At 36.6% G+C, this 254,039-nt stretch overlaps 5 protein-coding genes, 1 long non-coding RNA gene and 1 pseudogene across 7 annotated transcripts; 2 read left to right on the top strand and 5 right to left on the bottom strand.

Moving 5' to 3' along the window:
- Positions 1-18,705: 18,705 nt before the first annotated feature.
- On the bottom strand, positions 18,706-92,494 carry LOC137400696 (nesprin-1-like). The gene is made up of 62 exons (XM_068087028.1): positions 92,346-92,494; positions 91,688-91,811; positions 91,365-91,577; positions 89,398-89,712; positions 88,777-88,916; positions 87,371-87,673; positions 86,618-86,873; positions 83,344-83,505; positions 81,921-82,103; positions 81,100-81,281; positions 80,532-80,823; positions 77,914-78,131; positions 77,072-77,285; positions 75,313-75,485; positions 74,229-74,503; positions 73,483-73,688; positions 72,465-72,662; positions 71,787-71,915; positions 71,469-71,576; positions 70,201-70,389; positions 68,502-68,819; positions 68,265-68,403; positions 67,683-67,855; positions 67,371-67,516; positions 64,695-64,878; positions 64,122-64,466; positions 63,059-63,192; positions 62,004-62,196; positions 61,591-61,742; positions 61,387-61,507; positions 60,202-60,358; positions 58,994-59,163; positions 57,379-57,684; positions 56,730-56,849; positions 55,976-56,146; positions 51,796-51,935; positions 51,498-51,536; positions 51,289-51,323; positions 49,932-50,116; positions 49,232-49,406; positions 47,388-47,875; positions 45,081-45,299; positions 43,331-43,580; positions 41,052-41,220; positions 39,824-39,968; positions 37,670-37,881; positions 35,960-36,086; positions 35,375-35,635; positions 34,448-34,609; positions 33,679-33,955; positions 32,039-32,208; positions 29,970-31,931; positions 29,127-29,359; positions 27,737-27,998; positions 27,224-27,428; positions 25,888-26,154; positions 24,886-24,982; positions 24,597-24,661; positions 23,540-23,745; positions 22,342-22,602; positions 20,901-21,061; positions 18,706-19,090 (listed from the first exon to the last, which is right to left on the bottom strand). Exons 1-61 carry the CDS (start codon positions 92,492-92,494, stop codon positions 20,903-20,905), a joined length of 13,629 nt encoding a protein of 4,542 aa, XP_067943129.1. The 3' UTR covers positions 18,706-19,090; positions 20,901-20,902.
- Positions 92,495-92,924: 430 nt separating this feature from the next.
- On the bottom strand, positions 92,925-150,244 carry LOC137400698 (muscle-specific protein 300 kDa-like). Its single transcript, XM_068087029.1, is given in 38 exon segments — positions 92,925-92,984; positions 94,845-95,101; positions 96,604-96,623; positions 96,709-96,718; positions 97,171-97,408; positions 97,638-97,802; positions 98,377-98,532; positions 99,274-99,369; positions 99,889-100,128; positions 101,563-101,847; positions 104,020-104,328; positions 104,817-105,009; positions 109,008-109,141; positions 109,863-110,186; positions 110,975-111,271; positions 111,797-112,016; positions 112,716-112,822; positions 113,874-114,194; positions 124,676-124,987; positions 125,567-125,711; positions 128,250-128,419; positions 130,066-130,215; positions 130,652-130,828; positions 132,809-132,995; positions 134,153-134,271; positions 135,442-135,765; positions 137,498-137,806; positions 138,293-138,582; positions 139,082-139,253; positions 139,909-140,121; positions 141,753-142,016; positions 142,838-143,093; positions 143,697-143,938; positions 145,119-145,406; positions 145,993-146,139; positions 149,012-149,131; positions 149,467-149,667; positions 150,224-150,244. Coding segments are annotated over 38 exon segments (7,539 nt in total).
- On the bottom strand, positions 105,311-106,024 carry LOC137399610 (uncharacterized; annotated as a pseudogene).
- Positions 150,245-150,890: 646 nt separating the features above from the next.
- On the top strand, positions 150,891-152,199 carry LOC137401028 (uncharacterized). Its single transcript, XR_010979276.1, has 2 exons — positions 150,891-150,973; positions 151,905-152,199. It is a non-coding gene; the product is annotated as an uncharacterized lncRNA (long non-coding RNA).
- A 1,319-nt stretch (positions 152,200-153,518) lies between these two features.
- Positions 153,519-183,536, bottom strand: LOC137400699 (myosin heavy chain, skeletal muscle-like). Its single transcript, XM_068087030.1, has 19 exons — positions 183,462-183,536; positions 177,800-177,986; positions 176,596-176,717; positions 174,646-174,807; positions 174,311-174,472; positions 172,621-173,058; positions 171,395-171,766; positions 170,007-170,162; positions 168,691-168,855; positions 166,748-167,105; positions 164,656-164,864; positions 163,124-163,275; positions 162,230-162,484; positions 161,274-161,430; positions 160,768-160,920; positions 158,323-158,487; positions 155,692-156,483; positions 155,413-155,609; positions 153,519-153,693 (listed from the first exon to the last, which is right to left on the bottom strand). Exons 1-19 carry the CDS (start codon positions 183,465-183,467, stop codon positions 153,519-153,521), a joined length of 4,383 nt encoding a protein of 1,460 aa, XP_067943131.1. The 5' UTR covers positions 183,468-183,536.
- Positions 183,537-185,122: 1,586 nt separating this feature from the next.
- LOC137400700 (nesprin-1-like) lies at positions 185,123-209,739 on the bottom strand. The gene is made up of 14 exons (XM_068087031.1): positions 209,730-209,739; positions 197,583-197,743; positions 195,607-195,726; positions 193,940-194,101; positions 192,348-192,444; positions 191,892-192,097; positions 190,026-190,239; positions 189,639-189,742; positions 188,603-188,769; positions 188,189-188,342; positions 187,362-187,505; positions 186,103-186,375; positions 185,427-185,606; positions 185,123-185,134 (listed from the first exon to the last, which is right to left on the bottom strand). Exons 1-14 carry the CDS (start codon positions 209,737-209,739, stop codon positions 185,123-185,125), a joined length of 2,004 nt encoding a protein of 667 aa, XP_067943132.1.
- LOC137401086 (beta-1,3-galactosyltransferase 1-like) lies at positions 201,413-217,025 on the top strand. 2 transcript variants are annotated; one of them, XM_068087439.1, is made up of 3 exons: positions 201,413-201,486; positions 206,750-206,860; positions 215,492-217,025. In XM_068087439.1, exon 3 carries the CDS (start codon positions 215,495-215,497, stop codon positions 216,488-216,490), a length of 996 nt encoding a protein of 331 aa, XP_067943540.1. In that variant the 5' UTR covers positions 201,413-201,486; positions 206,750-206,860; positions 215,492-215,494; the 3' UTR covers positions 216,491-217,025. The 2 variants fall into 2 exon arrangements, with proteins under 2 accessions (XP_067943540.1, XP_067943538.1); XM_068087437.1 differs by lacking the exons at positions 201,413-201,486; positions 206,750-206,860 and adding an exon at positions 214,674-214,733.
- The last annotated feature ends 37,014 nt before the right edge of the window (positions 217,026-254,039 follow it).

Here is a 254,039-nt window from a genome sequence, read left to right on the forward strand (position 1 = left end):
CAACAGCTGAGTGTAATAGCACCAGTATCAACAGCTGAGTGTAATAGCACCTGTATCAACAGCTGAGTGTAATAGCACCTGTATCAACAGCTGAGTGTAATAGCACCTGTATCAACAGCTGAGTGTAATAGCACCAGTATCCACAGCTGAGTGTAATAGCACCAGTATCAACAGCTGAGTGTAATAGCACCTGTATCAACAGCTGAGTGTAATAGCACCAGTATCCACAGCTGAGTGTAATAGCACCAGTTTCAACAGCTGGGTGTAGTAGCACCTGTATCAACAGTTTAGTGCCATAGCACCAGTTAGTAGAGCAGGAGGGCATCAAAAAGCTGTCAAAAAAAGTGATTTATTCCTTTTGGAGGTGGGCTATGTGATAAGAGTGGCATCTAGATCAGAATTTTGAGCTGATTTCAATTATCTGGTTTCTACACCTCTCAGATTGTTCATTTTTGAGCAATTTAATTAATATATTATTTTAATTAAATAAATGTCTGTAATGTTTCATGTACTTCTACCAACAATGTAATAATGAAAATGGCATATAAATACTAAATAATTAGCAATAACCTAAGTTGGAATCAATTCTGATAAAATTAAAAAATTTATTCTTTAATTATTACAATATTAGAATTGTATTACATAATATTATGTGTTCCCATTTCGGTTGATATTGTGGCAGCTTTACAGCTTGTCCTTGTTATTCCGCAACTCATATATCATTACAGATCTGCAAAACAAAATGAAAAGTATTTTTAAAGACTCAACCATGTATAGGCATATATAACATTTTAGTATACATATATTTATCATTAATGCTTATTATGTCGAACCGTTTACTTTGTTATGCAAGTGAAATCACAGTTAGTCAGTCTTTTATACGGTGTGACACATATGTATTCTAATCAAACATGAAGCGCCCCTTTGGTTACGATACCACTCAAATGCTAACCTTCTAATTCACAGTCATCTGAGTCTTCTGTATCACTACTTTCATCACCATCCTCTTTATTTCTATTGCGACAGCAGATGCTTCTGCACATGTCTGTACACTTGAGATCTGTATTGTTGCACTGACAGCGACGAAACTGGCACCCAGTTTTGCATCGACAAAACGTGTCCACGAGCACATCAGGAGGTGCTGATTGTTGTGTTATCCATCTAGCTTTAAGCTCTCCATCTTCCACAAACCATCCATGTTACTTGGGGGATGGGGCATTGATGATGATTTGCTTGGCTCTTCACCATATTGGGGCCTGACAGGCAGCCTTAGATATATGGAGATTTAACTCATCTAGTGTGGGTGATAGGTTTGGTTGTGATGTCCGAGACGGTGAGCAGATCTTATACCTCGCTTCATTGATGGAATTTGTCTCTTCACCATATAATCTGCATATGAATGTCTCAACAGATCATCTTATTGCACCATCAACTTCAAAATCTGTTCCCAATGATTTCAGGGTGTTGCAGAATTGAAGATTGTTCTTTAGCAGCTTGAAGAAAGTTATCTTCCCGTTGGAATAGAATGCGCTTACACTGTCATATCCACTTAGAGCATGGAGCCCGAGCAGTGCTTTGCATCGTTCGGATGTGAGGACAGTAGACAGACAGCCTGTTTACATATCTCAACTGCTTCTTACCACAGCAGTAAATGAGTTTTTATAATGACAGCTCATTCACTAGAGATAGGCAGCTTAGGAAAACATCTGTGTCTTGGCACTTGACTACAACTTTTAAGCTGGGTTTGTCTTCCATTAGCTTTGCGATATGTGATAACATACGCGTATCTGCTTCCTCGTGGTCTGGTGTTAAACTATCTATTTGGTTTACAGCGATTGATCCATCAAGGTCATAGCTGATCATGTGGCATTTTTGAGAAAAAGCTGTTACAAGATCTAGTTTCTGCTTCACAGTTGACTTCCTCCATGTATCCTTTAAAAATTTCACTAAAGCAGTCTTGTTTGAGCCATCTGCTAAAAATTCAGAAGTTCGGACTAAACACTGCAACCTTCTGCCTTCCTTTCACACTTCTATGACTTCTCTCACCTCCTTTAATGCTGATATCAGGGTATGTGTCACAAACAAAATCCACACGACATGGGTGATACACGCTTGCAATACTAACTATCCATTGCAAAAGTTGACTGGCAACCATGCCAAAAGTTGGAGGAGCTTTCAGGGTCTGAATTTCGGCCATAGCATCAACCACAACAGCGTCAAAGACTGGTAGCTGATCCTGATTAACATAGATTGATGGTTGATCATCAACATCTTCGTCAACAGCAGCCATCACAGCCGACTTGGCAGTCTTCGATATAGAGCCATCAGAGTTAGCTAGGGACCAGCTGATGTTGCCAAAAGAGAATGATAACACTTTTCTCAAATCCAAGTTACGCTGTTGGCTGATCACTAATAAATTCTCAAACAGTCTGTGCGAACACTCTAAGACTTTTTCTTTCGATTTTTTCTTAACTGATGATAATGTGGGGAAGGTTTTGAGCTTGTTTGACTTGATGGATGCATTGAAATCAATATCTTGGGTGCTTAACCTCCTCTGGACAAATTCTGAAAGCTGTTTCTTTCCTATCACATTTGCTATTTCAAGATCTTGCTTCACTTCAATGGAGGCTTTTGCACCACTGGTAATACGTACTAGCTTGGTGGTTTGAAACGCAAACGGATTTATTCTTGCTGTTATGAGTCTTTCATGACTTCCCTCATTTTCTCATCAGCCTTCCATGCCTTTACATGCATCTCATAACTTGCTGCATCCGAATCACCAAGCACTAGCATCTTCCTCATGTCTGTATGTACAGCTGTTCGTTCTGGGTGAGATAGAGTCCAGCATTGAGAGGCCGATGACTTCTTGGTAAACCCTATGATTCCACCATGAGACTTTGAGTCACTTTTAACTGTTTGCTCAATAGATTGATCACAAGCGATAGAGCTGAACGGACAGTGATGCCGTTAGCGATAAGTAAAATACCCCTTCTTCATAAGAGCATCATACACCTTGCTATGCGATACTTTCAGATTAGTCATCTCAGTACAGCATGCCATATCTAGCGTAGTTTGCGTGGTCATATGCAAAAAACCAAGGAAGGATCATACATGTAATTTATCTATAAATTTATGTCCAAATTGTAGGCTATAACACGTCATGTAAACTGCAGAGTTAATTTTGCTGCTCACAAAATGTGCAGACAAAAATGAAAATGTTTTCTTTTTCTCTCACCAATGTACCATCAACATTGAGTAATCATCATGAATTTGTAAAGCTATAAATTTCTGATCTCACCTCTTCTGCTGTATCACATTCTTTCTGTCTCTTCTCATGTCTTTTCTCAGCTCTTTTCATAACGAGTTTGTTATAATACTTTTTATAACAGGCATAATGACAACAAGTCTGAACTCTCACCAACGTTCTCAATGCTTAGCACTTTTTGAGCAATGCTCTCTTTTTCTAATATCAACCATCTGTTTGAATACTGTTTGGCTGTCTCATATTGAAATTTGAGTAAGCACAAGGGTTTCATTCACAGAAGACTAGTCAAGACAGTGAAACAAGTGGTCTTGCTGCATCCTTGGCATAGGTTAAGGAATGATGAAAATTGACTCACTTATCTCAAATAAAAGCATTTATTAATTTTTGAGATTATAAAATAGTTTTCTTTGTCTGATATGTAAGGTTTTCCAACCAAACTTGGAGTTGCCCCCTCCCATTTCGAAAGTGCTCTCTAGCTCAAAAATGTGCAAACACATAGGTGTAGAAACATTATAATTGAATTCAGCATAAATTTCTGACTATATAACATCTTAGTTTGAGTAGCCCACCCTCTGAAGGAAAAGGCTGAAAGATAAGTTTATGTTCCTGCTCTACTAAGTATCAATATTTGAGGGTAATAGCACCTGTATCAACAGCTGAGTGTAATAACACCGGTATCAACAGCTGAGGGTAATAGCACCAGTATCAACAGTTGAGTGTAATAGCACCAGTATCAACAGTTGAGTGTAATAGCACCAGTATCAACAGTTGAGTGTAATAGCACCAGTTTCAACAGCTGAGTGTAGTAGCACCTGTATCAACAGCTGAGTGTAATAGCACCTGAATCAACAGTGGAGTGTAATAGCACCTGAATCAACAGCTGAGTGTAATAGCACCAGTATCAACAGTTGAGTGTAATAGCACAAGTATCAACTGCTGAGTGTAATAGCACCAGTATCAACAGCTGAGGGTAATAGCACCTGTATCAACTGCTGAGTGTAATATCACCAGTATCAACAGTTGAGTGTAATAGCACCAGTATCAACAGTTGAGTGTAATAGCACCTGTATCAACAGCTGGGTGTAATAGCACCTGTATCAACAGCTGAGTGTAATAACACCTGTATCAACAGCTGAGTGTAATAGCACCTGTATCAACAGCTGAGTGTAATAACACCAGTATCAACAGTTGAGTGTAATAGCACCTGTATCAACAGCTGAGTGTAATAGCACCTGTATCAACAGCTGAGTGTAATAGCACCAGTTTCAACAGCTGAGTGTCATAGCACCAGTATCAACAGTTGAGTGTAATAGCACCAGTATCAACAGTTGAGTGTAATAGCACCAGTATCAACAGCTGGGTGTAATAGCACCTGAATCAACAGTTGAGTGTAATAGCACCTGTATCAACTGCTGAGTGTAATATCACCAGTATCAACAGTTGAGTGTAATAGCACCAGTATCAACAGTTGAGTGTAATAGCACCAGTATCAACAGCTGGGTGTAATAGCACCTGAATCAACAGTTGAGTGTAATAGCACAAGTATCAACAGCTGAGTGTAATAGCACCTGTATCAACAGCTGAGGGTAATAGCACCAGTATCAACAGCTGAGTGTAATAGCACCTGTATCAACAGCTGAGGGTAATATCACCGGTATCAACAGTTGAGTGTAATAGCACAAGTATCAACAGCTGAGTGTAATAGCACCTGTATCAACTGCTGAGTGTAATATCACCAGTATCAACAGTTGAGTGTAATAGCACCAGTATCAACAGTTGAGTGTAATAGCACCAGTATCAACAGTTGAGTGTAATAGCACCAGTATCAACAGTTGAGTGTAATAGCACCAGTTTCAACAGCTGAGTGTCATAGCACCAGTATCAACAGTTGAGTGTAATAGCACCAGTATCAACAGCTGGGTGTAATAGCACCTGTATCAACAGCTGAGGGTAATAGCACCTGTATCAACAGTTGAGTGTAATAGCACCAGTTTCAACAGCTGAGTGTCATAGCACCAGTATCAACAGTTGAGTGTAATAGCACCAGTATCAACAGCTGGGTGTAATAGCACCTGTATCAACAGCTGAGTGTAATAACACCTGTATCAACAGCTGAGTGTAATAGCACCTGTATCAACAGCTGAGTGTAATAGCAACTGTATCAACAGCTGAGTGTAATAGCACCAGTATCAACAGCTGGGTGTAATAGCACCTGTATCAACAGTTGAGTGTAATATCACCAGTATCAACAGCTGAGTGTAATAACACCTTTATCAACAGCTGAGTGTAATAGCACCTGTATCAACAGCCGAGTGTAATAGCACCAGTATCAACAGCTGAGTGTAATAGCACCAGTATCAACTGCTGAGTGTAATAGCACCAGTATCAACAGTTGAGTGTAATAGCACCAGTATCAACAGTTGAGTGTAATAGCACCAGTATCAACAGCTGAGTGTAATAGCCATTGTATCAGGGGCTCTACTGGACCAAGATCTCCTTTACTCCAGTGAAGGGACAATCAACAGAAGACTAGTTACAATAGAGTTTACTCCAGGCATACTGTCAGATGGTTTCAGCACAATGAAGATAAAGGTTAGTTTATTGTTTGTTTTATGTTGGACATTCTGGAATGCTTCTCAGAGATTATTTGACACAATCTCGATTGTTATCATACTGTTTAGCAGGAGCTCAGAATGACCTTATTTTGATGAGTGAGTAGCTAGATGATACATTACCAAGCAAATGTCTTACAGGTAGATACGATGGATGATGGCAACAACACTTGTTGTCTCAAGCTAGGTGAGATGGGCATTAAAACTGTTCTAAAATATGAGAGGGCATCAGGGTCAATTATTGGTTATGTCAGTTTGCCTGACCATCCTCATATTCCCGCTACTAATGCATTAGTTTTTATGCTCTTTGGTTTACATGAACGATGGGAGCAAACGGTTGCCTACTATTATACAGGTTATAATTTGCTGAAGCTGCTTTTCGTAATAAAATCAGTTATATTTTTTGTTGTTCCAGCTTTATAATGTTTGCTTTTACCGTTATTTGCTCAAACTGTTTACTGCTTGCTTCCCTCCTTGCTTTAAGCTTCATCTTTAAGAGTTTGCCATAGTAGCAGTTTGTTTGTTCAGGGCACGAATCCTACCCTACAGGATGAAATTATTCGTGGAGTTAAATTTCGCAAAAATTGGCTTTTCATGCATATTGGCGGACTAAATTATTCACGGATGAATGCGTTCACGAATAAGTTAATCCGTGAAAGCGGAGCCGTATAGTTTCACAAAGCCCCACATCAACAACCGGAAACAACATCGCTTGTTTTCAAACAAACCCGATCAGCATACTGATTTCTCATGGAATATTCTTACCTCACTCTCAATACTGCTTTTTTGCATTTACTTTACGTTTTTACAAAAAAGTTAATAGTAGACTTTCGTAGGTAATTTTGTTTTCTTTCAAATGGTATACGATACAACAATCAATTTTAAAGCGACCGCCAATGGGAGTGATTTTTGTTGGTTAATGTTGTGGCCTCTCCATTATAATTTATATAAAAATAGTAGGCGCGGCATGTTTGTTTGGAACCGAGCTCCCATATACGCTTCCGCTAGTCGCAGGTCTCTGTAAAACTATACGGCTCTGCGTGAAAGCTGCTAGCAATAGAGAAAAAGCTTCACGTGCGTATACCATGTGTTTAGGTTTCTATTTAGCTGAGAAATTTATTTCGATCTTGCTAAGCTATTAATTTTTGGCTGCATCCAGAAGTTTTTTTATGAATGTTAATCGATTCGGAAACCTTTGATGAACCAACAACTTGTGGTAAGTTATGAGTTTTTTCAACGTAAAGTATTTCAAGAAAGATCTTTTCGATGCCGTGCCGAAAAACTTCTGACAACCTTGAAAACTTTGTAAAGGAGTGCCATGCATTGACAATGGGCTTAACTCAAGGCTCCAGCGATGATTTTAAAAGAGTTTGGAAATCAGCTACGTTTACTAACTCCGAGGCAGTTCAATTAAAGGTTTTACAGTACATTGTATATCGCTCACCACGGGAATAATTGTTGTCTTAAAACGTGTTGAAACAACTTGAATGTTTAAAACGTCTTAAAGATTGTTGTAATTAAACGTATACGTTGTCTTAGCTAGAGCACTATTGTGTCACGCAGAGAAACTATTAATCGTTTGACCTGAACCCATAATATATTCAATAAGTATTCATTCAAAAAGCGTGAGTGATATACCCTAGTGATATACATTGTACCGTAAACCCCTCATTGAACTGCCTCGGAGTGCTGCTCCTAACGAATCCCACTCTGCATAGCGGGTAGGTTTTAATTTGAGGCAGTAGGTATTCTCTCTAAAAAAACTATTTGCGGATTTTAATATTTTGTGGAATTGACTGTACGCGAACTCACGAATTATTTAAATTCATCGAATAATTTCATCTTGTAGGCTACTTTATTTTAACAAAATTTTTGGTAGAGCTAACAGAGGAATCTTCACTAGTGTAAAAGTGAGGCTCGAACCCGAGTCCTTTCAGATAACAGTTGATTGTTCCATCACACCATACACACGACATGGTTGTCAAGAGATTTCTGATTACAACTTTAAAGGTTTTCTGCAGGAAGAAAACAAAAATTTTGCAAAACAACCTTCATACTGTACTATGACAAAATAAATTCATCATATTAAAATCTAAATATATTGTTTCGTTCATTAATGAGTGTAATGCATTTTTTATCTTTTGCCAGATAAGCTGATCAAATCAATTTGCTATGTAACAAGTGATAGTGGGAAGGGTCAGGTCTTCCATGATACTATAATATTACTTATAAAAAAGCACATGAAATTGGCCTACATGTAATCTCAGTCACATCGGACATGGGTAGTGCTAATAGGGTGATATGGAGAGTTTTCGGAGTAGTTACTACAAAAACTGAAACAGTCGCTTTATGCACCCATCCTGTAGTGAGTCATAAGAAACTTTACTTCCTAGGTGATGTTCCACGCATTATCAAGAACCTGGAGTCAGCTCTGGTTAGAAATGACATTATTTTTGATGTGCAAGTTGTTAGTTCTAAACCCATCATTAGACTAAATGAACTAAATGAGAAAAGTGTTCTAAAGCTCCAAATCTTTGTGAGGAATTGTTGTCTCTTTGACAAGATGAAGGTCTCTACCGCTTACCATGTCATTTCCAACAGCCTGGCTTATGGGTTAATCACAATGGTTGAGCAAGATATTATGCCTTCGCAGCTCATTCCTACAGCTAAGGCTACCCGTGCGTTTGTGGCCATGTTTAACAAATACATGTAGTTTGATTTGATGGCAAGTAGACGTGCTGGAATGGCCTTATCGAAGTTCACCATCACTAAGTATCTGGAGACCATTTCCCTTCTTAAAGGTTGGCTTGCAACAAAATTCACATTACAGTTATTTGGTATCAAAAGATTCACCATGTCTTACTCTGTCGTGTTGTAGGTGAAAAATATGTGGAAATGTGATTACGAGATCTTAAAAGCTCAAAAACGAACAGTTAATCGCCACCATCACGCATCTGCCGTAGATTGGAATCAGTTTATTTCTCTGGCATAATCAATCCATTTGGTTATTGTTTTGACACGTGATGTTCTCCTGTGAGTTGAAAAGCCATTAAAAGGCTCAATATAAAATTTCTCGTAGCACTAGTTTATGACAAACATTTCGGGGTTTTACCGAAGAGCCCGTATCAAATATAGATGCTCGCTACTTTACAGTTTAGTTTCGGCTTGGTCTAATTGTCTAGTCGTAATCTGATCATGTGACCCATACTTCCTGCCAAACAGCGCAAATAATTTCTGCAACATTTTTCGATTATCACAGGTGACCAACAGGCTCGTCATGTTTAATAGATAATGATATGTACTCCTTCGAGTTAAGGTTAAAAAACTAAACGAAATTTCATGATAGGTTATAAGATATCAGTGCTGAAAGTGACAGCATTACAATGATGATGAAATAGACGCATAAGGACAATAGACATGGTTTTATTGAATGCTTGAAATATATTTGTGAAAATATTTCGACGAATGAGGCTGCATGAAAGTGTAAACAGAAGCCATCTTGTTCAATTACATCTCATTTGAGCCGTTTTGGAAAAAGATCCTAATCTATGGCAGTTTCGTGATGGCTGCAATTAACTGTTCGTTTTGAGCTTTTAAGAGCTTGCATGTAATCACATTTCTACATATTTTGCACTTACAACACAGCAGAGTAAAACATGGTGAATCTTTTGATACCAAATAACTGTATTGTGAATTTCGTTGCAAGTCAACCTTTAAGGATGTCCAGAACAAAGTAAAGTTGATTACTATAGGAGATTGAAAATGTACGTCTGCCCAAGCAGGTATACTGCTTTGCACCCAGGCAGTTTTGGGGTTAAAAGATGAAGTCTTATCTGCTGACAAGCAATATCTTATGGCAAGCAGACTTACTCAGGACTGCATTGAAAATCTCTTTAGCACACTGAGATTAAAGACTCCAACACCATCACCGTTAGAATTTCGTCAGCTGCAAAAGATTGTGGCCACTAGTCAATACTTGAAAACTTCTACTCATTTTTCCTATGACGAAGACGACTCTAGTTAGCTGGCTGACTATTTAACCTTAGTGCGTAGCCAGCAAGACGATAAAGATGAACATCTTGACGAGTCTGAGTGTACTGAAATGGTTATAAGTGATGAGCCAGTCAATGAGCTCACCATGGTGGCGAAATCTTCCCTTGACTATCTGTCTGGCTGGGCGTTGAAAGCCATTGAATCGTGTACAGAGATTGTTGCATAATAACAACACTAAAAGAACCTGTTGCTGCTCTTTGCGGAGGTGGCCTTACACACCGTTAGAAAAGTGTATAGCGAAAGAGCACTTAAGCATCTAACACGTCAAGTATTCATGGCATCGAGTCTGTAGAAAAAGTTTTCAGACAGTGGGCTCCAGCACTAGATGAAACCCAAAGTTCACTGATTGACTTTTGTGGAACAAGTTGACACACAAAAGCTTTGAGACAGGAGCAGCCTGTAAGCACAACACGCTAGAACTTATCATTACGAGATTCCTATGATATGGCTTCGCATTTATTGCAACGAAAAGACTAAATTAGCTGTGGGGAAATCTCACACACAGATGAGTTCAAATCCATGGCTATGCGTGATCTGGTGAAAAGAATTATGTAATTTCGTCATTTCAGTATTGTACATTTGCTTTGTTTATGTCTATTTTTAAATATTGTAGATTCGTTATATTTGCTTTAGCAATTAGAATGTTACATTTTTTTTATGTTATGTAACTCTTTGCATATTTTCTTTGTATTTTTAGTTACGGTTTTGCAGCTGAAAACTGAGTTTTTGGTTTTACTAGTGAATATGTAAGATATTTGTAAATTGGATATTGTACATTGCATATTGTACATTGCATATTGTACATTGCATATTGTACATTGCATATTTTTGTAACATGTAATACTTGTTTGATATAAGTTTGATAGATGTACCACCAGCCCTATAAGTCCCATAGTTAAATAAGTAGAAGATACCTCGGTTTTTTCTATCATACCGTTAAAATTGTGAAATTGACCTTATAAGTTGTAGAAGTCTCCAGCTTTTTGCTTTGGCTACACTGACAGATTTGCAGCAGAAAAAGCAACCAAAACATTATCTTATTAATTGATAAATTAAAATGTTAAAGTAGTTCTCAAGATGTTTGCAATTTATTGGAAAAACGGATTTTACTAATTATTCGATATACAATTTTGGAGTTATCTTTTTAAATATCTAGGAAAGGAAAACTCCCAACATATGAAAATCGCTAACAAAGTATAGAATGGAGAAGTGGAATTGTTGTGGTTACGGTAAGTAACCCTAGCTACTTTTTGAAGTGGGTTTTTGGAAAGCAAAAGTTAGTACCTCAGTAATATGTTATCAATTGGAGGCGTGACACTTTCACCGCCACGGCTAACTAGCAACGACGTCATTGTCTAAACTCTCATACTCGTAAACTCGATATAGCTGGTCATTAGTAAAGATTAGTGGTTGCTTCTTTGGATGTCACAACAATTTTGAGACGCTATAGTAAAAGCAATAAAAACGACTTCAAACACAGGCTATTAATAGATTAGTTCAACAAACAAAGCAGTTGTGCATGCCGCTAGCGCATTGTCTATAAATTGGACTGTATTGTTCTATAAGGCAGCCTCTGGTGTGCAGAGGCAAAATTTCAGCACCCAGAACGGCCAAACGGTGATTTTCTTGTTGTTTAGTGTCGGCAATGTTCGGACGAAAGGTGCGAACTAGCGAGTCCATTTTGACGCCATTTTTTACTGTTGAGAAGGAAATGGCAATCAGACGTTTCGGTTTTGTCTGTTCTGGATTCACATATTTAATGATAACGATTAAGTTTAAATGTGCTAGACGCTGTTGAACTGACGAAGAGTTTTGATTTTGACGACTACCATAAATTCTGGTCTTCAAAACATTTACTTCCATTTAAGATGAATATTGTGATAGTTATGGGAAGCCAATTACTTACGGGATCCTGTAGAGTAATTCTTGGTTGGCTTTACTAGCTTTATTGCAGTTTTACGAAATATTCTGACGATAGTCACTGGACTGATTACAATTTGCAAATGATATTTGAAATGTTTTCTTTATTATTATTGTTATATCGACGCGCTGCGTGTTTAGAACTATCTTGAAACTTTCAAGAAAAAAAGAAATTTGTCACGAGCTTTTTTCTTATTGCTCATATATCGAGTATGCTGCTAATTTTGTTCACATTATCTTTACGTGAAAACATCTACTTCATTGCAAAGAAATCAATTCAAGATTTTCTGAGGCTGCATACTTGTAACAGCTGATTTAAACTTTTCGTAATTTTGTGTTTTTCTTTTTTAATATCTGCTTGACAAACTCTAGTCACGTATTATATGTCTATAATTTGTTTGTTTAGTGAGCTATTCTATTATCTATATTTGCATGGAAATATTTATTGTATAGTTTTTATTTTATGCTCACTCATTGAACCTGTTTATTTATAGGCTAGGGTAGTACCATCAGCACCAAACCTGATCAACCAAGGCGTGAGAAGAATCTCTAACTTTGTTAAATTCAAAGTCCACCATCTTCAAATTTAAATAATATTTAGGAAAGAATTCTGATGTCACATTGAACTTTGAGTCACTCAGTGACTGATGCTCTTATTATAGATCTAGATAGCTTAAGTTAGTTTCATTGTTCTACCATTATTTCTTCTCAGCAGAATCACAAACCTTCTAATATTCAATTTTAAATAATCTTTAGTCTTTTATTTATAGAATTGATGTTTAGAGTTTACTGTCAAATCTTAATCAATAATCATAATATTTTTCTTTTTTACCCTTGGCATAAGTTTACATACCATATGACATGTATTCAATAATTTGTACGGAAGACGATACACAGCAATCTTCATGATTTTTGGGTAATTTTTTTAGTATTATGCTTGCTTGTATAAGTTGTAATAATACAGTTAAAACTGCTCTCAAAGGGTTTCTTGTGTTCTGTAAAACTATTTCGATATTCGGGAGGGCATTTCACTCTTCCCGAACCCACCCCGCCGGCCACCCGGGCCTACAGCCTTCACAAGTCGCCTAAGGGGGCTACTCAAGATATTGGCAGAGGCATCCTAAAAATGAACAATACACCCCTGTCTATAATAATCAATTTTTAATTTATTTCAAATTTATAGACAATTATGTTTTGTATCTCGCATTACTTATGTTGCGTATATGCTCATAATAATCATTGATGTGTTTGTTAGTGTGCAGCCAAACAGTTTTTTATTGTGCAATAGAGGAGGAGATAAGAGCGTCGATCCATCGCAAGTCGATTTTATATAATTGCGATGATGCCATCAAATAATACAGTGTGCTCTAAATTTATAAATATGCGCATTTATAAAGTTTATAATGGTAATTCTGATATAATTGGCTCATTATAACTCGACCCTTGACCGGAAGCAGAGGGAAAATGTGACCGTGAAAGGAGAAGCCCTCTCTTACGGCTTGAAGCTCGGTGAGTAAAGACGTTCATATTTTGTCTCCTGCTAAGTAACGACTTATAAAAAACCTACAGAACTAAAGCCTCTTTAGTTCACATGGTACCCCAAATGTTTACTTTCGGGAGAAGCGTAATACGGTAATGTAGTGCCAAGTTGATACGATAGATAGGTCGATGGGAGTATAGCGAATTGTGGTGTAGTTACTACTCATAGTACACTGACGGGTTTCAATTTTTTGAATTATTTTAGAATAATGGCTGAAGGAAAGATGAATACTGACATATTTGCTAACTTCCTTGTGCTAAATATTTTAGCTGCTGACGTATTTGTTAGTTGGGAAAGATTTAGTGATGAGTTCCTACTCTGTATAGAAATGAAGCCTCTCGAGATGGGTAAAATGAAAGAGACTGCGTGTGATGATTCCGTTGTGGTCTTGAAGAAAACTCGCAAGAGTTTTGTGGGGACAACCCCTATCTCTAGTCTCTGCGCTGTAATTAATGCTACAACCTGCTGAACCCAACAGGAGGGAGCTGAACCCAACTCACTTGTGGTCTGCTGAAACTAACAGAGTGCGCTGAGACTAACACTGCCAACTGTACAACCTGCTGAACCCAACAGGAGGGAGCTGAACCCAACTCACTTGTGCTCTGCTGAAACCAACGCGAGAACCTGCTGAAACCAGAAGGAGAGAACACAACTCTTGTAAGGATAATAATTGTTTAATTATCCAATTTATTTGTAGTAATTCTATCTGAGCTTGCTGTTAGTCTGTTAGTGACAATTGTAAATGATATTTCTCCAACAATAGCGACTTTATTATAGTAATACTAATCATGCGTCCAATTCGAGAATCAAACACAAACTGAACTGCCTAAACATTAATGGCAGTATTTATATTACATAAGCGATTGGCCTAGAGATTGACGGTTATCGTTCAAACCGACCAATCATATCATCTTGCTGACTGCCGACTTTCTAGAAATTTTCACAATCATAAAAATAAAAGAATGATCGCTAGACAATGAGCCATTGTAGTGTAACAATCTAAACACTAACAAAAAGCCCAGAAAATTCTACGTATACTGAATAGGAAACAGTAATCGTAACAAAACGGTAAGACATATTTTGATAATGAAAAGGGCTAATTACAAAATCTTATCTCGAGAAAATGTATGAACAAAAACGGAAACAATATCATTTAAGTAACTTGAACAACTAATAATTAATTGGAACAGAAACTTAAATTATCCTGACACAAAACCATGCTCATGAGAAAATTGTTCAAATGAGCGAACAGTAAGAAATAAATTATAAAAGAGTGTTCATTGCGTAAAAATCTCATACATGGCGTCTGATATCTTTTCTAGGTAAACCACTGTCCCAGAAGTCCCTTCTCTATATATATTGCCTAAATCACCTTTTCCCTTGATCAGTCTATTATGCTTTTCTGCATTGGGTGTCCGAAGCGCCTCGATGAGCCTGATGTCCTTGGAACCAATCCGAATGGGACAATTCTTCAGAGTTATTCCTCCCACGGCCTTTTTCAGGGCCACCACTCATCTCATAGAGTTTGTTCTTTGGAATATCCCGCTTGATTTTTAAGTTTACTACAGTCTCCAACTTCACGCCGAGGACTTGATTACTAGCCCTCTTAAAAGCCGTAGGCCAGGAGGGTAGTGAAACCCCAAGGTCGCTGGGATTTGAGTCTAATAACCCTGACTCATCTTTCAGCAAGGCTTGGGATCTGCTGAGATGGCACAACAAAAGAGAGCAAAATGTTTAGGTCAAGACCCAAAAGTTTGTTTCTGCGAAACAGCTTGGGGGAGAAGACGATAGAGATTTTTTTTAATGGAGCGGGCTATTAGAAAGCTGGATTTTGGCACGAATGATGATTCATGGAAGATTTTTGTTCTGGTCATTGCCATGAATGGACTGCGTGACACAAAATTGAGTTGAGATTTGATTGCCCAAAATAATCTGGGTTGGGAAAGGTTGACAAACCTTCTCCAGACCAGAAATGTAGTGCACAAGGCCTCAAATGTGCTCGCGGCAGAGCCTAATTCTACTCGACTTGCTGCCGCCCAGCCTAATGCAAAAGCTGCAATGCCAACCCCAAGGACCAGCACCTCTTCGGAGGCTACAGGCATGGATACTGGACAGCTGCGTGTCAAACAAGAAATTAGTGAAGTACAAAAGCATAAAGGCAGAGACTGCCGTCAAAAGAGAAACGACAGTAATGACAGCTACAAGGCTGGAGGATGCCATGGGTGTTACGGCGACTACAGACGCGGTTCTAGCAGCGGTGAAAATAGTCAGAAATGCCATGGGCATCATAGTAGTTATAGATGCGGCTCTAGTAGTCTTGATGGTAGTCAAGAAAGATGTTATCGCTGTCACTGTTACAGTCTCAGCAGCGATTCAGATGGTCCATGAAGCCGGTGTTTGTCAGGCTGGGTGTGCCAAAACTAGTCAGGATTGATAATGGACCGTGTTTTGCTAGCCAGGAATATCGCAAATTTGCGCAAATATAGGGCTTCTAAATAGCCACCAGCAGCCTGAGGTATGCGCCATTCAACAGACTAGATGAGCGGGCGGTAAAAACCATCAAACGAATGTAGGATATGTCGACAGAAAAGGACAAATCAATCTTTGATTACCAATTGGCGCCACACAAATCTGGATACTCCCTGAGAAAGTTAATGTTTGGTAGATCAGTCAAGACAACTTTGGGAAATTTTGTTTCTCAAATTGTAGACTACGCTCTATTTGAACATAAAGAACTTGTGGCCAAAGAGGCTAGGCGTGAGAAATGAAACCCTAAATACAGAGCTAAGCCACTGCCAGACATCCAACCAGGACAGCGGGTGTGGATTAATGCTCCATCTGATGTTAGTAAGGAAGGTATTATAGCAAGAGTGGACAACTCTCCTGAGAGCTATTAGGTCTGCATAGAACAGCGAGCTTCGTCGCAACCATGAGCATTTATTTGTGCTTTATAACTCTGATTGCAGAGGAGATGACCATTTTCTCATGAAGCCTACTGGTGTGGAAAATGTCAACGAGGTTGTCGTAAGAATCATAGGTGAACAAGCTCATCTCGCATTGCTAACCTCTAGTTTGCCTAGATCAGCTATCCTCGCTTTGATTAGCGTAACTTTGGTAATGTAGGTGACACAATGGATCACAATGATGCTAATACCAGTAGTGATAGCATTTTCACACCGGTACTGAAGCTAATGCTTGTGGTAAGGGTATTTGTAGCAATACTGGTTACAATGAAAAACTGCCTGCTATGTAGAGTAATTTAGACTTGTCAGGCGTACTTTTCCCTGACCGCCTAACTGAGGGTGGTGCTTTGCAAGACAGACCTGCAGGAACGGAATAAACTGGTAGTAGCAGCTGGGTTGGTAGTGATGAGAATCACGCTCTTTTGCCTGTAAACCCCCGTTGCTGAAACTGGTGACAGAATGACCATAATTGGCCGAACTGTCAAGACAACAAGGCACAATGATTTCCTATATTATAAATAATGTCCTCCTTTTGTAGATTCCTACTTCCAAATCTACATAACCCAAGGGACAATTATGAAGTGTCCTAACCTTGTCTGCAAGGACTCGGGTGACCAGCTCATCGATCTACAGTATATAAAAGGCTCACACAAGACCAGAAAAGCAGAGCCCATTTGCGCTAGGTGATCTGTTGAACATCTTATTCTATGATCATAAGCGCAGGAAGTACATGTATTAAACTTATGGACTCGTGTATGGATTCTTCAAGTGCCATGCAAGGAAAGCTGAAAGTTTGTCTGTCCTTTCATAGAAATACATAGAACTCTACCATCTCTTAATCAGGTACTGTAGTGTTAAATGAAGTTAAATTTCAGTCCCAGAATTTAATACAAGTTTAATACAAACTGCATCGGGCTGATACAAAAAAATTGGTTTACACTATTTAATAATAAGATATTACAAAATTTTTACTCTCATGTCAGACAGTTTTGCATCTGCAAAAATTGTTGAGCTATTATTGTTGTTGTTTATTATAATGTTGAAATACTATTGTATCTGCTTCAAAACTTATGTTGACACTTGACCATGTTGTAATAAAGTTTTACCAGAAACAAAGTATACCAGAACTGGTTTCAGACTGCTAGAGAAATTTGTGACTTATTTATTTACCTATCGAACAGTTTTGGTGCAGATATGAGTTTGACTATACATCAATAAAGCGCATATCGCTTTCTCATTGCTCAGTTTGTAAAATATTTTTTATGATAATTATATATCTCAACGGCTAAATAATATCATGGCATAATATAACATTTATGCTTCATCTACTAAACTGCTTCAAGTTTTAAGATTGTTCTATCACTAACAATGTCCTGTTATTTTAGTAGGGTTTCAATTACAGGTATTCTTTTGGTGATAGTCATATCAATCTGAACAAGGCAGATCCACTCATCAAAAAATCTAGTGAAATTTCACACTCCTAAATGCCAAACTGTAGCTCTCAGTTTTGATTGCTTGTACCTCGTAGAGTTTGTGGATAATATTCAAGAACAAAGTTCAAATGTAGCTAGGATATATTTCCCTTTCTGAGCCACACTCCTCTTGTTTTGCTTTACAATCAAGAGTGTAATTACACTTGCTGCTGGGTCTTGCTGTCTGGCAAGATGATTTTTCATCAATTTGGAACATATTCGGGTTACTCTTAGTAAATATATTTGAACTAATTCTGGCTACGGAAACTAGCCCAAACATGTTCTTAAACAAGCCGCAAATTTTCTTAATGTATTACTCAGCCTTATGAGATGAATCATCAGTTCCATTGCTTGATTACAAATGGTACTTTGAATGAAGTTGAAGCTTAGCGAAGGTTGTACAGTATCAACGAATGCTTTCAGACATACCCAACCATTTCTAAATCGCTGTTATGCTATTATTGGGTTGTACCTACGTACAGCCCACACAAGTCGAATTTTTGATATCTAGTGAGCTTTTTGCAAGTAGTTTCGTTCTTGAAAACAAGGCAACCATCACAGCTTTGAAATGATGCCACACGCAGCTACATGTTCTAACTGCAAGTGACTAGCTGCTTGTATTGGAGTAATACATGCTTTACTCACTTGTCTCGTTAGATGACAAAAAATGCTTGTACCCAATAATGACTTTGTTGAACTGATATTCCGCTCAACTGAATGATAAAACTTGCTGACAAGTGTCAGCTATAAGCTGTTCAACATGGCAACTGCCTACAGAAGTATATATTGTGGCTTTTTATTTTTGTGCATACTTGAAAAATAACTGCAAAAAGACAATATTAATTTAGTAATATAAAACTATTATTAAAAATATGCGTACAATAAATAGAGGTTAAAATATCTCAGTCATCTAATTTCCTGACATAAAATGTTAACAAATACATAAAGAGTCATATAACATTATTTTACAAATATATGATATTAGCGAGTAGATTAGAAGTTAGACTTGAGAAATACAAAACTAAACAATGGCGTGTGCATAGAAAAGACACTTAGCATGTAAGCACATGGATGTGCATAGAAGAGACACCTAGCATGTAAGCACATGGGTGTGTGGCACGACGGATGGAGAACTGATAAGAATGTCTAGCAGTGACTCAACGTCCAAAGCATGTATGAGTCAAACTAAATGCGTGATAAAAATATTACGCTTGTTAAAGTAGAAAAATATTAAGTTCCAGAAAGGTTGGGTCTCAGTTCCAGCCCTAAAAAGAAGAAAAACCCATGAAATAAATGGCACATAAGAGCACTTCAGTTCAATTGAAAAACAGAACTTTCATTTTGGATATATATCATCTTTGTAGGTAGAATTTTAATTTGACTACAAATTAAAATAACTGCTAGCTATTAATGCATCCATGCTGAGGCACCCAGATTGTTATTATGACCTATAATTATTATTATTGATATTATTATTACTTTGATGCTAATTTTCTATATCTCAGTATTGTTCAAACTTATGACTTCATACTACAAACTCAAAAAATTGGTCAAAGAAGCATTTATCGACTTCTGTACATTCTTAAATAAACTAGCGGAATGATCAGCGTTGCACGGGTATTAAAATTCAGCTTATAAACAGTGATAGCAATGCCACGCTTAAAAACTCAGATTAGAAACAATGCCACTTGACATTAGCCTGACACGTTGCCAATGGCTAATTTAAGTAAGCTCTTGCTAATACATAGATTGATGTGCGCCGTATAGATTGAGAAGGGTAGCGTATTTTCACTCACATAGCGACATATATCGCCCAATGAATCTATCATTGGTAAATTGGTAAAACATTTGTCTGACGAGTGGGAGATTCCGACATCAAATCTGCTGCAGTACAGATTCCTCATGGCAATATTTTAATAGCCAGTTAGTTGCACATACTGAAATACACACACGGACCTTCAGATTGCTAAATTTCATATTAAATATATCAAATCTGTTCTTAAAATAACATCCTGTGCGTTGTTAGACTTAGAGCTGTCCCTTCGTGACTTTGCTTCTGCCAGCCTTGTGATATATAAATCAACTCGGTGAATGCCAGGTGTTGCCCAGATAATAAGTCTTTGCACAGAAAATTAATTTTTATTTAGCTTATAACAACAGTTACCATTTTAACTTTGAACCTTCATATCATGAGAGAAGTGTTTTATGCAGTTTAAATAACTTGAAAGAAAAAATAAACCAACTGTAAAGGTTTTCAAACTTTGTCAAACAACTGTAATCTTCAAACTTCATATCATGAGGAAAATGTTTTGTGCAGGTCAATTAAATTAAGAAACAAAATAAAACAGGTATAAAAGTGTTTAAATGTAAATGTAAAATAATTAGCAAGTAATAGCTAAATGAAGTCTGTTTTGCTACGATTACGATAAAAGATTATTTGGTAATGATACAATTAATGCGAACTGAGAAAACAAAATAAAAATCCTGAATATGTTGAATTAATAATAACAATTCGTCCATAGAAATGTGTGTATAAAAAAGGTTAATGTTCTACCAGAGACTATCCATCAAAACTTTGAATACGATGATACTGGTACCTTTTGATACTGGTACAAATGTAAAATTGAGATATTGGACCGTCTTTGTCTGGTACTTTGTCTGACCGAACGAAAAGAGAATGTAGAGGCTATTCCTTCTCAAGATAATACAATTTTCCGCGTGAAAAGTATTGGCCTTTATCAGATCTAGCAATTGAACTCTACGAAAAACCGGAAATAAAGTTCACAAAAACATGGAAAAGCATCGTGTTTCATAGAGTTAAAAGAGTTTCAATTAATACGTCATTTAGCGTGTGCATACTGTACACTCTATACAATAAAAACGATAGATTGCTAAGGACTATATAGCTCAGTAGTTAATTGCGTGGTTGGAAACTTACCGTTGCAATATCCATGAGTTGAAATCCAGCACGAAGCTCACATTTCAAGATTTTAATAGCAATAACTGAACAAACATACCTACGGACAGACGACGACAAACTTTGAAATTTATATAGATATACATATATATATTCACCTTTAATCGTCTAACTTGAGCAATGTCTTACACTTGTCAGCGGTCATGACCAGACACTCCATGAGCTGCTCTGCTGGTGCGTACTCAGCAAGAATAGGGGAGAGATTGCTGAGGTGTGATTTAACAGCCTTGTAGTGCCTCTGCAGGTTAGCTTCCACCGCCTACATACCAGCATGGTTAAATGTTTATAAGGCCATACTGCACTTGGATATAAACATACCAGCATGGTTACATGTTTATAAGGCTGCATTGCACTTGGGTATAAACATACCAGCATGGTTACAAGTATATAGGGCTATACGGCATTTGGATATAAACATACCATCAGGGTTACATGTTTATAAGGCTATACTGCACTTGGATATAAACATACCAGCTTGGTTACAAGTATATAGGGCTGTAATGCACTTGGATATAAACATACCAGCATGGTTACATGTTTATAAGGCTATACTGCACTTGGATGTAAACATACCAGCATGGTTACATGTTTATAAGGCTGCATTGCACTTGGGTATAAACATACCAGCATGGTTACAAGTATATAGGGCTATACTGCATTTGGATATAAACATACCATCAGGGTTACATGTTTATAAGGCTATACTGCACTTGGATGTAAACATACCAGCATTGTTGCAGGTTTATAACGCTATACTGCACTTGGATGTAAACATACCAGCATGGTTACCTGTTTATAAGGCTATACTGCATTTGGATATAAACATACCAGCATGGTTACATGTTTATAAGGCTATACTGCACTTGGATATAAACATACCAGCATGGTTACATGTTTATAAGGCTGCATTGCACTTGGATATAAACATACCAGCATGGTTACATGTTTATAGGGCTATACTGCACTTGGATATAAACATACCAGCATGGTTACATGTTTATCGGGCTATACTGCACTTGGATATAAACATACCAGCATGGTTACATGTTTATAGGGCTATACTGCACTTACTGCACTTGTATAGGCTGAATAGTTTTAAACCAGCTAGTCAATAGACAGCCTATCTAATTTTCTCATTTCATCTACTGCCCACCAAATCATAAAAACCACAGACAGGAATTAATTTACATCTATTCATGTCCATAGAAAATAATTTACATCTATTCATGTGCGATATTTGTTTATGGAGAATTTTAGTGTTTGGGTTGTTTAAATAAAATTAACCGGTCTTGTTTTAGTTCAAATAAGCAACCCAAGCATCAAAATTTTCTATAAACAAGAAACAAATATCATACATAAATATATCTTGCCACCAAATATAACAGATATAATTTAACAAGCTTTCAAACGTGCGCTACTCACACTGTTGCTTCAAGATCACATTCAGCCATGCCACTAGCGCAAGACAGCTGGAGAGTAATCAATTATTACTCTCTCTAACAAAGCCCTGATTGTTAACATCTTCCTGGAGCTACATACCGGCAGGTCAGATACCTCGCTGATAAGCTCGAGTTGAATAGCCGTGACAGTGTCAGACAACTTCCTTATTTGTCGTTCAAGCTCTCGGCAGGCTAAGATTTTAGGCTGCAGGTTACTCCGATGCCTCACCATCGCCTCCTGAATCTTCTCCCAGCGCGAGTTAAGCGTGTCCAGCTCACTTCCTGTTGAGTCATCCATGCTCGCTATAATGTTGATTGAGAGTACACGACTCCTCTGTTGCTGCAGCCGCGTAGCGAACTCCTAAAATTGACCGAAAGTTTTCGACATATTTTTCACAAAACTGATAGTGAACTGGTGTTGTATGAAGTACATGCATACCAACAAGCAGTTGTATCTTACAACAAGCGAAAGACAATCACAATGCTAAGCGTCAATTTAAATGTGCATGAGTGTCTGTTTTCAACTAGATGTCTATATAAAGTATCTATTTTCAATGGGATAAGCATACAAGGCATCTATATTCAGCTATTTCAGTCTGTATTTAGTCAATTCATACAAACTGTCTATTTCCTATCAATTATTTATACAAAGTTTTAGCTAAATATCTATACAAAATGTTTATTATCAGTTAGATATCTGTAAAAACTGTCTATTTTTATTATATATATAATTTGCTACTGAAAAATGACCTTGGCAGAATCTGTTGAGCTGAATTGTTTAAATATTATTAGCCTACGCTTACTGTGACTACAACCTTGACCCCTACTGTAACCACTTCTCTGACCCCTACCCTACCCTGACCCCTACTTGCAATCCCTGCTCTGACCCCTACTCTAATCCCTGCTCTGACCCCTACTCTAATCCCTGTTCACAAATAGAGTGTAAGGATGGTTGCACATACAACCTCGCTGTTGTCACCCCTGAATCCGACCTCCAGGCTACTTTACACCAACTAGTTAGGTTTTAAGTTATATCTGTTTTGTCAGAAAATATAGAAACCTTTGGATTTTAGGAGCTGCTTGAATGAATCTTGTGTTTCCTTATTTACTTTAGAGAGAGATAATGCAGAGTTATCTCTTGTGAATAGAAATATTTAACAGCTTAACACAAGTTTGTCAAAAAACAACATGAACGCTCATAAAGTTACAGCGGCAAAGTGTTCAAAGTCACAAATAGTTGAGCATTGTTTGAAGCTAGACAGCAAATAAAGCCGGGGCTTCACTTGCAGACAACTTGCCTTATACTGCGCGCACTGTTTGCCCACAGACGTTATGTCAGTAGCAACCGCGTCATGCCACTTCAAGCTTCTCTCCTCAGCATCGCTGAGCCAACCCAGAAGGTTCCTCACATCCACCTCGAGTTGGCGCTTTTGCAGAACTGTCTTTTGTTCGCTGCTCAGTTCATCTCTGGTCACCGGTGGTAAGGTAGAAGACAACCCAAAACCTATTGAAGAGACAAATTGTTGGGAGTGTTTACCTTCTGCTTGTGACATTCAGCTCGGTTCAAAGGGACTCAACTATGGTGATATGAAGCGATATATTAATACAATGTTAACTCGCAGTTTTTTGCATGTAATCACCAAATTTTAGGCACTTTGAAACAATAGCTGTCTTGCAGCTTGATAAAATGGACAGGCATGTTTGACATGCAACTTGGAGATATCCAGAGTTTCAACAAGTCAGGTGGTAACGCATGCTTTCGTTATGGAAGCTGATTAACGTATCATTGTGCCGAATCGTTGATGACGGCTCATGACTGATACAAATTCTCATTGGCTAAATTATTGGTCAATGCGACCCGCTATTTTTAGGGTGGGTGTGTAGTCACAGCAAGTACATTGGCAATGCATTTTATCAATGTGTATGAAGGAAGACCTTAACACTCACATTTTCTGCTAAATCTTCTTATCAACTGAACACACAATCAACCACAAATAAACATATTATGAGCAAATTAGTTATCACGCAAGTCTTGCAAACAATTGTCATTGATCCTGATGAACACCTCATCTACTTGACAAACTACCACCTGCCTGACATTGTCAACCGAACAACACTTTACAACGCATGCCTTATGCTAGCTGTGAACCCAGATGTCAAACACTTTCAACCTACTGAATGTCATGCCACTGGCTCACTTTGCTAGCCTATTCACATCCACACCATCAGCCTATCGCTGTTATGGCGATATCAACAGCTGCATGAGATCATCACTCCATTTTCAATGCTGTAGCTGTCAAAAGAGTCACAGCTGTTGTGAAACTCATTAAAAAAATTATCTAAGCTTCAACAAACCTGTGTGACTATCTCGTCCACTAGTTGATGGCATGTATTTTCGTTCTGTTGAATGACTTCTTGTCCTGTGAACATCACACTTTATGCATAAGAATTTCACTAGAGTAAAAATTGAATCAAAACATTACAAACATATTCTGCATATATTTTGTAAGAAAATTCTGAACAACATCAACTAAGATGCTGAACAACATCAGTTAAAAAATTATCTGCGAGTTAGCAAAATTCTACAAGGCACACAGTAACAGATGGAGGAAACAATCAACACACAACTACAGTTGCGAAATACCTGGTCACTTGAGGAGGTGCCCGACGTCTTGCCGGCTGTATAGATCTCCGGGAGGCCATAAATCGCTCGAAAGGAGTGCCTTGAGAACGTCCACGATCTGTACGAGAAATGATCAAAATATCAGCATAATGGGGAATGAATCATAAAAATATTTAAAAGTCAACTAAAAACACATGTCAACAGGTATACAGTACTCATAAAAAGTGAATAAAATTTTTTCACACAAGATTAATGAGTGAAATATGAAAACCTTTCAAGCATAAAAATAGCCAATCATGATGCAAGTGTGACATAAAAACAACCAATCACGCTACAAGTATGACATAAAAAACCAATCATGCTACAGGTATGACATAAAAATAACCAATCATGCTACAGGTATGACATAAAAACAACCAATCACGCTACAAGTATGACATAAAAAACCAATCATGCTACAGGTATGACATAAAAATAACCAATCATGCTACAGGTATGACATAAAATTATGAACAAGCATTTGAAAGATAAAAATTTTATCATTACTAGCTAAAGAATAGCTAAAGAAATAATACACTCATCACAAAACTGTTTAGAGCATAAAATTGTAGGAAAAAGAATCTACTATAGCACACAATTACGTGCAGTAAATTTCTCATCCGTCATTTTTAGTATTGAGCAGCGATCCAGTAAGAAAGCAGAGCAACACAACTTGCAATACCAGAAGTTCCCGACAAAACACAAACTGAGCAATTGTAAAGTTCCATCTAGAATGACAGATTTGTACATAAACAGCCATAGAACCATGTCTATGCTCACAGAACAGTATTCATAAAGCCATGAAAACTTAAACCAGTTCTCTGTCTATCCATAAAGCAATACCAAGCTAGTAAAGCACTTTCACTTTAATTATATTAACAGACAAATACCGCGCAAGCGAAGCGAAAGTGGTTTATAATGAGTTGAACAACCCACACAAGGATGAGAAAATTTGTGAGATTAATAGTGCAATGTGCTGCTCACCCCGAGCTGTGGTTAGGTGCAAAGAGCCAAGGCTACGTGGTTTATATTGCAGTGAGCTGAGTTGAAAGAGAGGCTTGCCTGCCAAGGGCATGTTTATCGTAGATGCTGCCTTTGTTCTCCTATTTACTTCGGCTCTCTTCTCAGCGTCAGCAATTCTTTGATCCAAATAGTTGAGACGTCGCTGGGTTTCCTCAGCAAGACTGGCTTGCTGTCGCAGGCTGCTCGAAGCTGGCAAAGGAGAAGAGTCACGAGGGGGTGACTCTAAACCTAATAACACGAAGGATGGTATTTAAAGGACAGAAATGACATGTTCATGATGAACCTCATTTAATATATGTGAGGAGACAGATAAATACCCCTCGGACCAATTGTATGGAATTGTAACGCCAGGCCATAGTTTTGATCAATATAAAAATGTATAATAAATTGGAATCGAAATTTGGTTATAATGACAATCTTGGTGTCTCAAGATACAGTATACCCATTAACAACTGGCAATTAATTTAATTTGTAGTCGAGACAAGTGTACAGCATCCCGCCCCGCATAAGTTTTTGAGCAAGGGCAAGATTCGAGTTGTTTTATTTTATTATATTCATGATAGCTGTCAATCACTGTTGTGAGTTGGAGGACATTGGCAGGTGTCACAGGTGATGCAACACCTGCCTTGTGTTGCATTTTTTGCCACTGGCAGTTGTAGCTGACAGGTATTGAAGCATTAGACACTTGTCAACTACTCTCATCAAAACCAGTCAAACTTACTTTGACTGCGTTAAGATTAGTTTAGAATTTTCTCCCTACAAAAATGCCATACACAAAATGAAAGCCCCGCGTTTGATTGAACTTCACTGTGCTTATTTCATAAACTTCGGCACAAGTTCATTTCAAGTCGAACTAATGATAGGTCATGCTGTATAGAGAAAAGTGAAAAATTGATTTAAACTGACATTGAAGGTGTGCATTCCCCTCAATTTCATGTAGATTTATGGTAAACCTGGCCCTAAAACCAAATGAAAATTCTGAGAAAATTTGTCGATACAAACCAATAATACCGCAGTTACTGTACAATTATTATGTACAGTTTTGTTTAATTATTTTTACGTTTTGAAGGGCCGATGGGCTGAGCTTGGGAAGATCGTGGAATGGATTAGGTTATTCGCATGTATTTAACTGTTTGTGTAACATAAAATCCCTATATCGTAAACTTTTTCGGGACGGACTATTTATGCTGTGGGAGCGTCTACTGTGTTGCAGTACTAATGCCTGCCTCACTCGTCATCTCATAGAATAATGATTAAATATTTTTGATAGCTGATAACCAATTCAATTGCTACCAACCTCTGTCGATCACATCCTGTTCAGAGATTATAGATTCTAGTTCTGCCTCAACCTGGCTCACGTCATCTCCTGACGGATCGAGCTCAAGTTTAAGGGTGTCTACACTAGTGCGTAGCTCTTTCACCATTGTCTCCACCTTGCCAGCGTCCGTCACTGAACTTCTCTGCATAAGGTAAGTAGCGCCATCTCCCAATAGATGGGCAATCTGCAAGGTCAAAGGTTAAATATAGGACAAAGGTTAAGAGAGAATACCGAGTAGGTAGGTAAAACTAGGCAGGCTTATATCGGTACAAAGGAAAGCCTTGCCCATGTCAGGCAGCTGATTTATATATTCTGGCTTATGCTGACAAAAAATAAACATTTTTGTCAGAAATAGCAGAAAAAAAGTAGTCTGTTTATCTGATTGCATAAAATTTAGCTTACTTTTCATTACTGAAGGCTTTGCTTGGCCTGCAACTACTACTTGTGATTACAACTGAGTCACTCTTATAATCTATCAATATTGGAGCCAACCTTAGCGGAGTTGGCTTCCAATCTTTCTTTCACGTGGCTTCTAAGAGATGGTTGCCTCTTCAAGGTTAGACTCAAACCTCCGAGTTCTGTGATCATCTCATCACGAGACTTCTCATAGTCCCTCCAAACTTGGCATGTATGTTTGAGTCTATGAACGACAGTCTGTAGCTGCTGATATGTGCTGTCCCACAAGTCATTGCACTGATTTACCAATTCTTTCAGTTTGCCTCCTGTGTCCACCATAGACAGGCGATTGACATAACTGTAAAGTACCAAGTATTCATTAGCCATGTAGAGACAAAGCTACGCAGCATTTTAGCAAAAGGAAAAAATTCCTATACTAATTGAAACAAAATTATTCTTGCTCACACTGAAGTGAGGAGTCTATATGTATACATGTATATAGACTGCTCACTTCAGTGTGAGGAGTCTATATACATGTAGATAGATACATAGAACTAAATATAGCTGTTGTTAAGTGGTTTTAGTATTTGTAAGTATAGTACACACCTTTACAATGTAAATACTCTGTTCCAAAACGCTTTTACGTTATAGGGATTTTATGTTATATGAACAATAAAATACATGTACATTGTCTAATCCATTCCAAGATATTCTCAAACTCACCCCTTTGGCCTTTCAAAAGGAAACAACAAGACTTAACTTCTTAATTTAATGACTGTAGAGTAACTGTAGAGTAACTGTAGAGTAACTGTAGAGTAACTGTAGAGTAACTGTAGAGTAACTGTAGAGTAACTGTAGAGTAACTGTAGAGTAACTGTAGAGTAACTGTAGAGTAACTGTAGAGTAACTGTAGAGTAACTGTAGAGTAACTGTAGAGTAGCTGTAGAGTAGCTGTAGAGTAACTGTAATATTATTAGTTTGTATTGACAACTCTTCTCTTCTTCTCTTTTTCACTTTCACTTGGTTTATGGTCTACGACTTTGGCAATTGTACGGCAAGTTACTTTACATTAAAGTTCCGGTTACTTTATGTTTAGTGAAATTTATATTATAAGGGGTTTATGCTATAGGAGTGTCTACTATTGTTTAATATAACGAATCCTCAACCCAAATCAATTTAAAAACAGGGAAGTTGCTGGACTCTTGTTCAGAGTTCAAGCGGCAAGGAATTTCCTAATCCTATAGATGAAGAGAAATATCCATAGAGTTGTTCCAAATCGCATGAACAATCCATAAAGTGTTACTTTTACTACTTTCACAAAAGTGAAGGCGTGATGTAAGTCATATAACAACTAAATTGGTGTCAATAATCATTAAGAAGTCACTCCCACAACTTGAACATACAAATCAAACAGTAAGAGAACAACGTATAAAAATAACAACATGTAAGACACAATAAGGCATTTAAGGAGTTGTCTCCTACTAACATGTATCGTTTGTTGACAAGCTTGAGCTCCTCTCTCTTCGCCGTGAACTCATGGAGCATGTCCATGTATTTCATGTGCTCATTCTCAGCAATAGCTACAGTGATGTAAGAAGTCCTTGCCCTCTGTACCTCCCTTGAGTAGCCTGACACCATCTCCATGGTTTTGCTAAGGTGACTCATCATTTGCTGCCAGACTGCCGAAAGGTCAGTCAGCCACTGTCTCTTTTCCAGTAACTTGAAATACATGGTTAAAATTAGGTTGTGTTAAGTAGATATTGTTGCACATTGTGAGGCTCACCTTTTATAGCTGTTCCCTTAACAGTCTGAAGGTTCTGCGCAAACTTGAACAAACTGATGAGGTAAGGTGAGACAATCACCAACAACCAGTTACTCCTAATGAACAAGATGTTCTCTGGCATCATAGATTAGTGACACATATTAGTTACAGTGTTGTCCATGTCAGCCAGATAAATACTAGCTACTCTAACATTATAATTTCTATCCTCATAAGATAAGGATATATATCAGTAATATTGCCTTCTAGGGTAAAAGTAAACAACTTGCTATAGGGAAGTACACACCTTGCTATAGAGAAGTACACATCATGCTACAGAGAAGTACACGCCTTGTTACAGAGAAGTACACACCTTGTTATTGAGAAGTACACAACTTGCTATTGAGAGTACACATCTTGCTAAAGAGGCTATCAAACCTTGCTATAGAGAAGTATGCACCTTGCTATAGAGAACTACATACCTTGCTATAGAGAAGTAAACAACTTGCTATAGAGAAGTACACAACTTGCTATAGAGAACTACACAACTTGCTATAGAGAAGTACACACCTTGCTACAGAGAAGCTTCCATCTGTCTTTAAGAATCTGCCGAACAGATGCCACAGCCTGTCTATCTCGCTGACTCTGCGAGGCATCCTGATCGTGCTGTAGGACGCTACAGAGGTTGATGACAGCGGTGACAACTCTCCCATGGTGCTCAATGTTGCTCTCCAGCGACAGCAGAGCACCTTGTTTGTCAGCAATGACCTCCATACGGAAATTGGGAAGGTTATTGTCAGCTAATAATCGTTCGGTATTGACAAGCCATGAGTTGAGGGCTTGCATGCCACTCTCAAACTCGAGGATGGCTGTTAAGGTTTCTTTGAGTTTAGCAGTTCGTGTTTCAGCTAATTTGTTCAGTCTTTGAATAGTAGTTTTCATGGAGGTGCAGTTGTACTTAATAGCATTTGAGTAGATCTCTCCACTGAAGGGTAAGAGTCGTTCCCCTTCAGCAGTCAGAAGCTCAACCCTAGACTCCATGCGAATAAGCTCAGACTCATACTGCGTAGAAATACGGTCTAGCAGCTCCTCGATAGTCAGATGTGAGTCATTCATGTAAAATCGCTCTATTTGCATCATGTCAGCGAGTAACTTACCCACTCTATCCATGAAATTCGTCCATGTAGCAAGTCTGTTGCCCAGCAACAACCTTCTCCGACAAACCTGGCCTCTCGTTTCCTCCAGCAAGACTTCAAAGATCTTAACTCTTCCGTCTAACGAATTCAAGTTTTCTAAATGACCTTCGAGTTTTGCAAGATCGAACTTGGCGAGTGCTAATCTACTAAGTATATCCTCCAGCCTCTGGTCTAACAAATCGCAATGCGCTTTCTGATCCTGAAGGCTGTCGTGGTGCTCAGATATAGTGCTAGTCAAATCTTGGCGGATAGCCTGCAGTTCACGACTAAAGCTGACAAAGGAGGTCTCAAGCTGTCGCACTGTTGATATGATCGAAGTGGACTCCTCACTCTGACTTATGAGCTTAGATAGCACAGACTGCCAGTGAGTGTGTAGATTCTTCATCACAGAAGTTACCTTCTTCCGCGCCTTTTCATCACAATCAGGCAGCAGCCTCTGGCCAACTTGCCTCATGAGCAGTGCGACCTGCTGGTGCCTCTCAAAGGCGCTCTTTAGGGCTGGTATCTTATCAGTCATACGGAGGTGAGCCTCCTTAGTAAGGCTAATTAGCTGAAGCTCACTGTCAAGCGTGGTGAGGGCGTGACCAAGGCGTTCCCGTAATGTATTAAACAGGTCCCAACGTTCTAGACTCTCAGCCACTACACTTCGGTTGTGCTGCAGTTTAGCTTGCAAAATAGACCATTGCGATTGAAGGTCAGACGCCTTCACACACACCTTGCCAGGTGCCGATTCTAGACTAGCAAGTTTTTCTCCCTCTTCCGCAAGAGATTCCACAATCTTGCTTTTGCTACTGAGTTCTGAAGCCACAGCTTGATGGGCCGAAAGGAGGGTATGGAGGGAATCCTCAGAAGAGGGATGAATGCTGCCGACAAGAGACTCTATCCGGTCTAACCAGTCCAACCAGAGGTTAAACTTGGCAGCTAGGTCAAGAGAACGAAGAGAGTAGTCTTGCACTCGCTCCTGTCGACTCTTTAAAATAGACTGACACTCAGTCCACTGTTCCTCAACTCTAGTAACCCCAGCGGCCAGAGAGGAGCTTAAAGGCAGGAGCAAAGAGATCTCCTTAAGCTGTTGGTACTTATGACATTGGTTAGCCATGTCTGCTGTTAAAGAACTGATGGTATTAAGGCTCTCGGCAGCTTGCTGTCGATTGCTGACTAATTGACTAAAGGAAGACGTGATGATACTCTCCTTCTCCAAGTCATTGAGCATATCAGTCAGTGATTGCAGGAGTAGGGAGAAAAGAGTGAACTTGCCACACTTGCTGGAACACTGGCTGTCAAATTTGGCTAATGCATCTTGCATCACACTTGCCTGATGCTGCAAACGGTTTACCTGAAATTAATTGAAAATTATGTTTTACCAACTGAGCAATGAGAGAAAACAGAGAAATAGACAAAAGTAACAGCGCACTCTTGCCGAATGAAATCAGTTACTCTCACCCTCTGCAGTGCGTAGTTAATAAGACGCTCTGTATTACTCTTCTCTTTTCTAATCTTGGCCCAGTCTATTTCTGACAGCGTTGTTTGTGCCTCCCTAGCTGAGCTGACTTCTGATTCAAGGTCATCTAGCTCACAGTTGGGGTCAAGAGAAGCGACCAACTCTTCACAAGCTGTGCAAAAGCAAGTCCAATCATGTTCATGACATACTCGGGCCAAATGCTTTCAGTTATAATTTGATATTTGTTTTACTATTCTATGCTAGGTGAGCCAGGTTGATCACCCTATCATATCGAACAATTATGATTTGTCTAACATACATGTATGCAACCATGTCACTGCCTCTTCAACTTTGTGAGCCAAAAACTATGCACGATAAAAGCTTCATGCACAAAATTAATTTGTTTGGAGACGTTATTCCGATGTTAAAGTCATCGTAAAAATTGATACTCCTGTAAGAATTTACTCTAATTTGTTCTAGAGACCAAAAACGTTTAATAATTCTTTATTAAATACTTGAGGCTAAAATTAGATGCATTATATGAATGTATGTCTTAAATAAACACAAAAATCAATTTATAGGTAACAACCTAAATAAGCAAGAAATGTAGGTTTTTATTGTCACTTGGACTTTCAGATTCAAAAACAGACGTCAAATCTTGATGATGCGTAAGCTCGGAGAGATAGATGTAAGTGACATAACTTACTCTAATTTATGCTAGATGAAGTTTAAATTACCTTAATTTATGAAATTTTTATTATTTTTCTATTTTTACTCATTTTGTGTTGATTTGTTACCAGCTCCTTGACTTACAGTAACGAGAGACAGCAGTAGAAAACGGTAGCTCATTTTGAAATTAAAATACTAGTATAATTGAAGGAGCTGTTTTTCTTTGGTTATGCAAGCGGACTGTCTAACTTAATAAAAAAATTGAACGCACATTTTCTGTCTAAAAAATTATATTTAATTGATCATCGATAGTTTTTATCATCTGACAGTAAAACCCTGAATGACTATAAATGTGTCCATCAGGTTGGCTCTAGAGTGATTCCAATTTTTACCTTTTAAAATGGTAGTGATTGTGACTTTTTAATGAAATTAAAATTTATCTTTTTCCTATTTTCTGTTATGCTTATCGCAAAATGCATAATTCCATTTATAGAAGAAACCTTAAGTGTTTCCGGACATTTGGTAATAGCTAGAATTTTATACACCAATAGGCTTTGTATTACATGTATCTTCATGCGTGGCAACAGAATTTTTTTTCTTTTTTAATGGCGTATACATCTATATAAATTGAAAAAATTGCATATACAGTATATATACCGCATATAAAAATATTTAAAACATTTGGTTCTTTTAAATAAGCGTGAATATCCCAGAATAGCAGTACATAAAGTGAAACTTCCTTGTAAGCCAATCTGTAGCGCAACCAGAGCTGTATATGAAAGGGTCTAATTGATGGGACATATTTAGAACATCGAGGAGACGAGTTGGCTACAGCCTTACCCTTGGCCAATCGAACAAAGGTACTCAACAAGGCACATGGAAGCTTTGAAATAGTAATAAATTTGATATTTTCGGTAAACCAAGCATTCAGTATTAACTTTTCTGCAATGTGAATAAGTAATTTATACCTCACCTAGTATATTGCGCTCTGCAGTGGTGCAGCCCTTCTCATACATGCTCATGCTTTGGGCAGCCTTCCTCCATATTTCACTAGCTTGCCTTATTGAGTTGACTAGCTCACGGCGGTGCCCTCTTAGTTCTTCTTGATTGTCACTCAACCATTTCTGAGTAGCGCTATCAGTGACAGCTAGGAGCAGTTGCTCTGTCAACTGGTTCACACTTCCTAGCAAGCTGTTTTGTTCAAGCTGCTCAGCAAGTTTATCCAAGTGTGATACGTGGTCTAACAACTCCTAAAATGTCGAGATACATAATTCACTAGATATCTTATCAACACAACACAAAAGGAAAGTAAAACATGGTTCGTAAAAAGTGATTTTAAAGTTATCTCCCCACCTACATTATTGATGGTGAGTCATTTAGTGGCAAAATAATGTGATTACGGTATCCACAATATAAGTTGTGAACAAGTACAAGTTGAATAAATGCGAAAGTATGAAAGTTACAAAATGTGAAAGTATGAAAATTGTAAAAATATCAAAACCATGTACGTAAAATAGGCAAAATGAACTGTTGCCAAAATACGCTTGAATATATGTATATATATATAAATATATATATAAATATATATATTGTTATATATATAATTATATACGTGTATGAATATATATGTATATTTAGCTTTCAATAAACTGAATAAAATAGAAGTTGTCTTCTATGTCATAATTGAAGGATTAGCAGCTGTGGATTAGCAGAATTACAGATGCTTGTCTACAAATATAGACCTGTTCACTTTCGGAGATGAGAGCTGGAGTTGTCTCCACATCAAACCGCAGTTGTTTCATGAGACTGAGCAAATCTTCAGTCACCCGTGTATAGTCTGTCCACTTCTTGTGAGTAACTTCTAGTTTGAACACCATGTTGGTGGCTGCTTTGCAGAGAGCATCCTACAATGCGATACTATCATTGCATACATATGTATACTAATAGTATAGCATGTAGTACTGATAACGTTTTTACAGTTCTTGTGCCTTTCACTTATACAGATTAAAGTAACTAACCTAATGGTAAACATCCTAAAATGGCATTAATTTAGCTTATGCACCTGCCTAGTATAACAGTGTCTTAGCTTACACGCCTGCCTAGTATAACAGTGTCTTAGCTTATACACCTGCCTAGTATAACAGTGTCTTAGCTTACACGCTTGCTTAGCATGGCAGTGACTTAGCTTACACACCTGCCTAGTATAACAGTGTCTTAGCTTATACACCTGCCTAGTATAACAGTGTCTTAGCTTACACGCCTGCTTAGCATGGCAGTGATTTAGCTTACACACCTGCTTAGCGTGGCAGTGTCTCAGCTTATACACCTGCCTAGTATAACAGTGTCTTAGCTTACACGCCTGCTTAGCATGGCAGTGTCTTAGCTTACACACCTGCTTAGCATGGCAGTGTCTTAGCTTACACGCCTGCTTAGCATGGCAGTGTCTCAGCTTACACGCCGGCTTAGCATGGCAGTGTCTTAGCTTACACACCTGCTTAGTATGACAGTGTCTCAGCTTACACACCGACTTAGCATGGCAGTGTCTTAGCTAACACACCTGCCTAGCATAACTTTCCCCTAGCTTGCACGCTTGCCTAGCATGTGAGTGCTTTGGTCTGCTAAGAGTGGCAGAGCAAAGAATTAAATGACAAGCTCGATATAAGAAATACCTGTCTAGTGGCGAGTTGATCAAGGCCAGCTTTAATTTGACTAGAAGCAGACTTGGAGCACATCTCATGATGAGAGATTTCGTTGAGGAGGCGCGACAGACTACCCCTCAATTTCACCATCTCACCGCTCTTATCTAAGAGAGCTTTGTATTTGCTCAGCAGCTGCATGATTACAACATCATCTCCAATAGGACAGTGTTTTATCATATACGAGTTCTGCTCTAGCCACGTCTCCAACTCCTGTCGCTCCTTTGAGAATTTCTAATAACAAACAATAACTAAACGATTTATCTACATATCATGCTTGCATTAAAATACAGTGCACGCCTGTTGCCTGTCTAGTATTATACTGTATCATCAGCTACAGGCTATCCGGCATAGCAAAAGCATGTGCCATCACATTAGACTTTGTCAAGGATCACCACAGAACATCACATGATTTTAGCCAAAACATAAATTCAAGATAGCTTCTCCTGTGCAGTGCGAGTTGTGCTCAAGCTAACACAATGAATGCCATTTAGTGATTGTTCTACTAGTATAAACTATGGTAGACGGAAGAGAGAATATATCAAAGATGTAGCTGACCTGGTAGAGACTGCGGAGCTGTTGGGCAGCCCCCGTGTCATCTATAGCCTCGAGTTTAGCCTTGTGTAGAGCCTGCGTAACCTGATAGGCGGCAGTGACCACTTCGGTTCCGAGTGTCGAAAAGTGACTCCGAATCATCTCGGTCAACTTTAACCGCTCCGTCAACTCGGCCTTGTAGGCCTGAGTAGAAACAGAAATCAATCTGAACAAGTACACAGGTAATACTATAGCTGCTGTTTGGTAGTCGATGTTGTGAAACTGAGCATTTCAGTGCATAGACCTTTAAATGTTGCTCGTTAAAGCCTTTACACTTCACTTGTGTGAATGTGCGCACTACTAAATATTTTGGGCACACTAAATCTATATATATACATATATAAATCTCAGTGTTTGTCTTTTTGTTAAACCTTGTGTGTCCATCTATATTAATTGAAAAATTCACACGACACTAGATTTAATCTTAGGACATCCAGGTCCAGAGGCAGCAAACTTAACCATTAAGCTACACGGAATACAATGGATTCATTGGTCAAATAGTCATTACATTGGTTAAGATACTCACGCCTAAAGCGCTTGCTTGGGGTTAATAAGTAACACTGTTGTCCGTTAGGTGTAATGATTGTTAAGTCGGCCCAAAACTCAAGGAATTGTTTTAGTAAAGATTTTAGTGAAGATGTAGCTTTCCAGGTAAATTACTCAAATTCATTAGGTAATTATTCTATTAATCATGCAATGCCAGGCATTCGACAAGTTTTATTACGTTTGAAAACGTTTTGTGAAAAAGATTTGACATGAAGCAATTCATTTTCCTAATCAAGCCTGATCAAACGCTAGTTGAAAACTAAAAGGTCAAACGGACATTCACCAAGACTGTAGTGGTTTCCGATTCCGTACACACACTCTTAAGGAGTAAGTAGCTAGGTAAGTAGGTAGGTATAAGAAAGTATCAAAATCTATATATTGGATAATGAAGTACGGAATTAGTATTTGTAGTCCTGCCTTGATCTATAAACTTAGAGTCATAGATTAGTTATAGATCAGTTATAGATGAGTTATAGATGAGTTATAGATGTCTTGCGAATTAATATAATGAAATATCCTAGCACACAGTGAATCTGCTTATTATAAGGCAAGCTTTTGGTCATCACGGACTAAAACAACTGAATATTTATAAAGAACACGGGCCATGGTTTTTAACGATGCGTCGACACTCAAGTACTTATCCATTGTCAACAAAAAATGTTTGACTCAGCTATCGGGTAACCACATGTAACCCAACAAAGATAAAAAAAACTACCAGAATTATCTTTAAACTGTGAGAGGAATGCAATGCAATTCGAACGCCTGACTTATACCCCAATCACCTACCCCCTAAACCAGTGGTTCTTAACCTTGTTGGACGTGCTGAATCCCACCAATTTCATATTTGTTGAACTTATGCACAAAATGAATGACGCAAAATTAATATAATACATGAACTCACAACAAATTATATATCTTTCCATAAAGACATGACCTTGCAAATCAGTGTGACTTTGGCTGTTACCTGTGAGAGACCTCCACCGAACCCTTGGGACTGACTCACCAAAACCCTAATGTTTGATCCAACCCAGGTTAAGAACCACTGGCAGAGACATAGAAAATTCGAGTGCACCCCTATACACACATTATAGCAGATTTACCAGGCATGACTGGGTCATATCCTCCAACTCATCAAGATTGTCTATAAGTGTTTCAGGTTTGTTGACATTGCAGAGAGTTGAGAGAGCTCGGGCTACCTCCTCTGAGCCAGCAGATGATGATTTGAGAACAGACATCAACTGTAGCCTAATATCCCCAGTCCTTCGCTCGAGCATAGCTAGCTGAGCTCTGGTTTCACTAGTTGAGTGTTGAGCAGTGTACAAGTCACCTTGTATAAGAACCTGACAGCAAATAATTCATTAGGTTGCAATGGAAACCAGTGTTTGAGTACAGATGAATGATAAGCTCATTCTAATGTCTTACTAAATCGGTTTTTGATCTATTCTAAAATTGGAGCAGGTTTGTAGTAAAGATTGGCCAATATAATATACCGTAACACCTATCTTTGAACGCTAGGGCCCTCTATTTTTCGACTCCTGCCCTATAGTGATGGTCAAATGGAGGTGGCATTTAAATAGAGGCTAGCGTTATATTTTTCAAACAGCTCATGAAAATTTTAAGACGCTACATATAACCTATTTATGAGCGAAGCGAATGTTGCTTATATTTTGCACTCTCATTCGGGCGGAGCGAAATCAGACTTTTTAGGTGCAAGACATCTGCTAACTTATCTCCAACTCGTTAAAGATCTCCAAATAAATATGCATTGGGAAGCCGAAAAATATCCATCCCAGTTGATATCTATTGCTTGCAATTAACCCACAATGATTGATAACAAGCCTGCGTTGTCATTTGTTGGAGCTTTCAAGTTTTTTATGTTATTTTAAATTTGAAGGTATATTTTCATTTTATAACAATGCTTAACAAGGTTGCAGAAAAGCTCGTTGCACTCATCGCTATGTTTGCTACAATTTGCAGCAAAAATTGGCTTTTTTGTGCAATAGAACAGGAGTTACAAGGGTCAATCCATCGTAAGTCATGTTTATATAACTGCAATGATGCTATCAAATAATATGCTATAAATCTGCAAATTTATAAATTATATGATAATCTATTAAATGCTACAAATATATATGCATAAACCGCGTTAAACAAGAAACTACTATTAGCCTGATACAGTTACTAATTATTTCTATGGCGCTGCTTGCAAAGTTGTAGCGGAAAACTGAAAAGCTTCAGAGCTGAAAAACGGGTTTCGATACAAACAGAAACAGCGAAAGAATTAATTGTTTTTGAAGTAGTCAAGTCATTATTAGTGCGATTTTGTGGACACCTTTTCACTGATCACTCGCTATTATGGGTTAGTAAAGATCAAATAATGTCAAAGCGGCTGCCAAATGGAGAAGGCGCTCAATTAAAGGGTGGCCCTGTATTTTTCAACCTTTCTCCTATAGTGGCAGTCAAATAGAAGTGGTGCTCAATTAAAGGGTGGCCCTGTATTTTTCAACCCTTCTCCTATAGTGGCAGTCAAATAGAAGTGGTGTTCAATTAAAGGGTGGCCCTGTATTTTTCAACCCTTCTCCTATAGTGGCAGTCAAATAGAAGTGGTGCTCAATTAAAGGGTGGCCCTGTATTTTTCAACCCTTCTCCTATAGTGGCGGTCAAATAGAAGTGGTGTTCAAGTTAAAGTGGCATTCAATTAGAGGTTTTACGGTAATTTAAAATATCAAACTTTGAAATTTTAATAAGATTCTGCAAGCATATATGGTAATTTAATACAAGTCAGCAAAGGGATGACCTTTATGACCTTAGAGATGAAAAGTAGCGATCATAAAGACATCTTACCATTCCAACCAGAAACGCAGTTGATATGTCAATTTTAACTGTCAATAAATTACAATTAAATGTAATAAAAACTTTTTAGGTCCTCAAATATTTCACAGGAGACATAACTTGGGAAACTCTATACACACACTAGTAAGATGTCAGCAATGGTAGGTCATGATCCTAACCTGACATCAGCTAATGTGAGCAATATTATTATTATTATTTTCCTTGGCACGATTGCATAAGAATGATATGTATATCACAAAAATAGCCATAGATGTGAATAATAATAGCATGGTAGCAGAAAATATTCATCAGTCATTTGTTAACACAAGTTGCAAAGCTGTTTAGCTCTATAAAACACCTAGCACTGCAAATATATAAACAAATTGACTTTCTTGACTTGTTAGAATCTTAGTCAAGGTATGAGAAGAGAAACAAGGAGCGAGCACTTACCAAACTTTCATCATTACCAAGGAAGCCTGCAGCTTGTTCAACGATCTCGGACAACGGTTTACTGGTGTCCAGATGACTGTCAGATCTAAGCTGTCCAGCGATTACTTCAGAAAAAACTTCCTTCATCTGCCGTTCTTCCTTCTCCCTGTGAACCAATCTAGTTTCTTAACATCCTATGCGAGCAATGCTGATCGCCTCTATATCCAAGGACAAATTTTGATTACCTAAAGAACTAAACTGAAGCAGTCAACCTAGCCAACTAAGGCTAAATGCTGTTACAAGGCAGACAAAAAGAACTGAGGCTAGATGTCATAACTAGAACTTATCATTAAAGATGGAACATTAATAAAAGAGAGGATAACTCTTAGCTTAGGCTAAAAATAGGTCATGCTTTAATCTACAGTACATGATGGAATGAGTTAATTCAACAAACATTGTTCAAGCTATCCAAATGGTTTTTTCTTTTAGAATGCAACATTAATACGAAATATGCTAAAATTGACCCAAAATAATATATTTAACAATATAGCTCAATTCATTCTATAAACATATGCAAAAGAGTTGTACAAATCTGAGCTACAGGAGATAACTCTTTTTCTAATAGAGCTCGAGTACCAAAGGTTACCGTAGCTCTACCAGACTTACATATTCTCTTATTCTCAAAAGTGCAAAAATGCACTTAATTGATTATGGCAGTTAGAATTTTTCACTTATAAAGCTGCGCAGACCACTCCCCCTTTATCTGATCAGCCAAAAACGCGGAATTGAACAGGTAAAATGTCTGACTATTTTTATGCAGCATATGGAAAACTTTGAATGAGTCATGTTTAAATTTTATAGATGTTTAATATTACTCTAGGTAAGCAGCTGTTTTCAAGTTTGGAGATTACTTCTCCTGTTTATCAAAACTGTTTAATAAATACAAAAAAATATTAATAACTTGTTTTTATGGTGCCACCTTTATACTGGTACCTTGGAGAAAAAGGTTACTTCACTGAGTTAAGACACACCATATATGGATCATAGAAGCCCAGTTACCTGGTAATACTGCAGTGATTTACCATTGCATTGAGCCATCAAATGCTCAAATTAAAAACTAGAAAAGGACAATCAATAAAGAGTCGAAGTTATCAGCTCCTTCACCTGCTTGCACTTCTAGTTATTGTAGTTTCCTTTCCAAACTTGATTACGACACTCTACACTACCGCTTTCATATCTAAACACTCACCTAGCCTGAGTGACCGAGAGGGACAGTGCTTGCCATTTATCCTCACATAGTTCAGTCTTACGATCGAGGAAGGGACATGGAGTCACCTGTGTGAAATCTTTGACCCTTAGTTGGAGAGCTTGCTGGCTGCATTCGTATTTGAGGAGTTCCAATTCTACATCGTCTACCCCTGTAACAGTAGATGACATGACATATCCTGGACCAATCAATTAATAGATAACGGCGGGGCTAGACGGTACCATCCCTAGAGGTAGTTCATAGATAACGGCGGGGCTAAACAGTACCAACTCTAGAGGTAGTTTAGAGATAACGGCGGGGCTAGACGGTACCAACTCTAGAGGTAGTTTAGAGATAACGGTGGGGCTAGAGTCTAGCCCCACCATTTTTTAACACCAGTGACAGTCGTTCACCTTCTATGACATGAGAGTTATTGTGCATATAGTTATTCTCTGGGCTTTATTTGCACAACTGGCGATCTTTCAAGGTGCACCAGACTGCCAGGATACTAGTATACAGTATACTAGTACGTTGGTAAACTTTCTGTAATGCATCATCCGTTTACTATACAGTGGAGCCTCGGTTCTCGAACGCTTTGATTCTTGACCAACTTGGTTTTCGACCAAAAAAATTGAGATTTGTTCGTCTCGAATCTCGAACATAAATTCAGTTCTCGACCAAACCGGAGCATGCGTATTGGAATTAAACGTTTGGAACAGCTCCGGAAACAGCATGGAAACATTCGTTACCGTGGATCCAACAACAAAGGAAGACATTCCGGAAAAACGAAAAATTGTTCGCCTAATATTGAATTTTAAAAGGGATTGATAGCTTCATAAACTCTTCACAAAAAGGAAGGAACCATCTGGGACAACGTCTCTTCTACTGAAGAAATTTGCTAGGGAGACAACTCATCCAGCCGAGTTGGGGCTAGAGTCTAGCATCAACTTTATATACGTCTAGGTTATTAAATTTCTTTATGTATAGGTTATGTTGCTTTATTTATGTATAGATTACAATATTTTATCTATATGTAGATTATGTTATTCTATTAATGAAAAGATTATTTTATTTGTAAATATTATGTTTTTGTGTAAAGACTATGTTGTTTTATTTATGTATAGATTATGTTATTTCATATACATATTATAGCTTATGATATTTAGCAATCAGTATTATATAAACCATAACTTAATAGTCTTCATGTCTGCCAGATATTGTATCTCAATAGAAATGGAGAGCTAGACTAGTTTCTACCTCCTACTTGACTATATTTAAGTTCCTTGGCTCTGAAAAGAATCTTAAACATTAACTGGTGAACTCGCACGAGGAGAGACTGTTACAAAATTGTCTACATTATCTTATGGGAATAGAATAGGAACAGAATAGAATTGGCTCCCTGCCTATTTCAAGGAGCCAATTCTATTCTGTTCCTATTCTATTCCCATAAGATAATGTAGACAATTTTGTAACAGTCTCTCCTTGTGCGAGTTCACCAGTTAATGTTTAAGATTCTTTTCAGAGCCAAGGAACTTAAATATAGTCAAGTAGGAGGTAGAAACTAGTCTAGCTCTCCATTTCTATTGAGATACAATATCTGGCAGACATGAAGACTATTAAGTTATGGTTTATATAATACTGATTGCTAAATATCATAAGCTATAATATGTATATGAAATAACATAATCTATACATAAATAAAACAACATAGTCTTTACACAAAAACATAATATTTACAAATAAAATAATCTTTTCATTAATAGAATAACATAATCTACATATAGATAAAATATTGTAATCTATACATAAATAAAGCAACATAACCTATACATAAAGAAATTTAATAACCTATATGTATATAAAGTTGATAATCTATACATAAATAAAAGCAGACAATCTAAGCGTTTTATTCATTCACTTTACTCACTGAACTTGCATCATATATTTATAAATATACCATGCCATGCTTTTCATAATGTGGATATTGAACTCTAGAGTTGAACTACATGATTGGACATAACTAGCGATATAATAGAGAATACCAAGTTACCATAAATGGTACAGCTGGCTATACTATTTGGTATAGCTAGATAGGTAATTGAGTATCGTTCACAACATAGCTATATATAGCAAACTGCGCAATAAAGTATGGCTAGCAATATCAAATAATCGGCTAATTACATGTAACTAACCAATAGAATCACTCTGTTATTCTAACTAGGCAATCATATCATTCTGACAAGGCAAGCTAGCCGATAGTATTATTCTGACGGGTCACTAACCAATGGTATCATTCTTGCTGTCCTCATGCAGCTTGTTCAGTATACCCATCTGCACGTCGCAGGCAGAGTTAAGGTCCATACAGAGCTTGGATAGTCCAGTGAGACGGCTAACTCTTTCACTACAGTTTCTCTGATAAGCGGCTGTATCAGCGGAAAGACGGGAGGAGGTTATAGCCACCATATCATCAATAGTAGATGCAGCTATCGAGCTGAGCATCAGTCGGTATTGATCAAACATGGCTGACAGATTCTGCGACAAAGAGGAAGACAACTTAGAGATGGGATGTAAATAATAGCTAAAGATCTGTTGCTGCTAAGTCATGCATGCTTGTTTAGTTTTTTACAAGTATTATCTAATTAAACCAGGACTTCGCTAAAAAACCTTTTTTTACTCTCTAGTCATAATTGATGAGATGTAATAATGAAGTTAGTAAACTATATCTAATGTGTAGGTTTAAAATAGGGATGAGTAAACCTGGCTGTTAGAGGCTGCAATATAGTAGCGATATGAGAAGCCTTGCTGCACAACGCTTACAAAATGGGTTACGAGTTAAAAGGTTTATAACGTTATTATACATTAGAATATATGATTATATCATTGCTTTATTATTATTATCAGATTACTCTAATTAAAATAGAACATGCTTTATGAAAAGAGCGTAACATTTTTGAGGATTGGTACGTGCTAAGAACAAACTAATGTATGACTGGTAATCCTTTTTGTTTTACCAATTATACTGTAACCTGGCTACTTTCAAACAATGTAATTTGCCGATAGAAATGAATAGCATAATTATTAAATGTCTGATTTGATATCAAACACTTAACAGACCTTAGTTTAAACTGGGCTGACATAGATAGGAGAGTTGAAGAACAAATGATAATAAGAATAATGAAGGGAGGTGTTTGTGTAATCTGTAAAATCAAACAGATTTATTGATGGTGTAAAAAGGTTACATTAAATATCACTTTAGTCATCCAGTTCTATTGGCTAACATGAACAATATCACTTTAGTCATACAGTTCTATTGGCTAACATGAGCAGTATCACTTTAGTCATCCAAATCTATTGGCTAACATGAGCAATATCGCTTTAGTCATACAGTTCTATTGGCTAACATGAACAATATCACTTTAGTCATCCAAATCTATTGGCTAACATAAGCAATATCACTTTAGTCATACAGTTCTATTGGCTAACATGAACAATATCACTTTAGTCATACAAATCTATTGGCTAACATGAACAATATCAAGCCTCGAAAGATGAACCAAATAAACATTATTTTTTGAGGATTCTAGAGATATAGTCAGACCTCTACTCAAGACCATTCATTAAACTGTCAGACATGCAACATAAATATTTAAAATTCTCTACCTAAAGTAATTCCATCACACGAAATTCAAAGCTTCTCAAAGCCACACAGTTTTGTAAGTGAACATAAAAAGGCAGGCAAAAATTAAAATAATATCATAAATAAGATATAAAAAGAGTAAAAGGTACATAAGTTAAGATAGTCTAAGCCTAACTTAGTCTAAGTTACAGTAAATTACCACTTGTACCTCTGTATGTACACATCATCAAACCTACACTTACACTAGTTTGTATCTAGCGTACAGTAACAATACAAACTTACTTTTATTGTTTACTAATTTATTTCTTTAATTTCTTTCTCACGCATGATTATGATTCACTTGTTCTACTGCCTAGAATCAAGGTATTCGAAATGTAAATGTTTGACTAACTGACCTTGGTGATTGTGATCTCGGCCACAACCTCCTCTTGACCCTCAGTAAGTAGCGTGGGTTCGTCGAGAGAGCAGTTGCGTGCAGCCGTTTGCAGCATGTCCTCATAGCGCAGCAGCAGATCATCTAAGACCTCGTCAGCATTTGTCGGTGCAGCGGTCAGCGAATGCAAGGCGGTAGAAAGCTGACTCAGCAAGTCATCTGGTGTGCTCTGAGCAGCCGACTGCAATTGGTATGTGCTCTTAGTTCCTTAGCTCTATGATGCATGTATACCCATTTGCAAATGCAATTCTACCAAACTTAAAAACAGACAGCCACTGTTATTCATCAGGCAACAATGTTTCTATTTGTAATGACTAATGCGACGCCAGCACAAGTTCAAAGTCATATAAAAAATAACAGCTATTTTTCACTATTTCAGGCTAAATACGGTATATCACAGTTTCTTGCCCACCCTTAAAAGGTTTGAACAAGAAAGTAAACTATTAGCCTAAGAGACGCGTGCTTAACAACTAAATTTAGAACAGAAACATTCCTAAACCATCTTGTTTTACAAGGCTACACGGGCGAAAGTCATTTACCAGAATTCTTTCACATGATCTCAACAGAGCATTTTCCTTGCCATTAAAAAGGATGAACGGAACAGCTAGTTTAGACCTTCATATTGCAGGTACAGTCATGTGCAAAAGAAAGGACCCACCTCTGATTCTCATTGCCAATATATGTACACGTAGACCAAATTTCAAATGCTCATAAAATTGTGCCAACTTGTTGAAATCTACCTAAACTATATATCAATAGACTCAGCATTTACTCAGCTTTCTTTTGATGTGAGTAATTCTAGTGTAAATAGATTACCAATGAATGAGCAAGTACTAATTAGCCTCCTTTGATCCTACTCTATTTTCGCTAATCCCGTCAAACAATGGCCACTTTTTAATTGGCTCTAGCTTCTGATTGAAGTGAGATATTCACTCACTTTAAAGTTTGTCTGACACTTCAACTTATTCTTGAGATGATATTAAAATTTTAGCATTCTGCAAAATTGAGAAGTTGTGTATATAAGGCAGCGAAAACGGGACTTCAGGAATTCGAGCATTGGAAATTCCATCCAAGACATTACATTTTGCAGGATAGAACAAAAATGACATCAGGTTCTGATTCTACATAAGCTGCTGATTCCAAAAATATATACATTATTATACTTGGAGCGAACACCTTTGCTTCAGCACAGGTTTACTGTCCGAAATACACAACAATTTAGGGTGGGCCCTTTCTTTTGCACATCACTGTAACTAAACACAGAAACACATACATACACACAGTGAACCTTTCAATTGTAAGTGATACTTTTTACACAAGCTGACAACTTGAAACTACTTGGGACTACTTGAAACTACTTAGAACTACTTGAAACTACTTGGAACTGCTTGGAACTACTTGGAATTACTTAGAACTACTTGAAACCACTTGGAACTACTTGTAACTACTTGAAACTACTTAGAACTACTTGAAACTACTTGTAACTACTTGAAACTACTTGGAACTGCTTGGAACTACTTGAAACTACTTGGAACTACTTGAAACTACTGCTCATATAATCTTTACTATAATAAGAGCCTACGGAATGGTCCATCTGACTGTCCGATGCCATACTTACAGGTTAGGAAAAAAGATTGCTTTCAACAGGATTTGAACAACGCCACCTTTGGCTTAGCAGACCACATACATGTACTACTAACTGCACTAATCAACAGCCTTGCTAGATTTCAGAATAATTGTGGACATAGTTATTACACACGATAATCTCTCAGAGTGCATCGGATCGATAGAGTACTAGTGTAGTAAATGACATGTGACACTGCTTTGCAGTTTTTCACGGCCAGCAGTAGATCCCATTAACATCGTTGAATGAGCCATCCCTGCCATGGCACCAGGAAGAAAAGGATATATGCATGGAATAATTTTGCACGCTAAAATGAAGCAAATGCTACCTATTCAAAGTGTAAAAATGGATTTTTATTGATTTAAATCTAGCACGCTGGACACATCTTTTGTCGCTGAGTCTTCAAATGCAAATTTCCTTGCTCAGATGTCTTTGCATGCTTACATCAGACACCTTGTATGAAATGTACATGATTGAGATGCCTAACCTTTCTTAAACGATCCATCAACAGATGTCAAAGTCACATGCCAATTAATTATAGCTCAAAACCTGCAGAAAGCATAGCATGAATGTTTGTAAACATTTTAGCATTTATGGCTGGTCTCACCTAAGCCTGCTGGTTACACACAAATCTTATCCACTTACAGTTACTCGTCCCGCATCCGTTGTCTCATTATCGATGTTTTCCTTCCACTGTAATAGGTCAAGGCTGTCTCTCGATTCTGAGACATCCTCTTCAGGTATGACCTCAAGACGACCTTGTAGTCGACGTAGATGATTAGTGAGTCTCTGAAGGCTGACAGGCACAGTTGAGCCCTCACAAATGGCTGGGTTGATCGCCTCTATTGTATTATAAGTTCTTTGCAGCCGACCAACCTGGTGCTGTAAGTTAGGAAGATACGCCTGAAGCTTGTCCGGTGTCACCTCCAGCTGATCGACATAATTCTGACAATCTCTAAGTTGATTCTCGACATCCGCAAGTGCATCTTTTTGACTCTGTTCAAGGCCGAGGCTGGATTCTATGTTCTGCTTCTCAGCCATGGCCTGCAGTCGCACACTCTCAATGTTCTTGGAAAGAACACTGAGACATATGCTCTCCTCTTCGCTCATCACTGCTGACTGGGAGAGCTCAGCTACACACAAACAGAAAATTCTCATTGCATAGCTTATCAAAAGTCAACCTTTTAGAAATGTGGCCACAACATAAGGTTATCGCGCCTCCTGACAAGCTGTTGTAATCCAAACACAACTAGGCAAATCTTTACTATAATGAGGGCAGTGTGCATGCGTCTGTCCGAAATCACAACTTGAAGTTGGGGAAAATAGATTGTACTATCTAGGTTTCGAACCCACGACATGCAACTTTGCTGCCCGGTGTTTTAACACCAGTGACAGTCGTTCACCTTCTATGACATGAGAGTTATTGTGCATATAGTTATTCTCTGGGCTTTATTTGCACAACTGACGATCTTTCAAGGTGCACCAGACTGCCAGGATACTAGTATACAGTATACTAGTACGTTGGTAAACTTTCTGTAATGCATCATCCGTTTACTATACAGTGGAGCCTCGGTTCTCGAACGCTTTGATTCTTGACCAACTTGGTTTTCGACCAAAAAAATTGAGATTTGTTCGTCTCGAATCTCGAACATAAATTCAGTTCTCGACCAAACCGGAGCATGCGTATTGGAACTAAACGTTTGGAACAGCTCCGGAAACAGCATGGAAACATTTGTTACCATGGATCCAACAACAAAGGAAGACATTCCGGAAAAACGAAAAATTGTTCGCCTAATATTGAATTTTAAAAGGGATTGATAGCTTCATAAACTCTTCACAAAAAGGAAGGAACCATCTGGGACAACGTTTCTTCTACTGAAGAAATTTGCTAGGGAGACAACTTATCCAGCCGAGTTACCCTAAACTGTTTTAGAGGAGGATTCTCCTTCAAAGATGTGAAGTAAACGTGCCATTGCTGTTTATATTTTCTTTTTCACACAATTTTTGATTCAACTGATCTGTTGCATTTTTTGCTGTTTCATTATCAATTTCTGCAATTTTTAGTATTGTATCTTATCCTTCAATGCTTTGGATGTTTTAAGAGCAAAACAAACAAAATGTTTACTTTTTGTTTTCTTTTCCCATCATCATAAATAGAAAATCCTTTATTAAAATTAAACACGGTCTATCTACCCGTTTTTATTTATAGTATACAGTATACAGTACAGTTTATGGTGTAAAATTAAAAAAAAAACTCATCCGAAGTTGTTTTCTCGACCCAGAACATTAAAATATACATACATTAATTCTAATAGAAAAATGGTTTCGGATCTTTTACAACTCGGTTTTCGAACAACCTTCTGGAACGGATTATGTTCGAGAACCGAGGTTCCGTTGTAGTTGATAACTAATCAAGGGTATTCTAGAAGACATGAGAAATAACACTGCAGCTTCAGACCAATATAAAAACCCCGACTCAGATTACATACCCAATTTTGCTTTAGATTCTTCTATCTCCTCCAGTACAGCCTCAATTCTTGTGACCTTGCCGGGTCGTTGACTTTCCAAGGCGCTTTGCCAAATAGCTAGCTGAGCATTGATGTCATAAAGAGAAGCCTGATTCGCATCCTGCTCTCCGAGCACCAGCTTTATCTTCTCTTGTATCTACAAGCATGTAAGGGAGTGAGTAAACAGAGTGCCAAATGAGTGATTTAATATAGTCAATAAAGGAAATTAATAGAGTGATACAATATGGTAAATGAAGAAAGTTAATAGAGTGATACAATATGGTAAATAAAAGAAACCAATAGAGTGATACAATATGGTAAATGAAGGAAGTTAATAGAGCTAGAACTAATACAATGATTAGGACCTGAAAGAAGAATAGAGTTGGCTAATAAAAGGAATCAGTCAGTAAAGTGAATCAATATAGCAAATCACCAGAAAGAATAAACGAGACGATACAGTAACAACCAACACCGGGGGCTACATATACGAGACGATACAGTAACAACCAACACCGGGGGCTACATATACGACACAATACATTAACAACCAACACCGTCGGCTACATATACGAAACGATACAGTAACAACCAACACCAGGGGCTACATATACGACACAATACAGTACAACCAACACCGGAGTCTTCAAGTGAGTGATCAAACATACGAATAGACGAGTCTCACCTGATTGTTATCTCCTTCATCTTTATCGATAACAAACAGGTCTTCAACGGCCAATCGGGAGGTAAGCAAAGGTGCGGTTGAGTCAGCCGTCACCTGACCATCAGTAACATCAGGATGAGTAAGTGATTTCCATTTCTTGCTAAGATTCTCCATTACAGAGCCATCACCAGTTGCTGGAACCTCGCCTGTTCAAGGAAAACAGGTGATCAGTGCAAAAATTGGCAAAGAAATGAGAAATGTATAAACTTGGCTTAAATAGACGTTGAATTTACCCAACCTTGTTTTAAGTGCATTCCATTTGCTTTAAAACTATGTTTTTCTGCCCATATTATGAGGTCACCAAATGCAATACCTTAACCTATTGTGGACATAGTATGACTGCTTACAGACGTGTCAGCAGCCATGTGGACATAGCTAGACTGCTTACAGATGTGTTAGCAGCCACGTGGACATAGTATGACTGCTTACAGGCGTGTCAGCAGCCACGTGGACATAGTATGACTGCTTACAGACGTGTCAGCAGCCATGTGGACATAGTATGACTGCTTACAGACATGTCAGCAGCCATGTTATGTCATATTAAAGTTCAAGACATACAAAACAAGTAAAAAAGTTTGAGTGTGTTTATTTGAAGGAGTCATGACAGTAGATTACTCCAAATCGTAAACTAACAACTTCCCATTTTCCTGCAACTAACTTTGGATTTGTCATTCCTTTTCAATGAGTTGCATTGCAGATACTTAAAACAAAAATAGAAATTGTAGTGTTTTTACATTTCTAGGTCATCTGCAACAGGAAATGAATTTTAATGGTTTTTGTTTTTATAGCATTCAAATATGGTTTTTTGGAAAATATTTGAAAATCAAACAGCTAATCAACAAATTGTTGCAATAGTGATATATGATGGCTTGTAGTGACAGTGGTATGCACGATAGACCTGAGTTTTGAGCAGTACTCAGCCAAGTGACGGACTCAGCAACACAGCTCCCGCAATTTTATCATTATTAGATCCTAGTCTCGAAACTTACATTTAAATATGACCAAATAAATGCATCTGGTATATGAACATGGAAGTGGCAAAATCATGAGTCGGCACGTAGCAGACTAAGGAAAACCGAAATTGTCTTGGTAGTTTTTGTCAAATTAAGTCAAGGTCAGCTGCCTGTTATCCTTTCCACAAATGACAGCATTCACCTCTGATACACTTATTTTAACAGTAAGAACTGTCCATAGTTGTTTAACTGCAATAGTATTCTCAGGAAAATCCCCAAAAAACAGATATCAAGAGCATTTTCTCTATCGACACTCTATTGAAATAAGAGGTTAGCTCAATATTTCTGATATATTTAGTACTCACTCTCATCTGCAGTTCGAAGGGTGCCACCAAGGGAGCTGCAACATAGAAATCTTATGATAAGAATGGATGCAGATAATCTTTAGGTTGCCGAGCAATCACAAAATAGACATGCTTCAAGTAGGTAATTAAAGTACAAAGCATATAAGCCAAATAAATTAACCAAACGGAACCAGAAAGCAGATGTGATGAGTTCAAAGGTTAATACTAACCTTTTACTAGAAGCCAGTGCGTGAAGCATTAGAGCAAATCTGTCAATATACAATATGTGACTGACACTCTGCTGTAAGCGAAACATAACTGACAAGCTCGAGAGTTGTCATCTCTTTATTGACAATACATTTCTTATGTGAGAAAACCACACAGTGAATATATGAATCAATACACACTCAATGTCCAAAGTGAGTTCAACTCAGTGCAGCATAAGCAATTTTGCCAGTGACATAGCTAGATTTAGGCTGTGCGCAAGAGCTTTACCTGCCAGACTTTAATTATTTACAAAACCTTTACCTGCTGGAGTCAGTGACAAAGTCTTTATACTTGGCGACACCATTGTCCGCTATTCGTGCTGCAGTGATGAGGAGTTTCAAACGTCGAGAAACACATTCGTCTGCTTGTTTCTCTAAGAACTTAAGGTCACTCTCGGCTTTCTACAAGCCACAGATACCGAGCGGATAGTTATCATAGTTAACCGCCACAGTTCACTACTATGTAGCTTCTATAAGTGAGTTCGTATTTGAACTTCAGGTGATGGCTATGGTTGACTAGCTGACTGTCAATGAACAAACAAAATTTAACTAAAAAGTGAAACTTCTAGTTAGCATCAGGTCATCTCATGATTAATTATAAGGTGGTCTAATAGTCAACATCAAGGTGGTCCCAAAGCTAATTTCAAGGTGGTCCTACAGTTGACTAACAAATGATAAGCACAGCTAATATTCAGTTGCCAACTATCTAGTCACACTAGTTGGCTACCGGAAACTCCCAAGAGTTGTAACTAAAAGGTAATTTACAGAGAAATGCTAGCAAGGAGAGCGATCAGCAAACTTCTGCTGATAAAAATCCAGATAGAAATCCGATAAAAAGCATAAATCAAAATTCTCAGCAATTAAGATAATGAAGAGCAAAGGTGAAACATTGGTAGTCTATGACAAGAGGAAGCAACTCTCAGAAAGGAAAACTAGTGGCAAATAAATCAGATATAATTTTGGGCTCCTTCTGAGTGCACCATGCTGTGTGGGTTGCATTTTTATCCAAAATCAGACAAAAATGAGCATTTATTAATCAGTATAAAAATTTTCATCCAAAAGATAGCGCTAAATTCGAAAAGCAATGTTAGACGGCAGCTAGAGCATGTTGTTAGAAATAGTCCAAATTACAATCATTCTTCAGACTATAACAGAAACTACAAACTGTTGAGGATGTTTTCAAGTTTGTGTACTGATAGAAAGAACTAGCGTATGAACTGATGGTTAGGTCAAGGTGCGGTATCTAATAAATACTTGTAGAGGTCAATGGAACTAGCCTAGTACTAGCGAATTCGCGCTGCATAGATGGAGAGAGGGAAAGCAACACTGCAGGCTGAGGGTACTACGGTACACTGGTTTACCTGTCCGTCTAGAGTCTGGGCAGGAAATGGTGCCATGATTAGATAGCATAGCAACGGGAGCTCTTGCAATATACACAGAGTAGCAACTAGTAACTAGTAATAATAATGGAGAAAGGGTAAAAGAAGTAGAAGCAACGTTAGCAGACAAACGCATGGCTACAAAGGGACTTACAGTCCCCTCGACATACACAGTAACATTCCCAGCATCCAAATTCTATCAGCATGCAAAGGATTTTAGCTCGCAAACTAGTTTGGGTCTCAGGCCAACCAATCAAGTTGAAATTACACGAGCAGACAAGGATGGTAACCTATCAGGGGGCAGCAACAGCTACTGACTGGATTGGATGGCCTGCTATTTAAAGATAAACTTACTCCAAATTCTTGTAGATTGTATCCGGAAGTATCGATACATTTCAATTATTTGCAATTGTTTTTAATGTTTGAGATGATCTGACTGTCAGGATGCTTCAAAATTAAAATCAACAAAACTAATATCGCGGTTAAAATGCTCAGAAGAAAAACACATGTGAAACGACTTTCCTAGTCGCTATTGTTGCTATAGCTGATATCAGCTATAGCAACAATAGCTGATATCAGTGACATGAAGTTGCAGTGTTATACATCTCTATTCTGTCAGTTTTTTTGCAATTATAAACATCAAAATCGCATTTTCATTTGATCTAAGCATTTTAACTGCGATCAAGTTTTGTTTATTTAAATCTAGAAACATTCTGGAAGCCCGATCACCACAAACATCCAAAAACAATCACAAATGATGAACAAATAGCGATACTTTCTGATAAAATCTACTAAAATTTTGAGCAAGTTCATCTTTAACCTGTAGTTGATCACAGCATTTGTAGACTCTAGATTAAATGGCTTCTATAGAATGGATATATTTCTAGACTAGGTAGCATCTACAGAATGAGTTCAATTCTAGAGTAGATAGCATTGATAGAGTTGCAATTCAGTAGAATGGGTTGCATCTAGAAAGTTGGTACACATCTAGGGAACATAAAACAAATTCTATCTCTATAGGATTACTGCTTCATCGCTAGAGAAGGTAGCATCTATTAAGTTGGTACAGCTCTACAAAGTACCTCATCAGTAGAGTTATCATATTATAACATTACAACCGATACACAATTCGAAAAGCCTATGAAATTGACTTAAAATTAAACTGAAGTTAAAAAGAATGAGATAAATAAATCTATGGAATTTTGCATGGAAACTTCTAGGAACTTATTCAAATAAAACAACAGAAATGTGCTCTACATAAGCAAATGAATGTAAAGGTGTAGAGAAATATCAGCAGAAGTCTGCCAAGCTATCAAGCAGAACGCTCCTGGTAATTCAACTTTGACAAAACAGAGCAACTCATAGTTGCACAGACAACAGCAAACAAGTGCTTTTTTCATATTTCAGAAGTCAAAAGATGAAAGTAGATTTGACCAATCATTGTCTGTAATCGTGTGATTACATAACTTTATTAGCTAATTTGAAGTTACGAGTAGTTATGTTACATCATAAACTGAAAACACGTTTTTGACAGCTTATATTTTGTGGTAGGACAGTTTGCAACAGAAGTATTGTTTATTTGAATAAAACGAAAATAATTCTGCAATTTCAGAGCTTATTTGATAATTGTGATAGAATAAAAAAAGCATTCACATTTTTAACTCAAAATGACAGTTCTTCTTTCTTAGCTTAGAACTGAACTCCTACTTAGCTCAAAGGTTTTGGAGAACTTGTTATGATAATCAATTATTAGATAAACTAAATAACGTGGCCAATGTAAGCGTTTCCACTTTCTGCTCTCTTTACTTTTAATGTTGTTGTTTTTTTCAGCGACAATTTTTCTTAGGTAACAGGAATTTTCTTAGGTAACAGGAATTTTCTTAGGTAACAGGAATTTTCTTAGGTAACAGGAATTTTCTTAGGTAACAGGAATTTTCTAGAGCATGTTTCTTGAGTAAGGAGTATTTCTGTAGCTTTTTATTTACACATGTGCTTTTCAGTTTTATTAAAAAGTAGAAAGCATTTCTTATAAAATCATAGTAACCATGGCAGACAATAGTGGCTGCTTTAGTATCTAACATCCATACATATATACTACTTGTTTTAGTAAAGCAAATTAGCAACCAGCTGTTTTATCAGTTGATGTTTTATATTTAATGTACAAATATTATTCAACTTATTGATTAGAAAACTATAAAATAACAGATATTCAAACTATATAAAATAAAAAGCGGTGCAGTTGAGAGACCACTGATGCTGTCTGTTTACTCTCAAGTAAAGACACTGGGTGCAAGGTGGGTCTTACCGTAAGAACCTCTTGTATTTTCTATGATACATAATAGTGACCTGTATTCCTTTTTATATCACTCCATGTTAACAAATTGTGCCAACTAACTATATAAGTGTCTAACTCATAGAGAAAGAGAACAAAATATAAATATTCTTAAAAACGATTTTACATCCTTTATTCAGGTGCCATGCTGGTTCGTTTACATCATGTGATGTAAAAACCTAGTTTCGCGCCAAATGATATGTCAACAAATGAAGATGTCAGCCTTCTTGAGAAGACCACATGTTTATCTGCTCGAGTTGACACAGATTATCCTGGTTCCTAATCCTTCCCTGGCGGGCCAACCCCTATCCCTAGGTTACAAATTTAATTGAGTTTTACAACTTAATTGAATTGTTACAAATTTTCATTAAACTTAGGTCCTCAAATTTAACAACACAATCAGTCAAGTGAGAATGCTTGGCCAATAATAATACATATTTTCTAACAACCAGTGTGATGACACCAGAAGACAGCATATTTTGAAGCGAGCTAGAACTAGACAAAAGGTAAATAACAAATAACTATATTATTAGCCACACTATCCAACTCATGACTTAGACACATGACTTAGAGCAAACAGTAGCATAAACAGGTAACACATGACTTAGAGCAAACAGTAGCATAAACAGGTAACACATGACTTAGAGCAAACAGTAGCATAAACAGGTAACACATGACTTAGAGCAAACAGTAGCATAAACAGGTAAAGAATAGAAGAAATGACAACCCACCGACTTTGAAGCTGACCATTCTCTGAGCTGTAAAGGAGAAAGAGTCTGAGAGTTGAGCTGAGACAGAGTTTCAAGCACTCCTTTCATTTCCTGCATGACAGTCTCTAACTTTTCTCCGTTGCTTTCATATCCTCTCAAGCAGTCACGGATGCTGTGAGCTTGTCGAAGCATCTGAAACAGTATTAAAGATGCCGACTCAAGTCTTACAAAGTTACCGAAGTGGTCGCACAATAAACTTATTCGGCTAAACACTCATGTTTAACAATTTTCAAAGGGCCGAGTAAGCGGATGACTCATAGTGAAACTATTTTATGCTTCACTTTTCATGGTAGCCAGTTGCTAGTAGCTACTACTAGCCACAAGCAAAAGTGGGAGGTAAAAAACCAGTGTGGTCAAGTGTAGTTCAGATTGCAGACTTTTATCTCCGGATCTTATAATATAAGATCCGGAGATAAAAGTCTACAATCTGAACTACACTTGACCACACTGGTTTTTTATAATATAAAATAATGGTTTTTTATCTTATAATATAAGATCCGGAGATAAAAGTTTTATAATCTCTTATAAACTTTTATAATCTGTTATAATATAACAGATTATAAAAGTGAACTTCGACGCAGAAGTAAAAAAAAGCATGTAGGGTTCATAATACAAAATGTCCAAGTTTACAACCCTCTAATATCAGATAACAGAAACATACAAAAAATTTTAATATGCAAAGTGTGTTAATAACGAAAAAAGAAAAGAAATTTACCTCAGAATGAACGAAATCCACCTCCTGAAGTACTCCATTCAGATGATCAGCGTTTGCTGACTGAGCTGTTATAGAGTCACGCAAAAGACCGTGGTGTTTGTCTATTTCCACAATCAGAGCCTAAACACAAAGACAGCAGGAGAATTTTACTCTCATTCTATAACTAATTCTATTACACTTAGGAGCGCATTACTGAATGCACAGCTTGCAAACACTATAAGATGCAAATCTAAGGAAGATACTGCTACATTGAACCGAGAAAAGTAATACTTCACTAGAATGAAAAGCATGAACTGTATGCATTTTGAGAAAACAACTGTAATAGGTGTTGTAGGTATATTCATATAGAGATACACGGGTATACTTATGAATTGTCAAACCTAGTAAAGTCTTTATTGAAAATCTTATCCATATGAAATTAGATATATTACAAAACACAACTTATGTAATAATGACCACTAACTGGAATGACATGACTGAATTCAATCAAACGCATCAAAGACTACTGCCGATCAAGCAACCCTTCCAAGAACCAGCTATTTTATCTAACAAGAATACAATGATCGAAAATGGCTTAAACATAAAGTCAACAAAAGAACTAGCCAATCGGGTCAAGTAGCACACAAGTCGCATCAGAGAAGTACGATACCTCATGTGTCTGTAGCTTTGCGTCTGTTTCTGTCATGACATCTTCAAGCTCTTCCTTCCTCTTCTCATGCTCCGCTTGCCACTCAGAATGGTCGAGGTGTGAGGCAACTCTCTCCTGCAGTCTCATCACTTCTTGCAAAGTCGATGCCTGCTGTGACAATTGGCACTTGAGATTCGTCCACTCATCCTTGAGGTCAATGACCTTAGATACAGTGTCAGCATTCGTGCAGGCGTCACCGAGTTTGAGCGATGTGGTTATAAGATCTCCCAAAAGTCTGTCTATAGCTGGAACCTGACGGATCACTTCCTGTGAAAATGCAACCAACATCTCAAAAGCAGCTCATTAGAAACACCGTTATATGTCTTTGAGTGTTCGCTTCCTAGCTCATCATTTTCTTTCACCTACATACCTAGCTCCAGTAGCAACCACCTGTGACACCCGTCATACCTGTCATACCTGCCATACCTTTAACAGTTAGTTACTAGCACTAAGCCCGGCGTTGCTCCGAATTTCTTTCATTTTCAACTCGCATTGCTACAAGGCTTTCACGATAACAATCAATGAGGACAATTGTCTTTAATGAATGTGAAGGCGCATTCATAAAGAATATGAAAGTTGTAATATCGCTGCTTGAGCCTGATATTGCTTGAAATGAGCCTGTTTTTTTCACATTAAATAAGCCATATTTATTGCATATTTATAGCATATTTATTGCATATTCATAGCATATTTATTGCATATTTATTGCACATTTATTGCATATTTATTGCATATTTATAGCATATTTATAGCACATTTATTGCATATTTATAGCATATTTATTGCATATTTATAGCATATTTATAGCATATTTATAGCACATTTATTGCATATTTATTGCGCAGAGCTCTGGCAGTCTGCTCTTATAACTCTTTCTTCATGCGAGACCTATTCTACATCATGGCACACCGTTTCTATTAGGGTTAAGATTATTCGAGAAATCTGGAATGCAATTGGATTAATTCAGTTGGTGGAGTGTGGGTATGGCAAACTGAATGTAGTAGTAATCTTTTACGAAGCACTTTCATCACAGCTCGCATTATTTCTTCAGAGCAATGATATCAAGCAAGATTACAGGACGACAAGAGTTTTATAAGTACATTATATAGATATATCAGGTATAAGTTATGACTTGTGTGTGACACATCTGTCACATAATGGTTAATCACTTTGTACAATACTGCATTCACAAACTCATCCCTACCAACCATGCATCTGACAATCGTCAACCAAATATTTGTTTCCCACAAGCTATGGATCTGTAGCTCACTAGCATTACGTAGAACACTCACTACCACGTATCCACAAACACTTTTATATCATAACAAACATTCGTAACGGCTGAAGAGCAGTCACTCTGACCACATGTCAGTCACTCACCCACCAATCATTCCTGTTTCCAATGCTACATATTCTGCAAGCATCTAAAATAAATGTCTCACAATCTGAATACCTGTCAATCAGTCTCAACTCATGTCACTCACCTGTGACTCATTCTAAATTCTTGTCACTCACCTGCGACTCACTGTGAACTCCTGTCCCTCACCATAACATATTCCATAGAACTGCCACTCACCTGGCATTGTTCAGACAGCTCAGCACATTTGATAGGAGTGATATGATCTAGATCCTTCCATAGCATCTCTCTCGCCTGCTTTATGAAAACTTCAGCCTGCTGTGTACTTTTATGGAACTTCTCCATTTCTCTGTCAAAGAGTTCTATCTTTTCTCGTCGTTGCTGTATAGCTGTCAACAATGCAAAACAATTAAATTCTAAATGTATATGTCTAGACTTTTTAGCTACCGTATATCTTGTAATATAAATACAGTGAAACTCGAATAACTCGCCCTCGGATAGCTTGAACACATGGTTAACTCAAACGGATTTGTTTGGTCCGCTCCCACACAATCATAAATTGCTTTAGATAACCCGACCTTAACTTCGTTAACTCAAACAGTTTTTTGCCCATCGGCTACCGAGACGGTTGTTATCACTTTAGAATATCACTTTATTCCAAGCCATAGATAAACATAAACTTTTAGTAGTTCTTAGGCGTCATTATTATCACTATCGGCAAAATATTTTCATAACAACTTTTCTAAAGGTTTGCAAAAATCAAATTTTACCAAACATCCACTCTGGGATAGCCCTTCGAAAGCAAGGAGAAGCGAGGTAGCCTTTGGATAAACTTAAAGAAAAATCGGCAAAATTGGTTGTTGTTAAAACGCTCAAAAGAAAAATATGTCTTTTTTCTGAGTGTTACAACCGCGATCAAGTTTTGCCTATTTTAATCTGAAAACGTCCTGGCAGTCACATCAACTAAAACAAACAAACAAACAAACCTCAAGTAATAGGGAAATATTTATACTTTCTGATGAAAATTGCTAAAACATTACATGAGAGGCTCCTTAACTTGCAACAAGCAATCTATGCTTTTGATTTATATAGAGTTTGTATATGTACTGATGAATACATGCACTTGTGACAGTGTTCTCATAACTTGAACGCTCTGATAACTCTAACACTTTCTCTCGATCCTGTGAAGTTCGAGTTAGCCGAGTTTCCCTGTACTTAGTTATTGCATTTAGGAACAGACTGCCTTACTTGAAAATGACTCGGCAAAACCAAATATCCCTATCAATAATTTTTTTTATAAAAGAGTATATAGGTATAAATTGTTAATGAATTTTTGTCATTTATGTCACAATACATACAACCCTCAGATTATACTGGCAGTAAGTCTCATCATGCTACATGTTACAAAGGGCATGATGCAAATTTACCATTAGTTAGAGAATCGAGGCGCGATTTGATATTCTCACGATCACTAGTTATCTTCTCCTTTTCTGCAGATGTAATTTGACTGGAGAGGTCATGGGTGAGGCTGCTCATGGCAGTGAGCAACTGACAGTGTTTGTCAAGCTCACTCTCCAACTGGTCCTAAAAACAAGTCATTCCGCGTTACTCCTAACTATGAAACAGACAACACTGAGAGAGACTAACTAGCGAACAACACTCACGATCTGTAACTTACCTGCAGCTGCGCAGTTTTATAGATCTTCTATAAGCTGGTTCACACTAAATCGCTGCAACTCGGCGTTGATATTACCATACTATGGTGATAGTCGGTGATAGCATAGTTCACACTATCACAGACCCATCTGCATTTGCATCAGCAAATACTCCACTACGTAGTGTTCTCATTTTTCTTTTTAATTTTTTTCTAAGGAGCTTCTTTATTGCCACGCGCTCGAATCAAATACTAGTCCCACAGCTACTATCATGAACAGAAATAATTAGATCATGCTATCAGCGACAGCCAATTACCATCGCCGAAATGGTGCACACAATGCTTAGGCTGACGTTGACACTTGGCCAACTATCGGGAAAGTTTGGCAGCTGCAAACTTTCCCGACATATCCGCATTGCTTCGTTGATGCCATCGATTCATGGTGCACATAGTCGATGATGAATACCGAAAAGACGACTCCGATATATGGTGATATAGTGTGAACCAACCTTTACCAGCGGGCATACTATTTTACTATCAGTGCGTGCACTACTACCAATAGTTATAAACTGTTAGTGAAGAACATTCTAGACTAAAATATTGGGAGAATCATAATAGCAGGTTGAGAAACTAGAACTTTTCTAATCAAAATTGAGAGTGGAACTCGCAATTGGGTTTGAGCAAATGTGAGGAAATAATATAAAATGAAAATAAATCCGAACTGAACTTACCAAATATTCATCTTTCTGTAGAAATTCACCACACTGACATATCTAACACTTCAAACAACCATATTCATAATACTAGCATCAATAAAATGTAAACCAAACAACCTTTCTGAGAAAATATACAAGATGCCTAGCCAACTGAACAAATCTCAACTTCAAGCGCTACATAATACATAACGTCGCACTCTCATTTTTCAGCACCTCGTACTTGACTATATTCAAGAACTTACCTGTTGTTCCTTAGCTATGGCTATATCCATGATATCATCGCAGACAGCACCTCTAGCTCTGCCCATCCATCTTTGTAAAGTTAGCTGAATATCCGTTAGCTCCTCCCACTTATCGATTGTCCTGCAAATAATCATCAATTACTATACTTGATGAAAGTCCAACAAACATGCGATTGATAAAAAATATAGATCGAAGTCACTTACCCTTGTAGTTCAGACTTGCTCGTATCGATCTCTTCATCTAGTCTCTGTGCTGTCTCTATGATAGAGTCTTGAAGAGAAGCGATGTCACTAGGGATTTGCCCCCTCTGACTAACAAGTTTACCAACTCTATCTAGTGTCTCCTCCTTTTTCATCTATAGAAATAATTTTAGATTGAAAAAAATTGTTACATACCAGAGATACCGCAAGCCTCCGGTGTCAAAAATCTGTTGAATACATCATCTTCATAAGTCAACCATCCAATAAGGAAAAACATACTAATCAGAACATATGTATTGCGTTGCAACAGTCACATGGTCATGTTACAACCAGCCACAGGTTAATATCACCAAGACACCAGCATTGCTTGCCAAATTCATATAAAAACTGTGACAGTCGAGCAGTGACGCGCTGACCTTCGCTTCATCAAGAGCATTGCTTGCTGACTTGACCTTGAAGTAACCGACTGCCTGCTGTACTGTCTCTCCCACTTCTTTATGAAGCTGAATCAATGAATCAAGTTGAGTGGCCAGTTCTGAGTAGACAACTCCGTGTTCACCAATAGCAAGCAAGAGTGCTGTTTCCTGCTCTGAGCATTTGCTTTTCAGCCTGTACGTAAGCAACAGTTCTGGCTACTACATACTGAACATACTCAGAAAGTTCGAAGGTTGAGATAAAAGAGGAAATTATATGGACCAGCTAACTTGGCACGTTAGCTCAATCCGTTAGCTCAGTTAGATCAATTGGTCAAATGACACTGACAGCAGGTTACCTCTTAGCCTGTCTTGACAAACTGTTGTTTTTGCAGAGTTGTACCCCCCCCCCCCCCCGTCGAGCAGGCGAGCAACACAACAGCTTGTCACAAGACGTACTGCACCTGATGCATCAGCTGCACTGAAAGGGAGTTGTCCTCTTTCGTCTATGCGGCTTGGCTGCGATGTTATGGCGGTCGCACCATCGGTAATCATAACGGATTTCGCGCAAAAATTTATGTAGAAAAAAATATGATTGAAACGTTTAACCAAAGACCAGTCTCTGTTGTAAACTTTAATAGAACTTGTGAATAAAATAAATTGAAAATAAAATCCATAAGAACAAATAAAACTAACTGATACGAAAATAGAAATAAAACTGACTGAGCGCACAAATAACGACATGTTCAGTCGCTGTTGTTGCCTAAGTTCTCAAGTTCTACTAACGTTTACCGCAGAGACTGGTGGCTGGTTAAACGTTGTAATATTATTTTTTTCTACATAAATTTTTGTGCGAAATTCGTTATGATTACCAATGGAGCGACCGACATAACATTGCAGCCATACTGCATAGACGGAAGAGAACAACTCCCTTTCAGTGCAGCTGATGCATCAGGTGCAGTGCGTCTTGTGACAAGCTGTTGTGTTGCTCGCCTGCTCGACGGGGGGGGGGGGTTCAACTCCGCAAAAACAACAGTTTGTCAAGACAGGCTAGTTACCTCTGCAGAAGCTGGCGATTGGACGAGTCAGCATAAGATGCTGACTGACTAGTATCGGGTGTATCAGCCAGAGTTTCATATATGTTATCAACTTCCAGGAGGTGCCCTTCCGCTTCTCTGAGTTTCTCACCAGCCTGCAACAAACCAAAATGTATAGATGTCAAACAATAAAACATGTCATAATAGAGATAACAATAAAGATAGTAATAATTAAATGAGTAATAATAAGATTAATAACAAACAATACTAACGATATTCAAAAAATTGTCAATAGTGACAGATAGTAAAAATTTAATCAGATAATGCCAATGGTAGTGTGACTCCCTTTTTCAACCTATTTTAATTAGAGAAAAGGCAGCAGTCTAATTAGAATCGTTGATTTTAATAGTAACTTGAAGTCACATGTGAAAACAGAAGTTTGACAATATTATTAAATGAGTGATTATCTATCCACACACACACACACCTTCAGTCTTCACTATCAAATCCAAATAACTAACAGAAAAACTGAGACTAAGCCTGCACTTTCTGGCACTGATAGCACATGCCTGACACTAACTGAACTGCAGCAAAATATGCACGTTGTCTACAATCTGTATTCATAATACAAAAACACAAAAACCTGAAATGGCTTAATTTAATTCCACTTATAACAACCCCATTAAAAATGGAGAGTCATTTATGTTAACAACCAATCAAACTAACATATACCGCATAAGATTATGTCTGACAATGATAAAAACTTATTTTGATTTTCACACAGTTATAATCATCTGCAGTTTATATTTTTAATAATAAATATTGTAAATGTTTATATTTAAATGAGTCTGTTCTTATTAGAATGAGATAATTAATTTTTAATCTTTTAGAAATAACCACAGATGTATGAAATTCATGTCATACATAAGGGAAAGTAGCGTTACCTACATGCATGTACTAGATGCAAGAGAAAATAAATCTGATATCGTACCAGCAATTACAGAGCAACTCCTGAACTAGCGAAAAACTATTTGGCAACAAACCAATAATTAAAATAAAAAAGGAACTACAACTCTTTACTAACCAGCTTGCACTGCTCGAGGTCATGCTGGAGGCGCTCAAGCGGCAGCGAAGGCAGATTTGAGGAAGTCAGGTGACCAAGGTCCTGCGATATACGGTCAAGTTCATTGCCCAGTAGTTCCGTGGTGTCAGTTAATTGCGTCCAAGACTCCACCGAACTCGTCATCTCAGAAATCAACCGATCAGATTCATCTACAAGTGCTGGCCATGTTAGGTTAGCCACTGCCCTGCACCTGTCTCGATACGCTTGCTTCCTCTCAGGGTCGGAAAGTAAGTCCGTAACACGAGGCAGAGTCTTTTCCAGAGCCTCAACTTCCCCTGCATCAACTCCCAGTACGTCTCGTATGGCCTAACAAGTAAAAAAGTGTGCCCAAAACTCAAATGTGTATATTTGTACTGAAACATGTAAAGGTGCCTGGCAAATGCCTCTGAAAAGATGCATTGTTAGTTTAGCAAAGATTAGTAATAACTAGTTTAACACAGCCTGCAACAACTTTTCAGCACCAAATTCCAACTTTTCTTATTTTTCCTACAACTATGGTGAATGTTTAACAATCTCCAAGACTGCATAACCTACCAGAGCTTTGTTCAATCGTTGCTGACAAGACTGCAAGTCAGAAGCTGCCATATTTCGTATAGACTCCATCTCTGACTTACGCTCTTTGACAAGAGCTTCTATCGCTTCATCGGCAGAGTCAAACAGGTGGACAGCAGCTGAAAGGTCGATTAGGTGCTCCAGGGAAAGGCTCAGCTGCTTTTTTCTACATATGAGAACCCACCAAATTCAAATGACACTACACTAGAGAGAACCCACCAAATTCAAATGACACTACACTAGGGAGAACCCATCAAATTCAAATGACACTACACTAGAGAGAACCCATCAAATTCAAATGACACTACACTAGAGAGAACCCACCAAATTCAAATGACACTACACTAGGGAGAACGCACACTTGAATCAGTTTTTTGTCTGCTCAGAGTGAACATACAAGCTATTAATCAAGTGAATAGCAATTCGGCAACCAGATGATTGGACAAACGTGAAATTAGGAAACAATTTTACTAGATCACTAGGGGGTCAGATGCGTGGAGGGGTTTCTAAATAACTAGAAGATAGATAATTCATAGATAACTAGAAGGTACTAAGTAGCTAGGAAACAGGATACCTAGTGGTTACTTAGGAACTAGTTACTAGGCAGTTCCCAGGTAACCAGGACTACATATCTCAGAGTTGAAGCAATCAGGCGCTCAGATAACAACAGGTGACCAAGTGATGAATGGAGCATGTAAATCAGACATTGTCTTCACATTGTATAACAGAAGAGTAAGACAAGCTCCTATAGACGCAGGGATAACATGTTCATCCTACGAGAAATCAAACATCAAATGACAGCTACACTCTAATGAAGATCTTTTACATCTCATCAAGGAGTTTAGGGCTGGATGCTCACCAAACGAGACAAATATAATATCTTACGTGACCAACTGTTGTCTTCTAAAAAAGTTATAACGAGGTAAAACCGCTGTCACTAACTATACTGTCACTAACTATACTGTCACTAACTATACTGTCACTAACTACACTGTCACTAATTATACTGTCACTAACTATACTGTCACTAGCTATACTTTCACTAATTATACTTTCACTAACTATACTTTCACTAACCATACTTTCACTAACCATACTTTCACTAACCATACTTTCACTAACAATACTGTCACTAACTATACTGTCACTAACTATACTGTCACTAACTATGCTGTCACTAACTATAATGTCACTAACTATACTGTCACTAATTATACTGTCGCTAATTATACTGTCGCTAATTATACTGTCGCTAATTATACTGTCACTAACTACACTGTCGCTAACTACACTATCGCTAACTATACTTTCACTAACTATACTGTCACTAACTATACTGTCACTAACTATACTGTCACTAACTATACTGTCACTAATTATACTGTCACTAACTATACTGTCACTAACTATACTTTCACTAACTATACTTTCACTAACTATACTTTCACTAACCATACTTTCACTAACCATACTTTCACTAACGATACTGTCACTAACTACACTGTCACTATTTATACTGTCACTAACTATACTGTCACTAACTATACTGTCACTAGCTATACTGTCACTAACTACACTGTCACTAATTATACTGTCACTAACTATACTGTCACTAACTATACTTTCACTAACTATACTTTCACTAACCATACTTTCACTCACTATACTGTCACTATTTATACTGTCCCTAACTATACTGTCACTAACTATACTTTCACTAACTAAACTGTCACTAACTATACTGTCACTAACTAAAGTGTCACTAACTATGCTGTCACGAACTATACTGACATGAGGTTTTTCCTATAAGCTCTATGCTTTGGGCTTAATCAGCAATATCAGGTATAAATTCTGAGCAGTGACGAACAATTGAAACATTCAAAAAGCAACACTAATAAAGGGAGGAAGAGACATTTATACTATAAGACAAGCAGTATAGTTTATGCTAAGAAGAAGTTATGTACTAGATATGGGTTCAACTTATCCAGCGCACAATCCTCTTGACACCAACAAACTCATCCAAACAGCCAAACTTAAACTAAATGGAAAACAAATTGTTGTTTTATAAAGAGAGCCTCAGTTGATAGTTGATATAACTGAACTAGGGCGCTAAACTACAACTATTGATTGTACAGTTTTGAGTGAACTTGATGCGATTAGATTTGAGGTGACATCACTGTTGGGGACCCCTCAAATCCCTGAGCGTGTCATGGACCTATGTAATAGTAAATCAATAGTTATCTTAAAACTGATCTCACTAGATCTAAGGCGGTTTGGTGCTTATGGTTATCAACCTTGCAACTGTAGACCAAGAAATACAAGCTCATACATATACGATAATATTAACAATCCGGGAGAGGATCATAGGCAGTAGTTGGTTACAGCAGGCTGGTTCATAAAAATATGTATGAACTACTATATACACCATGTCTAAGAAAGTACAGGATTTCTTTGAAAAAAATTGAGGCGAAATAAAGTAGCTACGAAGTGAGTTCACTGACTAATGTTAGGGTCATTTCCTCTACACATTTTCACTAAGTATAAAGTAAAAAATAGACAGCTTCATAGTTACTGCTGTCTAGGTTTAGTAAGATCAGAAGAACAGATAAGAAGAAAACAAGCAAATCATTTGGATCTTTTAAAGGCAGAACAACTTACGTTTCATCGAGGGTTGTCTGTAGTTCTAACTGAATGACAGCCAGCCTCTGATTAGCAGAGTCAGTAAGTGTGGGAGACAATATTCCAGCTAAAATGACTAATTTCTTCATGAGCAGCTCAACACCAGGTGCAGTTTCTTGACAAGTCTATAAACAAGGCATGTACTGATATCATATTGTTAAACCCTGTCGGCTGTTTGGCAGCTTTGAGGTCGTGTTTTACTGTAAAATCTAATGACATGCAGGAGCCATTAGCAGCGTACACGTTGGCAAAACTATAGAGCTGATTAAGACAGCGAGACATATGACTTGCCTGTATAGCCTGAGATACCGCTGGAGAGGTGTTGTCTTTATGATGGCTGGTCGCCTGAACAGCGTTACTAAGCCAAGCTTCAATATCTACCAGAGTAGTATGGAACTCTTGGCGCGTGTGTCTTGTCTCATTCATCTTCTGTCTTTCTTCCCCTATGAGGGTTTGCAGCTCATCTGTGTAGCAGTAACATTACAACAATGGGAAGTTGTCTACTCCTTTTTATTGTTAGTGAATCTTGAATCTGGTTAACTTTTGTTGTAAATTACTGCGCAGTAATTTGCAAAATGAAATAAAAAACTCAATGTCAAGTAAACAAAATTATTATTTGAAAAAGTTGAGCTTAAAAATCTATTGCTAGGCTAGCGGATACGCTGTTTAGTTAATTGTTTAAAATACCAATGCAGCTAGTAGCACGCTTTCCTCATTCTTATATTTGTTTAGCAAGTGGCTTCGAAATCTATATGGCATGTTTGAAAGCTTCCAACTCGTGTAATCGTGTACAAATTGTGCACAAATCTTGACTGTGTTTCAAGAGGTGAAGAACAGTCAAGATGCAATGGTAAAAGAATTGTGGAGACTCACCAAGGAGACTCTCATATCGTTTAATCAACTGAGATAAGTCTGGTGATATGGCTTCTTCAAGGGTGCCATGCGCGCGTCTCTCATTCGCGACTTGCTCATTCACATCAGCCTCAGTTTCTTTTAGCCTTTGCTCTATGCTCTAAAATATGCAGCACTTGGAATGATTGTGATGATCAGATGATTCGAGAAGCTCTCAGACTTTCCTGCGTATGATGTTAGACAGCACGAGTGACTTACCTGAAGAGCGTGTAAGACAGCATCTGAAGACTCAACACTCCAGCCCTCAGTTAGACAGCTCTCTTCTAGTTTTTCCACCTGCTCCATGAGACTTGACACAAGTGCCTTTAAGTCACTTTCAAATTCCCGGCGATTCCGCAGCATCGTGTCATACCGGATTTTCCCTTGTTCTTGCCTTCCGAGTAGATCAACATGAGCAGCAGTCAAAGATGCGACTCGTTCCGTCATGTCAGCTGGCTCAGATATTTGGGTTAGCCTTTTCTCGAGGTAGGCTGGAGTGTTGTCAGCAGGGTACTGCTGCAGAGCTGCCTCCATCATCTATTCAAAAAGTGAAAGAAAAAAGGTGATATATATTTTGACACTGATCAATGTAAATAGTTACTAGATTAGTCGTAGCATGAAATTACGGACAGGTGTCAAATCTTGACATACAGTAATCCCATTGCCGTAGTTGATCGGCACCCGGTTAAGCAAGAAAATTAGTAAAATTCAAATTGATTGCCCTTGCTACTGGCCTGGCCTTTTTTATACTAAATTAAACTCACTTTTTCATTAATCATAAGCACTTATGTTTATTAGATGATTTTGAGTATCGAGTGCAGGTAAGAGGCATGACAAAGGGTTTCACAAGCACTTTACACTTTTACACTTCACAAAACGTAACAGAAAAACGGTGAACCATGAGGACTGACATAACAGATATGCTGACGGAGGGATCTCACTAGACCAGAGTATGACTGCGGTTTGTGTATTTTAGCTTACTATTATTTCTTTCTTTAATTTTGAACAAAAACGTTTTAACCAGAGAAGTACTGAAGCCGCTAAAGCTGTACCGCAAAACAGTGAAAGATTACTGTACTCTATTCAACACTAGTAGTATGGGATTACTGTACTCTAATCAACACTAGTAGTGAGGGATTACTGTACATTATTCAACACTAGTAGTAAAGGATTACTGTACTCTAATCAACCATAGTAGTGAGGGATTACTGTACTCTAATCAACACTAGTAGTGAGGGATTACTGTACACTATTCAACACTAGTAGTGAGGGATTACTGTACTCTATTCAACACTAGTAGTGAGGGATTACTGTACTCTATTCAACACTAGTAATAAGGGATTACTGTACACTATTCAACACTAGTAGTGAGGGATTACTGTACACTATTCAACACTAGTAGTGAGGGATTACTGTACTCTATTCAACACTAGTAGTGAAGGATTACTGTACTCTATTCAACAATAGTAGTAAGGGATTACTGTACACTATTCAACACTAGTAGTGAGGGATTACTGTACTCTAATCAACACTAGTAGTACGGGATTACTGTACTCTATTCAACACTAGTAGTAAGGGATTACTGTACTCTATTCAACACTAGTAGTGAGGGATTACTGTACACTATTCAACACTAGTACTGAGGGATTACTGTACTCTATTCAACACTAGTAGTGAGGGATTACTGTACTCTATTCAACACTAGTAGTAAGGGATTACTGTACTCTATTCAACACTAGTAGTGAGGGATTACTGTACTCTATTCAACACTAGTAGTGAGGGATTACTGTACTCTAATCAACACTAGTAGTAAGGGATTACTGTACTCTATTCAACACTAGTAGTGAGGGATTATTATACTCTATTCAACACCAGTAAAGAAATAAGACTAGACGAAGTAACTTTGAAAGCTACATACCTGGTACCTCTCAGCGCGCACCTCTAGGGGCACTCCTAGCTGATCTACAGAGTCGAGCTCACCCTGGCAGTATGTCTGATGAGCGCCACATTGTCCTATAGCATCCTGGAACTCTGACCAGTTCTCAGCAACTCTCACACAAGTTTTTTCTTTCTTGTTCAACTGCTGAGAGCTTCCATCAATGGAGTCCTGCATATATGACAGGTTCTCCCAGTACATACATAGCGACAGACTGTATATTTGTGATAATATTTTACTAATCTCTAATATAGTTTTCCATTACACTATGAGTTTAGATGACAACTTAAATTCCAAAGGATGGTATGACACCTACTTGTAACATGACAAAGGATGGTATGACGCCTACTTGTAACATGGCAAATGATGGTATGATGCCTATTTGTAACATGACAAAGGATGGCATGACGCCTACTTGTAACATGACAAATGATGGTATGATGCCTACTTGTAACATGACAAAGGATGGTATGACGTCTACTTGTAACATGACAAAGAATAGTATGACACCTACTTGTAACATGACAAAGGCATATTTAAAAGATCTACCCTATAATTTGGTAGATAGGACGACACTTGAGGTGAAAAATTACTCTTAAAAATTGAAGGTTGTATTGTAAAACCATTATAAAAGTCGGACCTTTAATTCTACGCGTAGATTTTTACTTTAACATGACATAATCAGTATTGCTGTAATTTGTCAGCAATTAAATTTTTGGTTGTAATTAAAATGGTTGACTACATACACCTTTTTCCTCATTAAAAATAAGGTTTACAGTACACTTGAACTTGGGATATAGTGGTCATAGTTAACGGGTTTTTGCAGAAAGCGATCTTAGATGCCATCTGTTCTTAGGGGTGAGCTAAGTGAAAAAAGGTTGCACCATTTTCTTTTCTTTTTTTAATGTTGATTAAAATTAATTTAGCAGCCCTCTTATACAACTGATGTTGGATAAATTCACAAAGACTTCCTCCAATTTTGTACCTCGTCTTATCTGACTGTCACCTTATACGCTGAATATATCTGAGTACATGTAATTTGCATGAAAAACACACACGATAGAAATTCATAAAAAACTATAACCGCCTATAAGACAGCATCAAACAAATCTTTACTGCCTAATTTCACAAGACTGCCCACATTAGCTGGACATGTTTTACATCAATACGAGTGAGTTATCAACACTCCCTTATTGATAAATAAGATAACTCCACGGGAAATAGGAGCTACTCATTGCTATTTATAGTACCTGGGCAGCTGAGAGCTGGGTAGGAATGAGTTGAGGGGTAGCAACTGGCACATCTGCAAGCATCTCTTTACAGCTCTCTTGCAGTTCATTCAGTGTCGTGTTCAGTTCCTGCAAGAAAAATAATAGGTAATAACTACATACCTCCACGGCTTTCTGGTATTTTAATAGTTGTGACAAATACATACCTCTATGGCCTTCTGATATCTTAATAGTTGTGACAAATACATACCTCTATGGATTTTTGGTATCTTAATAGCTGTAACAACTACATACCTCTATGGCCTTTTGTTAGCTTAATAGTTGTAATAATATGTGTACTTTTATAGACTTTTGGTGTTCTGGCAAATTTTGCTCCGTCGTTTCAGAATTCTGGAGTTGTCTAATTTTGTCCTTAGCTTGCGCAATTTGTTCTTGGAGATCCTGTGCGCCAGCCATCCATTGTTCCACCTAAAGAAGTTATAAACTTGCATACGCCAATAGTGAAAAAGAGAGAGAACACACATGCTACACAATACACATGTACACATGCTACATAGTGTACACTATATACTTGAGGTACAGCTGCTGTATACAGAGCCAAATATGCAAATGTTTCAGAGCTTGAAATATTAGATTAAATGTACATATATATTATTATATCAGATTCACTTTACAGAAAACCTTGAATGAAATCATGATTTTGCAGCAAATAACAAAATTTAAAAATTTTTCACCTACAGTTTTTACAAATTATAGAAATATGAGAGTACTAAAAACAATAAAAAATTGAACCCATAACAACTATATCTGCTCACAGCAAGTATTGAACGAAGAATATGGTTCTAATGCAATATTAAGCAGTCACGCACATGTATGTATATAGCAAAACCATTTCCAGAGGAGACACAGAACATTCAAGAGGTGAGCAGTAGGCGAAGTTACCATGGCAACTGCGTCGATGACCCTCATGACATCTAAGCTTAGATAACAAACAAAGTTCAATACTTCACTTTTTACCTCTTCAATGTCAGTAGTCAGCAGTTCAGCCTTGGCTCCTAACTTAGCCTTAGTATCATTAAGGCTGTCAGCACAACCAGAAATGCTTGCCTCCACACTAGCCTTGTCTGTCACGGAGAGATGCGGGCTGAACGAAAGGGATAACTGCTGCAGCTTAGACAGCAGCTCAACGAGTTGAGGCTCAGAAGAGATCGCTTCCTGTAAGCACGATTCACAAAACTAGAAATAACAATGAGACATGACTCATGCGAGACATGACTCATGCGAGACATGACTCATGCGAGACATGACTCATGCGAGACATGACTCATGCGAGACATGACTCATGCGAGACATGACTCATGCGAGACATGACTCATGCGAGACATGACTCATGCGAGACATGACTCATGCGAGACATGACTCATGCGAGACATGACTCATGCGAGACATGACTCATGCGAGACATGACTCGTGCGAGACATGACTCGTGCGAGACATGACTCGTGCGAGACATGACTCATGCGAGACATGACTCATGCGAGACATGACTCACGCGAGACATGACTCACGCGAGACATGACTCACGCGAGACATGACTCACGCGAGACATGACTCATGCGAGACATGACTCATGTGAGACATGACTCATGTGAGACATGACTCATGTGAGACATGACTCATGTGAGACATGACTCATGTGAGACATGACTCATGTAAGACATGACTAAGGTGGTTTTGTTTATCCAGACATGCTTGCATAGCCAGTAGCTCCCATTGCTTCCAGCAATGATATTTTTTATCCAGAAATATTAGGTCAGTTGTGCTGTAGCCCCAATGCACAGAGGATCTAGTAAAAAAGAACTCATAAGGGAACGCATGAGTTAACGCTTATGATTTGCTTTCATACACAACCACGTTTATCAAGATACTAAGGCTAGCCTTAAAAGACTAAGATTCATCTCAGAGGTTGCGCTTTTTAACCATATGGTTAGTACATCTGGTTCTCTGGTCGATGATATAGTTGAATAACACCGACCTCTACAGCGGTCACGTGTCTTCGCATAGCTTCAAGTCCTTGCTCCGGAGATATCTCCTCTTTAATGACAGCTTGTGATGATTTCATTTTCTGATGGAACTTGGCGGTAGTGTAGCCAAACTGTTGCTGAGCATCAAGTGTAGCGCAGAAAACGCGATCCCTCTCACGCACTTTTTCTGCCAGGGATTCCACATCTCTTTTCATTTCTACAGATACAAGAGGTAGCGCTAGTATTTCAATCTCATCGTATCAAGGAGATGACCGTAGGAGCACTAAAAACTTATACAGAAACTCGTTGAGTACAGTGCATTAAAAAACTGCATAGAACGATGTGTAATAGGTCTCTTAAGGTAGATAAAAGAACTGGATTAGTTGACGTATCATCGCTATATTCTGTGTGCAGAATCATGTCACTCTATTTCTTCAGTAAACTCGCCCTGATTGAGCAAACAAAAATGGCATTAATGTGAAATTGAGGAAAAATCAAAGTGGTACTTTAAACAAGTCCTGGTCTTATCCACTGAGAATGCTTCCTCAGCCTTAAAGAGTGAAATGAGAAAAGACTTATTGTTTCTGTCGGTAATCTCAATGACCCAAGGCTAAGATAAACCTAAAAACTGATCATAAATATATGTTGTTGGTATAAAAAGTATTGAACAATCTGGCAAAAATATATCTTTAACAAACTTGTTAGGTAATTAATTATTGCATGCCGAAGCAGTAGACGACTCTCTTTAACAACTTACCAACACATTTTTCACTTTGCACATTTGCTGCCGTGCTGCCACAAACAGACTCGAGAGATGAAGCGCTTGCTTCGGCAGCTTTTAGTGCCATTTCTAGTTGGTGCTGTTTGGCTTTAAGTCCTTGTAACTTGCCCCTCATCGCTTCAACAGCTTCATAGCCTAGTGGCAGGCATTGTAGAGCTTCTATGGCATCATTCATATATGAACTGATATCGACTGCTTCCTGAGAAGCTGAGTTAAAACTCTCGGCAGCTGATAAGGCCTCAGTCAACATCCTACCAGAAAATATAAATTTTTAAATACAAACTCAACTAGTTTCAAAGTTCTTATTACATATAAAAAAAATGATAATTTTGATAATTAATTTAATAATTTTAATCCTTTAAACAAAATGTTATATGCTGCCGCCAGGTTGTTCAAAACCTGCACACAAACTTCCATTAAGAGCCGACAAGCTGGCTTATCACATTAAGGCTTAAACTTAGTGGAACATTTAAAGTATGCAAGTATAGAAATCAGTTTTAGAGTTAGTCAGTGACATGACGGTAACAGCCAGTGATCATCAGTGACAGTCAAAGCTAGTCAGTGTTGACCACTGCCATTCAGTGTCAGTGAGTATCAGTCAAAGTCGTTCAGCGTCAATCAGCGTTATTTGTGCCTGTCACAATGAATGTCCTTTTGTCCATAAGATAGTGCATCATTGCTTTTTAGGAAGCAAGTGGCATACAAAAAATGTTTACCAAAATTCTGGGTTCTATTTTAATCCAACCACTTTATTTTTAGAATAGAAATTATACAAAAATTAAAAAAAAGCATAATTAGATTGATGAAGAGCTATAAAATGACACAGAAATGCAAAAAAATTGAGCATTCAAAGATCATTAGTCAGTATGATACATGTAACATACTCAAACACTCTGCGTCGGCTGAGTTGACATGACAACTTGGAGCGTATCGGTCTTACCATTGAGTTTCGCAGAGGAAAGCAGCCTGCCGTGTTCTCAAGATGAACTAATAATTACCTTTTTTACAAGAGATTACAGAGTCACTCAATTGACTACATAGACAACCAGTTTTTGCATACCTGTGAGCCTGAGATAGAGTGTCTCTAGTTGAGTCCATGGCTATCTGTGCTCTGTTTGAATGTTCTTTTAAGGCTTCACTATCAGCTTCGGGCAGCTCTATCTGAAGCTCAGATTTATCCTTAAGCATCTGTTTGACATCTGCCACCTCGGAGTCAACAGTTGCCATGTCATTCTGTTGATAAATAACACCAAATGTAAAACCATTCTGGCCAAATATGCCAAAGAACCTACTTAACAGCCAGATAGGCACTCGAAAAGTTAGAAAAATTATGAGGTTGGACTCGTTAAATATAGTTAGTCGAAGCGAGTTCGTTAGTTCCTCTTGTTAGTTCCAAGGCGAATGTATATTACTGAGTTTCCATACAGCCGTAGCATAACGACATACCTCCGTATGGCGCTGCAATGCCATCATGGAAACAGCCGTGTCACTTTTATTCTGTCATGATTTCAGTGTGGCTGTTTGGAAGCGAAACAGTCATGCGATGCGTAATCATTGTGTCAAGGCAATGACCTTAACAACCATTACTATAGCACCCTATAGAAACATGATCCGCTTGTTGGACCAGCATAGCTCTTCAGCATTGGGGCACCCAGGTGACGCTACACTATCACTGTAAGGTAACTTAGTCTATGTTCAATATGACTACTAAAGTACATATATAACTACTAAGGTACATATATAATTACTAAGGTACATATATAACTACTAAAGTACTTATATAACTAGTAAGTTACATATATAACTACTAAGGTACATGTATAACTACTAAGGTACATATATAACTACTAAGGTACATATATAACTACTAAGGTACATAAATAACTACTAAGGTACATTTATAACTATTAAGGTACATATATAATTACTAAGGTACATATATAACTACTAAAGTACTTATATAACTAGTAAGGTACATATATAACTACTAAGGTACATGTATAACTACTAAGGTACATATATAACTACTAAGGTACATATATAACTACTAAGGTACATGTATAACTACTAAGGTACATGTATAACTACTAAGGTACATGTATAACTACTAAGGTACATATATAACTACTAAGGTACATATATAACTACTAAGGTAAATTTATAACTATTAAGGTACATATATAATTACTAAGGTACATATATAACTACTAAAGTACTTATATAACTAGTAAGGTACATATATAACTACTAAGGTACATGTATAACTACTAAGGTACATATATAAATACTAAGGTACATTTATAACTATTAAGGTACATATATAATTACTAAGGTACATATATAACTACAAAAGTACTTATATAACTAGTAAGGTACATATATAACTACTAAGGTACATGTATAACTACTAAGGTACATATGTAACTACTAAGGTACATTTATAACTATTAAGGTACATATATAACTACTAAGGTACATATATAACTACTAAGGTACATTTATAACTATTAAGGTACATATATAACTACTAAAGTACTTATTGAGTTTGTGCCAACCAGTAGAGAATAGAGTACTACTACTAGCAGCACTAGATAAAATTAACTACATATCATTCATATCATGAGTAAACTACTAAACTGATAGGATATATCATGATAAAACTAAAATGACAACTGATGCTTTAGATAGCCAAATAGATAAACATATATACTTGATTTAAAATGAAAAGGACAGCGCATAGATCTTGGTATTTCAACATGAGGGCAGCCAAGTTCCTTTTGAATATTCAGCAAATGAACAAAGGTGTCCTAGGTCAGTACCTCACACCGCCGTATCAGAGCAGCCAACGTCTCTGAATCTACTGGTTGGATTATATTTGATACATTTGTAGCCTGTGATCCTAGCCTTTCAGCCGCCTCAACTTTGCTATTCAGATCAACAGAGAGCTGCTCTAGGTCTATGAGAGAAGACTCCAGAGTTTGACATCTTTCGGAAAGCTTCTCCTGCAGCTTGTCGACATCTTTCTTGAGCTCCCTGTATATGTTAGAATAGTCTGGTTGACTGCACCAGCAGATTAGTAATGGTACGAGTGACAAACATGATAGTGAGGCGATGCTGAGTGGGGAGAACGTATCGCAAAGATATTTGACAGTAGAACAGTGATTTGACAACAGTACGCCAAAGGTAGAAACAATATGACAGTGATATGACAATGACATGATTGCAATATGATGGTGATATGACAATGGTATGATTTCAATATGGCACCAGTCCATCTTGTGCGACAAGAAATAACAATCATATGACAAAGATATAACAGCATTATGTTTGTGATACAACAACACCATGTCAAATAGGACAATTGTATTCAAATGAATAATAAGATGACAACAGCGCAAACTCTATGACTCGAGTACAAAAATGGTAAAATCCTGTCAATCTTTCAAGGTACCTTGAAAGAATGACAAGAGTACAACTGTACAGACGAGAAAGAGTACAACTGTACAGACGAGAAAGAGTACAACTGTACAGACGAGAAAGAGTACAACTGTACAGACGTAAACTAGATTAATTTAGATGCAGCCAAGTCAGTGTTAAAAATGAAGTAAAGATGGGTAAAAACCATTTGCAAATGAATGTATGTGACTACAGGAAAACCTACCTTGACTTAGCCTTGAGTAAGTCGGCATCACCTTCCGATAAAACAGAGCAGAGCATAGTAAGCTGGCTTGACGCAAATCTGGCTGCTTTCTCATCACAGTTGGAAGCAGCCACTCTGAGGTTTCTGCACAACTCCAGTTGGCTCTGCAAAGGCTCTTCAGACTCGAGCACCTTTTGAGTGTCATTGAAAAGCCTCTCATACTCTCGTTGGATCTCATTCTACATAATAAAATAAGTTAAAACTACAATAGCAAAATTTTTTACAATGCCAACTAAAATGATTAAAATACACCAAATTTGCTGCCTAAACAGTAACACCAAAGCTATAGTCATCCAACTGTTTCCATATTTACAAAATATTATAAGCTCAATGTAGAGGAGCACATGAAAACTTGAAATAAATTGGCAGATGGAGAGGTGGCACAAAGATAGAATGACGGCATTAATACTTAAGGTGTGACAGAAACAGATGTTCAGAGTGATCGAGAAAAAATAGAGACAGCAGAGCGATGAGAGTGATAGTTAGGACCGATGGAAAAGGTTGAGAAATGAGAAGGGCAGTTAAGAGATGCTAGTAATAACAAGAGGATGGATGAGAAGGTTAAGGTAGAAAAAAATAGTTTAAATAGCGTGGATGATATGTAGATGACATCCGTATAGTGTGTAGATGACATCCGTATAGTGTGTAGATGACATCCGTATAGTGTGTAGATGACATCCGTGTAGTGTGTAGATGACATCCGTATAGCGTGTAGATGACATCCGTATAGCGTGTAGATGACATCCGTATAGCGTGTAGATGACATCCGTATAGCGTGTAGATGACATCCGTATAGCGTGTAGATGACATCCGTATAGCGTGTAGATGACATCCGTATAGCGTGTAGATGACATCCGTATAGCGTGTAGATGACATCCGTATAGCGTGTAGATGACATCCGTATAGCGTGTAGATGACATCCATATAGCGTGTAGATGACATCCTTATAGCGTGTAGATGACATCCGTATAGCGTGTAGATGACATCCGTATAGCGTGTAGATGACATCCGTATAGCGTGTAGATGACATCCGTATAGCGTGTAGATGACATCCGTATAGCGTGTAGATGACATCCGTATAGCGTGTAGATGACATCCGTATAGCGTGTAGATGACATCCGTATAGCGTGTAGATGACATCCGTATAGCGTGTAGATGACATCCATATGGCGTGTAGATGACATCCGTATAGCGTGTAGATGACATCCGTATAGCGTGTAGATGACATCCGTATAGCGTGTAGATGACATCCGTATAGCGTGTAGATGACATCCGTATAGCGTGTAGATGACATCCGTATAGCGTGTAGATGACATCCGTATAGCGTGTAGATGACATCCGTATAGCGTGTAGATGACATCCGTATAGCGTGTAGATGACATCCGTATAGCGTGTAGATGACATCCTTATAGCGTGTAGATGACATCCGCATAGCGTGTAGATGACATCCGTATAGCGTGTAGATGACATCCGTATAGCGTGTAGATGACATCCGTATAGCGTGTAGATGACATCCGTATAGCGTGTAGATGACATCCGTATAGCGTGTAGATGACATCCGTATAGCGTGTAGATGACATCCGTATAGCGTGTAGATGACATCCGTATAGCGTGTAGATGACATCCGTATAGCGTGTAGATGACATCCGTATAGCGTGTAGATGACATCCGTATAGCGTGTAGATGACATCCTTATAGCGTGTAGATGACATCCGTATAGCGTGTAGATGACATCCGTATAGCGTGTAGATGACATCCGTATAGCGTGTAGATGACATCCGTATAGCGTGTAGATGACATCCGTATAGCGTGTAGATGACATCCGTATAGCGTGTAGATGACATCCGTATAGCGTGTAGATGACATCCGTATAGCGTGTAGATGACATCCGTATAGCGTGTAGATGACATCCATATGGCGTGTAGATGACATCTGTATAGCGTGTAGATGACATCCGTATAGCGTGTAGATGACATCCGTATAGCGTGTAGATGACATCCGTATAGTGTGTAGATGACATCCGTATAGCGTGTAGATGACATCCGTATAGTGTGTAGATGACATCCGTATAGCGTGTAGATGACATCCGTATAGTGTGTAGATGACATCCGTATAGTGTGTAGATGACATCCGTATAGTGTGTAGATGACATCCGTATAGCGTGTAGATGACATCCGTATAGTGTGTAGATGACATCCGTATAGCGTGTAGATGACATCCGTATAGTGTGTAGATGACATCCGTATAGTGTGTAGATGACATCCGTATAGTGTGTAGATGACGTCCGTATAGTGTGTAGATGACGTGTAGATGACGAATAGATAATAACAATGGTTTAAATGCACCAAAAATGGTTAAGAAATTATAAAAGCAGTTGAGTGGCTCCGTGAGTCAAATATAGAAAAATAACAAGAGTGATACGTATGGTTAAAGAATAGGAGGAAACATCATCTCTATAAATAGCAAGAACTGTAAACAGACAACTGGAATAGATGAGGAAAGGCAAGAATGAGTTGAATAAGAGAGATATCTCCAACGACAGAGAACTGATGAGAACACACACTCGGTAAACAACCTACCTGTTGCGCCAGCACCTCACTGCATGTCTGTCCGTGAGCTTGTAGCTTTGTGCTCATCTGCTCTGAAGCCTCGAGTAGCGACTGCAGCACTAACTTTGTATTCTCGATAGCCTGATCCTTAAGCGTGTAGCCGGCGAGTCTCGACTGCTGCTCAGTCTGCGTATTCAGCTCCTCCAACCTCTTGCTGATGTCTTCTCTCGAAAGTTGTATTTGATGTTCGAAATGGTTTTTATCAACGGAGCTCAATGGCATAGCTTGAGCTTGCAGACTCGCGACCTCTTCGGAATGTGCTCTATAAAGAGAAGGTATAAAACTGAGGTCTTTGAATGGCTACTCAATGAATTATCTCTAGTTGCCAAGTTTCCAAAGTTATCCACAATCAAAAAGAATGTAGTTTACTTGATGCAGAACAGGAAACAGGTGATGCACTCATTCAGCCCTAAGCTTGCTGCACTGGTTCAATCGGACATACAATATACAGAAACTGAAAAACTGTGTCTCTGATGAAACAAGCGTAATTCCTTTTTCTTATAGGTTACTAGAATACACAAGGAGAGTCGCGACTTACTTGGCCCACTTTTGGGCAGACTCTTTGTCAGAATCAAACTGATTCCACTGTTCTAGCATCGCTCCCAGGGTGCCTATGTCCTCCTCACACACACTCTGCATCTTATCCAAAAGGCTGTTTACCTGCTGCGATTTAAACTCAATTCTACTTGATTCATCTGGAGTTCTTGGTGACTCTAGGCTCTGCAGAGAATAGAGTGATACAGTTTAACCTTCAACAACATTCTGCTACACACGACCAAGACAGATTTGAGGGAGTCACATTGTAGCATACACCTCAACATGTGGGGAAAATCCTGTTTCATGTAGAAGAGCTTTTATGGGTGCTTTCAGATTTCCTCCATATAGCCTAAAAGGGTACTTGTGACAAAATGTCAAAAAATATCTATAATGGAATAGGGCAGATAATAAGCTTTCATTTAACCCTGCGCAAATCCATAAACTTGGAGTTGTCCTCTAAATTCTGCGTAATCTTTATTGCCTCGTTACACTACTTTTTGAGATATGAAACTAAATCAAATTATATTTAAGGGTCTTGACAAATTATAAGAAAAAACATGCAAGTTGATAACTACCTATATTTTCAGATTGGATGCCTGACATTTCTTTGCCTAAGGGGGCAACTCCCATCGCCATCCAAAATGACATCAAGAAACAATTTATTGATATTGAAAGGAAAGTGATTGATCAGACAGACATTGCTCAGTTCTGTAGACAAGAGAATATATAGCAAATTAGTCAAATGCCAGTAAGCCGTATACTCAAGCCATATACTCAATGACCAAACTGCAGATAACTAGAGTAATCTGATTTAGTCAGTACCTGAGTGCTCTTGTGCCTAGCCAAGCACTGCTGTCGGTTGAGTGAAAGAGACTTTTTCTGCTGCCGCAGACTAGCCAACTTTGCTTTCTGCTGCTCCAATTTGTTTCCTGCATCTTCTGCACTTGCTGCTTGCACTGTGGCTCTGTTCTCCAGCGCACCGGCTCTACTGTACTGTACTTCAACCTGAAAATATAAGAAGACATGGAAACCATAAACTGGAATAAACTTGACAAGCCTTAACAAACTAACACTTGGCAAGACTTAACAAACTAACACTTGACAAGACTTAACAAACTAACACTTGGCAAAACTTAACCAACTAACACTTGACAAGACTTAACAAACTAACACTTGGCAAGACTTAACCAACTAACACTTGACAAGACTTAACAAACTAACACTTGGCAAGACTTAACCAACTAACACTTGGCAAGACTTAACCAACTAACACTTGACAAGACTTAACCAACTAACACTTGACAAGCCTTAACAAACTAACACTTGGCAAGACTTAACCAACTAACACTTGACAAGACTTAACAAACTAACACTTGGCAAGACTTAACAAACTAACACTTGACAAGACTTAACAAACTAACATTTGGCAAGACTTAACCAACTAACACTTGGCAAGACTTAACAAACTAACACTTGACAAGCCTTAACCAACTAACACTTGACCAGACTTAACAAACTAACACTTGGCAAGACTTAACCAACTAACACTTGGCAAGACTTAACCAACTAACACTTGACAAGACTTAACAAACTAACAATTGGCAAAACTTTACAAACTAACACTTGGAAAGTCAAACAGATTAAATTGGCGACTTTAAATCCAGCCAGAAACATTTAAAGACTGTGTTCTCTGTTATTTCCTGAAATGTGCTGATCATTTAGTGTGTTTCCATGATAGTCTGCTAACGGAACTGAAAGCAGGAAATACAAAAGATCAAAATTAGTTTTAGTCTACTCGGCTCCATAAAGTCCTTGAATCTTGGCAATCAAGTTTTACGATCTAAAAATGTGAGTGGAGAAACTTGCATTAGATATTCAATGGCTTCAAGAACTCAATAGATTTGCCTTGACCTTACAAATCACTACTAGTATACTAGTAGTCAATGGCGTACTAAATGGTCAGCAGCAAATCTAATCATGCAACATCTTAGGAACTCCAGTTGTAATTAAAGCTTGGAGATTATTTATAGTACAATGACAGCTCTACTGATGGTAAACAAGCTTTTAGCAGCTGTAAAACTTCCTGTTCTTTTCCTTCCGTATATTACAGAGCAGCAATGAAATTATGTTATAAAACTTGTCATGCTTACTGTACAATAAGTATTACGCATAATATTAAAGGGCTGAAATGTAAGGTAAAAGCATATAAAGGCCATAAAATACTTTCACTCTACCGCCTACACACCTCTTTCAGTGACATCTCATAGCTGCGCCACTGGCCAAGAGATTCACGGAGGTTAGCTTGTGACTGACCGACAGAAGAGAGGAGATAAGCATGAGATTGCTTCACCAGTTCTAGGTCTCGAGCGAAGTCACTTGACCCTCCACATCTTTCGATAGCTTGTACCTGTGCAACACAGCGATATTCTCCATAACCACCTTGTTAGATCAATGATTTTTCAAGTTTAACCTTTATAATGTTGATATCTTTTAAACACTCATCTTTTCAATGCCTCATTTAAGAATTTTTAGCACTACTCTTGCGAGCCAAAGACAGTGATGAAGACCCTATCGTAGTACAGCAACTTACCAGCTTCACTTATCGCAGTAATAGCAACTTATCAACTTCACTTATCGTAGTAATAGCAACTTATCAACTTCACTTGTCGTAGTTATAGCAACTTATCAACTTCACTTATCGTAGTAATAGCAACTTATCAACTTCACTTATCGTAGTAATAGCAACTTATCAACTTCACTTGTCGTAGTTATAGCAACTTATCAACTTCCCTTATCAGAGTAATAGCAACTTATCAACTTCCCTTATCGTAGTAATAGCAACTTATCAACTTCACTTATCGTAGTAATAGCAACTTATCAACTTCACTTATCGTAGTTATAGCAACGTATCAACTTCACTTATCATAGTAACAGCAATTTATCAACTTCACTTATCGTAGTAATAGCAACTTATCAACTTCACTTATCGTAGTTATAGCAACTTATCAACTTCCCTTATCAGAGTAATAGCAACTTATCAACTTCCCTTATCGTAGTAATAGCAACTTATCAACTTCACTTATCGTAGTAATAGCAACTTATCAACTTCACTTATCGTAGTTATAGCAACTTATCAACTTCACTTATCATAGTAACAGCAATTTATCAACTTCACTTATCGTAGTAATAGCAACTTATCAACTTCCCTTATCGTAGTAATAGCAACTTATCAACTTCACTTATCGTAGTAATAGCAACTTATCAACTTCACTTATCGTAGTAATAGCAACTTATCAACTTCACTTATCAGAGTAATAGCAGCTTATCAACTTCCCTTATCAGAGTAATAGCAACTTATCAACTTCTCTTATCGTAGTAATAGCAACTTATCAACTTCACTTATCGTAGTAATAGCAACTTATCAACTTCACTTATCGTAGTAATAGCAACTTATCAACTTCACTTATCGTAGTAATAGCAACTTATCAACTTCTCTTATCGTAGTAATAGCAACTTATCAACTTCACTTATCGTAGTAATAGCAACTTATCAACTTCATTTATCGTAGTTATAGCAACTTATCAACTTCACTTATCGTAGTAATAGCAACTTATCAACTTCTCTTATCGTAGTAATAGCAACTTATCAACTTCACTTATCGTAGTAATAGCAACTTATCAACTTCACTTATCGTAGTAATAGCAACTTATCAACTTCACTTATCGTAGTTATAGCAACTTATCAACTTCTCTTATCGTAGTTATAGCAACTTATCAACTTCCCTTATCGTAGTAATAGCAACTTATCAACTTCTCTTATCGTAGTAATAGCAACTTATCAACTTCACTTATCGTAGTAATAGCAACTTATCAACTTCACTTATCGTAGTAATAGCAACTTATCAACTTCTCTTATCGTAGTAATAGCAACTTATCAACTTCCCTTATCGTAGTAATAGCAACTTATCAACTTCACTTATCGTAGTAATAGCAACTTATCAACTTCACTTATCGTAGTAATAGCAACTTATCAACTTCACTTATCGTAGTTATAGCAACTTATCAACTTCACTTATCGTAGTAATAGCAACTTATCAACTTCTCTTATCGTAGTAATAGCAACTTATCAACTTCACTTATCGTAGTAATAGCAACTTATCAACTTCCCTTATCGTAGTAATAGCAACTTATCAACTTCACTTATCGTAGTAATAGCAACTTATCAACTTCTCTTATCGTAGTAATAGCAACTTATCAACTTCCCTTATCGTAGAAATAGCAACTTATCAACTTCACTTATCGTAGTAATAGCAACTTATCAACTTCCCTTATCGTAGTAATAGCAACTTATCAACTTCACTTATCGTAGTAATAGCAACTTATCAACTTCACTTATCGTAGTAATAGCAACTTATCAACTTCACTTATCGTAGAAATAGCAACTTATCAACTTCACTTATCGTAGTTATAGCAACTTATCAACTTCACTTATCGTAGTAATAGCAACTTATCAACTTCTCTTATCAGAGTAATAGCAGCTTATCAACTTCCCTTATCAGAGTAATAGCAACTTATCAACTTCACTTATCGTAGTAATAGCAACTTATCAACTTCACTTATCGTAGTTATAGCAACTTATCAACTTCACTTATCGTAGAAATAGCAACTTACCAACTTCACTTATCGTAGTAATAGCAACTTATCAACTTCACTTATCGTAGTTATAGCAACTTATCAACTTCACTTATCGTAGAAATAGCAACTTATCAACTTCACTTATCGTAGTTATAGCAACTTATCAACTTCACTTATCGTAGTAATAGCAACTTATCAACTTCTCTTATCAGAGTAATAGCAGCTTATCAACTTCCCTTATCAGAGTAATAGCAACTTATCAACTTCTCTTATCGTAGTAATAGCAACTTATCAACTTCACTTATCGTAGTAATAGCAACTTATCAACTTCACTTATCGTAGTAATAGCAACTTATCAACTTCACTTATCAGAGTAATAGCAACTTATCAACTTCTCTTATCAGAGTAATAGCAACTTACCAACTTCACTTATCGTAGTAATAGCAACTTATCAACTTCTCTTATCGTAGTAATAGCAACTTATCAACTTCACTTATCGTAGTAATAGCAACTTATCAACTTCCCTTATCGACGGAATGAGATAGGAAGGATATCGTGATAGGAAGGTTTGTCTATACAATTCAATCTTGTGAGCAATTTTACAGCTTTAAATCACTTATGAGAAAAATTGTAACTGTAAACATTAGAACTCAGAGCGCGCTGACTGAGCTGATCACCAGTAATTTATGTGTTTACAGACAGACAGACAATCAATAGTCAACTTCAATTAGTTATCATTATCATAATGGCTATCATTAAGGTTATTGTCATAGGTAGTATTCATTCATAAAGTTTGCTGCAATCAACAGAACACTTCCAATAGCAATAATCTTCGTGTAATAGCTTTGCTAAGTTCAGGGTTAACAGTAAATATAATGCAAATACCTGTGTATCCATAGAAACTATGCTGTTGTACAACTCTTCTGTCGTAGCCTTGACCTGGCCAAGTTCTGCAACAGCGGCCTCTACCGACTCCATGCCTCCATCAGAAGCAGTGGCTGTAGCCTGAAGGTTCTCAGTAGAAAGTCTTAGAATTGATTGGTCGCAGTGAGCCTTGAGAGGTAGGAACTCCTCGATATGCATGATCAATCTCTGGAGGTTGGCGATTGCTGACTGCAGCTCCACCTGGTACTTCTTGTACCTTTAAGCATAAACACTCCGAAAGCTCAAGATAATTTCACCAGAGCAACTGGTTGGTTTAGTAAGCTCAAGTAGAAAATGCTACAGTGAACTGCTTAAGTATCATCGTATTTGGAACAGCTGGTGCAGCCATGAGACTAAACAGAGATCGAAGAACGGCTGTAGCAAAATTACAATGAACTATCCTGATGTGTGTGCCTCTCACTCTAGCTTATCCATACAATTACCTTCATCAATGACAAACACATTGAAATTCAACTTCCTACATTTAACTGCATTGAAAATAGTTTACCTGGTGTGAATTTCACTATCTCTTAAATTTGTCCCAAGTTGTATTTCTCTTTCGTTTGAGGCAGAGTTGTCTCTACCTTGTTTCGTACAACGCATGCCATCAGTAAGAACGAACGCAGGTTCATCAATGCCATCAGAGGCTATTTGTATAGCCTGAAACCATTTACTGTATAACAGCACAAAGATTTTAAATAAGATTTATATTACCTGCGGTCGATCGATTCGACATCGAACTCTCCAATGGTAAAGGTCAGGGCCTCCATCTCAGCCACCTGGTCATGCATGGTGTTAAGACAACTGCGGCGTCTTTTCAAGTTTTCCTCACAGTCAGTGAGGGAAGAAAGACACTGTTTTAACTCATCCAGAGAGCCAGCAAGTTCGAGTGAATCAAGGACACTAGAAACCTGGGTGAAGGTCGCATCCAGTACTCCAACAGATATGCTGTACTTTTTATAGCATGTGAGTACTTGCTCCGCACGCCCCAGTAGTTTTGCCAGCCCCTCGACGACACTGTATATTCAAGCATGGCAGTTAACATTAGATTAATAGATTAGTGATTACTAGATTAATAGATTAGTGATTATTATATTAATAGATTAGTGATTATTAGATTAGTGATTGATAGATTAGTGATTATTAGATTAGTGATTATTAGATTAATAGATTCGGTGACAATTAAATCAATTTCAATATGAGATCCATTATGAGAAAATATGTTGACCAGAAATCAAAGAACATCTGTAGCAAAATTACAATGAATGATGATCCTATTGGTTAATTATTAGCAGCAACCAGTCATCATCTGAACCCATTGCTACTAATGAGAAGCACTACTTCAAATGAGTGCTAACTATAATATAGAGCATGATGTGTCTATTGTGGAAGACACTAGAAACATATCGACTTCTTAGAACTAAAGCTCCACTACACAATATTATAACTATTATTAATAATTACACATAAACTTATCATAACTGATAACTCAAGTTCAAGTGTGCATAGGAAAATAGCTTTTTCTTAAATCACGTAGCTGCGCTAAAAACTATACTGACTGGAAAATTATTACAGTGAAAACTTAACCACTGTTCAGCCAAAATATTCATAATTCAGTTTTTAGGTTGAGAAGCAAGAACAAAAAATGCATATACAGTATTTGAGTCTCATTAACTTTTCAAATTAAAAAACAAAACAAGCAAAATACAACAATTTAAATTTTAGCCAGTTTTCAAGTTGGCAAACAAAAAAAAGAAGAAACTTTGTTAATAAAATTCCACTAAGTGCATCACCGGTTGTTTAACAGCCCAATCCAGAATTGTCTGATACTACTAGGTACATAGCTCACATAATACTAACACAATTTTTTTCCTTCAACTCTTTCCAATGGAACTTTTTTCCCTAGCAACATTTTCTGCTTAAATGTAACGCTTGCAGAAAAAAACTATTAACGCTGTTAGATTTATTATTATCACCGCAAACACTTTTACCAAAAATTAAATAGATGAAAACAATTAACACAGACTGATTTACATGTAGATTCTTATGAACCTATTGAAGTAACATAAAATCATACTGTCGGATTTGACACTAAGGTGATGATTTACAGTTTTACTTACTCATTGTAACTCTCACTCGATGCCACTTTCGTCGCCTCAATAACTCTCTGCTGTTGAGGTGAACATTCACCGCTTATGCGGGCCGCCAGCTTCTCCGCTTCAGCTAAGCTCGTCAACTCAGTCAGCAGTTGCTGTTTCTCCTGAACACACATCATCTTATGATAACACAACTAATCACAAACCCTAACACTAATCTAAAACTGGTCAATAAAATTTAGCATCACAGAGTAACTAAACTACAAACTAAACAAGAAAGATTATAGACAAAAGATTATGAACTAAAGATTGTAGAATTCTAGATTTTGCAAACTGGTGACTGCTGGAGACAGATAGTGAATCATTAGATTCAAGACTATGACTACCTTGACTGTATAGACAACAGACTACTGACTGTGGAATAAGAAGAGTAGATTATAGATTATTGAGTGGCAACTACAGACACTAAATTATTGACTTTAGACAATGGACTATAGATTGTAGTTTTAGGCAACAAACTAAAACACAGATCTTAGATGTTAGACAGTAGATTATTGACTTGAATCACATTAAACTTGACATAGAGGGTTGTTCATGTACTAAAAACTGGTAAACCACAAGCACAAAGAAAAGACTATCACATGCCTGAATTTCTTCAACCGTCTGCGCAATGGTGTCCGGATGTCCGAATCGCTGATGGCTTGAGAGCCAAGCAGCGACTTCCTGGGTGATACGATCTGTATTACCGACAGCTTCGAGTAGCAAACCATGGATTGACAAAAAGTTTTCAACCACCTGTAAAGTTTTATCACAAGCCATGAGTAATTCCTCGTTCTTTGAGACAAGAGTTGGCAAATGGACTTCTTCATAGCGTTTCTGTTCTTCAGAAAGTTTTTCTGAGAGAGTCTGAAGTTCTGCCAGGCTACCCGATTCCATATCTTTCAGTTGACTTTTGAGAAGCTGTCAAATATAAGCACATATGATATTTCTTCCGCATTTTATTTTCCTTTTAGGTTACCAGTATAATGCAACAACTGAAGACTGTTAAACAGTGTATAAACTTTTCGATTAGCTGAGAAAGGAACAAGCTTTGTAGCCTTTAAAACTATGTCACATCCTAATCTTAAAGTAACATTATCTACATATAAACATATAATATATATTATATTATATATTAATATAATATATATATTATATTATATATATAATATATATATTATATATATTATATATATTATATATTATATATTCTATATATATATAATATCTGTCCAAAAACTTTTTTATTACCCGTGCAACGTCAGGTAACCATCTAGTATATATTTATACTACTATATTTATACCGGCATTGCATGGGTAATAAAAAGTTTTAGTATACAAAATTCATTTTTAATGTGCTAAGTTTCCTTACCCAATGAATTTGAGTAACTTAAGCTAGTCTAAATCTTTACTATGATAAGATTTGTCTCACTGAAGTCATCATGAGGAAAAAAGATTGCATCATGATCTCTCAGGCAATCATGATCTTCAAGCATGCGAGCTGAAGCTATTTTAACCAATCAGCATTGAAGATTGGCAGGTAAATAAGTATGCGCATAATTATTCAATAGTTATGCCAGTTGGACACACAGTATAGTGGATAGTACATCTGTTTGTAAAACTGGTGGTTGCGAGTTCAATTCTAGTGCCAAGCGGATTTATGGTTCCTAAAACTTTATCACTGTAGCTGGACACACGAATGACAGACAAACACTGAGATTAATATACACGTGTATATTTATTTACATCGTTATAATATATAACAAGTGAAGTTGACAACAATCATTCCACAATACCGCTGAACGCTTGAATGCTGAATCGCTGAACAAACCCTTATATCATATTTTCTCTTCTCATCAGGAAATCTTATCTCATTTTGCGTACTCCAAACATTACTGGGAATCTATAGGTCAATGTCTAATGATATATTACCAGTGAGTAAGTGGAACAAAGTGACTGATGAGCAGAACTTGCCATTAGGATATAATCCTATTGGTGATCAACCAGTGATATGAAAATCTTTTTTGCGCTAAACAATATAAGTATCTGCTTCTTCGGTTACATGCTCAAATTCTTTACGGGAATGCTTGATACGCGTAATAAACTGATGACATGCTGACACTTGTCAGCTAGCTTGTTACTTGAACATGGTGATGCGTACAGCATGATATAATTATTCACGTGGATTCACTTAGGTACGGTTACAACAGCCAACTAAACGTGTCCAGTCAAATTTTAATAAAATCGTTTAGGACTGAAAGCCTTAAGCTATTGGTGAAAATTTGAAGATTAAAAAAGCAGAAGCCACATATAGCAATTTGCAAATATAATCAGGCCTTGCTTTAGATGATGAAATCTTTTAGTAACAACAAAATAAATAGACAAAGACTTGAAAATCAGTGAGCTCGAAGTGAGCTTGATTAAGTAAAGCAGAAGAGTATCACTTGATGTTGAACCCAATGGGTGAGCTTTAAAAATAAAAAAATGTTTAGCGCAAATTAACCATACGTTTTAACCGTAAGAAACCCCCCTCCCCATCTCAAACTACATAAAATATCATTGCATACACTCACCTGAAGCTCGTCATGATCTCGTTTGGTCCGTCTGATCTCAAGGCCAGTAGTCTTGACGAGAGCCAGTCTGGCAGCACACTGCTTCTGCTGCTCAGTAATGTGATTGACTAGAGCTGAGAGCTGACTCAGAGATCCTTGAATTTCTACTAAGTCTACTTTGATCTTGGCTGCGCGTGACTTGCAGTCTGACAGCACCTTGACCAGCTCCTCGACCTAGAACACAGATACTGTTCATTATGAAACTTTCAAGGTGATAAATTCAAAACTGAAGACAGCCAAGGACAAACAAGGATCAAACATGAGAAGAACGACAATTAATGAACCTGTTCACAGATGATATGCTTTCCCTTTTCACTTGTGCTCTCACAGACGAGGCTTACTAAATTCTGTATCGAGTTAAAAACTTCAGACTTGTCAGCCAGAAGTTTTTCCATCATCATCACAGACCTAGGAGAATGAACATAAGCAGTAGCTTAGTGCTGAATTACTAAAGCATTTTTAACGATAAGATAACTCCAACACCATTTACCATAATTTAAGTTTAACCATTTTAAGACATTCAACTGTTTAAAATTTACCATAAATTTGGTAATTTTGCTCAATTAGTAGAGAGACTATCAGGTCTGTATTTAATAATGACTAAAGTGAAACAGCAATTCACGGCTAAAACTGGTACCCGTCTTTGGACTCTGAACAGTGCAAAGTTAATTCAGAGAGGTGATAAAACCAGCACCATATTCGCAGTTAAAACAGCTAGTAACAGCTTCTACTACAAATTTCCAATAAGTACAGAGCATTTCCTATGCCCAATATAATCGTACATACAATGTAAATAGTAATTGCCAAGGCAAACACTCTGGACACAAACATGACGGCAAAATATAGGCAGGTTTTTAGCTTGGGTTGATAAAAACAAGGTACACAACATGAACTTTATAATGTGTCAGACGGATATGAATCCTGGTGTAGCCTGTGGCCCACCTGGTGTTCTTATGCACAGTCGACTCATCGACCTTGTCTGACTGGATACGATCAAATGACTGGCTGAGCTCCTCAAGAATAACGGAAAAGGAAGAAAGCTCCGAGTCGAGCCTCTCATGTCTTTCTAGGAACAGACTTCGCATCTTCATTGCACCCTAATAAATATAGTTAACTTTAGTGTCTACACAGTCACAATAACCAATAACCAAACATTTATATTGGGTTCAATAGCCAATAACTACTTGTATCTAGTCACTTTATATTAAAAGTCAAAAGCCATACTGTCACATGGTACCCAGTAACAAATAGCTATTCAGTCACATGGAGTGGAGCAACCAATAGCTATAGTCACATAGAACCCAGTAACCAATAGCTATACAGTCACATGGTACACAGTAATCAATAGCTATTCAGTCACATGGAGCGGAGTAACCAATAGCTATACAGTCACATGGTACACTGTAACCAATAGCTATACAGTCACATGGTACACGGTAATCAATAGCCATACAGTAACATAGTACACGGTAACCAATAGCCATACAGTCACATGGTAAACAGTGACCAATAGCCATACAGTCACATGGTAAACAGTGACCAGTATCCACTTAGCCACATGGTACACTCCCAGCTAATAAGCTACAGGTTAACCAAAATCATCAGAGGTGCTTTATAAAAATTAGTTAACATTATAGCAACTGCTGGGAGCTGTATGCTGTACCTGGTATATAAGTAGTGACATGGATTCTGATACAAAAAGCCAAAAACATAAAAAATGTAATAGATTTTGTTAACCATTACAAAGGAACTGCTATATATGCTTTATACGAGAATAAATTGAAAACACTTTAATGTCAATCAGTTTTACCCAAAAGCAGTTTTTACTATAATAAGAGCCGTGTTCATTCGAAATTGTGGATAGAGATTGGATAAAAGATTGCATCATATGGGATTCAAACTTATGACATTCAGACGAACAGGACAACATTCTGACACCTGAGCTAATCAACTGCCTTCAAATTTTCAGGATAATTGTGGAGATGGTTATTCTCTGAACTTTATCGGCCAACCTGCTAATCTCTCATGGCACGCTTGACTGCCAGGATACTAGTTATGAATAAAACTAGATATCATTTATCTATATAAATCTTAGTGTTTGTCTTTTTGTTTATTAACCCTGTGTCCAGTTTTGCTATTAAAATTTAGCAAAGAAAAATTTGCACGGCACTGGATTTGATCTCAGAACTTCCAGATCTAGATCCAAATTGCCGGGCATTCGACTAGTCAATATATGTGTCATGATCACAGAAACCATGGTTAAGTCGAGATTATAAGATTTAGAGTTATCTGCATTTACAGAAGGAGAAAATTCTCACAATTATTTTGCAAAAAGAATTTTGATTCTAGCTTAATTACAACAGATTTTATGGTCAATAAACTGAATGCATGTTTACCATCAGTGCGAAAACCTAGTTCCGAGAAAACTGGTGTTAAAGTCTGAGAAACGAAAACCGATGCACAGTTTTGTTTGCATTTCAAAATGTCATAGCAACCAATATTAAGAGGTTGTGATATTTATCTAGATATATGTCTTTATATCAAAAAAATTATGCTGAATTTAAAAATCTAAACAGATTTTGGCTGGTTGTCATAGAAATGGCTGTATATCTATAAGAAAATGTATTACCTAATTTTGTAGATATTAAAAACGGCTTGGCAGTGCCGCGATATAGAGCACAACCGTAGTACGATCAACAAAATGTTAAAAAAAAATAATAACAGTAACATATTGCACATCATTGGTCACTCTATACTTTGATCTTGCAAATTCGAATAATTTTTCTTATAATCAAATCTTATAAAATCGAATAATTACTCTTATAATTAAATATTGTAAAATTCTTATATGATTGGTTAGGAATATATCATAGTCATTCCCTTTACTTACACTGCTTTTGGCATCAGTTGGAATACCAAAGTACTCATTATAAGTGTCCAAAATGTCAGAATTATCCTTCAAATCGGCAAAAAAGAAACGATTACGTTTTTCGGACGCCATTTTTCAGTACTTCCTGTTTAGCATAGCGAAGGTTTTAAGGGGTTTTTCCGAGGTTTTAAGACATTTATTATCTAAACTGACTTCAGATTCAGAAAGATCACTCTTTGATTGGTCCAGAAGCACGTGATACCAAAATCCTTGCCAAAAATATAAATTCAGTTAGTGCAACTTTAAAGTCGAATAACTCAACTTCGTGATTTGCGACTTAACCATGGTTTCTGTGACCGCGACCCATATAAGAACTGTTTGTTAATTGCAATTAGAGATGGAGGTAGGAATAAGCGTGAAAGTTTCTGTGACACAGTGATACTTCTTACATTTCAAATAAGAAGCGTTTGAATTTGTGAAGATGTTTGATTATTACTAGATCAAATGTTTATATTAACCATCGACTTTGTTTCGCTCCTAACTGGAATGTTCTAGGCTGTATTAATACTTACCTGAACATCTGCCGAGAGACTAGCATGGCGTCCAGCAAGATTATGAACTGCGACAGCTACACCAGGAGATAGGGAAGAGATGCGTCGCTGCAGCGAGTGTATAAGATCCAAGGCTAGCTCACAGCATGAATCTAAATCTTGAAGACAGGCGGTTGTTTTTCTCTTACTGCTCACATCATCAGCAAACTGCAAGTCGCTGAGTCGAGTCTCAACCATGTCGAGATAAGCAGCAGCTTCAGCAAGCACGACTGACGACTCTAAAATGAACAAAAAGATTAATATATAGCTTGTAAGAGTGTGATATAGTTTAAAGAGTACCCATTCATATTTTATCTATTTCAACGCGCGCACTCTCTCTTCTGTGTTCTTCAAGCCAGTTATTCAAGATGAAAATGGAAGTTACCATGCTGTAACCAGCCTAAGAGAAACGAGTCGACTGTTCATAAGAACACCAGGGAGAGCCTCAGGCTACGATGGGAGTCATCTTAGTTCCGATTCATTGTAAAGTTCACATTGTGTTCAGTTTTTGTCATGTTGAAGTTTAGGAACATATTAACTTTTATCGGCCAAAGCTAAAAACTCGCCTATCTTTTGTGATTACGTTTGGTTCCAGCACGTCTACCTCGGCAAATACGAGTTACGTTTTGTACAGCTATGTTAGGCAATGATACTGCTCTGTACTTGTTGAAAATTTATTGTAGCAAAAGCTACACCAGCTATTTACGCCAGCTGACTCATCTGTGGATATGTTACTATGTTTGTTACTTCTCTGAACTAACTCTGCCCTGTTTGGAGAGGGATGATGAACAGTTTTTAAGACTGCTCTACAATTTCTGATTTACACTGTTCCGTTAAACAGCAGAACAGTTCTATGTTAGAATTACGTGACTAACGTTATTATAAAATAAAACAGTAGGTTAACAGGTTTGTGTTAACGCTTTTCGCCTATAACACAAACATACCGCCTATGTAAATATACGACACAACAATCAGCAGAGTGAGAATGCTTGCACATCAATATGCACCTTTATTGAGTTATTGTCAGTAGAAAGACACATCTACCTGAACGCCGAGACTAACAGATATACCGAATGTTTTGAAGCTATATAGATAGTACTTATTATGCATCGCATTTGACTTGACAATACGATACAGCGAGTAAGGTAGAACTGCTACAGTGTTTAGATTTCATTTCCTTCTGTCATTATACGTTTAAATACACGTCACATACTTTCCAGCTGAGTGCTTTGAGATATATGGTATGGCTTGAAATATACACTAACTGAACAAAGGTAAGTAAGGATTGCTGTATTATCCATTGTGCTCAACTACATCTACGATAAATTAGCACCCGTAGAGTACCATACTTTATACTTGATACCCTGCTGGTATGTACAATTCATATCCATTTAACCTTCACTATAATCTTTACTATAATAATAGCCGTGTCTATTGGCTTGTTCAAAGCCACGGCTGGAGGTTGGCAAAAAAGATCGCATCATATAGGATTCAAACTCCCAACTTCAAGTGTGGTAGACCAACACTCAAGAACTTTGCCAGCCAACCTCCCACTGACATGTCAGAATAACTGTACGTATCGCTATTACACCTGATCAACTTTTATGTCACATGAGACTGTCTTCAGGGTACTAGTATATATAATACTATTAGACTTAATAAATTAGGAAATAATGTCTGGAAGAAGCTACAATATTGTCTCATACAACGCAACCGTTTTCCTCATGTTCTTGTGTGTTACACGAGATATCACAACACAACCTACCGTATTTTGTGTCCCTAGTATGCTTGCATATATTGCTTTGTGTCCTTGATATGCCTACATACTATGTCATGTCCACAACACAGTAAACACACTCGCTTGTGTTCTCAACATGCCTACACACACTGGTTCATGTCCACAACGTGATAGACACACTAACTAGCGTTCTTGAAAGGCCTGTAGAGACTAGTTCTTCAAGCTACATGTAAATATGAATGACAAGAAATCTTTGAAATTCAATTTCAGTGCTAGCATTACTGAGGCCAGATTGTATTATTTTACACATCTAAACTTTCCAAAACATTTCTTACGTTTAATATATGAAATGTTTACACGAAAATAATTCTCTGGTTTATCACACTAGTTTCTATTGTGTTCTAGTGTTCTGTTACTCGCTTAGATTCCTGGCCTCGGTTAGCCATTAGGTAAGGCCAGATTTTGCAGGCAGAAAAGTGGATTGAGCAAAGATTTTCCATTGAAAAACCTCTGAGCAAATAATTTAAAGAGAATGAAAGTTTTATTAGTATTTAGAGCTCTCAGGTCCACCATTCAGCTGAATGTGTCAGTTAACTATCTTTGATCTGTCAGCTGAGTATGTACCTTTGAGAGTAGAGAGTTTTACTTCCTGCTCTCCTAAAAGCCTCTTCGCTCTTGTATTCAACTGCTCAAAGTCCATAATCAATTCGGCTGGTGACTTTTCTCCCGATCGCACAGCGGTGTCCATTTCTGACTGCAGGTCAGCGACCCTTTGTTGGCCTTCAGTCATCATCTCTTGCCTTAGTTTCTAAAGCATATGATACGAATTAACAATGATATGAATCAACAGTACATTGAAACATATTGCGACATATTACTAAAATAACTTTTTCAATATGATCTCATACAAAATAGTCCATACAAAGGAGTGTATAATGTATACATCTCACTACACTACCAGATCAGTGAATTGATGGAGTGCACGAATAGGAGGCAACAGGAAAAATGAGCTATTTGTTCCACATATTGACATGTACCTTAAGGGTAACAATGTGCTCAGCTATGGCTTCTGAGTCTTCAGTCTGTGTGTCCAGTTCTGCAAGGGCTGCAACTCCTGACTCTACCAAGTCTTGTAAAGATTTTTGACAGCCCTCCAGTCGTTGCTGGTGATCAATGGAATGTTCGAGTTTGCCAAGAGAGACCTGCCAAGACAGGTTAAAACTGATCTAATGCGAGTATATATTATTGTATTATATATTATATTATAATACAAGTGTATATTATAGTATTATATATTATATTGTAAAACAAATATATATTATTAAGGTAAAGCTACTGCTAATGTATGAATCATCAGATTTGATCTTCAATATGACTCAACTAAGACTGGTTTACAAATAGTGAAAATAAAATAATGGTGTAAATATTGCCAAAATTAGACTGTGAACAACATATAGCATACTTGTGCGAACGTGTGACATATGATGAACTAGAAGCATACGACTATACGCATTATGTCAATCTGATACTGTTTATGATACGACTTAGTATGCATATATATATACATATATGGGTATAAGATATGTAGGATATTGTATAGTACACAAAATATATAGGCCTAGCTCATGTGAGACAATGTCTGCTTATTGACTCATCTGAAGCATAACATATTGCTCATCTAAATCTAGATTTTAGATATGAAATATGAGTCGTCTGAGTATAGATTGTATATATAATATATGAGTCATCCGAGTCTAGATATGACATATGACTTACCTGAGACCCAGAGGCAAGTTTGTCATATTTGTCAGCCAGTTTGACTATGTCACTTGTGATTCTGTGAGCTGATGGGCTTTTCTCAAGGAGAAGTCGCGCCTGTTCCTTGACTCCCCTAATGTCAGCCTCACGCTCTTTAATCTCATCTAGCAGGTACTGCATAACAATAACTCAGACTAACAGAGATCCCTCACGCTCTAAACTTTGAAAGTGCTAAGCATCTTTATTATGAATACTGGTCAATGGCAGTCTATCTGCTTATGAACAACACTTTCAATACGCCTCCATATTAGCTCAAGCAAGGTAGCCATAAAAACTGCAATATACAATTGAGAAACTTATAGTCCATCTAACTTGATTAGGTGTCAAATTTTCAGTATACTAAAATGACAATCACAGAGTGTGTATTGTGTGTGACATAAAAACCTCAATATACCGATAAGAGATTCAAAACAACAAATAAGTTTAGTACAATGAATAACAACAAATAAGTTTAGTACAATGAATAACAACAAATAAGTTTAGTACAATGAATAACAACAAATAAGTTTAGTACAATGAATAACAACAAATAAGTTTAGTACAATGAATAACAACAAATAAGTTTAGTACAATGAATAACAACAAATAAGTTTAGTACAATGAATAACAACAAATAAGTTTAGTACAATGAATAACAACAAATAAGTTTAGTACAATGAATAACAACAAATAAGTTTAGTACAATGAATAACAACAAATAAGTTTAGTACAATGAATAACAACAAATAAGTTTAGTACAATGAATAACAACAAATAAGTTTAGTACAATGAATAACAACAAATAAGTTTAGTACAATGAATAACAACAAATAAGTTTAGTACAATGAATAACACAATGACTTCTAATCAACTCACTTCAGCCTGTTTGTGTTGATCAATTTGTTCATCAATAGATTTGACTGGGCTGTAAGTCAAGAGTTCTGTGGATGATTCACTGACAGTCTCAACCCACTTGAGCTGTAGGTAAATGTATGTCAATACATTCAGATCATTGGTAATATAGTAAGTATATGTCAGCAGTTTATAAAGATGATGTATAAGGTTTCAATTTACATACTACGGTATAGTGTAAGGAATTAATGTATATACCTTAATAAAATTACCAACTAATAAAATAACAAACTAATATAATATTATAAAAGTAACATACAGTAAGTATTTAGTTTAATCTCAGTTTCACACCACTTTTACTACAGTTGAAGTTTTGTTAGAGGCCAATGACATAACTGAGACTAACAGTTCACATAAATGATGATTGCCAAGGTATAAAGTAGGTGATGCAAGAAAAAAGTCATGATACAACTTATTAAAAAAAGCACATTTCTGACTCTTGACTGAGTGAAATGGAAGCATATCGACGCTTTTATAAGAAAACTCCAACAAAGAAGTAACAAGGTTAGACTAAATTAGACTAAACACTAGACTAGACGATTAGACTAAACACTATTTAAATGACAAATGTAAGAGCACTTGTACCTGTCTGTCATACTCTTCACTGTAGTCAGCAAACTCATCAGCGAGAGAGCTCAATGATGTCAGCGATGCATTAGCTAAATTCTCACGATGAATCAGACTTGTTCTGCATTTATGAACCAAATCATCAAGAGAGGAACAACCTTCAGGACTTGTCTGCTCTTTGACTTCTGAGCACTTTCTGTTCACGTCATCCATTTTATCAGCGGCGTGCTTTTTGAATGTTTCAACTTGCAACTGCAACAGATGTATTTGTTGACTATGATGCAAAAATAGAACTTCGAAATAGAAATAGAAGTTACTGACTTGATATCAAATGTTCATAGCCCAAAATCTTAAGGTTATTACTCATCTACTAGAAAAAGGAACACTGCAAAGCCATACCTGAATAAACCAATTAGTTTTGCGCATTAGTTTTGAAAATACGCTGTACATAGTATATATGTGCGCTGTACATATTATATCTATATGCTGTACATAGTACATCTGTATGCTGTACATAGTACATCTGTACGCCGTACATATTACATTTGTATGCTGTACATAGTACATATGTGCGCTGTACATAGTACATTTGTACGCTGTACATAGTACATTTGTACGCTGTTCATATAAATTACATCAGCTAGTATTTTGGAACAAAAACTCAAATTATTTTTCTCACCTAGCAAAAGAAATGATTGCCTGATGGTAAACGTATCTAACATCCTTGAAGACAAAGTGAGTAACTGATAACTGATTGATAGAATGACCATTAAGAGCGACCATGTTGATAATGTTATAGACTGATGTGTGGCTCAGCTGAAGAACGCTATAAAAATATCTATCAATAGCCATTTTAAACATGAAGCTGTTTTTGCACACTTAAAACCATGTTCTGTTTAACCTTGTCATAGCTGAAGTTTCCTGGTATAATAACCATACAAAACAATAGACATTTATAACAACATTATACTAAAATAATGTCACATATTCTGTTCTTAGTTGTATATGTTTACTACATATAGACGTATATGTCGTTTTATTGTTATTCACCTTTGCTATTGTTTCTGGTAACTTTATTGTATGGTCGGCACTTTGTGTTGTTTGTGGACATATAGCTTGGTTTGCTGTGACTACTACATAGTTTATTAGAATATGCTCCTTGCATGACTCATCATGTATTTCTCATGATTGAGTAATTAATGTGGAAGTTGCAAGTTCATTCAGGAATTTTCTAAAAGTTTTGTTTCTATTTATAAGCAGGCGCTCTACAGTAAGAATCAATTCTATTTCAGAAAAGTTTTTCAATCAGGTTACTTTGGTATTTTGCTGAGTTACTATACGTAAATAAATTTAGTTATATTCAACAACCAATCAATATTGTTCATCTTATTGACCTGGTGCGAAATAATAACTTAATATAATAATAATAGTACTTTAATTACACTTAAATTGTAGCGCCAACACAATTTAATTTTTTTAACAGCAAGCTTTTATTAAATTTTAGTCAATTCTAACTGTTGATGGCCAAAATAAAATATACAACGAACATTTTCAGTTACAAGATTCAGTGCTTCCTTCCAAATTTACAAACTTTACAAACTTCCTTCCAATTCTACAAATAATGCACGCTGTAGGATGCATGCTATGGAAAGAGAAATTGTAAGGATATAGTCTATTGTGAAATACCTCGAGGTCAGCAAGAGTCTTTTGACAGCTCTCCAGGCTGGTCGGAGGGGCCGGCTTGAAGGACTGCCTCTCCAGCCACGAGTTGAACTCGACTATGGATTCCTCGAGCTCTGAGTGGCTTGTTACAAAACCATCCCAGAGTCTGATGCCCTCACTGACACGCATGCTGAAGGCCTGATAGTCTGTGCTAAGCTGGATTATTTTGCCCTCTCCATCCACATGAGAGAGTCGGCTCAGCTGTGCCTCGACTGAAGCCATCTCTTTGCACAGACTCTGTTGGAGTTTCTGTCAATACGAGCAAGTGGTTCTCAGATTATATAAAACACGAAATTAGCCGCAGCAGAATTTATGTTTTCTGATAATATGAGCATGTTTCTGGTCTAGGAATCTTTGGCGCAGAACTTTTTGGCGGCAGAATTTTTGGTAGCAGGCTGTTTAGCATGGCTATTTTACACCAAAGAAATTATTTGTGTTTATATATAATAAATAAATAACATGATGATAATAATTTTTACATTCACATCACCAAAATTTGATTGAAGAGTCTGTGAACTGCACCTGTTAAATTTCTGTAAATGTAGCAGGTATGTACGAATTTTTCTCTACCTCCTTTACTTAAGTTTTGTTGAGCCAAATTCACCACCAAAGAAAAATAAATTCTGACCTTGTAACCCGCACCAAAGTCTTGCGCCAGAACATCTGCGCCATAAAGTCCATTTCTATGTTATTCCCAGATTATATAAAACACTAAGTTAGTGACATTCTACCGCAGTACTTGTGTTTTCTGTCAATACAGTCATGTGTTCTTCAGATTACAAAAAATTACTGGGCTACACAACAATAAAATGATCCCTGATGTGTTGTTTAGATATTTGCTGTGTCTATACAACACTAACAATACCAGACAATGCATCATGGTGACATTCAGGTTGACCAATGAGAGCTTGCCTTAGTTGTCCAAAGACCACGATGTCCTATTTAAACTTTTCAGTATTAAAGTGTCATCAGAATATTTGTTATTTAATGCGAATCATCAATAATTTGGGATAAGCAATAATCTTTGTACAGCTACTAGCACTGCTACATTTTGCTCCAGGAGAAAACACTACATGTTAGCAATGAAAACTGTCAAGTACAAAAATCTTTTCGGTACATGCCATAAATCAAACTATAAAAAGAGGGTGTTAAAATATTTAGCTACCCAAAGAATTTCCTAAAATAATTCGTAAGCAGTTCAAACTTAAACTAGTGACTCTCAATATATCTCTGACAAGTGAGTATATCTTTGTTCATGTATGGCTGTTCGTGTAAAGCCATGTTGTCATTGCCATTCAAAAGCCAATTTTTAAAAAACTAGTTTAAAAATGGAATTTAGATCATTATAATAAACTATTTTAGCCAATCACAGATGCAATGGTCTATCTTCAGTGACACATACTACCATGTTTGTTTTGAAATGACGCATCGACAAAGCATTGCTGACGCATTGGCTGCGTGAAAGTCACATTTCGTCAGCATCCTAAGTTAGTCATATACTACTATGGTGTCTATGTTTGAAGGTTGGGTGGGATGAGCTGTTACAGACAAGTGAATGACTATTTCATACACCACTTTATTATTTTTATAGCATGTTAGATACAGTATATTTGTCTAACATTTCAACCGCATTTCATCAAATGCTGTCTCATATCATTTCGTGTCAGTTATAAAAGAGGCAATAGAAAACAAAAAATAAAATATATATACAAGGCAGATTATATAACTTCACGAAGTTTTACTCTCATATAGCCAAAGGATTTTTCGATATTTTACATTTATTTTTTTCAAATAACAATAGCTACAGGCTGCAACCTTTCATCACAAACACTGGTCTGCAACTATTGACTTTGGTTTACAAGTTTTACTGCAAAAAAAGTTTTGTTTTCACAAAATACTTCTAATGCAATATATTCTTTCAAAAAGAGCAAACAAAAATTCACCTGAACTTGTAACCAGTACAGCTATGAAATATTTTCTATACCATAAAACTCTCATCTTGTAATCATGAAAGCGTTACACTGTAGAAATCTTATAGGCGACAATTAAAGTGCTTCATAAAACACTGATTTGCACTAGTATTGTTATACTGTATTGTTATATTGTAATTTCATATTTTTGTTATATTGTAGTGTTATATTGTAGTGTTATATTGTAGTGTTATATTGTAGTGTTATACTGTAGTGTTATATTGTAGTGTTATATTGTAGTGTTATATTTTAGTGTTGTATTGTAGTGTTATATTGTAGTGTTATATTGTAGTGTTATACTGTATTGTGATATGGTAATTTTATATTTTTTGTTATGTGGTATTGTTATATTGTATTATTATAAAATAAATATAGGCGCTCAACTTTCTTATCACCCAAATTTTGATTGTTTTATTATTTTTTTTAGTAATGAGCTGAAAAGTTGTTCTACCTTGAGTGTGTCCAATTGAGCAGTCTTTGAATCCAAGTCCAAGGTCAACACAGCTCCGTCCAAGGTTTCAGCCATCTTGGTTAGCCTCTGACGACTCTCCATTAGCTTGCTCTGTACAATTTCAAGATCCTGAGCTTTGTGACTAACTTGACCTCTGCAGCTTTCATATACGCCTGTCATTTCCTGCAATTGCTTAGACTTGACAGCTATAGAAGAGGACATTGTATCGCTGTGAGCAGTGTGACCAGCTTTGAGTTCAGACAAGGAGCTCAGAAGTTCTCTCAGGTTCTGCAGAAGTTCTTCACAAACCTGCGTGCAAATAAACAAAAATTAACAGCAAAATTTATTACCTCATCAGCGTATGCCGAGTTTATCAACAAATTGAAAAAGGTGTGTAAAAGATTGCACCGGGAACAAGTAGGCTACAGAGTTGGATAGGCAGTAAATGAGTAAGATGCATTTGGTGAAAAACAAAGCATACAGCAAATGTTTCATTGTTCGAATCCTTGAGAAGGAACATGATAGATTTGTAGATTGTTAGTAAAAGCTATAATTTAATTCGGTAAAAGAGGTGGTTTTAAGAGCGCATTGGCTAATAAAGTTGTGTAAAGACTTGAAAAGACATGCAGAGAATGTCACTCCACTTAGTTGACTCTCAAAGATACAAATTTTTGCCATAGTTGAGTCCTCATTTAACAAAAAGCTACCGTATAACAGGTATCCTTTGAATAGCTAGACATATCAAATGAACATAACTTTATAGATGCTCAAATACCAGAACAAACCTAAAAACTTACATCCAATTGTTGGCCTACTTGCTCCGTCTGCTGTGATTTGACCAAACTTTCAATATCTTTCTGTACACTGGTAAGGGTGGTTGTGAGGTCATCTTGTACTCCTTCAAACTCACTAGCCAGTGTAAAAAACTCGGTGAATCTAGCAAGAGAAGCTTCACTGTCCGCCAATGCTCTGTCGGTGTTAGTCTCCAGTCTGAACAATAAATGAATGAAAATCTTTATTGATCCCAGGACTGAATCGTCACATTATTAATCACTACAGTGGTAGTAGCGGTATCTAGGAGTGTGAGGAATCATATGATTCAACTGATTACTAGTTTAGTATCCAAGAACAGTGTTCTAGTTGCATGTTTGTAAATATGTCTATTGAGGTATGACAAGTATTAATAGACTACATCTTATAAACTTTAGACAAACAACTTCCACTAGTAAGTTATATGAGGGTCTATATGTTCATCTGTGTCTATACCTATATCTACAATGGTACCTATATGTCATTGTGGGTATATGTTTGTCTGCGTAAACTCATTGAGCCGTACCAACTCATAGAGTTGTATCAATTCATAGAGCTGCACCAACTCATAGAGCCATACCAACTCATAGAGCAGTACCAACTCATAGAGCAGCACCAACTCCCAGAGCTGTACCCACTCATAGAGCTGTACCAACTCATAGAGCTGTACCAACTCATAGAGTTGTACCAATCCATAGAGCTGTACCAACTTATAGAGTTGTACCAACTCATAGAGTTGTACCAACTCACAGAGTTGTACCAACTCATAGAGTTGTACGAATTCATAGAGCTGCACCAACTCATAGAGCTGTACCAACTCATAGAGCTGTACCAACTCATAGAGTTGTACCAACTCATAGAGTTGTACCAACTCATAGAGTTGTACCAACTCACAGAGTTGTACCAACTCATAGAGTTGTACCAATTCATAGAGCTGCACCAACTCATAGAGCTGTACCAACTCATAGAGCAGCACCAACTCTCCGAGCTGTACAAACTCATAGAGCTGTACCTACTCATAGAGCTGTACCAACTCATAGAGTTGTACGATTTCATAGAGCTGTACCAACTCATAGAGTTGTACCAATTCATAGAGCTGTACCAACTCATAGAGCTGTACCACTTCATAAAACTGTACCAGCTCAGAGAGTTCTCTGAAAGCTCTCACCCATGTTAACAAATTCCACATAGTCATTATGTGTTTGTTAGTCTTGCAAGACACGTGTTTTCTTCACTGTGTTTCTTATGTAGTCAACATATCTATATAAATGAATCTCACTTTGTCATTGTGTTTGTGTGTGTCTGCTAGTGTGTGTTTGTGTGTCTGCTAGTGTGTGTTTGTGTGTCTGCTAGTGTGTGTTTGTGTGTGTCTGCTAGTGTGTGTTTGTGTGTCTGCTAGTGTGTGTTTGTGTGTCTGCTAGTGTGTGTTTGTGTGTCTGCTAGTGTGTGTCTGCTAGTGTGTGTCTGCTAGTGTGTGTTTGTGTGTCTGCTAGTGTGTGTTTGTGTGTCTGCTAGTGTGTGTTTGTGTGTCTGCTAGTGTGTGTTTGTGTGTCTGCTAGTGTGTGTTTGTGTGTGTCTGCTAGTGTGTGTTTGTGTGTCTGCTAGTGTGTGTTTGTGTGTCTGCTAGTGTGTGTTTGTGTGTCTGCTAGTGTGTGTTTGTGTGTGTCTGCTAGTGTGTGTCTGCTAGTGTGTGTCTGCTAGTGTGTGTTTGTGTGTCTGCTAGTGTGTGTTTGTGTGTCTGCTAGTGTGTGTTTGTGTGTGTCTGCTAGTGTGTGTTTGTGTGTGTGTCTGCTAGTGTGTGTTTGTGTGTCTGCTAGTGTGTGTTTGTGTGTCTGCTAGTGTGTGTTTGTGTGTCTGCTAGTGTGTGTTTGTGTGTCTGCTAGTGTGTGTTTGTTTGTATGTTAGTTGCGCAAATGCTAAATGCTGTTTCCACATATGTTGGCCGAATTCATGCAAACTTCACACGCATCGCATGCGCTCCATTCCTCCAGCGAGGTCGCTGAAAATTTTGGATTTAAAACTCTATCTGGTTCCTGAGAACCAGCCACTTAAACACCCACCTGCAGGTTCTCTGATTGACAATAGTAGAAACCCCTTGCATCACCTGGCTACTGCTAGTGCTATACACTTACACAAAATAAGAACATTTGCAAAGTAAGATGGATTTCTAAAAGTAAATACTGGATTACATAAAAGAATGACAGACACTAACTAAAAGGTGATAGTTGCAGAGTTTAATAAGCATTGCTTGTCTAGCCAATCATAAGCACGAACAGTGCAGGATGTGCTTCCGTTGACCAATCAGCGATAATCATAAAAATAAATACAACTCTTGACAAAACGAAATTCGTATTGTGTAAAAACTCTTTTGTTCCATAGTTGCATTTGTCATTTATCTAAAGCATTTTTGTGCTTGACTGTTTTCATCATTAACATGTAGCATTTTCCTTTTGAAAGCCTTTTATTAGTTGCATTGCAACTATAGCAATGCAATTAGTGGTATTGCAACTATAGCAATGCAATTAGTTGCATCGCAACTATAGCAATGCAATTAGTTGCAATGCAACTATAGCAATGTAAAATTAGCTCTACAATTAGCTCTACAAATACTATCACATACTATCACAAATTATTGATGATCTGTATTAGATAGGGATTCTGTTGACACTTGAATATCATTGGGGAGTGTATTTTGACAATTGAGTACCACACATCCATGCATATTACTAAGAATAAAACTTTAAGGTCAATAATAAATAATGAATAATCATCATAATTATCTTACTCACAGGATTTAGTATTTGAATAATTGATAGCTATAGCCTATATATACCCTCTTTGCATAGTTACTTATAATACAGGCACTATGAACAAATTTGCCAGTAACTCAGTTTGCATAGTTTGTACTCCTGCTACGATTTTTGAATTTAAGTCCGAACCGGTCAAATACAAATGAAATAAACTGATATAGAGGCAAAGGTTTGGTTTGTAGAGTCTAATGGAATACATAATTAGTATTATATTTTACAATCATCCCTTATCAACTGCCATGTTACTACAAGGATCACGTGTTTAAGAATCACATAATTAGTTTAATTTCCTAGGTTTCTGTCAGAATCTTTTCATAATGCAAGAAATGACTGTATTTAGGCATCGTAATCTGCCTACAATCAATACTATATTCCTTCTGCAGCACATGTGATTCATTTATCTATCAGATGCAGCAAACACTTACAGTCACCTGTCAGTCAAGAAGCTCAAACCAGGCCATGTAGTATTTGTAAACTAATATTATGCTTCATAAGCGAGGTAATATAGGCAATGGACTACTTTACAAGCTGTACATATATATACTTTACATGCAGTACATATGTATACTTTACAAGTAGTACATATGTATACTTTACATGCAGTACATATATATACTTTACATGCAGTACATATATATACTTTACAAGCAGTACATATGTATACTTTACAAGCAGTACATATATATACTTTACAAGCAATGCATATGTATACACTGTTACACTGTTACGCCTGTAACACTTCTATGATATCCTTACGAGCAAACAAATGTAAACCTCCTTGCTAGTGTATTCGTTTGTTTTGAAAATAAGAACACATTATTTATTTTTATGGTAGTATTAATCTGTTTCTTTTATTTTAGATTTTTAATTATAATGATGTTTCACATTCAAATACAATGTACTGTATTATACATATAATAGTCACAGGAATGGGTTAGGGTGGGTCACAGTCATAGGGTGGGTTAGGAGCTTCATACAGGTTTGGAACAGCTTAAATCTATTTTTCATATTTGAAATGGCATATAATTGTTTAGATGACGAGTTTTTTGGAAATCCGAGCTCAGGTCTGTAACTTATTAAACTCGTATCTCAAGGTACTGCCGTATGTTTCTCAAGGCTAGTGCTGAACTTTTGGACTGTCAAATGGTGACACATACTAATATTTAATTTTTTATGTTAGAAAGTAATTTTAAAACAAACCTTGCAAAAAGTTGTTTATTGGCCTATATAATTGTTTTGCCAAGGACATTTAAAACAGCCAGTCTTCATTCTTATAAGATGGCTCCTCATAGACTAGTCGTAGCGAATAACCTTGGAGTCAAATGAACAAGTTAACTTAATAAAGAGACCTGTTAATACATCTCTCACCTAAAGAGACTATCCTGGAGGGAAGAAACACGGCTAGCCAATGCAGATGACTCAACCAGATCCATAAGCTGAGAGAAACTTGAAGAAACTGATTCTACCAAGTCATTGGCAGTTGTGACTTCTGCACCAACACTCTAAATAACAACAAGTTGTGGCATGGTAAGGCAGCGGATAATGAATGTGCAAGTCATACCGTTGCTATACATGTTGTAGTCCTGCATATTGTAGCCATAAATACTCAGACTATACATATAGTTGCCATGTCATAAACTAAACTCTATGCTATATAGCATCACCAAGGAAACAAAACTCTAGGCTATATAGCATCACTAAGAAAACAAAACTCTAGGCTATATAGCATCACTAAGGAAGCAAAACTCTAGGTTATTTAGCATCACTAAGTAGGCAAAACTCTAGGCTATATAGCATCACTAAGGAGGCAAAACTCTAGGCTATATAGCATCACTAAGGAGGCAAAACTTTAAGCTATATAGCGTTACTAAGGAAACAAAACTCTAGGCTATATAGCATCACTAAGGAAACAAAACTCTAGGCTATATAGCATCACTAAGGAAACAAAACTCTAGGCTATATAGCATCACTAAGGAAACAAAACTCTAGGCTATATAGCATCACTAAGGAGGCTAAACTCTAGGCTTCATAGCATCACTAAGTAGGCAAAACTCTAGGTTATATAGCATCACTAAGGAGGCAAAACTCTAGGCTATATAGCATCACTAAGGAGGCAAAACTCTAAGCTATATAGCGTTACTAAGGAGACTGAACTCAATAGTAAAACATGCCGATGTTTTTGTTTTCGCTCTTTGCTGTTGCATGCCAATTTATCAAACGAACCTTAATCTGATCACAATGCGATTGCCATTGCTCTGTGCTGTCAGGCCGAATCTTTCCAAGCGCTGTCATTCGCTTTTCCAAAGCGTTGATGGCATCTCTCGCAGTGGTGTAGTCAGTCGCAAACATTTCAGATTTGTCTACTATATTCACGAGAACTTCCTGCAGCTCATAGAATTCTCGCAAGCACTTATCAAGGTCATCCTTGAATGACTTGAGGTCAGCTGTTAGCTTCCTGCAGCCGTTCGCAGAAGTGCCTTGTTCTACTTGCCTGAAGGAGTCTTCAATTGCTGTCCACAACTCATCGCATGTTGTTATATCCACACTCTACAATAGGAATAGCATTCCTTGTTTAAATAGTCAGAGGGTCACATATAAGGTCATTTTCTTTCTAAAATCAATCATTAAGACACGCAAGAGAAAATCTGCTTACTAGTAGGAGTTATCTGTTTAATGAAGAATAGCTCCAACTCAAACACGAAGAACATGAGTCAACTTTTAGAGCTGAGACGGAAGTTCATAAAATTAATTAAAATCGACATCAGAGTCAATATCAAGTGATGAGTGTGAACACCAATGCCAGCCTCAAGGTAAATTAATGCATGTGTCAAGGTGACTTTATGTAGCAAAGACAATTTATGAATCAAGGTTAATGTGCAAATCAATGCCTAAGCCAAGATCAATGTGTCAATAACTGTCTGTGCCAAGGTCAATGATATGTCAAGGTGAATTGTGTTAGATTCATGTTATCAATTAAGATCATCAGATGAACCAAGTCAATGTGTGTGTCAAGGTCAATGTATGTATTAGAGTCAATCTATGAATGAAAAATCAAAGCAAGTGTCAAAGTGAAATACGTGAATAAGAAGATGTCTGTGAGTTACTGCAAAAAGGTCAAAATGAAAATAAATTGGCCAATCAAAGTGTCCTGTGTCTCAGATGCTTATTAGATCACAACACAAGAATGTAAGCAAACAAGGTAAGGTTTCAACAGCAAGTAAGCTGGTTGATCCACAAGCAAATCAGTTGTCTATTATACATGTGACAAAGCACATACCAGATTATCAGGTGAATTTGAAGGTGTGTAAGTTAGATGTGCATATGAAGCTACAGACCTGTATGTCAGTAAGGTGTTGAGTGGCATTCTCCACGGTGAGAACGTTCTTCAGCCGGCTGACCTTGTCTGACAAGGGCACAATTATGTCATCCTCAAGACGCCTCATTTGAGCAGACAACTTGAGGTGAGAGTTTAGCCTGCCTGACTGAAGATCATAGCATGTGCTCCTAGCCTCACACAGTTTCTCTATGCGATTGGACAGGTCTCTGTAGCTCTCCTGTTCAGCTACCGGCACATGCTCAGAGTCTATCGCACCAAAGTGTGAGACAAGGTTGAGGAGAGGCTTCTCCAGTTGCTAAAACCAGATAAAAAAATTTGCTGCCAATTTATGAGCATATTCTTTAATGTCTGTGACTCTAAAAGTGGTACATTACCACTTACTCTTTCAACATCTACCTCAATAAATCTATCCAATGGCTAACAGATTGGCTCTAAAAATTTGCCATAAATAAGCCATGCAATTTTTGCAATCACTAAAAGTCCTATTAAAATTTTTAAAATCCCTAAAATCTAACTCTTATATGAGTTCACAGCAAAACAGTCAAAAGAAGCTCTCAAACTAAATAAAAAAATAGTATAAAATATTGCAAATGGTCTTCCAACACTACAAAGCTTTTAAACAAAATTCAATGACTCCAGTAGAAACACAATGGCCAACCTGTTCAGTTCAACACATTACACCACTATCATCAGCCAATGAGGTTCAGTTCAACAAATTACACCAATATCATCAGCCAATGAGAGCTCTTTCAAAAGAATAATGAAAAAATCTGCAGCTGTCAGACAAGACAACATGTAGAGATAAGATAGATGAGGCTACCTGGAGTCTGCTGCAGACTGTCTGCTTATCCTCGAGAGTGTCAAGGAGAGAAGCGACTTCTGCGACGATTTTTTCATACTCAGGCAGCTGCTGCCGAATGCCCTCCAGTGACTGTAGCTGTTCTTTAGCCTGAGTATTGTATGTCTGGTACTGCCGCTCAAGTTTGGTCAGTGATGTGTGCAGTTTGTTTATTGATGTTCTCATTGAGTCAATTGTTGACCTACAGCATACAGGGTGTACTATTATAGAGTACAGCTAACCTAAGTACAGCTAACCTACAGCAAACAGCAGGCACTATTAACCTACATCATACAGTTCGGTACTACTGTTGAGCTCTAGCACACGATATGTATTACTAGGGGACGCATCATTAAAGAACATAACTAAAAACTATAAATTGAAACCATTCAATTAAACCACATTTCAAATGACTTAGCCTGCATCAACACATAAAACCATTCCAAAAAAAACATAACTTGAAACAGTATCGAACGGTAAAATATTGGCTAATAACTTTCTGTAGCCTATTAATAATACAATATTTTATTTAGTTTTAATATTTATTAAAAAGCTTACAGGCACATAATTAAGGTCACATAACCATATCCAGGGGCAAATAGTGACTTCTTAAACAATATATGTTGCTAGTTGGTCATTAGGATTGGGGCTAAACAAAGTGTAACCAATGCCAATATAAAAGAGGCAAATTTTAGGCGGGTGACCGATAAATAGCATGTACAGGTAACAAGGCAACAGTGATGGTATGAATAGAGCCAGTGTTTGTTATCCTAATCAGTTGTAATATTATCCCTTAGACCGCTGAATTTCAAAATAGGTTAGATGCGAACATATGCATTACAACGTAAATAAGTCGACCGCTACAACAAATATAGTTGTAAAAGGTGAAAAGCTTGTATACCTGGTAGAACTTCTACCATTAGGAGAGAGGGTCTTAGATACATCTGTGCCCATGTTGGCCAGGATGTGTACTTCGCTTTCTATCTCCCCAAGCTTCACCTTCAGAGCCTGCAAGATGACAGTATGTCAATGAAAGTCAGCAGACATGTACCTACGCATACATGACCTTCATAGTGACAGCAACAGTTTGTCTATTCACTGATGTAACAACTATTAACCTACCCTCTAACTACTATTAACCTACCCTCTCACTACTATTAACCTACCCTCTCACTACTATTAACCTACCCTCTCACAACTATTAACCTACCCTCTAACTACTATTAACCTACTCTCTCACAACTATTAACCTACCCTCTCACTACTATTAACCTACCCTCTCACTACTACTAACCTACCCTCTCACAACTATTAGCCTACCCTCTCACTACTATTAACCTACCCTCTCACTACTATTAACCTACCCTCTCACTACTATTAACCTACCCTCTCACTACTACTAACCTACCCTCTCACAACTATTAGCCTACCCTCTCACTACTATTAACCTACCCTCTCACTACTATTAACCTACCCTCTCACTACTATTAACCTACCCTTTCACAACTATTAACCTACCCTCTCGCTACTATTAACCTACCCTCTCACTACTATTAACCTACCCTCTCACTACTACTTACCTACCCTTTCACTACTATTTTTTGCTTATATTCCTGTGCTATAACGTACTAACCTTAAGACTATCATTGTCCTCCCCTCTTCCTCTCATATATACCTACCTTCTTGTTCCCAGAGTTATATCCACTAGCAAGAGATACCATAGTTGTTTGTGGTATATTTACCTATCACTACCGGAATTGCAACAGAACTATTAATCGATTTCACTAAATTGTTTCAAATATAAAGCCTGAATCAGGGGGAGCAATTAAGGTTGGATGCTTTTTTTGCCAACCACCAGTGTTTTTGTAAGTCTTTTTTGTTTTCACTTTTACAGAGAACAGGTGCTCTAGACCACTAGCCATGCTTCCTTATAAATTTGTTTTTGTAAACTTTCTTAATACATCTCATTTCATATAGAAGAATTTGATCTCAATTTGTACAGATCATCAGATCTTACTAAGACATCATCGTCATCATCAGATCATGTTAAAACAATTACCTTGACTTTAGCCTCAAGCTGTAACTGACTCTGCAGTTCATGGGCATCCCTGCATATCTCAACATCCATTCTCTCAGCGTCTCCGAGCTGCTGCAGGCAAGCTGCCACTTGCCCGTCAAACTCACAGTGCTGTTGAGCACTCTCAGTCCACATCTGAACAGAGTCTTCAAGGTTTGAGGAGAGGTTTGTATGCTTCTTTTCCAGCGAACGATAGAGCTTACCCAGTTCGGCTAGCTGGTAGCGAGCGCTGAGCTGTTTTGTGTCCTCCTCCAGTTGAGGGAGGCTGTTCTTCACCGTAAGCTCATTCACAGTCAGCAGAGACTGTAAAAGAATTTCAACCTTGCAGCTATTTGCAACTCGCTGAATGCTTGACTGAGTAAAGGTCATTTTTATTATTTCATGTAAGTTCTACAGTAAAATAACAAATATTTTTAAATTGTTGAACCAAGCTGTGTATCCATACTGCTCATCCATTAATGGAAAGTTTTTTGCCAACGTTTGATCTATTTAGCAACAACCTCATGCACATTACAACATCACGTACATTACACTTCTCGTAAGTAGTATGTAGAGAGCAGATCTACACAAAAAAGTGACGGATCCAGCGGGGGGATAGAAAAAGGGGGTTGCGAATTAAATTGGCTAGGGGTGTAGATTGAATTGCGTGGAGTTGAATGAGATGTTGGGGTTTAGGGGGAAATTGTGGTGTAGAGTAGGGGGTTGAATTCGAGGGGGTATGGATCCGCTCCTGGCGTAATCGGCGGATTATCTGTGGATGAGTCATCCGATTAGTGGGGTATGAGTCATCCGATTAAACGTGGATTATCGCGGGATTAGTCGGGGGAATCGTTGCGGATTAGTCGGCCGAATCGTCGCGGATTATCGGTGGATTAGTGAGGGGTGAATATCTGGGACATCGAGGGCTGGTTGGTTTTCCGGAGTGGATCTCGCGGATTATCGAGGAGAGCGAGAGATTACCGGATGAGTGAGGGGGTTAATATCTGGGACACCGAGGGGTTGATTTTCTGGAGATTGTTATATATTTGAAACATTGAATATATATGAGAAAGTGTTTATGTACAAAGTTATTTTTTTGAAGATTTGATGTTTTTGTAATGTTGAAGCTCTTGAATGGTTAAGAATTTTAAGGATTTTATTTTTGGTTTTTTTTGTATATATGTAAGATTGAAATTTGTTGGAGAAATTAATATGTTGAATGAAAGATCAGTTTTATTACAAAATTATTCACTTTAAAAGATATATTTATATGTATTATTCATTATTTCCATCATCATTTTGTTTCGATAAAAATAAAATAGTTTATGTTTAACTTGAAATATATGAAAATGTTCAAGTAGATAGGTCACAATAAAGATAATATAGTATAAATGAAACATTGAATATATATATAAGAAAATGATCATGTACAATCTTTAAAACGAAGTTTGTATCGAGTTGTTCATCAATCACTCATCGTCATCGGAAATATCTATGATAGCAGGATCCTTTTTGCATTGTGCCGAACTCTCGGAAAATCTGCTTGCTTCTTCATGTCCCATGACTACTACATCGTAGTATTCGCGAGTATTGTGAGATGTTACTAGTCCCTTGTATATAATGATACGCGGATAATTTTCTTTCAACGAAAGGGCATATCTCGAAGGCATCGTTAAAGTTCCTTGAACTTCCTCTCCATCAACTTTGGTTGAAAATGCTACAGTTGGTACCACATTCACCTTGCCTTCAGCATCTTTGTATTCACTTGTTCCAACATTGTGATAGTAGAAAATAGATGGTGCTTTGAACTCCTTGAGATGACGAGTCTCAAAAAGTTGTATAAGTTTTTCAATTCTCTTCGTTCTCAGAATGGCTAGAGTGCGTTTCATGTCCAAGGGAGTTGAGGTTCCTTCTGTTACTCGTCTTAAGTCATGGTAACTTCCCTGTCCATTACTCTTAGGTTTTAATCCAAGATATACCATAATACTTGGATAAGACAGCGATGCATCTAGAAATCGTTTTGGAGCAAATACAGCAGTAGATTTACTAATCCCATTTTCCACATAGTTGAAGTGAATGATACAGCACGCTCCATGGATCGAATGAGCTTCTTCCGTTTTTGTCACCTCCATAATCAATCCTACTGAAAGGTCTGTCATTTTCTGCAGTGATTTTGCTTCCATTAAAGTATCCTTACTTAATGTTCTTAACTTGTCTGCCACATCTTTTGCCCTTTGCTCCAAATTCGTTTCGATTTGGTTGGATTTCTTCTTCTTCGTTGGAGGAGTCGTGTTAGAAAGAGTTACAGGTGAAATTTTCTTTTTCGACATCTTCACTGAACTATTCGATCCAGGTTTTATCACTCCAGATTGAGTATTATCCTCCATAGTTGTGTAGTGTGTTAATTCTCTGAGTTTGAATGAAGAATTGATATCGTTTTAGTAAAATTCTGCTGGTTATATACAATTCTCCTCATCAAATGATTAATGAGTTTTGATAAATTTAGCTGCATCATCCATAATATCAGAAGACTTTTCGCGAAATTGAAAAACGCGAAATTCAATTTCGCGAAAGTTGACTTTATAATATATAATGTGTAATTTCGCGAAATTCACTTTCGCGAAATTCACTTTCGCGAAAGTTGACTATATAATATATATAATGTGTAATTTCGCGAAATCCAATTTCGCGAAATTCACTTTCGCGAAACTCAATTTCGCGAAAGTTGACTATATAATATATATAATGTATAATTTCGCGAAATCCAATTTCGCGAAATTCACTTTCACGAAATTCAATTTCGCGAAAGTTGACTATATAATATATAATGTGTAATTTCGTGAAATCCAATTTCGTGAAATTCAATTTCGCGAAAGTTGACTATATAATATATATAATGTGTAATTTCGCGAAATCCAATTTCGCGAAATTCACTTTCGCGAAACTCAATTTCGCGAAAGTTGACTATATAATATATAATTTCGTGAAATCCAATTTCGCGAAATTCACTTTTCGCGAAATTCAATTTCGCAAAAGTTGACTATATAATATATATATAATGTGTAATTTCGCGAAATCCAATTTCGCGAAATTCACTTTCGCGAAACTCAATTTCGCGAAAGTTGACTATATAATATATAATTTTGTGAAATCCAATTTCGCGAAATTCACTTTTCGCGAAATTCAATTTCGCGAAAGTTGACTATATAATATATATATAATGTGTAATTTCGCGAAATCCAATTTCGCAAAATTCACTTTCGCGAAATTCAATTTTCGCGAAAGTTGAGTGAGACAAGATGGATTAGAAGTGATTTATAGCTTTTGTCCGGGTTCCACCTCCTTGAACTTGACTAGTATAAATACAGCCAAGTTTGATGGGCTCACCATTATCGAGACTTTTTTTTTTCCTGGAGTTATTATACATGAAATTCTCAGAACTTCGAACTATTTCTATACCTAACTGGATTATATATCTCACAAAAGTTTGGATTAATTCTACAATTTGGATATCTACGTATAATCTTCTCTCAGAACTTTGGATTATATTTCTCCGAACTAACTGGATTATATATCTCACAAAAGTTTGGATTAATTCTACAATTTGGATATCTATGTATAATCTTCTCTCAGAACTTTAGATTATCTCTGTTTCACCGTATTATATATCTCCGAAATTTGAATACAACAAGGAAATGTATCCGGCATCTTCCCATTCAGAAGGAGACTGGAGCAAATCTGATGCGGTAAGTTGATTTACAATAATTGGTGGAAAAAATTTTTAATGAATGAATAAATGTAGAGAGAATAGTAAAATGAGATTTTTAATTCTTGGCAGCTGGAAATCTTCCTCAAAGATGTTCAAGCTTTCACGAGAGCATAATTTAATTTCATCGGAAAATTCTACTCCTTCCACTTCAATTGATAATAGAGAAAGAAGCAGAAGTAGGGAAAGAAGTGCATCATCCGTTTCAGCTAATAAATATATCTGCTTAGAATGTTCGACTTCATTTAACAAAAAATCAATCCTCAAAAGACATGTTAAACACATTCATCTCCAATCGAATGAAAGTTCAGACCTTCATTTTATGAATGGTGAATCATAATCTGTAACTTCGACTTATAACCGAATAGAGCATTTGCAAAATCTCGAACACCACTTCAAGATATACTTATTTCAGAATTTTATCAATTGGATTTGTTATCAGCTCTGACTCATTTAGTCTCCCAAGTAGTTCAGTGTCAGTGCATGGAACTAGCAAGTCTACTAGTTTAATCTAATTAATAGATCTATGGGTGCTTTACTACTTCATGGAATAATTCTCAATGTACTGATTACTCATGATGATCTCTCACAGTGCATGGAACTAGCAAGTCTACTAGTTTAATCTAATTAAAGGATCCATGGGTGCTTTACCACTTCATGGAATAATTCTCAATATACTGATTACTCATGGTGATCCCTCACAGTGCATGGAACTAGCAAGTCTACTAGTTTAATCTAATTAAAGGATCCATGGGTGCTGTACCACTTCATGGAATATTTCTCAATATACTGATTACTCATGATGATCTTTCGCAGTGCATGGAACTAGCAAGTCTACTAGTTTAATCTAATAAAAGGATCTATGGGTGCTTTACTACTTCATGGAATAATTCTCAATATACTGATTACTCATGATGATCTTTCGCAGTGCATGGAACTAGCAAGTCTACTAGTTTAATCTAATTAAAGGATCTATTGGTGCTTTACCACTTCATGGAATAATTCTCAATATACTGATTACTCATGATGATCCCTCACAGTGCATGGAGCTAGCAAGTCTACTAGTTTAATCTATTTAAAGGATCCATGGGTGCTTTACCACTTCATGGAATAATTCTCAATATACTGATTACTCATGATGATCCCTCACAGTGCATGGAACTAGCAAGTCTACTAGTTTAATCTATTTAAAGGATCCATGGGTGCTTTACCACTTCATGGAATAATTCTCAATATACTGATTACTCATGATGATCTCTCACAGTGCATGGAACTAGCAAGTCTACTAGTTTAATCTAATTAAAGGATCTATGGGTGCTTTACCACTTCATGGAATAATTCTCAATATACTGATTACTCATGATGATCTTTCGCAGTGCATGGAACTAGCAAGTCTACTAGTTTAATCTAATAAAAGGATCTATGGGTGCTTTACTACTTCATGGAATAATTCTCAATATACTGATTACTCATGATGATCTTTCGCAGTGCATGGAACTAGCAAGTCTACTAGTTTAATCTAATTAAAAGATCTATGGGTGCTTTACCACTTCATGGAATAATTCTCAATATACTGATTACTCATGATGATCTCTCACAGTGCATGGAACTAGCAAGTCTACTAGTTTAATCTAATAAAAGGATCTATGGGTGCTTTACCACTTCATGGAATAATTCTCAATATACTGATTACTCATGATGATCTTTCGCAGTGCATGGAACTAGCAAGTCTACTAGTTTAATCTAATAAAAGGATCTATGGGTGCTTTACTACTTCATGGAATAATTCTCAATATACTGATTACTCATGATGATCTTTCGCAGTGCATGGAACTAGCAAGTCTACTAGTTTAATCTAATTAAAGGATCTATTGGTGCTTTACCACTTCATGGAATAATTCTCAATATACTGATTACTCATGATGATCCCTCACAGTGCATGGAGCTAGCAAGTCTACTAGTTTAATCTATTTAAAGGATACATGGGTGCTTTACCACTTCATGGAATAATTCTCAATATACTGATTACTCATGATGATCCCTCACAGTGCATGGAACTAGCAAGTCTACTAGTTTAATCTATTTAAAGGATCCATGGGTGCTTTACCACTTCATGGAATAATTCTCAATATACTGATTACTCATGATGATCTCTCACAGTGCATGGAACTAGCAAGTCTACTAGTTTAATCCAATTAAAGGATCTATGGGTGCTTTACTACTTCATGGAATAATTCTCAATATACTGATTACTCATGATGATCTCTCACAGTGCATGGAACTAGCAAGTCTACTAGTTTAATCCAATTAAAGGATCTATGGGTGCTTTACTACTTCATGGAATAATTCTCAATATACTGATTACTCATGATGATCTTTCGCAGTGCATGGAACTAGCGAGTCTACTAGTTTAATCTAATTAAAGGATCCATGGGTGCTTTACCACTTCATGGAATAATTCTCAATATACTGATTACTCTTGATGATCTCTCACAGTGCATGGAACTAGCAAGTCTACTAGTTTAATCTAATTAAAGGATCTATGGGTGCTTTACCACTTCATGGAATAATTCTCAATATACTGATTACTCATGATGATCTCTCACAGTGCATGGAACTAGCAAGTCTACTAGTTTAATCTAATTAAAGGATCTATGGGTGCTTTACCACTTCATGGAATAATTCTCAATATACTGATTACTCATGATGATCTCTCACGGTGCATGGAACTAGCAAGTCTACTAGTTTAATCTAATTAAAGGATCTATGGTGTTTTACCACTTCATGGAATAATTCTCAATATACTGATCACTCACGATGATCTCTCACAGTGCATGGAACTAGCAAGTCTACTAGTTTAATCTAATTAAAGGATCTATGGGTGCTTTACCACTTCATGGAATAGTTCTCAATATACTGATTACTCATGATGATCTTTCACAGTGCTTGAAACTAGCAAGTCTACTAGTTTAATCTAATTAAAGGATCTATGGGTGCTTTACCGCTTCATGGAATAATTCTCAATATACTGATTACTCATGATGATCTTTCACAGTGCATGGAACTAGCAAGTCTACTAGTTTAATTCAATTAAAGGATCCATGGGTGCTGTACCACTTCATGGAATAGTTCTCAATATACTGATTACTCATGATGATCTCTCACGGTGCATGGAACTAGCAAGTCTACTAGTTTAATCTAATTAATGAATCCATGGGTTCTTTACCATTTCATGGAATAGTTCTCAATATACTGATTACTCATGATGATCTCTCACAGTGCATGGAACTAGCAAGTCTACTAGTTTAATCCAATTAAAGGATCTATGGGTGCTTTACCACTTCATGGAATAATTCTCAATATACTGATTACTCATGATGATCTCTCACAGTGCATGGAACTAGCAAGTCTACTAGTTTAATCTAATTAAAGGATCCATGGGTGCTTTACTACTTCATGGAATAATTCTCAATATACTGATTACTCATGATGATCTCTCACAGTGCATGGAACTAGTAAGTCTACTAGTTTAATCTAATAAAAGGATCTATGGGTGCTGTACCACTTCATGGAATAATTCTCAATATACTGATTACTCTTGATGATCTCTCACAGTGCATGGAACTAGCAAGTCTATTAGTTTAATCTATTTAAAGGATCTATGGTGTTTTACCACTTCATGGAATAATTCTCAATATACTGATTACTCATGATGATCTCTCACAGTGCATGGAACTAGCAAGTCTACTAGTTTAATCTAATTAAAGGATCTATGGGTGCTTTACCACTTCATGGAATAGTTCTCAATATACTGATTACTCATGATGATCTCTCACGGTGCATGGAACTAGCAAGTCTACTAGTTTAATCTAATTAAAGGATCTATGGGTGCTTTACCACTTCATGGAATAATTCTCAATATACTGATTACTCATGATGATCTCTCACAGTGCATGGAACTAGTAAGTCTACTAGTTTAATCTAATTAAAGGATCTATGGGTGCTTTACCGCTTCATGGAATAGTTCTCAATATACTGATTACTCATGATGATCTCTCACGGTGCATGGAACTAGCAAGTCTACTAGTTTAATCTAATTAAAGGATCTATGGGTGCTTTACCACTTCATGGAATAATTCTCAATAAACTGATTACTCATGATGATCTCTCACAGTGCATGGAACTAGCAAGTCTACTAGTTTAATCTAATTAAAGGATCTATGGGTGCTTTACTACTTCATGGAATAATTCTCAATTTTAAAGTGAATAATTTTGTAATAAAACTGATCTTTCATTCAACATATTAATTTCTCCAACAAATTTCAATCTTACATATATACAAAAAAAAACCGAAAATAAAATCCTTAAAATTCTTAACCATTCAAGAGCTTCAACATTACAAAAACATCAAATCTTCAAAAAAATAACTTTGTACATAAACACTTTCTCATATATATTCAATGTTTCAAATATATAACAATCTCCAGAAAATCAACCCCTCGGTGTCCCAGATATTAACCCCCTCACTCATCCGGTAATCTCTCGCTCTCCTCGATAATCCGCGAGATCCACTCCGGAAAACCAACCAGCCCTCGATGTCCCAGATATTCACCCCCCCACTAATCCACCGATAATCCGCGACGATTCGGCCGACTAATCCGCAACGATTCCCCCGACTAATCCCGCGATAATCCACGTTTAATCGGATGACTCATCCCCCACTAATCGGATGACTCATCCACAGATAATCCGCCGATTACGCCAGGAGCGGATCCATACCCCCTCGAATTCAACCCCCTACTCTACACCACAATTTCCCCCTAAACCCCAACATCTCATTCAACTCCACGCAATTCAATCTACACCCTAGCCAATTTAATTCGCAACCCCCTTTTTCTATCCCCCCGCTGGATCCGTCACTTTTTTGTGTAGATCTGCTCTCTACATACTACTCTCGTACATAACAACCTAACGTACATTACAACCATATTGTAATACAGTAATACTTCAACTTACGAGTGCTCCAACGTACGAGAAACTTGAGATACGAGCCAGCTTTTATGCAAGTTTTAGCACTAACATACGAGCCATATTTGAGATACGAGCACGTGAGTCAGTTGCCAAGTATGCTGGAGGCGTTTTATGACAACAGCATCAATCCGTATTTTTCAACTGCACAGGTTATGCTTCTGTACCGTGTTTTGTGCACGCTTTTCAGTGCAGAATTATGTGAATTAAAAGTACTGTGGGTAGACCGAAAGTTTGCCAGTAAAATGAAAAATAATGCAAAGAAAAAACAAATGATAACAATTCATATTAAACGGAAAATTATTGAAAAATATGCAAAATGTGTATGCATGATTGAGCTAGCTCAGCAATATGACAGAAATACATCCACAATTATCAAACAGAAGAATTATATTCAGGGCATTTAGCTCGCAAAAGTACTAACCGTAGTTTCTAAACGGCGCGGCGATCTTCACCACCGCTGATGGAGAGACCACTCAGGCATTGGATATAAGATAAACAATTGGCCGGTGACAGCGTAACTGAAACTACGCTACTTGAAAAGGCCGGTGCTATCTATCAAAACTATAAAAACAGACATTCGGACAAGTTGGCTAGTGGTCGTGCATTAAACCTTTGTGACGACACCTGTGTTCGTCCTAATCGCGACATGTTGAAAGGGCGACAAAGGCAAACGTCCTTAGATAGGTTCATCTTAAAACGGCCGGCTAGTCATGAAAGCGAAACAAAGGAAAAATTAGCTAACTAGCGAGAAACTTCAGACTATGAACGCCGAAGAAATTTTAATTACGTTAAGTTAAAAATGAAAGTTTGCTTTTAGATTTGCTTCTAAGTTTGTTTTTTAACACTTTGATAAAATCCAAATTTATCAAAGTCAACTGTTGTAATGAAGGATAACTTATATATCTCTCTCTGGCAAATGCTAGCGTTAGCTGCTATTGTATGTATTTAATTTTACATTTTAATTTGACACATTTCCTTGCATTATTTTTTAGTTGTTGTTTTTTGAAAGCATGTGGTAAGTTAGGACAATAACCAACATGTTCTTTCTGTTACAATATCTTGTTTTGAGTGTTTTATTTGCATTTTACAGAGTATGGAAACCAATAAATATATATTTAATTGTTCTATATATAAATAAATTGCACCAACATGCGAGTAAATTGACATACGAGCTCAGTCTCGGAACGCATTAAGCTCGTAAGTTCAAGTATGACTGTACTAGAGAAAGGATGAAGGAGATGATAACTTGTAAAGTTTAAATCTTTCGCAACGGAAAGCCTTTATAACGGTTCGTTTTGGTACCTATCGCGGATCACCGAGTTAACAGATCTACTCAAAATTTTGCTAAAATACATTTAGGAAATGGGGCTATCATTTTGCACAAAAAATAAAACAGTTACTTTTTTATTCAAAATTCACAGCATAATATCGAGGTCTCCAATTTTTTTTGTTTACGATAGATGAACAAAAACTGTAAACAGTGACTTAAATGTAATTCTGCTGGTCAAATTTTTCAACATTGGGCCTCAAATATTTCTGATAGCAGTAATTTTATATTACAGAATACGGTTCTGTGTTTTGGTCAAATTGCGAAAGTGATAGCGTTTTGCTTTCGCAACCAGTTTCACTAAACTAAAAAGAATTAAGTATGGTTTTTGTTTGTCAAATGTACTGATTATCATGCAGAATTTTCTGCTCATTTCAAAAAAACTTTAGATTAAAGCTCTATGACAGAAACTCTAGCTTTTACAGCAAACATACCGAGTGGAAAAGGATTGATTCCATCTCAATGGGCAAAATATTCTGTAGTGAGAGCTAAATACATGACTAGAAATGGACAGCTATTTGAGAATTGATCACCCTGTATCTCGGGGTAAAATATTTTCCATTTTATAAAAATCTTTGTCAAGCTGTTTTTAGCCTTGACATAACGCGATTTCCTGAAGAATAATACACTGGTCATCAATTACAGGTGAAATACTAAGAATATGCAAAGACATCATCTTACTTGCAAATGTTCGACAATGCTCTGCTTCCCGGCAGCATCATCTGGGAGAACTACTGAGGCAACTTCATGTTCGATGGCCAGCGCAGCATCCATCATTTCAGCCGATTTCTCATCAAAATGGTTCCACTTATTGATATCTGACTCCAGTGCTGCCATCTTAGACTGAATATCTGTCAGCATGGTTGAATGCTGTTCTTGAAGATCCGTATGGTGTAAACATGACTTGTCAAGTGTGTGAGAGTCAACCTTGCGCTCAAGTTGCTTGAGAGTGTCTAGACCCTGGCCCACAGTGGACAGTTCTGTCCTGCACACCTACGCAGAAGACACACAGAAAGTGTTCACTTGTAAATTTTAACAATGAGATCCACTGCTAAATCAATATTGTAACAATATAAAAACAAGTGAATTGTGAAAATTAATGTTTTATTCAAAAGAACCGTTTGCCACCGTAGCCTCTGTTCCCAATTATTCTCACAATGTAGGTAAACCATTTTGCTAGCCGACCATTTTTATAGTGCTAACAGGCAGCATTAAGTTAGCAAACATGACTGTAATGTAAAAGCATCAAATAAAAGTGTACGATCTTTTCATATCACTTTGTATTCCTGCGAATTACCAAATGGCAGCACGTACTTCATTCTGAACAACATACATAGTCACCTTCAGACTTCTTGATACTTGCAAAATGCTATAGGCCTACTACTATAACAATTTCACAGATAGCTTTTTGACCAACATTCGAAAAGAATTATTGGCAACCGGTTACTGATATACATGTACCTTAATTTAAAAGCTGGCAGCTGGCTATGTGAAACCTCATGTGGCTAATTATATCGCAGCCCTCAGCAGCATACACAGAGTTTAGCTAATAAGACTTTAAGGTATTTTTACCTGCGCCTTCGTCAGGGCTCTCTGTAGCGCATGCTTGCTGACAACATTATCTGCAACTGAAGTTATCTTCTCGCTGACTCCTTCAAGCGATGTCCTGATGTCATCACTGCATCTGTCGTACTTCTCATGCTCTCTAACAAAGTCACTAAAATAAGGAAACAAACAGTTCATCAGTGCTGTTCACAGCTAAAAGTTTGCAGCAGATTGCTAAAAAGTCTTGGCAAACCTCAAATAAGGTCAGCCGAATTCTATTTAATACCTTATCTGTAAAAATTAGTAAATTACAGTCGACCATCATTAAAACAAACTTATAGAGATGGCGGGTGGTCCAGTTAAGGCGATTATCCGGTTTAACCGATGTGCATACATATAGATCTACATCTCTCCCTCTCCCTCTCCCTCTCTCTCTCGCAGTTGGTTGTTTTGACAATGATTGTCTTATTGTTCAAATGTTAAGACTGATTTCCATGCAGCTCTGTTTTCTGTCTTCTCTGACCATCTGTTTGTGTCTCGTTCCTCAACTTCATGTTACGCTCAGGTCCTTTTTTGTATCTCAGCTTGAGTCTGCACTGATTCTTCCCATCATACAGTTGTATATACACTGCACTATACACTGCACTATACACTGCACTATACACTGCACTATATACTGCACACTATACTGCGCACTATACTATGCTGTACATACTTCAAAACATTTAGACTGTAAGCAAAATATTTTAAGCTGCAAAAATTTTTTAAAATAGCAACAATGGTTAGACAACTCCTGTAACAGCCAACTATTTCTATTCACGCAAAGTAGTAGCCTACAACTATATTATTTTACTGAATATTAAATACATGTATGTTACTCTTTCAAACTTATGTTGTGGTTTTTTAATATAATTATTTATAAATCGCATCAAGCTATACTTCCCCATTTTAGCAAAGGTCGACTGTATCTTTTCCTAAAGCACATCAATTACATAAGTACTGTTTCAGCTTATTCAGGTTCTTCAATATCTTGGCTTTCAAATGAGCCATTTTTTGACATGGTGAGACAGACATTGGTTGGTGTTTATAGGATTTCCCCAAAGCTCTACCGTAGAAACTTTCAATGGTATAGGCTCGGAAATTGTGACGTCACAATTTTCATATTCGGTGTTGTGTGCTCTTACCGCTTATTTTATCACTTACCGCTTATATTTATCAACTACGATAATGACGCTAGTAGCATGCCAAGGTAGGACAACCTAAGGGAACCAATGAAGATGACAAAGGAATCAGTGTCATTAGCTTTCCATGTACAGATTATTTTTATGATAAATAACTCAGATTCCAAGCACCATACTATATTTTCCCGATGATATTATGCACTAGCCCTCTCTTTTTATTGTGATGTTGGAGGCACGACTGGGGCCAATTAATTTCAAGCATTGCGTGATCTTGCAAGAGTGCAATCTACATATAGCCCTAGGGCCACGCCACTGCAGGTCACAATTTAATCGGTGTAACTTCATTACCTTTACCACCATGGGTGATTAACAACCAGGTATGTTGTTAAGAGTTATTTCTGTTTTTTGTTTAATTTTGTTGTAAAAGCCAATCGAATTAAATCAATCATTGGGGTTGACTCCCTGCACTCCTGGATTGTTCAAAATAGAGAAGCCTACTGTAAATAACTTAATCTGCCTATAAGCTAGTATCATACACAAAGTGATTAATTTAACTGTCCAATACATCTATTTTCTATTTTCCATATACTATAACTAATTCAAATATAATATCAATATTGTAATTTTTATATTTTTTTCTTTTTGATATTTAATTACTAATTAAATGTAGTTATTAATCAAGTTATTATTCATTTCTGTATGGGACAAACAGGGCCATCATATAGAATGATGTGATAAAAATTACTATAAATTTTTAAAATGAACGAAAGGATGAAACAGTCAACTCTAACAATCACCCAAAATCTATTAACCAAGAACACATGTTTGTATTGGTCGGGCGTTAGCACGATCCCCGGGCATTGTTGATTATCTAGAATGCTAGTTTATTATTAGCACTCTCTGGGTTTAACAGCACCGATTGTCACAGAAAAGTGCAGCCTCAATGGCAGCGAAAGGGATCGACGATTTAAGGCTAAATGATAATTATGACATCACATTGTGGGCACCACAACCAAGTGTTTTTTTATTGCAGGACATACTTTTGACACCCTGTTTTTCATAGTTCTATTATTCTTTGTGTATTGAATATAGGCTCATTCGAAAGCCAAGACTGTGATGTACTGAAATATATGATAAAAGTACTTATGTAATTGATGTGCTTTAAAATTATGCTTGTTTTGTTGTGGTTAAACGAGCCACTTTAAAAAACTGATTCATGCTTAATTTAGCCAACTTTCTTCTGTAGTAGGCATCGTTACATACTCAATAGAATTTGTCTCCCTTGTACTTTTACTATAAAAATCTTGTCATGAACTAGTTGTTTAAATTAGATAGTTATACATATGTAAACCTTCTAAAGTGACTACAATGTGTTGGAGCAGAAAATACGTTTGTAAACGAAATATGTACGCAAAAAACACAACATAAACAAAAAATACTCCAATATGTAATGTTAATTAGCTCTTCTATCTCTCTAGTTTGTGATGGTAAAAGGTTACAGCAGATGTCATGAGGAAAGCATAACATACCTGTAGAGTTTGCACCACTTGTCAAGTTTGGTAAGGTTGGAGGAGAGAGAGCCGTTGAGTTGAGCTATGCTGCCGGCAATATCAAGGCCTTCCTGAGAGCCTTCACTACAGAGCGCTGACTGCTGCTGCTGCAATGACCTCTGCAGCTCATCCATCTGCGAGTGTAGTTTCTGCAATATTTATAAAGTACATGTACCTACCTTCAACACACTGTCATACCTCTTATCTCTACATGCATTCTTCAGTTATAAAATATTATGATTTGTCTGTAATATTGCTGCAAGAGTGGTGTTTATGAATCTATATAATTTAGCTAGACAGGAATGATAAAATGACTCATCTCCTCCATCACCTGATGATTAAGGTGACAAAATGCCCAAGGCTGCCTACTAGTGACTGAAGTCACAAGATGGCCACGACAAGCCTGGCCAACGGAATCCCATGCTCTATCCAGATACATAGTTGGATAGCTATTCGCGTGTACATAAAAATGAGATTTTTTTATAAAGAACAAACCTAAAAACTTATAATTTATGATCCCATTCGGTCAGTAGACTAGTATTTCAGGTACATAGTATTTCATCAGGTCACAATGTTCCAAGTATCATCCAGCTGTCCAGCCAACGTTTATCTTCTATCAACTTGTGCAGATTTACATAAAAAGGAATGCTACTACACTGTAGCTACTAGCGAGGGTTTACAGCATGCGTTAGTTGTCTCCTGAGGTATTCTATGTTTATAGCAGCTAAAGCAGGCGCTGCAATTAGATCCACCATCATATTCCTCTACTGCTTGTCTCTTCTAGTCAAACTAAATGCTTTTAAACATTTTATGTCAAGGCATCTCAAACAACAGCATTTTTCAACGCTGTTGCCACGCATGGCATGGCAAAGATGCACCTGCATCGTTGCCAAGCTATTTTCCATTGTACTTTGTCTTCTTTATTTTTTTCTATTTTTATTGTTTTACTGTTACTCCAAATAAATGTAGATGAGAGATAATGTATATATGATTTATGTATACATTTATATATGTAAAGGATGCAGAATAGTTGTAAAGAATACTCATCTTATTTCCTATTTAGCTAATTAAACGCTTCCTGCCATCTTCTGCACTCCTTCGGAGAGAGCAGGAAACTAACTAGTTGAAGGAAGAAAAGCTTTCTCGAACACTGTTTTACATCTTTTATATATACTAGTCAACTCATATCTAGAGAATTCTTACTTTAGCAATACATTAGGGCCCTTTAGTTTACACTGTATCTTTCAGTTTTAGGGCTGGTTCACCCTGCATCGCTATATGTCGGAGTTGTCCTCTCGGCGATTGTTTGTCGACTATAAACACCGTAAACTGATGGCATCATCAAGGAAACGCAAATACGTTGAGAAAGAATGCAGACATCAAACATTCCCAATAGTTCACTGAGCAGCCATGAGAGCCTGTGCAATGTGTACCACTTCAGTGATGGTGATTGGCTGTCACAGATTGCTTAATCTATATTTCCTCTCATGCTAGTAGCTGCAGGACTAGTAGTTCATGGTTTCGGCGACCGCATTGCCTAATGAGAATGCTATGCCGTGACATATTTCTGATGTAAACGCAGATGGATTTGTGATAGTGTGAACATTATTATTACAGATGATCACCGAAGTATTATGTGATTAACATCAACATGCCGCGATATAGTGTGAACCAGCCCTGATTAACCACTCGATCTAATCAATGTTGAATAAAACCCTTGCTATAGCATAAAGAACTATGATGGTAAAAGAGAGCATCTATGAATCAACACAGATCCCTATACGTAATAGCATACTTGATAGCTTGAAAGCTGCTGCTGCTTCTCCGCACAAGTTGATCGCAGCACCATCTCTTCCCCAAACTCTCGAGCTTTATCCTCTAACGTCTCACGGATCTGGGCAATCCGCGCCGAGATAACATCATTGTCAGAGAGCTTGCTCCGCAACTGAATGAAAGCAATAATCAGTTGAAGCAGTGAGGAGACTTACACAAGCAGACTTACCTTGATCAAGCTTTACCAACAACATTTATTTATCTCAAGCTTGACACACGTTGACGCTTCGTACATGCTTACCATGACTTTTGCATCAAGCATTTGCATTGCCTAATTCTGTTAGAGCCGAGCAAATGTTTCCATTTTAAAAAGTTACTGGGCACAAGCTAATTATTGCAATAATTCTGAGTCCACAAAAATACAAGCAGGTTGTTTAAAAAGGCCTTGAGGAGTCATTTGATTGGTCGATGGAATCCCCGCACGTCTTAATAAAAATAGATTGTATGTATCAGAAGCATGACAACAATTACCGTGACTGGCCAGTACAATGGCCTAAACGTTGTTTTACACTGCAATGATGGGAGTTGAGCTACAGCAAATATATCACCTGTTTGAGGGAATTCGAGAGTCGCGTGTTCAGCTCGTCTAGCTGAAGTTGTCTTCGCCTTACTTCCTGCTGTACAGTTTTGCGCTCAGCTAGAGAAGTGGTAGCATATATCTGTTCGCTGGCTTTGGCAGCAGCTGCAACTAACTTGTCCCCGTGTGCTTGTTGATTCAGACAATCCTAAATAGGAACAAACAACCTCTTAAAATTGATTCACAGATTGGAAGAGAAATATTTCGCAGCAACCGGTAGTTTGACATCAGAAGACCAGGCAAGTATAATCTTCAGTGTGTATGAGAACAGAAGCATGATAGTAGCATGGGTTGACATTATTAAAGGTCAAGTCCTACAGATGAGAGCCTATGAGGTGAATAAACCAACATTTTTATAGCCCTTTTGGTTGTTTATTTTATTATCCATAAATTACAGCACTAGAACTCTCATAGTTAATTCTTAAATTGTGTCAGTTGTCCTGGTTAATTTCAGACATTCAAAAACAAAAAACCTTTTTCATACATTCAGTGGCAGGCACAGTGGCAGGTACAATGACATGTACAGTGGCATGTTCAATGGCATGTATGCATGAATACATCAAAAAAGATAGACACTGGTTTGATCTGAAATATATGTAAACTTGAACTTAAAATTCCTTCACACAGTAATATTAGACATGTGCCAGACGAATGTTAGTACTACTAATAGACTAATATTAGACATGTGCCAGACGAATGTTAGTACTACTAATAGACTAATATTAGACATGTGCCAGACGAATGTTAGTACTACTAATAGACTAATATTAGACATGTGCCAGACGAATGTTACCCGCATGAAGCAGTAAACAAAATGAATTTACAAATATTTCCATTCAAAACAGCGTCTACGATGTTAAATATTTTATAGCTGACTGTACATAGCATGTGAAATGCTTTCTTAGCTTATCCTTTTCCGAAACATAGAGCACATACATTGAGCACATACATAGAGTGAATACTTAGAGCAAATACATTGAGTATATATATATAGAGAATATTTATACATGTGTATAGAGTATATACATAAAATATACGCTGAGTATATACATAACTAGCTGTGTCACCCGGCGTTGCCCGTGTAATAGAAGAGTCTTTGGACAGAAAATTGATTTGCATTTAACATATAACAACATTTGCCATTATAACTTTCAAAGTGCATATCATGAGAGAAGAGTGTCCATGTAGTTGAACTAAATTAAGAGAAAAATAAAAACAACTGTAAAGGTTTTAAAACTTTGTCAAACAACTGTACCTTTCAAGCTAGTAGCCTGGCATAATGCCAATGGAAAACTCCATTAAGCTAGTTAATAAGGTTAGGCTTCCAATGACGGTAAGCCATGACTTTGAGTCTGTATTGTTGTCCAGCTTAGCTGTTCTAATAATAGCTATAGCCGGATTTCCAACAGACGAACGGACTTTGAGAAATATATATAGAAGTATACAGAGTATATACGGTACATAGAGTATACACTGAGTATATACATAAAGTATACAGAGTATATACATAGAGTATACACAGAGTATCTAAATAAAGTATAAACGGAGTATATACATGTAGTATAATATATATTATAAAATAACTCTTTTGTGGGTGATTCAATGCCAACAAAGTTTCCAAATATGATGAATATAATTTTTTATCGCTTGTAATGTCAGTATATACAGTATATGCTTTTTCAAGCAAAAAGTTTTTTAACATAGTTTGAACTCTGTTCAAATTAGCATTAAAAGTCAAAAGAATGCCTGCATTTTCATAAAGTAGAAAGTGTGCTTATAGAAAACTGACAATCTAATGATAAATATTATGATCAACTGCTCATATATCCTCTAGTGGTCTATAGTGAGTGACAAACAAATTTTTGTAACTGAAAGTGTGAAATCTAGAATCTTAACTTATTACTTATTTTATTGTCTTTTTATCACCTCTATAACTGATGCCAGCAATAACTTACACAAAAGCCAATTCGACTGACTTGATAAGACTAAAGATTTGAGGTTGATTCTTCGATTATTACCAGACTGCCAGGCTTTGGACTACACCCCTATATGATTACCCTGACCCTTGGAAAGATGGGTAGTTTTTGACTTAAGCCAAGCCAGTAGGAAAGGCAACTCGAAGACTCACCATTATGGCTGTCTGCCTGTCTTTGAGTGTCTCCATGGCAGTGATACGCTGCTGTCTTTCTCCAACTTCTTCCATCCACAAATCAAACTCGTGCAGTGCTGCCGTAAACTCTGTGTGCGAGTCAAGTGCCACCCGGGTCTTGTCAACCACAGAGTTAGCAGACTCCCTGAGTGAGTGATATCGGCTCCTTTAAGAGTAAAATGATGTTTTAACAAAGTCATTCGATAAGACAAGATAGATTTGCTGGTGCCCATGCAACCGCTTTATCAATTTAAGCTGCAAATTGAATGTTTATAAAATTTGACCAATATAAGTTGAACAAACTAACCTTGATTTAATCTTAACTCTATTTCACTGGTTAATGCCAACAAAAGCAAATCAGGCTATAATGGAAAATAAATATAAAAAATAAAGTAATACGATAGAAAATAAATAGTATTTAAAAAGGAAATTATATACTTAGACTTCGAAAAGACACTGCAAACACCTGACTACCCTTATAAACACTAGTACTGTGTAACCTGATCTACCGGGGTGTGCTAGTTATAGTAAATGTTTAACAGTTCATAATGTTATTAACATTCATGCACTGACTACCCTTATACTTCATAGCTAGTAGTGTTAGCATAAAGTAGCATGAAGAGTACTATCACTAGCAAGCATGAAGAGTGGTTATCACTATTGCTGAGTGACTGATAACATAAGATGGATGACTCATTATACACTTAGTAATATTTAATATTCAAAATATCTAGTCCTCACAGCAATGTATTACTAGTGTGTGTGTTGGCATGCGTCTGTCACAAGTTACAGACTCATGCCATTAATATTAGTTCAAATTTCTGGCGCCTCAGTCCCTTCTATAAATAAGATGCCACCAGTACTAACGAAGCTTCCTGGGTGGTCCTAACACCAATCACGAGCTTCTCTTGTTGATACACAATTGTGATTCAGAGAAAAGGCTGAGTAAGTATGTCTGCAGGTGGTGGCCAAGTGCACAGACTGCCAGCAGTGTAAGAATTGTTTACTAAAGCTGTCTTAAATGGGATCCCAGGCTCCATTCTGATACACTGTAATTGACTGTTGCCAGTTCATGTACCTTAAAGGTGTGTACTCATCCACATTGCTGATTTAATATTAATATATGAAGAGTACTGTTAATGTTTAACTATTATAACTCACAATGAGTTGACAATACTCCTTACAGTGAAATATTCTTAGTACCTACAATGAGTTACTAGTCTTACTCCATGTTAAAGACTAGTATTGCTTATAGTGAGCCGCTAGAAGCATCCATAATACTACTAGTACTATGCAGAACACTAAACTATTAACTACACTTACATAAGTTTGTTGGCAGTCAAACCAACTCTCGGCTCTCCACACAGACTGCTCAGTTCACTACAGAGTGAGTTGAATTCTGCAACAGGCTGGCTCAGTTCCATCACCTGAGCTTGAAACTCCTGAGAAAACATAAATGTAAAGTAAGGTAACTTCAACTGTGAGCTGTAGTCTTTCAATTGCACCCATCCCATCACCACAATCTTGTTAGCTAGTGTATATTTAACTGTGAGCTGTAGTCTTTCAATTGCACCCATCCCATCACCACGATCTTGTTAGCTAGTGTATCTTTGAGCTAATGAACAATTTATTTTCGCCTCATCTAGCGATAAGTTTACTGTTGTAAGAGCGAAGTCTGGCCTGTCCAAAGCCATGGCTGGAGGTTGGCAAAAATATTGCAGCATGCGAAATTTGAACCCATGACATTTAGATTTACTGACTGGCATACTATCATCCGCATCGCTCAACACCCTTCTCCAGCAATGGAATTATTGTGTATATAGTTATTCTCTAGACTTTACTGACACCCTTGATGGTCTCTCACAGCCCATCGGACTACCAGGGTACTAGTGCGTACATGTATATGTGAAGGGTACTAGTGCGTACATGTATATGTGAAGGGTACTAGTGCGTACATGTATATGTGAAGGGTACTAGTGCGTACATGTATATGTGAAGGGTACTAGTGCGTACATGTATATGTGAAGGGTACTAGTGCGTACATGTATATGTGAAGGGTACTAGTGCGTACATGTATATGTGAAGTGTACTAGCGCGTACATGTATATGTGAAGTGTACTAGTGCGTACATGTATATGTGAAGGGTACTAGTGCGTACATTTATATGTGAAGAAAAACATGAAACTGATAAATCGTGTAGAAATGTTTAGAGTTAGTAACTGGAAGCTATATGCTATAAGGTTATATGCTGAGTATTGTCCACATATTTTCTCTTTTCCTTTCACTGAACGCAGGTAAACATCGCTCTGCCATACACTTTGCGTACCTTAAAGTTTGTCAGTATAAAACACATGGTTGAAATCATATATGTCGACCAAATGTTAAAATTAACAACAAAGACAGTATTAAACTTATCATCTCAAGATGCCAAAAAATACAGAAGTGGACCTTACTACTGTTTTTTTCAACATGATAAATGAAAGAAAAAGCACCTGCTAATGCTTGACCAAAAAAAGTGATGAATAAAAGACACCTGCTAGCACATGGCAAAAATAATTAATAATAGGCACATGATCGTACCTGACAAAATTATTTATTGAAAGGACCATTACCTGAGCATGTTTTACTTGTTTTTCCTTTTCCTCAAACGTCGCCTGTAACTTAAAGTGAGTGCGAGCGTGTTCCTCAAGGACACTGAGCTCTCCAGAAAGGCTGTTAGACATCGAAGAATAGGTTTCCCATAGATAGAGACAATGTTCTAATTGCTGACAGAGCTGGTCAGCTGATAATTTCATAGCTTCCAGCTCACTTTCTGCATCAGCATACCGTGACTTTAGTCGCTCTTCCAGTGTGTCTCCACACAATCGGCAAACGACCTCTTGGTGAGTCTTAAGTTTAGCTAGCAGTTCCGCTAAAGAGCTCATATCCCGCAAAACCTGCCATGAAAAAGTTGACATAAGACTCAAATTTGGTTAAAATACAATACATTTAATGTAATATTAGGTACATATGACTGAATGATACCCTATCTTTAAAGTTACAATACTAATAAATTCTCATAATCAGTATTGACTTTTGTCATAATTTGAAGTTAGTTTGCCCAAAGTTCATTTCTATCATAATATTTGTAGCCTTGAGAGTTTAATTAAAATTTGCATGTAGGTCTAAATAAGGCTGTTAAAAATCTCATCATCAAAAGAATAAAAAAGATACGCGTCAAACCAATTCTAGGTGTAAGGAATTCTGGCCATCCAATTGGCTACATTTCTTATAGGTAGCAATGTAGCCAATTGGATGGCAAGAATTCTACCCAATACTATAGTAAACATTTATCAGGGTTATAATTAACCCTGATAAATCTTTACTATTATAAGAGCCACGACCGTCTGAAGCTACTGTTGGAGCATTAGGAAAAAAGATTGCATCGCACGGGATTCGAGCACAGACATTAAGCATACCAGCCAGGCATGTTACTATCTGCACCACTAACCCACCTATTAAGCATACCAGCCAGGCATGTTACTATCTGCACCACTAACCCACCTATTAAGCATGCCAGCCAGGCATGTTACTATCTGCACCACTAACCCACCTATTAAGCATACCAGCCAGGCATGTTACTATCTGCACCACTAACCCACCTATTAAGCATGCCAGCCAGGCATGTTACTATCTGCGCCACTAACCCACCTATTAAGCATGCCAGCCAGGCATGTTACTATCTGCACCACTAACCCACCTATTAAGCATACCAGCCAGGCATGTTACTATCTGCACCACTAACCCACCTTGCAGCATTTTTTGGAATAATTACGCAGATACTTATTACAGGTGACAATCTCTCATGACACCGGACTGCCTGGGTCTCTCATGACACCGGACTGCCTGGGTCTCTCATGACACCGGACTGCCTGGGTCTCTCATGACACCGGACTGCCTGGGTCTCTCATGACACCGGACTACCTGGGTCTCTCATGACATCGGACTGCCTGGGTCTCTCATGACACCGGACTGCCTGGGTCTCTCATGACACCGGACTGCCTGGGTCTCTCATGACACCGGACTGCCTGGGTCTCTCATGACACCGGACTGCCTGGGTCTCTCATGACACCGGACTGCCTGGGTCTCTCATGACACCGGACTGCCTGGGTCTCTCATGACACCGGACTACCTGGGTCTCTCATGACACCGGACTGCCTGGGTCTCTCATGACACCGGACTGCCTGGGTCTCTCATGACACCGGACTGCCTGGGTCTCTCATGACACCGGACTGCCTGGGTCTCTCATGACACCGGACTGCCTGGGTCTCTCATGACACCGGACTGCCTGGGTCTCTCATGACACCGGACTGCCTGGGTCTCTCATGACACCGGACTGCCTGGGTCTCTCATGACACCGGACTACCTGGGTCTCTCATGACACGGACTGCCTGGGTCTCTCATGACACCGGACTGCCTGGGTCTCTCATGACACCGGACTGCCTGGGTCTCTCATGACACCGGACTGCCTGGGTCTCTCATGACACCGGACTGCCTGGGTACTCGTAAGTTGTAAAATTTAATGAGAAGTATGTGAACTTTCTATCACTCCATTTTCAGTCTTAGAACTTTTGGCAAGAGAAATGAAACATGCACAGGAGTTTGTAAGCTTGCCAGAGTGTCTATTACCTTGCTCTTAGATATCCTGTTCTCAATCATAAAGGCATCTGAAGAGGTGAGACTGTTGATCGCGGTAAGAGAGCTCATTCGACTAGCCATAGCCTGAGCTAAACTGACGCTAGTGGCAGTCCATGCCTTCAACTCGTCACAAGCTGTTGTCAGCTCAGTAGCCTTAGCACCACAAGTTGTGCAAACCTCGGCAAGTTGGTTGATATGGCTAGCAAGTTGCTTAGCAACAGAATCGCTAGGCAGACCTTTGGCAGGACCCAATGAAGTCTCACATTCGTTTGTATGTGTCAAAGCATCCTCCCGTAGTGTCTGCGAGTAGATATATTTTTGGGATATATTACACTCTACCGCATTATGATGGTTACATGGTACTATGCCATGTCACATTATTTTATATTGCAATAAAATAGCATACGAACAGCGAACATTACTATGTGTTAAAAACTGTTCTGCATTTCAACACGAATGCTCATCTAATGGAAAGGTGACAAAATTAATAAAAAGGCCTTCATAGAGGCATAGTAGGTTATGTTTGTAATGCCTCCGCAAGGGAGGAAAACTCTGTATGGTTAAAGGGGGTCAGGGCTTTTTTCCATTGCAGACAACCACTACTATTGCTATAAGCCAAGAGAAAAACTACACCAGTCAGTTGTTCAAGGTTTATTCATTTTTTAAAGATTTAATTTCATGAAGTTGTCTGCTCGGTCACTAATATTGAATGCACCGCAATAAAAGTGATGAGGATGTGGAAAAAATACTCAACAAACCAGGCAAGCAAATGCATCTCTCACTCACCTCCAACTCAGAAATCTTAGCCTCCAGCTCCGCCTCTGTATTGCAGGGTACGCTACATTCTGTAATTCTCAGCTTGCTCTGTTTCAGCCAATCACTAACCTCTTGAGATAACTGGGCCAAATCATCAGCCAATGAAGTTTTTTGTTGCACAAGTTGCAAGGCATCAAGGAGCTCCTTTAGCGAGTGGTCACAAGTGGTCACTCGCTGCATCAAATCCTCACGCCCACCAATAGAGGAAGAATTGGAAGTAATCTCTACTTGCCCATAGCAATCTTTGCGCATCTTTTCTCCTGCGATGCACAAGGAAATAACCAATCCATCTCTATATTTCAAGAATATAACTGCTTAAACATCACGATTAATCTAAATGGGCAGCAAAGAGATATGATTGGCTAAAGATTAAAGGTGATTAGTCAAGCTAATAGCCTGTGCTGCTAGCAAAATTGTTTTAAAAGTGTAAGGATTTAATAAGTACCCATATATGTGCATCTTGGCTTATGAGAAAGCGGCAAATCCAAAGTTGATAAAAGCGCGTGAGAAAATAAAAGCGAAAGCTGCCAAAGATGGTTATAACCCGATACAAGTGTAGTCAAGTTATAAATGGTGTCATTGATTGGGTAACCGTTTACGCATTCCAACTTATTTAGCTATAATGTATTGGAGCAGACAAGCAAAGGTTGAAATGTGTGTGAGAAACGCAGTTTTCACAAAAAAAGTTTTGACAGTTTATGATCAATTAAGATCATAGCACATTGTCACTCTCATAAAAACTGAGACATTATTAGTCACCTTGCTTTGATAATTTCCTAGCCTCAGAGCAGAGATCTCTCATGACAGCCTCATCCGTAGCAGCTGTTTTCACCTTTTCCTTCAGCTCTGTGATCCAATTTCCAAGTGCTTCCAGCTGTTGCTCAGACTTCTCAGCAGACTGAATGGCCTCTCTTTGTGATTCCATTACATTCTGCAGAGACCAAACAAGTTTTATAATATCATAAATATTGTCCCATTTGTCTTCATCACTTACAGCGACAATTTATTATATTATAATATAGTACATTATACCATATTATATTATAATATAATATACTAAAGAATATTAAACTCTTATATTATACTCTACTGCAGGTTATATTATACTCTACTGCAGGTTATATTATATTATTTTACATTACAATAAATCACATCACAATATAGCATAGTATGTTATATTATATGGTATATACATTACTGCAAGATTTCATTTGAGAGATGTTTATACATAAATGTTTTATAACGCTACGAATGTAAGATGAATTACTACAATAAATTTACTCTAAATGTGAATGGAAAGGGTAAATAATATTATTGACCGACTAATCACATAAAAAAGCAAGCTCCAATGAAAGTACAGGGAAATGAAGGAAAAAATCTTATCTAGTGTCAGTCTGTTCTAAGGTGTATCAAAATAAAAGGAGTGAAATTTGGAAAAGGAAAACACATCAATCGTTATACTGAGGCAAGTAAACAGCTATATAAGTACATAGACATCAAATACTTAATTGTATGCAGCAAAAAATAACCATTTCAAAATAACAAGGCTTTTGTCTTACGTAATGCTGTTTTAGAAACTAACATACCGTAAGTTCAGAGTCAAGACCGATATACTTGGCCTCGATGTCGCTAGCTTGATGATTACAGAAATTGCTTCTCGTCTCCCCTTGAATTGACTGCGCGAGGGACTTGAGAGACTGAACCTTTGGGGCTAAAGGATTTAATGTGTCTCTCAACCTCTCAGTGGCGGAGAGGGCTGCAGTCTTCTCTAGCAAGTTTCGTAAAGGCCTTGAGTCAACCTGCAAGGTATAACTTGTAATCAGAAAGATTGCCATTTGGTGGCAACGCTATTGAGGGAAGCAACCAAGCAACATCATACAGGGTATTTTTTCGTGTCTACTGGCACTAGCAGTAGACAGGGAATTTTATGTTTTATGTCATGAGTTTAGCCCACAAAAATTAACAGTGTTTTAGGTGACTACAAATGTTTTTTTGAGATGCTTCACTCTAAAAAATTACTTTCATTTCACATTTTCACCAGTTGAATAGTTAACAATGAAAGTAATAGGTCAAGGTCATTCGAAACGGCTAATCTTCAATTTCTGTAAATGAGGATAGATTTATAGTAACGGTCACATTTATAATACCTAGTGTGACTTTCTAAGACATAGTTCAACACGTGCAGAGCAACAGCAAAGAAGGATTACATAATGAAACAGAAGTGGTATAAATAAACAACTCCAAACAGAGACGCATATTTCTACTCGATGCTATATGAGTATATGTTGTTTCAACACATCAACTCATGTACTGTAGACATATTCTACCGAACACACACTCCATCTTTACTCATGTACTGTAGACATATTCTACCGAACACACACTCCATCTTTACTCATGTACTGTAGACATATTCTACCGAACACACACTCCATCTTTACTCATGTACTGTAGACATATTCTACCGAACACACACTCCATCTTTACTCATGTACTGTAGACATATTCTACCGAACACAAACTCCATCTTTACTCATGTACTGTAGACATATTCTACCGAACACACACTCCATCTTTACTCATGTACTGTAGACATATTCTACCGAACACACACTCCATCTTTACTCATGTACTGTAGACATATTCTACCGAACACACACTCCATCTTTACTCATGTACTGTAGACATATTCTACCGAACACACACTCCATCTTTACTCATGTACTGTAGACAGATTCTACCGAACACACACTCCATCTTTACTCATGTACTGTAGACATATTCTACCGAACACACACTCCATCTTTACTCATGTACTGTAGACATATTCTACCGAACACAAACTCCATCTTTACTCATGTACTGTAGACATATTCTACCGAACACACACTCCATCTTTACTCATGTACTGTAAACATATTCTACCGAACACACACTCCATCTTTACTCATGTACTGTAGACATATTCTACCGAACACACACTCCATCTTTACTCATGTACTGTAGACATATTCTACCGAACACACACTCCATCTTTACTCATGTACTGTAGACATATTCTACCGAACATACACTCCATCTTTACATATGCAAAGGCAATGAAAAGCATATTTAGACAATAGCAACAATAGCTTTACATATGCAAGTACATTCACTTTATATGGGAGTAGGAAACCCGGTTGTATGAATGCTATTCTATGTGTCAAATACATAGAGAGTAGCCATATGAAGTATGCCAAAGTGCTATTTGACATAGTAAATGGCCACCAAGTTTTTCATTGTCAAGCAACCATCTCAAACATTCTCCACAAGGATAAATTTTAGCGATTGAAGGTCATGCACACCTGCAAAACATGTCATTTTGAATAGTGGCATGTCTGAACTCAACTGAGTAAGATTTCAAGGAAAGATTTCAAGGAAAGTTTATCACCTGCTCTTCAATGTCATCTATCTGCTTCTGAAGCTCCTTGGCGAGTGCTTGAAATGACTTCTGTTCTTCTCCAATTTGCTCTATCCTCTTCCTGGTCACGTCCATCAAACTGCCAATAGAGTTACCCATGTCAGCACACATTTCCAGGCGTGTCATCATCGCCTGCTGACCTTGCTCAGCTGTGCTGGGTGCAACTTTTTCTTCAAAGTCAGCTGTGAGAGTATCAAGTGTAGCTAGCATGGAATCTCGTGTTCTGCCAATTGCCTGCAATATTTATTATACACCAGGTGAGTTCAGTGCAAGGATTTTAATCATACAGACTGTGTAAACCAACATTCTGTAACTAGATGCTTTAACTGTGACACGTAACAATGGTGCGTCCAAATAGCATATTAAATACGAAGCTATGGTACCACACCTGGTCCCTTGCAACACATCCCCTGATAACCAAAAGCTATTAGCAAATAAAATTAAACATTCAATTTTATTGGTTTTGCAGCTTCCTGCTAATGGATCATAGACAACAAGGACTTGAGGGTTGGAGCGTGTCAAATAAGGTCTGCATTTTGCTCATTCCAGCATTTGTGTTACAGATTTCTAAATCTTGCATAAACTATGCCCCGAATATCTATATTTATCCTTCCACAAATATAACAAGCATTTTATAGATTGTGACACTAACATACTACCTAACAGATCATCAACATGCTAACCGTACTAACCATCGTATGTATGTTTGAGTTTATGAACTTTCTGTTGCTACAATTCACTATCCCAACTCCTTCGCTATTAGATTACAAACTTCTAAAACACATCTGTTCAAGTCACTCAATAATTCCTGATTTCTGTCTTTTCATTTTCTTTCTTTTGTCACGTAACAAAAAACATTTTTTATGATCACCAATGCCAATAACAAGTTATGCGTACAAGTGAAGATGTGGACGAAAATATAGTAAACAGCTTTTAGGAGACACTGTGACCTCTAAGCTCGCCTCAGGCAGCGGATGACATCACGAACACGTTATGATAAAGGGAGATATTACCAGCTGGCCTATGAGGTAAATATAGTTTATAAAAGGTCGTACCTGCAGCTCAGTTTTCAGACTGTCGAGATCGTCTTTCTGCGTAGACAAAGCCTGTGCTCTCTCCTCCGCGTCAATAAAACTTTGTTCTACACTGCTAAGAGTGTGGTCTACGTTTTTGTGCGCCTCATAGTTAGAGGTCATTGTTACTATATTTTCTGCGGCTGTGGATCCGAGAACTTGAAACTCCCCATGAATCTCTTTTACTTCTTCAGCAGTGGAAGGCAAGAATTCACTAAGAGATTGTAACTTGCCGATGCTACAATATCAACAATCATGATCTTTGACAAGTTAGAGGTAAGTTAGCAGATTTATTGCATCCAAAAGGTTTAATGTCGCTCCACCGAAAAAAAAAGAGCAGAATATAGGCAACATTCGCTTCGCCCTTAATAGGGCTAAATTTATCTTCCGAAAATTCTGACACGCCATTTGAAAAATAGACCGTCAGCCTCTATTTGAACGCCACCTCCAATTTCTCCACTATAAAGAAAAGGTTGAAAAATAGAGCGCCTTGGCGCTCAGTTAGAGGTTTTACGGTAATCTTGAAACATCCCAGCAATCAGATCAGCTCAAACATAAAAAATAACCGCAAATGATAGAAAAATACCGATACTTTCTGATAAAATTTTGTAAAAATTTTCTGCAAGTTCATCTATAAAGTAGACAAGGGTTCACACAACTAATACGGGTGAAAAACTTAAGGTTTGATATGTTGCAGAATTCAAGATGTTTAACTCCTTTTGCTCCATTTGCATATTATCATTTCCAGAACTTTCTGAGAGTAATGACATTTGTCAGTTTATCGTCTCATATGGAACCACTGACATCCAAATAAATTCTAGAATATTCTACTATCACTGACCTCGGCTCAAGCTCTCCTATACTGTGTACAAGTGCCTTCTGTTCATGAATTCTAGCTCGCTTGCTCTCCAAGTCACTTGTCTCTTCGCCAATCATCTTAGCCTGGTGGTCGAGGAGAGCGAGCGAGGTCTCCACCTTCTGCAGCATGTCCTCATAACTCGTCCAGTTGCTAAGCAGTTTGTGTAATGTGTCACTGATAGCTGAGTGCTCATCGTTTATTGATGTCCACATCTCCGACAGCAACTGAAACAGGGATGGAAGCAATTACTCGATCATTGACTATTTTACGAGCTAACACGGCATGAATACCAAAGGATGTTTTTAAATATTATTTCAGGGGATTATAGTGCGCCGATCATCTGATTAAACAACAAAATCCGGTGATCAATATTCTACAGAGTCTAGCTTGAGATCCACACCTATTACTGAAATACTGTGAATGGTCAGAAAATCACATCTATTTAACAAACTAGCCAATAGCATTGCCTCCTAGTATGTTCCTTTTCAACACATGAAGTTCATTTAAAACGTCTCCCAGTCAAGTGAAGAAAGGCTTTAATAGGAACAATTCAATAAAATGCCAATATAGAGTAATCAGTACATGTATCAGACGCAGCAGCTACGCAGTGCATTGTTAAAATGGTTATTCTATATTATTAATGCTTTTAAAGAAACTTCAAGTAACATCAGAAAAAAGCGAGTTAAATTGTTCAACTTTCAGCAGAGTAATTCAACAAACTGGTAGGCCAGTTGCCCACCGACAGAAGGTAGGCCAGTTGCCCACCGACAGAAGTTGACATTTAAGAATTGTGCTATGACGCAGCAACTATACAATTGACACAGGCTCATGTTAAGTGGTAAAACGTTAATTTCTGATGAAATCATCCTGTTTTTCAAAACCACTGTACAAGGGCTTTTGTTGATAGAATAGTGATTTGCTTAGAACCAATGTAAAAAACTCCACACGTTTCATCCAGCCACCCTAACTTTATATTATTGTAATAAAGCTTTTATGCTTCATTGATAGCTTAAAGCTACACATTCCTATTCCTCATCTCTACCGTTCATGTTAAAAAAGTTGAAATGAACAATTTTTGATCAAGCAATTCAACTGGCCATATTAGGGCCAGTTGCCCACTGACAGCAGTTGGCATCTAGGAATCGATGTTATTACTCAGCACCCATAGAGTTGATTATGGCTCAGCTCTACTGATGTAGCGATGCACTAATCTATGATCAAAACCATGCTCAGTGTTTTTAAAAATTACGGCACAGAAGTTCCTGTTGATAGGATGGTGATCAGCCAATATACACTACCCAACAGTATCTCATCCTAGAACTATACGGTATGATGTGTTTGTTTGGTATCTCTATTCCTATCACATCAGCGTCACATCACAACATTCTTTAAAACAGATATTACCTGTGATTGTCGTTGGATTATATCAACATCTTGTTTGGCGAGAGACGGCAGCAGACCTTCTGCTCTCTGTAAGCAAGAGTCTACTGAAGGCTGTAGCAAGTCTAGCCTGCTGCCAAGCTCATCAGCGACTGCTAGAGCATCTCTCGAGTCATCACTACCATTTATTGCCTCAATGTTAATTTGTCGAAGGTCGGCTGTGACCTGCTGAAGTGAGTCGGTGATTTCATTATGGTGGAGACAGTGGGCGCTAACATCATCCAGTAGTTGCTCAAACTTGGCTAATTTCACCTGGAGAAGAATATATATGATGTGAAATTTGAGACTTTTTCAAATGCGTAAATTTTGTCTTTGAGATATGGTGGAGACAAATCAAACTGCTGATCACTCTGGTATAAAGATACCTGATAAAATCATGAGAGCTGACATGGTGACACAACTCTCAAAGAATAGAGAGTCTGTAATAACATTGACTGATCTGCTCTATTTCAAGGAATCGATACGAGTGTAAGCCGACTTTACAACTGCAATTTATACTTCGCATAAGACAACACACTAGTAAGGTTAGTTATAGTACTTGGTATTTCCTCATGACACACACGCGAAATAACTCTTATGTCGCATAGGCATCTTTTCATGTCTGCAGTTGGTCGGTAAATTTTTATGTTTCCTTCAGATTTGGCTAATATGTTGAATTATTTTACTGTCTTATCTTATTTCACTGAATTAAGGATCATTAAAACGTTTTATCGAAATTGGTCGGTAACTTTTTGTTTTCCAATCTACTCACTAGCATGACAGCGAAAGATCCAACAGTTAGGTTACTGGTAAACCTGCACACCTACAAAAGCTCTGTACAGACTGTATGTATGAGTACCTTAACATGGTTTATGCAGGTATTGTACTGCGTCTCGAGGGAGCTGATAGGCTTGTCGTATGTTATTCCTCGCGGCCGGAGGCCCTGTGTCAGAGACTTGAGCTCTAGAAGTCTGTCAGCGCTGTCAACCAGATCCTCTAAACGACTCTATAACAACAAGATTGGAGTTATCTTACTTCTTGTTTATAATCGACTGCTGCTTGTAAGATGTGATCTTTTCTGACGAGTGACAGAAGATTACAGTCTATCAATATGTGTCAGTTGTAGGAGTGTTTTTCCCCACTAATTCTATGAAGACTTTGTGCTGTGCTGTAACAATGCTTGAATCAAACATGATGCACACAATTAAATATACAGTATATATATATATATGCACAGGTAGTCCTCCCATAACATCAGGCTTAATGGCACTCAGAGTTATGTCAGAGTGTTAAATATTGTAAAAATTGGCAAAAATACATGTATGCCTATAGAGGCTAAATGAAAATGAGAAAATATACTTTTAAAAGCATTAAAGTAACCACGAATGTATAGATATCACACATGTACACGTACACCAATCATGACATTGTTTTATGACCATACGGTACTGAATATTAGGCTAATATTTGCCATAGCTGAAGCATTATAGAAAAGACCTATAATACATACAAGTGCTAAACAAATAGAGAAGGGCCAAAAGAGTAAACATAAGTAATAGGTAAAAATATGTAACATCCGCCGCAATGTACTCTATGATAGCCTAACATGTGTTTACATTCTCGTACTCACGCATAAGCTAAATAAAAAATAACAAGTTGAAATTTGATGTATTTGTTAGAAGTTTACACTCATTATTAAAAACAATCAATAGAAAGTAGAAAAATGGTAGATAAAAGATAAAGATGATAAAAGGTGGCGAAGTGCAGTAGAGTGTGACTAGCCTATGACTATATATATACATGTGTATATATCTTAACGCTTATCTAACTCTGCATAACAGCGTATTTATTATTGGTGTATGAAATTCATTTTAGACATTTTATCTGAAGAGTGTGATACTTATTGTACCACATGAAACTATTAGTAATAAAATGTTTAACTTATAGAGTGAAGTTCCACTTATACATATTTTACATGTGTATAGATAGATATATATATATATATATATATATATATATATATATATATATATACAGTCAAACATGGATAACTCGTCCACGGATAGCTCGAACACATGGTTAATTCGAACATTTCCTTTGGTCCGTTCCCACGTAATGATAAATTGCTATAGATAACTCGAACTCAACACTGTTAATTCGAACTGTTTTTTTGCCCAACGGCTACCGAAACGGTTGTTATCGCTTTAGAAAATCACTTTATTCAAAGCCATAGAGGTAAACTTCATCTTTTCGTAATTCATAAGCGTCGTTATTACCACCATCGGCAAAATATTTTTGTCAACAACTTTTCTAAAGGTTTGGTGAAATTTGATTTATACTGCTATACGATGAGTAGCACGGGCTAGTCGGGTCACGCGCGCAAGGATTTTCGCCACGCACATACAAAACAAAAATCGCATGTTGTTTTTGTTTTGTATGTGCGTGGCGAAAATCCTTGAGTGCGTCACCCGGCTAGCCCGTTATGAATAGTTTTCCGACGTTGATTCCGTGTTGAATCAACGTCGGAATGTTGAATGTTTAAAACGTCTTAAAAATTGTTGTAATTAAACGTATACGTTGTCTGAGCTACAAAAAACTATTCATCGTTTGACCTAAACACAGAATACGTGTGTACATTCAATAAGTATCTATTAAAAAAACGTGAGTGATATAGAATGTACGTAAAACCTCGTAAAACTTCTAATTGAACTGCCTCGGAGTGTTGCTCTTAACGAATCCCAGGTAAAGTAAGATAATCTTTGCATAAACTTCAAGAAAAAACGGCAAAATTGATCGTGGGTAAAACCCCAAAAGAAAAAAATATCTTTTCTTTTGAGCATTTCAACAACGATCAAGTTTTGCCAATGTCAATCTGAAAAACGTCCTGGCAATAACATCACCTCAAACAACAAACCAATCTCAAGTGATAGAAAAATCTCTATACTTTTTCATAAAAACGTTTTAAACTTTACATTAGGAGCATTTAATTTGAAACAAGCCATTTGTGCTTTTGATTTATATTATAGTTTGTATATGTACATGTATCTACTAATAAATAAGTAAATATATGGACTTGTGACAGTGCTCTGATAACTTGAACGCTCTGATAATTCGAACACTTTTGCTCGGTCCCTTGAAGTTCGAGTTATCCATGTTTGACTGTATATATATATATATATATATATATATATATATATATATATATATATATATATAGTCATAGGCTATACGTTATTTTATATATTATATATATAATAACATATGCAATGAAAACTCGAAGGGGGTTTTATTTAACGACAAAACTGCTTAACAATGGGGTTTTCGGATGTAACCCCTGTTGTTAAATGAGGAGTACCTGTATAGGTATATTCAAACAATGAAAACATTTTCACCTGGCTGCGAGTGATCATTTATTTTTCATAAGCATTATAGCATTAAGCAGCATATGCTAAAGTACATCAGCATTGCTATGCCACCAAATCTCGACATATGAATTTGTCAACATTAGCTGCAATATTTGACTTCATACCAAAGTAATGTCTAACATACAGCGCTGGAGGTTTTTCAAACATTTCAGTTTTAAAACAAAAGGGAAGGAAGTTGGTAGAAATTCAATCTAAAATACAGAAAACTAATAGTGAAAATATATAGGTTAAAATTTTACTTAGTTTATGTTAGGTCACTTGCATGACATTAAGTTACATTAAGTTACATTAAGGTTGTTCTGAAGACGCTAAAGATCTTTGGGTTACCTACACATTGCTGACAGCCAAAATATATTGTCAAATTACTGACCATGTTTGCAAAAATTACTAAAAAGGTTAAGAGAGTAACTCTATAACAAAAAACCAAAATAGTGTTTGTTACGTAAAGATTACCTGGATGATGGTAATAGCACCAGTAAGTTCTAGCTGATTAGGCGTAGACTTGTACTGTGTCATCACTTCCTCAGATTTCTTTATGCTTGTCGCAATGTCTGTGTAGAAGATGTCACAGTCCTACAATGTCATGGGTACACAACTCTCAGCGTTGCTTTTATGGTTAAATATGAAAGCTTCAATAATGCAAACCTAAAATACCAAAAAATGTTGCCGCCTTATGCAGTCTTAAATGTTCCATAATCTAAAGATTCAGTTTGAGTATTACTTGGTCTGAATAAACAATTCGTGAAAAACAAATGAGCTGTCTGAAACTCTCCTATGTTTCTAGTTGCCCTCTTTTGACAGTTTTATGTAGATTAACCACAACATTGGCCAAACTTTGAAATAACCAGCTGAAAAATAAAAATGGAATGTCATAAAACACCTTTTACATGTTGAGTGCAATCGCTAACCTTGAGTTTGTGTATGATGTCATCTAGAGTAGACAACTTCTGTTTAGTCTCAGTTTTAGCTTGTTCCAACTCTATGCTAGAATTGTTCATGTCATGGCGGATAGCAGTCTGTCCTTGCAAACTCGTGTGCTGCAGCACTGTTTCAGAGCGAGTTTTTGCCTCGAGCAGTGGTACTTCGGCTTCCAGGTCATTGCTTATGGCCTTGAAAAATGATAAGAGTTTTTAGTTTGTGATGATAAATGAAAATGATTGGTTACAAGCACCCAAATCTTTCGACTGCTCATCAAAATGCTAGCCCCAAAAAATATAGCGCATGGTCAGTAGTGCATCACATTAATTACTCTTGTAGAATTAATGCTAGCTCACTTCATCCTAGAATTGACTTTTATAGAGTATAAAAATGAATGGGTTCCAGAATGGGACTAAAGTAAAAAAAGAGTCGCCTCAGGAAAATATCTACATGGTGATGTTATATTGGGATGGATTTTAAACAAGAAATAGTTTATCATAGCAAATGCGTTAAGATATGCGTTAAGTTATACAGTATTTTCACCTTTAGCAAAAGCTTAGAGATGCTAACTAGTCTGAATAGTTTTTGTTCAGATTTTTTTTTTAATCTTTAGCTTATCATTTACAAGTTTTCCCTAAAGTTTAGATGTTGACTTCAACGTTATACTTTAAAATTAAAACGACCACCTTTAAATATGGTTAGATGGTGTAAGTTGGCTGGGGTATAGGTTTACCCCAGCCGACTTACCCCAGAGTTTACCCTAGCCATTGATAAATTGGCTGGAGTAAACTCAGATGTAAAAAGCTCTGTTGTCTAAATGATGAACTTTTATTTAGTTCAGGGAATCTTCCACTACTGCTTATAACATATCCTAAGTGTAAGGATAATGCTCACAACTCATAACTATTAAGCCAGACTTGAACTAATGGCCACTAATTGCTATTCTTTGATCTCAAGCTGACCCATATAGCAGCAAACTTGCTAAAACGCCTCACTCTTGTGCACAAAGACTGGAATTCTGTCACTTCCCGGTTGCAAAAACAAAAATATGGATCTTATTGAACAGTGTGCATTAGTAACACGCGTGAAATAACTAAGAAAAACAATTTTTTGAGATATTATACGAACTTTTTCGGTTACATGTGAATATGTACATCTATCTCATACTGCAGGCCATTGTAATAGGGTAGTGCGAAAAACACGCTGGGTTAAAATCGTGTGAATGGGAAACACGTTAGCTTTTTTCTTGAGTAACTCCAGAGACGGTACAAGAGGAAACGCAAATGCTTTAGGTTTTACAAATTGAAAAGATTAGCCTCTAATTATAATTCATCAAGTCCCGCTTCACGTAGGTAGACTCATCATAAAACGAGTACTGACCGCACAGGTTCTGTCAGCGAGTGCAATTATTTATAAAAGCCATAAAGCCACTGCAATTAAACTACGAGTATGTAGTAATGCGTTACCCCTTAGGCGCTTGTGGATAAAACACTTTGTGTAAGAGCTGTTTGACGTCTAATAGTACCTGGTTATTTTGATCTTATAGAGCTGTATAAACAGTATTGTTTTTAAAGTAACCATTTTAATTCCTTTTGCATGAGCTTTGAAAGTATAGAATAGGAATGTGTAGCTAACTTAGGAATAGGAATAGGAATGTGTAGCTAAGAAAGCATGGAAACTTTATTGCAATAATATAAAATTAGAGTGGCTGATGAGACGTTGCGGAGTTTCTACATTGGTTATAAGCAAATCACTATCTTATCAACAAAAGCTTTCGTGTTATGGTTTGAAAAACGGCACTTTGGTCAGAGATGAGCGTTTTACTACACCAGGTAGTCTGTGATCAATGATATACAGCCCCCATGTGGGGGGCTGTATATCATTGCTGTGATATAGTTGATTGAATAGTTGGCGAGTCATAGCGCAATTCTTAAGCGTTAGTTTTGATCTGTGGGCAACTGGCCTTAATATGGCTTGTTGAATGACACCGTTAAAAGTTGAATATTTCAAATTGTTTTGTTTTAACATAAAAGTACTTTTGATGTTAACACCTTTTGATGCTATTCTTCTGGGCTTCTTTAAAAGCATTAATAGTATAGAATAATCATTTCAACTTTTCTTTAGGTTACTTATTGAAGCAATTAGGGCAAAGGTTAAGTAAGTTTTAAAAAGCAACAATTGCGATACTGTAATATCATTGGAAATCCTTCTCCAACTAATTTGTGTTGCAGAGAAAATGCGTTGCCCCGCTGTTTGGCTTTAAATATACTGTTAAAAACTGCTCGTTACTCTATATTGGCACTTTGTGAGTTGTTTCTATTAAAGCCTTTTTCACGTTTGTAAAATCGCCTCCGTTAATCAACTTGAACAACTCTTCAAAATTTGTATTTGATTAGTAGTATTAAACAGTAATCTGTTTTAATTACAGGTTGGTCTACTCCTAAGCAAACGCAGTTGTATGAAGGAATCTTTGAACAATCGCTGGCAAGGGCATTCGTTTAGATGTAGAGCTCTAAAATGCTGGATGTTTCATATCAGCTACTATAATAGTCATCAGTCTCTTCTACGGTGTTATCTACTGTGTATGTATAATAATAATGGCACTCAAACGAAATAATGTGTATTTTGTAATTTTTTAGAAAGCAAATTTGGTGATTAGCTATGATATATACTTCGCCAAGGTGACGTCAACATTAATAAAACATTTTCATGCTTTCAGATAATCCGATGCATGCATACATACTTGCAATTTGTCTCTGTGGGCCTGTATGTGAGAAAGATTTCCAGAAGCGTCTACCTTGAGCTGACTTCGGTGCTTTTGAAGCCAGCTGCTCACATCTTCCATAGTGCTATCTAGGGCAGAATGCTCAGCCACAAACAACTCACTGTTTTCAGCTCGACTCTATAATTGCAAAATCCCCCAGTCTGAACGTCTAAACTGAAACTCCTCATCCATAATAGATAAATTTTTAATGGAAAGGTGAAATTGGAAACGGAAAGAAAGATAAGCAAAGTAACATAGATGCAGTTGATATTTTAAGACGTAATCTCGAATTCAAACAGACAACAAAGCAAAGGTTAATACACTTTCAAGTAGTTCATACGCAGTTCTGCAATTTAGTTCTACATGGCAGCAGTTGTTACTTGGACTATCCAGCAACACCTACCTTACATGTATGCAATATAATCTCGTAGTCTGCCACCAAGGCCATGCAGCTTGCTGATGTATGCAACGCATTTTCCTGGTCACACAGTGAGTCAACATGGCGGCGATGTGACTGCACATCAGCCAATAGTTTCTACACGGGCAATGCAACAACACAACATGGTTAGCTGTCAAACAATAAACAAGCAAATCACAGAAAACACGGGAGCATTATCAGTAAACGGACGAGCTCTGGAGGAGTGCTGAGGCTACGTTCAATTAGCCAATGTGGTTTCATATTGCATTTTGGTCCTGTTGGAATTAAATGTTTTTTCTATTTTTCTATATAAATAGTTTGCATGTCATGGTTTCAACAAATTGACCATTGACCTTACTAGCTCTCAGTTTAGACTTATTGTTGACAGATATTGCTAGTTCTGTACGATAATCAATTATCAATAATTAGCTAATCAAATTGATATATACAATGGCTTGCAGATTTAACCTTCAACTTTTTTTAAAGCTCATTAAACATGTTTACCTATGCCTACAAAATTTTGTGTAAGCCAAAAGAGGGAAAAATAAAATCAGCTAATTATGCAGCAAAGTTCACAGACAATGAGTGTCAGCATGAATCATAAAAAGGTTGTTCTTTATAGGGTTGACAACATTCAATAATAAAAGCATCGACCAGTGTGAATTTAAGTTGTCAGTTTATTTAGATAGAAATGGCCGTTAGCTGAACACTGCAAGCTAGGCTTGCGCTAGCTCAGAGCTCTATTTAAAGGGTGCAGCAGTAGCTTTCTCGAACACCAGTTAACACGAATGGATGATTAGAAAAAAAGAAAAAAGAGAAAGAGCAGTTGTTGAGGATAAAATAAGTAAGGCACTTCACAGTCACGACTCAAACCTTTGAGAGATGAGGAAAAGTGTTTGGCTGTTTACCTGAGTGTCATCCAACTGCTCCTGTTTCTCTATTAGAGTGCCTTTGAAGGGTAGCTCTACGTTGATCTGTTGTTTGACTCCATCTAGCCAAAGCTTTAACTGTTCATAGGCTTCATCATATGAGAGCCTGAGCAACACAAAAGCACAGTAGTATGTACATGGTAGTATGTACACTGTAGTGTGTACACAGTAATATGTACATGGTAGTATGTACACTGTAGTATGTACGCAGTAATATGTACATGGTAGTATGTACATGGTAGTCACAATAAAGGTTTGCTTTATCTATCTATGTATTTCTGTTTTGATTAAGGCTCACACGACACCTTTATTAGACGCACTACTAATATATATATATATATATACATATATGTCATGAAACCTTTAATTTCATGCCACCTTTATTTTAATGTCACTCCTGTTTAATCGCCACTATAAGAAAAGGATTGAAAAATAAAGCGCCACCCTTTAATTGAACACCACTTTTATTTGACCATCACTTTGACATTCTTTGATCTTTACAAACCCATAATAGCAAGTGAAGAGAAGTGTTCTCAAAATTGTACTAATATGATTCAGTTACATCAATAACAATTATTTCTACTGTTGTTTCTGTTCGTATTGAAGTCCGTTTTCCAAATTTTAGTTTTTCTCATTAAAACTTTGAAAGCAGCACCATAAAATTATGCAATATATAACTGTATTAGGCTATTAGTAGTTCCTTGCTTGATGCCTTCTTAATACTTTGCCATATGTGAAAAAATGGATTACATTTATGATGGTATATGAATGACTAGTTTAGGCTGAAAGTTGTGTTTAGCGATGCTGCTAAAAGCTCATCATTTGTGAGAAATGCAACACGTAAGTTTTGCTCTGCTCAAAAAATTGTTTTGAAGCTAATATCGACTAATTCAGCAGTGCAGAAGGAGAGTTGAAGTCAAAAAACATTGTGGAAGGTATTGAACAGCCAGAAAATGTTCCTTCCATCGAAAGCAACAATCAGAACGCATCTGGCCAAGCAAATATTTGTGTTTCATAAATGTTAATTTTTGTTTCTGTATGTATTATGAGTATGCTTTGTTTATGTCACTTGTTCTTGAATACATATATTTGTAGCGATTGATAGATTATTATTATACAACTTATAAATTTTCAGATATATAGCATATTAGTTGATGGCATCCTTGCAGTTGTCTTAACACGGCTATCAATGAAAAGGACGCTCATAACTTGGCTTCTGTCACATATAAAAGGCCAGTTTTGGCTGCAAACTGTAGCAAACATTGATAAGTGCAATGAGCTTTTATGCAACATCATTAAATATAGTTGTGTAATGAAAAAGTTCCTTATAATTCAAAATTATATTTAAAAAATTGAAAGTACCAACAAATAGAAAAGCAGGGCACAGGACCACAGGCTATAGTATGATCACAGGTTATTTGTATGCAGTAGATATTAACTGGTAAAGATATTTTTCGGTTTCCCAATGCATATTTGTTTAGGGAGCCTTGACAAGTTAGCAGATTTATTGCATCCAAAAGGGTTATTGTTGCTGCTTGAAGGAAAGTGCAAAATATAGGCGACAATCGCTAGGCCTGTCAAAGGGTTAAATTTACCCTCCCTAAAATCTTCCATAAAAACGCCAGCCTCTATTTGAGCACCATTTTATTCCTGTCACTATTGGTGAGTTTTTTGGACAATCAACACCGACCCGCTGTTGCCAGTTGAGGCATTCTAGACCACTAGGCAACTACTGCTCCCTACATAGCTGCTTTACATGTAAATGCTATTTAAAAGACTTGCAGATATTATGAGTATAACTCATGCTCGTTTTTGCTTTTCTTACCATTTGGCCTTGAGTTTATCGAGCTGTACTGCTTTGTTGTCTTTCTGGTCAGTCAGCGTTTGGAGTTTAGACTTGATAGCCTCAACTGTCTTATCTACAACTTCATGGCTGTCAGGGCTCGCTGACTTTACAGCATCAGACAGTGTTAGTAGCTGACCATATTCAGCAGCACTCAGGTGCAGTTCAGCTTGTAGTTTCTACAAGTTAAGAATATCCATAGCAAGCGTCTAGTATAGAATACTCGGATACTGTATACTCGGATACCGTGTACTCGGATACCGTGTACTCGGATACCGTATACTCGGATACCGTATACTCGGATACCGTGTACTCGGATACCGTATACTCGGATACCGCATACTCGGATACCGTGTACTCGGATACCGCGTACTCGGATACCGTATACTCGGATACCGTGTACTCGGATACCGTATACTCGGATACTGCATACTCGGATACCGCGTACTCGGATACAGTATATTCGGATACCGTGTACTCGGATACCGTATACTCGGATACCTTATACTCGGATACCGTATACTCGGATACCGTATACTCGAATACCGTATACTCGGATATCGTGTACTCGGATACCGTGTACTCGGATACCGTATACTCGGATACCGTATACTCGGATACCGTGTACTCGGATACCGTATACTCGGATACCGTATACTCGGATACCGTATACTCGGATACCGTATACTCGGATACCGTATACTCGGATACCGTATACTCGGACACCGCGTACTCGGATACCGCGTACTCGGATACCGCGTACTCGGATACCGCGTACTCGGATACCGCGTACTCGGATACCGCGTACTCGGATACCGCGTACTCGGATACCGCGTACTCGGATACCGCGTACTCGGATACCGCGTACTCGGATACCGCGTACTCGGATACCGCGTACTCGGATACCGCGTACTCGGATACCGCGTACTCGGATACCGCGTACTCGGATACCGCGTACTCGGATCCCGTATACTCGGATACCGCGTACTCGGATACCGCGTACTCGGATACCGTATACTCGGATACCGCGTACTTGGACACTTTTAAAATGTGCTAATGGCAAAACGCATTACAACCCAACCAACAGAATTTCAAACATCTTGCTGAGTTTGTCTCTGAATAAATAAATGAACAAGTCATTTATCACTGTTCACTTATGCAATCCTAAATTCCAAAAAGTCTGAGATCTATGAAGGTTACAAAGTAATCTGTGATTCTGAAACTCGAATTCACAAACACTTCATAAAAGTTGCTCTTCTACAGTGTAAATCACACACTTCACAGGTACATATTATAACAATTGTAACATGGACTAGATTCGCTATGCACGATATACATTTATATGAATCATAAAAGTGATGATGCTATTTAGCTATGGTAACATAATCTTAGATTTAACTTTTTATATCATAAAAGTTTTTAGTCTCTTGCAACGTTTCTTTGTCTATAGAATTTTAATTCTATCGGCTCTACATTTATGGATATTAATTTTTGCACAAATTTTTTGATTTTAAAATTGATGTTCCCACGACCAAACACGAGAGAAGCGATTGTTTGGGGGCTTTATAATAAATGAATATGTGCACACAACTCACGAAAATTATTCATCAACACCGTCACAAACCCTTGTACCAAAATCTCTTCAACAAAATTAACCATTTTTCAATGGAGTCGTTTAAGTATAATAACGATACAAACCACATATAAACCTATTTAAATATGCTACCAAGCCTTTGAAATTTGTAGACTATATCCTAAAACTTACCCATCTGATCGGATAATACATAACCAGACAGATTAATTTGGCCTAAAATCGCTATTAAAACCTGACAAGCCAACACCGGCCAAGACCGGCCAACAAAACGCCGATAAAACCGTGCGACCGAGAGTAGAACCATTAAGTCGTGCGTATTTCACGAGAAAAACGTGCACATTTCACCAGTCTATGGCATTGTCCAATTGCCGAAGGTTTCTAATATCTTTCCGTTTTTAATATCTTGTAAAAATAATTAACTATAAGAATAATTATTCGATTTTATAAAATTATTATAAGATTTAATTATAAGAATAATCATTCGAATTTATTTATCCAAAGGTTTCTGTAATAAACGTAGACCATTTGAGGCGTAGACCGATTTACAGGTACAAAATTGTGGTACACAGTGTATCAGCCTTTTTTATGCCTAATTACCGAAGGTTTCATTAAATTATTTAGAACGTTAGCCAAAATTCTTTACATCTTATGTACAAGCTAGGGCCGAACTACAATGCCCTTTTATGACAAGAACATTTTTTTATTTTGCTCCAGTTTGCAGAAAACTTCCAGACGCGTGAATGCTGATGCTCGCTTTCTGTTACACATCGCTATCAAAACCATTCTACATTCAACACAACCAACTTTCAAACTGTGTATATTACACAGCAACTTGCCATTTTACTTCTAATATTGCATTTCTCCTATTGCAGGGAAGAGATATAAACATATAATCTTTTCCTTTCCTTATTGCTGTTTGTTGTACATGATAACACACAGTACATTACAGCTACCATTGCAGCTACCATTGCAGCTACCACTGCAGTTATCCTAGTGCAGTGCAGTGCCATTTGACTGCTAATATTGCATTTCTCAACCAGCATTACTCTTTCTTTTTTTCCAATATCACTTTGGTCGTAGGCTGTATGACAGGGAAATGTCTAGTTATTTTCGCTATTGGCTTGTTAAATTTTAAATTAGGAGAATAGATTTAAGTTTTTTTTTTAAATTAAAGTACTATCTTAAAACGTTTAAACTAAAATGATCCATTCAGTTAGATTCTAGTTTACAGTCCATCCTATCCTGGCACTATAGGTAGTATAAGCCGGTTGCTTCTTTGAGTTTTAAATTAAGCTTACATCAATTGATTCAAGTTGTCCTAAGAGCACTTCCTTGCTGTCGACTCTCTGGCCGAGCTGAGCGAGCACCTCTTCCATCTGACTTGACCTTTGTCGAAGGCTCTGAGAGACATCCTCAAAGCTGTCTTGATTGGCCAGCGCCGCACCATGTGTACTCTTAGCCGTCTGACAAGTGCAAGAAAGATATCGATTAAATGACATGAGAGAAGATATAAAATCATAGCTAATCAATGTTTGATATTTGATCCGCTTTAAGAATTACCAACTAATGTTATTTCATTATAAAATTGCTAGTACCCTGGCTGTGCTAGTATTGCTAGTACCCTGGCTGTGCTAGTATTGCTAGTACCCTGGCTGTGCTAGTATTGCTAGTACCCTGGCTGTGCTAGTATTGCTAGTACCCTGGCTGTGCTAGTATTGCTAGTACCCTGGCTGTGCTAGTATTGCTAGTACCCTGGCTGTGCTAGTATTGCTAGTACCCTGGCTGTGCTAGTATTGCTAGTACCCTGGCTGTGCTAGTATTGCTAGTACCCTGGCTGTGCTAGTATTGCTAGTACCCTGGCTGTGCTAGTATTGCTAGTACCCTGGCTGTGCTAGTATTGCTAGTACCCTGGCTGTGCTAGTATTGCTAGTACCCTGGCTGTGCTAGTATTGCTAGTACCCTGGCTGTGCTAGTATTGCTAGTACCCTGGCTGTGCGCTGAGGGAGATCATCAGGTCTAACAAGTAAGTGTGCAGTTATTGCCAAATGCAGCGAAGTGGGTGACTTTTGCAGATATTAGTGTTTCAGTCTACCAAGCCGAAGGTCATGAGCTCAAAACCTGTTGTAGGCAAACTTGTTTTCTAACCTTTAAGCATGGTATCAGACGGATGCACATTGCTCTTACCATAAGATTATGTAAGGAGTTTTCACCATGTGGTACTTTTAGTTAAAGGTTGACTTGCAACCAAATTCACATTACAGTTATTTGGTATCATAAGATTCACCATGTCTTACTCTGTTATGTTAAAGGTGCTAAATATGTGAAAATATGATTACAAGCTCTTAAAGCTCAAAAACGAACAGTTAATCGCAGCCACACGAGACCGCCGTAGTTTGGATTCTCTTTCCAAAATGGCTCAAATGTGACACATTTGTGAGAGATGGTTTCTGTTTACACTTTCATGCAACCTTATTCGTCGGAATATTTTCACAAATATACTTCACGCATTCAATAAAACCATGTCTATTGTTCTTACGTGTCTATTTTATCATCATCGTAATGCTGTCACTTTTAGCACTGATATCTTATAACTTACCGTAAAAATTCATTTAATTTTTTAGCCTTAGCTTGAAGGAGTACATATCATTGTCTGATAATCATGACGAGCCTGTTGGTCACCTGTGATAATCAAAAAGTGCTGCAAAAATTATTTGCAAAGTATTGGGTCACATGATCAGATTACGACTTGCCGATTAGACCAGGCCGAAACAAAACTGTAAAGTAGCGAGCATCTATATTTGATACGGGGTCTTCGGTAAAACCCGAAATGTTTGTCATAAACTAGTACTACGATAAGTTTTATATTGAGCTTTGTATTGTCCTTTCAATTCACGTGAGAACAACGTGACAAGACAATAACCAAATTTCATGGCTACGTCATCGAAATAAAAAGATTCCAATCTACGGCGGCTTTTCGTTTTTGAGCTTTTAAGAGCTTGTAATCACATTTCCACATATTTGGCACTTACAACACAACAGAGTAAGACATGGTGAATCTTTTGATACCAAATAACTGTAATGTGAATTTTGTTGCAAGTCAACCTTTGATTAGTTTACTGGTAAGATCAATTTGATTTGTTTAATTATCTAAATTTTCTCAGGAATTATCCAAAAAGTTTCTACAAATTACTCCGAGTGACAAACAAGGTCACAGATAACTATAGCTTTTATTGGAGCCATGTTCAACCATAGCGCAAACTTCTCATCTTAGGGAAATTCCTTGACCTTTTTACCGCCTTTGAGCAACAGTATGATGAATGAGTCTTGAATATGTACTAATTAACTAATAAACGTAACCTTTATATTTGTGATCTGTAAATGAAAATTTATTAGTGTTCATTAATATTAAGGATTGTTTCCTCTTTCACAGCAACTGATATAATGGTTAGAGTTGATAACTCTTCTTATTATTTAATGTGTTTTATTGCTGCTCACTGAACTTTTTAGAGATCTCCATTTCTCCAAATCAATACGTTAAAAATGGCGAACAAGCCAAATACTTTCCGAACAAAAGGAATTGATGTGCCTGCTCTACTTGCACCCATTTCTTAACCCTGAGTTTTGTCAGAGAGCTTTTTCGAGTGCTCTCTAGTTAAAGCAGTTTCTGTTTTGAGTTTTGCTTCTTATGCTCACCTGACCCCCAATACATTCAGACACACATATTGTCCACTGTTGGTACTGACTTGAATTGCCTGAGATAGCGAGTGTATTTTAGTCCTGTGTTTTGAGATGGCATCCATAGCCTGGGTTTGTTCAACGGGACAATGTACAGCTTGCGCTAGCCCGCATGTGGCTTGGTAATTTTCATCTAGGGCCTTGAGCTTTTTTTCTAGTTCCTGTAAACAAAAAAATTAAAATTTTCTCATTTAGGACCTATAATGAACACGGCCAAATCTAGGCTCACTATGAAAGATGTTGTTAATTTGGGGGGTCTGAAAGACAAAGAACACAAGAAAATTGAAAAACTAGACAACGCCAATTTGATATCAGTTTTTAGGTTGTTACAGATTAACACATATGAAAAGCCAAAATCCGGTGCTCGAATACCTATGAACTTTAGTCCTAGGATGGTTTGTTAAATTACACATAGAAAGTAACTTCATCTGGGCAAATATATCTTCTCAATAATATACATACTCCTGTATCTAACAAACACTTCCGCAATTGTCTACAAACATAGCCTATGTACCTCAAGTTTATCCATTTGGTGTTGCTTAGCCTGTCTGAAGAAAGGCACATTGCTTAGTGACTGCAAGGTTTCTCCTACGTGTTTCAGTTCTCCACCCAGAACACTGCTTGCCTCGGCGAACTCATCTATTTCTTGTTGCCAATTCTCATGGCTTGTCCTGTACATTATATATCATTATATCTATTGCAGTCTAATCTATTGCATTAAAATCCATAGAACTCCTTAAAATGCTTGCTAGAAATGAAGCCAATTCACAAAAACCTGATCTACAATCAATTGTTATTGAATTTGTTAAGAACAGTGGGTGTTCTCCTACTGCTAGATATGTTGATTTAGTTTACTAACATTGTTGAATTCAAAATATTGAATGGTATGTTTCACACATCCATTGTCACATCACTGATATGTGTCAACTTTCAATTACTAGATATCCACACCATGATGATTATATTTTTTATTTACCAAAAGATACACTCAACAATTATATTGCTAATTCTTTAAATCCTTAGTCTAAAGAGATAAGATGTGTACATAAGCATAATAGTCTGAAGTTTTCCTCATAGAAATTTTTGTTTTTGCATTTATGACACCACATGGCAATATCTTTCTTTTTATTTATTGATTTTTTATTTTATTTATTTTTTGGTGAGGCCATATGTAATACATATTTTCTATAATAATGGTCATGAACTGCCCAATAACAAATATATAATCTATCATTGCATAAGTGAAAGAGCAGTTCCAGTAAATATTATTTATCTCAATAGTGGTACAGATTTGGGTGAAACAACATCAACGATTTTTTTCTAATTTTGCATTTCTAGCGATAAGAACCAAGATAGAAGCATCTTCGTGTTTATTGAGAACGTTGTAGTGAAATCGTACTCTATACATTGACATTGCATCTACCCAAAATGATGTCTGCTTCTCAATTGCAAGTAGATCGGCAATCTCACCTCGCTTCTTCTAGCTGCTGTTTAATATCTTCCATCTTGGATTTAGCTTTAGTTACCTCACCCTGAGAGGTGTCGGCGTCAGGCTGCAGGGATTTGAGGACCTCAGATTTTTCATTCATGTTCTGAATGGCAGCAGCGCTGTGCACCAACTGGGCCTCCAGATTGCTTATCAACTGTAGCCTTGCACCTACTGAGTGCGAGTTGTTGGGGACGCTCTCACACTCACTTAGTGATTGTTCATATAGTCTCAGATCCCTAAAAAGGATATATACGTACATTATCTCAAACCAAGCGCAATACTGTCTAGCCATTAGTTTTTAGGCAAGATTTAAGATAATGGGCAGCATCCAATATGCATCATAAAATCACATTAATTAAATTGAGTTTCTATGGCCAGTTTTTTGTTGCATCACCTTCACACAGTTTCTTATTTGTGCTTTCACTAGGTTTTGCACACTGATGATGTACACATTAACTTCCGCCAGTCATGTCTGGTGATATGGAGATAATAGTGGCATGATGGTTAGAGTGCAGGAACGATTGTGGTTGGGTGCCCTTCCTAACACCCCCAACAGTTCTTATGTGATAAGAACCACCGACCTACTGATCATAAGTTGGCACGCTAACCAGTACACCTCAGATGTTCCTACTCAGTTTGTTTTTACACTGCCGGTAAAATGACTTACTCATTCTCTTATAATTTCTCTTTTTATTACAAGTGCAAGAAGAAAAGTAGACATACACTCCAGATCATCTGAAAAATTAAAATTTTTATTTAGTATTGATTTTCTTCCACTGATTACCCATAATCCACTGGTCAAACTTGGGTTAATTTAACCAAATCTTTGATAGATTAGGGGTATAACAGGTTCGCTAAAGTGACTCTCTACCCACTTTTGATATTGATGCTGAGCTTGCTGGAAATTGTTATCGGCCATCTTGTGAATGGCATTCTGCTTGAGACTGATAGCCTTGCTGAGACTCACTTGTCCTTGACTGAGGGAGGCTAGTTCTCTCTTAGCCTCAGAGGATTCGGCCAGTTTGTACTACAAGTATACACTTGTCATCAGTCTATTTAGAACATACGTCCTTTCTTTGTACTTGGACAAGGCATTGAACTGGGTCATGTACACCTTACCGATGTCTTATTCTAACCCAAATGATGAGTCATGTCACAGCATCATAAACTAATATAATCATCCCACGGGTGGTAAATATGCGTATGTCAGTCTATAATATAAATTGGAGCTTAGACTGTTATAACAAATGATTATCACTATGTTTTCATCGTGCGGATGATGCAAAGTTGGAATTGTGTGCACATTGATTCACTGTGCTATAAGTATTTCGATGAACACTTATCGCATGGTAAGAGCCATAAGTGTTCATTAATAATAATTAAATTGCATGTTGCAGATTAACAGCGACACGGAAACATAGCGCATGATTAGAAAGAATTCTCTACTAGTTAGAGTTTACAGTTTCTGATTTTGAAGTGGTGAATATTTTGGGATTATGCAGCGTATTGCCATTTACCAGAAGGAACTTTTCAAAATCAGCGTCGAATCAGAATTCATAAGCTATCTTATATAGGGAGTAGCTATAACACTCAAAGAATAATAGATGCTTAATGGTTATAGTGAAGAGGACTCACTATGATGTTCACCTAATGAAATTGGGTTGGTCACATTTATACTAGAACTAGTACAAATCAGGTAATAAATTACTGAATTTCACACAGCCAGCAATATACCAGTTTAACTACTATCATTAATATCATTAATATCATTAATATCATAAATACATAAAGAGGTTTTTTAACAGTAACTTGAGGTTAGCTGCTCATGTTATACTTATAGTAGATTGTAAACATGTGATAAATAGTTATAAATGGTAAATAATAATTTGACATGAGTGAGCGATCACTCGAATATCAAATATGACTTCTGCTTAGCTTACTGCAAGTAGAAGCTGTGCATATTGTTTAGAGCATTGTTATACAAACATTGGTTTTGTGATCTTGGCTGGACATGTCTGAGTCTAGTGACAAAGGAGCCTAGACAACTGGAGACATATCCAGTTGCACAAAGCAATTCAAGGTTGGATGTCAGCAGTCCAGTCAACACCAGTTGCCTTTTTTGGGACTTGAACCCGAAACTGTGATTTGCGGTTTAGGCTTTCTAGACTACCTATGACTAGTAGATGATTCTCTCACATATAATATTCCAAACCAGAAGCCAACACATATGGAGAGGCTGAGAAGACTGATTTGTAAGATTTATATAGTTTCAAGAATGACCAAATGCTTACAACGCTATACAACATTTTTACTGATGGTATTAATTGCCTAAAATCTGTCGATTATAAGACTGAATAACATGGTGTCAACAGATTGTTCCACTTCACCGGAGTAACTGAATTCTTACTTTAGTTTCAGCGTTAGCCAGCGTCTGTTCTAACTCAGTGGCCTTTTCTTGAACAGCGGCTAGCTTCTCCGCTGCCTCTTTACAGCTGCTGTGTACTCTCATTATCGTTGCGTCATCCTCAGCACTTGGCAGGGCTTGTAGAGAGTTTTGAATATCAGCAATCACCTGCTGGCTAGAAGTGGAGCTCACTGTGACTTCCTGAGCAACAGCTATAAAGAATATCACCAGAAATGTTAGCAAACAATCAGGCTTACATATAAATATAGATATAATATACTAGCTGTCCTAGGCGGCGTTGCACAGGTAATAAAAAAGCCTTTGGTCAGAAAATTGATTTGTATTTAACATAATTATAACAACATTTGTCATTCTAACTTTCAAACTACATATCATGAGAAAGGTTTTTTGTGCAGTTGAAATAAATTAAGAAAAAATTAAAAACAACTGTAAAGGTTTTCAAACTTTGTCAAACAACTTTTAAACCTCATATCATGAGAAAAATGTTTCGTGCAGGTAAAATAAATTTAAAAAAAATAAAACGATTATAAAAAGGTTTAGATGTAAATGTGAAATAATTAGCAAGTAATAGCTAAATAAAGTCTGTTTTGCTACGAGTACAATAAAAGATGATTCGGTAATGATACAATTAATACGAACTGAGAAAACTAAATGAAAATTGTGAATATATATATATATATATATGTATATATATATATATGTATATATATATGTATATATATATATATATATATATGAGCAATCTTTATTGTGGTAATCAATTGTGGTAGTGGATATGTTGAATTAATAACAACTCTTGCATAGAAGTGCGTGCATACCTGCCAACTCTCACGCATTGGGCGTGAGACTCACGCAATCACCCCAAAGAGAAAATGAAAATGCGTGAGATTTTTGCCCCAATTTCCACAATTCTATATATACTATCATTGATACATCAATTGCCCAAAACCAAATCTCAAGCATTGCCCCACTCTTGGGTTGGCAGGCCTGATTGTGTGTGTGTATAAAAAAGTTACTGTTCAACCAGAAACTATCCATTAAAACTTTGAATACGACGATACTGGTACCTCTCGATATCGGTACAAATGTAAAAATTAGATATCGTACTGTCTTTGTCTGACCGAACGAAGAGATAATGTTGAGGTTCTCCTCCCGAAGACGATATAATTATTCACGTGCGAAGAATTGGCCTTGACCTCAGATATAGTAGTTGAACTTCACAAAAATATTTCTTAACAGGGACATCGTAACAGGTAGCCGCATTTGTATAATAATCAGCATACGCTATAGCTGGACGCTGAGTTTAAGATTCAATGTTCTCCTCAGATGGATGCGCCTACACATCAACACTGAGAAATATATACATGTATATAGATACATGTATATAAGTTTTAGGGTTTTACCGTGGTAATGTCAAGTATTGTGATGCCAATTGCAAATTAAATTTTTTCGAGCTTTGTCAGCTCTGTGTCATGGTTCCGCACTATGAGGAGCCAGCTGACAAAATTAATAACAAATAATTTCTTTAGATTGATTGTGGAAAATTTTTTAGATTTGTCTTATCTGATTTTTAGATCTCATTATTAAAATTTGTTCATATCTGTAGTAAATTTAACTTTCTTCCACCTTTTTATCTTGTCATACAAAACTGTTAGTCTTTTTGAATGAAAATGCATGATGTTTTATGGAACTACACAAATTTGTGGCAACAGTGTGGGTCTTTAATTGATCAAATATTTTTAGAATGGATTGCCACCATTGTTATATCCTCATTCTTCAGATGATTGTCACAAGACCATTCTCACCATCCTCTATCAATCAAAATAAACACTGTACAGCTATGGTTAGGAGATTTCATGAACCTTTTTATCTATGGGCTAAAAAGTTATGGAAACACACAACGCTAATGATTTTTCAACTTCATAGTTGTGAATGCCCTCCCTCAACACCAATGACTACTTCAGTTGAATATTGTATGAATTATGAACTGAATTATGAATTGTTAAATTACAAACAGAGTATTATAATTCTCTCTTCCAATATTAGTGATTTAATTAAATTTTTAATGACACACCATTGATTGCTTCCAGCTCATGTGTGAGTTTTTCGTTCTTTTGCTCAGCATCCACAAGTTTTTCTTCTATTTCTGTTATACTCTCTTCGAGCTCGGGCAGTTGAGAGACGTCAGCAAGCTGTTGAATTTGTTCAGCATGAGCTCGGAGTTTATCCAACTTATCTCGGTGCTCGTCCACTCTTCTCGAGTAGTTTTCCGAGACTTTGCTGGCTGTTATTATACTCCCACCTTCTGTATCGCAGGTCTCATGCTCTGTGCCGACTTCATTGATCCATTCGGATATAGATTTGCTCATTGATTCAGCCTGCTTCCACAGGAACTGCTCCGATTCGGCGCGTCGTAGCCCCTCCTGTAAGTCCTGCAATCATTCAAGTCATATGTTTGTTCATAGACAATAAGGTTTTCTCTTATAACCTGGTTTACGTTAGACATTTGGTACCTGTGCCAACACATGATCTAAGTTCATATTAGTAAACCGGTGTAAAATGGTTTAACCACCCCAAATACTTTATAATACTGTATCATATCATATTATATACTGCGCAAATACTGTATCATATCATATTATATATTGCGCAAATACTGTATCATATCATATTATATATTGCGCAAATACTGTATCATATCATATTATATATTGCGCAAATACTGTATCATATCATATTATATACTGCGCAAATACTGTATCATATCATATTATATACTGCGCAAATACTGTATCATATCATATTATATACTGCGCAAATACTGTATCATATCATATTATATACTGCGCAAATACTGTATCATATCATATTATATACTGCGCAAATACTGTATCATATCATATTATATACTGCGCAAATACTGTATCATATCATATTATATACTGCGCAAATACTGTATCATAATTTGCTAAAACGATGTTCATGTATATCTTTCATTATCTTCGTGTCACGAACAGCGAACAATGTGAACCAAGCCTAAGAGCGCTAGTTCCAGTCGCCATGCACAGACTAGTGATGATGTCACTTCAAAAAATACTTTGTTCCAACTTGCATCAGCCAACACGAAAATGATATGGTCTGCTCAAGACAAACCAGGTGTATAGGCAGTCGCAATTGTACTAAGCTAGTAGACCAATTTGTTATTGCATGAATGTTACTTTGTAAGGAATAGAGGATTTCTGGTTATATATATTAGTAGTGTGGCATCATATATATGCATCATGTTTTAATAATAGCATTGAGATTGAAAATTCAGTATTTGGAGATAAGTTTGCTACTGCTCCTTTACCAAACACCCGATGAAACATTTATGAAGCAGCTCAGTGAGCAAGCAATTGCCAATTACAATCTAAAAGACAAAAAATCAAGCAAAACAGGAAATCAATCTTGATAAACACAAGGAAAGACCAGACAACTTTTTGTAGGTCAGTGATTTGTGGCAGGAAAAGATCCACAATAAAAATTGTAATAAAATAGTATTATTATATTTTATTGCTATTTGGAGGGTAAAAAGAAAGTAATTTTCATAACTTTATTACATAGGTTTTTGATCTAGACTGAGCAAAGCCAGGTAAAGTATGATTTAACAGTCTGCGCCTCAAGCTGGTTGCCAATCACAGCAGAAATCGAAAAAACTATGAGAAAATATAGTTATTCATGTTTATAAAAACCACATGGCATTACTTTTATATCGAAGGCAATTTGGGCAGCTGTTCTGATGATGTGAGCCAGGAAGAATTATTCTGCAGTATTTTAAAGGAGGCATCCTCGGTAGCAGATCTGATTATGCAAAACAATGAAAGAATGAATCTCTGGTATTCGAAAAAGTAAATATTTGAAGTTGTCTACCCTGTTGCTCACATACATCTTAGTTAAGTTTTGAGTTATGTAGGGCTTTCTCTAGAAGTACTTAGCTATCTCAACTTGGTTTTAGGATTCAACCAAAGGGTTTATTACCTGCTCAAATGCTGACCATTGTTGATTCAAGTTTGCTGTCTGCAGCCTGAGATGATCTGGAACAAACTCTGGTAGCAGCTGTCTGACTTCCGTCTCAACCTGCTGGCCTTTAGCTGTCACATATTCCACCTGCAGTTTTTGGTTTGCTAGGGCAGCTTCCATAGCCTGAAGCATAAGGGATGTATGACACTAAACACTATGGAATCTTACAGGTGCCTGTGATAGGTTGCATTTTCTCTATTTTATTTGAGGGTAAACTTGTATTTTTTGTTGATTGAAAGTGCAGATTTTTTATTAGACCGGTCTAAATATGGAACACGTCAGCACGGCAGCAATGTAGTGCAATGATTCCAGAAATACTAAAAATTACAAATAATATAGCTACTAGTATACTTGGCAGTCTCGTGCATCGTGAGAGATCGTAATGAGTAATCAGTATGAGCATAATTAATACATAATGTGGCAACGGGTTTAAAGTGGGGTAGTGGTTAGTGTGCAGGTCTGTGGTCTAGAATATTTAGTAAGATCAAATCCTGTTGAAGACAAATCTTTTTCCATTACTTTTAGCATGACTACGCAGGGAACGGACAATGGTCTTATTACAGTAAAGATTAGACAGAAATAAAGCAGTTTTATTTAAACTTGAAACTAGCAAATTTCAGCTGCTATTATTCATAACGCATAGCATCGCTGCTATTGGATGAATGGTCTTCAATCTATGAGTTGGTCCAGGAATTCCTGATTAGGGGTGCTCACAATCCTAAACGGTGCAAGCCGTTGCACTACTTAGGGGGAGGGTGCAACAGCATTCTTGCACCCCCAGGAGGGGCAAGAATCAGTTATGAAAGATTTTCATCTCTTTAACACATCAAAATAAATATCATAATGCCAACAATGAAAATGACCTGCGCATCTCACTTATCCTTAATAAACCATGTTTTGATCAGATAATAGCAGAGAAGAGGCAGGAAAAAAGTCAATCTGAGTTGTTTTTGTATATGTTGCTGCTGCGTAAAAACTTTAGTCTCTTCTTAGAACGACCTTCCAATAACATTTTGTTATCATTTATTTTAAATGTTTGTTTTTCATTGTTTGAGCCTTTTTTGTTTTATTCAAAACAAGGGGATGCGTCAGTCGTAGGGATTCAGTGATGAAAACGAATGTGTAAGTACTGAATTAGTCTATAGACATCTCTATGTCTATAGACATCTCTATGTCTATAGACATAGTGAGATGCTTTCTATTGATTATATTTTGTGGGTCCTAAATTTTTAACATCATACCTTCTCAATGTTATAAGTGCAACATTTACTTACCTGCAGCTTTTGAAGTTTAGCTTGAGATTCTTGCTGATTGTGGGACGGTTGCTGCTCAGCTAAGTGTTTGCTACTTTCTTTAGACAAGGCTTCTAATTCTTCATATGACTGTTCATAAACTGACCATAGATCTACCAGTCTTTTGCACTGTTCCTCCTACAGACACGCAGACAACTCTATGTCTATTAAAGGGTGCCTGCTATAACATGCGTTACTAAGTTGGAGTCGTCTACTTATGCAATGATCAAGGAGTACTAATCATTAAAAACTCCAGTTAGTACCAGCTTATAATAGTTAACATAATGGCAAATAAAACCACAAATCTTCTAAAAAAAATTTGTGAACGTAAACTTAGGAAAATCTCTTATTTCATCTTTATGGTCTTACATTCTCATCCACTAAAATAATGAATGGATTTCAAAGCCAAGGGTATTCGAAGTTATGAATTTCAAGGCAAATGATTACTCATCCTAATAACTGCCTGCCTTAATGCATAATCACCTATAAATATTCATTTGGGGCCTGACAGCGACTTTCAATTGCATTGCTTCTTTTGCGTTAGCCTTAGCTCTTGTCAAGCTTTATACGATAACAAAAGTGTCAAACCTTGTTGTTGCTAATAAAATCTTAAGGTTTATCAATTCCAGGATTTTTACAAATGATCTAATGATATAAATCGTTGATTAAAATCTTTGATTCATCTCGTTGTTTTATATCATGATATTTTTTATAAAAATTACGATTTTTTGTTTGTTAATAATTTTGTAAAAATAATTGTTTCTTGACAAACAATCTTGTTTTGATGTGTGTATGACAATCTGTAAACACTCCTCTGTCATAAATTAGCAAGTTTGAGGGAGATAACAACGTGTAGTACAATGCTACAGAAGGATACCTTTGGATTTAGCATCTATGAGTTCATTTAGCATAGCCATCCATATATAAGCATAATTTTATATGGATGTTAAATGCAAAAATTTTTGTTTTTTGCATTTAACTTTTGCAAAGAATTTATTAAACTAAAGCATGTAGGTCACTAATACTGAAAAGTTGTTCACAAGCATTCTGGTGTGAAATGCAATACACAAACAAATTGTAGAAACAAAAATGAGTGCAAGTCTATCAATTGGGATTTTTTATCAAAAAATCACCAAAATCGAATAAATTAATTTATTCAAGAAAATCTAATTTTATTTGATTTTTCATATAAAATCAAATAAAAAAAAGAACCATTATTTTTTGGCAGCCGTGATTAAATCATTTCAAATTTTTTGACTTGAGTCAAACAGTACAATCAACTGAATATTTACGATATGACTTACATGTATATACTTTTTAGTTTTCAAAAAAATGGGAAAATAACTCCAAATAATTTGCTTGAGCTTTACCTGGCTGCTTAGCGAACTGTCTAGCTTCTCGACCTGTTCAACACTTTCTCCAACTCGGGTTGAAATACTTTTAGCTCTCGCAACATCCATCTTTGTCAGAGTTGTCAAGCCCTTTTTCATGTCCTCCACTTCACGTCCTTTAATTCTCTTGACCTTTTTGCGAGAGACTTGCAACTCCGACTCAAGACCCTTTAGGTCATCGATCATTCGTACTTGTCTCGCCGCTTCTTTTACAGATGAGTCGATAGCACCAATCGTCTGCTCGGTTTCTACTGCTGTACTTGCTGCCATTTGTCTGATTTCTTCTGCTTGGCGAGCTGCAGATTTCATTGAGTTCAGACTTCCATCGACCTCTGACATGTCTGCTGTCAGCTGGAGCCAGAAATATGGACGCTCAGTACAGTTTCAACCAGAACAATATTATGTTCTTGTATACTTATATACTTACTGTATTGTACTTCATGGACAATGAGTATTATCTCATATAAAAGCCTCATCAAGATTCGAAAAATTTCCAAGCATCGATATCGTTTTTATTTAAAATGTAATATAATGCAACAGAGACAAAATCGTTATGTAAATTTCTATTTGCAAGTAATTTGGTAATCATAAAGCAGTGTGTACACTGGCCAATAGTCAAATAGATTTTGCTAAAAGGTTGATAGGCCAAAATTTTTTGAAAAGGCATTTGTTTTCACCCGACTAAAGATTCTTCGAAAGATCGGTTAAACTGCAGTTTACACTTGTTCACTAGGCTAATAATTGCTCAGTATTGACAACCAATCGGAGCGGGTTAAAAGCACTGCTATTTTCTCACGCAGAATAAGGTAGCGAGTGCTAATAACAAATTAGAATGACCAACGTATTTGAACGAGCCATATTAATTAAAGACTTGAGTAGTGCTATCTCAAAGCTCAAAACAAAAGCATGAAAATCATTCTGATGTACAGTGCTCCCTCGGTTACAACGACCCTGCTATGTGAATTTTTTGGCCCAGAGATGTAGAACATGTTGATTTTTCGCTCTTTCTATATGAGATACTTTTTGTCATATGAAATCAACAAAACTTTTTTTTAAAATTAACTGAAGTTCAGTAGAGTTTCAAAAAATGTATATTACAACAATCGGACTAATAGCAATGACTACCGAAAAGTGTAGCCCAGCTCTATAGCTTATTCAGAAGCAGGGAGTACAAAGTATGGAAGCAATATTGAGTGTCTATTCACCTTCTTTGTGTGGTCATAGAGCTCAACCGCAGGACCAGTTTGCGTGTCTGCTCGGACTACCACCTCGAGCCCAGACACTTTGTCATCTAGCGTTTGCGCCTGCTCTAAGCACTTGTTCAATGTGGAGGTAACTCCAGCTCTCTCGGCCTGAATCCGTGTCAAGCTATCATTGTCTAAATCTGTCATTGACAGCTTGGAGTTTAGCCTTGTGATATCAGCTTTTACTTTGTGATAGTCATCGAACATGTTCGCCAAGCCATCTAGAGCCTCAGTTCTTTGCTCAAGAGATCGTTGTGTGCTCGCTAGTTCGCCAAGGGTTGATTTTATCGCCTTGCTGTACTCCCTCGACTCGGCTACTGGTAGGCCAGACCAGGATTTGATGAAAGAAGAGAGCTTTTGAGTCGTTGCTTGAGTGTGGGCACACTCACTGGACACATTCTAAAATATTATTATCTATCAATAACTGACATGTAGAAACCAACCCTAGTTATGTTTAGCCTTTGTACAGAGATTTTCGGAGTTTTAACAGTTTTTTTGTCATGCCAATATTCACATTTTGACATTAGTTGGTGAACCAATTTTTCAACTTTTTGCTGTAGTATTGTATCATTGTTTTTAAAAACAAATCTACAGTTTCTATTAAGATTTTTTACTGCTTCATTTGTCAGTATTTAGTTTTATTAATTTATTTACTTAATATATCTTATTTCAGTTTTAGTTGTTATATTTTTATTAATTTTATCAAACAGATCTTTTTTATTTTAGTAGGTAATTTTAAGGATAATCAATAGTGATGCTTTCTTATGAGGATAACTCCAGTCTCTAGCTTGAGACCTGTCAGTGATTCATTCCTCTAACTGTTGAAAACACCATATTTAGCAACAGGAGTAGATACACATAGTGGAGTAGATACACATAGTGGCACGTGCAAAATTGTTAATATAAAAGAGCCTTTCTAAATGTGGTGTGAGTTGCTACAGGGTCTCTCAATGGAACTTGCAGTCTATTCCCTGACACTCATCAAACGCATTGCTAATTTTATAAAATTATAACGCTATGACGTCATTAATATTGATATACTCACAATTATCTTTTATTATGCACAAAATATTAAATTAAAAATTGTTTTCCATTGTGTTTCAGCAACACCAAAAAATGAACAAACAATGCTTTGTATCTCACCGTTCTATTATAACTGTAATAGCTTAGCCAAATCATTATGCTAAACATTGTCTAGTTAAATGTGTGGAAAGGAAGCTGCAAATTTTTCTATTGTAGTTATCTGAATTACAAAAAGGAAACAGTCGCAGGTATCTTTTCGAGTAAACAAAATGAAGAATTTTATAACAAAACAATTTAGAGCTCATATTCACAGACTGTCTGCAGATCAGTATTGAAATGGTTGCTGCCAGTTTAGCCAAAGGTGGCATGTAGCATATGCTCTCCTCTATGTACATCAATTAAGTATTACTGCAGCCTACCAGCAGTAGTAGCCTTAGCTTTTGCTAATTGTATTATCTCTGCACCCTATTGAGAAGAAAACATTTTAAAACAAGTTAGCATAAAAAATAGCACAATACTATAAGCTTAGAATTGTGAAACCATTTGAAAAATAAAAGGCGGTCAGTGGAATTGCAACAAATGTAATTTTGAGAAAATACACGAATGACAGACTGATTACTTCTCATACCTGCAATTGTGTAACGGCTGGCTTGATACTCGCACCAAATACAACAGTTGTTGGCTCTTTAGCTTTCTCTTGCACAGATTCCAGTTTAGAGCTAACCTCTGTTTCAAGGTCATGAAACTGTTGAAGTTTGACTTTATTTTCCCCAACAAGACTCTTTGATTCCTGCAAATATATAAGGTTTTCTTTTGAAAAACAAAGGAGTAACATAAATCAATAGTGCAGTGTCGAGCTTAGGCATGTCTAGCACCTGCAGAAAAGGTCACAAAGTGCCAAAGTTGGTTGAATTTTCTAATTTGTGTTTTTCAGGGTGCCAATATGGAAGCATTGTTAGATACCTGTAAGGAAGTGCTGAGCCTATCAACTTGTTCCTTTGCCCTTAAAGTAAGAGTGTGCAGGCTTTCCTCTCCTTCACTATCAGCGTATGGAGTTGCCCTCTCTACAGCTTCCACAAGAGAGTTGTACAGAGTTTTAGCACCGATCAGCTTTGAATCCAACTCCTACATCCGTACAAAAGTTATAGTGATCTGATCAATCTATGGTTTTATAGCATCACATCAGTAAAAAATCTTTAAAGATCAGCGATTTGCGACATGAATTGTTCCACAATTGCTTTCAACCCTGTATAACCCCTTGTAGCATATATGCTACATGTACGTTGACTGGTCATAATTCCTATAATTTAGAAAAAATCATAGTTTTGAAAGTCATGCCCAATGCCCGATGTTGCATATATGCTACAAAAAATGGCAGATTTGCTATTATGTGACTAGTTTGGTCATGTGACTTTCATTTCCTGTAATGGCTGCCCCAAAAATGTTCAACTAGTATCTTGGTTATTTCCCTGTTCCTATCTCTACATAAAAGAAGGTAAGTTTGCTTATACATTTACTTTTTTTATGAAAATAATATATTTCTGATTCATTTTGATTTGTTGGAAAGTGGGTAATATCCAAGCATGATGACTTTTAAGGCATCAATTGAGGTGTGTAGCATATATGCTACACTGGTCACTGTTGATACTTGATACCTTTCATGGGTATTGTGTTTTTTGGAATAATTATTTTGGTTCATGTAATTGTTAGTTATTGTCATTACTAATTGACCTAATATAAATGCTGCTAACTATGATCTTGAGCAGTAATACTGGTGGCCTTATTGCTATTTGCAAACTACAATGTAGGCCTACCTTACTATGACCCTACCAACTATACCAGGCCTACCAACCAACAGAATACTATAATTATAATAATATACCTATCATTTTCTACTACTGTGTCTGTGGTGGTGTGGTTTATCGTAGTATTTCTCATAGGCTGCTCATGCTACTTGTAGCTTGAGCTGATATAATAATTGTGGAGCCTATTGTTGCATTCAATTTTTTTATTCATGCTATACACAACAACTATGGCTATGTTCCACAAATTTCACAACAGCAGTTTGTGTGAAATGCGATGTTCGGCTTTGCTTCAAGGAGGGTAATAACTGTTTAACAAAGTATCCCACATAGTGATGACTTTATCTAGATTTTGCACGCAAAATGTAGCTCATTATCTTCCAATGATGGTCTTGGATACTACTTAGCAAAATTTCTGTGTGATAATGGCATAAATCTCATTGTATAAATAATAAACTATCTTTAAAATTGTTGTGAATGTTCGTTGGAAAAAATTGTTTTGTGTGCTACATGTCTGATGTCATCTGCTGCCCAATGTTGCGTATATGCAACATTGGGAAACTACCTTAAACAATCATATTTTTTGAAAAGATCCAATGGAATTGTGTTCTAGTTGTTCTTTTTGCACAGGAAACTGTTGGAAGTATTTTTCCTATCATCTGTTCTATGGTTGGGTTCTACAGAGATAACTGATAATAATAAGAATATTATTGTTTTATTGATATTTGAAGGGTAAAAAGAAAGCATTCTTCATCATGGCAACTTTATTACATAAGTAAGTATGATTTAACAGTCTGCACCTCAACAAACTGGTTGGCAAGCACAGCAGAAAATTGGAAAAACGAAGCGAAAATATAGAGTTATTCATGTTTATAAAAGCCACATGGTATTACTTTTACATTGAATGCTACCTGAGCAGCTGCTCTGATGATGTGAGACAAAAAGAATTATTCTGCAGCATTTTAAAGGAGGCATCCTTGGCAGCAGCTCCGATTATATGAGACCTTGAGAGAATGTTTCTATTGCAACCAAAAAGCAAATAGTTGTGGTTGTCGACCCAGTTGCAAAAACGTCCTAGTTGAGTTTGAAGTTCTTTCAAAGAAAGCCCTACCTGTATTCTTGCTGTGTTTTGAGAGAGCTGACTGTCAGATAGAGTTGGTCTGATTTCCGATTCCTCAAACTGACTCTTAAGGTCAGCGATCGCTGCTGAAGCGTTTCTCTGACTATCAGCAACTACAACACAACCGGTCAGCCTCAAACGAGATACTATGCGCAGCGCATTTATGTTCTTTTAATACTATAATACAAGGTAAGAGTAGCAACAACTGATACAAGTCAAGGGCAGAATATACTGGCCTAACGGGTTGTAGCTGATCGTATCAGGCTGGAGAAATATTATGCTTTAATTTAAACTTGTCTAGTCTCCAGGCAGTTTTCTTCAGTTCTAGCAGAGTTAGCAGAGGATTAGTAGAATTTGTAGTGACAAATGGATTAGTTGTTTTTTATTTGTTTCGTTAATCGTGTCTACACAAGCTGATGTTTAGCACCAAGGTTGGTATTGATGAGCTTATGATGCACCGAACTTGTTGTACTCTGATGCCTGCTCGTAGTATTCACATCTTATTGGCTAATTCTGTTATCGACAAGCAAATTGTTTGAAATAATCACTGCAGCCGGTAATTTAGCTCCTATAAGAAGTAATACACTGGCATTATGTAATAGCTATCTACAAAGTTATTCTACATTGTGCAAAGGTAATCGAGGGGTGCAGAGGGTAGCTCGCAAGGCTGCTAAGTAGCATGTGTGAGATCTATTCCTGTCAAATGTATTTGTTTTCTAACTTTTAGGCGTAGCCTCAGACGGATTGACACGGCTCTTATTACCGTATAGTAATGATTCTTTTACAAATATTAATAAAATAGTTCTAAAAGTAGCTTGAACATGTCAATTATTGCAGCGCAATTATTTGAAATGCATTTCTGTTTTAAAATTATTTACAAACAGGAAGTTTACATATAAAGTATTGCGACAAAAACATAGGCATTTATTGTTGACCTGTGTAACCATCAAAGCATCACAAAGATGTTTCTAAAAGATCAATTATATATGGTCATGGCTGTATAACCAGCTCAAGTCACTTTTGCATAAGGTAGCCAAGTGGATACTAATCTTCTTCATCTGGTAGCAAATCAGATTCATGAACTTCTGGTTTATCCAATACAGCGCCTCGATAATAGTGACACTACCATTCAAATGTATTTGATTGGTTATCACGCAAGCCACCTAGAAAAATAAACTCAGTGGCTTCAACGTACCTAGAGTCCAGGAAGTTTGAGCAGAATTGCGTAGATTTTTAGATTTTTGACCAAGTTTGACGATTGTTTCCCATCGCTTTTCGAGATGCGATGGCTTCAGCTCTAGATCTGATTCATCGATAGAGTTGACAGCTTCGCATGCTTGTACAAAGAGCTCATCATAACTGTCACACTCTGACATGCAATTCTGTAATATAAAAAATATCTTAGTTACAATGATATAAACACTTTCATAGCGTCAGTAAGTCTATGTGTAGAGAAGAAGTAAAAACAAACATTGATTTACGGCTTGAAGCGGGAAAAATCTTTTTGTTGAATATTTTGACCAAAGCTAGTTAAATACTGATTGAGAACAACCGGTCATTGTTAATGGCTCTAAGACTTTCTAAACAAATCTATTTTGTTGTTTTATAAACTCATAATGACAAGAGTCATGGAGTTGTCTCATAATGACAGGAGTCATGGAGTTGTTTCATAATGACAGAAGTCTTTGAGTTGTCTCATAATGACAGGAGTCATGGAGTTGTCTCATAATGACAGGAGTCATGGAGTTGTCTCATAATGACAGGAGTCCCGGAGTTGTCTCATAATGACAGGAGTCATGGAGTTGTCTCATAATGATAGAAGTCTTTGAGTCGTCTCATAATGGCAGGAGTCATGGAGTTGTCTCATAATGACAAGAGTCATGGAGTTGTCTCATAATGCCAGAAGTCTTTGAGTTGTCTCATAATGACAGGAGTCATGGAGTTGTCTCATAATGACAGGAGTCATGGAGTTGTCTCATAATGACAGGAGTCATGGAGTTGCCTCATCAAGCGTGTTGTTGTGGATGCGGATACTTAGCTTTGATCCTAATTTGTCTATGGTTGAGAATGTTTAGACTAAAATGGCAATAAACTACTTGCTGCCTGAATACAGTTAACTAAAAACAGAAAATAACACACAAAATTTAAACAATTTCTAAATTACGTGGTATAGAAAATAGGCCAAATTGCTTCCAATAAACATGAGCTCAATGCTTTAACATTGAAAGTCGGAGTAAAGAAATACAGACTTCAGAAAGGATAGCATCAGTCAAGCTGGAAACACTAGTTTCTGTCTACTTAAGTCAGCAAAAGGCTGGAAAAGATGGCATGTGCTTCAAAAAGTGTCAAGTGGGCTTGTGTCTACGATGGTTGCTTGCTTCAAGTGGGCTTGTGTCTATGATGGTAGACAACATCGGGTAAGGTGTCTCAGGTCTCCTCCTTTGGTCAGGAAGAGATTAAGTGAAGTGAGTACACTAGTTCAAAAAGGCATTAGAAGGCAAGTTGTTGCTATAATCAGGAAGGCAATAGGGAGCAAGTGTCTGTTATGTTCAAGAAGACACGAGATAGCAAGTGTCTGAGTAGAGGGTAGAAGTGGTGACACATGTCCACATGTCTAACTTGTTTGAGAAGGAACTAGTAACACTGTCCTGAGCTTGTTTTATACCTCAAAGGCCTGGTTTAGTTCGTTGTAGTGTTCAAGGCTTGAGCATTTAAATGTAGCACCATGTAAAAAGTGTTCAGCTTTGTCCATCCACGTCTGCAGTTTCTGAGAACACAAAACACTTTCCAGTTTAATGCAATAGTGAATACTAACTAGTATATATATAGATATATATATATATATATATATATATATATACAGTCAAACATGGATAACTCGTCCACGGATAGCTCGAACACATGGTTAATTCGAACATTTCCTTTGGTCCGTTCCCACGTAATGATAAATTGCTATAGATAACTCGAACTCAACACTGTTAATTCGAACTGTTTTTTGCCCAACAGCTACCGAAACGGTTGTTTTCGCTTTAGAAAATCACTTTATTCAAAGCCATAGAGGTAAACTTCATCTTTTCGTAATTCATAAGCGTCGTTATTACCACCATCGGCAAAATATTTTTGTCAACGACTTTTCTAAAAGTTTGGTGTTATTTGATTTATACTGCGATACGATGAATAGCACGGGCTAGCCGGGTCACGCGCGCAAGAATTTTCGCCACGCACATACAAAACAGAAATCGCATGTTGTTTTGTATGTGCGTGGCGAAAATCCTTGAGTGCGTGACTCGGCTAGCCCGTGATGAATAGTTTTCCGACGTTGATTCCGTGTTGAATCAACGTCGGAATGTTGAATGTTTAACACGTCTTAAAAAATGTTGTAATTAAAAGTATACGTTGTCTGAGCTACAAAAAACTATTCATCGTTTGACCTAAACACAGAATACGTGTGTACATTCAATAAGTATCTATTAAAAAAGCGTGAGTGATATAGAATGTACCGTAAAACCTCGTAAAACTTCTAATTGAACTGCCTCGGAGTGTTGCTCTTAACGAATCCCAGGTAAAGTAAGGTAATCTGCATAAACTTCAAGAAAAAACGGCAAAATTGATCGTGGGTAAAACCCCAAAAGAAAAAAATGTCTTTTCTTTTGAGCATTTCAACAACGATCAAGTTTTGCCAATGTCAATCTGAAAAACGTCCTGGCAATAACATCACCTCAAACAACAAACCAATCTCAAGTGATAGAAAAATCTCTATACTTTTTCATGAAAACGTTTTAAACTTTACATTAGAAGCATTTAATTTGAAACAAGCCATTTGTGCTTTTGATTTATATTATAGTTTGTATATGTACATGTATCTACTAATAAATAAGTAAATATATGGACTTGTGACAGTGCTCTGATAACTTGAATGCTCTGATAATTCGAACACTTTTGCTCGGTCCCTTGAAGTTCGAGTTATCCATGTTTGACTGTATATATATATATATATATATATATATATATACTATATACTCTCATTGGTAATGAGATTTGTGTCTCTTGCCAAAGTTCTGAGCTGCACTGATGAGGCTTCAATAGCCGAAACAGTACTGTCTGTAGCATGAGTATATGCTCCCTTACTTCGGTTTGGTTGAGCACTCTGTGAGAGGTGCGGCACTATTAGCCTTTGTGCAAAGCTCATCACTTTTGTGATTTGAGCACTCTGGTGCCAGCACATTGACTTTCTTAAAGTCTGTGAGGCAAACTAGTTGTTTTATGGCAGGAAGTCAACTCTCATTGGTAATGAGATTTGTGTCTCTTGCCAAAGCTCTGAGCTGCACTGATGAGGCTTCAATAGCCGAAACAGTACTGTCTGTAGCATGAGTATATATATATATATATACAGTCAAACATGGATAACTCGAACTTCAAGGGACCGAGCAAAAGTGTTCGAATTATCAGAGCATTCAAGTTATCAGAGCACTGTCACAAGTCCATATATTTACTTATTTATTAGTAGATACATGTACATATACAAACTATAATATAAATCAAAAGCACAAATGGCTTGTTTCAAATTAAATGCTTCTAATGTAAAGTTTAAAACGTTTTCATGAAAAAGTATAGAGATTTTTCTATCACTTGAGATTGGTTTGTTGTTTGAGGTGATGTTATTGCCAGGACGTTTTTCAGATTGACATTGGCAAAACTTGATCGTTGTTGAAATGCTCAAAAGAAAAGACATTTTTTTCTTTTGGGGTTTTACCCACGATCAATTTTGCCGTTTTTTCTTGAAGTTTATGCAGATTACCTTACTTTACCTGGGATTCGTTAAGAGCAACACTCCGAGGCAGTTCAATTAGAAGTTTTACGAGGTTTTACGGTACATTCTATATCACTCGCGCTTTTTTAATAGATACTTATTGAATGTACACACGTATTCTGTGTTTAGGTCAAACGATGAATAGTTTTTTGTAGCTCAGACAACGTATACTTTTAATTACAACATTTTTTAAGACGTGTTAAACATTCAACATTCCGACGTTGATTCAACACGGAATCAACGTCGGAAAACTATTCATCACGGGCTAGCCGAGTCACGCACTCAAGGATTTTCGCCACGCACATACAAAACAACATGCGATTTCTGTTTTGTATGTGCGTGGCGAAAATTCTTGCGCGCGTGACCCGGCTAGCCCGTGCTATTCATCGTATCGCAGTATAAATCAAATAACACCAAACTTTTAGAAAAGTCGTTGACAAAAATATTTTGCCGATGGTGGTAATAACGACGCTTATGAATTACGAAAAGATGAAGTTTACCTCTATGGCTTTGAATAAAGTGATTTTCTAAAGCGAAAACAACCGTTTCGGTAGCTGTTGGGCAAAAAACAGTTCGAATTAACAGTGTTGAGTTCGAGTTATCTATAGCAATTTATCATTACGTGGGAACGGACCAAAGGAAATGTTCGAATTAACCATGTGTTCGAGCTATCCGTGGACGAGTTATCCATGTTTGACTGTATATATATATATATATATCATGAATACTAACTAGTATATATATAGTGAATACTAACTAGTATATATATATATAGTGAATAATAACTAGTATACGGTATATATACAGTATATATAGTGAATACTAACTAGTATATATATATATAGTGAATACTAACTAGTATATATATAGTGAATACTAACTAGTATATATATATAGTGAATACTAACTAGTATATATATAGTGAATACTAACTAGTATATATGTAGTGAATACTAACTAGTATATATATATAGTGAATACTAACTAGTATACGGTATATATACAGTATATATAGTGAATACTAACTAGTATATATATATATATAGTGAATACTAACTAGTATATATATAGTGAATACTAACTAGTATATATATATAGTGAATACTAACTAGTATATATATAGTGAATACTAACTAGTATATATATAGTGAATACTAACTAGTATATATATATATATAGTGAATACTAACTAGTATATATATATCTAGTGAATACTAACTAGTATATATATATATATATATATATATATATATATATATATATATATATATATATATATATATATATATATATATATAGTGAATACTAACCTAAAACGTGTAAATAAGCCATAAATTTAGAACTTCTATGTATTAGTTTGTCACATCGAGTTTTGATCTTTAGTAAACAAGGAGAGAATCTGTTGGTAAAATTTCAGTTTAGTAACAGTTTGTGCTATTTCAAATTAAAAAACTTAATACATATATAAAGTTTAATATAGTATAATACAAAATATAAAGAAGCTGTTAATCAACTACAAATTTGTTTCAAGTAATGTAGATCTAGATCTGTTTTCATCAGGTGAGAACATCACAAAGTTTAATATATATATATCATACATTTTTTATTACTGTAAGACACGTGTAATTTTAATTTAATATAGCAACTATTTTAATAAATTTTAAAAAAAAGTTTTATTGTACGATAAAAAAGATCTATGGATGTTTACTACAAACACTTAATACAAGGGTTTCCTAGACTCTGTCAATTTCCAAACAAAGTTATGAAGTGTGGATTGGCTGAACTTTGAACCCCAAACTGAAATCGATAATCTTCAACAACTTCAACTACTCATTCATCTTTCTCTTCATCATTCATATCTTTTGAACAAACATAAACATTCAGCTCAAATTCTTTGTTTGCTCTTTTACCTTGATTTGACACCAGCAGTGATTCTCTCACCAACTTATAAACCTGGACTACGCCGAAAGGCAATTTTTCTTTCTTTGTATAAAATTATAAATACAGAAGCAGATTATAGAGAAATAAATATATTTGTGGCACTAACTTGCATGTCAGCTGTATATCTTTGCGCTGTCTGCAGCGTACTGTCACCTTGTTCCCTGACATCACCCAAATCGGTTAGGGTTTGAATGCACCTGTCTAGCAGTGTCGAAGCTTGTTTGAGAAGGGGTAGCGCAGGCTTGTACTTGTTGTCTCTAGAGAGCACCTGCAGGGAGTGTAGCGTTTCTTGTATGGACGACTGGTGCTGCACCATCTCAGCCTGCAGAGCCTGCAACCAATGTTTTAAATTTGTGGCGCATTCAGATTCCCTGCATGCACACTAAAGGAAAAATGTGACAAAATATCAAAAAAGAGTTGATCCATAAACTTGGAGTTATCTTCCATTGCCACTTTCACATGGCCACTGACACTAACTACATTATTAATGGCCTACGCGCGAATCAAATAAGACCTTTTAATATACACTGAACACATCTGTTCAACTCACTCAATAATTCGGTATTTCTGTTTTTTCATTTTCTGCCATGTAACGAAAAACACAATTTTGTTGATGATTAGTAACGGCGATAAAAAGTATTCCATAAGACAAGTTTTTGGTTATCATAGACTAAAAATATAAAATATTTATGAAGATCTTAAGCATCCTCTTATCTACTGTCAATCAACTCAGTTATTGTGCATCACAATGTACCCAATCAAGGCAAAACTGCGCCATTTTTATTTAAATTTTGAAGAGTACCTGATCGAAAGCTGATAGTTTCACGTGTACTCAATCGCATACTTTCTATGCGTAGGTAATCTGAAAGTACCCTTATTATTTGTATGCAAGCCATAACATTTCTTTATCAGACTAGTTTAAGAGTCATGCAGGTTACCAAGCTAGTAAATAGACAGTTTCATATTAGCTTGGCTTTGTCCTCTTAAGTGAACTTTTCAAATTTTAAAAGGACACATTTTCAGATCAGCCTAAAAGAGAATACAAACCAAGCTCCTGCCAACAGTTATAGAACTAACTAATTTAATAGCTAGTTACTGTATTACAGAATTAAATGCTAGCTATGAAATTTTCCAAGCAATGAGCTCTAGTAACTTCACCAACGCTGCGCAGTTGATGCTCTATAATTTTGTTCATACATACGTCTGCTTGCTGCAGCTTCTGTCTAGTATTGCGGTTAGTGGAAAGAGTCTGTAACCCTTGATTGACCTTGCTGACTTGCACCTCGTGTGCGTGCAGCCTCTCATGGGCCCTCTTCAGTTGAGTTAAACTTCTGCTTTCTGATCGCAAGCTGTCTAAGTGTGCCTTGGCAGCGGTGTGAGCTTTAGCGAGTGTCGCTGGCGATTCCCTTGAAAGTGTTTCGTTGGCTTTAATGAGCATCTGCTCAGCAGTTGATAGAAGGCTACCCGGGGTCTCACCAATTCTCTGTTCAAAAAACCTTAGAAGTGAGATTCTGTCTTTTTCATTTATTTATATATTCACCAAGTGATATATCTATGAATGCATCTATGAATGCATGTTTGATTAACTTGCAAATACTAATAGTGCAACTCTTGTTGATTATATGGCTATTGATGAATTTTATTAGTCTATTCATTGATGACTTAAAATCCATTCATAGATTTGCTTGTAGGTCTGCTGCCTCTTCACTTACCTTTAAGCTCATAGGTCTACATTTAAATCTATTAATATATCTACTAATATTACATTTATGGATTCTCCTGTAAGCAGTACAGACATCTTCTGATACAGGCTGTTGAAACATCCGTAGACATTAATATTGATGTATACACATATCGATACCGGCTATTTAGACATTCGCTGATATGTACAATGCTATATATATATATATATATTTGTACATCAGTACATCTAGTAAGTTCATTCTAATATTTATACGCGTAAGAACTGTCAACGAATATGCTGCAAGAAAATATGTTATATCGAAGCAGCTTATGCAAATAATATGAATTGAAGTAAGCTTCAACTCCTCGATAACAAGGGTTACCTTACCTGCAGCAATGCCCATACATTCTCATCATACTCTCCCGCTTGCAGGGATTCGCTGATTTGCTTAACGCATTGATCTGATTGGCTAAGTAATCTCACTGCTTCTAATGACGGAATTCGATATTCCAGTATTTTCTGGTGAATGATGCCTTTCTGCTTGTACTGAGCCCATCGTTCCTCAACCTAGTAAAGAGCACCCATTATTAGCGCTGCTATATATAAACATATCATCATATTAGTTACATGTTCATAGTTATGAAGGATCAGTTGCGGAGCGGAGCGTGATGTAAGTTAGGAATGGGAGCATTATAGGTCGTTAGGTGTCTAGCGAAAACTCCACAATCTTAGTAGCCAAGTGTACCTTATTTGTTATTGGCCACTCACATAAATGCTAAAAAAACTCTACATTCAGTGATGTAACAGCGTGTCAGAAAATACACACATTCTGGAAACTAGGATAAGTATTACACACAGAACACATTGAGACATTTCTTTAAGTTAAATAGCTTTGCTTACTTACAGTCTTTTTGTATAGCAAAAGCATTTATAAACAACAAAGCACTGCCGTAATAACGTAGAGTATTATTATATATAAACAAGAGAAGACAACTGCTACACTAAGGCTAGAAAAGGTTGCAAGGTAACAACCGCTGCTGTAATAAGCGCAATTTTTGCTGACCTGCTTGAGCTTATGAAGTGTTTGAGAATCAGGCTGAGTGATTTGAGTAGCAACTTCTTGCAGGGACTTGACGGCGTCTGGTAAATCTTGGTTAAAGAACCGCTTGTGCTGTTTGAGAGCCTCGTCTGCTGGCATTTCCTCATCGACAACGAGTGACGAGGGGCAGTCTTCAAGGAGTTTCACAAGAGAGGCGTACCTCTCTTCAAACACACTCAGTGAGCCGAGTTGAGATCCAACTTGTGTCTCTATGCCTTTGGCTTGTCGAAGACAATCCTAACAGCGCAAGAGTTGATTTTTCTCAGATGAACATTTAAAATGGCAGCTTTATGCTAGACTTAGGTTTGACTTAGAAATGCAGCCTTAGCTTTTGTATGTCCTCTAACATTATGAATGCAAAACCCATAGCAGAATGTTAAGCTTCGCAGTAAAGTGGTCATGACACCAATACATTGTGTACGAGTGGGCGCACAGGCCAAATACAAATGTACATTGATATACATGTAAATACTTTCAAAAAAGCCCACTTTAAACTAGCTAAAACTTTTTGTAATTGACAATGTGTCATTATTGGTTCATCTTTTAATCTTACAATCTGTAGAGCTGGTTTAAGGTAAGCATAATATTAGTCCAAAAACCAAGACTTGCTATTAATATAACTGCGGGCCGTTTGTTATCAAAACTATCTTTTTAAGTATTCATTGCTAAGAAATTTGTGTTTATGAAGTTTTGCTTTCTGCTATTACATAATATTATGTAGTTATTGCAACATTTCAAATCATATCATAATATAACTTTAATTTAATTGTTATTAAACTGAATTAAAAAAATGTCCACATTCTGCGTTTTACTAGAATCGAAAAATAAAAATAAACACATTTTTCACCTTATTCCATATTCACTTATAGGATTTATACAATTTTACAAAACGAAGTTGTTGTCATATTTGCTTTAAATAAGTTAGATAAAAAATAGTTGCTTAATTACTTAACTACTGACCTCTGGCATTAAATTATCTTTTATTTATGGCACAGACAAAATGGATTGCTATCTTGAAACTGCAAATTTCATGTTTTTGACTAAGAACCAGATGTAGCGTACTAAAAGCTTTTTAGTCTTAAAAACTCACGGTTATGGCATCTTATAATTTACATTTTGCACTTTTGCTCGGATATTTAAATAGTACTGTATAATCTATACATGTAAATTTTGTAGACATACTGAGTAGAACAGACAGGCATGCTGTTACTAAAAATGCTTACAATAAATCTCTGGTTGATGGTAGAGAGTTTGTCTTCGAGAGGCTCTATCTGAATACAATCTTGTGAGTATCTCACCAACTTCTGGAAAGTCTTTGCTTTGCTAGTTAGCATTGTCTTGTATATCGGCATCGAGTCGAAATGTGTCTGTAATGTGCAGTATATATATGTGCGGAAATATATTTAAAGTGGTGTAAGTAAAAAGAGTAATGTTAAAGGGAGCTGGAAACAGAAAGTTGAAACTTTGTTATGGTCTAAAGGATCAAAGGCATGAGGGAAAAGTTGAAGAACTAAGTGATTATGCAAGAGTCATAGGAAGTAATGAAATCCTTTTTTTAAAAATGTTTCAAATATTAAAACTAATCTGAAACGATGAAAAAGTTTCTAGAACTAGCTATGCAGATCCTGTTACTAATAGTCAGTGGTACTAGTAAGGTTACTAGTAGTTAGTGGTACTAGTAAGGTTACTAGTAGTTAGAGATACTAGTAAGGTTACTAATATTTAGAGGTACTAGTAAAGTTACTAATAGTTAGAGATACTAGTAAGGTTACTAATAGTTAGAGGTACTAGTAATGTTACTAATAGTTAGAGATACTAGTAAGGTTACTAATAGTTAGAGGTACTAGTAATGTTACTAATAGTTAGAGATACTAGTAAGGTTACTAATAGTTAGAGGTACTAGTAATGTTACTAATAGTTAGAGATACTAGTAAGGTTACTAATAGTTAGAGGTACTAGTAATGTTACTAATAGTTAGAGATACTAGTAAGATTACTAGTAGTTAGAGGTCCGAAGAAGATTACAAAATGCTACACCCAACAAATATGACCTGAAATCGCTGGGCGTACTGCTGAATATCTATTGAACCAGTGGACTTTCCTTCCTCCAGCAGTCCTTCTCCTTTGCTGATCCAGTCGATAAGTTCAATCAGTCCTTCATCTAAGTTGTCTATTAATGGCTGAGCATGTTTCAGGGTAGCCAATCTGTTACAAAGTAAGATATCTCATTAGTGTTACATCTTGAAGGAAAATAAATTGGGTAGAAAAAATTTTCTTCTTTATTTTGTCAGTTTTAATTTTATTTTTGAGAGAAACCATATATTTGAAGGTCTTTATTGTCAATTACCCTAAATCAGTAAAGACTTTCGTGGTCAAACATAGAGAAACTTTGTCATACTTTTCTCCGCCAAACCAACCAAACCTTGCAATGTTGTAGCCATTATTCGGGTTATACTGACACCCACCTTTCACTTACGCCTCTCTCCACTTGTTGAAACATCTCCTTGGCTTGTTTCACTTTAGCAACCATCGCTGCACCAACTTCTTTTGTACATTGCTTGGCCAGCTGCTGCGCTGACCTTGACATTTCCTTCAAGCTCTCATTCATGTCACTCAGCTCAGTCATCAGTTCCTGTCAGCAAATATACCAGCTGTTAGCAAGTTCACACAGGTGCTGCAAATAGTGTTCTCATAGTTACAGCTGATTGATTTCAACTCTAAGTTTTTTGTTAACCTGGTAATTACAGTAATTTGTATATTTGCACTCTAATCGCAGTGTAACCAATTAAAGTCTGATATCTGCTGATGCTCTGCTAATAATGACAATTCTTGGGGTATGCAAAATCTGTTTGTAATTATTGGTAAAGTTCAATTAGCTAAGCGAGTATTTGCGGAGTTGTTTTTTTGTTATTTTCTTACCAGAGCTTGGTTTCAACGTGAGCCTTCATGTGAAAGCAAAACAGTTTTTAGCTACGCATACCTCTTTATTGTATGAAAAGAATGATAATTATTGCTTCATATTCACCCTGTTATTTAATAATTTCTTTCATGCATTACTCTAATGCACTATTCTAATGCACTAATATAATTTAGTACTTTGATGCACTACTCTGTTGTATCACTTTAGTGCACTACTCTAATGCACTATTCTTATGCACTACTTTAATGAAGTATTTTAATACATTACTCTATTGTATCTCTTAGGTGGATAAATTTAATACATAGCTCAATAAAATTATTCTAATGCACTCCTATAATGCATTACTTGAATGCATTATTCTGAAGCATTACTCCAATGCACTGCTCTATTATACTACGTACTTGCATATCTAAATTCCCAAAAGAATCTCCAAATTTTATCAACCTAGCAAATTAGAAACTTGGTGATGCAACCATTATTCAGAGAAAAACAATGAAAAGAGATATTATGGTTCAGGAGTCAAACACAATACACAGCTATTAGTGATTCCAACAAGAGTTAGAAGTATGGTTATAATTTACCTCAAGGTGTTCTATTTGAGATTTAACCTCTTCAGAGCTGCATTCAGCTGGATACTTGAGAATGACTGCTGAGTTTTGGAGCCAAGTCAGCTTTTTTAGCAAAGCTAAAATTAAGAATGACAGCGAGTGTGAAATTTCCTAAGTTCACAAGCAACCCTCTATAGCATGGAGGGTTGCTGGACCACAGGCTCTGTAGCATGGAGAGTTACTAGACTATAGGCTCTATAGTATGGAGCCTATAGTCTAGACTATACACTCTATAACAAGTCATTAGGTTAGTTGATGACATCGGCAAAGACAAGGCAGAGATTTCTTTAAAAACACTGAACTGAACCCTACTGAACTATCTTCACAGCCAATAATAGATTTCTGTATTTCATCACCTACCTTGCTCAAACTCTTTAGCTCTTTGTCCAGAGGAATGCGCTTGACGAAACTGTTCGACGCCATCGCAGATCTCCTTCCACCGCCGGTTGAGTAAGAGCAGAGACTCTTCAAGACTCAAAACGACTGACTCGTCGCATGTCTCTATGAGAAATCCGCCTGACTCATTCAGTTCTGAGTGCTTTTCTCTCCAGCCTTCCAGGTCTCGGAAGAAAGTCTTAGCAAAATTAATGGTAATAATATTAAGACTTCCGCAGTAAAGAGATTTGTTATACATAAAAGCGGCATTGATATTTATAATATCGTTAAAAGCTTTTACACCATTTTATGTTTATTTAATTCAGTGTGCTGGCCCAGTGCTGCCATAATAGAACTGTCAGTCGGTGCTTGCGTCAACTTGTTTGTTGAGGAAGCATATGTTGTTGATATTAAACTACGATTAGTAAATACTGGTAGTTGTAAATGCAGAGCTATTGTATTATGAGGAATCGTCTCCTCTTTTTAAACTTTGACTACTTTGATTAAAATATTACAGGACACTATATTGATTAGATTATGATAAATGGTTTTAACAATTTATTTTTTATCTTGAAGTTATTTTTATTCCAGTTTGTGCCGGTTTAAACATGTTTGTTTAGACACACTTTTAGGTACATGTAGATTGACAAAACCCATTATCACAAGCACTGTTTAAATACACTTGAACTACGAGTGCACCAATAAATTTGAGATATAAGTAGCATTTTGAGCAAGTTTTTGTCTTATCATGCGAGACAAATTTGAGACACAAGCCGGCTCTCGATGCAGCTGCTAAGTGGTCGAGTATGCAAGAGGCTGTTCAAATGAACAGCATCGCCCGGTCTTTTTCGTCAGATCTAATCGAATAAGTTTTAAATATGTCGGCTAAAAGTTTACTTCAGTGAAACTGAAGTAAAAAGTGCCAAGGCGGAAGACATAAATTACAAAAACGAAAACAGAATTAGGATTAAGCTAAGTGTAAGATTAACACAATCTTTAAGTGTATGTTTAGTAAGCTATAAATTTATTTACATGTTAAATTTAAAGTTTATGTTATGTTACGAAGCATCACAAAAGCGTAGAATACCGAGTGTCATCAAGTCTCACTCACACTGCCACTTAAAGTCATCAAGTCTCTCTCACACTGCCATTAACCGCTACCATTTGTCTCGAAGCTAAGAACTTTATATAGTACTGTACATAATAATGTTATGTTTTATTGCTGATCATAATTACTAAATAGGTATTTGTCACTTTGTGAGTGTAGGTGATGACTTATAATAGTTAAAAACACATTTTTATCGTAATATCTAAATTTTACATGAGTTTTTAGAAGATGACAACAAATTAATAATTTGAATTTAGTTATTTTATATAAGAAATACAGCATTGAGATACGAGAATATTGACATACGAGCCAAAGAACTCTGTCACAGAACGCATTAAGCTCGTATGTCGAGGTATGAGTATAATAATTAATCATATGCAAGTCTGTCTTTATGAATAATGTAAATCCAAGATTATACAAAAAAAAATTGAAGCCGATTTCTCATCAAAAACCAGTAATTTTATGGTTTGCTATAGCTTCACATGTAATTGTACATTTTAAACTGCTTCATTAGACAGCTGAAGTTTAAAATATAGTAAATTTAGTGAGTGTCATAGTAGATCTAACATTACTGCCATAAACAAGATTTTGTATTTTCATGTTATCTTGAATTATCAGCATATGTTCAACATCGACAGAATCTTTTTCCAACCTAAGTAGGTATACTTAGGTTTATTTTTTGTACTTAAAAAAACTTAGGTTTTTTCTGTTTTTGTACTCATTTTATACTGAGAGGCACTTACCATCTGCTGATCTGCAGGGGCTTCAAGCATCCTCTCTGCTTCTTCCATGTACTTTAGGAGCACATCTTTGCTAGCTTTGTAGCGCTTCCAGTGACGAATAGCCTCGTGCAACATGGATTCTATTGAGCCAATTTCAACGCTGAGTTGTCTCCACCTTTCATCTATTTGCTTTAGGGTGCTGTTTATTGTCTCCCCTTCTGACTTGTCTGTAATCAGACCACAACAATCATTATTTTAAAGAATCAAATTAATTTGAATAATAGTTTCTATTCGTAATGCAAATCTACTCAGCTTTACCATGGCTCAATATAATTTTAAAAAGTTTAAATACTTTTAAATTGTGATTTATCACAAAATTTTAAACTTTTAAAATTATAAAAATCACTAATTATCGCAGTGGTAATGTTAGTTTATAGTTTTAATCCTAACTGTTTGTAGTCAACGGCAGAGCTGTACCTGTCTTATCATGCTGCTGATAAAGCGCCGCCAGTGATTGAACTTCCTTCAGTGTTGAATCATAGTGACTCATCAGGCCTCTCTTCTTCACGTAATCCTTCAACATGATTATCTAATATACTCACAATTTGGAAGTTAATGCCTGCATATAATCCTGCAACACTATGACATCACACCCTCCCATAGTTTCCTCACAATTTGGAAGTTATCGTCCTTACATAATCCTGCAACACTGACATCACAGCCTCCCATAGTTTACTCATAATTTGGAAGTTATCATCCTTACACAATCCTGCAACACTATGACATCACACCTTCCCATAGTTTACTCACAATTTGGAAGTTATCATCCTTACATAATCCTGCAACACTATGACATCACAGCCTCCCCTAGTTTACTCACAATTTGGGAGTTATCATCCTTACATAATCCTGCAACACTATGACATCACACCCTCCCATAGTTTACTCCCAATTTGGGAGTTATCGTCCTTACGTAATCCTGCAATACTATGACATCACACCCTCCCATAGTTTACTCATAATTTGGGAATTATCATCCTTACATAATTCTGCAACACTATGACATCACAGCCTCCCATAGTTTACTCCCAATTTGGGAGTTATCGTCCTTACATAATCCTGCAACACTATGACATCACAGCCTCCCATAGTTTACTCATAATTTGGAAGTTATCATCCTTACATAATCCTGCAACACTATGACATCACACCCTCCCATAGTTTACTCACAATTTGGAAGTTATCGTCCTTACATAATCCTGCAACACTATGACATCACACCCTTCCATGGTTTTCTCACAATTTGGAAGTTATCGTCCTAACAAAATCCTGCAACACTATGACATCACAGCCTCCCCTAGTTTACTCAAAATTTAGAAATTATCCTTCATATGTAATTCTGCAACATGATGACAGCGTACTCTCACATGTCTACTCATCGGTTGGGCAATATTGCACGTGTCTATTCTTGTCAACAAGTCAGTTCTTACCATATTTTCTATACCCATATGTATATGTATATGTACAGTATATGTGTATCTATTTGACAGCGTTAGTCATACGTGACTCTCGGCTATGACTAAGTATAGATAGAAAAATAGCTGCATGTGTCTAGTTTGCTACAACTAGCAAACTACAAGTCACCAGTTGACATACCGTTAACAAAAATAGTTACAATTTACAATTTGCTAGAACAAAGAAAATGAAATGTTTGAAAGCTATCAATTTGTCATCACTAAATTTATGTTTTTGAGATAATAAAGTGATTTACTTAAATAAGTAAGTAAATATATTTATTTAAAAAACATATTGTTATATAATTAAATAAATAATTGACATATTTATGATTTATATTCATTTAATGAATATAGCGGTATAGTATCTCGATGAAAAACTAAAGCTGATGCCTTGAACCATGTTTTGGCGCTACGTGTAAATGTTTTACAAATGGCACATACATTTAACTAATTTTTAATTTATTGTATTATATATTCTTATACAGCATTGTGTTGTAGACTAGCTAGGTAGGTAGGAAGGTAGTTTAAGAAATATATCGGAGTTATCCTTACATTGTAATCATTGAGCACTGCTTGCACATCCTCCTGATAGGCTAACTTCTTGGTCCATTGCTTGAGTTTAGCTTCTGTGTTCACAAGGAAAGCGAGCATTGTGTACTTGAGCTGCTCATAATCCAGCTGACGGTGTCTGTATTGAGCCTGCACTGACACTTCCTGTCGGTATGCAAAAATATGTCAGTAGCCTTTGACACTCACATACCAGGTACTTGTCTGTTGCCTGATCTCAACTGTTGCATTGCATGTTGTGATACTTTGACCCTTGTCGAACAGACACTTGTCAACAATCTGACACCAGGCTTTTTCTTCTGTCAGATCTTTACACTACCACACACCTGCATGCATGTGTCTATTACCACTCCCTGGTGATTGAAAAATGTATGTTAATGCCCAAATGTTTAATACTAGATCTTGATATTCACCCAAGTGATTGTTTTTTACAATTCATAGATTTTGTCTGCATGTACTAGTCAGTATGGAATGCTCAGTCAAAACTGGAAAATTTGACCTTTTATTTACTAGGTAAAATTCTAATGTTTTAAAAAATTAAGAGGTGTCAAATTTTACTTGAGCTTCAATTACAGATAAGAAGTATTTAAAATGATCCCTTATGATGACTTTATTTTAGATTTATTAGACTTACACTTGAGTCAATGAGTTGTTCAAACATTTTCAAAAAAGTCCCTAAAAATAAGGGTTTAGTGTGTGCATAATACTCAACTAATCAAAATTCACAGATATGTCCTTTGAATTCTACTCGACTCTGATGTATAAGTCAATGTTCTATTTCTAGTATTCACAGCTCGGATGACTACAATGTTTTGATAACTTATAATCAAAACAGCAAAGTATCTCTATAAACTAAAAATCCATAAAATTCATCCTTCACTCCGAGTTTTCCCATAGTTTATTAATATCAGTTTTGTCAAACATTCGTCCTTGCCCTGCGGGTTAATGCTGATATATAAAAAGCCAACTATCAGGTACCATAAACATTGTGCAGACACTTGTGAAGTTTTAACAATAGTGAGGGGTACTATGGTTTCAATTGAGTGTTCATGTACAATAGTGAGGGGTACTATGGTTTCAATTGAGTGTTCATGTACAATAGTGAGGGGTACTATGGTTTCAATTGAGTGTTCATGTACAATAGTGAGGGGTACTATGGTTTCAATTGAGTGTTCATGTACAATAGTGAGGGGTACTATGGTTTCAGTTGAGTGTTCATGTACAATAGTGAGGGGTACTATGGTTTCAGTTGAGTTATCATGTACAATAGTGAGGGGTACTATGGTTTCAGTTGAGTTATCATGTACAATAGTGAGGGGTACTATGGTTTCAATTGAGTTATCATGTAAGAGTACAAACTATTGTATGTGAAGTATTGGCAACACAATGTGTATAAGGTCCATGAAGATGCTGCTTGCAGGAGCCTTATTTATAGGTGCAGCTAAAATAAATTCATTTTCTCAAAGAATAGTACATAGTCACCAACTGAAAGACCAGACCAGCATTGACACACCCATCTTGTTGATGCAATTGGGTATGACGAGCATACCTTTGTTGTTATATACTGTATACTAACGGAAAGTGTGTAATCTGCTGCTTTAGGTTTTTGATGTCAAGCAGGAAGTACATTGAGTTTAATGTAAAAACTGAACCTTGAGTCTGGTGCTGGTTCGTAGAATTAGGTCCTCTGGAATAGGCTTGCCGTTGCACACTCGAGATTTTTTAAGCATTGAGAATGCTTGTTTCATTGGCTCCAAGTCTTGAAAGAAATTCTACAATAAAATGAATTTGTTACAAAAATAATTATTTTTAGGGCCCACAGGATTAAAATAAATTTAAATTGATTTTATGCACCGCATTTTCAATATACCTGATTTGTTGCATAGCCTGTAGTTCAACTAAGTGGTAAAGGAATATGATAGAATTGTGATAGGATAAATTCCTGCCCATGAGACATATGAGGTTTTATACCTGAATTTAATCTAAAAGGTTATAAAAATGCTGCCTATAAAATAAATAGCTTCGAAGTTTGATATAAAGTTGTATAAATATGCAACAAACTGCATAGAAGTGACTCCAATAGCCCAAAAGTAACAAAGGATGTTTACTTAAGGGTACAGTAACTCCCACAAATATTCGCTAAACCGGTATAGAAATGATGCGTGACATTGTAGTCATGGCAACATAACTCCTGTAATATAAAGGGTTCAACATTCAAGGCAGATTTTCTATAAAAAGAATGATAGTTCTCATTGGCATCAGATTGTTGTGAATTTGCATTTCATGAAATTTGTTCCATATAATGCTGCCAGCTGTAGATTTGTTCACCGATAACTAGATTCAAAATTTTATGATAGCATCAAAAAAATTACCAGCATGTTGGACTGGCCTACTCTGTTATAATTGAATATAATGCTGAATACTTTGTATCGAATATGTATTTTATTTCTTTTTATTTCTTTTGGCAACAAATCATCTTGTTGATGACTAACAATGCCAATAAAAAGTTATATATACATACAATACCGTAGCTCACGATGAAGGGAGTTATTCCCTCTTTTCACAACTGCCATAAAATGTTATACATTTTCAATGGCTTTGCTAGTACATGTACAACATGTCAATGATTTATTTTGATCCTTTGTGCCAACACATTCTAAATATAAACATGTTATTAAAGAGAATCTCTTATCAGGTGTATGCTCTAAACTAAACTCTAAAGATCCAAACATGTACTGTACTTTAAAATTGAATTCTCCATGTTTTACTAGGAGCTTCAATTGTTTACAATCCAGCTTGTTGAACAAAATTTCAAGGTTTCAGTTGATTACAACTACGGGATTCATAAAAGTCTGCTTAGATTTGCTAAACCATATCCACCATATTATTATCCACCATATTATTATCCACCATATTATTATCCACCATATTATTATCCACCATATTATTATCCACCATATTATTATCCACCATATTATTATCCACCATATTATTATCCACCATATTATTATCCACCATATTATTATCCACCATATTATTATCCACCATATTATTATCCACCATATTATTATCCACCATATTATTATCCACCATATTATTATCCACCATATTATTATCCACCATATTATTATCCACCATATTATTATCCACCATATTATTATCCACCATATTATTATCCACCATATTATTATCCACCATATTATTATCCACCATATTATTATCTTAAATATAAAAGTGACGATCTAGTCGGAGCCCAGTCAAGTTGCAGGGCAGTTGGATGCAAAATCAATAGAACTCAATCGTCCCTGGTCAGTCACCGATCACATCTACTCATTCGTCTTGGCCTTCCTTTGTTTCTCATTTCAGCAAAATGAAAATGTAATATGGGAAATTGAGATCTCATTGATGAAAGAAAACGTCGTAAACACTTTAAATGTTGTCTGCCATTGACCTGACAATCACTTTTGCTCGCAGAACGCCGATCTGTTTGCAGGCAGCTAACACTAGGACCAAAAACTGTCGTATCGGTAGAGGCGATGACAGCTTGAAAAAAACATGGTCGGAAAGTGGCAAAGTGAGATAGCTAGACACTGATACTTGTAGCGGATGTAAACATTTGCAAACATACCTGGTGTCGTAGAAAGCTGGCCTTGACATCTTCAAGCTCTGCCATTGGTGGCACGGGAGGGGATTGGAGAAGGCCCTCAGCATCGCACAGCCATTTGCAGATGTTGCCGAGAGGCTTAGGGAAAGAGCTGTCCAACCTTTTGCTCCAATCGATGTATTTAACTGAAAAATTAGTTGAAATAAATATGGGATGATAAACATACAACTACTGTCTGTATGACAATGTACCTGGAGATAAACATACGACTACCATCTGTATGACAATGTACATGGAGATAAACATATGACTACCGTCTGTATGGCAATGTACATAGAGATAAACATATGACTACCATCTGTATGACAATGTACATGGAGATAAACATATGACTACCATCTGTATGACAATGTACATGGAGATAAACATATGACTACCATCTGTATGGCAATATACATGAAGATAAACATATGACTACCATCTGTATGACAATGTACATGGAGATAAACATATGACTACCGTCTGTATGGCAATGTACATGGAGATAAACATATGACTACCATCTGTATGACAATGTACATGGAGATAAACATATGACTACCATCTGTATGACAATGTACATGGAGATAAACATATGACTACCATCTGTATGGCAATATACATGAAGATAAACATATGACTACCATCTGTATGACAATGTACATGGAGATAAACATATGACTACCGTCTGTATGGCAATGTACATGGAGATAAACATATGACTACCATCTGTATGACAATGTACATGGAGATAAACATATGACTACCATCTGTATGACAATGTACATGGAGATAAACATACGACTACCATCTGTATGGCAATACAATATACATGGAGATAGACATACGACTACCATCTGTATGACAATGTACATGGAGATAAACATATGACTACCATCTGTATGGCAATATACATGGAGATAAACATATGACTACCATCTGTATGGCAATATACATGAAGATAAACATATGACTACCATCTGTATGACAATGTACATGGAGATAAACATATGACTACCATCTGTATGGCAATACACATGGAGATAAACATATGACTACCATCTGTATGGCAATGTACATGGAGATAAACATATGACTACCATCTGTATGACAATGTACATGGAGATAAACATATGACTACCATCTGTATGACAATGTACATGGAGATAAACATATGACTACCATCTGTATGGCAATATACATGAAGATAAACATATGACTACCATCTGTATGACAATGTACATGGAGATAAACATATGACTACCGTCTGTATGGCAATGTACATGGAGATAAACATATGACTACCATCTGTATGACAATGTACATGGAGATAAACATATGACTACCATCTGTATGACAATGTACATGGAGATAAACATATGACTACCATCTGTATGGCAATATACATGAAGATAAACATATGACTACCATCTGTATGACAATGTACATGGAGATAAACATACGACTACCATCTGTATGGCAATACAATATACATGGAGATAGACATACGACTACCATCTGTATGACAATGTACATGGAGATAAACATATGACTACCATCTGTATGGCAATATACATGAAGATAAACATATGACTACCATCTGTATGACAATACAATATACATGGAGATAGACATACGACTACCATCTGTATGACAATGTACATGGAGATAAACATACGACTACCATCTGTATGACAATGTACATGGAGATAAACATACGACTACCATCTGTATGGCAATACAATATACATGGAGATAGACATACGACTTTTGACTAGCATAATTTTTGCATTTTTATGCTTCATAGAAATGCGGGAAATTAAGAAAACATTTCAGTGTTTTTGTTCAGTGAGCAATAGGCTATATATACATGTATATATATCTTATATTTATATATGTATTTCCCAAAGTATGTCTGTCCTTCCGGCTATAGATGTAGCTATAGCGCACACTGATTATTTTACCAATGCGGATACACGTTACGATGCTCCTGTTAAAAAATGCTTTTCGTAAGGTTCAATTACTATATCTGGAGTCAATCTCAATCTGGGGTCAATCTGGGGTCTGGCTATTCTTCTCACGGCGACAATTATATCGTCTCCGTGAGAAAGTCTTGACAATATCTCTCCGTTCGATCAGATAAAGACAATATGATATCTCATTTTTACATTTGTATCTAGAAGTACCAGCATCGTCGTATTCAAAGTATTGATGAATGCTTCTGGTGGAACAGTAACCTTTTTTATACACACACTTCTATGCCAGAATTGTTATTATTAATTCAACATATTCAGGATTTTTATTTTGTTTTCTCAGTTCGTATTAATTGTATCATTACCGAATCATCTTTTATTATAATCGTAGCAAAACCGACTTAATTTAGTTATTACTTGCTAATTATTTCACATTTATATCTAAACCCTTTTATAGTTGTTTTATTTTTTTTAATTTATTTGACCTGCACGAAACCTTTTCCTCACGATATGAAGTTTAATAGTTGTTTAACAAAGTTTGAAAACCTTTACAGTTGTTTTTATTTCTCTTAATTTATTTCAATTACACAAAAAACTTTTCTCATGATATGTAGTTTGAAAGTTTGAATGGCAAATATTGTTATATGTTAAATGCAAATCAATTTTCTGACCAAAGACTTTTTATAACCCGGGCAACGCCGGGTAGCACAGCTTATATTTATGTATATATGTACAATGCATATATATATATATATAGAATATATACATAAATTCTCTGAAAGTCGCCGATAGAAGTAAGAATCGGAAGAGGGAGAATGTGCTCTACAGTTCATAGGTTTTGGCGTTACTGACAACTGAGATAAATGAAATTTGGTTGCATCACTTTTTTTAGTTAAATTAAATCCCGCTTGCTGTAAGGTTTTCAAAAGATAATGCCTTTTCTGAAGTATGTCATCGAATTATGGAAACAGTGATGTTGTCCACTCCTCATTTCTCCTACTCGTCTCCGTAGGATCAAGCTCATAATTAATTGGTGGAAGCATCTGAGTTATAGCAATAATACAGGGTGTTACTCTAGATGGAAAGATATCTGGCTTTACGATGAACAGCTAGTGAGATCTAAAAGGTTCAGGGAGTATTGGGAGTTGGGGACCAGATTCACGCTTATCTAAATTTAACCAGTTTCACTTTGTGACTCAGTAAGGAGAGAACGTTACGCCAAAAGTTTTTGTAAGCATTGTCAGGATCAGGAAATTTCCAGTTCGCTTTATTTAAACCATATTCATTTCCCTGCCTACTTCAGTTGTGTTCTAGGGTCTTTCACCTAATTAGTATAATTGCCTAATGCGTAGTTTATGACTAACTACTGAGCGCTTATCTTGTCACCAATGATTGGCTATGTAGAGCTGCTCGTAAGGGGTGTAGTTAAAATGGTTGCGTCATTATTTTAGGATGTACTCAAGATAATTTTAATTTTTACTAATTTAAAACAGTTTGTTAATCTAATCAAAGATGCTAATCAGATTTAGAAGTTGAAATTGTTATACATGTTTGGTGTAATTTTTTCAATGCTCCTGCACTTCAATGATTCAAAACCAAAATAAATGTTGGTTTTGCCAATAACTTTTGCGTTTATTGTTTGATATTTATTGAATGCAATACTTATTAGTTAACATTGTGTTTGTTTATTGCACACAATTATACTATTCAATACAAAGCTAATCTAAATACAGAGCAAACAGCCCCAGTACATGTACCACTTATATCTTGGCATTGTTACACTCCTTGACCTTGATTAGAAAGCGCTGTATAATCTAAAGCCGTTAGATGGATCAAATGCTCAGACTTGCACTAGTAGCTACAACGTACCCTATGCGTTGTCGGAGGTATGAACAATTGTTAATCAAACAAGAGAGGTAAGGTATAGCTATTATTGAGTCAGCATAGTAATAATTTTATATATGACTTCAGCGTTCAAAGTTATTTACCATTCATCGTACCAGTATCTTGAGAAGATCATTAGTGGGTACGTGAATTTGCCACCTGGTTAACGTTGCAGATGGCTGTCCACCTCGCGCCACGTATTGTGTTTGGCTATTTTTCAATTAGATTATTGCACGGTCTGGGTCTTTAAAGTCACTGACATGTTGATATAAGCAAAATGTGTCTCAAGGCGTGATAGTTTCGCTCTGATTGCACCTGAACAATCAATAAGGCGGCATCAATACCGTGTTCTTTTGTTTCTATACCGTGCTTTGAAAGTCACCTTTGTACGTTCCTATTCTAAATTAGACATGTTAGTCATAAATATATATATATATTTATAGTTCTAATAGTTTCATGGTATCATGTTAATGATGCAAATTTTACAATGAATAACTTGTGCTGCTCTAGGCTGTTAGGTGGTTCTCAGCACAGTTTAAAAAGATATTATAATCTATATCAGTTCTACAAACTTTGTTGACCCAGCTGTTGGTACACACTGCTCGCATTCACGTTTGTCCTGTCGATTAAGTTACTGTGGCATATGCTGCTTCACTGGCAATTTGGTGAGCTCTTATTCAGAAATACATGTAGCTTTAATCATAGTCAAGTTTTTCAGTCTTCAATTACTGTTCGAGTTATAAGTTTACTCATGTCTGTGAAATCGGTACAGAGACAAGCAAGTCATTAAGTACTTGAATACCAAAACACTAGTACTTGCAATAATTTTAGAGATTGAGCATTACACAACAGTTTGGACATTTTGGTCATTTGTAAAATTTGCAATATTTATTATTTTGTTTGTTTTTTATGCAAAGATTATTTTACTATGCTCGCCAAATTTAATGTATTTTTTTTGTTTTAAGTTGCTAAATATTCTATCTCAGCTGATTTGATCTAAATCAAGACCTACACAATTTAACCCAATTAGCAAATCTTCAACTTTGACAATATTCTTATAAAGGATTGTTTTGATATGATTGCCATTTATTTCTCATCTGTGAACAATTTGGTTCGTAATTTTACTAAGAAAACTGGCTATATTTTTGCAATGTTTTTGTTAACATAGCTGACATAGCTGAAACTGAAACCCATTGCATGGGTACTTTCTTGTTATGTCAGACATTTAAAACTACTGATGACCTTCAGTATGCTGTAAATGAATGAGGCACTCAATGACCACTTTTTGTCATACGTAATAAACCTTGCTTTGTATAATTAAAAATTAAGATTTTTCATTTTTCATCTAATATTGGCTCACCAAACACGGTGAAGAATCACCAAACCGAAGTTCATCATTTCAAATTACTAGTAGCCTAGCCTACAGTAATCCCTCATGCTCCTGCGGTTAATCAAGAGTGGTGCTTCACTCCTGATAAGCGAAAATCCTTGAAATAATCAACTCATATTTAATAAAGTTCTTCATTAATCATACACATTTTATTCTTTTTGTTTATTGAATTCAACAGGCATGATGGATGATAACACGAGCATTTTCTAACTTTACAAACCATCACAAGAAAAACGGTAAGCAGTGACTATCCTTCGTTTTTTCGTGACGTCATTCTATCGTTGTCCACCATCTTTATGGACACATTTTATCGTTAAAAACGCGAAGCTTCTGCAATTAATTATTGCAAACAATGCTTTTGTTTACAATGTTTTTGTTTTAGTGTCAAAACAACACCGAAAAATACTATTAATCAAGAGAATGATGATCGTTTTCTAAAAAGATGGCGACTTTTTCGTGGACGAGCGCATGTGCAAACAGGGTGTTGACGTAAAAAAAACGATGGATTGCTATCACTGAGAGATATTTATGTAATTTATTGTTTTTATTTACTCCAAGGAGTAATTTCACCTCGCAAAGTACTGAAGCTGTGAAAGCTGAGCTGCGAAGTAACAAGTAATATTGATATTGGAAAATGGTGGTGGCCCTGATTTAGCCTCTTTCAGTGTAGTTATCTGCTAGTTATCTTTAGTTTCCAAGTAGTCAAACCTGGATATGCAAAGTTGATTCATTCCTAGTTGTAATCACTTTGATATTTTTATATGGAATATGATATGCCAACTTTTCTTTTAATGTTTTGTTATATTATGACATTAAAATGTAAGAAGCAAGAAGATGAACTAAAATATGGCCAGGTACTCCAGCAAGAAACTAATTGTGTCATGATCACAGAAACCATGGTTAAGTTGGGATTATAAGATTTAGAGTTATCTACACTAGCAGAAGGAGAAATTTCTCACAGCTGTTTTGCAAAAAAAATTTTGATTCTAGCTTAATTACAGCAGATTCTATGGTCAAAAAACTGAATGCACGTTTACCATTAGTACGAAAACATAGTTCCGAGAAAACTGGTGTTAAAGTTTGAGAAACGAAAACCAATGCACAATTTTGTTTACATCTCAAAACGTCATAGCAACAAATATCAAGAAGTTGTGATATTTATCTAGATTTCTGTATTTACATTCAAAAAATTATGCTGAATTTATAAATCTAAACAGCTTTTACAGTCATACTTCAACTTACGAGCTTAATGCGTTCCGAGACTGAGCTCGTATGTCAATTTACTCGCATGATGGTGCAATTCATTTATATATAGAACAATTAAATATATATTGATTGGTTTCCATACTCTAAAAAAAGCAAATTAAACACTCAAAACAAGATATTGTAACAGAAAGAACATGTTGGTTATTGTCCTTACGTACTACATGCTTTCAAAAAGCAACAAATAAAAAATAATGCAAGGAAATGTGATTAATTAAAATGTAAAATTAAATACATACAATAGCAGTTAACACTCGCATTTGCCAGGGAGGGAGATATAAGTTATCCTTCGTTACAACAGGTGACTTTGGTAAATTTGGATTTTATCAAAGTGTTAAAAGACAAACTTACAAGCAAACCAAAAAGCAAACTTTCATTTTCAACTAAACGTAATTAAAATTTCTTCGGCGTTCATAGTTGGTTCAAATTTCTCGCTGGTTAGCGAGAAATTTTTCCTTTTCTTTCGCTTTCACGACTAGCCGGCCGTTTTAAGATAAACCTATCTAAGGACGTTTGCCTTTGTCGCCCTTGCAACATGTCGCGATTAGGACGAACACAGGTGTCGCCACAAATGGTTAACGCACGACCACTAGCCAACTTGTCCGAATGTCTATTAAACAGTTTGGATAGATAGCGCCGGCCTTTTCACATAGCATCGTTTCAGTTACGCTGTCACCGGCCAATTGTTTGTCCAATGCCATCAGCGGTCGTGAAGATCGCTGCACCGTTTATAAACTATGGTTAGTCCTTCTGCGAACTAAATGCCCTGAATATAATCCTTCTGTTTGATAATTATGAATGTATTTCTGTCATATTGCCGAGCTAGCTGAATCACGCATACACATTTCGCATATTTTTCAATATTTTTCCGTTTAATATCGACTGTTATCATTTGCTTTTTCTTTGTAATATCTTTCATTTTACTGGCAAACTTTCGGTCTACGCACAGTACTTTTAATTCACATAATTCTGCACAGAAAATCGTGCACAAAAAACACGGTACAACAGTATAACCTGAGCAGTTGAAAAATTCAGAGTGATGCTGTTCTCATAAAACACCTCCGGCATACTTGGCAACTGACTCAAGTGCTCGTATCTCAAACATGGCTCGTATGTTAGTGCTAAAACTTGCTTGAAAGCTGGCTCGTATCTCAAGTTTCTCGTACGTTGGAGCACTCGTAAGTTGAAGTATTACTGTAGCTGGTTGTCATAGAAATAGCTTTATATTTATAAAAAACGTATTACTTAATTTTGCAGATGTTACAAACGGCTTGGCAGTATCGCGATATTGAGCACAGCCGTAATACTATCAACAAAATCTTTAGAAAAATAACAACAGTAACATATTGCACACCATCGATCACTACATACTTCGATCGTGTAAACTCGAATTATTGTTCTTAAAATTAAATCTAAAAACAATCTTATAAAATCGAATAATTATCCTTACAATTAAATATTGTAATAAGCTTGTAAGAATTGTTAGGAAACTATCATCGTAATTCCTTTTACTTTCACTGCTTTTTACATCAGTTGGAATACCAAAGTACTCATAAGTGTCCAAAATGTCAAAGTTATCTTTAAAATCGACAAAAAAGAAACGATTATACTTATCGGACACCATTTTTCAGTACTTCCTGTTTAGCATAGCAACGGTTTTAAGGGTTTTTTCCCAGGGTTAAATACTTCTATTGGCTAAACTGATTTCAGATTGAGAAAGATCACTCTTTGATTGGTCCAGATGCACGTGTTAGAAAAATCGTTACCAATATCATAAATTCAGTTAGTGCAACTTCAAAGTCGGATAACTCAACTTCGTGATTTGCGACTTGACCATGGTTTCTGTGACCGCGACCCAATTGCCAGGGCATAAAAACCAGTAACTGAAATATTTTATTCCTGAAGCAGTATTATGCGGTACACGAGAGTAGGGATTCAATTGTTTTTATTCTGAGATAGTTCATGGCATTATTATTTTTCAGGTACAAAACAGCTTGTAGTAGCAAGTAGCACAATCTCCAAATGTTTCACATGGCTTTAGTAGCGGTCCAATATGCACGAGCCACTAGGAAATCGTCATGTTTCATTTGTGGCCGACAAACTTTTTTATTAGGTGTATAATGAGCTATCTAATAAATCTGAAAAATTCATTGGTCATAGATGAGATTGCATAGAGCCTCTCATACTTTTAAAAACTTATAAAAATGTTTTAAAAGAATCTTCCAAGTTCATTGCTAGACTTTTTTCTGACCTCTTGTGCATTTACAAAGAAGAATGACAACTGAAGCTAATGCCTGCGTAAAGAATTGATGATCACAATGCTGTTGTCTGAATCGTCTTTCAATTATTTAGAACAAATTACATGTCTATAGATTGAAGCCATTTTGAACAAAATATTGTTTTATCAAAACAGTTACTGGGTTGTTGGCCTTCTATAAAAGCATATGGTTCATAAATATGCTCTAACAGGCATCTTCAAACAGTACTAAACTGTAACAGCTTTATTTGACATTGAACATCTGGCTTCATCTGGCACTCAGTAGATCTCTTGACTATTAATGTAGTGTTTGTCAGCAGGAATGCAGCTGAGTTTTAGCATCAGCAAAGGCCTTGCTATTGATAGGCTTGCTGATGTTTTGTAGCTTCAATCAACCGGAAGAGTGATAAGACAGAGGAGTGATAAGACGTATGGACTCATTCAGAGGATGCAGCTCGCAACAATTGCTAAGGAAGGTTGAACTCTTATCTTACTGGTAGGATTGCTGGTGATTACTTGCATAGTACAACTGTAGGGGGGCCAGGATCAGCCATTGTTGAGGCTTTGCATATATTCATAAACTCAGGCTATCGACTATTATTATTCTATCATTTGAAGGGTGACTCATGAACGGCTCGAACAAAATATTTTTAGTATTCTCTGTTATACAACTAGTAATTGTAACCTACAATCGTTAGATTTTTGTTTAGATATCAGTTCAGTTTTTAATGCTGTCACTGTGTTTTATTCTTCAATGGCGATGCCTGCTGTCGACCGCTTTCAACGATTCAGAATTGTACAGTATAGATCTTTCCAAGATTTACAATGTATTCCTCACAACAAAATTTGTTGAAATAAACTCACTTTTGGGTCACGTTTACTTTTCAATTCATGCATAGTCAACTAGTTGCACTAAAAAGTAATTATTTTGCCATCCTCATGCCAGCAACCCATCCTTGGCATGTAAATGTTAATGTTAAGACAATGAGTCCAGTATAAACAGTACTGAGTAGTAGTTAGTAGCAGTGGTAGTAGTGAGTAGCAGTGGAAGGTTTTTGTAGCAGAAACGCGTGTGGTTGTGAGCTGAAATTTATTTACCTCCACTGGTGAGAACTTAGTTGAGTGTTATCGATATGGATCCGTCAGCTATGAGCATTTCTAAGATGTCAAAGTACAGTCAAACATGGATAACTCGCCCTCGGATAGCTCGAACACATGGTTAACTCGAACGGTTTCTTTGGTAAATGATAAATTGCTTTAGATAACTCGACCTCAACTCTGTTAACTCCATAGATATATATACCATAGGTACATATATATCTATGGTTAACTCGAACAGTTTTTGCCCAACGGCTACCTAGACGGTTGTTATCGCTTAAGAAAATCACTTTATTATAAGTCATAGAGGTAAACCTCAACTTTTCGTAATTCATAGGCGTCGTTATTACCACCAACGGCAAAATATTTTTGTCAACGACTTTTCTAAAGGTTTGGTGAAATTTGATTTTTACCAAACATCCGCTTAGCGATCGCCTTTCGGAAGCATGGAAAAGTGAGGTGATCTTCGCATGAACTTCAAGAAAAATCGGCAAAATTGATCTTGGTTAAAATGCTCAAAAGAAAAAGATGTCTTTTCTTCTGAGCATTTCAACAACGATCAAGTTTTGCCAATTTTAATCTAAAAGACGTCCTGGCAATAACATCACCTCAAACAACAAACCAATCTCAACTGATAGAAAAATCTCCTATACTTTTTGATAAAAAAGTTTTAAACTTTACATTAGAAGCATTTAATTTGAAACAAGCCATTTATGCTTTTGATTTATATTATAGTTTGTATATGTACATGTATCTACTAATAAATAAATAAATACATGGACTTGTGACAGTGCTCTGATAACTTGAACGCTCTGATAACTCGAACACTTTCACTCGGTCCCGTGAAGTTCGAGTTATCCATGTTTGACTGTACCTGCACAGTGAATGCCTTTCACAAATTTAGAGAAACGAAACGGCGCCGAATGCATTAGATTTTACCGTTTTAATGGTTTGGTTTGGAAGCAATTCCTAAGCCATTCGAAGCATGGAAATGCAGTTTATATTTTAAGGCCTGCACGCTTATCTATCGCATATCTATCTAGCGACTCTGCTATCTAGCGACTCTGCTATCATATGCTGTGATGTACCTCGTCATAACAACTAGTTACAGTTCTCCTACATAGAGGATCTAGAAACACACAAAAAATTTTCCTTTTTTGCAAACAATGTTCTATATTCTCAATTTGTCTGCCATAAAATGTGATTGTGAAAATAACCAGCAACACATCTAGGTAGATTAAAGACAGCATTTCACGATGAGCTGACCAATAGGAAATGGTGATTTTTCTTATGTAAGTGCGCGCATACATGTATCAGAATTAGTGTATGGCAGTCTCATATCATAGCATTAGGCTCATTTATAATTACTTTTAGTAATGAGAAAGTATGTACCAATTTCATTGACTGCCATATTGATTTATAAAGCCAAAAGTTAACAAACCAGGTTATTCAAATCACAAATGTAAACATGAGCATCCCATCCAGTGCAAGCTTGCATTGTATTTCTCCTATTAGGTTAGACTATGACTGTGTCATCATTACTTAATGTAAACCTGCTTGTAAGGAGATCCACTTAATGATTTTTGCAATGATAAAAATAGTTAGTTTTTTGGTCCTCTGATTTATTTAAAAGTTAAAATTTGTTTGCTGTGCTTAGACTATGATCATCATGTGATCACTCACTGTTTACATCAAATGTAGTCGAGCTTAAAAAGTTGCGATCTTGCTAAAAAGTAGAGTTGTCATAGTTGTTTCATGATACTTCTCAAGGTCAACCTTTATTAATCAGCTCCCGCTACCTTTTTAAAGCATTAACGAATGTCAAGGCTATAACTTCAGCAATTATGTCTGAGCCATGTTAAGCTCAGTATTATAGACTGCAAAATACTAAGCTTGTTCACATTTATTTTGCCCGTTTATTTTGATGTGTTTTATAAAAAACATTTTGTTGCTTGAAATCTTTAATCTCTATATTTGTTGCTTGTGGCAACACAATTTTATTTTGGTAATCTGGATCAACGTTTAAGGGCCAACAGAAACATAAAATCCCTCATAGATTTCAAGTATCACTGGTATGCTTGTATCGACTTGTATCGACTTGGTCTCATGCGTCTAGTTTATTCATTGCAGAGATTTCTGTAAGTCTAGGCTAAACATTAGCTTAGATTGTTGCTCCTATATCTGTCAGCTAGTCGTAGTCAGCTAGTAGCTGGTGACCAAATGTGCCTGACACAGGCTTAGCTGTCTAGTTCAAATTATTGACTAACCTGCAATCATTTCGCTTGCCTGACCTTGATGTCACTGCCAGCGTTTGAGTGTCATACCAAGCCTACTAACTAGTCTACCCTTCACTGTTTTAGTAACTTTAATTAGCACCAGCAGTTACACACTTGGTAGATAACTAGTGCACTCAACTGACATTCTGAGGTGTGCAGTCTGTGACACGTCCTATTGAATACTCATAAGTTTCTATCTTAGGAATTCTGGTTGTAGCCAAGTTTTCTCTATGCATATTTCTTGTAAAAGTATGTAATTCTGGAATGATAATTTGCAAGTAGTAGCAATGTCAAAAGTAGCGATATCAGTTGAACTAAGCCAGGTCAGACACCGTTAGCTTGCTTTCAGATTCGCTACAAAATTTATCCGGATCATAGTGTTCTAGAACTCCTTACACCCACGCGCACACACACACGGATAACTGACACATCGCCTGCTTGTAGATTCCCTACATAAATTATTGAAGTAATTTTTGAATTGGTTGAAGCACAACAAAAGTATGCACTACCATAGTCGATGGCCAATAAGTACATGCTTGTCAGTGTACCGTTGGTTAAGGTCACAAGGCCAATGAAAAAAATTTATCATTTGTGGCTACACAAACCGAAAGCTTGCCGTACAACAAGCGCATTCAGAGAGCACAAAATGTATGATTACTGGACTCTTCTATGAATCGTTTGCAAATCAATAGAGTATGTATTGCGTTGATCGCTTATCCTTGAAATCGTTTTGTAGAAGATAACATCAACTTTCGGGATACTCTTATGACTTAATGAGTGCTTGTTGCTTACACCTATCCGACAGATATTTTATCACATGTGTGTTTCTGTGGTACGAGTCGGTTTCCAAAGGAATACTAATATGTTGAGGCTGTTTATAAGAGAAGTAGCTTGATGTGCCAGCAAAACCGATTGACCTTGTAAAATTGACCAAATCTCATCAAGGAAGTCTAGTAATAGAAGTCAAAAAGTTTTGACCTTTGCTGACCTTGCTGTTCCCTTGTATGATAAGAACAAGATGAGAATGCGAAGGTTTCCTACTTTGGTTTTAATTTGAGGGGTGGTGAAGTGGTTTGAAAGGCACTATAACGCCTGTAGATTGCCTCATGCCATAGTGTCTTAGCTATGGCTGAGCAACCTCAGATACATTATAGTAATTCCTTGTTATTTCATGGTTCGCCTTTTGAGGTTTCAGTACATTGTGGTTAAAAAATACTCATTAATAAATTAAATATAAAAGAAAATTAATTAAAAACAGTAAAGAAATTAAAATACATTAATATACATACATGAAAATACATTTATTAACCTATGACTTACTTGTCGCGATGAAACCAGTTAACCACAAATACGGATATACCTACCAAATGAATTCCGAACTAGTAATAATAACTATAATAGTCGTACTACAAAGTGTATTCTCCGGCTTAAAAATAGAATTTGAAATATAAACTGAAAGTCAATCAAGATATTTTCAATTTACTTATCATATAGGCAAAAAATACAATGTTTAGAAAACATTTCAAGTATTCCGGTATTAAATTTTGGCTCGTACGTATACTTTAAAATAGTTTGTATTTCACGAATTTTTACTTGCCGCGATGGATACCGGGTCCTAAATAATTGCGAAAATTGAAGGATGACTGTATTTACCATTGTTACATAGCACTTCGAGTAAGGATTCCTTGTAACAAAACAGTTTGTTTTGTTACTCATTCAGTACCTGTTACATCCTATACCACCAGATTACGTCAACGTCTGTTCTCTTCACTCAAAGTCTGTAATTTTCTTGGTATTTTGAGATACCATTTCATTTTTTCATTTTTTTTTACAATTTCAAGTAGACTCCGGAGTTTCACTTTGAAAAAAGTAGTTAAAACTAGCCATTTCTGACCCTTGTGGCTGTGGGGGGATATTGCTACTTGCTAGCATATTTTCCTTTGCAGTATCAGTTTTGTACAAGAGTTTATAATCACAGTAATAGCGAATGCTCACACAGGTGTTTTAAAAGGTTGAACTCCCAAAAATTACCCTGCTTGTAAATTGGGTCGTGTAAAATTGCTTGCAACTGCCTGAGGATATAGCTGACATACGAAGAGGTCAATTTTGGCTGTTGATGTCACAATTGGGAGTCTGTATTAAAATGAGCTAATTATCAAATTCAGTAAGAAAATGATAGATTGCTATCGCTATAGCATATCGTAATTCTGATTTACAAATGAGGCGATATCAATCACACAAACACATCTAGGTTAAACAAAGGGAACCTAAAGCCATATTATATCATAAAACCTGTATTTGAACACCACCCGTATTTGACCGCCACCTGTATTTGAATGTCACTTGTATTTGAACACCACCTGTATTTGAAAGCCACCTCTATTTGAGTGCCACTATGGTAGAAGGGTTGAAAAATAATGACAAACCACCTGAACTCAAAATTTAGCCTCAGAATATGTAGTAGCACAGATTCCGTCGCAAATTCGCAGAACTTTTTCATATACGTCAAAGTATCAAGACTGTATTAAACAAGGAACTACTATCAGCCTGATACAGTTGCTAATTATTTCTATGGTGGTGTTGCTTTCAACGTGTGACCGAGAAAACTGTAGACTTAAAAAACAAACTTCTATACGAACAAAAACAACGAAAGAATTAATTGTTATTGATGTAGTCGAGTCATTAATAGTGCGGTTATGAGGACACTTTTTTTACTAATCATTTGCTATTATGGATTCCCAAAGATCAAAAACGTCAAATAGTGTTGGTCAAATAGAAGTGGCGTTCAAATAAAGGCGGCGTTCAAATAGAAGTGGCGTTCAAATAGAAGTGGCGTTCAAATAGAAGTGGCGTTCAAATAGAAGTGGCGTTCAAATAGAAGTGGCGTTCAAATAGAAGTGGCGTTCAAATAGAAGTGGCGTTCAAATAGAAGTGGCGTTCAAATAGAAGTGGCGGTCAAATAGAAGTGGCGTTCAAATAGAAGTGGCGTTCAAATAGAAGTGGCGTTCAAATAGAAGTGGCGTTCAAATAGAAGTGGCGTTCAAATAGAAGTGGCGTTCAAATAGAAGTGGCGTTCAAATAGAAGTGGCGGTCAAATAGAAGTGGCGTTCAAATAGAAGTGGCGTTCAAATAGAAGTGGCGTTCAAATAGAAGTGGCGTTCAAATAGAAGTGGCGTTCAAATAGAAGTGGCGTTCAAATAAAGGCGGCGTTCAAATAAAGATTTTACGGTATTCTATCTTCTCTTCGACAGCTATGTACAATGTACCATCCCACTGCCTATAGTCCATTGGTGACATCATTATATTGGTCCTCTTGCTACCCAAAGGTTCCTTGTGTAGTCATTAGTTTAGCCTATTGCTAAGTTGAGACAACTCTCTTAGGGGGAAGTAATTTGTAACTCACTTAAAGATGTAGTTGCGTCAAAAATGAAATTAGGACCCATAAAAGGCTAAAACATCAGCTACAATTTGATGCCATTTTTGTCTTTGTAGACCAACCCTGTCCAGAGATATATGCGTTTGAATGAGGCCCTCTTTTAAAAAGCTCACGTTCCAGCGGGTGGCTATTTCGTGACGTCACAAGCTTGTTATCTGAAACGAAACCACAAGCGATAAATATGAGGTCGATTCGTTAGCCAATCATGCGTGCGAAATTTTTATATAGGCCGTAATAAATGTTATCACTCGTAAAACGCGTTGACTGTGATCTCGAAGAGTCTCATCGCTAGAGAATTAATTCTCATCGTTACTGATTCAACGCGTTTCAACAATTACTAAGTTATACATAGTTTTAAAATGGCTTCAAGTTCGAGCGACCGCTACTCAGAGTTATCTGAGCAACTTTTAGTAAAATATTAGAGTAGACAGCCTATGGCCAAAGCTGACAGGCGTCAGCAGCGTTTTGCTGCAGAAGAAGACAGAATGGAGGTAAATTAACTTAGTCTTCTATACTTTAGTAAATGTAATATTTTTTATAGTCATAAATACATATACTAATTAATAAAATGATAATTCTTTGCTATCTCCAATCATCATTTCATAGCTTATCTGCCGTTTTACCTAGCTATAATATTTTTTTCGAATTTTCTTTGGTAAATTAGAGTCATGATTACAAATTATTTTCACTCGTATGAAGTGGGTAAAATCGATTGATCATTGCAAATCTTTAATTTCCAGAACCAAAGCTTCGAATCGTTGGCTTGGCGTACTTGTGCCTTTATTAAATGTTTATTCGTTTTTAAAATTACACTCGCAATCTATTTAACTCCCGATTTGGAAGCTGTCAATAGATACGCTTTAGAATGACATATCTATGAATGACATATTTATTGCATCTACTTTGTTTACATTTACTTGTTTTACTGATTACAGAATGTTTATGTCGTCCCACCAGCCGAAGAAGCTTTGTCATTGTGTGGAAACTGCCATAAAGGAGAAAGCGAGACTTGAATGCGTGCTGGATGATGTTTTGTTTGAGTTTGTTGCAGTAGATGAATTTGTCTTATTGTATCAGCTAATACTATGTGAGTGGCCACGACTTGATGAATATTTTTAATAAAAGCTTTATGCCGTGATGAAAATATTTTTGCTTGTAAAAATTATATAATAAAATAATATTGTTGAAGATAATGCAAAACATGATTTGCAGAATATTGTCGTGAATCGGATATGGTATATGGGTGTCCGCAGAACTGGAGAATGTGAGTTCAAATCCAGTTTGCAGCAGACTTCTCATCCTTAAAACTCTATCCCTGTCTATATTCTTTTCAAAGCGGTGGCTTGCTTATAACTAGTAAGAAACTAGTACGTAGGCAATAGGTAATAGGCGACATAATGTGGGCGGGGCTTATGGGAGGCTGTATATCGTTTATATGGGTAGCTGCATAACTGTGCTGATACAAAGACCGCGTTCTACATAAAGTGACTAGACAGAATTACCGTAGACCGGTAGAATTGGTAGTCGGTACCCAAATGTTTACACAACATTTGGAGAAAGTGAGTAGAACAAACTTTCAATTTTCGTTATTTGAGGCCTTTTAAACATTCATAATAATGCATCTGTAGCAGGATTTAAAATTTTATTCTAGCCAACACGAGCAAATACAAAATAAGATATATGCCAATAGAGCCGCGTAAGACTAGACTTTTATCGCAAATAGCCGATGTGAATACGAGAGATAGAGAGAGGTTGCCAAACGCGTGACATCATTTTTGGCGAGGCTGGGCACGTTTTTGTGGCCTGAACGTTTTTACGGTGATCAGATTTTTTCGGTTTTAATCTTCAAATATCTTGGCAATGCGATCGCGTAACACAACAAACAACATATCAACTGATAGAGAAAAAAAAATGCTTTCTTTTAAGATCAACTTAAATTTTGACGCAACTACATCTTTAAGTCAAAAATTTCCCAAATCAGATATCTGTTTGGTTCACAAACACATTATCCCAATATTAGAGCGGCTTTCTATTATAATATCTAACAGAACATTTTGTCATAAAATGGCAGTTGTGTTTTTCTTTATGATACATTTTTTTATTTCCATCCGCTTCAACAAGCTTTTTGAATAATTGATTCTCAGCAGCTGTGGTGCACCATTGTTGAATTAAATATCTGAATTAGTTTTCTTAAGGTCAGTGATATATTTATGAGTTGCATGAACACGCTGACTGTTCTTATTGTCATGTTGTGCAGACCGATCAATGTCCTTTTTGCTCCTTTTCATGACCTCTACAGTACAAATCTCTGTTGTAGAAAATGACTCGGATCGAGTCAACACGAATACCTACAGTGGCTTTGCCTTTCGTGCTGCAAACTTGCCAACTTCTGTATTCAGTGTTCCTATTGTGTATGTTGAGCATAGCCGACGGTAAACCATCTCGACAAGTCGTCAATCCACATCCTTTTCAATATAGTCTTAACAATCCAAACCTGTGCGACAATCAGCCTAGCATACTCATATGGATACATACAGCGCCTGCACATCACCGTCTCAGGACTTTGGTACGCGAATCATGGGCGAACCCTGCTCACATAAGAGACAGAGAGGTTAGTCTAGTTTTCTTTCTTGGAATGCCGCAGAACAGCTCTATACAACATATGCTGGAATACGAGAGTGATACGTACCAAGACATCGTGCAAGAAAGTTTTATAGATAGCTATAGAAATTTAACCTACAAAGCCATACTGGGCTGCAAATGGACATCTACGTACTGCGAGTCAGCCAAAGTCATACTTAAGGCCGATGATGACATGGTCGTCGATATATATTTATTATTTCGTCATCTCGATAACTTGCAGTCACATGGCAAGGTAAACACTAACACTATACTCTGCGACGTTTGGTATCAACGAAAGCCTCAGCGTGATGAAGGTAAATGGAAGATATCGATGGCGGAATACCCCGGTGACACCTATCCGCCATATTGTCCGGGCTTGGGCCTTGTCATGACCCGTGATATTATACCAAAGCTTTATAGAGAATCTTTTTATGAGCCATTTTTCTGGGTAGACGATGTTTATTTTACAGGGCTGCTCGCAAAAACTGTTAATGTTACCTTTGAGCAGCTCGCAGCAACTGTGCATTTCGGGCCGTCCAAGCTTATCCATACCAATACCATGTTTGAGAATGAGTACCAGTGGATGTTTTATCACATTCAACAACAAAGTATATTTCGGACAGTCTGGAGGATGTTGCAGAGTAGGGAGATACGACGCCAATCTCATCAGACTTTGGTTGAACCGTACAGGTAGCCTAATAGGCTCCAAATTACTGTCTACAGACTACTATACAAAACTTACTCTTCATTTTTCTACCGTATATTATTTTCTGATGTTTCATCGTATACTTAGACACTCTCAATTGTTAACTGTTTATTATCACTCACATAGGTAAATGGGTTTCAGTGTTATTGGCCGTAAATACAAATACTCATTTGCCTTCATCTGATTTTATCATCAACACCGGTATTTTCTAGTTGACAGTCTGCTTAACACATGTTATGGTTAATCATTCTTGTGTGACAGATGATAGCGCTTTAGGTCAATGATATAGCGGGGTGGCACCTGCTGTATTCTTTGCGCTGTCGTTGTTTTAAGCACACTAGGAAAATCTTGTGTAGTAGTTTTTGCCTGATTTTCTGAGCTGGTAAAATCATGCGGCATGCTTGCCATACTCGTATCTCAAGCTTTGTGTACCCTCTTTTTCCCTCATTATCTGCTCCCGGGTGCACAAGATATCTGACTTCTGATAAGAATACCTCTGTTCATGTAATCTGGACTATCAAACCTTGGCTATCAGTCTAAGAATGTTGAATCTTTATACAAGATCAGGACTTGACCAGCTACGTATGCACATTGGGGCTGGCCATGTGACAAGAAAAGTTCGGAGCAAGCGTTCATTTGGCTTGCACTGCTACTGAGTCGCTCGATATGAAAACAGTAGCTTGTGTCATTGCTTTCTGGTCTGTAAAACATTTTAGTAGATGACTGTGTGCTATTTTTGTTCATAACACTGGTTGATTCAAAGCACAAATTGCTGGTAGGTGAATAAAATGTAAAAATACAGATGCGAAACTCCTGCAATAGAAACCAAGCAATGGAACATGGACCTACAACAAGCTTGCATCACAGAGCTGGCTTGTATGACTTTGGTAACTAGTGACAGAGAACTGTTGGATGACTGAGAATTCCTTGTAAGAAATCATTAAAGAACTGGTGTTCAATTATTCAATGTCATTCTGACCTACATGACTGCTATGGTTATATCTATACACTTTACTCTTCTCCGACAACTATGGTTTTTGACTATTGCAGCCCTTCTTTATTCGTTATCATCTCCGAACCTCCTACGACTCACAAAGGCAATCTCTCCCCTCTTTGTTTTCAATGAAATAGCTTCAAAACCTCACGAAAAACAGACATATTCAAAACAGCTTGCACCCCTCAGGAGTGAGAACACGTAATCCGGTTAACCCTTAACTATTATGTTAAATCTTCTCAATGGGTCATGAGATATGCATTATGGCGTAATAGCATAGGATAAAAGAAAACCTTGATAACACCAACATATTGCTATTGGTTTGGTTTGGTTGAAGATGACGTAGTTAAAGATGAATGCCATTTACTAAGCAAACAAACTTTTGTTTTTTTTGTTTGCCAACCTTAATATCATAACATTGGTTGGAGGAAGATGAGAATTAACATTTCACACAAAATTTGGATTTGTCAACCCATTGCTGTCGCTTTGAGCTTAGAGTTAGACCATTTAAAGTATATCAATGGCGGCTTTTCTAATCACCCTGCAAATATCAAACGTAAGGGCCACTCAATTACCTTCATTCAAGTTTGATTTATACAACGATTAACCCTTTCGCTGTGTAAAAGTCCTCGAAAAATGTTCGAAAGTCATGTAATTTTTGTTGACAAATCAATAAAGTCAGCATTCTATAAACATACATGGCTTGAGCTGACTTCACTGGATGGTTTCGGATGTGGTGCTTTCTATTAAAGGAGTTACTTTGTTTGGAGCTTTTCACAGCACAAGTGGATATAGCATTATATTCACTTGTGCTGTGAGATATAAAAACTTCAAATATATAGCACTATATATTTGAAGTTTTTAGAGTTGACATTGCTACTTTTATGTGAATTATTATGATATTGATGAGTCAAACGATCACTGACCACCTCAGGATCAAATGAAAGTTTTATTCTTCATTTCAAAAGCTGAATCGCTTGCTGGCTGGTTTTTATATTTATGCGATGGAATCGCGATTTCGTATTTGTTCGGCTTGTAGCAAAAAGAAATGCCCTTCAGATAATCGTTCCATATAGTAATTTATAAATAAATATCTTAACGACAATATTTTAAACTTAACGTTCGTATGCTTTGTTATTGGTTCTAGAAGAGGGCTCAATGAACCTCTATCGAAAACGCCGTTTATGTCGTTTCCCCAGCAAAAAGGGTTAAACATCATTTTTAAAGGTTTCGCTAGAATCGGTCAGTATTAAACTTAGGCTGTAATAGTCTTTATGAATTTATACCAAAACCTGGGCAATCGTGCGACATCAAGTTTTAGGCGCATAGCAGACATTAATAATGTTTGTGTTTAACTATGTTTATCGTTCAGTTATGGCCAGCTGGTGTAGCACAAATAAAATTGACTAGAACATGTATTAATTCTGTGGTATGGTAAATCTATCAAAACTTGTTGCTGAGTGTATTTAGTATTATTGCAGTAACTTCCCTTGTAAACGAACAAGAGTGATGTTAAAAAAACATGTGTATGGAACTGAGAAATATTCTTTCGGAGCGATAATATAAAACCATACTCATCGGCTGCTATAGTCTTTCCAATTCGCTGCTCTAGCGTAGTGAGCCAGATGCTGGAAAGTTCAACCGATTTCATGATACATGTAACTTTTTATTGGCTTATAATAACTTTGAATGTTCAGCCTGACTAAGGGAATTAGTTTTTAGGAATATATTTATAGCCAATGATCGGCTAGTTCATTCACATAGCAGCTACACTCACATGTAGCTTTAGTTTAGTACTGACAGTCTGTACTGACAAGTTAGTATTTGGTCTGTGAATGGCTCTATTACAGGGTTATCTAGCTACTATACTCCATTGTATTATCACCACTGATAAGCGATGCACGAACAAGGAACTGTTTGCTTGGCTCAAGTGACCCCAGAACTATGTTACAAAAACGATAGGGGAGTTCAGAGAGTGTTATCAGTCATGAGTGAGAAACCAAGTTCTGACATGAACACAAGAAATCACACTTATCACCACCTAGTCGTATCAGTTCACTAAAATCGAGAATGAAAACTGACCTTATTTAATCATTGAAGTGTCTTGTGTATCATAAGTTCACATTATGGTGATAATTTTCAGATTCCGCAGTTACAAATATAACTACTGTTTATAGATTAACTGGTACACTACGCTCGAACCTAGAAATGTGCTCACGACATGAGACCAATACCAACTGTGCCTACTGACGATCAGTGTACAACTTGTCTAAACAGACATGTTGGCCAACATCAGCATTTTAGAGACTGACGTATCCGTGATTGGTCGAAAGTATTGATTGCCGGATGGGCAAAATTCCAATTCAATTTTATTCATTTTTAGTCCAAACTTATTTTATTTAAGATTTGCTTTTGAGCACGGAAGATAGCGGTTGACACTAACAACTATTTAAATATGGCCAAATATATCTTTTATCTGAGAAAGCCTCTGGTACCAACCTAAATAGCTCCCTAAACATCCCAAAATAATTCTTCAGTTAACAAAATCTGTCGGAAATTTGTGTTTCATCTTTTGTTAGTTTCAATTTTTGAATCAGAAATTTTTTTGGAGTGGTTAAAAGACACTTGGAAGACTAACCCTGTTAATACAAGAAGGTCCACTGATCCTAGACAGTATTAACAACTTTACATCAACTGTTAAAGTACATAGACTAGCACAATATCTTTTGAACCGAATATCATTTGAAAGCTCTAGGCTTGTAGAACTCAATTAAAAAACAACATAAATCAAATAAACTAAATGTTTTTTCACAATCTTTCAAACAAGAGTTGTTTTAGTGGTAACTAAAGAAACATAGTAGCTGCAGTTCATTCCACAGTCGGTTATAAGTACCCTCAGTGTTTCAGCGATATCTCAAGAACTGATCATCCAGTCGATTTGAAATTTGGGAATTATACTGACCCCATATCATACACAAAGGGAGCCCAATTCTGTATTTCTACATGAACCAGAAGTTTGAGAATACGAACGAAATTACACAGACAAGTTCTCTGTCACAGGATCAGGCGGGAAAACAACTCCCGAACTATCTCGGGCCAGGCTTGAAAGCATTAACTAGCTTTCGTTATTAACGCACAGGAGTAGTACAAATGTTGTTTGTTGTCATCACACCTTGTTGAGGATTCTACTAAACAATAATGATGAAAAATTCAAGAAAGATGTAATGTCCTTCACGCAACTGAGGCCAAGTCTCATTGTCCGTCTATTGTCAACGTAGTTGTGTTGGTGAATATATATACACTACTCATCGACTGTGCGTTTTGTTCGCTACCAATTACCATAGAACTGTCATCAAATGTATGAAGAGAACTGCATTTGGTGACTCTGCAGTTATTTGGTATAAGACAAAAATAAAATAATATTAAAATAGAAATGGTTATGGGAAGTAAAGCTAAATACATGTAGCACCATATAACCAATGTCCATGATCAAAATTTGATCAAACTTTCAAAAAACGGATCTTTATAAAGTGTAAAGATGAGATATTAGTCTGTTGATCATTGACACTTGACATTGTCTATCATAATTTAATCCAATTTACAATGAGTCAAGGTCAATAGATGATTCATTCTTGTGTCTGCAAATTGTCTGGCATTTTTATCACTTGATGTTACTGTTACTTTTTGGTACAATCATGTCAATTTTTCATGGCTGACTTTCTTCCACTGGCAATACTTTCTTGGTAGGATCGGTATTTTAAATTATATGGATTTACTTGTGTCACTGTATATGCTACATGTGCAATAATTCCCTGTAATCTATTCCAAGAGAGCAAAATTATGTAAATTCATATTTTTCGATTGTTTGTTCTCAGAAATATTTGTTTTGAGTTCAACCAAATTGCTCAAATAACCTACATTTATGTATGTATATTACCCTATTATTATTATGTAGATTACACCTATTATTATTATGTACATGTAGATTACACCTAAAAATTGATGTTCAAGGATCAAAAACATTTAAACAGGAGTGCATAACTTTCTAAAAATATTTTTCAAACCTCCTTAGTTACCTCTATGTCTACATAAAAGTAACAAATGGCTAGACTGGCACGGTTAAAAGTAACAAATGGCTAGACTGGCACAGTTAAAAGTAACAAATGGCTAGACTGGCACAGTTAAAAGTAACAAATGGCTAGACTGGCACAGTTAAAAGTAACAAATGGCTAGACTGGCACAGTTAAAAGTAACAAATGGTTAGACTGGCACAGTTAAAAGTAACAAATGGCTAGACTGGCACAGTTAAAAGTAACAAATGGCTAGACTGGCACAGTTAAAAGTAACAAATGGCTAGACTGGCACGGTTAAAAGATAAAGGAAAGTTATGGCAGATTAGTAGTGATTAGTAAAAGTGACTAGTATTTTCTTACAAGTACTCTGTATACCGTAAAACCTCTAATTGAATGCCACCTCTATTTGATCGCCACTATTATAAAATAGAGCGACATGGCATTCAAGTAGAGGTTTTACGTTGTATGTGGTTTATGGCTGAGCTTGATATTGACGAAGTTGTAAACTAGTTTACTGCTATGTCATAGGTCAATAGCCAATTTTCAAAGCTATCAATTATACCAATATAAGAAAAGGTATAATAGCACAGTGCTATGGGTTAGTCCGAGTTGCTGGCTAATGGCAAATGCTATAATCATTGCTAAGGTTAATATTGTGTTATATGTGTATATAGAAGAGTAATTGACAAGCGCTGTAGGGTGCTTGTGTTTCGTATTGACATGAAGCAGACGCATTTATGCTTTCTACAATGACTACTTAAAAATCTTGTAAACATCTGTTCGATCTACTACAAGCTGGGTGGTCCTCTGAATAGGATTGATTGACATATAGTGACCACCAGCCTCTTTACCTGATATATATGACCAATGAAACTGGTTGAGTGATAGACCTTACCTGTGAAAAGGTCGTACTTGTCCCTGGCAATCGTTATCTTCTCAGGAGTTATGTAGTGGGAGCCACCGCTGGCCAGACTGGTCTCTAGCTCCCTCATAACCCTAGTTTTTGCATCCAGTTCCATTGTGACTTTCATGAAAGCCTTTAAAGAATGGAAAATATGGATTCTTTGGAATACCCAATTGCTCTAGTGTAATCCAAAAATAATAAAGATAGAAGCCTTAGTTTTAATCGTTTTCTATTACGTGAAATGATAACTCAAAAACCCAAGATATTCAATAACAATCCAACGAATGTAATTAACTCATGATTTCTTAGCGCAGTAAGTTTAGTTTAAAAATAGTTCAATTGTTTTTAAATGCGCTCTGTGCACAAACAAATATAGGTTTTTCAAGTTCTTCTAAAATACCTAGTCCGCAAATGTATGTGCATGGAGCACATACAAGCTGAATGATAGCTACCACTCGTAATTGTAATTGACCAATGAGAAATGATTTACAAATATTTGATTCGTTGAAGTGAGTGGCCCTCAATAGATATATTACAATTTCCATTGTTAATCCATTTCCATTATTATTCCATTTCCGTTGTTATTCCATTTCCATTGTTATTCCATTTCCATTGTTATTCCATTTCCATTATTATTCCATTTCCATTGTTATTCCAAAATCAGCTTCATTAGAGATTCATTTAAGAGAATTCTCAGAGAGAGAATTTAAGAGAAAAGACTCACAGATTTGTAGTTAATAAAAGGTGAATTTTGAATGAATGTTAAATTATCAGAAATGACAAAGAGCAGTATGGATATCGAAGACTTTTATTTTAGTGTTACAATGGCAGTTGTTTTACATGTGCCAACTTTCATGCGATCACACAATTCTGTACTAGCAGTTGATGACACGATTAAAATGTGGGCTATTATGGGGCTCACACCCTTAATATTCAGCTTGTTAGGGTGAGCTCTAATTAACTTAGCCAACTGTAAAGCCTTGTAAAGCTTCAGACTAATTGCGCTAATAAGAGAATACAGATTACTTTGTAACAGAAAAAGGTAGCAGACGGAATGGACAGACAGATGAACAGACAGACAGACAATAGCCAATCTGTACAAATCTCAAAGTTTGTTTGTCATCGTCCGGCTGACACTCGTTTGTCCAGGTATAGCGATAAAGTTTTAGCAATGGCAAACCACCTTCGTCTTGAATTGGAACTCACAGCATTCAAAACGAAAGTCTAATAACATGCTCGCGTAACCACAAGGCTAACTAATAACATGCTCGCGTAACCACAAGGCTAACTAATAACATGCTCGCGTAACCACAAGGCTAACTAATAACATGCTCGCGTAACCACAAGGCTAACTAATAACATGCTCGCGTAACCACAAGGCTAAGCCATTCTTTCACATCCATCGCTCTTATCATATACTCTATATCCTTTTCCCAATGGCACACTCTAAATGTGTATTTTTTATTATACCGTGTGCCTTTGGGTCATGATGCCCCTGTTATAAAGTTTTTTCGCCTTACAATATGAAGCACGATGTTTTTTTGACTTCCTTATATGAAGATGATTTTTTTCCGACTTTTTTCCATTATATGATATCAACAAAAACTTCTCTCGAAATGTTGATATGCTATTCGCCGAAATCCCTCCAAAAATGCCTGAACAAGATATACAATGCTCGCTCTCTCAGTTCAGCGTTATTCGTTATATGTTATAGTAAAAACCAAATCGAAAACTGATAAGTGGTAAAATTTTAGCCTATGACAGATTTGAAGTTCATTTTAGTAAAATACATACTAAAACTTAGCTTCAAGTATGCGTTTAGTAAGCTAAATTCATTTAACCTAACTTCAAAAATTACATTATACGTCTGTCTCGAAGGTAAGAACTCCTCATGGTACGTACTGCATGTAGTGCATTGTAATGTTACTTTTTCTTGTATATCACAACCACTAAACACACTAAAGTTACTGTAGCTAACCATAGTTACCAATGTTAACATATTGTTCTGTTATTAAGTTTTTAATATGTACAGTACGTATATAAAACTTTGATGATTTTACCAGGGGGCATTTGTATTAAATAATTACTAGGCCTATAGGTTTTTATACCACTCTATACAATATTTTACTAACACTGAGACTAATTAAAATCATATAATTGTATACCAAATAATTTTTCATTGTAGACGTGGCAAAACAGACTCTATTTAGCTATTACTTGTTAATTATTTCACATTTTCATTTAAACACGTTTACAGTTGTTTTATTTTTTTTCTTAATTTATTTGAACTGCACAAAACACTTTTCTCATGACATGAAGTTTGAAAGTTAGAATGGTAACTGTTGTTACATGTTAAATAAAAACAAATTTTTTGTATAAAGACTTTTTATTACCAAAGCAATGCCGGACGTTCAACTAGTAATAGTATATATGTAAACATTTAGCACAATGTGTATCAGAACACATGTGTGTGGTGACCTAGTTAAGTCGATCATTTCCCTCGTATAGGACACTGTATTTCACGTAGTCAAACTTCTATATACAATCATATCATACATGGTAGGAATTTCTATACTGTTTTTCCTTACTTGATACTCAGAATCAAATTCCTCTTGCGTGAAAGTTCTTGAGTGCTTGAGTCTAGTAGAATGCTCATCGAGCCACATAGTAAGACTTTCGTGGTCTCTCCTTTCCCTCTCATCTCTTGTCAGATTTCCATTCACATCCTGGAAATCAGCAGAGTGCCATGAGATATATCTATTTACCACTAGATATTGGAAGCAACTAAGTCAAGGAATTGTCGATGCTGTCACAATGATTGCGAGAGTAAGTTTTACAACAAGATATGGCAACCGAAAGAGAAGGTCAGGATGGCGTTAAACATGCTTGTATGTGTTTTAGATATCATCTGCAAAGTGGATCATGATATTTGTAACAAATTTTATCAACAAAGTTGGGTGATAAAAACTCCTGTTCATCATATGCTGTCTAGGATAGACTAAGGCCAGTATAAAATAGACGGCAACATGGAATTAGAAGTTTTTGAAACAAATATTTTTACAAACCATTGGTTTGCCACTGCCCATCTCTGGGTAGGCCTTGAGAAACTGGGCTATGTAAGTCATGATGGACTTCTCATCGGGCTTGCTTACATCAACGTCTACAAAGAATTATGCGAATCCCATTGCTACTTATTCAATGAATTGTACTAACTTTATACGGAGTTGTCTTCTCATAATTACTAAAATTAAGCAAAAGAAGACAACCTTTGTTACGCTATGGCTTTGCAACCAGATAGCCACCTAAATTTATCTATGAGAACATAGAAAAGCATGGTGACAGAGCACTAAACTGGAATCTATAATCTCAAAACTCTAAGTGCTCATAAGCTACAAAAAATTAAAGCTCCATAACTGTCATTTGATAAATGAACAACTATGAAGGCTTTACGAATATACCACCAAGAATAAATATAGAGATGGAGGGGAAACTACTACGTGCCAAATACAAAGATAACCACATGACGGGTTTTAGTTTAAATTTTATTTTCTCCATAAGATAATTATAATTTAAAAGCATATCTTTTCTCAACAAGAAGCGATGCATCACCTCTCCAATTATATTATTATCAATGTCATTATTTTATAATGTTACTACTATTTAACTTCAAGTTGGAAATCTGAAATAGATGAAGCTTAGCATAATTGACATGCAAAAAACAATATACCGTAAAACCTCTTATTGATTGAAACCTCTATTTGACCACCACTATGAGAGAAAGGTTGAAAAATAGAGCGCCACCCTTTATTTGAACGACACCTCCATTTGACTGCCAATCTTTGATTTTTATGCATTTTGAATTTGATTGAATTTTTTGCATTTTCTCGTTAAAACTTTGAAAGCAATACCATAGAAATAATTAAGAACTGTCTCAGGCTAATAGTAGTTCTTTGTTTCACGCGGTCTTTGAGATTTCGACGTACATGTATATGAAAAACGGTTTAAACTTACGATGGTCGATGAACGACCAGTTTTTGCCAAAAGGGATGTTTAGCGAGCAAAATCTTTACACAATGTATTTGATCGATTATCATTATATAACTTATAAATTTGCTGATTTATAGCATGTTATTTAATAGCATCATTGCGGTTATCTAAACTCGGCTCACAATAGATCGACACTCATAACTCCTCTTCTGTTGCACATAAAAAGCTAGTTTTTGCTGCAAACTGTAGTAAACATATCAGTGAGGGCAATGAGCTTTTATGCAAATTGTTAAATATAGATATAAAATAAAGATATGTTTTCAAATTTGGAATGAAGTGAAAATTGAAAATTCAACCATACTGCAAAGCAGGACACAGGCTACAATATCATAGAACGTTAATTGCAAGCAATAGATATTTACCGGTAGTGACACTTCTCAGTTTTTCAATGCATATTTATTAAGAGATCACTGACAAGTTAAAAATAAATTAGCAAATTTTAGGAAATTTACTGCATCCAAAAGGATTTATGTCGCTACACCGGAAAGAGAGGTCAAAATATAGACGACATTCGCTTCACCCATAAAAAAGCTAAATTTATCTTCCCAAAATTCTGACAAGCCATTTGAAAAATACAACGCTAGCCTCTATTTAAACACCACTTCCAATTGACCGCCACTATAGAGGAAGCATAGAGGGGAAAGTTCTCTATTCTCCCAGTAATGAAAATGTTTTAAACATATGGGTTAATCTTAGCTCTTGTACTGATGTAGAGCTTATAGCATTCATACAGCAATGTTTAGACATTTCTACTGCACCTTTTTCAATTATTGTATTTTTGATTAAAAACATTATTTTACGATTTATGATTACTTACATTTAAATTTAGATATGATTATTTTGTACAAGTTAAAATACTTGTTACATATATCAAACTATCTTTAGATAAATGTAAAATACATTTGATCAACAGTTCTCGCAAAATAAATTGTTAAAATGTAATCACCACGATAATAAGCCTAAAGTCAGGAGAACTGCTGAAAGGGTAAATACAATGTATGTCTAAACTGAAGTGATGACTAGAGATAACTGACCTTCTGGATCCATAAGAAGAGGGATTCCAAGCTCTCTGTCAGCTACGCTGAAAGCCTGCGCAAGTCTCTCTTTGTTGGTTTTGTCTTTGAGGCTGTCCATGTCTATGAGATCTTTACGAACTGTGTTTACCATGGCATTGAAAGCCATTCCATCTCGCCAACTGCTTGAGAAATCACTGACTTCAACTCCAATATCCCTGAAAATGAGGCATAGAATTATTACACATAAAGCTAACATTCTTGCGCAAAAAATTCACAGGTCTACATGTAGATTACGATACATTTTACATGCTGCAGGTATCTGAAATGCTGGATATGGAACAAGATGGTTTCATGTAATTGCGTAAAAATCAAGTTTCTTTGCCGTTAAATGATAAGAACAAACAATAAAGCTTATTAATTGCTAAATCTAGTCTCTGGTGCTCTGAGTTGTACAGACTGACTCTTAATAATTTGGACTTGTCTTCTCTACAACAAAGGTAAACAACTCTTATAAAATAAACACACTAAGAATGCATGACATGTATAATATTGATAAATGGTTTGCTGTCCAATTAAAGGATGCAATCACTTGTATATTTTTATGTAGTTTTTATGCTGGAATATCTGTACAGCTACATAATTGCGAGCACACCACAGTATATCGTATGTAAATGCTGGTTCATAGATTATGCTACGGTCTAGTGTTCCTATATCTATTTTCAGCTTGATTACCTACCGGTATGCGTTTGCTTTGAAAGGTATGATATTTGCTGCTATTATAACCAAGTTCTTTAGGATAGGCAGAATTGATTTAATAACCCACCTTACAACACCCATTACAATAGACGGTGTTCAAATGAAACGAACTCAGTTTCATACCATGAATAGACTTTTGTCTGGCTGATATAGGAGCAGCACCAGTTCAGTTAGAAACTTATTGAAAAGGGCACAATTATAAGGTACCAGGCTCAGGTTTGAGTATGCATTGTCACGGACATTAAGGAACAGGTCTGTCAGGATATATATGTATGTAAATTTGACATCCCTAATGGGTATCCTTGACCAGTCAAGCGCAGTTGTAAGAAGGCTAGCCTGACATGTCCAATGTGCAAACAACTCACTGAGAGATGGCGTTTCTTGTCCAATTGAGAAGAGCTTTTTTGGCTCCAATGAGAGTTTTTTTGGTGGCAGGTTCACCATTGTTGTACAGACTAGCCAGCATGGCTGTTTGCTCCTCGATCTAGCAAATAACATCACTTTATAGAGCAGTAGATAAAACACTACATAAAACTACATGTAACACTATAACATCAATCTGTTACATCTATGTAACACTACGTGTAATACTCTCTGTAGCATTTTATGAACCACTCAATATAATATTCTTTGTAACACTTCATGTAGTATTCTATATATCATTCTACGTATTCCACCTGTAAAGCTCCACGTATCGCTCTATGTAACACTCTATGTGACGGTCCATGTAACGCTCTATGTCACCCGCTAGTGTATCACTCTATGTGACACGCCATGTAACACTCTATATGACGCTCCATGTAACACTCTATGTGACACTCTGTGTAACACCCTATATGACGCTCCATGTAACACTCTATGTGACACTCTATGTAACACTCGATGTAACACTCTATGTGACACTCTATGTGACACTTTATGTAACACTCTATGTAACACTCTAGTGTATCATTTTATCATCACTTTAGGCAGCACTGCAATGCTTCGCTCAAGAAAAATATTTTCATTCATTTAACCAAATAAACTTTCTGTGCAATATTTTAACCAGAATTCTATGTTAAACCAAGAGCAATGTTACTTCACGAAAAGGTCAGAATTATTGATACTCTCAAGATTATTTTGACAAGAACCTTTGAATGCTCCGTTGTCAATAGATAGACCAGTTAATATGTATGGCTCTACTATCATGACTATATATAATGATTAACTCTATGACGATACAGAACCAGTACTATCATTCTATGGTAAACGAATTGGCAGATGAGTTACAAATTGATAAACCTGATACCTGAAAGTGCAATATGACAGTCCAGCATAGACCTAGCACGATGCTTGGCTTGCCATCTACCACATCTGACGGGTTGATGTTGACGAGTTTAACTTTCTTGTGATCAAGAACTTTGAGGGCGCTGCTGACATTGGACATGTGATGTATACGCTTTGTGTTTGTGCCTTGCTCATATGCCTGCAAACAACAATCAAGCACAGAGCAATACTTAATCACTTTCATAACTTACCAGACTAGTTGGTTACTTATCAACAACTAGTCTGGTCTGTAGTCACCTAAATATCTAAAAAACCGCATTTAACATTTTCAAATCTGTTATATTTTAAAATTTCAAGCACTTTTTTCTTTCTTTTTCTCCGCGTATGTTCTTGTACAAGGGCCTAGGATGATAATAGAAGCCCTGATTTACAGGCATGAAGAAAGCTTGATGTTCACATACAAATATATAATAAAAAGTGATTCAAGTTTTTTTATTTTGCCAGATTTCTATCTAATGAAATGTATCTACAGTTTACAGTAATTTAATATTTATATCAGCTTCTACTTGCATTGCTTTTTTCCTGCTTGCTGTTCTCTTTATTAATGTTTAACCAATCAAAAACTATTTTATTTAATTTGCTTAAGAATGTAATGAACAGATCATTCAGAAATCAAATCATTAGTCATTTTGTAATTAGACGAAGCACATTTGCATGGCGCACAGGCTTTTTATAAGTTGAGAAATCTCTTGCAAGTGTGTTCACTCAATCAGAAGCCTGTCAAATATCATGAGTGAACAGTTTACTAAGTTTTGTAGTTGGTTATAACGAGTGAAAGCACATCCTATACGCTGACCTAAAAACCTAAGACGCTGACCTGCATGATTACTCATTTATGTCTGACACGTACTCCTATCATTTCTGTCTAATCTAGAGTAAATATCAGCTTTCTCAAATCCCCTGTATAATTGTATGCTTTGCTCTCTTACCCGTGTCTGCAGGTTACACTCCGGCTGGCTACTAATTAAACATTTTGTTTTTCTTATAATTTAGACAGCAAGATAGTAGCTATATAATAACTTTCCAAATCAAAGCTCAATTCACTTTATCTAATCAGCTGCGAGACCGACTTGTGAAAGCTTGTAACTTTGTACGGGGCTGAGTTCATTAGATAGCCTTAGTTTTAACTGAAGCGAGTCACAGGCTATTCTTATCAATTTGTAAGGTTTTTTACTTGGTTCACAATCATACAATAGTAAATTGAAACAAAGTCCTTTTGTGCAATAGCTATTAGGAGCACATGGAATGACTGTTCCAAATGATTACTTAACAACGTTTGTTAGGTTGGTTTCTTTACAAGACCTTCTCATAGACATACTCTATAGGTTTGCTTTATAAGTTTGATGTATAAGTTTACTCTATTTGCCTGTTTTATGGATCTTTTTTCCAAAAAAATTTTAGTGGATGGCTCTACAAGTTTCCTTGTGTGCCTCCTTTACTAAAGTTAAGTTCGCACCAAGTACATGTAGATGTGTGATATGTGCTATATAATCTCAAACAGTGAATTGCATGCATTCCTATAGTTCATTGTGTTTCTAGTACACGACAATATTGACTATGGTTATGTCATCGCTAACTATTGAAATCGCATTTGCATTCTGTTGTGTAGTTATTGAGGTGGCGGTAGATTATAAGCATAACCACGTGTAGTCAATAATTTACAAGAGAGAGCAACTGCTTGTTTTGGTATATTATTTCTAGACATTCACTCATTTGTGCATTTTCACAACTACATCTGTTGTCACATCAAGATAATTGAGGCTCCTTATTAAGCTTTTTACGTAAGAATAATCAAGAAAGAACGATTCCTAAAAAATTTGGTTAAATGATTTCAAAACTACTTGGCATAAAAGAGAGCTGCCAACTTTATTTTAGCCTATTTTAGCCTGTGGTCATTCACAATATATCAGAGTTATTAACTTATTGAGTTTTATTTTAGCCTGTTGTCATTCACAATATATCAGAGTTATTAACTTATTGAGTTTTATTTTAGCCTGTGGTCATTCACAATATATCAGAGTTATTAACTTATTGAGTTTTATTTTAGCCTGTTGTCATTCACAATATATCAGAATTATTAACTTATTGAGTTTTATTTTAGCCTGTGGTCATTCACAATATATCAGAGTTATTAACTTATTGAGTTTTATTTTAGCCTGTGGTCATTCACAATATATCAGAGTTATTAACTTATTGAGTTTTATTTTAGCCTGTTGTCATTCACAATATATCAGAATTATTAACTTATTGAGTTTTATTTTAGCCTGTGGTCATTCACAATATATCAGAGTTATTAATTTATTGAGTTTTATTTTAGCCTGTAGTCATTCACAATATATCAGAGTCATTAACTTATTGAGTTTTATTTTAGCCTGTGGTCATTCACAATATATCAGAATTATTAACTTATTGAGTTTTGTAAAACATTTAAAAAGAGACATCATTAATATTGAATCAGTGATGACAACACATAAAGGCAGCAAGGCTCAAGGGCCTGAATATTTTTAAAAATATGACAACTTGTTTATTAGCGAGCAGTAAGTAACCTAGTACATTGGCAAAAGAAAGTTTGTTAAATCTCCTTTGCTATATTATATTATTTGCTAATTATAGCTGATGTGCTTACAATATGGCCTCATTAGACTAACAAATTTGAATTGAAACTAGATAAACATGTGGAGACAACTCCTTTCCTTGTGGTAAATGCTTATCTAATTAACCTAAAATGTACTCATGACAAACACTTTAAAATAGTGCATTTGGTAATTGAGTTTCAGGTATGTCACGGAAAATACAAATAACACGCCATGAGCACCAAAATTAAAGATCCATCCCTGGCATTTGATAAATGAACAACTATAAAGGTTTTAGGATTATGACAACAAAAATAAATATAGAGATGGAGGGGAAAATACTATACATCTATACCAAATATGGGTACAAAAACTACAACATGGTGGTTTTATTTTAAATTTTACTCTCATCATAAAATAATTATAATATAAAAGCTTTTTTCCAACAAGGAACATTGCATTATCTCCTCCCCCAGTTACATTATTATCACTGTCATTATTTTATAATGATACTCCGTTTTAAATTTGAACCTACCAACTTCTGTCCTGTGAGTACCTCCAGCAATTTCATGAGTTTCACTCCATCTCTAATGTCTGTGAACAGGTCTGTCACCTTTTCAGGTGGCCGCCGCTAAAAACATCACACTCTGTAATTTGTGTAACAATATCCGCGCAAACAGGCGGTGAAAGGTAGTTTCTGTTACAGTCTGTCACCACCCTATCACTCTACATGCAGTATCAGTAACCAGCTACTTAGTAGTACTCAGGCACGCTACATGCAGTATCAGTAACCACTTATTTAGTAGTACTCTGTCACTCTACATGCAGTATCAGTAACCACCTACATAGTACTACTCTGTCACTCTATATACAGTGTCAGTAACCACCTACATAGTACTACCTTGTCACTCTATATGTTTAACGAATGCGGTTCAGATCAATGCATAGTAGGATACATCATGTACTTATTTTTTGTTTATTAAAAGTATTAGAGGAGATTTCACTTCAATATCGCTTCATCAGCCTTTTATTAAAGGCCACCGGTTAAACTCACAATTTTAATGGCAGCTTTGGTAGCTGAGTATATTCATAGATTTGCTTATCATATGCTTTGGTGTTATTGGTAGACCGTAAGTTGAATATTTCAGCTCCCACTAAATTGATGGCTAATAGGAACATCGCCGACTTGTTCATAATGCATAAATATAATATGGCATACTACTGAGGGATACTAGTTATGAAGTTGAAATGTAAGAGTTGTCTTTTCATTCATTTCAACCATTTTTAAAACAAGAATAAACCTTTTTGGTGATGTGAAGAAATACTTTTTTGCTGACAATGACCAATGCCAATAAAAGGTTATACATACAAACTTAATAAACCACTCAGTGTGTGACAGCGAGTGGGAACTATTCTAATAATCCTTTGGTTCTGGTATCAGAGCCCAGAAACAGTTGATGGTCTTCTGTCTTATCTGGTCTGCTAGCCTCTACCTAATCTCTAGCACAGATAAAAGCAGCCAATATGGCTGCCTTACCTTTCTGAGATAGGAATTTATCCAGTTGGTAAAAGTTTTCTTCTGAACTCTTGCTTGTTCATCTACAAAATTAGTAATAAAGGTTTTTCAACACTGTTCTTATAGGTACAGATGCTACCCATTGTGTTGGAGGTACAGATCTTACCAATTGTGTTAGAGATAGATATTGCAGAGCAAGCTTTTGGCAATAAAAACTTGTTGTTGCATGTGTAATAAAAAGTAAATTAAGTATAATAATTTGCTAGAGCTTTAAAGAATAATGGGCAGGTAACCTTTTTTTACTCAGCAGCTCTTAGCAAGTGAGCTTACACATATTTAATGCACTGTTGACCTCTACCAAACTTTTCAAACAGCCAAAACCAATGAGCTGAAACGACCGACAAAAAGCTTTTCAACAAAACAGATAATAAGTTGGTTTAACACTTTTACTTCCAGATAATTTAAACTTAGAGTTTGTCCGATAATATTTGAGGCTATTTTGAGTATTCATTTACAGATGAGCAGATCATTAAAGCCTTCATATTTGGAGAGTGTTGACGCCCGCGAGGCTTTCATTGTTGTTTTCATTGTAATATGTTGAATTTTAAGAGGCATAGATGCTGTCGGCAGCAAAAGTTCTCAGCTGTTTGCGCGCTAAAAAGGAAGTATTTACATTAGAAAATCTCTGTATATAGTGTGGTACATGAAGGTGCCTTAAATAGGTCACTCACTAAAGATACGGTGACATCATAGCTAACAGTACACAGAGAATTCTAACTAATTCTTTTCTTTTGTTAGGTTTGCATGTCAAAGAGTTCATTTTGGGAGAAAGGAAAATTGTTGAAAATGCATGCAGGCAAAAGTTGAAAGGGATCAAGATGAGACATGCTAACAGGCGCTTAGCTGTGTTCCATATTCTATAGATAGATAGGAGAAAGAGACTAAGGCTAGCATCTAGTAGCTTATATAAAATACAAGCAGAACGACTACAAGCCGACATGTCGCTGTTACCTCTGATGGCCGCTATATCTACCCTGCCATTGGCAGCGATGGTCGCTATATGGCTAATATTTGACAGACTCAACCTGTTCGCCCGTCTAACTTCCATGGCTGGAGGGAGCTACATTAATAACAAAGTAGCTGGCATGTAGTAAACAGAGATTCTATAGCGCTCAGATTCTGTCTGTTTTGTTCTATGACTCAACAGTTACACGTAGGAGAGCAACCCTAAATACAGCAGACAATACCTAATATATAACAAAACGTGTGTCAGCCATTAATAGAACATTCTCAGCCCAGCAAGTTAGCAAGTAGATAAATTCACTTCTGTTATACTCTTCATCAGAAGTTTCAACCTGTTGCCTGTCTATCCATATATATATATAATTGTAACATGAACTGAAAAGAATTGGTAAGGTAATTTTAATAAACTATTGGTATAAGACCGCATATGGGTAAAACCTATAACTGACCCTTTTTACTAGTTGTGCTCTCCTTCATTTCTAGGAAAACCCTTATGTTACTAAAACCTCACTGAACAATATGTATATGTATGGGAGAACTCCCATCCATAGGCGCATGAGAAAGAGAACAGTATGCTTTTCACATATTTCAACTTTCTCTCCATCTTTGATTTAATCTATATTGTCAGAACTGATCATCAAAAACAATCGAGTGTGTTACATTTAGAACCTAAAGTTACCCTAAGAATATATCTGTGCGGCTACTTAATCAAGACAGCAGCCCGACTCATCAGGTCTTAAATCTGAGCTATTAAAATAAATCAGGTCAATGTTGGGCAAAGTGTGACGGTTGGGGTCTTATGGTGAAACTGACAACATTCAGTAAAATGTAAAATATATAGGAAGCCAAGGTAATCTAGGATAGAATATTCGAGTGCATCAACGTGTACACTATTAATATGCCAACATTTTTATAAATATTGCACACACATTTGTCACGGTAGAAAAAGTGGACATCCGTTAATAACGCAATAGAGGTCTCCATCTATTGGGTAAAAACGCAATAAAGGTCTTCATCTGTTGTGTAATAACGCAATAGAGGTCTCCATCTATTGTGTAATAATGCAATAGAGGTCTTCATCTATTGGGTAATAACGTAATAGAGGTCTTCATCTATTGGGTAATAACGCAATAGAGGTCTTCATCTATTGGGTAATAACGCAATAGAGGTCTTCATCTATCGGGTAATAACGCAATAGATGTCTCCATCTATTGGGTAATAATGCAATAGAGGTCTCCATCTATTGGGTAATAACGCAATAGAGGTCTTCATCTATTGGGTAATAACGCAATAGAGGTCTCCATCTATTGGGTAATAACGCAATAGAAGTCTCCATCTATCGGGTAATAACGCAATAGAGGTCTCCATCTATTGGGTAATAATGCAATAGAGGTCTCTATCTATTGGGTAATAACGCAATAGAGGTCTCCATCTATTGGGCAATGCAAAATAGAATCCTTATGTAGAGCGTTTTAAATTTTTTTACAGTAAAATACTGAAAACTCTCCTACTTTTTCTTAATCATGTGCCCATCACCTCGAGCTTCCTAATTTAATATAATTGGAGTCGCATCCTCATTTTTTAGCCTTCTTGTTGCCAGGTTGTGCTGCATTTGGTCAATCTCTGCCTGTAGCAAACTGCCAAACTTTTTGAAAGAGTAATGCAGAACAGCAGGATTCTGAGCCAGACTATGATCTCTACAGTAACCATTAAGTTGGTTACCGTAAGTTATTTTAGCACCACAGAAAGCCTAGTATTTAGGAGTACGAGTACTGAGCTCAGGCCATCTAGTGATTGTCTTCTATCACTGTAGGCCCGTAGTTTGTGTGACTCTTGCTGACACAACAAGGATTTACAGCTTTTTCTCCGAAGAAAATATTGTTATAGGAGTTCTAGTTTTCTCGCTGCCTGGCAACCAAAAACCTAATCAGTGCTGAACAGCTGATATACACCCTTTAGTAATTGTCGAATCTTGAGAATCGGCGTGCCGGCAGCAATAGCATATCTTGAGCTGCCAAAGTCAAGATATGCAAACAAGAAACAGACAAACAGACAAACAGGCAAACAGACAATTGATAAAAGAGATAAGGCGGACCTAGAACAAGCTATGAGTGTCTGGCTTGATAATATCTATGTGCGTATATCTATGTGAGTATATCTATGTGAGTATATCTATGTGAGTATATCTATGTGAGTATATCTATGTGAGTATATCTATGTGAGTATATCTGTGTGAGTATATCTGTGTGAGTATATCTGTGTGAGTATATCTGTGTGAGTATATCTATGTGAGTATATATATGTGAATATATATATGTGAGTATATCTATGTGAGTATATCTATGTGAGTATATATATGTGAGTATGTATATGTGAGTATATCTATGTGAGTATATCTATGTGAGTAATCCTTCAGAGATCAAGTATGCTGTCAGCTAGCTTACTGCAAGCAGAGGCTGTACAAGTTGAACAATCAGAGGCTCTGGGAATTTGGCTGGACACATCTGAGCCAAGGGAACCTCAACAACTAGAGACATGCCCAGTTGCAGAAAGCAATTTAAGGTTGGATGTTATTCTTGTCACCACCAGTTGCCTTGTTTAAGAATTTAACCTCAACCTGTTGTTTGTAGGTCAGGAATTCTAGACCACTAAGTTTGTAGATCAGAGGTTGAAGCAAATGCAAAAATTTTTTAATTTTAAAAATTGATTAAAAACCAGAAATAGTTCAATAAAATGATTCTACTACTATAGAAAACAATTTTTTTACAAATTTTGTATTTAATTAGGTTTGAATTTGAATATGCTATATTGTCATCAACAAAAACTATTCTGTTTCTAACACGCGAGGTGCTTGCGGAAGTCGTATTACAACTAAAAAGTTTGATCGTCAGAAAAAAAATTTTCGTTTCTGACTTGGAATTTTTTGATAAGAGATTATAACTTGCTTCGCAGATAGAGGCTAATTTTTTGGACAAAATTATAAAAAAATTCGGACACCACACTCTGAACACCTAAACAATACCAACGATTGTTGGTTATATTGTAACAAATCATTAATATTCAGTTACTACGCAACCATGTAAATTTCACAAAAGTGCGTCCACGGCAGTCGATCATAATTTTCACATAAACTCGCTTATGGCAGTGAAAGGTTAAAGCCATAATCACTTGCTAGCAATACCGCACTTGTGAACAAAAAGGGAATTAAGCTGAAATCTATGCATCATTTGCCTCATCTAACACTTGTTGTGTTACATATGAATAAGCTGCAGGATTTGAACCATTCAAGGAATCACCGACTCTTCGCATGAACTAGTTACTGGCCGAATCCTAACTTTGTGTTATGGAAAAAAGATCGCAATTCAATAACAAAATAAACAATAGAACTAAACATAAACTTGGGTAATATAACCTACTAGCTATATAACAGATAGATTCAGTCTGCTCATTGGATGTGTTTTAGTTGTTAGGGTAGAGACAGCATTAAGGCGGAGAACACTCGTGTTGAACTAAGTTCTGTGCGAGTTATAGAACTTTCACACTCGCTATGCGATTGGGTACACATCAGGTTTGTGTATTCTAGTTCCGTACCCCTCATAATTATATGAGAAATGTGGTAGTTCTTGTCTTGATTTGGGTACAAAATGACACATGATAAAGGAGTTCGGTTGGGTTGTATCGTTCAATGTTGTTGCTGGAGATCTTTACACATATTTTGAAGTTTTCAGACTGCAAACATTTGCCTTATAACAAACAAGTTCGACTTATATTAAAAATGTTTTATTGGACTCTCAAGTCATGAATAGTGTTGAACTGCCATGTTATTCACATCACTGAAAGCACTGTGTAGAGGATAACTCCAAGTTTGGGGATTAACGATTGCTTACGGCGGACCACATTTCACGATATATATTTTTTGATTGTTTTGTTAAGAGCACTCCCAAGGGTATGTGTAAGGAGACTGAAGGCGCCCCTTAAGGTTTGCTGATTCGATCTAAAGACTCGACCGTAAGCTGAAGCTAACCATAGCGATAAGGAGTCATTTGCAATCGAGCTGCATGAATGAAATAATGTTTAAATTTACTTAATTAGCAGTTAGTCGCAACTTCTATAGTTGCAAACAAAACATCTGTATAAAGACATTCTCAATGGAACATCATGATGCTAGTGACTCTTATTATTACATCATCTTACTCTGAAGCAGCACTCTAATCACATGAGTACATTTCAGCCCTGTGAGAATCTTAAGCCTGCGCTGCCAATAAAACTGCAAACACCAAATGACTCCGACAGCGCCTCACCATTTTTTCATATGTTTTGATAGGTTTTGACATTTATTTTATAGCTTCCAAAATGCAGTGGGCACGAGCAATACAATGCTAGCACAGGTAGATTCACACCAATAGTAAGTAGCTATCAACTAAGGTAGGCAACTTTAATTAAATACTTAAATCAACCCCACAATATAATTACTATTTGAGAGGAAATCCCTGTATTCCAAAATTGTTTTTAGCGCAATGTTTTCATTGGTGACCCAACAATATTGAAGCTACCGAAATACTAACCAGTTTTACATTTGGATAAAATCTGTGAACGTGAGTTTTACTAAAACATTTAAGAATATGTTATGACTATAGGAGAAGAGTTGGACTGCAAACGTATGAGCGTTGTGTGATGATGGAAACAATCCTCTATGGTATGGGACACCTCTATGGTATGGGACACCTCTATGGTATGGGACACCTCTATGGTATGGGACATCTCTATGGTGTGGGACAAGAAATGAGGAAAAAGTTGAATGGCTATACTAACTCGCGATGAGAAGTCATGTGCAAAATACTCTACATGTAAAAGCTAAGGCTACTATAAACATTCTCGAAGCAACCGCATAGTCAATTTCCCAGAATTCCTTTTAAAGGAAGTAGCTTAGAACCAGTTCATGAACTCAACTATATGTTGCAAGACGCTAACTACAGAAACCTTTCATAAAACTCTCTAATAGCCAGTGCAATGCGAAACCTACTTATTTCATAGATAGACACATGCCGGTCTTTTAGCAGCAAACTCTTTCTATCTTCTGCAGCTACATCGTAAAACTGCACAACTGTTTCTTGTTGAGCCATGATATCCACGAGCAAACAAACATGACACCAGAGCCTAGTCGTATCTTAGCTCACTAGCACTATGTCTGGGACACGCGCATTTACTGATGCAGCCGGGATATTGATAATCAATTGGCGAGAACACACACATTGTTCAAGCGAATAGTAATTATTGAGCTTGGGATTGGCATCTCATAAATTGACAGGATTTGCCCACCCTTGTGTTATCGCTTGAGTAATTAACATTTTTGTTTGCTTCTTTTGTACTCCTGAGCAATTCTTCATCGAGAGGAGAGCGTGAAAAGATGGAATTAGAGATTACAAATTTAGAAAATAAATCTTACAATGAAAGTTTAACAGAAGCTGCCATGCAACGCCCCTGATTTAACAAGGAATTTGTAATGCGATAAGTTTACTTTGTAAACAGCTGATGACATAAATAGCTTCTCAGTGTTAACAATAAACTACTGAATCATGCATCGTTAATTTTTTTAAATATTTAGAAATAATTCAAAGCACTTTCCAAAAAAGATCCTACAAACATTTGAAAACAAACAAAGGTATCATAGAAAGATGTTGGTAATTTGGCAGCAAAAAATAGCTTAATCCAGTCCAGGGGTAAACAGCTCGGCTAATCAGTTAGACTTCCAGCTTAGCCTACTTGCAAATAAGATTTGAGTAGGAGGTGATTTGATATTGTAAAATCTTTCCTAAAATCATCTCATGTGAGCACCGCCTGTAGCCTGCAGACTTGTGACTCGTGGGTAGATGACTTGCACTTTATCAAAACTTTGTGGTATAACTTCATCGCATCAAGTAAAACATGAGCGTAATATGACAGACGCATTCAACTGTCATACTGTATACGATCATTTCTATAGTTAGGCGGTCTTGTCTCAGCTATCTCTAACACGAAGTGCTATTGAATTTTTTGGAGAATATTACTGTATACAGCCTAATTGGCTGACACAGCTGTCCCCATGGTTATATTGTATACAACTATGCGGCTAGAGTGCATACATCTATGGTCAATTAGTATGCCCTTAACTGATAACGATATAGTGAGCTCGTTGTATGTACAATAAAGCCTGTGTCAACAAACATTCCTATAAGCAAGTTGAATTACATACAAGTTCTGCCGCTATGTATTTCCTGTTTCAGTGAGTGAACTTTCAAAACAGAGTAAGAATTTAGTGTTTATACAGAAGAAATTCTCTTATGGCCTTGAAACAAGTTTATTGCATCATCATAAATTGAACCATTTCTCAATATGGTGCCCTGTTAAGGCATTCTTTGGAGAAGGCTTGACCAGGACATAGCCGAGCAGTAACAATGAAAAGCTAATTTCATTAGTTTGAGTAGAGAGATATTGTTAGCTTTGAGGTTCAACTCAAACACCAGGTTTTTATTCTGACCAGCATATAAATGTACATTTACTTTGCCTAAAATACAGAGGTCATTAATCGCTGTCAGGTTAATAACTGTAACAGCGTAGAGACAAGCCTGCACCAACTTCTCTCACACAACTGCGACAACTGCACTCGACTATTTACAAAATCTCAAGGCTAACCAATGCCTAATGGAAGGGAGTGGCTGTGCTAAACGTTCAAGGATGTAAGGTGGACATAACTACCAATCGATTGACTGGATCATAACCCAAAAAATACAACGATTATACATCAAGATTGCCGTCATTAAACTCAATTAAACTTAACTTAAACATATGTTTTTCTGAACAATAATACAACAAACACCATAAAATCATGTTACTGACCTTTGAGGTTACGACCTTTTGACACGTATTGAGCTTCGTCTAAATAATCGAGATCAGAAGAGTCCTTTTTACGACGAGACAGTTCTGACATTCTGTCAGTTCCGATACATTTTACGAAGCGTTTTCTTTTCTTAACAGGTTATCAAACGGTGCTAGTATGTAGAGCGGAATGCTGCTGCTTCAAGCACAATAACACGGATAAGTGAAGCTGCCGAACTACAAGGCTCTCTCTCTCGCTACGTTAGATTATAATGCCTTTTCAATCAACTCACCGTACGTGTCAACAATCACTATTGTATTTGATCTATTGGCTGTTCTTTAGATAAGGACTGGTTAGCTTGCTCCCATGCTCTGAGAGCCTATTCTAACAAGCATTCAACTATTGTTAAGAACCTTGAAATCACAGTTGCGTTTAGCTAGTGCATTGAACACAAAAATAACTAACTGAAAAGCTTTAACATAATATTGAATGGCAATAATTCAATACAAATTCCAATCTATATTGTTTTCCTATTATTAAATTCGTTTTATGTTCAAGTAGGGAATTTTTTGAAGGGAATAAAATAGATTTTACATCTCTACCATTTGGATTAATGCATGATTAACTTAGCTCTGCGCTATAATAATATGCCAGCGTCACAACACCTAAAAGCCATTGAAACTGGAATCGGCTCACCACAAATAACATGACATTTTGAGTACATTCATTTCTTCCTCTCGCTGCCCTACGCTGCCGTAATGACCCAATTACGATGAACATTCTTACCTCTTTCAAGTGAGTTGCTATCACTCAATGTATTTAGGTGTTAAAAACTGTGTAAGAGCAAGTTTCCGCTACAAAAAGTTTTAAAGCCCTAAATAAGATTCTTGTCTGACGAATTTAAGTTTTTTTACATCAGATATGCATCATTACTGATAACTCTAAGGTTGACTGGCGCCAGATAGGACAGTAGAACTGACACTTGACATGAACACACTGCAACACCCACACTATAACTGGTAACATCAGCTAACATAGCAGGCACAACTGGCACAACTGGCACAACTGCTACAACTGACATGCCTGGCACATATGGCACAAGTGGCACAACTGGCACAAAAGGCACGACAGGTAGAACTGACACTTGACATGAACACACTGCAACACCCACACTATAACTGGTAACATCAGCTAACATAGCAGGCACAACTGGCACAACTGGCACAACTTCTACAGCTGACATGCCTGGCACATATGGCACAAGTGGCACAACTGGCACAAAAGGCACAACGGGTTCAACTGGCACAACAGGCACAACTGGTGGAACTGGCACAACAGGCACAACTGGTACAATTGGTAAACTGCCACATCTGTCACATCTGACGCAACTGGCGCACATGGCACAACTGGCACAGGAAGTGTCTGTCATCAAGTTGACCTGACACCCTGACTAATATCAGATGTGCATGAAATGCGGCAAGCAAAAGAAACACTTAAGTACACAGTCTTAACATAACAGTTGATTCATGGAGCATATTAGCAGGTTGTTATTTTACACAGGTTAGGAGCTGTTGTTGCCCAACCTAGACTGCCCTAACTTGAGAGTCAGCACTACTCAGTGGCAATAACAAAACAATTATTTGAGGCCCTCACTACCGATGCTACCAACAATTTAAGATCAAATCTGCCCAGACTATAGCGATAGAATGCAATACATTTCATGAGCTCATGTAGCATCCATGTGCATCAAAAAGGACTCAGACGTCATTACCGATGCCTTGTCAGTATGTAGATGTAACGCATTTATACATTACCCATTTTATTGTCACGTCATAAAATAAAAATTTATTTTATAAATTATTATTTGTAATATAGTTATAAAAAAGCTAATTTACCAATTTTTGGTCCAAACTCTGAAACATTTGGAAATATAGCAATTTGTTTATAGAAACCTCAGGCTAAACCATTTTTAGAATGTTTGGTTCAGACAGGCACTTACATGAGCTCAACAACCATACATCTGTGCAATACAAAGGGTTATCTGCTCTATTTTTAGTAGAAATCATTTCTAATTTTAATAAAGAAATATTTGTGATATATTTGAGATTTGCTCATTAACTGGCACGATAAATTAGCTGAAAAGGTGTTGCTATAGCATCAGTAAACAGGCTACAAATTGTTTTAATAACAGGGTTTTGTGATACGAGCAACTAAGATTACATTTTTAAGCTTTTATTCATTATGCTATGATGTGCAACTCATAAATAAATAGATACATAGATAGATATATATATATATATATATATATATATATATATATATATATATATATATGGTGTATAGTGCAAGTATACCTTATCTTATACCTTTGGTATAATATCAGTCTCTACCCATTCCAGAGCAAGAGCAAACAACTCTTCCAAAATACAGTAGTTGTAAAAACCACAAGTTGTTTTAACTGAACCTAGCTTTGCCTATAATATATATCTCATATTTGTTTACTAAAATCTGAATCTCACCAGGCTTTAGTGGAGTCAAATCTTAGAAAGGATCCGTTGCCAATTAAGATGGAAACCAACCCTGGCCACTACTACCAGTATGCGTGCTGCCTTGGCTCAAGCTCACACACACATACATGTACCACTGTTACCTGAAGTGCTCGGTGTGCATCAGTTGGAGCCCTCCCGCTAAGTGGACTGTGTGGGAGAAAATGTTTTCTAAAACCAGCCAACAATTTGACCTACCCCGGAGTGAGTCTATGACAAGTGGGTTACAAGGTAGTTTTGTTACTGCCTACATGTGACCTTTTTTTCTTGATCATTATCAAAAAACCGCCTTCCAGCAGGCAAAAGAAGTAGTAAGAGCTGCCACTAGTAACAGTAAACCTTTACCATTAGATATTTAAATTTAATAGTGGTCAGTGCCGTGCAAGATTTTCTAACTAGTTGGACTGCCAAGAACTTTATAATTAGCAACTCAAGCTTTCCTTGCAACATACCGGTTTTGAAAGTCGCGTTCCGCTCTCGTGATGTAAAAGCAATAGCCACACAATTGTCAAGGAATGAAACAGAGAGAAATTAATTCTTTATTCTCAAAACAACTTTCATTGTTACATTAACATTTAAGAACTCGATCCATTCACGGGTGAAAAAGGAATTTGAACTATTAACAACACAATCACAAAGATCTTGTGTGAATTGGCAGCATAATGCTGCCGCTAGCATTCTACAAACTCTGTGTAATCAGATACTGATTTAGGATGCCGGCACTCTTGAACCGGTTAAGAAGGCAGCATGAACAAATTCTCTAGTGACTTTTTTGTGTGAAGACAAGTTCATCCTTCTGTGGCTGTTCCCAAGGGGGATACACAGTCGCACCGCTGAAACGCTTAATAAATAGTAACACGTTTGAAAGTCAAACTGTCAGCCAGATACCACAAATAGCGCTGAACTTTAGTCAATAATTAACTTCTTATAACAACCTGAAATATAATTTAATCTCGGCAAAATTGTGCTCACAAAAGTCAAAACCTTTGATGCATCATAGCGAAGGCTTTACATAAGTTTTATGTGTGATAAACCATGTAAAATTACTTGAGGCTATAGTGGAAGCTAGTAAAAAACAGCCTATGTATTTCATGGTATCGTGACATGTATTTGCGAGACCATATTGATGGAAGACTAAGTTTGTCATACTTGCGAACAGCATTGTCAGAGATTCAAGGAGTTTAACTGAGTTCCTTTATTTAAAAAGTTAGTTCTCGCTGATAAACATCGTAGCATGTAAAACTTGATTCAATAAGCTCGTAAAATACAAATTAAATATAGGAAAATGCAGCCTGGCAATAAATTAAACAGTCATTCTATGACATCTATCTGTTTAGCAGCTGCAAAGAGTACAGTCTGAAGAAAATAGCTCAAGATATAAAGTTGTAAAGTTTCTTCAATCGGTGTAAAGTTAAATTTATAAAGAGGGAAGACAAACCCTCTGCGTACCTTGTTTGAGGCTGATGAGCTCGTAGGCAGCGAAACAGAGGAGCATGAAGGTTCACTAAACGTCTCCTAAACTGATTGTTCTAGATATGCTGCCTATAAGGATATTAGAAGTTATCACAAAACTGTTTAGTACTATCTGTGATACAAAAGCGAGCAAGTTATCTTTATAGTTTGAAGTAACTTGTTATAGAACTGTAACCTTTTCTTACGATAACACCAATGTTTGACATTCAAGTCGTTAAGTTGTATTGCTGTAATATTTGCCATAATCGAGTGATTACAGGACTCAGTCGTTTCTTAAATGTACATTTTCTCAACAGACCGGTAACTCTAGCGTCAAAACTCAAGGAAGTCTTTTACGGTTTAACAGAAGTTTGATGTAATCGGGCACACAGAGGGCTACATTTGATGTAGCTATGCTATTGTTTACAACTAGATTAAAGGTGGTCTCCCTATCTTTTATGCTGGCGCCTGTGATAGCCAAGGATTTTCAAACAGTTACACTGATTAGAGCAAAATAATATTTTGCTTACGACATTATGTTTACGACAGATCAGAGGTTAGTTAATTAAAACAAGTTGAGATTGCTAGACCTGAGCCAATTTGTGGACTCCCAATGACTTTGGAAGACATTCACCAATTTTTTGCAAGGGCCAGTTCAACTTGTAGTAGTCAAGCTGACAGATTGACACCTGCTTTAACCTGAAAACCTATTTTTTCATTTATACACTACTTGGTTAGCTAGTTTTCCTACATCCTTACTTCCCCAGAAAATATATAGCTTATACCAAGCACCAACACCTTGCCAGTCTCCATTAATGGAACAGCGTTATGCGAAAAGAGATTTTTCTTCCAATACACATAACTTTACTTAATTGTTTTTTATTTTATTGTTTTTTATTTTATTTTTTATTATTTTATTGTTCTTTATTTTATTGTTCTTTATTTTATTGTTTTTTATTTTATTGTTCTTTATTTTATTGTTCTTTATTTTATTGTTTTTTATTTTATTGTTCTTTATTTTATTTCTATCATTGTCTCCTGGTCTAATTTGCTTTGACAAGCGGTAATAAAGTTCCTATTTGTCCACCAAGTGTCACAGACAGTTTCAGAAAGTGCCTTACAAATAGTAATTTATTCATTGATTCTGTTGACCTAAATCTTTAGCATTCACGATGTCAGGAAAATTAGGAATAAAAAATAATATTGTCAGAAATCACTAGTTTTTCTTTAAACATAACAAAATGAATATCGATTAAGAGTTGTCTTTCCAAATATGCAGGTACATACAAGTCCAAATAATAGGCATAGCAACTTCACCATGAGATGTCTGTTAATACATTGCTTCAGAATGCATGAAAAAGGCTTGGAGAGATGAAAGACCTGCAAAAGTTTTTCAACAAAAATTTTGTGATACTAGTTTTCCTTTTGCTGTACAGATTTAATGTTTTGATCACCTGCTTGACCTTGGAATCAAATGTGAAAACATGCTAACGAATGTTTCAGAATAGTTAAAAAAAACTAGCTTTCATGTTGAATTTGCTTCGCTTTTAATGATAAAAATAAGTAACCATTTTTTATAGAATTAATTTTTTAGCAAATTTATGTATCAAATCATAAAAACAAATTTTGTTCATAATGTACTCATTCATAATTTTAAATTTTTATAGATACTTTTAATTGTGTTGAGCCTATTTTTCAAGCTTGTCACGTCAGATATTTAAATTAACCAAATTGTGTGTTAACTTCACATCAAACATTAAATCAAGAGTCGTTTCCTCTTTTGACTCACTTTCATTGTGGAGGCAACTCTGTGAATTTTGACTCCCTTTATCAAACTGAGGTACATATATGTAGGTGCACATCATAACCCCACAGGTAATTAGATTTAAACATTTAGTGAACCAGTCACACACTTCTTTAGTCATGGCTGCTGCAGGAGTATCAACCGTGAAAAACACTCAGGCTTGTGAACCATGTTTAATGCACAGTTGGGATGCCAAAAAGATTTATGCTCCATTATTTACAGAACTTTCATTGTCGGTTTTATGATGTAGTAATATTACAATTTAACAGAATGCGTAGCAAAAACCTGCTTTGCTGCATCGACACTGACAACCATTCCTATACTAATGCATCCAACTGACTGACCTTGACATTGCTCAACTAATAGTTCACATGTTCAGTAATTTCTTAACACTTGCATTGGGTAGAAAGGCATATTTAGCCTCTCCTCATTTTCAGAAAGCAGAATATAAACTAAGTAACGAATACTTTAATATCGATTCAGAATATAATAGCATAACTTAAATACATTGCTTAAATAGTTGAATACACGGTAGCAGATTAATCAATAATGTTGTACAGCCGATTTTTAATACACATGTTTACACTAGTTTCTCTATAGTTGTAAAGGTTTATCTTCACACACAGGTATGATTATATCAAACAATAGCCACTGAGTCAATCTTTAACCAATCAATAAAGTAGTAGGCTTGACCAGTAGATACGGTACGTTGCACAGCGCACCCATTTTTACAACATTTGAGAGTATAGTAGGCTATCTTTAGCTCTATAAGCCATGAAGTATGTTATTGTGTTAATATAGACTTGCCCATTAATGGTGAACTTTTTACCGCGAGTGTACAAAAACACTACAGATGAACTTTTGAAGGGTTATCAGAGATTCATCCTCTACAATTTCTTACTTCTTTGCCAAGTTCGCCTTCAACACAAAGTTCCTTAAAGAAAATAGAATCTAATAACCACATACATGTATATGGTGGGCGGCTGTGAAACAGCTCAAATGGACACTATGAGAAAGAGGAGATAACTTTTGGTTGCGAGCAATTAGATCCTCATATTCAACCGACCTGATTAATTCTTTGATTTATATAGCCTGCTATTGCTACTATAATGTAAAAGTTCCATTGCTTAACACAGAAATCAAATAAAGCGATTTATACCAAACCAATAATATCTTAATTATTTTGGTCTTATAGCAACTACCGGTGCTATAAGACCAAAATAATTCAGATATTGCAAGTACAGGCGATGAGACCAGATGAAGCAACACCATCCTAACCTTCCTTTAATACAAATAGCAAGCTTAGCGTTCTAATATCTCACTGAATGATAAAAAAGTAAAACTCGTAGCAAGCACTAGAATTGATGTCTGCACAGGCTGCATTGCCTACTCTCTGACTTTTCCCTCTTACAATGACAAATACGTGTACCACTATACTCCTTTTGGTGAAACTCGACACACCACATACACTCATATGCACCTAAACCAGGCAAGCTACCCACGAACACACATGCGTGCCACACACACACACCCATCCGCGCATTCACTCACAGAAACATGCGCGCATGCACACCCGCTCCCACAAACACATGTGCACAAGACTCATACACACAGACATGCATGCACACCCACCCACTTGTACATGAACAAACATACATAAATTTCTTACCAGCCCTGATAGAAAATATAATCTTATATTAATTATATAAGAAGGATTATATAATATAATATATAATTGATTGCATTGCAAGATGAAGGATTATATAATATAATCCTTCATCTATAATACATGAAATATTTGTAAAGCAATTTCAAACATCAAAATGAATATACCGTAAATATGTAATACCTGTGCTACCAAGCGTTGTCCGGGTATTAAAAATCAGCTAATAAACAATGAGAAGTAATGAGAATTGTCTGCCACTTGCTATTAGCCTGGCACATTGCCAATGGAAAATTTGAGAAACCAAACTATTAAGAGCTACCAGCTTCTCATGACATTAAGCTATCACCCTGCGTCGTGACCTAAAGCGGTAGAACATTCGCTCCCATATGGCGACATATATCTATTAGCGATTTTATCAAGCTTGTGTAGCTAACTTAGTAGGGCATCGAACTGGCGCACGAGCGGGTCCGAGGTCAAATCTTCTGCGAATCGGATTCATTATTTCAAGATTGCAATAGCTATACCTAGACAAATACACGGACAGACCAACTTTGAGAAATATATATATAGTTGGTTGATTATATATAGTATATATATATAATCCGACTAGCTGCATTACCTGTCTACGAGAACCGATTCACGTACAGCAAGAGGTTTATTGAGAGTTGTCTTTCTTACTGAAATTGTTGCCCGGATCCGACTATGCATACACATATGCAGTCATACATGTCAATAATGTTGGGGAGAACAATGAAAGTCTGCAATATATTTTAGCGCTAGATACTAGAGGTGGAACGAGACACGAGACGTCTCGAGTATCGACCTGTCTCGTCTCGTATCGGTCTCGTCTCGACTTAACTATTGCCAAACTCGAGACAGGAAATAGAACTAAAGCGCCTGCGCACGGTTGTTAAAACATGGCTTCTTGCGGTAGCAACAACTCCATATATTGTAATGGATTGCGGGCAACTGCCTTTAAAGTTATACCGTTTTTATCGTATCGTGTCTAAACACCAACTTCCCTTCATAAAATTCGGGCCTTTTTACGTACCTATATACTACCAATCGTGGGTAAAACTTGCCCGAACACGGAGAAACGAACGAAAGGCCGTGTCGACCATAGTCCGTGTTCGGTTAACAATGACGTTTTGTTCGCTCAATATAAGAATATACATGTGCATGTATACAGTAATTAATATAATTTCATGAGTACGATTTAAATATAATTCACATAGTACAGTTAATACACAAACAAAATTTAACATTAATGAAACGATAACAATGAAAGTGTTATCGTGTGTTATTTTAGTTGCGGTATTTCTTTGTAGAGCGACGGCTATCGGTTTCATTACACATTACATGTACATTAAAAAGTAAGACCTATTCAATAGATGATAAAAATATTCATCTACAAAGCAATATGTTTATAATAATTATGATCAATCAAGCTCAAAATTCTTAGAATATATAACTTCAGTATTTTAGAGCTGTTTGTGACACTTTTGTTTACAAAAACTACATGCATATCACTATTAAAATGTTGTATTTAAATCGTTTACACCAGGTGAAAATTCAATCTAATAATAGTTTTATTAATTTTATATATACCAAGTAGCTAGTATTTGTGTAGTGAAATCATCACCAAATGCTCATTATTTTACTGTCTCGTGTCTCGAGTCTCGAATTTTTACAAGACAGTGTCTCGAGTCTCGTCTCGAGCTTAAAAAACCTGTCTCGTTCCACCTCTACTAGATACGTGTAAAGTCTAGTAAAGATTCCAGATTCATGAGTCTAGATTCATGCATCCGTTCATACCTGTCTATATTTGCAGTTAACGATCGCGCGCTTTTGCCGCCGAGTCAGCCAACGAGTCTTTACTCGCCGAACAGTTGACAAACGCGCTCTTGCACTCGCCTCACAATCAATCGCCTTGCACTCAAAATCAATCGCCTTGCAACCGATCGGCTCGCACTCGCCTCTCAATCAATCACCTTGCAATCAATCACCTTGCAATCAATCACCTTGCAATCAATCGCCTCGCCTCTCAATCATTCGCCTTGCACTCGCCTTACAATCAATCGCCTTGCACTCAATGGCATCGCAATCAATCGCCTCGCTACAAACCGCCTCACACTCGCCTCTCAATCAATCGCCTTGCAATCAACCACCTTGCAATTAATCGTCTCGCACTCGCAATCAAACGCCTTGCACTCAGTCGCTTTGCAATCAGTCGCCTTGCACTCACCTCGCAATCAATCGCCTCCTACTCCCTTTGCAATCAATAGCCTCACAATCAATCGCCTTGCAATCAATCGCCTAGCACTTCTCAACTCATACATCCGAAGCACCGCGCCTTAGGACTCCCCCCACACTCAGGGCCAAAAGAGTTCTCACGCGCATCCCCGAAACCCAAACCGCTAGCTGCATTACCTGTCTACAGGAACAGATTCACGTACAGCAAGAGGTTTATTGAGAGTTGTCTGTCATACTGTAAAACAACTCCAAATATGCAGTCCACTGAAATTGTTGGCCTGATCAGACTATGCATATGCATATGCAGTCACACATGTCAATGATGTTGAGGAGAACAGGGAGAACAATGGAAATCTGTAATGCGTTTTACAGCTAGTCTACAATGCATCTGTCTCAAACCACTCGAACTAGAGTTGTCCTATTTTTGTACAGAGAACTGATAATAAAATTGACATTGCTAGGCAAACTGAGGGTTTTCAAACTGGCAGTATTGAAAAATTTTCATCTTTTCAAAAATTCTACAAAATATTTTGCTATCGCCAGCATTTATTGAATGGAGACTTCTACATGCTTAAAACACTAATCACGGCTCACCAGTTCTTCGTCTATAGCCAGTGATTTGGCATGGTATATACAAACAGGGCAGCAGTAATGTGGTTGGGTTGATAAAATGTATATGTATAACAGCACAGACAGTACGATGTCAAGGTAGATACAGCATTAGCACTTTACAATAATATAACATGACGCCAACATGATAACCTTTTAATGAGATACAATACGAAAAATGAATGCATAAATATATATAAAGGCGTACTGAAAAATATGTTAGAAAATAGAAAATGCTGCAGGTGGATATGTAGGTATAGCAGAACATAGCATGACCTAACAATAACACAATGTTAATTCAATGCAAGCATGATAAAACAATAACACAATGTTAATTCAACGCAGCACTTGCGGATAGACATTTTTTGTTTTTCTGTCGGGTGTATGAACAAACAGTTTTTGGCTTGTGCCTACTTTTGAGCAGGCAATGTACAGCTGGCCATGGCTAAAGCAGGGTGACAGTAAGTCAATACCAGCTGCTCTCTTTCTTCTCACCATCGCCTATCGCAACCCTCGAAGTACACATGCAAGTTCTGTAGTAGTAAGTTACAGTACTCGTAGCTGGACAAAAATAAAGGTAACTGCGCTGCGGAAGAAAATGAACATGTTTACTATCACCAACAGTGGCAAATGCAACGTTTTTAAGTAGTGGAGATGTGGCAATTCATAGACAATACAACATTGAATGATAAGTACTTAGCTTTTTGAAGTAGAAATTTAGTAGGTACAACGCATTAGCAATACCCAAGCAAGTTTTACAGTAGATGTAGTACTCGTAGCTGGAAAACTGAAAGTAACTCAGCCGCGGAAGGAAATGAACATGTTTACAATCACCAACAGTGGCAAATGCAACGTTTTTATGTAGCGGAGATGTGGCAATTCATAGACAATACAACATTGAATGATAAGTACTTACCTTCTTGAAATAGAAATTTAGTAGGTAATTCTCAAAACGAAAACAATTGTCTCGGTGGCCGGAAAAGACAAACGTTCAGGTGACCTTCTGTTGGCTTCATACGACTGCAGTGAAATTTATAAACAATCTATTTCACCATAGATATTTTGGCAAAACAGGACTGTTTCGGTTTAACAATAGGCGGACTAAATGGCATCTATGCCGAAATAAACTGTTTATAAATTTCACCGTACGACCGAATCGAAAAAAGAAAGACCGCTCTATAATTTGTTTACTACTCATATTAATTCAGTTCGCTTCGTACGACTGAATCGAAAAAAGGAAAAACCGCTCTATAAGGTGGACTAACACACACATACATACACAAATATATAGACAGATTTTTTGCCGTTTTCATAGTTGATAGACTAGCTGTACTAGCCGGCTTTGCCCGAGTAATAAAAAGGTCTTTGCACAGAAAATTAATTTGAATTCAACATATAGTAGCATTTGCAATTCTAACTTTCCAATTACATATCATAAGAGAATGTTTTGTGCAGGTCACAAAAATAAAACTGTAAAAGGGTTTAGATATAAATGTGAAGTAATTAGCAAGTAATAGCTAAATAAAGTCTGTTTTGCTACGAGTACAATAAAAGATGATTCGGTAATGATACAATTAATACGAACTGAAAAAACAAAATAGTAATCCTGAATGGGTAGTATTAATAATAACTTGCATGAGTTTTTGCATAAAAGTGTGTGCGAATAAACAAGGTTGCTGTTCCACCAGAAGCTGTCCATCAAAACTTTGAATTCAACGATATGGAAACAGTATAATTGTTCGCGTGAAAAGAATTGGCCTTGACACCAGATATAGTAATTGAGCCTAATAAAAACTATTTCTTAACCGGGTCATGGTAACACGTGGCCGCATCAGAAACCCAATCCGCTGAACACACCTACAGACGACATACGACCAACTTTGAGACATACATATATGGTTGTATATGGTAGAAAGACCTTACACAGAAATACAAATATATAGTAATTACATCGGTTAGTCAACATGCTTCATAGTGGTGTAAGTTTAGTAAATGATTTACTTCATCCAAGATGAACAGCGTTGCAATCTGTTTAATAGACTAAAGAAAAGTTTCACATTTCATTTCCACTGCTTTTATTTACCCCATTACAGTTTTATAAGTGTACAGTAAGGTTGAAACTG

This window comes from Watersipora subatra, chromosome 7, assembly GCF_963576615.1.
Source record: "Watersipora subatra chromosome 7, tzWatSuba1.1, whole genome shotgun sequence".
Taxonomy (NCBI): Eukaryota; Metazoa; Bryozoa; class Gymnolaemata; order Cheilostomatida; family Watersiporidae; genus Watersipora; species Watersipora subatra.

Coding starts and splice junctions, on each gene's coding strand:
- LOC137400696 (XM_068087028.1), bottom strand. CDS start 92,494: ATGAAGATGCGAAGTCTGTTCCTAGAAAGACATGAGAGGCTCGACTCG. Junction 70,390..71,468: donor CCCAGCTCTCAGCTGCCCAG/GTACTATAAATA, acceptor TCATATATGCAG/GACTCCATTGATGGAAGCTC. Junction 45,300..47,387: donor CGGATGCGGGACGAGTAACT/GTAAGTGGATAA, acceptor TACCAATTGCAG/TCGGCTGCTCAGAGCACACC.
- LOC137401086 (XM_068087437.1), top strand. CDS start 214,710: ATGTTTACACAACATTTGGAGAAA. Junction 214,734..215,491: donor TTACACAACATTTGGAGAAA/GTGAGTAGAACA, acceptor TCTCTGTTGTAG/AAAATGACTCGGATCGAGTC.
- LOC137400700 (XM_068087031.1), bottom strand. Junction 190,240..191,891: donor CCCCTGCAGATCAGCAGATG/GTAAGTGCCTCT, acceptor AATTTTGCTAAG/ACTTTCTTCCGAGACCTGGA. Junction 188,343..188,602: donor GAGAGAGGCGTAAGTGAAAG/GTGGGTGTCAGT, acceptor ACTTTGTAACAG/ATTGGCTACCCTGAAACATG.
- LOC137400699 (XM_068087030.1), bottom strand. Junction 171,767..172,620: donor TCTATGACCACACAAAGAAG/GTGAATAGACAC, acceptor TTCTGGCTCCAG/CTGACAGCAGACATGTCAGA. Junction 170,163..171,394: donor ACAGTTCGCTAAGCAGCCAG/GTAAAGCTCAAG, acceptor GCGTGTCTGTAG/GAGGAACAGTGCAAAAGACT.